At 42.3% G+C, this 274674-nt stretch overlaps 15 protein-coding genes and 2 pseudogenes across 23 annotated transcripts; 7 read left to right on the forward strand and 10 right to left on the reverse strand.

Annotated features, from left to right (window-relative positions):
- Window positions 1–5947: 5947 nt before the first annotated feature.
- On the forward strand, window positions 5948–28094 carry LOC128303854 (protein real-time). Its single transcript, XM_053040931.1, has 8 exons — window positions 5948–6677; window positions 21580–22055; window positions 22135–22612; window positions 22946–23204; window positions 23269–23390; window positions 24366–24624; window positions 24704–24804; window positions 25261–28094. Exons 1-8 carry the CDS (start codon window positions 6615–6617, stop codon window positions 25435–25437), a joined length of 1935 nt encoding a protein of 644 aa, XP_052896891.1. The 5' UTR covers window positions 5948–6614; the 3' UTR covers window positions 25438–28094.
- A 127-nt stretch (window positions 28095–28221) lies between these two features.
- LOC128304370 (uncharacterized) lies at window positions 28222–31105 on the reverse strand (annotated as a pseudogene).
- A 961-nt stretch (window positions 31106–32066) lies between these two features.
- On the reverse strand, window positions 32067–41163 carry LOC128300659 (CCR4-NOT transcription complex subunit 3). 3 transcript variants are annotated; one of them, XM_053036792.1, is made up of 12 exons: window positions 40276–41163; window positions 39239–39336; window positions 38960–39088; window positions 38420–38873; window positions 38122–38327; window positions 37720–38011; window positions 37086–37578; window positions 36904–36977; window positions 36140–36747; window positions 35953–36063; window positions 35458–35667; window positions 32067–34897 (listed from the first exon to the last, which is right to left on the reverse strand). In XM_053036792.1, exons 1-12 carry the CDS (start codon window positions 40298–40300, stop codon window positions 34799–34801), a joined length of 2799 nt encoding a protein of 932 aa, XP_052892752.1. In that variant the 5' UTR covers window positions 40301–41163; the 3' UTR covers window positions 32067–34798. The 3 variants fall into 3 exon arrangements, with proteins under 3 accessions (XP_052892752.1, XP_052892753.1, XP_052892751.1); XM_053036793.1 differs by having other exon boundaries at window positions 37732–38011; window positions 38960–39094; XM_053036791.1 differs by having other exon boundaries at window positions 38960–39094.
- Window positions 41164–42550: 1387 nt separating this feature from the next.
- Window positions 42551–44406, reverse strand: LOC128305758 (60S ribosomal protein L5). The gene is made up of 3 exons (XM_053043354.1): window positions 44267–44406; window positions 43185–43886; window positions 42551–42876 (listed from the first exon to the last, which is right to left on the reverse strand). Exons 1-3 carry the CDS (start codon window positions 44267–44269, stop codon window positions 42688–42690), a joined length of 894 nt encoding a protein of 297 aa, XP_052899314.1. The 5' UTR covers window positions 44270–44406; the 3' UTR covers window positions 42551–42687.
- A 746-nt stretch (window positions 44407–45152) lies between these two features.
- Window positions 45153–47520, forward strand: LOC128302053 (protein-associating with the carboxyl-terminal domain of ezrin). Its single transcript, XM_053038768.1, has 2 exons — window positions 45153–46395; window positions 46465–47520. Exons 1-2 carry the CDS (start codon window positions 45259–45261, stop codon window positions 47416–47418), a joined length of 2091 nt encoding a protein of 696 aa, XP_052894728.1. The 5' UTR covers window positions 45153–45258; the 3' UTR covers window positions 47419–47520.
- A 742-nt stretch (window positions 47521–48262) lies between these two features.
- Window positions 48263–50953, reverse strand: LOC128302333 (peroxidase). The gene has a single exon (XM_053039132.1). The coding sequence runs from the start codon at window positions 50750–50752 to the stop codon at window positions 48701–48703; it is 2052 nt and encodes a 683-aa protein (XP_052895092.1). The 5' UTR covers window positions 50753–50953; the 3' UTR covers window positions 48263–48700.
- Window positions 50954–54345: 3392 nt separating this feature from the next.
- LOC128300697 (serine/threonine-protein kinase GL21140) lies at window positions 54346–80562 on the reverse strand. Of its 2 annotated transcripts, XR_008287338.1 has the most exons (11): window positions 79764–80562; window positions 58714–59129; window positions 58420–58644; window positions 58219–58345; window positions 57633–58050; window positions 57456–57553; window positions 57111–57377; window positions 56890–57039; window positions 56537–56814; window positions 55743–56033; window positions 54346–54704 (listed from the first exon to the last, which is right to left on the reverse strand). XR_008287338.1 is itself a non-coding variant. In XM_053036853.1 (10 exons), exons 2-10 carry the CDS (start codon window positions 58962–58964, stop codon window positions 55964–55966), a joined length of 1884 nt encoding a protein of 627 aa, XP_052892813.1. In that variant the 5' UTR covers window positions 58965–59129; window positions 79764–80562; the 3' UTR covers window positions 54867–55963. The 2 variants fall into 2 exon arrangements, 1 of the variants encoding a protein (XP_052892813.1); XM_053036853.1 differs by lacking the exon at window positions 54346–54704 and having other exon boundaries at window positions 54867–56033.
- A 1016-nt stretch (window positions 80563–81578) lies between these two features.
- LOC128301425 (transcription elongation factor S-II) lies at window positions 81579–85627 on the forward strand. Of its 6 annotated transcripts, none has more exons than XM_053037893.1 (3): window positions 81579–81938; window positions 83365–83689; window positions 83735–85627. In XM_053037893.1, exons 1-3 carry the CDS (start codon window positions 81867–81869, stop codon window positions 84295–84297), a joined length of 960 nt encoding a protein of 319 aa, XP_052893853.1. In that variant the 5' UTR covers window positions 81579–81866; the 3' UTR covers window positions 84298–85627. The 6 variants fall into 6 exon arrangements, with proteins under 6 accessions (XP_052893853.1, XP_052893854.1, XP_052893855.1 ...); XM_053037894.1 differs by having other exon boundaries at window positions 83365–83650; XM_053037895.1 differs by having other exon boundaries at window positions 83365–83629.
- An 8784-nt stretch (window positions 85628–94411) lies between these two features.
- On the forward strand, window positions 94412–142488 carry LOC128304269 (sodium/hydrogen exchanger 3). Its single transcript, XM_053041430.1, has 20 exons — window positions 94412–94800; window positions 108102–108958; window positions 110848–111151; window positions 118326–118783; window positions 118855–118975; window positions 119093–119231; window positions 119595–119812; window positions 119877–119960; window positions 120022–120230; window positions 120301–120426; window positions 120505–120659; window positions 121352–121487; window positions 124423–124479; window positions 124550–124627; window positions 124705–124777; window positions 126368–126475; window positions 128908–128970; window positions 129042–129203; window positions 131323–131656; window positions 138771–142488. Exons 2-20 carry the CDS (start codon window positions 108527–108529, stop codon window positions 139120–139122), a joined length of 3609 nt encoding a protein of 1202 aa, XP_052897390.1. The 5' UTR covers window positions 94412–94800; window positions 108102–108526; the 3' UTR covers window positions 139123–142488.
- Window positions 142489–144451: 1963 nt separating this feature from the next.
- LOC128302672 (uncharacterized) lies at window positions 144452–146727 on the reverse strand (annotated as a pseudogene).
- A 4460-nt stretch (window positions 146728–151187) lies between these two features.
- Window positions 151188–152802, reverse strand: LOC128302673 (uncharacterized). The gene is made up of 2 exons (XM_053039537.1): window positions 152275–152802; window positions 151188–151196 (listed from the first exon to the last, which is right to left on the reverse strand). Exons 1-2 carry the CDS (start codon window positions 152800–152802, stop codon window positions 151188–151190), a joined length of 537 nt encoding a protein of 178 aa, XP_052895497.1.
- A 7830-nt stretch (window positions 152803–160632) lies between these two features.
- On the reverse strand, window positions 160633–168001 carry LOC128301698 (intersectin-1). Its single transcript, XM_053038292.1, has 13 exons — window positions 167077–168001; window positions 164946–165653; window positions 164463–164875; window positions 164288–164385; window positions 164036–164211; window positions 163558–163942; window positions 163314–163487; window positions 162996–163238; window positions 162528–162739; window positions 162270–162459; window positions 161774–162190; window positions 161576–161705; window positions 160633–161458 (listed from the first exon to the last, which is right to left on the reverse strand). Exons 1-13 carry the CDS (start codon window positions 167235–167237, stop codon window positions 161253–161255), a joined length of 3513 nt encoding a protein of 1170 aa, XP_052894252.1. The 5' UTR covers window positions 167238–168001; the 3' UTR covers window positions 160633–161252.
- A 675-nt stretch (window positions 168002–168676) lies between these two features.
- Window positions 168677–171525, reverse strand: LOC128302674 (sodium/hydrogen exchanger 3-like). The gene is made up of 9 exons (XM_053039538.1): window positions 171446–171525; window positions 171358–171361; window positions 170899–171196; window positions 170165–170622; window positions 169974–170094; window positions 169691–169829; window positions 169388–169605; window positions 169241–169324; window positions 168677–169182 (listed from the first exon to the last, which is right to left on the reverse strand). The coding sequence occupies exons 1-9, from the start codon at window positions 171523–171525 to the stop codon at window positions 168962–168964; spliced, it is 1623 nt and encodes a 540-aa protein (XP_052895498.1). The 3' UTR covers window positions 168677–168961.
- A 1990-nt stretch (window positions 171526–173515) lies between these two features.
- Window positions 173516–174324, forward strand: LOC128302675 (zinc finger protein 155-like). The gene is given in 2 exon segments (XM_053039539.1): window positions 173516–174049; window positions 174052–174324. Coding segments are annotated over 2 exon segments (807 nt in total).
- A 2178-nt stretch (window positions 174325–176502) lies between these two features.
- Window positions 176503–215083, forward strand: LOC128301653 (uncharacterized). Its single transcript, XM_053038238.1, has 7 exons — window positions 176503–176964; window positions 188465–188516; window positions 213963–214021; window positions 214098–214254; window positions 214327–214507; window positions 214577–214885; window positions 214952–215083. The coding sequence occupies exons 1-7, from the start codon at window positions 176841–176843 to the stop codon at window positions 214958–214960; spliced, it is 891 nt and encodes a 296-aa protein (XP_052894198.1). The 5' UTR covers window positions 176503–176840; the 3' UTR covers window positions 214961–215083.
- Window positions 215084–218046: 2963 nt separating this feature from the next.
- Window positions 218047–221044, forward strand: LOC128303142 (putative SERF-like protein). Its single transcript, XM_053040001.1, has 3 exons — window positions 218047–218292; window positions 219078–219180; window positions 219998–221044. The coding sequence occupies exons 1-3, from the start codon at window positions 218286–218288 to the stop codon at window positions 220065–220067; spliced, it is 180 nt and encodes a 59-aa protein (XP_052895961.1). The 5' UTR covers window positions 218047–218285; the 3' UTR covers window positions 220068–221044.
- A 499-nt stretch (window positions 221045–221543) lies between these two features.
- Window positions 221544–229051, reverse strand: LOC128303141 (uncharacterized). Its single transcript, XM_053040000.1, has 4 exons — window positions 225383–229051; window positions 225091–225317; window positions 224723–225019; window positions 221544–224660 (listed from the first exon to the last, which is right to left on the reverse strand). Exons 1-4 carry the CDS (start codon window positions 229049–229051, stop codon window positions 221801–221803), a joined length of 7053 nt encoding a protein of 2350 aa, XP_052895960.1. The 3' UTR covers window positions 221544–221800.
- Window positions 229052–274674: the final 45623 nt, after the last annotated feature.

The raw sequence follows: 274674 nt of genomic DNA on the forward strand, positions 1-274674 counted from the left end.
GCCATATTGTCCGCCATGTTGTCCGCCATCTTGGCCGCCATCTTGGCCGCCATCTTGACCGCCATCTTGTCCGCCATGTTGTCCGCCATCTTGGCCGCCATCTTGGCCGCCATCTTGTCCGCCATCTTGTCCGCCATCTTGGCCGCCATCTTGTCCGCCATCTTGTCCGCCATCTTGGCCGCCATCTTGGCCGCCATCTTGGCCGCCATCTTGGCCGCCATCTTGTCCGCCATCTTGGTCGCCATCTTGTCCGCCAGCTTGTCCACCATCTTGTCCGCCATCTTGTCCGCCATATTGTCCGCCATCTTGTCCGCCATCTTGTCCGCCATCTTGTCCGCCATCTTGGCCGCCATCTTGACCGCCATCTTGTCCGCCATCTTGTCCGCCATCTTGTCCGCCATCTTGTCCGCCATGTTGTCCGCCATCTTGGCCGCCATCTTGGCCGAAAACTTGGCCGCCATCTTGTCCGCCATCTTGTCCGCCATCTTGTCCGCCATCTTGTCCGCCATCTTGTCCGCCATCTTGTCCGCCATCTTGTCCACCATCTTGTCCACCATCTTGGTCGCCATCTTGTCCGCCAGCTTGTCCGCCATCTTGTCCGCCATCTTGTCCGCCATCTTGTCCGCCATATTGTCCGCCATCTTGTCCGCCATCTTGTCCGCCATCTTGTCCGCCATCTTGTCCGTCAGCTTGTCCGCCATCTTGTCCGCCATCTTGTCCGCCATCTTGTCCGCCATCTTGGCCGCCATCTTGTCCGCCATCTTGTCCGCCATCTTGTCCGCCATCTTGTCCGTCATCTTGTCCGCCATCTTGTCCGCCATCTTGTCCGCCATCTTGTCCGCCATCTTGGCCGCCATCTTGTCCGCCATCTTGTCCCCCATCTTGTCCGCCATATTGTCCGCCATCTTGTCCGCCATATTGTCCGCCACATCTTGGCCGCCATCTTGTCCGCCATCTTGTCCGCCATCTTGTCCGCCATCTTGTCCGCCATCTTGTCCGCCATATTGTCCGCCATCTTGTCCGCCATCTTGTCCGCCATCTTGTCCGCCATCTTGTCCGTTATCTTGTCCGCCATCTTGTCCGCCATCTTGTCCGCCATCTTGTCCGCCATCTTGGCCGCCATCTTGTCCGCCATCTTGTCCGCCATCTTGTCCGTCATCTTGGCCGCCATCTTGTCCGCCATCTTGTCCGCCATCTTGTCCACCATCTTGTCCACCATCTTGGTCGCCATCTTGTCCGCCAGCTTGTCCGCCATCTTGTCCGCCATCTTGTCCGCCATCTTGTCCGCCATATTGTCCGCCATCTTGTCCGCCATCTTGTCCGCCATCTTGTCCGCCATCTTGTCCGTCATCTTGTCCGCCATCTTGTCCGCCATCTTGTCCGCCATCTTGTCCGCCATCTTGGCCGCCATCTTGGCCGCCATCTTGGCCGCCATCTTGTCCGCCGTCTTGTCCGCCATCTTGTCCGCCATCTTGTCCGCCATCTTGTCCGCCATCTTGGCCGCCATCTTGTCCGCCGTCTTGTCCGCCATCTTGTCCGCCATCTTGTCCGCCATCTTGTCCGCCATATTGTCCGCCATCTTGTCCGCCATCTTGTCCGCCATCTTGTCCGTCATCTTGTCCGCCATATTGTCCGCCATCTTGTCCGCCATCTTGTCCGCCATCTTGTCCGTCATCTTGTCCGCCATCTTGGCCGCCATCTTGTCCGCCATCTTGTCCGCCATCTTGTCCGCCATCTTGTCCGCCATCTTGTCCGCCATATTGTCCGCCATCTTGGCCGCCATCTTGTCCGCCATCTTGTCCGCCATCTTGTCCGCCATCTTGTCCGCCATATTGTCCGCCATCTTGTCCGCCATCATGTCCGCCATCTTGGCCGCCGTCATGTCCGCCATCGTGGCCGCCATCTTGGCCGCCATCTTGTCCGCCATCTTGTCCGCCATCTTGGCCGCCATCTTGTCCGCCATCTTGTCCGCCATCTTGGCCGCCATCTTGGCCGCCATCTTGGCCGCCATCTTGTCCGCCATCTTGGCCGCCATCTTGTCCGCCATCTTGTGTCCGCCATCTTGTCCACCATCTTGTCCACCATCTTGGTCGCCATCTTGTCCGCCAGCTTGTCCACCATCTTGTGTCCGCCATCTTGGCCGCCATATTGTCCGCCATCTTGTCCGCCATCTTGTCCGCCATATTGTCCGCCATCTTGTCCGCCATCTTGTCCGCCATCTTGTCCGCCATATTGTCCGCCATCTTGTCCGCCATCTTGTCCGCCATCTTGTCCGCCATCTTGGCCGCCATCTTGGCCGCCATCTTGGCCGCTATCTTGTCCACCATCTTGGTCGCCATCTTGTCCGCCATCTTGGCCGCCATCTTGGCCGCCATCTTGTCCACCATCTTGTCCGCCATCTTGTCCGCCATATTGTCCGCCATCTTGTCCGCCATCTTGTCCGCCATCTTGTCCGTCATCTTGTCCGCCATATTGTCCGCCATCTTGTCCGCCATGTTGTCCGCCATCTTGTCCGCCATCTTGGCCGCCATCTTGACCGCCATCTTGTCCGCCATCTTGTCCGCCATCTTGTCCGCCATCTTGTCCGCCATATTGTCCGCCATGTTGTCCGCCATCTTGGCCGCCATCTTGGCCGCCATCTTGACCGCCATCTTGTCCACCATCTTGTCCACCATCTTGGTCGCCATCTTGTCCGCCATGTTGTCCGCCATATTGTCCACCATGTTGTCCGCCATCTTGGCCGCCATCTTGGCCGCCATCTTGACCGCCATCTTGTCCGCCATGTTGTCCGCCATCTTGGCCGCCATCTTGGCCGCCATCTTGTCCGCCATCTTGTCCGCCATCTTCGCCGCCATCTTGTCCGCCATCTTGTCCGCCATCTTGGCCGCCATCTTGGCCGCCATCTTGGCCGCCATCTTGTCCGCCATCTTGGCCGCCATCTTGTCCGCCATCTTGTGTCCGCCATCTTGTCCACCATCTTGTCCACCATCTTGGTCGCCATCTTGTCCGCCAGCTTGTCCACCATCTTGTGTCCGCCATCTTGGCCGCCATATTGTCCGCCATCTTGTCCGCCATCTTGTCCGCCATCTTGTCCGCCATCTTGTCCACCATCTTGGTCGCCATCTTGTCCGCCAGCTTGTCCACCATCTTGTGTCCGCCATCTTGGCCGCCATATTGACCGCCATCTTGTCCGCCATCTTGTCCGCCATCTTGGCCGTCATCTTGTCCGCCATCTTGGCCGCCATCTTGTCCGCCATCTTGTCCGCCATCTTGTTTGCCATCTTGTCCGCCATATTGTCCGCCATCTTGTCCGCCATCTTGTCCGCCATCTTGGCCGCCATCTTGACCGTCATCTTGTCCGCCATCTTGTCCGCCATCTTGTCCGCCATCTTGTCCCTCATATTGTCCGCCATGTTGTCCGCCATCTTGGCCGCCATCTTGGCCGCCATCTTGTCCGCCATCTTGGCCGCCATCTTGTCCGCCATCTTGTCCGCCATCTTGTCCGCCATGTTGTCCGCCATCTTGGCCGCCATCTTGGCCGCCATCTTGGCCGCCATCTTGTCCGCCATCTTGTCCGCCATCTTGGCCGCCATCTTGTCCGCCATCTTGTCCGCCATCTTGGCCGCCATCTTGGCCGCCATCTTGTCCGCCATCTTGTGTCCGCCATCTTATCCACCATCTTGTCCACCATCTTGGTCGCCATCTTGTCCGCCAGCTTGTCCGCCATCTTGTGTCCGCCATCTTGGCCGCCATCTTGGCCGCCATCTTGTCCGCCATCTTGTCCGCCATATTGTCCGCCATCTTGTCCGCCATCTTGTCCGCCATCTTGGCCGCCATCTTGTCCGCCATCTTGTCCGCCATCTTGTCCGCCATCTTGTCCGCCATCTTGTCCGCCATATTGTCCGCCATGTTGTCCGCCATCTTGGCCGCCATCTTGGCCGCCATCTTGTCCGCCATCTTGGCCGCCATCTTGTCCGCCATCTTGTCCGCCATCTTGTCCGCCATGTTGTCCGCCATCTTGGCCGCCATCTTGGCCGCCATCTTGGCCGCCATCTTGTCCGCCATCTTGTCCGCCATCTTGGCCGCCATCTTGTCCGCCATCTTGGCCGCCATCTTGGCCGCCATCTTGTCCGCCATCTTGTGTCCGCCATCTTATCCACCATCTTGTCCACCATCTTGGTCGCCATCTTGTCCGCCATCTTGTCCGCCATATTGTCCGCCATCTTGGCCGCCATCTTGGCCGCCATCTTGTCCGCCATCTTGTCCGCCATCTTGTCCGCCATCTTGTCCGCCATATTGTCCGCCATCTTGTCCGCCATCTTGTCCGCCATCTTGGCCGCCATCTTGACCGCCATCTTGTCCGCCATCTTGTCCGCCATCTTGTCCGCCATCTTGTCCGCCATATTGTCCGCCATGTTGTCCGCCATCTTGGCCGCCATCTTGGCCGCCATCTTGTCCGCCATCTTGGCCGCCATCTTGTCCGCCATCTTGTCCGCCATCTTGTTCGCCATTGTGGGGGGGAAGGGGGGAGGGGGATGGAAGATGTTACCTCTTGAACAACATGCTCTCCTGGTATCGGAAATTTGAAAACAGCTGGTTTGTATGAAAAGTTAGTGTATCAACATTGCATACCTTTCGGCGGAAAATTGGTTGCAAAGTTAGTGTATAAACATTGCATACCTTTCGGCTGAAAATTGGTGGCAAAGTTAGTGTATAAACATTGCATACCTTACGGCGCAGTACCAGGAGCTACCTCTTCCGTGGATGCTCTCCTGGTACTATACATTCGGAAACTGGTAGTTTTCGAAGAAATTTTTCACGACCAACGGGAAAGTTAGTGTTTTCTTAGTGTGAAAGGTAGTTTTCGAAGAAATTTTTAAACATTGCATACCTTTCGGCGTTTTTTGAGTAAAATTGCTGCAAAATTTTACTCGACCAACGGGAAAGTTAGTGGTTAAATATTGCATACCTTTCGGCGGTTTTCGACCAAAATTGCTGTATTAGGTGCTACCTCTTCCGTGGATGCTTTTCTGATATCGGAAATCGGAAAACAGCTGGTTTGTATGGAATTTCGCATTTCGATCGTATCTTTTTTGTGTTCTTTTTTTAATTTAGATCAACGATTTCGCAGTGATGATCTTAAACCGTATGGATTTAGAATTGGAAATTTTAGAACAAATTCAGTCTAACAACGATGCAAATGTTACCGAGATTACAACAATGCAATTTGAACAGTATTCTACACGGGGATATGATGAAGTGTTTGGAAAGTGGGTGGACATCAGCTGAACCTACAATCCAACAAAAAATGCTGTACATTCAACATCAGCTTAATTTTATTTTAAACTTATAAATCAACTTGCCAAACCCTGCTAAATTGTCAAATCCACACTGTCCACACGAAACATAATTGTTTCAACACCAGTTTATAACTTATTTTACAAAACCAACCCATTGCAATACCATTTGTTTTATAAATAAAAACGATAATTTATAAATGTTTAGTTTAGAAATCCCCATCAAAACGTGCGTCAATCTTTAACTCAACTGTCAATTTAAATTCGTGATCTAACCTTGCACTCTATACATCAGCCTCGCTTGGGAACTGTCAGTGCGATCTCACACACACCACCATCATCACATTTTCTGTGTTGCCACAGCTGTAGCGGAGCAGAAATGTGAAATAGCCGAGTTGTAACGCTCCGTGGTTCACCTCTCTCACTCATTTACACAAAACACAACAATCGAGGTGGTTCGCTTTCGGTTCGTGCTGTGTTCGCACTGTGGCTAATTTTTACAACCTAACCAGAGTTCTTTTCACCGTTGTACAAAAACCAGGAATGTCTTTCCGTCTCGTGGTGTCCCGGTTAAATACTCTGTGGTGTGTGTTTTAGCATTTTTCCATGTTTTCACCGTCGGCGCTCAGCTGCTCCTACTACAACAATCTGTCCGTACGGTGGGGTGTGCAGCAAAGTCTTTCGTGCTGTTGAGAAACGGTGTCTTTTTTCCCTGAAGACAACGACTATTTGCCTATTGGAGGTGCTAACGTGTCAACAACTGCAAGCCTAACCAGCAAAACCCCAGCCTCAGCAACATGTTTCCTTTCTCGTGAATGGTTTATAGCGAAGGCTCGTGACAATTTCACGACAACACCTAGAGCAACTCGACCGCAGCTCAGTTTACCACACCAGTTTTCCCTACTTCGCAAAGTGTGCGCTTTTCCTCGGTACGCATCGCGGGAGAAAAATATTTCACGCAACGACGGTTTCTGTGTAGCAGTGTTTGTTGACTTGCGTTGGGGGTTGTCTGTTTACCGACGTAGTAAGGTAAGGTGCAAAGAAAAAGGTGCATCAAAGCAATCACACTGCAAAAGCGTGCCAGCCCTGTAAGCTGTAACCAAGCAAACCGGTTCTGAAAGGGCGGAAGTGAAGCTAAATAGAATCACTTCTTGGCTTCGCTTCGGAAGCGAACGTGTATCCGTGTGTTAGTGTATGTGTTTGTGATAAAAGTACGGAAGTGGAAAATTGGTCCGGAAGCACCAAAACCTGTGTGTGTGTTGTGATTTGATTTGTTACAACTGTAAGCCGGAACCGAGCGGATTATCTCCAAAAAGCATGGTGCAAAAGTATGAATCTCCCGTCAGGATCTACAAATATCCTTTCGAGCTGGTTGTGGCGGTAAGAACAAAATGAATCTCTTGTGTCTGTACAACGTTCCTTTATTCCCGCTCACGTGTTTTCCATTGGGTAATAATAATACTTGTGATCTTATACGACGCTCAGAGCAACGATCAAATCGAATCGGTGACGGTGGTGATAATTATAACGGCAAACTGACCATCACAAGCGATCCGGTCCGAGGCACACATGTTTTGCGATGTGCTAAAGGACGTTTAACGATGGGAATCGCAAACTCGCTTTTCCCGACGCCCAAAGCAAGCTTCCGCAAGTACGGCAAGCTCTGTGGTGGTCTGTTTATTTTCGTTTTCCTCTGTCACGGGACTTGTCTTAAAAACAATGTCGTAGTATTCGATTTGAAAGTAAAAGCCAGATCTGATGATCTTCATAGTGCACGAGCTCTCCATGATTCGTATTTACCTAATTATAATCAGTAGAAATAAGTGATGGTTTCCATTGAACAAAAAAATAAACAATTTGATACACACCGCAGCGCTTCGCAGTAAAGAAAAGATGAATGAATGCCGGGAAAACTGAAGACCCAGTGCTAGCTCTCGGGGCCCAAATAACTCGCCTCGAAACCTTGGAAAGCAAAAACCATTTTGTTTCGTTTTATCATTTTCCACAAATCAGTCCCGCGTAAGACGATATGAGCCATTTGTTTACCTTCTTGCAATTGAGATTCTTCTTCTCCTGCTTGTTGTGTTGGTTGTTGGCTTCTCGATGTGAAGGATTTGTTGGAATGTTCGCAATGACCTTCATATCACGTTGCTGTGAACCTCAACCTCAACCCTGGCATCTGCCGCAATAGGTTGTGCTCTCGATTTCTGGCGAAACCTCGGTGTAACTGTTCTGCTTTTGTTGTAATGTTTTATGCAATCTAAAAATTCCGCAGACGCATGACCTACTTGTACAAATTTATTACTTGCATTAACATCCACGTGTCCACAATGGTTTAGACGACGTTTGACAACTGCGCATAGGAATAGACAGATAATTTAAACATTTTTCAAACAAATTATTTATTTTACCTTTTTCTTGTACGCGCATTACAATAGATGCATATAAATTATTAAAATGCTTGCAATACTTTTATCGATAGAATTAATAATTTTGTTTCGTCTGTTTTTGCAAAGATGTACAAGACTCACGGTCGTTTCATTAATCTTACTGAAATATGTAGTTTTTTTGGTTGAAATGTTCGTTCACCTCTACACCGAATATTTCCCATGGTTATTAATGACTTTTAAACGCCCAACACTAAATTCTTTTTCAAAAAATCTTTTTTCGTTCATTTCGTTAAAAAAGCACTTTTTGTTCTTCGTATTCTCCATCGAACGCAGCAGATGATTTTTTGATAATGTAATATCAAAGAAATACATCCGTAAAGGTGGAATTTGCCATGAATCCCTTTTTTAATAGATTGTCATGCTATAGAACCTCTGTGTTATGCTTCGATAGCATTTCCCAGTACTAGTTTCAACAAATGAATGAGTGCGAGATTTAACAATACCGATCTGGTCTCACCACTAGTTTATTAAGTCCCTTACACCTCCTTTCACTAAAAGAAGTATCTTTGGACGCATTTAATAGATACTAATAAGCATTATATAGCACATGGGTAACTCTGGAAAGAGGAAGTTTCTAATATAAAAGTTTACTAGTAATAAAATTACATGAATAAAATCTTCTTACGATTAACATAGTACAATTTTCGCTTGTGATTGAATAAGAGTATGAAATTTTAAAATAGTCGTTTGCAACAATGAATAAATTTGCAATAATAAATATTGGAGGGTCTTAAACTTGCGCATTCTTTCTCTTAACCATTTAATAATGTTACCCTTCATTTATTCGATATTTCTATATACCATTTGAAGAAGTAATAGCAAATAGTTAATTTAAAACCTGTGCTTTGAAATAATGCTTAAATTACTTAAATTTATATACTTTTCGCAAACACATTTCACATTCCAGACATCTTCGAAGGAACGAAAAATCAAAACCATTTGAAAGCGAGCGTTTATCGAACGAACGTCTGAAAGTTTCCTCTCGGAAGCACTAACATGACACCGTTTGATGTAATCCGATCGTTTTTACGAGAGAAAATAATAAATGTTACCGAAAAGCAGGCAAGGCGCCACTGGTTATTGATTAAAATGGTTCTATTGTTGGCTATAGGACCTGAAAGTAACGTGAGCTACTTACTTTATTTGTTGAAGCTCTCAAGGTTCTGTAGGTTGCACGCAAAATAGAAAACTATAGAAACGTAACTGGACTCTCGAATATGCGGTCGTTGATGAAACATTTACCAGATGAAATAGAAAAATGAAAAAAACCCTACTAGAACCTGAAGTGATTAGGTAAAATTTTTATACATAATATTCGCATTTCGACACAAAACCGAACTTTAAAAATGACATTATTAAAGAAAACCCCCTCCATTAGCCACTGTCCGGGAGTATACCTTGAAAAGTACTTAGTTATAATGCTAACAGTGAGAAAGAATAATGTCTCCGTCTGCTCGCTGTCATTGCACCCAGAATGAAGCTTTAGTGGTCTCGGGCGGGTACTTTATCAATCCGATGCTTTAACTAAAATTCCAATCCAAAAGTGCCGGTCCGGTGCAGTTTCATGCTGTACCATGGCAAAAGTTTCCCACCAGCCTCTCCTCCTTTACTTGCTTTTATGCAGTTTACGTGACAAATGTTTTATTTCAATCTGGGCAAAGATATTTGCCCACGACGAGTTCCAGGATTTGCTTTTATTGTAACTGTATAAAGTGAGGCAAAAGGAATGGTTCGTGGATCTGGATCTTTGCAGAAGTTTCTCAGTAATCACATCTGGATTAGGGAATTAAGGTTTTATTGCAACAGAGCTGGGGTAACGGGGCTACCCACTGTGAGTGCCGAAGGAAATGGATTTAAATTCAAATTTGTTGTGACATATTTATGTTGGGGTGTTTCTGGTTCATAAAGCACCGGGACGTCTCCCATTCGTACCACATCGTTCGCTGAACAATTCCTTTTTTTCCACTATTACTTTGAACCAGAATGATCCTCATCTTCTTCATTTTCCAGTGAACCCGAAGCATGAACCCAAAAACGGTGTATATTAAATTTTCCCACCCGTGTTGTGCATGATTTGCACGTTTTTCCTCTCGAATATTAAAGTGAAAATGCATCAACCAGTAGTGTGATCGAGCATGGGAGAGCTGTACGTTCGATTTCAAGGTTGCACCACCGCTCCAAACACACATCTACTGCAGAATCGCCACATTGCACACCACACATTGGTGGATGTGAAATTCACGGTTAGTAGACGGCACGACCAGCCAGCGAATGCGTGTGCGCGCGCACAACAAAACACACCTTGTGCACATTTTCCCAACATCGGGGAGGTTTTTTTTGTGGCCCGTAAGACCGACAGTCAGCCAGGACTGCTATAGCAGCGGAGTTGGGATACTCAAAAAAGTCGAACAATACTTTCATGGAGTGCTGTACATGTGCGGGTTGGCATCTCATGGCATGGATTTGTGGTGGTCTTAACTACCACGCTTCGCTCGCCCTCTCCCCACTACAGGGAGGGGCAGTAGGGAGGGAAAGTTTTGCAAAAATAATAAATTTTAAATCAAACATCACCTCACTAGTTGTGGTCTTGTGCTGGATGGTGGTTAAGGGGGTAGTACATTCAAGTGGCGGTGTGGAATGTGATGATTTTTTAAACAGTTTTTTTTTATCAGATAACTACAATTGAAGGTCAAAATTAAGTACTTAAGTATATTCTGTCGCTTTGCTGTTATGGAAATTATTTATTGGCTTACATTAGGCAACCCTTTCGGCCGCTCTACCAGATGCTGTGTTTCACCGGACATTGTATAAACCACACCAATAATTAATTTAAGAAAATATCAGGGTTTGTACTTACTACATGTGTCCAAATTCAAAAATGTAGTGTAATGTGTAATGTATCTAATTCAGACTATTAAAGCTGAATGAATGACTCTAAATTGGTATGGTGGAGTTTCAGCAATTTCTGAAGAAAGCACTGCCAACCCAAGTTCTGCTAGTCATTAATTGCTTAAAGAGAATCAACAGAAGTTAATTATCAATAATTACGGATTATAAATTAGAATCATTGACAAAAGTCAGAAAAATTAAGCTCAATTTGTCTTTGTAATTTAAACACTTTTAAAGTATCTATGAAGAAGATCTTTGAAGAAAAGATATACGGCCCAGGCCGTTCTTTCGTGAACAAAAAAATATTTAATATTCCATTCCAAAATCTTTACTCTTGAATCCTGAATTAATAGGAATATTTAATACGATACTACTCAGATGAATGACTCTTCTCATAGGCCTATAAATTTATTATTCAGATCTTCAGATAACGTTACCAACAAAGTAAACGATCCTTCAAGTTACGTTAAAAATAATTGTTTATCTGGCAAAGTGTACTACCCCCTTAAGTTAGCTGAAATAGCGTCGCGTACCATTTCCAGCATTAAATGGCTTAGCGCCACAAGAATCGAAAGGCCTAACCAAGCATGGTGCCCGGTGGTGCATTGTACGCTGCAGTATGTGTCCACCATACCAATAGGTCAGCTGTTGTATCCCCGTTCGCGATGGGAACGGATCGCTGCCAAGTGGTAATGAAATTGTAAAGGTCGAGAAACGGCGCCGAAATTGTGCCGCAATGTGTCCGACGTAACTCTTCACACCGTAAACTACCTGGCCGATTGCCAGACGGACGGGCAGTGAGTGGTGGTACTGTATATGGGGAAAGCGTTTACACTTGATGCTTTATTTTTCTAATCGGTTAAAAATATATCGTAAATGATGTTCGTTAAACTGGAGAGTGTAATTGTAACTGACAAGTAACGTTCTAAAATTAACTTAACGGCAACTAAAAAACTCACTATTTTGAATGGTGCAGTAGTTTTTGCTTGAAATATTATCGCGCAACTTAATGTTTTTCCATTATCGATTTACTCTTAAGATTGCTTAGTAAACGTCCAATTGCCCCTTTACATTCAGCACTGTCACTGCGGGGCCCGCAAAGGATGGAACCTTTGGCTAACGGACAAAGTTATAGTGCATGCTCAAGTTGGCATGGTATGTAAAAACGGTCATTAAAAAACGGAGATTGCGGCCACCCATTGAGCAGTGGGCCATCTGTGTTGCGGAAGCATTCGTAATGGGGGCTGAGCGTAAAACACACACACCATACAAAGAAACAACTCACCTGGAAGAGTGTATCGTTTCAGCGACATTAATGGCCTTTATGGTACGGTTTTTCGCAACACCGCAACAACCGTAGCTTCTTTCTGTTTCCTGGGCCTGGGCACGAGCAGTAGTTAGTAGTAGTACGAGCGTGTATGTGGGCAGACCAGAAGCATAGCGTAATTTTATTTGCTCCGCAATCTCAACGTTTACAGCGTGGATTGATTGTGGCAATCTCTGGGAAAGCGAGGAAAGCTTAAAGGGATTTCAATTTCACTGTTTATTTGCGAGCGATTGTGTTTGTTTTGCTCTTGATAGATTCGCTTTTATGTTTTTTTTTCTGTGATGTTTGATGCTTCATGGTACACACATACAAGATACGATAGGTGAACAGTTTACATGATTTGTGATCTGTATTGTTAGTAATCTAAAATTTGGACATTTCATCAACATTTCGACGAATTTAGTAAGCTGAAGAAACAAGCAAGGGAATTAGTTATTTAAAGTGCTTTTCAATAGTTGTATATCAATCAGGTTTTTAAACATTATACTAGTAAACGAATGTACCAAAGTATCTGTATTCTTTGTTCAAATTTAGCTCACCTTTTCAAAGCATTTTTCATCGACAGTTAGCGACAGTCACCAACGATTTAATTTTGGTTTGTCTAGCGCTAAATTTCAACCATCACATCTTCGAAACATTGTTCCATTCCAATACAAGGATGTATTTTGTAAACAAAAAATGCAACGCTCCTTAACGAATTATTTCCTTTTGAGCTCTTTTGATAACTAAGTGTTTGTTCGTTTTGCCAGGTTTAAGGAGGAAGTATACAATAAGATTAAGCTCTCGACCGATTTTAACGTTAATAAACAAACATGCTTGAGTATAATTCAATGATGCTACAATTTAATTGATTCCCTTGATAGCAAACAGCGTACCTGTAACTAGTTTTTAGTAAGAATTGAAGAGGTCAGAAAGGAATCAGAAATAATGGAGAATATTGGAAATTAAATTGAACATTTTCCTCGCCTTCTGCATATCAATTGAAATATAATACCTATAACTTATAACAACTTCTATCATTAAAAGTATGAATGTTTTAATCAGTGAACTAGCATTCATCAAAAATGTGGTAATATGAAAATATGTTATTCAGTATTTGATTGTTTTTTTCGATAAACTTATATTTTTTTACTAACGGAGGAACGGTTAGGCTGTTTATCTCAATTTTTCGCATTACTTTTAGAGTGCTAAAATTCTCGATATTTTAAATATATACAAAAAACTCAGGCAGTCGTATAATTTTGGAAAGCACTGTATTTTGTAGGTCAGATCAGATACAGCTACGAATATAAATGCTTTATTGTCGATTTTACCAGTATTTTAAATCGTCTACACTTGCCAGAAACACAACAAAACATTTAAAAATACCTTAAATACTTTAAAAATGTTTTGAATAAACTGAACTGTTAATCTATCTTAATACCGATATTTTGATTATTAATTGTAATGATTTTTTTTATTAGTCTCAAGTTATTGAAGCAATGCTTGCCAGATGACTTGTTTTTTTTTAATAAATAAATATCACTCTATTAATCTTTTATTAATTATTTTTCAATTAACCTATTTTGCAATCTAATAAATTTATTTTTCATTCATTTATTTCATTTATTTATTTTTCATTTATTTAACTTCTTTACCACGTACAAAATGCCAGCTGTTTTGTAAACTGGAATAACACAAATTATCAAGACATACGACATGACTGTTACCGCAGGAAGTTAGTGTCGACCGTTATGAAATAATTAGCAAGGATTAGCTTTACGTAACATAACCGGCCGCTGCATTATGGATGGGGGGAAGGTGTTAGTATCGTTAGTTTTACCCTATGCCCCACAAGTACATGCAACAAATTGCTTTAATGGGCTAACATATGCTCGCTATACGCAGGGAAATTGGACGTAAACAAATGTCGGACGGAAAAAAAGTGCGCTATAGATAGAATTTGTTGTGGCAGGTGCATCGTCCTGCTTTGTATGGTTTCGTTTGCCCGCCAAAATCGATGTCAAGCCGTGGTATAATATATTAATACGATACGAAAGGTTTGATTTTGTTTTTGGGAGAGAAACACACGATGAAAATATCATCCACATGCACAGAAAAATGGCTCGGATGCAACAGAAGCGACATTGCGAATATTCGAAATATTTTGTTTGCGATTCAAGGACCCACTAGGGCAACACACACAGCTAAAACGTTGCTGGCATAGGTAAACAACACACGATATGTGGCATAAAACCGAACACCCATATATACCATTGTTTGACCATATTTCCGGCCGGCAACATCACGAACGATGTTTGTTTAGCAAACTTTCCTCCCACGGAATGGGCGCCGAAGCCAGCCAACGGTTGCCAAATGGGTTGATCCTCAACCGTCCGTATGGTCCCAGTATTTGCCAAAGGGCAAAAATTGAATTTGTCGTGGCAAAGGACCGAACTGCTGCTACGGTGGGATGACAATTGAAGGCGGCATCCCCTTGGGTTGGTGGGGCCCCAACCGTATGGAAATTGGCTTGTTCTGTGCAGGCCCCGGCTTGATCTTGACAAATAATGATAGATAATTCTGAATATTTGCACAAACACACAGCGCCCGAATGAGGGGATTGGGTCGTTGGGCAGAGGTCAGATTGGCGCACAAGCACGTACACGCACCCAGTGCGTTTGGAACGGATTGTAAAAGACGACGCCATTCGCTTAATCTATTCGTCCTTGTGGCCTGTCCTCATTGGCCTGTCGATAGCTGCGATTATTAACGTTCGAACGTTGAATAATGAAAGACGTTAAACACGGTGGAGCACTCGATGCAGATGCTTAACCGTACCGTGGTGAACGTTTCAATTGGTTTTTAGTTTCAACATTTTACATCCGCTCCGCGATACGTGACTTAAGGGCCCGGGTCGGTACAATAGGAGGAATTGCAGATTACAACAGGTGCTGCGTTGTTTTTTTTCGTTGCTTCACCTCCCACTGAATGATTGATGGTTTTGGGAGTGAAGGAAATCGATGCCTTTGGCATGGTCCCCATGATACGGTTCGATTAAGTGGCGTTATGGGGGGGGGGGGCTTCCGTTCGATTGAATTCCAAACAAACCGATCCAGGTTCCGATCGATACCCGGCTTGCTTCCTGGTGTTGGGACTCAAAGTCCACAATCCATTAGTGGCCAACCGGGTATCCGGTGTTTGGAAAAATAATAGATAAATTTCGAAGGAGCGATGTGCCAGGTGGTCTGCCAATGTCCACTAACGCACGTGCAGCATTGGTAGAAGAAATTTCCTGCACGAGGAAGTGGCGTCTCGGTCAATTCTGCTGATTGGATAATCAACGTTCAGAGCCGATGATTAGTGGTGGAAGTCGTAGTATCGATTGTGCCGGTATGGACCCCACGGAAACAGGATGTGCCTCCAGGTACGCGTACTCAATTAAGCATTTGGAACGGTTGGAACCAACACCGGGGCCGGTTTGTTTGCATTTTTTGAACACGCAACAACCCCGGCCCCGTTTCGTCTCGGTGACAACATTGCTCTCCGTTCGGTACGGTGGCGCACCACGCACACGCCGTACTAATAAAGGTAAACGAATTACTTAGCAGTACCCTCATGGGGGTACCCCCCCGGTCCGATGTTCGGACTCGCGATGGTGGTTTTCGTTTGCTTAAAGGTTACAAGTCCCTCGGGAACTGCATTCTTTCTCGCACAGATCGATTTTTCTTTCAGCCATCCAGCTTACCGGCATAGCAACACGTTCGCTGTGTGTGCGCCAAGGGTCGTTGATACTGCGTGTCACGCATCAACCTGCCAATCTTGGAAAATGGAAAGGGGAAAAGTCAAAGTTTAACGTGTCGTCACGCTCAATCCCTTCTAATGCAATCTCCCGTCATTTTGCACGTTCGAATGCTGGGCGGGGGAGGGGAGAAGGTTTAAGGTTCAGTCAATGGCTCATGGAGGAGTTACTGAGAGGATACAATCAAATGACACCTGTGCCGTGAGATCGACATGCTCTGTACTTCATCGCAGTCGACACGTTTGTCTGTGATTATGTGCGGGGTAAAATTATACACCATACATCGGTCTTGGAAGCTATTTAAATGATAGATTACTTGACACGATAGATAGAGCTTTGTATGGTAGGTTATGTTACGCCTCCTCCAGTATATCATTAGGGAGTGGCTATGTGAAGATTCGAGAGTCTTGCTTCCATATGTTTGCATCGCACTAAGTTAACCTTAAAGTAATCGTGTTCTCATTTTGCGACAGTTTGATAGCATATCTTCTCGGTCAAGTACACCCGGTTCGGAGAAGGAAACCGTTCTGGATGAATAAAAACGATAGATTGTCTTCTATATTTACATCTCTCTGGCAGTACTCCCCATTTCTGCAGAATCTTATCCAGTCAAGTAGGCGAGATAAAAATTTCGCACTAAACATGTAGCATGCAACAAGTATTGTACGATAAATTATCTCTCTTTCTAACAATTTAGTATTCATTCATTCATAGTATTTTTAATGGTGTGTCGCTTGTATTGTTCTGGCAGCAACAATCCAAATCGTATCTAAAATATTAAAAGATTTTTCATTCGTTTTGTTGTCGAAATACATGCAGGCTCATCAAAACTATATATAAAACAGGGGATTTCATTCATATTTGGCACTTTGTTTAAATAGAATGGTAAATGAAGAAACTTGGAGATCAAAAATAGAAAGGATTCAGCAGAAACTCACGCGTTTTGCGATTTGACGAATGCAGTGGAGTGATCGCAATATCCTGCCGCCTTACTGATCACGACGTTTGTTGCTGGGTTAGAGACACTCTTCAACAGACTGAGAAATGTTCCAGCGTTGTTTATTGCTGACGTTCTGTGTGGAAATATTGACGCGCCTGCTATACTAGAACGAATTAATATAAATGTAGAAAGGCCCTTTGCTCCCGTCATAAAGCGTTTTTAAGGCTTCATTTCAAAAACACGCGTTATGGGTCGAACGCTCCTCTAATAGCAATGCCACGATAATTTAACGAACTGATGGAATACAGCAAGTTCTCGCAGTACGCTATACAGGCAGTCCCCGAGATACGCGGTTCCTCTTATACGCGGATTCGGTTTTTGAAAATTTGACAGATGAGTTAGTTTTTAGCACAAAATTTAAGCAAAAAGATGAAAATTGATCAAAAATACCTTTTTTTGTCACATTAAACATTTCTTTCTAACTTACTTTCACCTGATACGCTGAATAAATAAAGTTCAGAGAAGGAAGTCGATTCTGTGACTTTGAAGTATTGCAACAGTAACGAAATTGCAACAGGATTCAACTTACGCGGAAATTCGAGATACGCGGATTTTTCCCGGGTTATAGCGGTCCGCTATAACAGCGTATCTCGGTAACTGCCTGTATAATGAAAAAAACATAAATTATGGAAAGTTTATTAGTTATTTGGATAGAAGGAATGAAAAACAAAATAAATCCTCTTAGTTCAGCGTAATTTAATTGCGAAATTTTCTCTGATCCCTTAACCATGGTTATATTTCAGCTCTTCAATATGAAGTATAAATGATATGGCTAAGGAAATTCGATATACGCATACGCTACACACAATATTAGCGTAAAGCGGGGAGGTCAATAAGGTTAAGGTTAATAATAAGAGCACATATTTATGCAATGGATACGATACTCGGATTAATGACACTGTACGAGGCCTAGATGTAACTTAAAATATAAGATTAATATTATAAGGCTAGTTATATGGCGGACTATTATTGAAAATTCAAATACAATGTCTTCCGCGCCAAATCTATTTCTCCATTACTTTACACTTTATTGCTCCATTTGTCTGACATATAATGGATATCCTTAAGGTAGAATTTCGCAACCAGTGTTCTCAAGCACTTTCTATTTGTTGTCGAATTTCCAATAGCTCAGGGTGGTAGACATCGATAATGATACTAGTTCTAAAGCATCAAATGTATCGATAAATTTGATGCTGTCGGCAAGATAAAGCAAGGAAATTCAATCCGGAATCTTCTGTTTACTACTGCCATATACTACTTTTCATTTTAGTATTTAGATCCTTCGGCATAAAGATGACTTAACCTGTCATTTCTGACGACACTTGATACTAGTTGCCCCTGAGCCGTAAAATTACTTGTAGATTCGTTGTTTTATCTCAAAACAAATTTAAAAGAACAAAAATCAGTATGGTTATTAATTCTAGTCTAAATTTCCATGCTTTTTATTATCCTGATTATGCGACATTTGATCACAAACACTCGAGTTCACCTTAATTAAATTTAATGCACAATGGACCAGTTGGCAACATGATTTTTGCAACAATTTTCAAATTATGCAATCGTCCCACGCACGTTACACCGTGTAAACAATTCAAGTGCAAAATTTAAATTACATGATTAGCGGCGTCAATGCGATTGCAGCCGGTTCACTCAACAAGTGAACAAAGTGTCCATCAACCCAAAAATGACACCTCCTCCCCGTAGTTTACCTTCATTGCACTGCAAACACGGCGGCTAACACGCTCCATTCAATCCGCTAATGCAACATATTGATCAAACCAGCTAAAAAGCGGGGCGGCAAACCTTGCAAAACCGTCACGAACGATCGTGAAAGGCACGTGGTGACATGTATGTGTGTGTGTGTTTGATTGCACTCAAGACTCACCATGAAAGTGGACCATTTATCAGCGACACCGCGGTCTACTGTTTCGTTCCGTTGAGCATCGGCCAGTCGGAAGATAATGTGCGGGGCCTGGATGGCGCATGATTCCACCTCGTGCTTGCACCTATCGCCTTTCTGTCCGCTTCGCTGTGCCGTTCTCCGGTTGTCGGTGACAGTGAAAAGTATCATTTTTCCACACCTACTACTACACCCTACTATCCGGGGCCGGAATCTTCCCGGAACGGTGCGAAACTGATTCCGGGTGCCGCGGGGTGTGTTGTTGGGTCGTGGGTTGTGGTTTCATGCCACCATTTTCCCACTTGACGATAAAGCATGGTTTTTACGCCCCGTGGAGCATCATATGGAGGCAAACGAACGTTATTTATAAATTGATGATCAGTGTGGGCGGTTTGCTGCTCGTCCAGTGCTTGACATGGGCGGAAATGAGGTACGGCATTCCCGACTCGATGGCATTGGCCATTGGCACTCCATTGTTGCTATCGTAGATTGGGGAACGAATATGATTTGGAACCCCGTTGAATGCCAATGCGTGTTTTATGTGCTTTAAGCTGCACCAATTAATCACCGATCGAAATACTTTCACCCATTAATTGTCGCGTAATTGATTGGTCATTTAACGAAACCGTTGCCGGGAACGATGAAAACCCTTAGAAAAACCTGACAGAAAGGTCAATAGTTCAGTTCTGTAATCGAATTCCATTACTGGTTGTGTGTGTGCGTGTTTTTCCTGGTTCGGTATAAATTTTTCCCTTATCATGTGTCCCCAGGGTGAAGGTCACCATGGACTTGGTTTTACCGACGCTTCGTTCCTTCGCTGCAGTGCGCCCATTCGAGAAGGATTTGTAGCAAAGCGAACTCGTTCACTCGTCTGTTGCATGCTAAATCCCTCCAGAGTGCTCTTGTGGAATGTGGATCCTGGAACGAGGATCCCCCTTCAGGGGACATCATCCAACAGAGTTCTGATTGACATAGTCCGACAATGATGACGGTTATTGACAAAACTTTTAGCATAACTTCACTGCCTGCCAACTCTGCGCCCATTCCGGTGGTGGGTGAGCGTAATGAGGAAGGTTAAGGCTGCGGCAGCGAACGAAACAATGGCAGCCCATCATCCTTTACTTCGAGTGAAGCTCGAGCTCCTTTCTGCAGACCAAAAAGACAGCTTGCAGGCAGGCTGCACACCCCGCCCCACCCGTGCCACGTGTATTGGGCACGCTGTCCCGGGTTGGATTATGTCAACTGTAATCAACATGGCGTGGGATGGGTGTGATGGCGGTTCGGCAATGGCGGCATTTTCCTGATCGTACGTTCTATTGTGCCGCATTGAAACGAACGTTGCCATATATGAAGCATGAAGCTACCCGGTACACTTGAGCGACCACTCATGTCCCACTAACGAGATGTGTACGGTTAAACTTTTTCCCATTGTCATGCACAAACATTCAATTTTACCGATGTGCCTGTAGTCTGCCAAGGGAGCGGTACGCGTTTTTGCCATTTGCTGGGTAGCAAATTTATAGTATTTATTTTTAATTGGCTCAATATTGCCATTGGCTTTTGCTGCAAGGTACGCCATTCCTTACGCAAACATTCACTGATTCGCTTCAATTTAGTTTAAAAATATCCTTTTGTTCGATAACGGCGAGGATAAACAACTTCAACAGCTTGTGTTTATTGATTGTTAGACAAACTAACGAGTTGGGGGGTTGATAAAATCACACCTCAGCATGAAAGATAACGTTGCCTTAGTGCCTTGGGCCCACGTAGCAACTCAATCAGCTGAGAGCTATTTACGTGGCATTAGTTAAGCACTGCAAATAAATAAACATCTTAGATAGCTACCTTTCGTGGGAACTGATATCTTCAAATGTGACACTTGTTTAGTATTTGCTAGTATTGTTTATTTATATTTATTTTAGACACCTGTTTAGTATTTATATATTTTTATTATAGAACAATGCTTGTTTACAGTTCAAATTATTCTTTTATTCATTTGTTGATTTCTTTATTTAGTTCATTCAATGGATTTCTACAATCATAGAAATGGTCTTATATATATGCTTAATTCCAATTGGCTGGATTCGTTGAGGCATTTTTTGAGTGATAAAAGCCATAGCCGTAGCCATAAAAGTTCAAGGATATCTATACCTATAGCCTCTCAAAATAGTGGACACGATCGAAGGGGAACTGTTGGCACATAGTTATGAAGCCATTGAAATACGCTTGAGCGATCAATAACCACAATAAGTAGACCAGCCACAAACATTGAATGGTCCGTCCAATCTAAAACAGCTAGACTGTCAAAATCCGAGTGGAACTTTTTAGGATCACTAAGATCACTGGCAAATCTCGACTTTTTCAGAGGTGATATACAGATTTTTTAGATAACCTCTCTTTTTAGGTCATCCAAAATTTCACTTATCTTGAATCAAAGGACAGTACCGACAACAATATTTACGCTGAATACACGATAGACACCTGTCGCGTTGCTTGACAGGTTGAACATTATAAATTCCTTGTACTTTCAGTACTCACATACGACTCTGAGATATGGACTTTATCCAAAATTGACGACACCTTCTTAACCGCATTGGATAGGAAGATGCTCAGAAGGATTTTTGGCTCTGTATGGGTTGAAGGGCTATGGAGGAGTCGCTACAATGACGAGCTCTGTACGGTGAACTCTAGCGTACAACGAATTAGACTCTTCAGGCTCTGATCAGGCTCTGACCAGGTGGCTGATCATGTTATCAGTCCGTACATGTTTGTTTTAACCGTCCACATGGACAAAGAAGGCCCGATAATTCTGAGATGGAGTTGATTCGTCCGTCAGAAGAGCCTTTACAGGTTGACTTCATTCAATAAATGTCATTAATTCATCTGCCTTCGATGTAGCTTACTGATCATTAGTTTTTACTTTAAATCTCTCCAGGCCTATGAACGTCGCTTCCCTACCTGCCCGCAGATGCCGATTGTGCTGGACTGCGAGATAATCGAGGACAACCAGTACGACAATGGAGCGCGCCGGGACACGAAGCGTCGGTGCAAGATCGCTGTCGAGGCGCCCTATCTCATCAAGAAGATCATCGGCGTCGATGTGGTGTTCTTCATCCAGAAGAATTTCCTCGACATGAAGACGCGCACGCTAAACATTGAGGCAACGAACGAATCGTTCGCCACGCGGGTAGAAATCTTCGAAAAGTGTCGCTACTATGCGCACCCGGAAAATCCCGACTGGACGTGCTTCGATCAGACGGCCACGCTGGACATAAAGAACTTTTTCGGTATCGAACATTCGATGGAAAAAATGGGCATGAAGCAGTACACCCAAACGACGCTGAAGGGCAAGGAAATTATTGAGTTTTTCGTTAACGAGCTCAAGCAGGAAGGCATCTCGCATGTGGAAAGGTAAGTAGATGTACGGCTAAAAGCGATAAGGAAAATGTATTCAAAGTTGACTTCTTTTTATCCTACCTCCACAAACCAGATGGGCAGATGAGGAGATGGAAAATTCTACAACCGCAGCTACCAATGCGACGCCACCGGAAAAACCACCGCTGTGTCGCGATAACTCCATCCTGGACGCGGACTACATCGCCAAATATCTTGGCCAGCTGACGCCACTGCAGGAATCCAAGTTGGTACAGTTGCGCAAACGCTTCGAGCACGGGACGTCTGAACATCCGGAACCGGACTATCAGACGCTGTTACGGTTTTTGCGTGCGCGGGACTTCAGCATCGATAAGGCGACGGCTATGCTGCAGGAATCGTTGCAGTGGCGCAAGGAGCACCGCATTGACGACATTCTTGGCGAGTACAAAACACCGGCCGTGGTGGAAAAGTACTTCCCGGGCGGTTGGCACCACCACGATAAGGATGGACGACCATTGTACATACTCCGGCTCGGAACGATGGACGTCAAAGGATTGCTAAAGTCGGTCGGTGAAGATGAGCTGCTGAAATTGGTACGTTTCGAGGGCAATGGCATTGTTTTGGATCTTTTAGCAGCTATCTGCGTACCGCTCAAGGCGCAACGGCACCGCTGGCATTGGCAAAAGTGCTCAACATTGAGAAGCCTTTTGACCCGCCGCCAGTCAGTGGTGGCCGCTTATCGTTTTCCGTTTTGTGCATCAACCGCCTATTGGGGTTATGCTGTCGACCCTTTGCTATGGGGTCAATGAAGGGGAGCCCTTGAATCCGGTTGTTATCAGTTGAATTTGCCACTTGCGACTATGCGACTGAAGTAAACAATGTTTCTGTTTTCCTTTGTGTTTTGGCGCCACTTCACGCTTGTGCAGACGCTGCATATTTGCGAGGAAGGCTTGAAGTTGATGAAGGAAGCGACCAAGCTGTACGGCAAGCCGATCTGGAACTGGTGCCTGCTGGTCGATCTGGACGGGCTGTCGATGCGCCACTTGTGGCGCCCGGGAGTTAAGGCCCTGCTACGCATCATCGAAACAGTCGAGAAAAACTACCCGGAAACAATGGGCCGTGTGTTGATCGTGCGGGCACCGCGAGTTTTCCCCGTCCTGTGGACCATCGTCAGTACGTTCATCGGTAGGTGGGAAATCCAAGGGGGCATCCGACATCCAACTAAAAACTTCTTTCACTTCTTTCACAGATGAAAACACACGCTCGAAGTTTCTGTTCTTCGGTGGACCCGATTGTATGCACGCAGAGGATGGCATTGAGCAGTACATAGATACGGACAAAATTCCCAGCTTTTTAGGCGGATCGTGCAATGTAAGTGTGGCAACACACCTCCAACAATTCCTGCAACGTCCGCTATGTATGGTTCAGCTGTACGAATGCACATGTAGAGTGCGCTTCAATCCTAATCTTTCAGGCCAGAAATAATGCCAAAATTCCAATTAATCCTTGTTCCCAATACTCTCCGCACGACCTGTGGCGGTAGCGAACAGAGCGAAATGTATAAAATCTTACTAACCGCAACCATACCGTCGTTTGCCATTCTGTGCAGCCCAGCATACTGACGGTGGTGGAACCGGTACCGGCGAAATTGTACACCCGCTGCTTTCTGAGCGCGTGTCACTGCGTAAGATAATTGTGTAACTTCATATACTTCCCTTTTGCAAAACAAACAATACTTACACACCTTCGCTAGCGCGCGTTACGCCCCAAATCCAGAGCATTTACCATCGTCCGATCAGTTCAATCACTACTGCGTCCACCCGAAATTCGTGTGCATTGCCGTGTGTGTGTGTGTTTTGTATTTATTTTGTTTTCCATACTGCGTCGTCAATCGTCATGTGCGTTGTGTGCGATTGTGAATGGTCTGTTGCATTACCAAGCGTATCTCGTCCTTTAAGCTCGTTTCCGTTTTTTTGTTAACGCTACCCATGTTACGCATCTCCCAACGATGAACACTCGCTTCTATCGCTGCTCATGCAAAAACGTGATATAATTCCATAGTATGAATCATAATGAGTCCATCCATGATCCATAGTAAATTCATATTGCTATCTTATAAACATACTTTTGTCCACTTTCTTGATAAGTACAAGTATTAGCAGCAAACGCAAGCTTTTGGTCCTTCCACATAGCTCTTCAATTCGAACCAAATTTCATTCAAACATTCGATTATTTCGCTTGTGCTCGATTCGCCCATTTCGTTTTTTTTTGGATCCTTCATGTGCAAATTCATTTGTTTTACTAAAACATTGCTATTTTATACATATTTTCCTGCCACAAACACAGACATTAATCCACGAAGGTGGTTTGGTGCCGAAACATCTGTACAAGTCGGAATCGATCGAAGAAAACAACGGCGCAATTCATGCGCACGATCATCACGGTCTTTACAAAGCGGTAGATCTAAAGCCCGGCCAGCTGTTCGAGCTCCTCATTCGCAACACGGACCCGAAAAGCGTTCTCACGTGGGACTTTGAGGTGCTGAAAAATGATACCCTGTTTGCCGTTTATCACACCGAAAAGGAGCTGGAGCAAAGTGGGAATGGTACGATCGGTAACAAGTCAAACGAAATCGTAAACAATTGCCGTAACTTCGATGTTTTTGTTTTTTGTTTTATTTGCAGACGACTTTTCCTCCGTGTTTGATATGCCTGAATTTAAGGAAGGAGCTAATTATAAGAAAATTGAGCAAAGCGTTAAATGCCGACCAAAGGAAGGCGTTCAGGTAATTTCATTTCCTTTTTGCTTATTTGCTTATTTGGTGGACTTTATCCACCATGATTCGGATCATTGCTGGCTTATATCGTGACCGGCGAGATGGCAGGAACATCCAGGAATGGCAGGAATCACGGAAAGGAAGGTTACGGGAGAGAGTAAAACGATGGATTAGGGTTAGAAGATCATGATCGTCGGTATCACCCAACTAGAGACCCAAAACAAATGGACCTGGGTATAAGGCTAGACATAAGACATACACAGTCCAAGATAATCCAAGTCAAATAGTTAGAAAGATTTGACAACTAGGTTGAGAGAAAATGGGTGAACAAATTATTTAGTCGTTACCATAAAGGATAACACTAACATCTTCGAACTTAACACGCTACCTAGATAACTGAGGGTTTTTGTGATATATGCAAACACTTCACTCACACACTTACTTCGCTTCTTTTTTCCACAACAGGGATCGCACGAAATGGCATCCACCGGCACGTACGTCTTGCAATGGATGTGTCCACCGTCCTGTGACGGGCCTGCTCAACTGATGTATTTCCACGAAATTCTCAGCTCGGCGAACTACAAAGGTTCGATGACTAGTCTACAGTCGGGATTTTCCTCAAACAGCTTGCAATCTCGATGATGAACGTATGAGACTGAACGAGGGCTGAATATGACCTCGACGAACGCTGCCACAGTTGCCCAATCAATGGCGGGAGAGTGTTCCCACACCGTTAGCAATGCGTCGACATCGCATCAGCCTGCCGCCGCACCGTAGCACATTCGAATTAATTGCAACTCCAACACGAATCTCCTTACAGCTTCTCAACAACCGCCATGTAATCTCTTTTCAAGCAGTCGAAGCTACCGTGCATAAGCAATCACAGCAGTTAGTTGCCACTACTAACGTTTCGGAAGGTTGTATACATGGAAACTGAAAAGCAACATTAATACGAATCGAATATTAAGCATACAGAACATACAAAAGTTGTGTAAACTAAAAAAAAAGATAGAAGAATCTGGGAATTAGAATCATTCATACACCGCTTACCGTGCGGCACCATTATACTGCAACATATTCAATGCAAGCGAGTGAAGCATAATCAATTAATTAGGATAATAGGAAATACACAATCACTCAAACTGGTGGCAAAGAAAGTAGAAAATGAAACGGATCTCGGAGTATTGTATGTAAGTTTGTGTAAAGATATGTTTTGGGCGCAACAACAACAACAACAACAAAGAAATCAGAAATTACTAAACCAACTATTATATATGAAATGAATCTTAAAGATGCTACTTCCCTGCCGTCCTTTCTCAAGTAGGCTGAGCATGTGCGTGTGTGTCCCTATGTGAAGAGGACAATAAATAGTAGGAATTTTACTGAACAATACGTACGGAGCCGGTGACGGAACAATTATGCCTGTGTTGCAGTCGGGACACGGGCAGGAATTGGTCAATACAGTACGTAGTAAAAGTAAGGAAAAACACACACACCATTTACATGCAGGTATTTAGTGCAGAAGCAGGCGGGAAAAAGGTAGGTGAAATTGGGAAAATTGAATTTTTAAAATCGAAGATATACCCTTCTCCCCCCCGGTAGTAAGATATACTTGTATTGATATAAGGCTTAAACAAATGCAAAATGCTTCAATGTGTAGTGGAAACAAAGCTTTCATATATACATACAGATGCGCAGTATAACAGTTTATGTGCACGGCTCACGGTACCCCAAAGCTGCTATCAATGTGGTTTTGGTTTATCATATGCAGTTGAAGATGATTAAAAAAATGTTGAAAGTGTGAAAAAAAGCAAAACAAAATCTGACCTTTGCGTAAGGACGCGTCACGCAATGTATTCTTGGGCAAAGGATGGAAGGAAGCGGGTTAGGTAGAATGGATTTTATTCGAAAAAGAAAGCCACAAAACAACAAATATAAGAATCACAACACCGTCTCGTCATCACACACCATCATCATGATCCATCACACGCACCGTGTGTTCCATCCCCTTTTTAAATGGTATTCAAACATTCGTATCATTGCTGGTTAATGACGAAGTGGTAGGATAAGCAAATGGTGATATAAAATACGGGCGTATGTGTTGGTATATTGTAGTAAGGGCAAAGCAAAATAACGTTGGCGCAGCGGCAAAGAGGTTTTCATTTAACGTAGCGATAGCGGTAATGATCATTTTAATGTGTGTAATGTAACGTTTGCGTTTGAGGTAGTTTTTGACTATTTTTAGCTCCACACACATTGCATACACGTCAAATCGTATAGAGTTGTAAAGCTAGTTTCATCAGCAGTACCGGTACCAGCGAATGTGTTATGCTCGAAGAGTGACAAAACAGAAGGGTTATGAAGGATGTATAAGGTAATACGTTTATTACAAATTGTATTGATTAGACTGTAGCTTGACTCTGTTTTTGGAAACAAAATAGTGTAAACTGTAAAACACAGTTATGCAATTCATTCGCCCAAACATTCGATGGAGACGCCAGGTGAATCATGCGCATAGCAATTAGTACGATCACGTGTGGACGCTGCTTGTTGGTAGAGCGGGTAGAGTAAAATTAAATTTTGCCGCGATTACGTTAAAAAGGCAGATGAAATGTTTCCCGTACATAGTTTGTTAACATGTAGCGATTTTTTAACACAACAATGCAAGAGCTAGCATTCCACCAACTTCACACGATTGGCAAGTGGTGTGACCTGATATGCGACAAAAGAACCATTTAGAGTGCTTTTTTCCCTTGCAACAACCGGCGTTTGTGGTCGTGATCGTGTGTTTGTTAGATTTGCAGTGCCCTATTTGTTCTATAGTGGGTTTTTAAAACGTAACAATAAAAATCTTACAGCCACCTCACGTTTTCTTTTCGCAAACGGCAAACAAAGTGATAGCAAATTGTCATCCAGCAGCAAAGGCAAGCGGTAGGAACTGGTGAAGGTAAACGATGGTACACAAAATCATACATATTGGCCCCTCATTGGTGGTGGCAAATCAATTTATAGCTCAGTGCAAAGTAGCGTTAATTGAATGGACACGGTTTTGCAACACGGGTGTCCCGTCGTGTGTGTGCGTGTTGTGTGGTCGTGTCTAGGCACACGAAGGATACACAAAAAAGGCACGCACAAATACACAATTTATGGATGTATTTGCATTGTCGACACACGTTGCATAAGTACGGCAGTAAATAAAGATATGTCATTAAAATGCAACCTTTCTGCTTGCGTGTGTATTGTTTTGTTGAATGTTTGCACTTGATTGAAACGCATCGAAAAAATAAATTCCGCTGGATAAAAATGTTGTCTGCCTGAAGATTCAGAGTTATATTTTATTTTTCGGCTTTAGGAAAGAAAGAATAAATGTATACCAATTATTTTAAGCATAATAGTATATTTGTGCATTATCGATCGTTTTGGAAGCTTTTGATAACGCCTGCTTAAAGTAATCTTTTGTTAAAAGCTCTATCAAGATCTGCCGTTAAGTGTACAGTGAGTACAAAAAGGTTTCGTCTAGCGACAGTGCAATTAATAATCGGAATTATTAATAACAATTTCCGTAACAAATCTTACAATTTCATTTCATTTTGATCCTTATAATACACCAAAAGTCACATAGCAGAATACTTTTAAGCGAGCATGAATCTCCATCAATCTCAATTCAAGATTTTATTAAGGCTGTTTTGGAAATAAAAATGTTCTTTTGATTAACATTGAGCAAAAACTATGAATTGATGTAACCGATGCATTAAAAATCGACGCTAAAAAGTATTAGGAGTAATGGAATGCAATAATTCTGCATTGAGTTCTATGTGCAATATTCCTTGCGGTAAAATGTTTCGAAGTCCTATCGGGAGGCCATACGGTAGCTAGAAGAACCTTAACAAACGTCACACAAATTATAAATGTTAGCGTTTAGTTTCTTGGGACAAAAGTCAGCAGCGACACTAACAATGATGTTGAAATATGCACTAGGGTGTTGGCTGTCAACCGGTCATTCTACCATCAGAACTTCTCTAAAAACATCTACAATGAACGAAGCTGGGATTATAGAACTTATATACTTTCAGTACTCACATTCCTCAGAGACATGAACTTTGTCCAAAATTGACAAATCTCTCCTTGTTGCGTTCGGGAGGAAGATGCCCAGAAGGCAATCAATGTTGTCGGATCGAGTGAATGCATACGTTGTTCATTCTTATCATCTCTCACTATATATCTATTATAAGCTGCTCATACCATGATCGTTAATTTAACTGTCCTATCCTTATCACGTGTGTCATTAAACTTTTTTGTTATAAATTTTCAAACTAGACGAATACTTTTTGAACGCACTGTTTATCTTTTACATAATGGGGAATGATACTTTCAAAGTTGTAACGTATTTAGCTGTAAATTAAATTTTTCAAAGATTTCACCGCCGAGAGCTTTTTGATGGCATCGACCTTTTCCATTGTGATGCCAGCGCAGTGTGTTATGGTTAAATCCTAAAAATAAACAAAACAGGTCGTTACAACGGATGTAAATAATTTGATCCTTAGTTACCGATCTCGTACCGAAAGATAGAAACAGTTGTTCACGATCTCATTCAAGGAATCATTCGTAAGTGCACGCAAGTTAACCAAAACCAGCCTCCTTAGATGGGTGAGCTTTCGTGCTATCATCGCCAGCCCATCATCCTCGAAACCTCGCTTGTTCGACTCGAGATGCAGTCGCTCGATAAGTGGACAGCTGCACACGAGAAAGGATATCCCCTTGAACGTCACGTTGGGACAGTGCGTTAGATAAAGTTCCCGCAGGTTCGGCAGTTTCATGGTAAGTAGCGACGCATCAGACATGTCCCGGCAGCTGTACTTCAAACATTCCAGATTGTCCATCTCTTCCAAGCGCACAACACCGTCGTTTAGTATTTCGCGCTCCTTGAAGACAAAGTTTTCCAGATCTAGCACACGCACATTACGCATACACTCCATCAGCGTACGCACGACTACAATGTCACGCATCAGCGTATCGTCGTCTACATCCTCAAGGTACAAGCGGTGCAGGTTCGGGAAGGAACAGAATATGGCCGGTGAGACCAGTGGAAATGTTACCGCCAGCGACAGTTCCGTCACACCACCAATCTGCACCGTTTCATCCCAGGCACGGACATCGTACAGACACATCGTAAGTCGTCGCAGGTGACGCAGCTCACTGAGCGCCTTACAGTTGTTGATGCTTTCGGCAATGATTTCCAGTTCCTGCAGGTAGATCAATTTCTTCGGCAATGCATCAACCGCCCGTAGTGATAATTCTGACCCGATCGTAAGTGAACGTAGCTGTGGTTGTCGCTCGTATAACGCTATCAATCCGTCGGAAAAATCATCCTCATTGCCGGCACTTTTCAGATTGAGCCGGTACAGCTTGAGCTCGTCGTAGGAGTTCAACAGCGCAAGTAAAGGCTTCATTTCCTCCACACGAACGGTTAACTCGCGCAAAGTTCGATGGTGCTCGTTCAGCAGCGGTTTCAGATGATGCAGTTCCGTTTCGAACCGTTCGAGTGAAAGCGAAACGAGCCTTGCACCGTTCAGGAAGCTGACGCTCCGGAGGATGGTATACGATGGAAGATGCAGTCTGAGATGCTTGAGAGACTTCAGTGAGGTTAGTGCAACTTCCACGTTTGCAGGAACTGTACCATACAGGGATTCTGACTCGCTGATGATGGAAAGACGCTCGAGGTTGTACAACTTTGGGAACACTTCCAGTATGTCCGATGTTAGCTGGATGCATTGCAGAGTAAGAGACTTGAGGGCATGTCCTTGATGTTGGAAAAACTGCCCAAACTCCGACCGCTGAGGAAGCTCCTCGTTCGGAATGGTTATTTTCACGTTCGTCCAGGGAAAAGGTTTGGTGCACTGCTCCGTAAGCACCGTCTCCATGGCAATCAGCTGATGAGAAACGGGATGAACAGGACGAACGTGCAGCACGGCATGCTTGGGTAGAATGAAGGTCCGGATTACATCACACCAGGCGCTACAGACAAGCGAAACCGTCACCAGCTCATTCACCGGAAGGAAGGTGAAGATTTTCTCCAATAGCTGCAAATGATAAACAGTGGAACACGGAAACAATTCAATTGTGCAGTGAATTCTCGGCTTCGAAACATTGGTGTAGATTGATTTAACGTGTAATACTCACTTCGTTCGGAAGGTCGGCTAACTCCATCGTCGACTGTGTGTGACTTTCCGTTTCACTACCTGGCGCTGCTCAAGATCTGGCCACTTATTTGATCAATACTTTCACGGTGGATTATAAATAGCCGCATCATATGGCGTGCGGGTATCGTGCATCACACAATTGGCCGCAGTGACATCGACGTCCTCTATCGTTGTGGAGTGAAGCTCCGTCGTAATGGACTCTCCATTCAACAGGTGAGCCACTGCTTTGGGGCGTGCGCAGTACGTGCATTCTTCGCGTATATGGCGTATGAAACAAATAATAGATACATATTATTATTAATTTGCTTGACTGGGACACAACAGCCCACTATGGAGTTGGGATGGTTGGGATCTGATAACCTGTTACTTGATGTTTTATAACAAGACATTATAGAGGCGAATTTCACGGTCAAGTCCAGATATAATTCCAAATATTAAAGTTATAACAATATTTAAAGGAACACGCTATAAATTTAACTAATGGACACACCAAAACCAATTAATATATAGAGCTTTTATTTCGTTAATAATTACTCAATCAGTTTATCTATAATTATAAATCACATTTTAATGCAGTTGTTTTTTTCTTTTTGTTCATTCATTTATCGTCATTCATGTTCAAAAGGAGAGATTGTGTGCCGTGTGGTGTGTGTACCCATCCGTGATCGTAGGCAACCTTCCGACGGGGTAGCATAGGTGCAGGTGCAGACAATCAGAAGGATTCTGAGGTGCCTCTAGCTGCACCCTGCACATCACCATACACACACATACACTCACGATCCGCTCTCATTAATCGAGCCTTGAAGAACCGGGAACCACGGTAAAGTTTACGCGTTTCCGGAAAGAACGTTTTTTTTCCTAACCGCATAGCGATTTTAGCTTTAGCTCACGAACGCGGATATTTATCGCGACAGTTGCTAACGGAGGGGTGTTTATTTTTTTCTTTGTATTAGCAACTTCGTTTTTACTTCCTTTTGTATGTTTTTTTTCTATATTTTTCATTTTCTACAATTTGCTTGTTGTTTTGTTTTAGCCTTCCTTTTGCTTACTTTTGTTTGTGTCTGCGTTTGTGTTTCTTTATCCGTTTTTTACGTTGTTTTTCAATTCATATTCATTTATTTGTTTTTGTTTTCTTCTCCGATCTTTTTTTTTCTTGTTTTATTTCTTACTCCAAGCAGCAGATCGTCTTCCTTGGCAGTATTTAGCCTAAAAATAAATCTGCGACTGCACGACCACCAGCTTTACGCGGGGGGAGAAGATTTATGGAACTCATTTCCTCCACTTTTTTTTGTTTTCCTGTTGTCGGTTTTGCACTCGGAATCAGTTCTTTTTTTTTGTTTTAGTTATTTACTACTGAGCGATCATATTTTTTCTTCTTCTTCTCTCTCTTTTACTACGCAAAACGTTCGCAGCAGCACGCTCGAAAAGGGTTACGATATTTCCTTTTCGATTTGGAGTGATTATCTCTAGACTCTCGGGAACAGTGGCATCAATTCATTTCGACAGCAGTAACACCCGTCAACCCGTCTCGAGCAGCACAACTAGACCCCTACACGTCCAGCACTTACTAACGAACGAACCTACTGTCGGACGACTACTTTTTACACACAAATTCAACTAACAGATGTAGATACCCGTTCTAGTGAAACAACTTGTGGCGCGCGCTAGGGAGAGGGCAGCTGATCGCTTCTTTACACCCCCTTGGAGGTCCAGCGGATGCAAAGGGGCCACTTAACATTTGTTCGCCTTATCCGTATATCTACATCCCGCCTCGCATTCGACCAATCTGTCATTGAAAGAGACGTCAAAGGATCGTGCTCCGTCGGGTATGACGACCTGCATTAATGAATGGTGTGTAAAGGATTGCTTGCTTTTACTCGGAGGGCACAACGTGCTACAGGCAACTCAAACCCAACAGGCCACTGTGTGTATGATTTGCACGGTGGAATATTCCGTATGTTGCGATTGTTTTTTTTTCTGTCTTGATGCTTTGTTCAAGTACTCAGAAGGTTGTTCACCCCCGCCTCTGAAGCTTTTGTTTTTCTGCAATTACATGATTTACAATTCTTTTACAGACTCTTTGATTCGAATGGATTATTGGACATGTTGTTTTCCTGCATGTACAGAGTTGAGAGATTATCGATACCTTCCTACATGCACGCGTATCGGCACCTACTAATGCGCGCGTGATCAACACAATGTGCCTTTTTAAAAAAACGGGAGATGCTTTCTACACTCAAACCAGTCCAGTTTTGCAAGTTCAATAATAACCACCCAAACAAGGTAACAGTAACGTCGGAAAAAGAGGGGCAAAAGATTGTGTGAGAGAATTTCACACCAAATAGTGTTTCAATTAACATATACAGTGCCTGTTGCAATCTTCTAACGCTCATCACATATCCCTCACTAGAATTATTGTATGGACAGATGATTGAATGTGTGTGTGTGTTGTAACTGTTATGGTCATTTGCAAATCATGTTCGCTTTTTCGCCTCGAACCGGATACTGTGTTGTAAGATGTTGAAGCAATTTCTTTTTAAATCGTCTCGGGTTTTTTTTTTTGTTCGTTTGTGTAATCACCGTAAGCCTACTAACCCTCTAAGCATGTGGTGTTGAGGATGAAATGATATTTATTCCTGCACGCAGAATACAGAAAATGGGAAACTAACGCATGACCGAACCATTTGATCTACAAAATAGCCCACTCTCGCTTATTATTCTTTTACCTCATTGCGAACGGGATGCTTCATGTTTTGCATACTTTTTATGATTTTTTTTCTCTAACCTTTTTTCTTCTGATTTGTTTACGTTATTTTACATCTCTTCATCTTTTCCGTTTTCACGTTTTGAAGTTTTAAAATCTATTTTCTATCATCAATCAATCATGGGTGTTTATGTGTTTACGTTGTGTGTGTGGGAGTGGGTTCTTACGCTGTTAAATGTTTACTACACAATGTACGCGCTTCTCGTCTCTTTTGGAACACTCGTAGCCGACTTGCAAAATTCATCGTATCGTACAGTACTCGTTTGTTTTTCGCAACACTATCCCAGAGGTAATACAAATTTACGCTCAACAGGCAATTGACATTCCCGAGCAGTTCGACACGATGGCGATGAGAAACGGTATACAAAGCACAACATATCCCTCGCATCGATTCGCTTTATGTTCCAGATCGCTCTAAATTGTGTTTGAAGAAGTTGATTGAATCAGTCCGGGGACGAGAGCACCGCTGATATATGTACACAGGAGAGTTTCTTAAAAGTCCGACTTACGAAGAACAAACAAATCACAATTCAAATGAGACTTCAGTGAGCTCTGCCGGCTCTCGACGTTTCTCCCAACTAGCTTAAAGTTGGGACTGATGATTCTGGGATGTACGGGTGGCCATCGATGTGGGTGTACAATTTCAAGCCGTTTGCCAGTTGATTTGTACGTCTTTTTGTTCACCATTCGATCGCACCGCATGATTGATGCCGTGTATGTGGTTGAAGTAAAATGAAGCTACCGGAAAATTATACATTGACATTGTGTCATTGTGTGTGCATGAGTGTTTATGTACTCCGTTTTCCATCATTTTCCGTCCAGTGATCACTTCCGCATGAAACACATATCTGTTTCGTGTCTTTCCCGTACTTGTATTTTCGTTTTATGTTTCTCTCTTTTGTTGTTGTGAGTTTTGCCATCCTGGAGGGGAGTGATTTTTGTTTTCAGAACATTTTATAGTTTTTATTGATCAATTTTTTTGCGTTTCATTTTGTTTTCCACATATTTTTTAAAAAAGGAGTTCCGTAATCTGTAAAGATCAATTCAGGTCCCTGTCTTCTAAGTACTTGTATTCAAACGTAAACCCTTCCTTTTTACGCTGGCCCCATTTTTCATAGTCAAAATAGATGTAGGTTCCCTAGAAAGCAGAGAGAGAGATAGAGAGAAATAAATTGTTAGAAGTATACTCAATGAGATGAGATCATTGTGCGATTAGTAACAAGAGCAATTAAGCAATATTTTAGTATGATTTTTATTCTTGGCGAAACAACCAACTAGATCACGGTCATGCCTGTAATTTCTGGTTTAGCAGACTTTTTTTATAGGGGACGGCCCGGTAGTGTATTGGAAGCGACGCCGCTTTTCACACGACAGGACCGGTCCAAAATCCCATTCAGACCAATCTACCATACGCCGCACTGATTATCCCACTACGGCTAAATAAATTCCAAAAGTAAGCCAGAAATGGCAGGGCTAGACCTCAACCTGAGGTTGTTATGCCGATGAAAAAGACTTTTTTTATGACTATCACATTGCCGAATAGGTTAGTCCTTGCTACGGGGGAAACGGTCCGGTTGGGTTGGGTTTCATGTCGTGTGGGACTGGCGCCCCGCGATAATCGATCAATGATTAGTATAATCTATCCATGAATTCAATTACAAATTCAATCTAATTACAAAACTTCATCCCATTTCTTACCTGCTCGTACTCTTCGTTGATCACTTTCGGTTCTTCGTGGCGCTGGAACCACATCATATATTTCGTATGAAATCTCCAGCTCTGTTTCTTCAGCGCCTTAGCGGCTAGATATTGAGCCTTCGTTCCCTCCATGTAGTAAAACACGAAGAAGAGCGTTTCGGGTGATAGACGCTGGAAAAACTCTACCGTTTCAGAATGTGGAAGTTGTTGCTGAAATGCAATAAAAGTATGACATTAGCATCAAGTATAGCATTACTGCATAATTATACAATACAGCCTAAACCAGCACAAACACAGAAAACTAATACTAATAAAAGCGAATTATAAATTATAAGCACTCTGATCTCACTTTACAAGTCTCGCCTTTTACGAGCTATATTAAAGCAAATCAAAAGAACATTCAATTAACATGTTCATGATTTGCAAATTGAGGGCTCCATTGCCACTAACATAAACAACATAACATTGAAACTGCTTCTCGAAAAAAAAACGAACCTGTGGAAAGTGCGGTGGAGTTTGGACAGGTTGACGTTGCAAGTACGGCCTTAGCCTCTCTGAATCGCTTGGTGTTGGCAGATGATAGTAGGCGGCTTCCATGAGTTGGAACTGAAAAGACAACGGAACAAGCAATCGGGTCAGTACTTTAGTCCTCCGTAATCTCCTATCACACCGGTATCATTACTTGTATTTGATGCTCCTTCTGCAGTTTTGACGTGCCTAAAGGTGCCACGCCAAGTAGCGGTGGTATGCAGGCTTCGTGCGTACCGGCAGAAGACTTCATGCCGCCGGGGCCGCTGTTCACGTTGGCGGCGTTCGAAATACTAGAGTTTGTGTTAATGATCGTGTTCGGTCCATTCGTGATGGCAGTAGCTGACGATGTTGGTAGTAGGTTGCCCGCGTTCGCCCCAGTTGGTACACCGCTAGCATCGACCATAAACGACGGGCCGCCCGATTGTGTTTGTGGGGGTTGATTCGAAGGAACTGGCCCAGCCTGTCTCGAATCTGCTGGCTGTGGTTGTGGTTGCTGCTGTTGCGATTGCTGTTGTTGTTGCTGCTGCTGCTGCTGCTGCTGCTGCTGCTGACCAGCCACCGCGGCCACTGCCGCTGCTTGTGCTGCTACGGCCGCCGCTTGCACTGCTTGCTGTTGCTGCGCAGTGGATGCCACCGTCGCTGCCGCTGCCGTGCCCTGCGGATTAGGTTGTTGCTGTTGGCTCTGCTGCTGCATTAGCGCGTTTGGATTGGTGCTTGGACCAGTTTCGAGAACTCCTGTTCTATTTATCACTTCTTGCGCTACAAAGGGCGATAGAACGTGCACCACAAACGAGAGAGAAAGAACACGGAAATAGCATCAATGAATCATTACATGCGCCAAATGTTACACAACACACGGCTTCCCGGTGGGGGTGAAGTGTGTTCGGTGATACACAACACAACCATTGCGCTTACCGAGTGTTGTAGGACCGTTCAACAACTGCTGCTGTTGTTGTTGCTGCGGTGGTGACATCAAACTGGGTGACGCTCTATAAAAAAGACACGAAACAAAACCGCGGAACAAAGGGCAGAAGAACTCGTTAGAATTTGTCGTGACCAAACGGGCACACCAGGTCACGTCGAAACGATTCACTTACCTGCTACTGACTGCGGAATTGCTGGGAGAGACACAGTTATTAATAACGTTCGCCCCGCTACTACTGATGGTAGACGCGGACGATGTACTCATTACATGATTGTTGCTCTCCGTACTCGATGCCGACGACAAGGCATTGTGAAGTAGCATGGAATTCTGACCGGGAGGAATCTGCTGGGATTGTTGCTGTTGTGGCTGTGCCTGCTGCTGTGCTTGCTGCTGTGACGATGCGCTCGACTGTGTCGTGGCCGGCACACTGCTGCTGTTCGCTGCAGCGACAACGGCCGCAGCGCTCGGTAAACTGTTCTGCGTTTGTTGCTGCTGCTGCTGCTGACTAAGCTTAGGTTGAGATGTATTAATTATCTGACTGAGGCTGCTAAAAACATTCGATGCATTCGTTGCTTGCGTTTGCAGTGGCCCACTCGCTGACGATGGTGACGCGCCCGCTGCCCCCGTGCTGGTGGGCGTGCTGGGCTGGAGTATAGAACCATTTTCTAAAAGCAGGGAAATAATCGTTAATTGTTTTTACCAACGTTTCTCGTTGCTGCTTGCCGCTGACGAGCATAACAGCAACATTTTGCATATCCTTTCGCACAGCACATTTTCATGTGCTGCACTGTTTTCGATTTACTCACGTATATACTCACTAGGATGTTGTTTCGCAACGGCAGCAAAAGCGGGTCCAATGATGGGTATACTGTTGGGCGGCTGTGGTAGCACCAACATGTTCGGTAACGCCGCGGCAGCATTAGTATGATTTTTGCTAGGCGTGGAGCTGATCAGCCCGGTCTTGGACGTATTGTTGTTGCTGATAGTACTACTACTGTTACTGGTGCTATTACTGCTGCCGTTGTTGTTAACGGCATTACTGACAGCGGTGACGGACGGGTCCACCTTGCTAGCGCGGATTGCGGTCGGTTTCACCGGCTAGTGAACCGTAAACAAGGTCCAAAAAGACACAAAAACAAAACGCATATTTTAATCTCATCGCCGGGGCAAATTTAAAAAAAAAAACATCCACTCCACTATTCACTTACCGTAATCTTCGTGCCCTCGCTCTTCGAACGTTTCTCATTCAGATTGTTATTATCGGCAGACAGATCGCTACTGTGATTGTGTAACGTGCTGGCACTGTAGTTTAGCACCGGTGACTGCGCCGGACTAGTTCCAGATATTAGACTGCTTGGCGATCCTGCTGTCTCATTGCTGTTATTGCTATCCGTACCGGTCGACACCGGGATGCCTGTGGGAAAAAGGGGAAGCAAACGAACGAAACGGTCATATTTCAACGAACACGACTAAAACCACTAAATCTGCCACAAGGCGTAAACATACCAGAGATTTCCACGTCATCCAGTCCGATGATATCGTCGTAGATGTATTCGTTCTCCTCAAAGTCGGGCTCCTGCGAGGAATCGATGTAGTATTCGACGTCTTCCTTGATCTTCTTGATCTGCTCCACCTCGACACCGTCATTATCGAGCATTCGCAGCAGCGTCTCCAGCTTCGTGACATGGAACTTGTGCCTCTCCAGCTTACCCTTCAGCTCGTCCATCTTGTCCTGCTTATCCTTATCGAGTTTCTTTTTCTTCCCCGCTAAAAGTGACTCGATCTCACACTCGAACTGATCGATCTGTATCTGCAGCGAGGTAATGGATGTCGTTAGCCACGAGCTAATTTCTTCCTTTTCCCGCTGCGCCGGATCCATCTTCTGGGCCGCACCTAAGCCCTCCTTCGAGTATGCTTTCGTTTTCGTTTCCCGCTCGACCACCTTAAACCGCTCCATTTGCTATAGGTGGTAGGTGTTAGAAATACAAACATACAGAATTTTAATATTTTTTTATAAAATCGCCACCAGCGGTGTGTTACGCTTACGGTTTCTATGAGCCGGCGGTTTTCCAGCAAAGCGCTTTTATCCTTGATCTCGCCGGAAGCGATCCATGATTTGATTTGATCGCGTAATCGCTGTAACTTTTTAATTTCCTTCTTGAGATCCGCTTCATACTTTTCCTTCGAGAGAAAGGTAGAGAGAGAGAGAGAGAGAGAGAGAGAGAGAGAGAGAGAGAGAGAGAGAGAGAGAGAGAGAGAAACAGAGATCATTTGCCGTTCAGTATGTTGTCGTAATCCTGTTGGAACCTGCCGTTGTGGACATACTTTTTGATTGCTATTTGTAGCATTATGAACTTTCTGCCAAATATCTTCAAACGTTTCTACACCCTCGGTGACTTTCTTCAGACACCGATCGATTTCACCTAAAAAATAGAGACAAGAACAAGATTATTATAAATGCTGCCAAGTTTTGAACAAATGTGAAAAGTGAGGATCAAAAATATGGTGAAATTCACGCATAACAGCTTCTAGCTACATTTCTAAGTACGCTTTCTTTTTAATAAAATAAAAGAATGGCTTCTGTTTGCCGTACGTGGTGTCGGCACGGAAAGATATTCCATTCATGATAGGGAACATGTTTATGTAGCTGCTTTTGTTTATAGCAATACATGTGATTCATTTTCAACTGACAGTGTGTTACGAGCGTCGCCGGTGCCTTCCGTCATATGTCAATTCGTTAGCTACAGTGTTTCCCATGCTCACAGACACACTTCATTAGCATCAATTTCTCGCCGTCCGATATCACACACATATCCACGCAGAACACGTTACAATCACCGGAGCCACTTTCTCGGGCGGACTGTGTGTTGCAATTCATTTCATTCATTCAAACCCCCAATTAGATCCTCATTTGTCTCGAGAAGCAACCGGTGCTCTCATAAAATGGGCTTTTATTGAAGTTTTTTACACTAAAACAAGCCAGCTCCAATGCTCGTAACATCTTAGATTCCAATCACTATAAAACACCCTTTGCATTTTATCCATATTATCACCGTCTCAAGCTTGCCTTTTTTAGCTGCCTTCAGTAGCATCATTTCACTGAACATCATGCACAGTATCTGTGCAGATTATTTGCAAACAAATTTGCACAATCACCATATTCAAATCAGAAATGCATAGCCGTCTTCGATCGGTTGCAAACACATTTTGGAACATTCACAAGAACGGCATACAGGATAATTGTTGCCATTGCTCCTTCTTCTTCGGCACCTTGTTCTGTACGAAAACGCCACCAATTGTCACTTTCTATTGGCCACCAAATGCAATAAACCATCACCGAAATTCCGCTCAATTCTTCTCACCTTGCAACTTTCGCGTCGCAGCCATGGCTATGTACACATCTGCTCACAGATATCATACATAATCTACTCATGCAAAACGGGCCTTCGGAATGGTTCTGGCGCGCGCTCCAAAAGCTTCTTGACCTCTGCGTTCGCTTCGCTCCAGCTTTTGCTGCTGCTGCTTCTGCTGTACAACACTTTGGCAACTTTATTCCTTTCGCACCAGAATGTTCGAGCGCCGGATAATGTAGTCCCGCGTTCGGATGCAACCGTTCGGATTTTCCTGCTACCGTTTCCTTTGCTTCCACTGCAACACAAGGGGCCACACAAATGTTGGGGTCGGGGTGGAGGTAACCGATGTCGTATGCGTATGCGAGAGACCGAGAGCTGGTGGTGTATAAGTGATTGAGGGTTTTTTTTCCTGCGCCTTCCTAGATCCAGCTTCTAATGCCCAGCCATGGAGTGAAGCGTTGTTACGGTAAGAGCGGCGCCACCAACTCCACTGACTACCAGCACAGGAAGTTGAGCGTTCGGGATGGTACGAAATCACACGGATTCCGTCCACAGCGATCCGTTTTCTCAGACCGAAAACAGAGGAACCAGTAAGTTTTAGCTCTTACTACGGGCAGCGGCAAAGGCGACGTTGTGTGTATGTGCGCGGCGCACGTACGTACGTGTCTCCGTTAGTGAGTGTGTTTGTGTTGCCTCACTTTCAAGATGGCCGCGAACCGTGCTCATTCAGCGAATGCGATCTGTTTCAACTTTGCACACCGTACTGTTTTGCAATGCGCGACTAGAGAAACGATTTAACACACTCCCGACAATCCTTTCTTCATCCGCAATGCTGGCACCGTATTCCTGAATCGCGTTAAATGCCGCACAATTGATCATTTACGAATTATTCTTCTTGCAACTTGGAGCACTTCTTGCGGAACTTCCCCAGCAAGCATTTCGAGCAGATATTCCCCAGCGAACAATTTTGCGCAAACCTGTACGAACAACTGTCAAGTGCTGTTTTGCTTGGGGGTGCGACTCCCAACCAACTGAAAGGAAACAATCGTAACCGATTGGCACTAGCCATTTCGCAAATGCCGTAATGTTGTTAATTCTTATACCAAAATTACAGCATCTTCTTTAGTATTTTGTGAGCTTGGAAAACAAAACCAAAAACGCGGGACCTTATAAATTAAGTTTTCTTGTAATTGTCTCTAAAAGTACATAATTTTAAAATCACAATGAAATAAAATAAATGACTCTTCATATGTTGTGGAACATTTCATTTGTATTCGATTCATCCATAAATTTGCACGAAACTTGGTGGAAACAAAATGTGTAAAAAGATGTTGGAGTAAAAGTGTTTATGTCCACCGGTTTGCGCAACAGTGCGTGCAATGGTTTTTTCACTGGGAAGCATCATCCCGTAGCGTCCCATAGATGGCACTGTCATTGTCCGATGGTTAATTTTGTGAGGCGAACATTTCCAAAACTTCATGGCCCTCAACCGGCAACTTGAATCGGCCTGCGGTGCATTGGAAACACAGCTGCACTGACTTCTCAAATTGCTATGCTATGGAATACGGCAAGTTTTGTTAATCCCTGTTTAATTGTCAGCGGTATTCGTAAAAATAGAATAAATCGTTCACCAACTTCCTACGCATGTACCTATCCTACACTTCATTTCGTCACAAGTAACCGAAGGTATTAGACGAAAACCCCAAATTAAATTTAGCAGTCAAACATCTCCACTGTTGATGACTGCTAGAATAGCAAATAATTGCCAATTGTTTAGCTGCCTGAGATTGTATGACCAAAAATAACAATGATGGCTTGAGTACTAATCTAATTTTCGGACGGCTTAGTATCTCAAACAGGTTGCCCAATACATCGTGAACATTGAACTGATTTATCTGGCTTTTTAAAATACCAAATTTGAAAGATGTATATATTTTTGACCCCTTTCAAGATCAAACCAAGCTTACAATCTAGAAATTAGTGTTAATCAAAAATTCTTCTTCTTGTTCGAAGCGAGTGTTGATGAACAACAAAATTCAAACCGCGCCAATTATTTGATTCCAATTCGGCTGAATAGAAACATTACATTTATTACCATTTCATCCTAATCTAGGCGATCTGGTTTCTCCTTCACTTCACAACACTCAACGAGGGGTTGCAGATCATCTAGAGAAACGACAGGAAACTGCTATCGATGCGAATCAGAACTTCGCACTCGCACCACACAACACAATTCTTCCCTTAACGTTGTAAGACACCAAAACGCGACAAACAAAATCCACAGTTACTGTTTAAACATAATGTTTATCTTCAGCGAATAGAAGAAGCAAACAATAAACGAATGTTTTTCTGTTGCTCGCCTTCCGCTGCTCGGGAGAAGACAGAACCACGAAGAGAACGATCGACCACGGTTTAGCCGGTTTAGGCTTCGACGTCGGCCTGGATCTTGGCCAGGAAATCGGCCTTGTGCTTCGCGATTTTCTCCTTGCGGACCTCGAGCGGCAGTTTGGCCAGCGTCCACCGCTTCTTGGTGACCTTCTTCTCGGGTTTCTTCGTGAAGGCAGGATCCTTGCGGATGGCGGCGTGGGCATTCTTGTAGATGGTTTCAATCTGCGAAAGGAGAAAATCGTTACACAAAGCGCTCATTAGCTTCCAAGATAAATATTTTAACCGATTTGATGCTCAACTTCGTAAATATTAGAATGAAAATGTACGAAAAATACAAGGAAGTTTGCTAGGTGGAATGATCCCGCACACTCCGAACTATTTTAGTCGCAGTTTATGTGGTCCATTTTCGGACACTGGCGCGACACTTGCAATAAAGATCGACGACAGTAATTTGAATGGACGTGGTGGATTTGATGTCATTGCTTTCACACAACTGAATCAAAATTACTTCATGTCCAAAAACTACTTACATCATCAGCCTTGATGCCCAGGGCAATGTACTTGCTGAACTGGCGCTTGAATGCCTCCTCATCCTCCTCCTCCAAGGTGCGCATGTAGTTGGCAACATGCAGACCGAAGATATGGTCACGATGCATTTCCGCGTTGAAGCTCTTGTTCTCGGCGCTGTATCCCGGGAAACGCTTGACGGAGTGCGGAATGTTCAGTCCGCCATCGACGGCTCCCTTCATCGCGCCGAACACACGGGCACCGGTAGTGGTGCGGGCCAGACCCACATCCAGGTAGCACCGGAAGGCTGCCGGACCATCGTCGATGGCCTCCACCAGATACTCCTCACCGGTCACATCGGTACAACCGGCATACAGCGTGTCCAGGCGCAGCTTCTGCAGAATACGGCGAGCAGCCAGCAGACCGGTGCAGTACGCGGCGGCATAGTTGGTCAAACCAACCTTCACACCATAACGTGGCAGCTCGTGCGAGTAAGCCGCACACACAATGCGATCTCCCTCGATGCGGGCGTACGCAATCTGACAGGTGATGTCGCGATTGCTGAGACGAACAATCAGACGGAACTTCGGCGTATTGTATTTGTTTTTGTCCTGGAAAATCAGGCGCTTGCGGGCATAGTAGTCGGTCTTTCCCTCACGGCGGCGGCGGAACCTGACCTGATAACGCTTGAAGTACTGCTTGTTCTTTACTACTTTAACGAACCCCTGTGCGGACGAGAAAAGAAAAAGAAACATCTGTATAAGTACCGAGAATTTGTGAGGTTAGGGAGCGTCGGTGCAACCCTAAATATTTTGTTTACGGAGAGCCTGATTTTATTGGGCTGTGTATTTTCGTGGCTTCCCTTTCCGGTCAAGTCTCTGATCATACTAGATCAACCACTGGGTCACACAAATAGATCCCCAGCAGCCGTGATATTCTACCAGTCCAGACACACGTCTCCACCATGGGATGCTGAACGGGACCATTGCATTTGTGATTGCCAGAAACTGACTGCAACAGGGAGTTTTACAACCAACTACACTTCACCTCAATACATCGTGCGCTATTACACCAGAAAAACACTATTTTATGTCGGAAAGCTTACCATTTCGATTTAAATTGGGAAATTTTCGACACACGAAACGCTCAACACGTTTTCTACACGTCGGTGTCTACAAGAAAAAGGAACGAAAAAACAAGATGGCCTTTTGACAGCGACAGTCGCTCATGGTCCAAGTAACAATTTCACACTGTGAGTGCTTTGACGTTGACGTTGGACATTAAAGTGAGAGAAATATAGTGAGATAAACATAATCTTCGCACCTACAGCTTCAGTCGAAAAACCGTTTTAATACTTTTCCTACAAACGATGAAAACATGTAGAAAAACAATAGAACAAAATACACTAAACATTTCTCGAACTGATTTTGTTCCATAGAATGATTTTCAGCTATAAACCTTCTTGCAGGCTACGTTTAATATAAAATATCTCATCGCAAAGCTGCACCACATCCAATCCACAAAGTTCGCGAACCATTGCAGGCAGCATCGAAAGACATCGAGGTGCGAATGAGGACTGCGGGACGCATGTTTGTTAAACAATTTTGCAAATAAAGGAAATATTATGTTCGAACATGCATCACTATTTCATACGAAACCATTCTGCAATTTCACTAGTTTTATTTTTTTTCACTAGTTTTTTAAGTTTTATTTTTCACCCACCATCATGTTATTTATGCAAGAAAAATATGGGGGAAATGAAAAGATAAAATATTATGAAAAGATAGAAAAAGAGAAGTGAGAAGATATTTCCAACTCACTATTGTATGGAGACCGACCCCTCATTGCAAAAAAGAAAAAGATGTGACAATGTCAAAAACATCCGGCACACGGATGATCCGATTTCTCTCACTAATCGCTACACGAATAAACGACGTTGTTCCACGGCGATTGCAAAAACTGCACACACACATGTGCGTACCTTACGAAAACAAAAGTCCATTAAATTCCGCTGTCAAGGAGAGTGCCTGTGCAGTGCAACGCGAGCGAAATATGTGCTAATTAGAGTCCGCTGCAATTGCTTCCGGTGTTGCTGATATGGGAAATGAACAGTCGCAACTGAAAGGAGTCGAAATCAGCAAGAAAGCGATCCAGGTGACTGACTATTGGTCACTGTACAATGGCGAACTACCGAACGCGAACGGTGCACCGAACAGTATATCCATCTTCCAAGGTGAAACCCTAGTCAGTGGGCAGTTCTGGACGAACCAGAATCCACTGGAGCGCGCGATAAAGAATCTGAAAATTTATCGCCATCCCTATATTCTGAAGTACTTTGCATCATGGAGCAAGGGTTCGCTGAAGATGCTCGCAACGGAACGGTGCCGTCCATTGGCGACGTGCCTGAACATCACGAGCGACGTACAGATCTGTCTCGGGCTGAGAAACGTATTGTGTGCGTTGATTTTTCTCCTGGAACAAGCGGCTGTCCGGCATTTAAGCATAAGCATTTCATCCATCTACGTAACGGAGGACGGTGCGTGGCAACTGGCCGGGTTTGAGCATCTGTGGCGAACGAGCGATTTTAATCAAACGCTGCTGGAAAAATCTCAACCATACCGCTACACCAAAGCGATCGATTCCAGCGAGCTTGCGAGCAAGGGTCAAGGTTTGGAACAGTATGCCTTCGGTGTGATGTGTGAGGAAATACTGCACAACAAAACGGACACCAACATTCCCTCGGTGGAAGACTTCAAAGCGTACTGTGCGACGCACCTGAAGCACGGGAATCCCGCCATGCGACCGAACCTGTCGGCCGTACTGCTGCATCCGATCTTCAATCATGACTTCATATTGATACATTCCTTCCTGACCGAGCTGCCACTGAAGGGGAACCAGGCAAAGCAAGAGTTTTTCATCAGCCTTGCCGATCGGCTCCGTTCGTTCGACCCGGAAACGGTAGCGGAACAGATGTGCTCCTTGCTCTTATCCCGCATCGTGCTGCTTGACACGACGGCGCAGCTTTGTGTTACCCCGTACGTGCTGCGGCCAAAAAGTGACGATCTTTCACCGGGACTGTTTACGCCCAAAATATTTTCTGCATACATTTTGCCAAAGGTGAAGCAAGTGTTCTGTGTACCGGACGCTCAGATACGGCTCATCCTGTTGGAATACTTCCCGGCTTATGTAGAGTTCTTCACCAAGGAAGATCTGCAAGATCACATACTACCTCAGGTTTGTATGGGCGCGCTCTCCCAACCACGGATGGTTTCTTTTCAATCACTTTTTATGATCTCTTTGCAGCTTTTGCTCGGTATAAAGGACACAAACGATGTGTTGGTGGCGAAAACGTTACTTTGTCTCGCGGATCTTGTGCCCATTCTCGGCTCGGCCGTAGTTATAGGTGGAAATCGTAGCAAAATATTCGCGGACGGAAGACCGCAGGGCATACCGGATGCCACGAACCCGTGGAGTGGAGTACGATCAATAACACCGGTCATCGGATCGGGCGAGTTCCTATCCGGAAGTCCGGTGCCAGATGCAGGAGGAGACAATAGTACATCGTTCTCATCGGTGCTGATGGGTCCGGGAGTCAACTTTAACATCATGCCCGAACGGTTATCACCCGAAGGGGAAGACATCTATCAGACCAACTCCGACGTAGAGCTGGATGTGGATGAGTGGAGTGATTGGGAAAATGACGCCAACGAACTGCCAGGGGTGAATCATTTACGGCTCATCGATACCACTGCACCGGAAGCGTTGGCAACCGCTGTTGGGATAAATGGCACATTGGAAGATTCACCGGAGTCAAACGTCGTTACCACGCTGAGTAGGGAAAGCTCGACCGAAAGCAAAACCAAGCATTCCAAAGGAGCTCATCATCAGTCCGTGGAAAGCATAGAGCGGTTGGACATCAAAACGCAACCAGTGCGCAAATCCGATCCATCCGCAGGAGAAGAGTTTGATTTCTTCAAAGACATGGAACCAGTCATCCAGAAGGCAAATGTACTGCTGATCGATGAGGAAGCAGCACCGGTAAAACAAGATGATAACGTGGAACAAAGTACGAACAAGCTGGAGTTGTTGGCAAACAAACAAACCAAATCAGTCCCGGCGACTGACTATGCGCAAGAGCTTAGCGAAAAGGAAGAAGAAGTCCCGCTCGTCAATAGCAGCAGGTTAGAAATTAAGGTGGACGATATGGAAACCACCGAGCATGGTTGGGGTGACGATGATGGAAACGATGAATGGTAAAGGGCAGCGTAAAGTCAACCGTGTGTAAGCTCTTTTGTTTTCTTTGATTTAGCACTAAGCAATAAAGAGATTTTAAGAACGGTTACCCACCCTGAAAAAAAACATTGCAGTGATTTATTAATTACCCGTGCAATTCACGAACTGAGAAGTTGCTTTTAACTTTATAATTAAAGTCAGTCTCCACCAATCATTCTTTCTACACTTTAAGGAGTACAGATGTTCATATAATATGAAGGCTTTATGGTCCCGGTCCCGGACTAGAGGAAAATATTCAGAAAACAATCGCGAGTTCCATCAGTAAGGTGATCTCACTATCGTGCAATGAGTAGACTTCGTGGGACATAGTTGTCATAAGAAAAACACCCGATGACCCAACTCGCACAGTCCAGATGGTAGACAAGGAGGCACAAATGGAGATACGACATATTGGTAGACAACGACACTCAACCGTAAGCCCGTATTTAAGAGACTCCTCCAGCAAGCTAAAAACCGATAAGCGAATATAGCACCTGATAAGTAGGAAGGCAGCATAGCGTAACGAGCTTTCTTTCCAATCTGGAAAAAACGTCGCCCAATTCAGTGTACCGCACGTTGGAGGTCGTCCACAGGCGTTGATTGCCTAACCGACCAAACACTATGCAACGGCAACACAGTGTTGATAACGTTTTGTTCTCAAATCTCGTTGTGTTTGTGTACCGAGATCTTGCCCTTGCGAGACCTCATTCCGGCGCATCTGATGCTACACCGCCATCTGGTAGTAAGAATCGAAGTGCTCTTACGAGCAAGCGCATAACGCCATTAGAACTTGCCTGCGACCCAACGTGTTTATTTGTCCAACCAAGTTACAAGGTAAGTTTCTAATCATTTATTTGCCACTTAACATATGAGTCACAGAAACGGTTTGCTTACATGACTAAAAGGGTCGTCCTACACATGTAAAATGTTATCGCGAAGAGAGACAGCAGCGATGAAACGCTCGAGAGGATGTGGATGAGGAATGTGGGGGTACGTGGGAGAGAGCACTGAAAGCGTACATGAGCCATGATTAATTGTCCTCCCAAACTAGTCACTTCCTTCACGAACACGCCGCCCTGGTTTGACCTTTCTCCATCGTTAACGGGTGGCTAAAGGTTGCCCCACCGGACGGTTTTTATGCGTTTTTTTTTTCTCATTTTCCACACTGCCCTAGAACCGGACGTGCACACCGTGCATCGCTTGAAACCGGCTGTGGAATGGGCCTTTCGAAAGGAGCAGCAGTAAACGCGGGCGCACGCGATCGACTCTAAACGAGTCGTGCAAGATCAAGCGCTGGCAACTGATCGCAACGGATCTGTGGGTTATCGACCGATGGGACGCGGAAAATATCACGTTGAACCCGATCGACCTGGGCCGTATCACACATAAACCTTGCCGCACTGTACTCCGCCAACACCGTGTCCAGCTGCTGTGGCCGTATCAACGGTCGGTTGGTTTGTTCCTGATCCGCCTGCAATGAGTTATCGATCTGTTCACGGATCAAACAGGATAATGTCGGACCGACGGTAGCACCCGGCGCCGGCCATTCAGCGATAGCACCGACGATCAGGTCCACATCGTGGACGGTTGCGTACGATGCGCGTATAATGTGCAAATCGTTCGGTTTCAGCACGCGTTCGAGGTCGGACCACCCGGTGACCGGGGTGCCGTTGCACAGCGTGTAGTAGTCCGTGTAGCGGGCGAGCCCATGATCACGGCCGCGTTGAATGTCCAGCGCGAGCACATCCAGCCCAACGTTGCGCACACCGAACAGCAGATGTGCCATATCGTCCACGTACGCCGTATCGAGTGACATCGCGTTCTGGCCAAGCACGGAACCGACCAGATGAGCGAAATAGTCCCGTTTGCGCAGATCCTTCGGCCGATAGAAGAGATGCTCCAGATCGTACGAGCTGAGCGCGTTGGAGATTTCACCCGGCATCATCGTGGTGTAGAAGCGAATGGCAGCCGTTGCGAACTCGTTACTGACGCGAGCATCATGTGCGGAGGTTGACGGCGGGTCGCCAGTTGCCCGTCCGCCTGCCACCACCGTCAACCACTCCCGGACGATCTTTTGGTAGAGTTTGGTGTTTACTGTGCGTGCCACGCCGAATAGCTGCTCATCCGTCCAGCTCGGCTGCACCAGGGCCAAATGTTTGGCCAGACGATTGTGGGATCTGAGGAACAGTGTGTGGAGCAGCGTTATGTACGGGTTCACGTTAACGCGCGTGTCGCCCGAATCATAGCAGACGGTTTCGAGATTGGAATCGGCCGCACAAAATCGCCCGTTTGCCGTCTCCTGCAGATATTCGGCCGAGTCGTACAGCTGCGCCTGTAGTCGTCCACCTTTCCCGGTACGGAGCTGCTGCGTGTCGTTCGCCAGACTGCCGTACAGTTGCGACAGATCTAACCGTTTGGTGGCCTGGTTGAGCTGGTTTGCCGGCCCAAGATGACAACCGTGCCCACCGAGCGATAGTGCGCTGCGAACGTAGCTCAGACACGTTGCTCGGTACGTCCGATAGTACGGGTCGTCCTCGCGCACCTGCATCGGTTTGCAGGACGGATGGCGATAGCGGGGTAGCAGCTGTCCATGATCGCTCGTACAACACTCAATGTCCGTGCCGTCGTGCATCGTCTGGACGGTCGTTTTGGCGAGATCGTGCTCGATGAACTGAGTCCACTGGACGAGCGCAACCGAACGCGCACTGTCCAGCGGTTCCTCCCTATTCCAGGCGGTATGGAATCGGCTAGAAACCTCCCGGGCGTGCGGTAACTCTCCACCGGTCGTACTACGACGGAACGCGTACACCCCATCGTCGTATAGCGCTGGCAACAGCCGACGGTACTCATCGTTGTATTCCTTCGCCGCGATCAAACTCTGACATTGATCGCCGATCACGGTCGAGGCAGGAATCGGCGTACCGCTGAGATACAGGCCACACTCGTAGGAAGACACACCATTCGGGATGCAGAAACGGTTCACAAAGAATGAGGACGCTCGTAGTACCTTGCGGGCAAGCAGATCTTGCTGCTGGGTGCTTGGGGTCGGATACCCATCAAGGATCTGTGCGTACGTGGAGCCACCCTTGACGACCTTTCCACGCGTACCGGCCGCTAGTGAACCTTCCAGACGTTTGGATTTTTCAAATATTGTCTCACTGTAGTCGAGTGCGTCCTCCAGGTTCGGTTGGCTCGCGAAACGGGTCAACCGCTGAACCAGCGGTTGAGCTAGCTCGTAGCGATCTACTTGATCGATTGCGGGGCCTGCCGTGACACTGCCCAGCACGTACAGCGCCACAATGCACCAAGTTTTACACATTTTGAATCGAAAATCTTCACACGATTTAACGGTTTTGTTGTATTAAATTTAAAATGTCACTCTAAAACAAACACAACCACACGATCGCGGCTTCACAAATTCTGTCGAACTCACCCCGAACGCGAAAGGGCGCAAGCAAATGCGGGCGCGTCCACTCCGTCGGATCGCTAGCGAAGAATTAAATCTTCTCGCATGGGCATGGTTGTTTTGTTTACTCCAAACATTATCACATTTCCTTCAACTCGCGCCGTGCGCGATGATGGCGCAAACAAGTTCGGCCGCACAACAACTGTGCGGTCCTACTACTACTGCTCCTCCTCCGGTTTCTCCGGGTGCGCGTCTGACCATTCCGACCCGCATACGATACGTCGTTGCCTTATCGATGTGGCGGAGTGTTCATGTGTGTGTGTGTGCTGTGTGGCCTTTCCCTTCGCGCTCTCCCGCGCTTCCCTTTCCGCCATCCGCACAGCTACATGCGTTTGAGCGTGGCGGGATTGGTGGCGATCGTCAACAAGATCGTCGCGACCAACGTGTGTTCTAGTCGTTGCGTGATGGAACGCTCGCGGAATAGTCAACACGTTCGTCATTATTGATCGATGCGAAGGGCCATCATCATCACCGGTGACAACCGGTGAAACACACCGCACTCAGCTACAAACACCCCAACCGGAGGCGGACCGGGAAGAGGACCGCAAAAAGGAAAGTCTCCACTCGGGAAGGACGTGATGCGACTTTAAGAACGAATCGAAGCGTCCCGAAATAGCGAATATAAAATTCTTTATCACATACCTGAGGGTGGGTTCAGTCGGAACTTGTGAGCTTTTGGGACTAATCTGTTCTCATCACTTGCAGCTTCTAGGTGGAGAAGGATTCCGCGTTCCAGCGAGAGGATAATTGGACGCAATTAAACCGGTACATGACGGTTGATGTTACGGTTTCCAGCGATCAGTGAATGCCGTTTGCGAATTCTACTCGTCGTTTGATTGTGCGGTGCCCAATGGGAAAAAACAATCATGTTGGAAGCACATGGTTGAAACACACATTGGAAAACACGCAAACCGTACAATAGTGGCTGCATTGTGGAAGACTATTATCGCTCCAAAGAAAAAATGATTCATCAAAGGGAATTGCATGCTATTAAGCGACCTTACGATTGACTTCGTTGCACAAAAAAAGCTTAAGTTTAGTGATGGTTTATCCAATAGAGCCTCGAATATAAATAGTAATTTCTGTACATGGAGGATATGGCTTTACAGCTTTGCAATGGCTCAGTCCCTCAGCGATATCTTTTTTACAAATAAAAGTGATCAAATGATCGGGCTCTCTTCCGTACAAACAAATCTTCGATCATTCGTTCGATCATTGAAAATCCAGTTGGACAAAGCTCATTGCAAGCCGGTTGTGAATCTGCCTCAATCTGGAATCGGCCAGTTGTGGCGTCGGTACGTCAGTTGAAATCGGTATTAAAAACCGGTACCGGCATTGCGGTTCAGTTTTCATACGCGAATCGTTTAAAGAGCCGCCATATTGAGCATCGTTTTAATGCGTTTGCTTTATTTACGTTTTCTAATGCTGTGTTTACGTCGCTAACGGTTCTTTCCCACGTTTAGCGCGCACAGCGAAGTAATTTTAACGTTCACTTGTGTGTGGCTGGTATAGCGAAGTGCACCAGAAAGGAAGTTGGGAAATTTAGTGTAAAAACAAGGCATTGGAAAACAACAAAACGATAACGCAAGCGCTGATTCATTACGCAGATGAAATAAGAAATCGGAACTGATTTCGGCTTCGCTCTGTGTAATGTATGAACCATCCAATAGCAATACATTGAATCCATTTAAACAACCAGTGCGATGCAGTTCTTTCCATGCGATGCTCAATGATGTACCAGTCCGGCCTGTTGTCGAGATCTCTACACCTCATCGGTTCCGATAGCTCACGATAGAATAATTTATTCATAGTATGGTTTCACTTTCCGTCCTACGCGGACGATTTTAGAGTTTATCTCTGTAAACGCCGTATGCATTATGTATTGTTTGGATTAATCCACTCTCCTTTGTATTGTGCCTGTTTTGTACGGTACCTTTCGTAAGCCGGAAGCGTATAGAAGCCGGCCACAAATGCGCGCACTAGATGCTACATTCGTCGAGGATGGTTCGTCCAGCATGGCGTACCCGGGTCGGGGAGAGTGCTCGCCTAAATGCTAATGATTTCGATGACAGATATTTATCGTTATGTATCACTTGGAGAAGCTAACCAAAAGTTTTGTTCAAACCAGCACGCAAATATACATAGCTAAACATAATTTGTAAACTATCCGTGTACTTTATGTGTACGACTCCGCGCGATAGATATATGCCGTTTCCTATATGCTCCTCGTTCAATCCCATATTTACAACCCTAATCGATGGACGAGGCGGATAGCGAAGTGAAAAGAAGCGTAGCTAAACTAAACGCATCTCGCTAACTTGCATTGCTTTTGCTAACGGAATATATTGAATATACGTTTTCCGCCTGGATAAGTAACTATTAATGCGCTTGTCGTGTGCTTCGATTGCCTATTGCTTGCTGCTTTTTCTATTGGATGGATATTGCCGCCGTGAAGCTTAGTTCATCTGCTGTAGCTCAGTTTGCAATCTGGTTTTGCGAGGCTAGTGGGCTATTTATAATCCGGTGTGGAAGCGTGTCATTCAATGCTAATCGTTTAATGTTTCATTTTACGTTCACAGTAATTGTAAACACTCTGTTATATTTTATTGTCCTTCTGGCTTGTCGCTGAATTAAGCTTATGTATTATTATGTGTCTCATACATGCAGAGGGGGGTTTTCTTGGCCAATAATTTGTAAAAGCCGATCCGCAAGCAGGAAACGATAGGAAACGATGCTGTGGAATATCGAGAAGCAGTGCAAACCCCCAGTGTTCAACAAAAGCTTTCGCTGGACAGAATTATGAAGACGGTTATGTGTGCGCGTGTGCTTCAGCGCGTTTAGATGCGTAATACGCTTGCAAGACTAATTGACGTACCAACCACGTGCTGTACTCGTTGTATTAATGATGTTTGGAGTGTGATAAGAGTAGAATAGTTTAAGAATTTGATCGAAATAGTGTGTACCTTGATTTACAGCTTCAGAAATTCGTCGATATTATGTGGCCGAGAGAAACCTACAGGTGTAATCTCCTCATCTCTCCCCTGTTCTATTGTTACCAGTTCCTTTCTGGTTTTCGTTCGTAAACGATTCTAAAAAGCCAATAAGCTGTCTATAAACTGTATATCGTATTTATATATAAAACTGTACTCTATCTGCATTGACGGTTGACACGCCTGACACACCATCGGCAATCATCCCTCTCTTTAAGCCATTTTTTCCTGGTTGCCCGTAATGGATGATATCATTTTTTTTTCGAGGCACGTTACGTTAAACTGTTCCACTAGAAAAAAAAAAGCCACGTCTTGAGAAATGTGCTGTTCCGCACCGCGTGTATTTTGTTCCCTTTGCATGAATTTCAAATCGTCACGATGGAAATGTGTACAGCAAGAATTAGCCCAGCGAGCGCCTGAACCAAAGCGAAAGCATTATCCTGATCGTTTGCGATCGGTTTGTCATTAACATTTCAGCTCAGTCGGTAGTGGTGTGGTGCTTTTGTTTTTATCTAGGCCATTCGATATTTTACGCCGAAAAATTGATTCACTACAATTAGTCCTTTTGTGGATGCGCTTGTTTGCGGAGTTATGCACAAAAACACAGCTTGGTGAGACAGTGTTTTGTTTTCTTCGTGAAGGTGATATGATTATCAAACAATATTGTTGTTTTCTGTATTACAATTCTAACTCATCCAAGCTGCTCCTGTTTTTACTTTGCTGGTTATAAATTTCTTACACTTTAAAGGATTTGTGTGTTTGTGTGGTGAGGTTTATAATTTACAGACTATCGTTTAGTACTTAGTACGGAAATGCTGCAAATGTGAGAAAACATGGAATGATTAGTGAAACATTGGGATAAACTTTTACTATTAAACTAAATACAGCAGCAGTGAGCGTGTAGTAAACGGTAGTACAACAAAAAACAAAAAATAAAAGAACAATTTGAGATCGCATAACTTTAGCATACAGTGTATTTCATGTTCAGAGATGAAACAGAACCATCCATCAACAGTGGGTTTCGGGTGGTAATATTGTAAACTGGTTTGCAAACTAACCATACTAGGAATAGTTTTACATTCTATCGTCCACTTCACAGTAAATGGAACGTAATTCTAGAGGCAAAATTTGGATTGTGCGTTATATGTGTCGAAAATTTAGTACATACAATTGCAATTGTTTACGGAAAGCACAAGTGCTAGCGACACATTTTGATATTTACCTAGTACTTATAAACAAAGAGAAACAAACCATAAACGTGCTTATTATAAACGATACACAATATTGCTACTAAACTAAAATATCAAACATTCAGCAAAAGTAACAAAAACATTTCCACAATTTCTCGATAATGACTGAATAAGAGTAACATTTTTGCTTAGCAATCCTGTTTACGGGGTTTTCCCTTTTTTGTTTGCAATACAAGTAGTCTAATAATGGTAAATAAATAGATATTAAATCGCTGTATGCGTCGATGGTAAAAATAGTTTTCTTATTCTTACTACCTCTGTATTTCGTATACAAACTAAACTTATGACAAAGAAAAAAAACAGCGACAGACTTGCTTCTATTCGTCCATTTAGAACGTTTCGAACGGATGCATGGGACATGGGACAAACTAATGTTGGTTATTATTTGTTGTAATCTGTGATGGTGCAATTGTGTAAAACAAAAAAAAAATACATGTGAACATATCTTCGTAACTTCGTGTATTTTCAACACACGTTCTCTTCAAATTCTCTACAAATATACTACTAACGGATAAACTACAAAAGAAAAAAATTCAGAAGCGGTTTCGTCAAAATAAAAAGCGATATCATAAAAATACATTGTTACCGTGAAGTAACACAAACCTGTTCCGGTATTCCGATTTCACTTAGCAATTTACCACCGGTTGTGTCTTGTGAGATTTTGAATGAGGTCCGAGTTCCAAACGAGATTGAGTTTTCATGATGTGTGTGAGCTAACCACTGCCGATAAAACTCGTCAATGTAGTCGTTTTTCTGTAAAATCAAAAGCTTCACTCATGCTCGTTGCACATTCAAACGCAAGATGATTGTGTGGGGTACATCTTCTACTGTGTACTGATGGGAATGCCCACCAAAGACTCTAACGGATCGTCACACTTTGCTTCGATAACGATTCTGGGTTGGTTTCGATTTTCATATTATCGTATGTTACGGTTTGCCATTATGGTTGTCATTTTTTGTTCAGCCATATGAATGGAGACGTGATGCATTATGGAATGGAAAGAAAAGACAAAGAAAATGCACGATTAAATGATGCACCAGCAGCAGGACAACGTTTCTCTAAAAATACTAATCCAATAATTTCACAAATCTACAATATACAGAAAAGGAATCGATTGAAATCAAACCATTCGGTAAACAAAAAATGGAACAAAACAAAAAAAAACATACATAAAATCGCATGTTCACTTCATCACAGCATACTACCTCCCGTACTTCTACGCACGGGGGTGTATTGAACTATAGCCCTACAACAAATGATGCCGAATAAAACATTCGAAACACACGCGCCCGCACAAAATCCTACAAAACAAAACATTTCTATACACAATTGTCTACCACAAAAAACAATATCGAATGGATTGCCCTAATACGCATGATTGGAGAAAATTCGGTACCCATTAGGATCGCGCGTATCATCCACGATGTCGCTCGTCAACCATGGGTGGTCAAGAATGTCCTCGCTGGAAAACCGTAGTTCCGGATCTGATTGCAACATGTTGATGATTAGATCGCGCACACTATCGCCGATGTTGTTCCAGTACGGAGCGGGAAAGTCGAAGAACCCGTTGAGAATAGCATCGAAAAGTTGTTCCTGCTGATTGTCCGGCGAAACAAATGGTGGAAATCCGCACAGCAAAATGTACAGTATAATGCCGGCAGCCCAAACATCGATCTGTTGAACAATGAGTAGAAGAACAATGATCAAATTGTTGTTGAAGTCTCATTTCACGGGACCGATTGTAAATACCTTAACACCGTAGCCCGATTCCATTAGAATTTCTGGTGCAACGTACGTCGGTGTACCACAGATTGAAAGCAATGGCTCTGTTACTTCACAGGCGAGACCAAAGTCTCCGAGCTTTAACAGAACCACATTGCCATCGTTATCCAACTCCACCTGTAATGATATGGGGATAAAATGCAACACATCAGTTGATGATAACGAAGATAGAAGTTCACATTACTTACCAGCAAATTTTCCGGCTTAATGTCCCGATGAACGATGCTGAGGGAATGCATATATGCCATCGCTGAAGCTAAATGTTTCATCATTATCTTTGATTGATTCTCAGAAAAACGTGTCACACGCGTTATGGCATCGAACAAATCGCCACCACGGACCAGCTCTAGCACAAGATACATATTTTTGATCGTTTCAATATCATGCACTAGCTGTATAATGTAAGGATGATTTAATTTTTTCATGACACGAATTTCTGCTGCTAAATAATGATCCTAGTGCAGGAGAGCAGGAGAAGAAACAGTTGAACAGTTAAGCTAATGTACACCATGATAAAACGTTTCATTGCTTACCTTTCCTGAGCATTTTGATTTGTCAATAATTTTCAGTGCGTAATCTGTATTTTTTTGCTTTTCTTTCAATTTCAGTACTACGGCGAAATTTCCATCACCTAATTGTAGAGATAACAAGATGGCAAAACGATTAATAAACTTCTGGATCATTGTTTCCACTATAAACCCAACACTCACCAATGATTGATCCAAGCGTGTATTTGGCCTGTAATTCCAGTGGTAACGAATCTGGCAGGATACCACCGTTGAGCGCAGATTCATCCACACAAACGAACGTATCGTTGTGACTCTTCACAGGCATCTTGGGCTTTGGTCCCGTCCTAGTCGTACTGCTGCGAAGCGTTTTCCGATGCGCGGCGATGGCTTTGCTTTCTTCCGCTTCCAGCTCGAAATCATTGATTCCGACACGTTCATTGCCGTACGCAAAGAACACATCATCTTCATCGAAGAACTGCGCTAATCGTTGCACCGGTATACCGGATACGGTAAATACCTTCCGCACGCAGCCCGTATCTAGCTTAACGCATTGCGTGATCGCTGTCAGCACGTGTTCGTAGGTAGGACTGTTCCGTTTGTTTAGCAGTAATCGCATGATCTGCAGGCACGAGGTGCCACATCGTGTGGAGAAAAGAAACCGAGCAATCCAGTGGTTAGCAAAAAGGTCACTCTAATCGGCTTATACCACCACAGCCAACCTACGTGTCCGGACACATCCATCAACGGGGCTTCAAGCATCAAGACGGTTTTAAAGTGCTATATTTACCTTTCGAGGTTTCACACCATTCCTTATGAGTGTTACGATCCTAGGATGCACCACGGAATCGATCTCTTTCAGCGGCGTGGACCCATTTGTGCCACCGTTCTTCACTGGCGACAGTGGGCGTATTATTCTGCAAAAGTCGTCGATTTAATCATACACGTTTTGTACTGAAATACTAAAAACCTAACGATCGCTCAGACATACCTAGACAGTCTGTTGGGGTTCTTGGTGTTTGTGTTGGATACGTTATAATCTATTCGCTTGAAACCTTCATTATTGCAGGAACATACGTAACATTTGCCATCTTCCAGATCGTCCACCTTTTCGATCTTTTTGCCTTCGAGGGTGTATATTGCGCGTATCGCACCGGTTAGCGTTACGCTGTCCTCCAACAATCTCGTCAAATCTTCCGTTAAACTATCAAATGATCTGCAATGGAAAACAAACCGGAAATATACCTCAGTGAGGGAAAATCGTGATCGATCGTGAAGTCATTACCTATAACGTTCCACCGACACCGGTATCGTGCTCCCGGGATAGAATTTGTCACCATTACGAAAAAATCGTATCCTTTTCGCTTTCTTTGCCGGTGTCCGACTGCTCGAGATGCGCTTCTTGAGTGTGTTTGATTTGTTGTTTCCTCCGCCGCTGATATCGAGATCGATCAGTTCCTTTTCAAGCTCCGAATTAGAGCTGGTCCGACTGTTGCTTCGACTGAGCGTCGAAGTTGTATGGGTGCTAACTTCCATGCCCCCTTTCTGCTGCGTTTCCTTCGTCACCAGAGCGAGTGCTGATCTTCTGGGGAGTCTTATGTAAGGAATTCTTCCACACGTTAACCTCCCGATAGTACGCGTGTATGACCTCAGTGGAAAACGAATGTACACCAGCCGCCACTCGTCGTGTTTAACGGGCTTCTGTAAATCAGAACAAGCAAACAGAACACACAGTAAATATTGCGCACGTTTTGCAGGTGCAAATTATGAACAGCAAGATTTGCGAGGTACCCGCATTTTTGAAGATCCCGCAATGAAACTTCTCTCTCATTATCACACACCCGCATAACTATCATTATTATTTTCAATGCCAGGCATTGCGATTATCAATCACCCATGCTGCACTTCGTCTTCCTTCGCCAACATCACAATCAATATGATTGCTCGGTAATGTAAAAGTGTGTAAAATAGAAACTCAATCCAACAGGAACGGCGGCGGGAAAGGTCTACGTCCTACTTTGGTAAATACAACCTGTGAAGCTGTTCAGAATACCGTTTCGAATCGAAAATGGAACATCGTTAATCTTACTTTCGTTAAAAAAACAGGTTACAAATTAATGGCGAAAAATAATTATATTTGCAGGGAGCTTAATGATAATTCCCAGCAAATACATACATATTTAAACTGTACAATTTGCAAAACTTTAATGTTTGTATTAGAGGTTATTTACGTGGAAGTAAATTTCTAAGGCATGTAGTTTTTGTATACCTTTTTCTTATTCTTCTTCTTCTAGGCGTAAAGACCTACTAGATCATGATTGCTATTTCTGGCTTACTAGATTTATTAGATAGTCAGTCCATTGCTACAGGGGATTGGCCCGAATGGGATGTTGAACCGGTCTTGTCGTGCGAAGACCGGCACTGTCACCAATATTAAGAAAAATAAAAATATTATTAAGAAAACTCATCTACTAAATACTTGAAGTAAAAAAATATGTCCAAAAGTTGTCCAATATCGATCTTTAGATATTTGACATTCGAACAATAAACATCCAAATCGCTTTGAATAATAAACTCCAATTCGAATCCTACATTTTTATTGAAATATTTTACATAAACATCCCTTTTTACATAAGGAAAGGATACCAAGAAAACAAATATACCAAGAATTCCATAACCTTTAAAAAGTTGGTAGCACACGAACCTTGAACCTGTGCTCGAGCATTGCGTGCCCAAATGTAAACATAGGCATGATTCAGTAACATGTACCGCGAGACACAGTTTTCTGTGTGAAACTTTGTCTGTTCGTAAAAGATTGTGACTACTGATCTACTTAAATAACGAGGAAAATATTGTCTTTTTGCTTGACCCAACCCAGAGCATGTAGCATGTGGTGGAACTTTCCCCGTTCGTTTCTTATGAAACATTCATACTTTTCCTTTTTTTGTTATTTTTGCAAACAACCATTGCCCGATAAACGTAACGACCAAAGATGCAGCATTTAATTATAAAGTTAAACTTTTCATTAAAAATTCAACCGACTAACTGCATCGGGGTATTTGTGGATTCATAAAACTTTTAAACCCGCACAAGGTGTCTTATAATGGCTTGTAACCGTTACCAAGCGTTAAGGGGCTTGTGTCTGTTGGCAAAACGAGCATACCCGAAGTGCAGCAAATAACGGACTGGGCCGGATCAACATACCCGTAAAACGTATTACAACGGGAACACAGTATGAATCGTGGACGAGAGTAGTACGATAAACCGACGATTGTAAATTTCATTGCTACAATGACGCCTGGAAGTCGGCAAAGGTCAACGGCTAATCAGTGCATTGGCGACATTGATGCGTATGTCCACCACCCCTTATACTGTGGTTTCATTATGCTGTTTGTTTATCGGAGCAACTGACCATACGCTTTCCTCGACAGTTCACAAATGCTAATGAAATGTTCTTATAAAATTTATTAATAATCTCGTTTTTTTTTTGGTTTCTAACTACTGGCTTCGACTACATGAACTAAAACTATTTTGAGCGCTTGCAATAATACTTTGTTGCATTAAGTGTATCTAAAGAACACGGCTACTAGAATTCAGTAATAATTGGTGCGTCATTTCAACAGTTGGAAGGGTCACACACTAGTCATAATTGATTCTTGGTTTAGTTAGCGCACACGCTTTACATAACCACCAACCAACCTGTATATCCCGTGTAAGATACGGATTGCCACCCACGGCCCAATCGGCATTATAGTAAATCGGAGCGCAAAAAAAAACCTTCCAATGCATAGTCACGCGTCACATTACACCCGGAGCTTCCGATAGAAGGGTGGATAGAGTTGGGTATTTGATTTGATGGATTCGCTCGATGGCGTAATGGAATCGATCGCTTGTTGCCGTCCGTCGTATTGCGCGCACCCGGCATAACCATCGGGGGGACACTCCTCGCATGGGTGGTGCTGTATCGCCACGCTAATTTACGCTGACCACCTGCATCGCAGCAGCAGCAGCGGCAGCAATTGTGAAGCGAAAGTAGCAACAACACCAACAAAAACCCCGACGATCGTACGATTTCTTTCGAGTCCTTCACACTTCAGGCGCACAGTGGTTAAGAAACGATAACCGTACGGGTACGGGAGTAGATCCACTGCCAGATAAACATGGTTTCGCTGTTTGACCTCTAAACTATCTTAATGTACTGCGGGAAGTTATGTCTGCTTTTATTTCATACTTGATCGTGGAGAAAATTGATGCAAGCTTTGTTTATTGTTTTTACCAACCATGCATGGTGAACGGAGTTGGGGCATTTTAATTGATTTCCTAGTTGCTGTAATTGCGCTTTAAACTAACAGCAGAGTTTATTGTAAAGTATTAACCTTTAGAAAGAAATATTGTATTTCATTTCAAAGCTGTGTTTAGTTCAAATATATGATAAAACCTCGAATATATGATTAAGAATCTTGGACGGTACAGTGTAGGAGATGGGAACTCACTCATGAGATAATTCCAGATTTAAATTACTAGTTGAAGATCGTCACACATGACTTTGATTCAAGATTGAAATCATGAGTTGAAGGACGCTGCGAAGAGTTGAATCTTGAGTTGACTCTTGATTTAAATCATAAGTTAATAGTAGCGGTTAAGAGATACTTCAATGTTTTTTTGAATGATTTAATTCTCCATTCTCCAAAGCAGTTATACATATTCTTCTAGCAGATTTAAATTAACTCGCTTTCTCAAGAAAGATTTAAATCATTCAATCTGAATCATCATTGCAACTCACTAGTTCAGTTGCTGAACGATAGCAACGATCTCATCGGATCCATTTCCCCATGGGCAAAATTGATTATCCGGCTTAACAAAAAGAAAGCTTAAAAATCTCAGAAATTGCAAAACAATTTCTTTATTTTTCAGCTGCCAAAAAGATGGCTTACCTAGAGCGAATATAACTTCATTTATATTCAATTCAATATAAATCTAACATGCAAGTAACATAATCATAATCTTATGATATTCAATCAAAAGTTAAGGAACTAGGTCAGCAATCTGATTGGTGATGTTCCCGCATGCCTGAATGTTGAATGTTCCCAGCACAATGCAAACAATCTGTATGAAGATCATATAAACAACCTCGAGAGCTAATGCACATTCCATCACCCCATGCGCAACGCCAGTTCAAGATAAATTGCGATACGGCGGATGTACGGCATTTTTTCTTTCCTGGTCTGGCAAAACATTTGCTTCCATCCGTTCTGATAAGTTCCGCGATGAGTTTGACAAACCAGCTTTGACTGGCTCGCTGGCACGTAAACCGGCCGAGACATCTTTCCCTTCGATCGGCCCCACAGTGGAGCAGCGATAGCCAGGTGCACCATTTTCCAAACCCACCACCCCAAATGATTTACAAGCACTTCGATTAGAATTAATTGTAACACCAGCGTCACGGCGGCACCCCCGGTAGCAATTACAATCGCTCGTGTATCGGCAAAAGCTTGCATGAAGGGGGGATGATGGGAACGGGCGTTGGCTTTCCCTTTCGAAAACGAAATCAAGCGCAGTAGAGTGGAGCTGAAGCCAGCGCCAGCAGTTCCGCAGAGAAGTTAAACCCCAATGCCCGCGTAGAAAAGTGAACCACTGTTCCGGAGCCTTCCGATGTGGCGCTGGGAGAAAGCGTAGCCAAAAACCATCATTAATGCCATTAGTTTTAGACCACTTTCGTGTGGCCGTCTCGGGAAAGGGAGAAGCGGGCTGTCTCAGCACAACAAAAACCGACCTGAAATCGTCGTCATGCTATGGCCAGTCGTTTGCAGCCGAGATACACTTCACCGTTGCAGTGTGCTGGTAATGGCAACAACCAAAAAAAAACACTGCTCCTTAATAATCTCTTCAATAAACTGTTTAGCCAGTGGAAGGTATAAAGAACATGAAAATTAGGCTTGTGCGTGTAATATCGACTGCGAGAAGGGGAAATAGAAAACACTAGCGACCGCACGCTTACCAGTAGCACAAACGACAGGACCCCTCCCTGTATTCGTGTGCATTTCTTACACAACTTAATGATATGAGGTATTGCCAATCATAAACGTTGGTATCATCATCCATTACTGGCCATTATGAAGGGCGGGAACAAATAAAACGGCCACCAAAAATCGATAGATCATAAAGTCCGGCAATAGTCACGCCGCTCTCACCCCAGGGAACCATATGGAGGAAAGAAAAAAACCCTGTGACCGTGCTTGCCGGTATGCGGAGAGCAGACGGAAATGCTTATTTGGCAGATTCATTTGTAGGACGGAACGACAACGACAGCAAATATGAGGAACAGTTCTGTTGATAAAAAATTGGAATTTGCTATCATCACAAATGTTTCATAATCTAAAATGTAGGTTATCGCTTGGGTTACACGAACGCAACAGCATGATAGCAGATGTGTGATCCTAACGTGTGTTGTACTCGAATGACAGATTTGAGAGCATCCAGTCTCATTCGTGGGTAGGGAATCTTCAGTGCAGAGTCAATATTCTTGGATTTATGAACCTCCAAAAATTCACAAAAAAAAATCCTTTCAGAATCAAAATGTCTTCGGAAGAGTCTATTAGAAATTATTAATTATTCGACGAACCCATTCTAAGAAGAATCATCATGAATCTCTTCAACTTTAAGAACCTCCGAAGATTCAGCAATTTCGGGAATGAAGGAATCTCTTATGATTTATTCACTCCTCAAGAATCATTTTGTTGTGATTTATCAATTTAGCTTCTGTCAAATTGGGTTAACAATAACAAGATTTAATAAGATGTAACAAATCGGTATATTTTTTCAAATGTTTTTTTAAATGTAAATTTACAATTAAATAATATGAATTTTCAACCAATTGGGAGAATTGTCCAAATATTCTATAGAGCTTTGGAGACTAAAGGACTGCGGGACTATTTTTGAAACACTTATCTGTTAATGTTAAATCTTAAGAGATTCGCGTTTCTTCTTAATAGAAATTTGATCAGAAATCAGTCACTCGATTGAAAGATTCATTAAAATGCAAAAATATCAATCAAACTCATCTAACACTAATTTTCGCTAATATCCATTTAGAGTGCAACGGTAAAGCAACGGTTATTTTTTTCTCTTTTCGGGAAAGCTTTTTGATGATATTTGAGCACATTTGTAAACAGTCCAATTTTATTGAACCCTCGGTCCCGTTTGAGGAAGGTTCAGCAAAAAATTTGGACACAACAAAGCATAATGAAAAAAGCAATTAGTAAACACATAAACACAAACAAACTGGGACGGCAAGCATAAGGGTGCAATTTCGATCGCTAATAGCTTCCTCCTCTCCAGGCTCGGGCCTTATCGGGTTGATCAATATTCATTCATAACCTGTCACTGTCGAAGCGATACGGGAACGGATACAGGAACAACGGTCCGCAACCGTTGTTGGACGGTCTAGGCCACCCGAGCGCTATCCTTAACCTTGTCGCCGGTCAGTCGTCTTGATAAGATGTCACTGTCGTCGGCAGTCGTGCCTGGGCAAATAAGAGCAGCCGGCAAACAACTGACTCAACTCATCACAAAACGCTGCCTGTGTGTGTGCATTTTGTACGTTGTAATGATTATTTTTGTCGTCTCTTCTCACATTATTCACTAAGCAGGGGTTGATTACTAGCAAATGGCTCAAGTTTTTAGCTTCACAAATCCGAAAAAGATTAACATCTCCTTACCAAACCCCAAAAACATGGAACATGGTCTTATACACGGCAGTTATTTTGCCTTCCCTTCCCTAGGGTGTGGGCTAAATATCAAAATATTAATAAACGTTCCACCTGAGGGATTTACGGGATACGCACACCTCGCCCTGGGTGGAAATATGCGCTTCTTTACACCGAACCATCGGTACAGTGCTCGAAGACTCCATTTCCAGCTGTTTCACAGGAAATATTTCCCAACTTTACTGCTGCGTTTTAGAGGTGTAACACCCGTTTCCCGGACGTTTTTCTTTTGCCAAATTCTATTCTAACCAGTCATTGACCTGAAGTATTTTTCGTTCAATCGTATTTATTTTTCTAAATTCGAGACACGGACTAGAAGTCCTTTTTTGCATATTTTCAATTGATGCAGGAGTTAAAGCCCGACAACATCAGTTCACCGGCAGGTAAGAGGTGACAGGCAGATCCGGCTGGTTTGGCAAAGGCTCAATTTCATCTTCCTAAGCACCAGTCGAAATGAGGTTTTCATCCGTTCGGGTGGATCGATAACGAAAATTTCGCCATTTATTCGTTCAGGCCGCGTTCTTCCTGTGCTCCTCCTATCACGCATACCGCGGTTCCTCGTGCCACAGGACCGGAAGTGTCCGAAAAGCAACGAAAAGTCACACAAACACACACCCGTAACCGCACACAGCAAGAGTGAAAGAGCTACTTAGCCATCACCGGTATCGGTGGTACCGAACCGTTTCGAGCAATGTTGGGTTAATGCCCAGATTCTCGTTCTAGACGATTTAGCGACCGGCCGTGGCGCGTTCTTGTTTATGGTTCGTGCTTGACTGCTGCTTGGCATTTAGATGGACGAACCATAACGTCGCCGACCACGGGCGACCACGGCGAGACGGTGGGCCAGAGAACGGGAAAACAATCTGTTAAATGGCCGTGTTTATTTGTTTGTCCAAGGAGAGATAAATTAAATCTCACGGTAATGAAGAAATTATGGAGGTGCAGCATAGTAATCTCGCGCCCAGTCGCTGTGTCGGAAGCGTGACGTAGGACGCCGCAAAGTGAGGATCTGTCCAGTATGATTTCAGGAAATAGGTTTGTGGAATAGGTAGTAACCTATAATGTATGAAAAAATCTGCAACAACGTTTAAGGCAGTTTAACAATTTTTAAATAATTCCATTTTTCAACGAATTTATTAACGATCACCATATGATGGGTAGGATGATTCCTTCTCGAAGAATTTTAATTAAACATGACAACAACGTAGCTGTTTGCACGAACTCTGCCAAGCGTTGGTGCTGATTTAATGAACTCTCGGCCAAAAAAAAATGCCGTTACCCTCTAATAGTCCATTCTAACGGCCATCAATTTACATAATACAATCTTACACGAACAACCGAATGCCGCAAGAATGTATAGCCAAAACACACACACACTGCACAGGAATGGTTAATGGGCGTTTTACACGTAACATAATTTTAGAGACACATTTTTTTTCAACAAAACACGTGACACAAATAAATAGAAGAAACACTCTGGGAACAATGTGTGATGGCACGAAGGCAAACGGCAATTTCTTCTCACTGCCGCGATGGCACTGTAAAATGGGAAAGATATGTGATCTTCTTAAATTGATTATGACGTGTACGTTACGCCGACCGGGTTTGGCGTTCCTAACATTTCGTTTATATTTTACGCTTCTACAGTACGTGACATTACTATACGATCACTTTCCCATTTTTTTTAGATAAAAAATACAAGAAGTAATATTTTATAAAAGTTTTGATGTAATGCAAATACCAATTCATGTGTTTGTATTATTTTTTACAAATCGTATAAAATATTTGTACGATTAATGTGCAACAATTCATTCTTGTTGTTTGAAATTCGTTTTGATCATTTTCATCAAATTCCAAATTCAAAATTACGATGGTCTCAAATGATCATTCAAAATATCGGTGCAAGATCACCAGGACAATAACAAACTTAAAACTAATCTGGCCTAACGGTTAACCTATTCTTTAACTATTCTTAAAACATTTTTCTTTTGCAACAAATGTTCGTTAAAATTGTTTATTTACATTACTCAAATATGGTAATCATGATCCCATTTGGGACATGGTTTTTTCCTGGGTTCTAAAATGCTATGTTCAGAAATATGCTGTTTTCAGACATTTTTTGAATAGTACATTTTATTTCAGAATTCAAGCTTTTCTGCTTTTATCGGCTTAACAAAACGTAATTTACAAAAAACGAAACTTACAGTCAATAGTGTTTCGTATTCCTTCGTAAAAATCGAAGTGCTCAAACATGTTGTGGAATACCCTGGACTCTGTTTTCTAAGGACTCTAACCCGAACAAAATTAACGTGACTGATAAAATGATAAGTTATTGCGGTCTCTCCAAGATAAGCGCCGAGTCCATTTCTTGTAAACTTACGTTGAATATATTCCATGTTACAGAATATTTTATTGCAAACCTAATCTAAACATCACCTTGGTTTGTATGTAAAGAAGGCAACAGATAAGCCTCCAAAATAGTTGAAACTATGATCGACTTCAATAGGGTTAAAAAATATAGAAACGTCATCAAATGACCGATATACTCTTCAACACATTAGAATACATTATTGAAGAAGCTTTTAAACTGCTGTTTTACTAAAACAAAAAAGAGGGCTCGTATACTTTTGTTACGCACTGTACAGCAGTTATTGTAATTGGGGCGAAACATTATCCACACGCTACAAAGAAAGAAACTAATTTTCGACATATTAACGGCGTTTTCCCCCCTTGCAGCAGCAGCAGCAGAAGAAGCAGCAAATCTGTTCTGCACTTTTTACGTTTACCAAAGAAGATCGTTAAAAGTCGTACACTGACAGCCAACCACAGCGTGTGTGTCACGGACCAGGTGGTTCAGTTATTAGAGCATTAATGTTTGCTAATGTGTGAAAAGGTTGTTGACACTGATCACGATGCCAGAAGCTGATAAAAATGCGTACATCATATCTTCCGCCGTTCTTCACGACTAATATCATACACGCCGATGCAGCGTGAATTAATGGGGCTTCTTTTTTGTTGGGTGACCGCGCCGATTGAATGGGCGCAGAGAGTCTTATTAATTCCTCGGTTCTTCTTTTACAAAAAACCATATCTAACCACCGTAAATTAATTATTTCATTGCGGCCATTCTGGTCGTAGGCATCTACGCTAATAAAACGAACGAAGGGAGGGGCTTCTTTGCCAAACGGAACCGAGTTGACCGAGCAAAAATCAATTCGAATTAGAACGAATTGTACCGTGCCCTTCGGACCATGGAGCATCCGTCCAGTCCCAGCGGGTGTTTGGAAGTGAAAGAAACCACGGCCCTGTCTTTGAGTACATTCTAAAGACTAACATAGCCACCACAGCCTGGGTGTGGATGAAAAACATTTGAACGACGACCCTTTTATGAGTGAAACTCGGCCAAAGTTCACTGGCGGGGGGCCCACTACAGTGTTCTTCTTCTAGCCATTTTCTTGGTATACACGCATCGGTACACCACATTCCTCACGTCACATGCTGAGTGGAAGAACGGCGATGGAAGGCAAAGTATGTTCGAGGCCAGATTTCAAATCGCTCTCTAGACAGACACGGCACAAATCATTCAGCCAATGGCCACACATTGTTGATTGGAATAAATATATTAAATTAGTACTCTTTTTTGTTCAAAAAGGACTTTTATATAAAAAAAACATGATTTCTTGAAAAATATTGCAGTTATTTAATGCATAAAATGTACTAAACAAATTTTACCAAAAAGATCTTCAATATCTTAACCAGACTGTCTTAAAAAATCTTAAAACTTCAAAATCCTTTTTTACCATAAAATGTTTTGCTTTCAAAATAATAAACTCGATGGTTCAAATGTAAGTCTTGCAGATATTTCGAAGCAAAGCTGTTGCGACGGCACCACGGCATTACAATTGACTCTTCGCCTGACATTGACACCGTCCAGGGAGAAAGAGTGACATGAATATTTATTATTAGAACTCCCTCTTTCTTTCCACACTTCATATTTCATGACTCAGCCGGTTGGAATTTCGACGCGACTGCTGTACGTGTCCCTAGCATAGGCGAATCGGTATCTTCGGCACTTTTCCACCCGGGAAGTTGCAAGGATGCCTCACCGCCCGGGCGCCCAGCTGTGTGACGTCAGGTGCCAGTCTACCCGGTTTTGGGTGGCGTGCGCTATCGCATTACAATAAGAATCTCGTAAATGTTGCCACGTTTGCTTTGGTTGCCACATTTGTCTCTGGACCGATTCTTCCCCGATCGACAGTGCCGATGTCCGCCATAAAAACCATGGGATGAATTGGTTCATATTTCCCTGCACCCAAGTACCCACTAACAAGTGTGCCATTACAGTGTAATGCAACAGCATTCAATTTCCCTTTCGTTCCACCAGTCACCGGGGGCATCATCAGACGACACTTCCTGGGCAGCAATAATCGTACATCAAAAAAATCCCGTTCGACTCTTTCACTTGCGTTTTCCACACATTGCTTTTCTTGCGTGATTGAAGGTTAGACGACTTCACACCAAATAAAGACAATGAATCCTACATCCAGCGCCAAAGCCCGGAGAGATCGTACCGCGAGAATCATTCCTGCGCTGGGAAACCGGTTTGTTTTGCATAATCAATAGCCGCTTCCCTGTCAAGAGATGAATGGATATCACACCTCACCATTTCAAAGCAGGAAGTTGGCAAGAAATTACTTTTAGCCATCAACGAAGTGTTTGCTTTTGTCCTTCTCCATCTTCCAGCATATTAAGATTACTTGCCACCTATGATGATCGCTAACGATCGTTCACATGAGCATGTTTCCACCTCGGTGCGCGGTTTTTTGTTTTGCGACGATCAGTGCAATATGTTCAAGTGTTTGCACCACGCGGTTCTGACTCATCGTCCGTCGTACCGTCCTATGAGGAACGATAGCTTGTCCGTGTCCGGCCATATCTCCAGGCCGCACCTACCGGAAGAAACCCATCGTTAGAAACCATAAAGCGTACATTGTTAGGGTTACAGTTCCTCGGTGGCTAGGCTAGCATTTCGAGATCCAATCAAGGAAAAGGAAGCAAGATAAGAATTCACATTTGTTGCCATGCAGGACATTCTTTGATCGTGGAGAAGTTGGAAAAAAATGACTTGTATTAACCACTTCTTCTAGGCATTCTGTCTAATTTCAACTTAATAGCTCGGCTACTTCATCTTGAAATTACAACTCCAACTTCATCATAATACTGCCGTAAGATCCGAGGGCGCATATAAAACGACACCCGGTCCGGTACAGGTGTGTGCCGTTTAATTGCTCTGCCGGCGAAACGGAGCACTAAAGAATAAGAAATAATTCCACCGACTTGAAGTAGGAACAAAACTATTGACCTACATTACACGAATCACGTACTACACAACTCGAGAGCCGGATTCATTGATGCCATGTTGGGAGTTTTGCTGTTTTGAATGGAACATTACAAAAAACACACACACCAGAGGCATCAAAGTGTGCTTGCGTGTGTGTGGTCCACGGCAATGACTTCACACACGGCACATTGCAATCTGCCGTTCGTCATCCTTCATTATCCGGTGAGCGGACGGACAAGGCAATCTCAGCCTAGTTCTAGGTGACCGGTTCGGCGTGGTGTTGCCATCCTTTACAAAAGTAGCTTAAGAACGTTGGGACGATTACACCTGCATAAAGTAGGACAACTGAAAAGCGTACGACCGCTCCCATGTAACTTATCGTTCAGCCGTGCCTGGTCACATTGCCTGGAGCCGTGCTGGGACCGGCCCCTCAGTGCTCTTGATAGAGGCAACGGCGCCTAGGGAACGGGGGCGAATGGAAACCGTTTTTTTTTTGTTATCAACACAATCGCAAAGAGTGACAAAAATGTGAAAGGGAAATAGAAGCGCCACCACAGCGGCAAACGCCAGGTGCGGAAACGTGTGCGTAATAAAAATGAAATATTTTCACGTCAACATAAGGCTACACGCCGAAACAGTTGGTGACGGTTGGTGCGCGTACCGACATACCCAAACTGGACAAATCGCAAAGAGGACAATACAAAACCCGGGAGTACAAGTATGTGCGGTATGTACGAGCCGGGAAAAGAGATAAAATTGTGTGAGTAGCATAATTACCATATTTTAAAACACTGGTTTAAGGTCTGCATTATAGACCCTGCTGCGGTGAGCTCCTTTTTTTTACGATATGGTTTCACAGATTATATCGCTAACCGAATGGAGAAACCCTTACGGTGGCACATCATGGCACTTGATAAGACTCATCATGCAAACAATGTTCGTCAAGCAGCAACTGAACAAGCAAATCGTGCCAGCTCATAAAAGCGATACAAAGCAGACGCTGAAGAAGGAGCAGCTCGGAAGAAGCACAGGAGTAACATTCTTAGGCAAGGCGTCATGCCTTATAAGCAATATTCCCCAAGCATCTTGGGAAGGTTGACAGTGCATTGCTTCTGTTAGCTCCAAATATAAAAGGCTTTGTGAGGTTTATAAAAATATCTGATTATTTTAGTCAACAAACTACATTTATTTTTCCTTATTCTAGAGTCCTCACAACTCCTAGAATTTGAGTGCCTGTGGCTACTAAAAGCGCATTCCAGTTCTTCTGACTGATGCATAGAACTCTTTAGCTATTGTGCTTCCTCTGCTCATGTGGATGGTTTCGAATGACTTTATGGACCTGGTTGTCCGGTATCATTCTAATGTTGTAACGAGCCCACTAAAGTCTTTAGAATAATTAAATCATCATAGAAATTATAAAGCTTGTCATTTAAGTTGTTACTCGTCCATTGTCCTTCCACATATAAAGGACTAAAAACCCTTCTAATTTCGAATGCAACTAAGAGTCAGTTATGAATTGAGTCGGATTCGGATTCGGAATCCGGAGTCTATGGCCCAGAGATGTACACGAGTCTTGAGGCTGTCAATGTTTCATATAGTATCGATTGTCGGGCAATATTAGCTCTTGTAACTTATTCGTTAGATATTATTTATTTCGAAGTCTCAATACGGAGCCAGGAGTGCCGCTTAAAGGTCAACTTGATATGACACAAACCTTTTTTTTTTACAAGTGGATTGCTTTGGACGACAATTGAATCTCATTTTTCCATAGAATTTTGTACCCAATTCTACAACCTTGCTCTATTTTGTAAATTCTTTTGTATTGTCTTTTTTAGACATCTTTTCCACTAACAAAAACACAAGTTTGAAAGCGTAAGTTCCGGCTATTAATCAGCAAATAAGCACCGTTAACTGATGTCGCATGTTCAAACGCATCCATCTTCAAACTATTCTTGATTGTGAAATTGCATTTGTCTTTACAGTTATTTGTCTATGAATAATATCGTGAGTTCGTGTGTCCACTCCCACACACACAGGAATCGAAGACCAACAACACACCGAATAGACCTCCAACCATTCTGCCAAAGTCAGCTACAACGCGAAACCATAAATCATAAAGAACATTGACACCAGAACGAATGTTGGACAGCGGTCGCACAACCACAGCCAGCACGACCATCAATACAGACAATAGAAAACTGGCCTATAGCTACCAGTCTAACATTTCACAACCAACTCAAGATATTGACCAACGTCACGAACAGCGTCCAAACCAAGCTGAAAGTGCCTCACGGGGCGAAGGCGAAAGAAGGTACTTTGGCGTGTCGGTAATTGGGCTCGCTCAGCAATTGGGATCAACTGGTGAAGTCAAAAGATGAAGACCAAATAAAAAACAAAAAACAAACAAATCCTTTTGGCGCATAACGAAGATCGATCAGTGCACGGTAACTGTGCACGTGTCCAAGTAATTGGAGTGTACGTGTCCAAGGAGTGGAGGGGCATTTGTAATGCAGTGATTTTTAATTGCACGCCAACAACAAAGCTAAACCGAAATATGACACTCGAAAGAACCCGAATGGAAGGGACACCGAAACGACACAAACTGACTCGAAATAAACAACGCCCGGCAGTTAAAAAAAAACCCTTCGAGAAGAAAGAAAACATTGGACGCAAGTCATTAAGCATTCGATCGTTCGTATGATAACCAGAATAGGGCAGCAAAATAGACTACGGGGCTAGACACTAGACGGAGGGAGGACGACTTGCTCTCTGGGGTCCGTAAGACACATCGAGCGAGCCGGTGTATTTGCGTAAATCGTGTAAACATAAGTTTGCCAATGCTTTGCGACAGCACCGGTGACATCTTTCATCAATCATGGAGCACGATTGCCAGTCCAACTTTTGCCCCCTTCGTTGCCAACGTCGACAAGCAACGTTTTCACTATTCGTTAGTTCACAAGTTCCCGTGCGGATATGGAAAATATCGTTCGCTGTTGCGACGAAGTTCGTTGAACAAAAAAAAAACACAGAGCACCGATCGTCATACGGTTCACGACCAATTGGCCACGGCTCGCTGTTTGGAATAATGGAACGGTGAAAGTATTTCCATCCATAAAACATCCCTTCGGACGGTTTTTGCACGATTGCAAATGATCGAGCGAATTAATTTAGAAGCGTGCCTCCTATTTTTGTTCGTTTTGCCGATTCGGTAAGGTAGGTTTAGTGGTTAAAACGCGTAATTATTAACGATTTATCGGTGTTGGTAAGGAAAATGATTAGCGAAAAACACAAAAAAGCAAACCATTGCTCTTTGCTGCCTTGTGCGTTCTAAATAAAGGTATACAAGTTTGTGCCCATTTAGCTAGAAGTATTGGGTTATGGAAAGAAATCCAAAAGGACCATGGTGGGAAATAAAGCAATAAGAAAAAGTACCACCGCAATGCTCACATCGTTATTGAGATAAGCCAACCCGGCGGGGCGCGTACATTTGCTTCAACATGCGGACAAAACCGGCAAACAATCGCACGTCACACGATAGCGATCATGCTTTATCGTGCGGTGTTGTGTATTTGCGATCCCATTGCATCCGATGTTGGCAACAGATAAGACGTTTAGACGCGACCGCTGCAAGGTTGGCTGCTAAGGCCAAGGTTCCGATTTGCAGCGCCTTGTGCCATTTGTGAAGCCATGTCCAATGGGGTGTTCGTTCCAAAAAATTCCAGCCATCGATCAAATGAGACCAATTCCAATACCGACACGTTCCCTTTTCTTCAATTAAAATTTAACATCCATCTCTTGAGAGTTACATTTTGGAAGCGTTTTAATTCACTCACCATTAGCACACGCTCGGGACTGCATGTGCAATCGAATGTGAAGCGATAAAATGCGTCCATCAAAATTGACTCCGGCAGTCGATTCATTTTCGTGTTGTTTTTTTGCTTTCAAGTGGCAATTCTCTTTAATAGTACAAAAATGCCACTTGAAATTGGGCTGATTTTCGTTCGCACCATAACGATATATGAAAGTGTTGCAATGAAGGTGAAAGGAACGGATGCTTCAAGCGGAATCGTTTAATGACACCTTAAATTATCATCAATATCGTTTTTCTACATTTCACTTTTGCCGCCGCGGTACGGTACAGTACAGCAGTTGTTGCACTTGTGCACGATTTCTTTTCCTACTTCGGGGTTCACTGGGTTTTGGTTTTAATTTATGCCAGACGTCGTAAATTTTACAGTGAAACATAAATCAAAGCTCAACTTTTGGGGTGCAAATTAATTCATTTTAAATCCTTCTCTTACTCTTTAGATTTATGCTTTAATATTCCGATAATAAATGGTAGAAAGATGCACCGTAGTAACGTAAGTATGTTGTTTTTTTTCAGTAATGTGTTGGCTATATTACTTTTCGATCAAATGCTACTCACTTCTCAGAAGCTTCTCCTATTCTGCGAAAAAAAAAGGTTTAACCATAAGATAACACCCCTGATAAAGGTCATCTAATCTGGAACCGTCTAACCGCAAGGGACGGACTCCACTGTGGCACTCCCCATTAAGTCACTAAAGCTACCGTGGAAAGATGTATCGTAGTAAAACCTACTTCAACCTACCCAGTCGTACAACAAATCAATCTATAAACCCTTCCCAGTGGCCCAACCCCTTCCGGATGCCGGCTGATCATCCGACCGGCTTGTAAAACAAAAATCCCGGTAGATAAGCGGAACGGATTGTGAGCGGGGGAGGGACAGGACAGGGAATGTGGACGTGGTCGAGCTTTGTAAAATGGTGTGTCCCTTTTTCCAGCTTCTTTGTAGGTCACCAGAACACATGTTACTATTTTCTATCCGCACGTAAAGACCCGCGACTATAAATAGATGGTCTTCCTCGAGTCACGTCACGCCATGCGTTGGTACGTCCAAAAGAAAACATACTCCAATGTGTCGAGCTCTAATGGCAAACTATCAACGCCAGGGTAGCAGAGTATTCGATGGCATAGACAATAAAGTTCAATCATTAGGCACACATCGGTGAGCAACGACAGATGAGCCGGGTCCGAAGAAGTGCGCGAGCGAAGCTATTGAATTGCCGTTTTATACAATGCGAACCAGCAGAGCGAACGATAGTGTAAGCTGGAAGATCGTGGATCTTGGCAGAAATGTATAGCTCAAGCGATTTCAAATAAAGCATTTAAAATAAAAAAGCAATTGTAACAATGATTCTATATTCATGAACCAAAATGCAATAAAATAATTAAATACTAAACTATATTCAAGTTAAGGAAAAAATATCGGGGAAAAATCGGGAAATGTTTGGATATTCTAGTGCCATTTGCGAATTATTTTTGAGATTACAATGATACATCATTCTTTTGTGAATTCTGGAAGTATTTGTGAAATATATTCACGTTAGCAAAATTATGTTACTCTTCTTAAGCACATCTTGGTCTCGTTTAAAGGTAGAATACTTGTTCAAAGACTTGTTTCCATAATACTGAACATAACTGCACTGTCAAACGTGGATAGAAATTGCCACCAGCGCTATATGAATCATTTAAATTCCCGCACTCTATTATCAACCCCAAATATACAACTCCAAACATGTGTGCTACATTATATTTTTGGAGAGCGAGATCACGGAATTCTTTTTTTCCTGCTTAGTGCATTGAAGATACTTTGACCTAATATAACATTTTCAGAAGAAGCTCAAATTAATGCTACCAGGGAACCAATCCTTATTTAACATTTGACGTAGCCAGAATTGAGAATTGAAAACAACAAGCGTTCTACTCGGAGCATAAGGAAGGACTATTCCCTTCCTGGAAGTTCACAGAGAACTTTTGGAGTTGCTGATGTCGATATACATTTTACTGATGTACCTTAGACTGACATTCTAAAGGTCTCCAAGCATATGATGTGGGTTTTACACATGTTCCACGCCGTTCTCGTCTCCCTCTACCCTTACCTAATCGTCGCACTGCAGTAGGGCGTAGCGATCCTCTACTGCATTTCATGCTCTTTATCCCATCTTTTTTAATTTCATCTATCGTCATGGTCCTCTCATTCCCGCCTGATGGACATTCCAAATTTATTTCTACTTCTTTTTAAAAGCTGGCTTTCCTCGGCCTAAATTAGACTTAAGTATTAGGTTTATGTAAGTTACATAAGCTTATATTGGGAAACTACGGCAAACAATTTATAATAAATAAATGACACGAAAGAAAATATTAGCAAACATCTTTGCTTGGCCAAGGCTATTGTGGGAGGCAAGGTTGAATATTAGCGATTTCCTTCAGCGATTTTTCTTCCAGTTATTTGACGTAAGCGTTTGAGGGGTCATACGTTTATAACTCCAGTTGAAGCGGTTAAAGCCTAGAGTGTGTCATTTCGGGAGGGAGGATGCATAATTATTTGTTTAACATATGATTCATTTAATTATTTGGAATTTTTACAGCAGAGTTAGTTTAAACATCTAAGCAAAAAGGTGAAAAATTGATCGAAAATACCTTCCTTGGCCATACAAACAATTGTTTTTATTTCATTTTGATGTATTCTTTCAAAAAGTCGTCTAATTTGTTAAAAAAAATAAGTGTAGAGAAGGAAGTCGACTCTGTGGCTTACGCGGAAATTCGAGTTCCGGATTTTTCCGTAGTTTTGCTTGATTTGCGATAGTTTTTGCAACGTACATTCTCTTTTCAGTTATTATCGTTCATTCCATATTAAGTGCAAAATTTTGTGTAAATTCAAAATAAGGACACATTATAAGGGAATGATTTTAATCGGAAAGGTCAACACCGTAGAAATTCAAATTGCCACCATTTCTGAGGGATTTTCCAGGCTGTCAACAAAGGTCCCCTCCGCTGGCAAACGCACCTTCCAGTAATTTGTCGAATAGTATTAAACTCGTTATTAAACAAATGAAAATCAACTGTCAATCTTTCCTCTTGATTGTTATCTTTCCTCAAGAATTCCAGAGGTCTTTCTCGTCTAGGACTAAAACCAGATCATATAAAAATTTAAGAATGCTATAGTTATGTTACGCACTGTACAGAATTCCCAATGCAACTCATAAATCTCTACGTCACCGCTAGAATGTGGCTCATAAATATCATCTCAAGCCATACTTCTCGTAGTTAAAATGTTTCCATTGTGAGGAATGAAATCCAAAGACACACAAGCGCCAGCCACTCAGAGGCACAGCATGGTTTGAACCAATGCTGGCGTTGTGCGCTATGCCCAACAGTAAATGGACCTGTAATGAAATAATTAGTCTAGCAGCCTTTTAAAAGCAACAAGCATTGCCAAAGATATTCTTTCCGGCCAATCTCCGACCGGCGGCCAGTAAACAACCTTACTCCATCTTCATCATCTCGACCGGAAAGTGGAGGCACACATGATCTAGAGTAGGCCATTCGTAATCAGCCAAACAAAACTCCCGGTGAGCAAAATGGATGCTGCTGGATGAAAATGGCTCCAAACAACCAAACAGTTCCCCTTTTGCACGGGAACATGAAATAGATGCAGTATAACAATATCTGAAGAACGCAAGTGCCCCGCCGCGACGGCGAAGTCGACCAAGCGGAGGAAAAATGCTTCGGAAAAGGAGTTAGGGTGTGGACGCGGCATACAGTCGCGTGTACACCGGTTTAGGGGGGTAAGGTTCATTTTTAGAATCTCCTTGACATCGACACTTCGGCAACGTCGTCGACCGCCGTAGAAGCGTGGTGGTGGTGCGTTTTCTCCCAATGCCAAATAGGGTGGCACAGTACACCCTCCGGCTGCCGGCGATGCCGGAGTGTTGGTGATGAGTGGGGTGACTTTTTGTTACAGTTAAAGCGCGTGCTTTTGTCGTCTGCCCCGGTGCTAAGGGAGTGCTTCGAATTCCAGCGCTCGGCCCATTGTGCGGGAAGAGTACGGTGAGTGACTTTTGTCGCGGTGCTTTTCCTCAATGAAAATATTCCACACACATACACACGCGCGCGCCCGTTCGCATGCCGGATATCCGGTCGACTGGTAGTAGTGGTGGTTGTATGTGTGTGGAATGAAGCCGAATAGTGGATGCTCCAGTCTGCAAGAGCATAACGCACAGGTTGCTTACAGGAAAGTGCCAAATCGCGCTTGTGTGTGCGTATATGCGTGTCATAGCAACCAATGATGGGTTCGATGGATGCTTGCAAATTGGGTACAAAGTGGTCAGACACAACTTTCTTTTCGCCGTTTCCACTCAACACTCTCGCATGGGAAAATATATGGCCTTTCAGAAGATGACGAACCGCCCCACATTTGGGGAGAGCCTTTCTATTTCAGCATGTTTTGCCAATTTCGGCAATTGCGAGACTCCACATTCCCAGCAAAGGACTGCTACGATGCTGATTTTCGAATACTGGCACACCGGCACAACCCATTTCGCTCGAATATCAATGCTTCTTAAATGTCAGCCCGTCCGACCGAGCTATAAATTCATGTCCTTAATCCAATCGTTTCGAAACCTTTTTACTGCGATGCGGCCACGGATTGCCTTGAGACTAGTGAGCGGGAGAGAGCGAACGCCCTATTGCGAATGTTTGCTTACGGTGTCATTCTTACGAAAACAACAAAACCGCACCAACGCCAAAAAACCCCACGCCGCGCATAGCCTTCTGTGATGGGTGAGATTCCCAACGAAATGTATCTCTACGAAGGTTTGGATTTGAGGTTTTTGTGTTTGTAAGATGCATTAACAAAGCATATTTTCAATACGTGCCGTGCCAAAAATGGTTACGCGGAATATGCTGGATGCGCGCACATGCTCTTGACACTGATACTTCAGAGTCTTTAACGCGGCATTGGTCAACCCTCGTTCTTCCCTTAGAGATTTCGCTTTTGCCCCACGGGTGCTATTCATTCCTTCAATTCCGCCCACTGACTGTTGGTTTAATCTTTCCCTTTATGAGATTTCGCCAACATCCAACCATGGAGGCCTCTTTACGCTTCTTTACGCTTTTCCTTTTTTTACAATCAGCATCGTAAACATACGCTCGTACGCACACACAAATGCTAGCGCCTTCGGCATACATAAACGTACAAAATGGATTTTCCTGCTTAACTGTATTTTCTTTTTCCTTTTTGTATCCTCCTATCGCAAAGATCCTCTTTTTGGGCAATAACCAGGCTAGACTCTCTACAAATATATTTAGGAATTGTTGATAAAGAAAAGCTCCTTATTATCCTTTAACATTGCAGCCAATTCTTACCTGCGCTGAGGCTGGAACACCAGGCAGACATACAGAAGTGCTCGGGATTAATTAATAATGCAACACCGACGACGTCAACATCCAACGCCCCAACACCGCACGACGGGAGCTGCTGCTGCTGTTGGCCGTTCACAGTCGGGAGTTACCGACACGGAGTAAAACGGTAACGGTACATACGCGAAACACTTGATCGAACACCAAACACCGTTTTCTCTATACAATTGTGGCTTGGGAAGATTATATTTGAACGCACTTCTTTTCCAGCAGATACAGGTGAGCCAAACGGGAACACAGAACACTTTACCGATTCACACACGTACGCACACACACGCATTCATTTTAAGCGAACATTTTTCTTTCCTTTCCGGCAATACACACACAAAAAGCACACGATTTAGATTTGAACAAACAAATGCACAAATGCACTTTACATTGAACACACTTTGACGGGACACAAATAAAAAAAAATGCACAGCCTAGGAGAAACAAACGCCTCCCGGACTGGACAGCACAGCACACAACACGGAACGATGATGATGGGCCAGTGACAATTTGCCACAAAACGATCCGCGAATGGGAAGTTGTCGGTTGGGGTTGGCTCGTAGTGGTTTCGTGTCGTCGGTGGGATAAAGGATGAATGGCGCTCAGCTCAGTGCATCCGTTCGCGCAAACACCGACCAATGCGTGCAACAGACGGCAACAAAACACTACACTGTGAGAAAATGCATTATTTCCTCTGTTTTTTTTTCTTCTGAGCTAGCTTCCCAATCAGAGCGATTGCGATCCCACCGTTCAACCAGCTTTGGTGCTGCAGCAACAATGGGATTTTGTGCGATGGGTGGCGTAAAAGTGCACGATGGCAGGCTAAGGCAATTCGAACTTTGTTGACAAATGGCGAAAAGTGATTTTCTCGGTTTGACAGCTGAATGAAAGCTACACGATAAGTTTACTGACAACTGACGGACTCTGCTGAAAGGAGGACAAAAACACGCAGTACGGTTATAAATATAATGTACGATTAGTTTTCATTAATTTACAAATCATTCGACATAAAATATAAATAACATTATTTCGCAACTGTCTTATACGTGATTGACGGTTGGTCCGTATGATGACAACGTTGCAATTGTCAACAAGAATTACGTTAGAAGTGTACGTACAAACTTTAAACATTAATTAATTATACTATCGTAAGAAAGATGAAAAAGTGATTACTACGAAAGCAATTTCACGTTGTTTATACAGCTACAGCGAACAATTTTACAAGGGCGGACCGGTGTTGTATTAGCAGCATCGCCGATTTAGACACGATAGGACCGGACCAAAATCCCACCCGGATCAATCCTCAGTACGCAGAATTGATTATCTGGCTACGGGTAAATACAGCTAAAGAAATGACAGGCCTAGACCTCTAAAAGGTGTTTGTGCTGATAAAGAAAGAAAAAGAGAACAATTTCACTTGTTCACATGTACGTTGGGCCATTCGGATGGCGAAGGTATATTAATAAAAGGTTCAACCATTTATCGCGCTTGCTTTAACTTAAATCTGAACATCGGTTACTAACTATAATTACTGCTACTACTATTACTGCGTTCGTTGATTTAGCATCAAAGTTTAAAAAAGCTCTTGAAAGTATTTTTTGTCTTGCAATGAGGAGACCCCATCCCTTTAAAATGTTTCGAAATGCCACCAGCCTTCCTTGTGCTAGCTGTCAAAGCTCAATTCAATATGGCTTCCCACAAGCTTAACAGCAATGATCCAACCTTGCGTTATCCATCCTTCGTTGTTTTCTGTAGCTTTTTCACACAGCGACAACGTTTTACTCCGCCCGGGACACCGAAAACCGCGTTTTTCTCTCGCAAAGACAAATTCTAGTGTAATCTATCACACATCTTCGTGAAGCGTATTTGCGAACAGTGCAAAAATCAAGTGTTTCGATCCTGCAGCAGCATTGTCAAAGCCATCGTTTAGGCGTGGGTTCCGAGCTTGGGTTAGAGAACCAGGAGCAAACACAGAACGTGCGGCATCTTGTGCTTGGTAGATTCTGCGATTCTTCCGATTGGATAGCGAATTGCCTTAATACCGGTGGTGCTGGCGAAAAGATGAACGTCGAGGAAGAGGTGTTTCGCATTCAGAAAAAGCTGGGCAAAATGACTTCCCAGTCGGATGGATCGGTAAGAGTGGGTGTTTACCTTTTCGGAGGAAAGGGAGGGCAAAAGAAATGTCTTATTCTATTCCCGTAGGGCGCCCGGAGTTGCTGCTGTAATTCTTTTGCACTTCTGGTTCAGCAGTCATATGGTGCATTTTGAACACCAAAGCGTATTATCCTGTTGTGGAATGAGCATCATGATGGAAATAATAACCATGGTGCACCCCTCTTGGGTGTGCATCTCATTTCCCGCTCAGTTGGTTGATATGTAAAATGATTTCCATGGCTCACTGAGATGATGATGCAAAGGAATGAGAGGACGGCGAAGCGCAGTACCGATACAGCTAATGGAAGTGTTTTTTTGTGCTTACGACTCAGTTCTATCCAGTTTTATTCCCCCGGGGCGTTCTGCTTCGAAGGCTTTGGCAGTTGTGTCGTTTTTTTAATTCTAAAATAATACTGTTACTGGCAAATACACCCTTGTGTAAATGTTCGCAAAAAATATACATATCTCTGTGTGTTACATGCTGTTCCTGGAAAAGTATTATAGCTGCGTTAGGGGGTTGTTTCCTTGTTTAGTCCCTTATGTTGTTGTTTTTTTGTGGACCTTTGCGATAACGTGCGCCCAGTAGTTTCCACGTTTCGTTTTTGCGTAATCTTTGTCAAAACTTAGGGGCGAGATGTTTCTCCTAAAACCCACACACTGCCTTTTCGGTCGCCTGCACAACGATGTACGATGAGACGTGTGTTTTTGTTCTGCACTATACGAGTGCGCGCGCGAAAAATATGTCCCGTGGTGTTTAGCGAGGCAAACCTCGCGACTCTCGTCGATTGAAGCTGAGTTGTTTTTTTTGTCCCCCCCCTGTATAAAGTTCCAATCGATTCTGATCGTAGTGTGCGGCATTGTCGGCAAGTGTGTATGTGCTGCGGTGCTAAAATGCCTCGCATATAAAGGAGGCTGTGTGTAAATTTGGTCACCGTGGTTTGCAATTGAGAGGAGCATCATAGCATCGCTCTTGGTAGTGAAGCCCATCGCGCGGGCCAACTCTGTTTGTATTGCATTGGCTGGGCGAAGGGAATGGTCTCTTCGGAAACCGGCACGAAAACGCGCGCGCGCACGCACTTGCCATGAAAATTGAGAACAACGCTCACCGAATGCAGCTCTTGAAAAGAGCGAATATGAGAGTAACCGGTTTTGCATCCAAAACAAAACAACACCCAAACAACCCAAGATACACGCATACAGATGTGCAACGAGAAGCGCATCCAAGTGCAGTAGGGTGAATCGAAAAGAAAACATGCGGTTTTTCACGAATGGGGTCTGTGGATGCATGCATATGTGAGGCATTAGACAGGCGCATGTTGTGCAGTTTTTCCATTTGTCTAAGTCCATATTTGATGTAGATTTTCCACACCTTAATACTCACATTCTTCTGCATGTTCTATTTTAGGGCCAAGAGCAAGCGCTTGATTTGTTGCGCGAGCTGCAACGGTTAAATATTGATCTGGATATACTGACGAAAACGCGCATCGGCATGACGGTGAACGAGTTGCGTAAGTGCAGCAAGGACGATGAAGTGATCAGCTTGGCCAAATCGCTTATCAAGAGCTGGAAACGTTTTCTCGCCGGTACGCCACCTTCGAAAGACGGTGCGAAGGATTCGTCCAAGTCGTCCGGCAAATCATCGAGCAAATCGAGCAGCAAATCGTCCGACGGTGGCAGCACTGGTACAGGGGGCGGTGGAGCTAATGGTGAGAAAGCAAACAGTGGAAGCGGTGGAGCTGGCGGTGTTGGTGGCAACAAGAAGGACTACGATCGAGAGAAGGAAAGTAAATCGAAAGCACCTCCCTCCGGCGGTATGTCGTCGCAGTCCAGCAGCAATACGACCGATGCGGTGAGGTTGAAGTGTCGTGAAATGTTGGCGAACGCGCTGCGCGTCGATGGTGAACCGCCGGAGGGCTGTCAGTCACCGGAAGAGCTCGGTGAAGAGCTGGAGGAGGCCATTTTTGTCGAGTTCAAAAATACGGACATGCGCTACAAGAACCGTGTTAGATCGCGCGTCGCTAACCTAAAGGATCCGAAGAATCCGAGTCTACGGGCAAACTTCATAAGCGGCGCTATCACTGCCCAGCGGCTTGCCAAAATGACCTCGGAGGAGATGGCGAGCGATGAGATGAAGCATTTGCGCGATCGTTTCGTGAAGGAGGCGATCAACGATGCACAGTTGGCAACGGTGCAGGGCACCAAGACCGATCTGCTCAAGTGTGGCAAGTGCAAGAAGCGCAACTGCACGTACAACCAGCTGCAGACGAGAAGCGCTGACGAACCTATGACCACTTTCGTCATGTGCAACGAGTGTGGCCACCGTTGGAAGTTCTGCTAGAAAGCTTGATTCTGTTTTTGTGTTTTGGTTGAGATGTGTCGAGCGTCTCACGATCTACGGTTTCTTAACACTTCGGATAAGAACAATCGCGACTCGTGTGTTTGTGTGTTAAGACGAATCATCGCTGATTTGCATCAGCTGTTTTTTGCAATCACCGTGTGTGTTGCGAGTGTTGATGACTACTATTTTCCTCTAACTACCTGTATAGTTAGATGGTAAGCTCGGTTTTATGAAATTATGCTTACAGAGAAATATGGGAAAAGGCAATGAGACACATTGGCGTTAAAATGTGGTTTTACATACGTAGCAAAGCTTATGGCGCACGGGCGCATAAGTTCGCTATACGATTAATTTAAACGTACGTTCAATTACGCAAATAGAGTTAATTGTTAGTTTCCAGACCCGTATGGTATTAGGTTTATAATTTTTCTGCGAAATTAACAAAGAATAATACGCAGGTTTTGGAATCGTTTTTAACGTTGAAAACTTCAATGCACTTTAAAACATTTTATCAGTAGAATTTGTGCTCCCCTTTACGTATGTTTTGTTCAAGAGGCAGACAACATCGTGGAAGAAATCGGTGGTTCAATGTCGTCGTACTACATAGAAGGTAGAATTACTATGAATGTATTTGCGTTTCTCTTCGAGAAGAGATGTCCCCGTTTTAAGTAAAAATCCGGTCAAATATCAAACAAATAAGCACCTCTACATAAACCGATTTGAAACAGAAAACAATCTAAAACAAGTAAAAAGCCGTGAGAAAGGTTAGCGATCTCAAAAGCATCTGGTAAGGATGTATATGGCTAACGGTCTTTCTCGTTGTAAGCTGATAATTGAGGGATAGCAAAAGCAGAATGTGTTCCCGTTTTTACGGAACCTGTCATACAAAATCACAATTCTTAGGTTAGGAAAGGCAAATGAGTGTGTGTGTGTGTGTGTATGTGCATGATCGAGCCGCGCATTGCAAATTGCACTGTAGCACTTAGCAATTAGTAGGGAATACTAAAGAAAATCGTAAATGTAATTGTGTATATAAGTAAAATGTAATGTTGCGTCACGTTTTGCTAGATAAAACAGCGTGTGCATTGTGAGGTAGCTTGCGTATGCGTGTGTTGTGTATGAAAATGCTGAAACATCGGGTTTCACTTGCCGTGCACCCGGTGGCAGGCAACAATGATCCGAACGTAGACAATCGTATCACGAAAAAAGAAACATTGGGAAAGATTATTGTTAAGGCAGCGTAACAAAAAGTGAATTGGCTTTAATTTACATGTTAGATTCCGTTCCTTTTCTTTCATTAGTAATAAACATTGTGTAAAGATGCTCCCTATTTGCATACATTGTAAAGTGAATTAAAATTATCTAATCAAATTTACGATCGAATCGTTAGGTTGGCTGGGCGGATTGATAACAGCGAACTGTGTTGTGTTATTTTCACAGATTTTGAAATTTCTCCTTAACGCCGAAGCGCTACGGTGGTGACTAACGAAAGCTTCTTGCCTCTATATGGGTTATGCATCCGGGTTCAGTTCTACTCGGGTTTATTTAAAATAGCCGTTACAACTTTCTGTTGCTTGCAATTTATTCTGATCTTAGAGCGTAGAATCGATTTTGTTGTTTTTTACTAGAAAGGATGATATAATATGTGGTCATCGAACATTGAGCAATAAATTTGGTGGAAAAATAACGAAACAAATTTCTCTCACAACTCCTAAAGGAAGCGAGCTCGTGTTGAAGGATGCTGAATTGTTATCCAAATCTGTTACATATTCTTGTTAATATCTTTCGATACCAAAAAAGTTATGAAGACCATTTTCATGAACATGACGTCAGGCACGGGTCTACAATTATTATATAAAATTCCAGGAGCTCAGCGCTACTCGATCTGTTACCGTTACAGCCTTTCCTCAAGCAATGTAATATACCGATCTACATACGTTTTTAATTTGTTTATCGGACTCATCTCGTGTTATAAGATAACCTTTTATCACCTGCAATTTGGTCATTTGTGTGATAACGAATACTTCTGCTTCCTTCAGCACAACACAGAACCATCAAATTGGACGTAGTTTGGAGGTTGAAATTTCAATTCAACTCAATGTCGTTTCCTGAGGATATCCTCATGCCCGTTGACGGCCACACAGCGGGAGTGTGTGTCAATGACAACCGGATACCTAATTAAAATGATAATACTAGACAGAAAAAATGAATCGACCCTTACCTGGCACGGGTGTCCGGGCGTACCGTGACCAGCTTTTGAACGTAGTTACGGTAGCCTAGTGGTTTTTGTTTGATTAAGCTTTCGAGTTCTTGGCCACCGAAGGTAGTGGCGCTCGTCTATGCTGGCCACGTTCAGTCGTGCACTCATCGTTCCCCGGGACGGTTTCGTCCCGAACTGGTCGAGGTTGTTGCGATTGTCCAACCGAACTGTGGTGGCCTTGTGTGCTGTGTGATTTACCGCAAATTAGAAGAATTTTTGGTAAGTTTAAGCATATTCTACGTTGCGTGTTTTATGGGGTAGTGTTGCCGCAGTGCTTAATACGAATCCAATCACAGCTACAGAGTGAGGAGCAGAATTTTAAAGTTTGAAAGACTAAATTACAACGCGATGGGAATGTACACAGTGTGTAAAGTAAAAAAAAGTACATTAATTGTTCTTTATTGAAATTGGCACAACTCTTGGTTAAGTAGTAATTGTTAAGGTAATTGTGAAATAATTGTGCACCTTGCGTAAAACGACTGGCCATTGTTAAAGCCCTCCACATCGAGCTTAGGCTCTAATGCACTCGAGAGTCTTGAAACGAAAAACCAATCAAAGTGTGTCATAAACGTACCAAATCCGAACCCATTTTGATTGCTTCTAGACAACTGATCACACCGGACGTCACGAGATCCTCCCGGCAGTCACACGCCCTGTGTGCAGATGTGTAGTGCGCTCAACGGCCACTTGTAAATCGTCGACGTATGTGGATCAGTGTCAATTTTGTGTAATACCATTTACTATTTCAACCCGCTGCGTACCGTAATAGCACTTGTTGCGCCTGTGAGTGCATGGACTAGATAAATGTTGGTGCTTTAGTATGGTGACATGTACCTTTATGGCGAGGGTCTCTGATAAGGCGGAAAACTAATTTGCCAAGTGTGGTGCTGGTGCTGACTGTCATTCGCACAAGAGCTGCTCGGTTTGTTAGCTTTGGTGTCCACACTCCGTTGGGCAGTTGAGGTACAAGAGATGGTCGGCTGATAACGAGGGGCTGCTGCTACTCAATCTTTACAGAACTTAAAATTAAGGGGGTCAATCTTTGCACTGGCAAGATACACTGTGGCAAGATAATGGAAGAACTCAATCCTAACCCATCGGTAGGAGATGAGCCAGCTGACAGGTGCAATTATATATCATCCTGTCAGCCACGCGGCGCTGACTTATCTAAAGTAGTGCCTGAGCAAGAATGTAACAATTTTGCTAGTTTGTCCATTTTTATAGAACAGATCCGTGTGCAATTGATGGGTATGAACATCGTGTGACTAGTGCTACCTGGCTGGAAACGCAATTTGGAAGCAATAAACAACACATTGCCAGAAATAGAGCCATACACACAACATGGACACTGTTCCGTTTTGCAGACATCAATCATAATCGAAGTGGATTGGCTGTCGGTGCTCCGTGGTGTAAAATATAGCGATTGCGCAGCCATATAAGCGCAGTCGATTGGATACAGAGGCGACACATGTTATCCCACAGACCGCAATTAGTTTTCCCGTCCGCAATAGTAGACGTACGTCACAGGGGTTTTCAGCTGTAAGCAATCGGTTGTTGGCGAATTTCGAAAGGTATTTAATTAGTGTGCGGAATCTTGTAAATTACCCGTTATCGCGCGACAAAAAAAGAAACGAGCACTGTGGAGCTTTATTTGGCCCCCGGTGTATCGTCGACGAACGTCAGAACTTATGGCGGTCGGCCGGCAGATGCGCGATGAGCTTATCAGTAGTATCATGTACCCCCATGATGATTGATGAGTGTCGACAAAAGGACATTGCCAATTTGTCTTCTGGAAGACAACGAGCCAAACAAGCTGCCGGGGGCGCTTTTCGGTAGTTTCGGTAGTTGTAAAGCACTGATAAGCTTATTAAATATTTCTGTACCTAACGACGCTATTGTGTCGGGAGCATTTGATACACCTTGTTATGTAAATTAAAAAGCATACTGGATCACAGATCTAAGATGACCGGTGAAAAGCGGTTCGAAACAGCACTGTACATCCCAATCTTATCTATGGGCAGCACAGCGGGAAAGCGATTCTGCGCGTTTTCCATCAAACAACGAATCAGCTGTTTGGTTTGTTACATGTAAAACACTGCTTGCATTGGTATTGGTAGGTTGATTGGTATTGGTAGAAGTGCAATACGCGAAGGCACTCTAGAACAAGAAGTTCGTTTATTGGAAAACATTTGATTATCGAAAGCATTCTCTTTGGAATTAGGGACTTTCACGCGAAAGAAGGCGTTTAAACTGTCATTTTGTAATCCCTTTTTCCGGAAAACTCAATTCTTGATTAATACCAACCAATACCTCCACAAATGAGTCACATGTCACAGAGAGTGAGGAATGACTTTTCCTCAAGCAATCAAAGGGAGAGGAAAAAAAACAAACAAAACAAAACACAAGCTCACAAACACGCACAAAGCCGTGAGGTGACACAACCATTTGGGCAAAATGAACGGAAAACACGTATGCAAATGTACGAGACTAGAGAGTGCGAGAGAGCAAAACGAGAGAGCATCATTTCCCCGTTGCGACGGTGATGCTACCGAGAGAGAGAGAGAGAGAGAGAGAAAATAGGCAGCTGTCAAACGCATCAAACAGTGCACGGGATAAGGAAAAACACATCGATTTTCCTCCTTTCAGCATACTGCGTTCGAACGGGACGGATGCGGTTATAGCGCGTGATGCGAATGTTCTCGCGCGCGCGTTCTCATTTTCCATGGTGCGCTCACTTGATTTTTGGAGAAGGGGGTGGGGGCAAAACTGACAGCTGAAAACGGTGCAGAGAAAAACACTCGCGAAAAACCGAGAAAAGGAAAAGCGCCCAGCGCCAGACGTGAATCAAAAATCGTTCTCTTCGTGCCGGACGCAAAACGTCAAACCCTCGTCTGGGTTCATTCCAGTCGGTGAGCTAAGCAATGGCGGCCACGTCAACCGTCGTCCCCGGTCAGCTACTACTAGTACGGTGCAGCGAACGGAACAGCAGCAGCGCCCGCGGTGTCCCTGCGCGGGACGGTCGATTGTGTCGGTTGTGTCTGGTGCCAGCAACGTTTGCCGTGCACAGCTGGCCACCACCAACACGGGCGGTGTGAAAACTGTTCCACCCCCCAAAACAAGCCGACCTGCTGGAGTGGGTGTGCGAGTGGGGGCAGCGTTGTCCGCACGCGGTTCGATATCGGCCGTTCGGCATCCCATTTCCACTATCGACTGCAGTGTGTTTTGATCCGATTGCTGCCCGCCGGATATCATTCTCCAGCGTCTCCACACTGTTCGTGTGTGGTTTTGTGTCTATGTGTGTGTACATTTCGGTTTATTTTGCCGTAACAGTTACGTGAAAGTATCACCCTGTTGGAAGGGTTTTTTTTCGGCCAACAAAGAAGCGTGTGTGCTATTGCGAATAAACTATCGATTTATTGCGCCTGGCAAATCGGATCGGAAATAGATGTTTACAACGCAAATTGAACAACCCCGTTCGCCTTCGCCACATTAAGACAAACAGTTTTCCTCCCGGTGGGTGCGAGAGAGAGATAGAGAGAAAGAGAGAGAAGAGAGCGAGAGTGGGACAAAAATGGTCACAAAGACATTGTGGAGTTGTTTCGCTCGTTGAATGCGTAATAGCAATACTCCAAACGGTGCTGACCACCACGTATAGCATCCTCTGGAGTGGTTTTCCTCCAAATTGCTAGAATTTCATAACAACAAACCAAGGCACGACCACACGGATTCGGACATCATCTGTGCCTGTGCTCCTCTTTGCTAGCAGAAGAAATGGTTTACAGATGTGTGGGCAACGATAAGATCTTCACAACCAACTGCAATAGGTAAGTTTTCCATCTACAAAACGGATGCCCCGATCGTGGCAAAACATTCGTCGCATCTTCGCGTTTGCTGGTCGGAGGAAAATTTTTAGCCACGTTACATAAGTGTAGCACAGTGCACAAGGGCAAGGGCTCAAGCGCGGTATCGTGCAGTACCAGCAGGCACTCCATCGGGAAGATGCAATAGCAGTGTGTAGAACCGGGCCAGCCTGGAAAAGCGCACCGAGAGAAAGCGAATCGGTCGCCCCCAGCCCGAGAGCAACAGTGTTCCTGTGTGTTGTACCCGTGTGCTGTTTGTTTGTGTGTTTGTTGGAGGTGTGTGTTTTGTGTCTACAGAAGTGTGTGTGTGTGTGTTGTGTACGAAATTGTATATTTTTGTACGGTGTGATATCTTCAACGCTTCATTTAAGCATTCTGTTCTATTGTGTTTCTTGGTCTCCTGGCTCCCCTCTTTATTTTTGAAGAGAGACAAGAAATGTTTTCCCAAAAAGCAAAAGAAAAACACGCCACCGTTTGACGTTTGGAAAAGCCCGCAGAAAGGAAGGTGCGCGAGTTTGTATGCGTCGGCGGTGTTATCGTACCTTCCGTTTCGTTTACATCACACAGTAGGTCGTGAATCATGCTAACCGTACTCGCGGATGCACAAAATTGGATTGTGATTTGAAGGTTTTTTTTTTGGTTTTTTTGGTTGTTGTTGTGCAATTTCAGCTGTGAATTATTTGTTCTTCAATCTAAATGTACAAGTGTTGCGAGTGCTTTACAAATTTTTCCCATATTGTGCTTGCTGGCGCGTTAGTTTTTCCACGTGGACGTTGTGCTTCGGAGTGTTTATCGAGGGAATCAATCCTCGGTTGAATCTTTCACTATGCACCACGAACGTTCCATCAGGTAAACGGAATCCCGCACAAAACGCGTACAATAACACATCGGCCAAAAAAAAAACCCGCAACATGCGCCCTTCGGTCGCACCGTCAAGAGCCACCTGGCGGCTCCTTCACGTACACGGCAGCTCCGTATGTGCCCGCGCCCGCCCGGTGGGTTTCGGGAGGGTTTTTTGTTGTTGCTCGGTTTGCAGCGTTTGTTGTGAAGGTTATGTAATTTTTAACCTTCAAATTTCCATCCTCCAACGACCGAGCGTGCCCCGGTAAAGACAAGGTCCTTGTCCTTGGGGGCTCTGCCCAGTGGGGATGGATCATCGTGTCGCTTTGACAACATGCCAATTCGAATTTACGGCGAAAGAACAGCACATATGTGTTTGGTACTTGTGTATTCCGATCGTTTGTTAATTATATCAGGCTTGAGAGGTTTACAAATTTAGTTAAATTATTAGTTATTTAGTTAAATATTGGAAAATTTGTTTATGAAATATTAATACAACATAAAGTTTAAGCTAAAATGTGTAGGATAATTGTGTAGGAATTTGATTTATATATTTTTTATTTTTTCCGAAATAACGGCTTTGCCGTATTATCAATTCGGTTTACATAATCGATGTTTGATTACGCTAATAGTATGGATCTTCATACTTATGGCTTGTAGTACTCTAAAAAAAAAAGGAAATAAAACAGAGTCTTCTAGTGCGTTCCATTAAGCAGTTACAGTTCTAACATTAAACGCTTCCCGGCAGAGATCAATTATCCTTGGATGATCATTTGATACAAATGCATACATGTTGTGTATGTTCTTTACGGCACTCGAGCTTCTTAACGAGCACGGATATAATTGCAATGGATCGTACGGCAGTCGTTGTCCGTATCGATTTTCTTTGACCTACAGCCAGTCGATGCCACGTTCAACCCCATTGCCCATCGCACGGGCAGGATAGTCGCGTGTGTCTAATGTGTGGGGCAAGCTTCTGAGTGTCAATAAAAGGCACAGGCACATAGACACACACCAGGAATACTTGACCGCAGTAGCCAAGCGGTTGTCGCAACCATGTGGTCACCATATCGAGCACGGGTAGCGTCGGGTAAGATTGGGGGAAAATTTATCCGCTTCCACATTCCGGACGATTACCAGGCGCCAAAAAGCTGGTCCTGCATGTGTCATAACCTTGGCGTCCGACCGGAGCTATTTGTCTGTCCGTTTCATAGCCCTGCCACGGGTTTGTCCTTCGCGTCCTTCGAAGAACTGCTATTAGAACACAGGGTAGAAAAAATCAACCATAAACAGTTGAGTAGACAGATTATAGTAACATTTCTCTCTGCGTGTTTGCTTCATTACATTACGAGTTGTCTTACAAGAAGAGGACCCTTGGTCCTTACTTTCTTTCGTACGATGCAAGGATCACATTAATCGATACTCGCTTTTTGCTCGCTAAGCTTACTGTTTTAATCAACAACTTCGCGTTGTTGTTGTTGATTAGCATCCATATCTGTAGTACGCGTCGACAAAGCGAGATATGAATAAAAACAAAACGTATCATAAAACTAGCTACTGACATTTTTATGACATGTCTTTGCCCGCGTAATAATGTCTTGATATTCGTTACTGTATTGGGTTATGAAACAAATGTTATTGCACGAACATAACGTATCTCATATGAAGTTACATAAGGTCGGAGCGCAATCAAAATGTGAAATAGAAGAAAAATAACTAATATATGCAGAATTGTGTTTTACACTATTCTTGTTTCAATCCATTACTACCCAAGGTATGAAATTTTATATGCAACAATATTGTGATTTTATTTTTATATTCAAAATCCCTTTTTGGGAAATGATGTACTTGTCTAACTGAAGTGTCCAGCTTGGTTTTAAACGACACCAAGTGGTAATGTAAGACTCCCTTTAGTTATTATGGACCGCCATTTTCATCCCATTTTGATTAATATTTTGTACCTACCTATTTATGTAATGAGTTAATATGAAAAAAAATCATTATATAAAATGTGTTAATCAAAACACAATATTTTAATATAATATGGTGACAGATACGTACGGTTCTTTTTTTCTGGGGCGCAGGAAATTGCCAAATTTTAAGCAGTGGCGCTCGAGGAACTAATGAACCAGCATCTATTAGTAGCACAGGCAGTCCCCGATGTACGCTATTATAGCAAACAGCTATAACCCGGGAAAATCCGCGTATCTCAAATTTCCGCGTAAGTTAAAACTGGGAGTAAAACCGTTTATGCTTCAAAGTTGCATAGTTCATTTCCTTCTCTGATCATCACTATCAAAACATTAGAAAACCTGTTAGCCATTGATAGAGATGAAAACAACAATTTAATAAACATGTTCAAAAAGTTGTATGTACCGTATTACATTTAAACATGCAATACGACGTACACGTACATCAATCCGTATGTTACTTATTGATAAGTTGATTAGAAGAAACCTAACGAGCAATTTGAATTTGTACTTCCATGTTAACCGCTGCCACACGCTTTACCCAGGTTTGAATGTTTGTTACAAAAAAACAAAACAAAAAAATAAGAGAGGGAGAGAGAATATTTTTCCCTCTCTGAAGTTTGATCGTGACTTCACTAACACTAAGCCAATATCATGTGAGCCTTAGGCAGCGCTCTAGCAACATGTGAAACAATGTACTTCATCGGTGTTTGGGACTGTTTTCTAAGAATGGAATTATTTAGACGAGAAATATCAAATAAACATTATTTCGTTCAAAAACACCAGCAACAATATGTTTTTGAAATGTTCCGTATAAAATTATGATGAGCGAATTGTTTCGAATAGGAGTGAGAAGGTTTTGTTGTGTTTCATCTACCAGACCACCGCCTCAGCGCGTGTGAGAGCGATCCGTTCCCGCGCTGCCTACTAGTGTGAGACGCAAACGAACGTTGAATGAGAACGCCGCTTTGTCAAGATGAGTTGAATGAGGACCGGCGTGTTGAATAGCACCGCACAGTCGTGGCGCATAACGTAACATAATGCCCGGCTAACGTGGCTGTGTCGTTCAGGCTGTTTGCGCTGTTTCCGACGGTTCTCGTACGGTCGACCGAGTGTGATTGTACCGCCGCGTTTCACATCGCGCAGATCGTGCCCCGAGTGCCAGATGTTGAGTGTGAATCGATCAAAAGTTTGTGATTGAACCCGGGGCGCTATAGTGAGCCGCAGTGTTTTGCAAACGTGTAAGGTTTTATGCACCACGGATCGGTTTTTTTTTTGTGTGAAGTGAAACAAGCGTGTCCTCGTGTAGTGAGCGAATGGAAGTTGCGTTTCGCCGGAAAATGATCAGATTCCGCTTCGCGATCAGCTTAACAATGTGCCGGAAACGAGGGCAATAATATTGAGGAAGTGCTACCAAAGTGTGACGGAGAACAAGCAGTAAAAGTGAAGCTTCAAGCCGTCTGTATTTTTTGTTGTTCAGGTGTATGAGTTGAACCGTGTTTTTGTGTTTTTGGTGCTGTTCCAAACGGTTTCGGTTTAAACAAAACCATCTCTGGCGTAGTGCGGACTCAATGTAAGTTTCATCGCGGATGATCATCATGCCGTGTGTTGGTTGTTGAGCGAAACAGGACAAACAAGACAAGCAAAAAGCAAAAGACAAGCTGGATACATTCGATCGACTTCGTTGGGTAAAACCAAAATTCAAGCCCACCTGTTTTTTGCGCTCATCTGTGAGCAATAATTTCGTATCGAAAACAACTACGCGCACAAAAAAAAACCACACCATTATGTGACGATGAATCACAGAATCGTTATGGAAATTTCGTTAAATTTCTATTCCTGTGTCGTCTGTTTGCTTCTGTCCTTGCTTTTGTCTCCGTCCTGGTCGACGTAGCTTCCTTACCTGTCCCTGGTTGATTTGGTCCCTTTTTCTGCTGTTGCCCAGCCCGCATAATGGGAATCGTAGCCTGGTAGGGCGAAGGAATAGGAAGGGCATCATGCGAACGAGTCATGCGATACCATGCTTGACAATGCGTCTAGTTTCCGGTGCGTTGGAGAGTAGTTTGCTTGGTAAATTGAGTTTTACGCGGCTTTTTTATAATAAATTAGAAAATGTTTTAAAACTCACGCTGGAGTGATACTTTCAGCCGTAAAATCAATTGTTTTAAAGACAAAACATAAAATACAAATCTAATGCTCATACACACCGGTGCCCTGACTGCTGTGGCCCAAATTTGGTTCGGTTCCGCTGGAATGAATGGAATCGTTTATGGAGCCGAACGCACCCGGAATGACAGTGGAAGAAGAAAAGAAAAGGTGAACCATTAATAAACATGAGAGTGAAAAGGAAAAAGCACCACCGCAGAGCAAAAAAGAAAACGGAAAACGAAAAGCAGGCGGCTTTTTGAACCAAAGTGCCGGCTGTACATGCTTCACTTTATCTCACCTCGATGTGCTTTGCAATACGGTGCTGGAAACAACGATAAAAACGGTATCGGTATCGGTAGTTTATGTTTCGATCGCTTGGCTTCAGGAAAAAAAAAAAAACAAAACGAAATAGAAGCATACGTGTGAAAACAGCAAACGCCATGGAATGTCGGTAATTGAATCTGCCCTCCATCTGCTATTGTCTGCCTTGTCGTAATTGTCTTTGATCTGGTGCGATGTGTCATTTGTTTTTGTTTGAAGCCTAGATCCTGGCCTGTACAAGTGGTTTCTGAGTTATACGCGATGTTTGATATAAGTGGTTTTTGAAATTTTTTGACAGCTCAGTGAGTTTATTATGCACCAATTATTCCAATTAGATAAAACATTTTTAGTTTAACAAAGCCTCTCGAAAACAATGGGTCGGACTTAATACGAGAATGGTCAAACTATAACTTTCAAGTAGAAACATAACATAACATAATAGAAAAACGTTTAGAAGTTAGCATTCCATAATAGATATAATAGAATGAACCGCAATAAACTCAATAGCGTAAGCAAATATGATAATCTCAGCAGTTGATAGTAAAAAACAAGCAATTGATATTGAAAAGTAAAATTAGACATAGAATCGTGTGCACTATTAAGTGACTGTTATATACGATGGGTTCTAGAATTGTTTTATAAATTCTCGTGTCTTACAAAATTTTAAATAAACGTATTCTAATAAATTAACAACTTCATCTTTATACTCAAAGCAATAGTTTAGTCTCAAAAGGTTTAGTCTGCCATTTTTAGTTATCTTTGGCTTATTTTACCCGCAGTTGAAAGGTCAGTTCTGTGTATGGGAAAAATCAATAACAAAGCTAATTAGTATTCATATAATTTGTGTTCATAAGTTTAGAACGGGGTCAATCATACCTTAAGTTAGAACGCTTATGTTTTAAGATGGTATCTGCGAAACAATATCCAAGCAAATATCGAACTGACAGTTGATTGTAGTTTGTATCATGCTGAAAGATTTGTCTCGTTCCGCTCTATCAATGTATCATCTTGTATGGATCTGCTTTTATGTAATTCCAGAGTCTTGGAGTTATTTCTTGAAGTTGATCCATAGGCTATGTTTGTGAGAAAGAGGATAAACCTTCAACCAGCCAAGAGCATACATAAAATTAACAGTTTGATTGGTATAACTTATAAGTATGATCAATTTTCTTACCAACTAATCGAACAACACAATTTATATTTCGACTCTTGAACTCGTCGATGTCTAACATTCACTAAACTGTGCTCCGTCGTCAGCAGCAATCAGTCTGTAGTCAACTTTTGCATATTGAGAAATCCTCTGGTTCTCGATCGATTTTTTCCCCTTTTTCGCATCTTTTTATTAACCATTCAAACAAGAACAAATGTCAAGGTCCCCAAGAGAAAGCGTACCAAAACCTGGCGTACCAAATAGAAAGAAAAGACCATCTTCTATCATCATGCGTCACGATTGCAGTACGAATGAAAAGGAAGGGCAAACAGTACATTTTTCGGTGCTAAAGCAACACAAACACGTTTGCGTATCTGGCAAAATGGTGTCGTCCAAAGGCATGCGAGTGTGTGCGGTCTCGCCAATCGTGTGTTTATTCATCTCTTCCATCTTTGACCCACTAATCAAGTGGTGACGAAACGCTATACAATCGTTTTGTATTTCTGTTTGGTTTTAACATCTTTTGCAATAATTCCTCCCTCCCCTTGGCTTTTGCCTGTGTCCAATCAGAATTCGCCGACTCGGCATCGACGGCTGGAGAGCAAACTCGTTTTTTTTGGTGGAAGATGTTAAGCTGTTATCAAATAATTGCTTTTGAGTTGATATTTGTGCCGCACATTAATAGCGATTTGTCGTCTGATTTTTGATGGATGGCCTGGTGGATGGAATGAAGGTGTCAGTTTGTTGAGTTTGCAATCTTTGAGTTTCAATGTTTAATGGGCGTTTGCGATAGCGGAATTAACGATGCATCAAATCCAGACGGTTCCGAGTGATCCGATCAGCTTCCCATCTTCCGTTGTGACTTCATCCTAGTCGCGCCAGTCAGGCCGTCATTTGCAATTCAGCGCAAAAGTGCCCATCTCGAGTTGGGCGGTACCAGCCCAACACCTTCCTTCTGGCCGTTTGCGTCCGACGTACCGTCACACAACGCCGCGAAGAAATGTTCAATAATTAATGAGGCAAACGCTCAAAATGGGCACCCTGTATGAGATTGAGCTCTTGTCGTATTCGGGGAACGGGGCGACTGAACATTTCAGTGCACTTAATATGCACCGGAACGGGAGATAGAGGTCGTTGGACGAGCAAATCGCGCTCGAAGTAGGAAAGTGGCGATGAAAACTCACTAAGACGATAGTTGGTGTATCTTTTCGGTTTTATTTGGGAACAGTCGTCCAATTGTGTGGAACGAAATGGGGACAAAAATATGATTTGCCTTTGATTTTTGTTGAAGAAATGATTGCAATTGAGCGTTATCTGCCTTTTAGCTACAGACTACAATATTCTTCTAGATGAAGGGAAAATCTTTATGATAGCATTCCTAATGCGTAGCAACTCGCACCTCAAATACACACAGTTTTTAAGCTTCTTGCCATTGTACTTTGGCAATATTGTTGCTCCTTCAATGGCGCTAACCGTTAAAATCTCATTCTCCTTTTGGGTACTTCACACGCTTTTGCAATCGTCAGCAGTTTCAGTAATTAAAAGTCGGCCCGTGTTTACGTTTCGAGCGGTAGAAATCGGGTCTTTAACAGACCGTTTGCCGTCAGCGATTGCCATGCCGGTGTGAGGGAACGCTTCCACGGCGAAAAACAACATGCAATGACGCGACATTAAAAGCATGGTTGTGTTTGGCTTTACCGAACGTGTTCACTATTGTCGATCGATACGCTGCTGCCATGCAATAGCACTTTTTGATCGTTGGCCAAAAACTGCTAATGAAGAAAAATTCAAACCTCGAAGATATTTGCATACACACACAGCACACAGCCGATCGTTGGTGTGTGGGATTTAAAAATTAATTTAAACAAATCTCAGAACCAGAATCGGATTGTCCTCTAACAAAATTGCTCCACCTCCCTGCTCCAGTCTTTGGGCAGTGTTTGGATACCTTTTCAGCAAATGTATTGCAACTGTTTTGCCACTATCGGGTTCGAAGATTTGGAAGAAAATCGAATCCCAACCACTATAGTCTGGCCGGTGGCCGATGGCCTTCGCGTAGTTTATGGCACGGATCTGTTTCTTCTAAAAATAGTCCCAAACCTACCCTTTTGCGTCAACGCGCTAACCTCCACCACTGACTATTTTCCGACCTGCTTGAAGCTCGGGTTGGCGTTGGAAAAGTGGTGGAAATCCACCGTCAGGCATCGTAAACCGGACTTGTTTTCAAGTACGTTTTTCCGTCAAATTTATGTTTTTCGTTTCTAACCATTTCGACGCAGATTAATTATATCCCCTTTTGAACTGGGGGGGGGTTTGATTCCTAGTAGAGCATGGAGAAGTTTTCATTTGTTCTGTGTTAACGCCAGCCGAAGATGGATGCACTCGCTGTGTGCGTTGGACGTTCCGTGGTGAAAACATTGACTTCCCAGCAGCTGATCCCTTCGCGGCAGCTTAATTTTAATCGCCTGCCAGATGCAATCTTTCTCGCCTGGCCTGTACCTTGCCTTACAAAGCTGATTGATTATTGTTGTCGGTTAAAAGAGATTGTTTTTGTTCTTAAATGAACGGTGTTGGTAAGCTGAATTACTAAAGAAAATAACAGAAGATAATCTTCCCGATTAACGGAGCACATTATTATATCTTATATGTCTTATATGTCTTACATACTTCCGATAATTCTTAATGTGTATTTAGATTATTTGTAGAAACTTTGAACATTCACTTCAAATCCTTAACATCTGTATCTCTGTCTTAATTTTGTACCTTGGTGTCCTGGTAAAATGTGTCTGATAGCTCTTTTGAATATCTTTAAGATGTCGACTTCTAGCATTGCCAGGCAATATGGCTGGGACGTTCCCTTCCCTATAACAAACGAGCACCGGATCTGCACGTAATGACATCATGCATACCTGTTCACATTCATGGTGTTGGTTACATACTCAGCGGTGCAAAAAACAAATTCCCTGTAATGAGCAAACTTTCCGGATCGGTTTCTAACGCTTTCTGGAAAGCATCGACCGTAACGCCTCATTTTTACCGGTTTGATAAAAGTGAACGATTAGCAAATTTTCGTGCGTCTCGCCGAAACATGAGTAATGCCCCGGCGCCGACTGAAATGTGACACTCCTTTGAGGGAGTAATACCTGAACAAAAAAACAAACAAACACTAACCTGCCTTGGTTGGTGCAAGAGAAGAAAAATCCCGCCACCCTCAACGGCAACGGTGTGCGGAACTCTAAGAGAAAACGAAAACAACACTTACGGACCTCACTGCCTTTCGGTGATCTTGTGCATCAAAGTTTAGACTTTGGCTCTCACGGTTCAAAACGACCGGTTCCGGCAAGGTGTGGTGTGGAATGTTGATAAAAAGATGGCAAAATCCGTCTACCCTGTGTGTTTTTTTGTTGCTGCTACGTTTTTGGTGCGTCAAATACCTTATAGCTAACCTTCCCTCGAGCAGGCTGCGACGATGACCCTGGCAGGAACAGACGGTTTTCAGTGTCAGTCCCGTAAAGGTCGCTCGGACTACCGTGGCAGGAAGAAATAGGGGAGATTTATGCATTTTTTATCGTCCACTCTTTGAATGCGGCTCCACGTGACGGTGGTGACAACAAGCGGAGGTAGTGTTAAGTTTCAGTTTTTTCAGTTTCAGATGGGTGGACACGAAGGGAACCCTAATGGGGTCTTTGCACGAGGGGACTATACAGTCTAGAGCCGCAGCATGACCCGACACTGCAGGTGTATCTGAGGGGGCTAACAGCTGATTGGTTTGAAACGTGCAGAACAGAATTATTCCGCAAGCCGCAAGTAGGCCCGGGTGTCGACTGTCGCACCGGGTTCTCCGAGGACTCCGATGGCGTCTCATAATTTCCACTCGTCTAAACCTGCCGCACTCGGGATTTGTTCGTTTGCATTCTATCCTAAACTAATTTAAACCGCCGATGGCGTGTATTTGCATTGAAAAGTTCACCGAATGTAGGTCGTGTCGCAAAACTTGGTTCTTGGTGGTTAAGTTAATGGAAGCACTACATTTTTGCATCGCAGTTTTGCTCGCGGAACTTGCGCTCCGGAATGTGTGTGATAGAAAGTTGTGAAAATTCCCATCCTCTCGTCTAAGTTGAACCGTTCGGGACAAAGTTGTACGGTTTTGATTCCACACACGTGCTAACTCTATTAAATTGACTTTGCTGCGGGAGTGCTAAGGCGAAGCTTAATTAGGAGCTGTTTCTTGTAGAAGGGGTTCAAAAGGGTTTAAATCGGAAAAATGATTAAAATTTTATTGTCGATTTTCTTCACATTCGTAACTATGATTTGTGAAGCTAAAGCTAAACTTCGGAAGTGCTTATTTTATAAAACTTTCCAATTTACTGCATGCGAGAATGTAAACAGTTAATTAATAACGTTGTTGCCTCGGTTCTGTTACTTCCAGTGTGGTGGCCTCCCAACCGAAAAGCCGTTGCTGGTGGTGCTGCTTATGATTAAACATATTTACACCACACCAAGCCTTATCACGTGCCGTCACGCAATGTGGTTTTCGTGGTAGAAAATGGTTCGATCGAAGCACCCCGAGGGAAATGGGTTGGTGCTAGACCAGAATTGAACCTTGGTGGTATTGATTAACGACTGCAGGGCACTTTGGGGATACATGGCGATCCCATTTAGCTGTGACCGTGAACCGAATGGCATTGTAGGACGTGCGGGATAAGCGGTGATCTGCACGTTTTTCATGGAGATGTGTTTAAAGGGGAGTTGAGGAATAGCTAAGGAACTTCGAAATGGAAAGGAAAGTAATTTAATGTTTGTGCCATTGTGGTGGATTATCGAAAGTCCATTCAGGTTTCGAGAGAAGATAAGAAGCTAACAAGCTGCAAATGTAACAAATCTATCATCTTTGACGTACATGCGTGTAGTTTATGCAAAAGTACGCCAAAGAATCACTCGGCTTCCTTGGATATGGCCGCAGGATATGGCCGGTGCTTTGTAATCTGGTCCAATCTGGCCCGGTACGTCGGTTGCGGAGCGTAATCTGGAAATTGACCGACACCGACCAGCTGATACCGGCAGCAGCTGGATCAAATTATCGCCGTCTTTTTGTGCGAGTTCATTTCCTTCGAACAACCCAATTACGGCCGGAGCCATAAGACGGTAAATGAGCAGCAGACAGTGCAGACGTCGTGGCATGAGACACGTCTTGCGAATGGGTATTCGAGTGCCATGATTTAACTCAGTACCGGTGGGAACTTTTTCATGCTAGCCGGCCACCATAGGGTTTTGTTTTTTTGCGTAGTTTTGTTTTTTCGAGACAAGACCTCGTATAACATCACGTTTTTGGCATTGTCCCCGTTCACAGACGCTTACTTTTGGTGAATCTTTCTTTCTTCAATTTTCAGCAGAATGTATGTGTGCAGCATTAAGATTACAATTTACATTCTAGTTACATCAGTGTGTTTGTTTTGCATAATGGAAGCCACGGGCTTCCAATGCATGGAGATTTAGTGATGCTCACTTGAAAAGCGTTTGGGACGGGACAAACTAAAGTCGTGAAAAAAGTCAGTAGTGTTTTCTGTTTTGCTGTTGTTTTTCGAGCAGTTTGGTGGTACAGGGTGGTGTTTGAGAAATGTACAATATTATCAGTAGATGCAGCTGTTCTATCGATCGTGTTCTCGACCAGCAAGAATCCCGTAGATGGAAAGACATTTTGTGCAAGGAAAGCACAGAGCAATGTCCTGGGTTGGATAATGATCGGTTTTTATTATTATTGCTTCTTATATACAGTGGAACAGGGTGTTCCCCGTGTAGGAGCACGCTCATTGCACTCATTTCTGATCGATCCGCTTTAAGTGGATGTAGTTGCTGCCTATGTAACGGCCAACGTCAAAGCTATAAACACCCGGCAACGGAGTCATTCAAATGTAAACGAATTCAAGTCAATTTGGCGCCACTGTCTTGAGTGACGACGGCCAACGAAATGGAAGTTATTCCGATTAATTCTCATGCGCTGTGAAATGCGTCACTGTACCGAATGCCTGATTAACGGAATGGCCGTTTATGACTTACGGCTCAGTTGATTCATAGATTTGTTGTTTTTATTTTTATGTGACTCTTCACATACCAACAGACCGATGTCACCGAAGTTCGACATCAAAAACATCAGGCCTACATACGTTCCAGTGCTCTTGTTTGTTGTTTGAGACAAGTTTTTCTGTCCACACCACAATCTATTTGCCCGCCATCAGATGCATTATGTTGCTGATGCGAAAAAGCACTCCGAATCGTTATCAACTTCCGGACGTGGTCGCGCTGAATGGCAGTATTCTGTACACTGTAAAGGGTTGATGCTTATCATCAAACACGCCTCTCTCTGGAACGTACGAAGTAACTGTGGTTTTGTAACGTATTTCGCAAACATTCCATTTCTGTCGGCCGGTTACGTTTGCCGGCAAGGTCTAATACTTTGTCTGCTCTGCTCGATACAGTGGAGGGCATCTAGCAAATGTTTCTTTTTGCAATGTTAGCTCAGATTCGGGCAATCTCACCAGCTAACGATCGATTATGTTTGAGCGTTTGTCAAAATCGTAATCGTGCCTTCATATTCTCTCCGCTACTAAGAAACCGTTGCACAAAGGTCTGGGTGAAGTGGTTGCACTTGAGATTGTGAGCCCACAGCAGAGAAGCGAAAGAAAATATGCCGTGGCGCTGACCTTGATCTTGCGGTTGATGAAGAGATGCGGGAAGGAGAAACCGGAAAGTGGGAGAGTTTGAAAAAGTTATCAGCACGTGACCGGCATATTGTGAACGGGGAGGATGGGCATAGCCCCAAAACAGGTTCCCCCTTTTGCGCGTTCCCGTTCGAGTTCCATTTCGTTTGGAATTCGAACTCTCCGGACAGTGGAACGTGGAACTATTCGTATTGTAGCGTAGGTTTGTTTTGCTCGGTTCGATGCAGCGTGACCGTGACTGCAGCGAGTGTGCATAATGTGCAGCTCGGCATCTTCACACGCGGCCCAAGAAGTCGATGTCTAAATCATTTGCACAGTTGCGTCCGGGCATCATTTGTTTGTAGACACGTTCAGTGTCCCTAATCGGGATAAACGGAGTGCGATAAGGCGAAGATATTGTTGCAGTTTTACCCGAGTGAGGTTGAGTTGTGTGGTGGCGCCATGCGCGCGGTATTTAGCGATAGAAGTCATTATTGTAGTAAGTGATCTGATCTTGCGGTTTTAATCCGCTTTGTGTCATGGCAAAAATGGATTGTCTAAAACAACCAAAATATATTCAATGTTTTCTTGTAATCTTGATAGTTAAAACATTTTGATGAGGGTTGATTTGAAGTCTGATAATTGAAATTAAAATAAAAATGTAAACAAATCGACTTGATCCACCGAAAGTTCAAAGCTTTGCAGTATCGCTATAGAAAGTTTATGGACTGATTGCCTAAATTAATCAGCATTCCAGCTGATTAACATCAATTACGATTGTTTGCCATGAACTTAGTATCATCAACAAGAATTCTCCTATTGTTCGGTGGTGTTGTGTATTTTTGTTAAACCACGAACTACAATGTAATGTTCGCTTGTGAACGAGACTTGGTTTCGGTTTCGCTAGGTGGTTTTTCTCACAACACATACCTGCTAATGAGTTTCGAATACAGTCCGATCGGTGATTCAGGTGATTTGCTTATCCGCCGGGAAACGGATATGGAAGATGGGAAGAGTCGAAATGTCCACAACGTTGGCAACACACCTGTCCGTTCGGTCGTTCCACACCTTGTCGTGAATCAATCAGGTAGATTCTAATCGGTTTCCCTGTCGACAGACGGACGTCATCGGGGATGATGTATCGCAATAAGTAGAAATTTATAAATAACCGGAAAGTATCGAAGCAGAAAGTCGATATTCTGGAATTCATTGGGATGTGTTACGAACCTTATCTGTACTGGGGGTTATCGGATGTGTGGGTTGCTTTTGTGATTATATTTGATTAACCTGTGTCTATAAATTTTGAACTTTAACTGCCCTTATTATTTCATGAATGAAAAAAATGTTAAATTATCAGCAGCAACTTCTGCTTGTAATGAATCGAATTTAATTAACATTAAGCTGTATACTGCATCAAACGTTTCTGTGTTTAAACGCTATTATGAAAAAACAAATAAGAACCATTCGAAGGCTTCATCTTTACACTTCCGCACGTACCATCACGGTGCAGTTCGCTGCCGTCCGCTATGATATTAATACAATTGCAAATTGAATTGCATTTTTGCACCACCCCCTACCGGTACGGCGGCATCTCTGTGTACAACTCTCCGTTTGCGAGCCGAGCTGCGGTGGAAATAAATTGAAAAATTATCATTCCTGAACAAGCGGCTCCGGATGGGCGCTACAGTGTGCGCTGGATGTGTTCTTCAAATAAATAGTGCGACGGCTACAAAAAAGTAGACCCTTGTTCGTCAACGTTTCTTTACCGCAGAAAAACCCCAGAAGCCCCACAGTGAGCGCATGGCCACGGGTTCTCCCGGTGCAGTGACAGATGGGTTGTCTATTGTAATACAATGAAGTCGTTTATTGTCGTCCGTTTGTCTGGGATATTTTATTCGTCCTCTCGTCAGTCACTTCGCCGCTCGCTGGAAGTGGAACCGGTTGGCTGGAGCGAAGAAAAAAAAGACCCAGGGAACCCGTCCCTAGTGCAGCAAAGAGGCAACCCGCTTTCCTAGTGAATTACGTCGCACTGATTTATTGAACGAAACAATGGTGAAGCAAAAAAAAATAAGTTTTACAGCCCACTATCGGACGTCCATCTGTCGGTGGCAGCGCCGGTGCATCTGACGGCCAAGATTGGTTGCATCGGGCAGGTTGGTTGCACGGCCCGCACGTTGCCGACGGGAAGCGGGATGTCGTGTGGCACGTGTGTTTGCACTGGCTGAGTAGGCGGCTCGGCGAAGAGGCTCGTTCGTCGTCGTCGTCGTGTACACTAAAAGTAAACAGACAGCGCATTGCAACTTCCCCTGCGTCCGTATGCACTGTGCCGGGGTGCTTAAGGGTTGCGCCGGAACTACACTGTCCGTTTGGAGCAGAGTGCTTCACCTAACGAAACACCATCTGTTTAACTGAAACGGGCTGATAACTAAACACACTTCATTTCCAATTACGTCGTATGTACCGAGAAGATGTTGTGCTTGTGCAGGACAAAAAGGGGCAATGATTAGCGAAGGAAAGTACTTGTTTTGAAGAATACAAGTATTGCAAGGGAATCTAGCGTCTACTCGGCAAATTAGCTGCAAGATACTTATGCCGGTAATCAGCAGTTGATTAAATTACTCATTACTTACAAGTTAAGCTCTGACTGTTGTCACATTACGCTTACTGTTGAAGGTGTATGCATCGCGTGTTAGATTTTATGGCATTTCTGTGAATAATAAGTACCGTATTTTAGCGTGTATAACGACCCCTTAGATGAGTTATCTAAGATTTTTAGAAAAAAAGATTTTTTCTTTCTTTTAAACAATTGGTACAATTTTATTGTTACAATTAATTTTGAACATTACAGCTCATAATACTCTTTTATGTCTTCCTCACTATGGTGTTTTCATACACATTTTCATTGTCATCATCCTCAGTTTCATTAAGATTCCGCTACTGATTCCGCATTTTTTAAAGGATTTAATGACAATCGCTTCACTGACACGTCTCCATGCAGTAAGGACCCATTGACATACATCTGGAATAATTGATTTTTGGTTCTTCCTGAAGGAGTTGAATTCGAATCTGCCCCAAACCCTTAAACGGTAGACTGGTTAAACCTCCAGGAATGACTTCCAGAAACGTTTTGTTTTGAGGAACAATTTGTATAAATTCTGCTAGTAGATGACGTCTACATGCAGCCTGTTACTGCGGGAACAAAAGTTCGGATTGCTGGATCCGCCGCCGTAGGTTGACCACGCGAAGATTGGCCTACCCTGAAACTCTCGCGCAAGTCTCGTTCACCTTTCAGATCTGCTCGGATCGGACGTTAGGCTTCGTAACTGGGTTTCCCAGGGTGAATTTCTAACGGTGGACCTCTGCTTTCACTGGAAGGGCCGTAGAAGTGAAGGCGCTCGGTATTGTTCGGGTCGGACACTAGCCTGTTGTTCTGAATAATCAGAGTAAGTATCTAGTGTGGACCTCCGTTCAATTCGTTTGCCAGCGACTTGAAGATACCGTGGTTAGGTTTGAAGTACAAGTGAAGTTTATTGGCAATTTCTCCTGCTTATATACTAACAATGTGTCTTGAGATTTGAAGGCGAAAGCGAGATGAACGATAGAATCATTCTCCTTACGTTGGCAAATCTTATGTTGAAAGATCGAATCATTCTTCTTACGTTAGCATATCTTGCATTGTGAGGGTGTACTCGCCCGTTGGCGATCGTAATGTGTCAGTTTATTTGCGATAATTATTTCTTAACCGTATCGTTGATCGTATTTGTTTATCATATGAAACGGGGAGGTCTCTTATTGTTTATGCGCCTTTCGAACGGGTCTCCGGACGTTGTTTACTAATGAGCTCGCGGTTCTGTCAACTGTTATGATTTACGCCCTCGCCTTGGGTGCTAGCATGCTCATTCATGAGTTCTTTTCGCGTTCGTAACACATCCAGTACTAGCATTGCTGGTTTTTCATAAGAGCTCCAGGCCTTTGGTTCTGAGCATTTTGAAACCACAGATTCATCCCTGTCTTATCAATCCATCCTTTTTCTTCAAAAAAACGACCTTTAATCCTTTAGGCTAGTACGGAAAAGTTACTACCCGTGTATAATGACCCCCCTTAATTGGACTTTGGTCATTTTTCCCCCAAAAAAAGGGGTCGCTGTTACATACACGCTAAAGTACGGCATATGAATCGTTTACTCACGATCAGCGCTATCGTCTTGGAGTGAGCAAAAGGCAAAGATCTGAAGGATCTAATGCTGGAGCTTTGTTATATAACTCAAGGTTATTTATTATAAGTACCATATTATGTAATCACCTTGACTACGACTGCCGATTGTTGCGTCAAATTAAACAGTGCGATTTAATCCTCCACTCCATCCTTTAACGTATGGAGTATTCCACTTTATCCTTTAACGTGAAATTGATTTTATGAAGGGATTTTTAAAATCCTCACAACTTCACCTCCAAGCCTATGCAAACATGATACCGTACTCCTCATTGAATAAATCCTCCTAATCCAACGTTAATGTAGTCGTTCTAATGAACTCGTCTGTTTCTTTTTTATTTCCAGAAAATTTCCAACCCGCCCAACATCAAGAATAGAAGCAACCAGTTCTGGTACTTCTTACTGACTTCGAGCACTGTTCGACAACGACATCGTAAGGATCCGGCTTAAAGGCCAATGGAAGGAAATTGTTGAGAGCTCACATATGTTTACGCCGTTCAAGGATTATTCGTTCAACAGGGCTGGCAATTTCCGCGAAGCAATTGCTCCATTCGAAAGCGGTGTGGTGGTGTGAAAAAGTGAGCAGAGGATCGGCGGAAGGAGGAATTGTCCATGCGGCGCAGTGTTCCATCCCTCCCCATGTCCTTACTGTGCAGCGCGTGAGGTAAAGTTTTCACCGGAAGGATCTTGCAGTGCGCCCACTTCGGTCACGACTGTTGTGACCGTGTCATCTCGCTGGTGACAGCAGGAGCGTACGGGTGCCGGGTGCGATGGCTGTGACGCTGAAACAGGAGGTTAATTTATCTCGCCGCGCCTGCAGGCCCACAGACTGCACGCGCGAGCAGAGGACGCTGTTGACAACACCCCCAGTAGCGGGCATCTGTGACTGTCGGCATTACAGCAACGCTAGTGTTTGTGGTGAACAAGGTGCTAACAACTCGGTGGCGATGCCGGCAAAGGAACTCGCGGATTGCTGCACCGGCCAAAGTGGTAGCCTTCTGACGTGCCTACTGGCTACCCTCGTGATGTGTGCGGGTCAAGTGTTATTAAAGCTGCGCCACAGCACCGGTGGCTGGGAGCTGCACCAGCCACGGCTCGGCAGCTTGTGTATATATGTAGTGTTCTGCAGCGCTTTGCTATCTCACAATGCCTTCGTTCTAGCTAGGCCAAACCTAAGCGCACCGGCCAGCGGCGAGAAGGTGGTAAGTGTTCCACGAAGATGTGCTAATGTAGTTGCGTGAAATGTAACAAATAACTGGTTTGTGTCTTTCCGGATATAGTTCAGTAAAGGTGTTCAGATAATGATGATTAGGTTTATTAGCCAGCTCTAGAAATTCATGTCGTTTGCAGATAGAAAATTTGGCAATAATCATTTCTTCCTTTATTATCCTAAACTCTTAATATCTCTTGAAAATATTTTAATCAAAACTGAGTAATTCAAATAACAATTAGCTTTATTTGTTACTACTAAATGATAGGAAGATGGCGCCTTAAATCCTTGACCTGATTTTAAGTTGTTGTTGACCTGAAAGATGTTCTTGTGCAAGTACTTATCGTTGTCATTTCTGATAGTGTCAACTAGCTTGATCCTATCTTCAGCGACTGCAATGGGGCTGTTATCAGCAATGACGTACTCCCCGGAAAGCTTTGTCCCTAGTTTCTTGCTTGATGGCAAGATGTTCATGACATGCTGTTAAAGTTGGCAGCACTCATCCCCCAACACACGCCCCTGTATTCTTCGGAGATCCGAGCATCTGAACAGGTGACGTTTGTTACTAAAATCGTTGACGCTATTTACAACACGATTATGCAATTTTGAAACAGCCGTTGCTGTGTTCTACCCTGGTACAAACGCGACAGTGCCGTGAAATGCCCTATCATGCCGACAGAGAGCATCAAATTGAAGCACACTAATTGATTTGATGCTTCCGCACCGATAATAGCTCTGTCCTAACTGTGTCGGCCATCGTTTATCTTCCCGCAGGAAGGAAGGCACTCGGTTGTTAATCCAGTTCACGCCGTTCCTTACGCAAAGCTGACGCCAATCTGTTGTCGGTCATGATTTTATTGACTGTTTCGCAATGCAATCGTAGATAGTTCAGGGAAGTTAGCGATAGCAATGGTACGCTTCTTTCTCGTGAAGAAAGCGTGATTCGGTAGTCCGGGGAGCGGGAGCTGTAATAACCAATTTTGACTTGGTCCGCACAAAATGAATGGCCCAATATTTAGGGCAAATGATGGTTAGTACGATGTTGAATGTTTATCTGATAAGGCAATGCGGGTGACAAAACGGTTTACTGAACTGATGGCTTGCATGTGATCGATGAGGTTTGGCGAGTCACATGTATATGATGCATGCGTCTGTACGGTGTACTTTCAACGTAAAAAGACCGATATATTACACCCTTACAGATTCGAAGGGAGCAATGCTTGTTAGAAATGAATTCATACGAACTTCACCTGCATTCCCTGGTTTTCTCGCTCTGGCTTCACCTTCTGAGAGTTGAATAATCAGCTGTATTTGGGAGGCATGATCCAACAGAGGCTTGGAAGCAGACGGGAAGTGTTTGTTGAATGATGCATTACCATAACCCAAATTGATATGAGTCTCTTCCTGGAAAATAGTTAGGTGTCGAAAAAGATTAGAAAAGTTGATATATGATGTTGTAAAATAGGAAAATAAAGCGTAAATTGGTTTCAGTTGGTGTTGGAGATAAATTGCAGAGTGAACGTAATTTTTTATGAACCGGAAATCGCGAAGATCGCGTTCTCCCTTCTGAGATGCACCAACGAATAGGGTCATGCCTGTCATTCCGGAACAATAAGATTGAAGAATAGTACTAAACCTCGGGACTGACCGCACATTGTTAACAATGATAATGTGCAATGCTTACCATCTCCATAGCTCTAATGCTAAGGATCATTAGGTTCTTCGGTGTGTTGAGGATAAATATGTTTGTTGTTTATGTTGTTTCTGAAGCATTTATCCATTATTTAGGAAACATTAACATTTTCGTTTTTGGTGCTTATGACCGTAGCTTCCGTTGCTATCATACCCTTTTCCTTTCGCTTTTTACTTCCACCATTGCAGCCGGTCGGTCAATTATCGCCTCTGGATCTGGCGTTCGATGCCAGCAGCGGATCGCTAACGAGTGCGAGTCAATTAAAACGTTCTGCCGAGGCGGCGGCCATCATCGCATCGACCTCACCGTCGTCGGACGACGGCGCTGGCCACGGCAATGAGATGATGGTCGAACATGGCAAAGCCGGCGAGGGTGAACACGGTGACGAGCACAACTACGAACGGTATCCCGTTTCGCAGGTGGAGTTTTCCCGCGTCGAAACTCCGTTCGTGATCGGCGTCTGGATTTTGTCTGCTAGCATAGCGAAGATTGGTAAGTATCCATTTCGTCGGGGTCATGGGAAGGGTTCCGTTACTAAGTAAGCGTGTCGGAAGGTTCGAAAAGGAAAAAAAACCAACACCCCGGTGGCATTCTTAATTCGCACATTTAGCTCGAGCGAAATTGGATAAAACTCTTTAGCTGCTTATCGAGCATTTTAGCCCTCTCGACTCTCCCATTTAATTTCTGTGTCAAAGATGGAGGTCAGTTACATCGAGTCAGCAGTCATTACTTTGTTATGGCTACCAGGCAGGCTAAAACGCTACTGTAAGCAATGAGTGTTTAAGTTTCATAATAATTTCGCGATGGTAATGCAATATCTAAATAAACAATTGCACAGTTTTCTGATCCAGTGATTCGTTCCACCCAACAGCTGGGCCCAAAGAATGATGGATATCAGAAGCTATTTAAATACCGTTAATCCTTATGAGTGTAACCGTTTTCAGACGGTATGCCCTCTCTGGATATAAATAGAAGAAATGATGTTTTCATATGCTTATAATTCTCACCAAAAAATTCAAAAATTTGTTTAAAATTGAAATAATTTCGTAGTTATGCAATTCAAGACAAGTAATTAGTGACTGAAACTATAAGGACAGTTGACTCATTCCTGATTTTTTTAATATAAAGTAGAAGACACACCCACGGCGTGGCACAGTTATGGCCCAAATCTGAAAATCGGTCACTTAAAAACAAATCCAAATGTTTGATAAAAGCACTCAATTACATTAGACCCTTTTTTGCGCATCGAAGCGCATTGCTCGTGCCTGTAAGATTATTTCAAACGTGTTCATGGTACAGCTGCATCACAGAATTGACGGCAAAACATGTAACGGGTGCTCATTTCGCCAACGATCAACCTCATTCTCCGAGTAGTAAAAATAGCTCTCGTTGGACACATTTCTAGCGACATTTTCGTTCAACTCTCCAAACATATCGCCTGAAGCTCTGCCCTTCGAGGGTGCAGACACAGTGTAAGACGTGCATGTGTTTTTTTTTTAAAATTATATTTACGGCCATCTCCAAGTGATTTGCAAACCAGACGCACCAGACGATTGATCCGAAAGATTGTTCCGATTAACTAACTACACGAATAACCGTATATTCCACCCCGACATCGAGGAATGAGAGAAGAATTTCTGTTGATGTTTGTTTTACAGTTGTTTCGTGATTCCAAAATGAACGGTATCGAAAATAGAATCTATCTTGTAATTAATGTAAGTCTTCTCGTTTTGGACTATAAGAAGGATATTAAATGTCTTAAGTCTTCTTAGAAAATTGGCCAAATTACAAGAAATCCTCACATGCTCCTCCCATACTAAACAGTCATTAAAGTCCATGTTCAAACATATTTCCCTCAAAATTCTGGCATGGTGAGAGTTCCCTTTTGTTGATACTTTTTCATTCTGCGTACTATGGTGTGTGTTGTTTGATGTTGGTTTTGCCTATTCAGTACTAAAAATACACGCATCAGAGATGTGTTTCATGGTAAGCAAACTGACCGTATAAGAAACCATTTCCAGCGCTTTTCACAACTTGCAAAACACCATAGAACTGCTCAAACGTCTGAAAGTGTTGCATTGTTATTTGTCAGAAGTTTTCAAAGGACAAACAATCTTTCCACTCGACGAACTTCCACTTGGTTCCTCGTGGTTATGTACTTGAGACGCGTTTGCGCTGTGCTACTGCAATGCATCGGATAGAACGGTCGCTTACATTCTTCAATAAAGCAAGACTTGCTTAATGTGTGCCTATTCCAGCATCCATTTGTGAGTCGATACGGCACCCTGTGCTGTCCTAGATCTGGGCACGTAATACTTCTGTCATAAAACCAATTAAGGCCACTGACCGAATGAAGCAGTGCAGCAGCGTCGGGTGATGCTTGAATTGGCGTCGATGGTTTTCTCATCAGTTTTATCACTGTTTATTAATATGAAATCAATCGTTGTGAAGCCGTTGTATTTTTCTGCGTATGGATAAATTCAGAGCATGCTTGCAATTGGAAGAAAATACGATATATTTGACACGCAAGCGAAATGCATTTTTAAATTCCATCTGCACACGCAATCAGTGACATCCATTCATCAGTAGTAATTCACGGCGGCTCTTGTACAATTGCAATTGAATTGAATGGTGTGCACGCTTGGTTTTTCGGGAAACCTTTATTAGATGAAGCGTGTTTATTGGGTGTTATGAAAGTCTGCCCTTTGCTTGATGAAGTATTTAATTTTTGCGTCACTAAAAAGAACTTTAATGTGAGTAATTAATAAATATTAAAAATTTCAGGTTCTCGGGTATACGATTTATTCACCATTGATGATGGTTATATCATCGTATTACGTTTGTTTTTATTATGTTCCTCATGTATCTCTGATCTCTAATTACATCTCCAAACTTGAATGGCTTCTTGTTGAAAAGGATTTAAGTACGTTATCAGCTGCTAATCGAATTAAAGCAACCCATTAATGCTATTAATCCGTTGCGCTTTGTTCGTTTGTCGCGAAATGAATTTCGATTCATCATTCAATCTTGATTTATCTTGTTTACTTGCCGTGGCATCCATCTTCCAATTAGTGTCCTGTAAGCGAAATGTCACCGATTCGTAACGATTGACGTTAGCCGGCTAGCCCCGTTAATGAATAAGTTTTGCATAACATCAGCGAAGGCGAGAATCGGGCCGGGGTGTGTGGGACTGGACTGGCCATTCGGCGGGAGACAATTCGAATGCGGCTGTTAAGAAAACATAGATCATCTCACGATTTCTGTGCTTGTCATCATCATGCGATGCACGTTTGCAGCTGGGAAATTGTATAACAACCATGAAAAGGTACGGCGTCGTGTATTTTTTCCCGTGTTTTGTTTAGTTTTCGTTATTCTTCCACCTGCTGGCAGAGGTGTCGGTTCTAATTCGGGTTCGTGTTTTTTTTTCCTGGTCCGACACCCTATTCAAGCACAAATTGCTTATTATTTTTTCTTGCATTGAAACGTTTAAACCATGATAATAGTTGTTTGATGACCCATGATTACCCTCTCCGGGTTGTGGTGAAAAAAGTAATGATTTGCTGTGTAAACTATTCAGCAAATGATCTTCGATAAATTAACAAATGTGCTACTAAGGCTCAAGTTAGACGTTTAAATCTATTAGTTAATTTAAAATCAGTTATAATGGACAAACTTAAATGTTAAAATGTAGCCATTATAACAAACAAGTTATTCATCTTATAAATGTACACAGAACTATTCTCACAAGGGTTTCAATATGAATGTGTATGATAACTAAAATAACTAAATATTATAAATAAATTAATAAACGTTCGATTGTTTGGTTCGGGTAGTAAGCAATGATCCCAATTGATGTGCAATAAATTATGGGCCAATTCATTACGAACGTTCATAAACTCAATTGGTGTTGGAGGAATGAACCCACATGCGACTCGGTACGAATTGATGCTGATCGATGCAAAACAATCTCGCTTTAATCGAATTTCAATCAACACCATTCAGAGCAAATCTTTGCAACGATTTTCTTAAGTGGTTAGCGTCCCCGAGAAGATACCAATTCCATAACTCATCCAATGCTTCTAATAAATGCTTGATCGTGTCCCTGGAAATCACTCCTATTTCCCTCCAATTGGTACTGACCGAGTGTGAGTGTTTGGAAGCGAAATGCGCAACACGTTTAGCATCGTTTAATGCACTGCCTCGTTTCGGCGATAACCGCACCACACAGGGTGTGTCGCTTGGCTGTCCACTTGGTACGAATTGTTTCCGAGCGCTCACCCCGTTGATGATGATTGAAATTGAAATGGGAGAAACGGCGCACGGGGCTTCGCATTAGCTCGTATGGAAAGCCAGCCAGAGTGACCAGCTGGTGACGGGAAGATGAGGCCCGTGGGATGTGTTGGGCTTCAATTTCACGCCATCACGCATCTCAAGTGGCGAACGGTCGTGATCCGACAATCTGGGACCTTCATGCACTCGACCCATCGAATTGGAAGCAGTATCGGGAGAGGCTGATGGATGATGGGGCAACGCCATCAACAACTTGCCCGATGCATGCCAGTGGTTGATGAGTTAGTGGCAGAACATTTTAATTGCTTTCCGTCCAACATGTTTCCATGTACGAGCCGGTGTACTCCTGACAACGCAATTACGCTTCCATGCCGATGTACGTGTCGCTTTCAGTAATTTAAGGAGTTATGCTATGTGTAATGATTTTTTTAAATTGTAATAATCTTGGTCTTGTATCTTTCATACTGTGTTCATACTATAGTTATTAAACTTGTATCGAAATTAATGGGTTTCGGTTCTTAAATACTGTAACTCAAATATCCAATCGATCGTTTAATAAGAAAAAAGTAGAGACAAGACAATAAGCATCGGTTCATTCTACGTGCTAAATAGCGGTGAGGTCGGTGGCAAAAGAGCAGCTTAAAATTAATGAAGATATTATTCATTATCTATGGATACAAGCTTAGTGTCTGGATATACTCATCTCCATTTCAAATAAAAACACGATTCTAATAGGTCATTACGGTAGCTATTTTAACTGCGGCACTCACGATGAATATTAAAACCCGCCGACGTATTTCCACGGTCGATCGTATTGTTAACCTTCATTTAAAGGCAATGGATATGGGCGGAGAAAAAAATTTACATCTCGTTTGTTTACCTCTTTTCGTGCCACTCGTTAAAACAGCATTTCGTTACAGGACTATTACCTGCTAACTCAATTGCGCTTATCAGCAGTATTATTATTAGTACCGTGTTGTCTCCGTGTTGTTGCATAATGCACGGAAAGATGAGATGCCACTTTTCCGCCGTTAAAATAAATGTATCCATGTGAGCTTACGTGTTTTTCTTTTTTTTTGCACGTCGTTGTTTATCGCCGGTGAACATTTCCACGAAACACCCTGCGTGAACGTTGAATAAACGCCATAAAGCTCGGGATCAGCAGCGAAGCGTAGGAGGAACCGCACGGTCAGAATTGAACCCACCCATCGAACAATATCCACTTGAAAAAGGGCTTAAGCTATGAAGAGTGTTTTCACCCTGATTCAAAACTCCATCGTATTCATCCCCGTATGTGTATCGTGAGCTGTGATGGCTTTAAGGTTGCAGTGGTTGCATCGCAGTGCGCTCGAAAAGGGGATTCTTGGAGAGGATTGCACGGAGCACACGCTAAGATCAAAACGCTGTCGCCCTAAATGGATGCCTGTGGTGTGCAGTTTTCTGTTCGTTGTTTCTGCTCGAGCAGTCTAGTCAACGTAATGGGGAGAAATATTACCAACATGCAGCTGCTTCATATAAGGACGCGTGGCTTGATCCAAACAAAAGAAGGTTAAGGATTGTTCAGAGACAAAACCAAAAGGTTATGTGGATATCGATGACGTGATACTTTTCTTGATTGTATTTGTTTGATTGGTTTGGCTGTCGTGAAATAATATAACCTCAAATTTTACCGAAACGTGACATCATGCATGCCCGTTAAAATAGTACAATTCTCCTTTAATGGTTGATGCAGTCCTTAAACAAATTATCTAGAAAAGCCAATCAAAAAACTGTTTGTGAGGTTTTAGTAGTAGAATTGTCCTTAAAATGGCATTAAGTTAAAAAATTAAGAGCTTTCGTTTGAATGTTCGAGAAGACGACTAAACGGTATGGTAGGCGATGGACAATGTTTGCAAAGCAAGTGGGCTGATAATTGTTTGGCCTAAGACAGTAAAACTGTTTTTTGGCCAAATTATTTTTTTGTATTCAACATACGTCCCTTCAATGGCGATATACCGATTTTAGCGGTCTTTAAATTTTTCGATACCCTTTTTGTAGTAGTATTTGTCATTTGCCTCAAAAAAGGCCTCAATTTCGGCGAACACCTCTTTATCCGACAAAAATTTCTTCTCAGAGGACATCCTTTTGGGGTCTGAGAAATGGAGTTAGTCACTGGGAGCCAGAACTACGAAATATGGTGGGTGGCGAAGCAATTCGTAGCCTAATTCATGAATTTTTGCCATTGTTTTCATTGATTTGTGGTACGGTGCGTTTTCTTGATGACACAAAATTTTTTTTTCTTCAAATGTTGCCGTTTTTTGGCGATTTCGTCCTTCAAACGCTCAAATAACTTGATATAGTACTCGCTGTTAATGGTCTTTCCTTTCTCAAGATAGTCGATGAAGATTATTCCTTGCGAATCCCAAAAAATGACGCCATAACCTTGTCAATTGATTGTTGCGTTTTCCCCGCTTTGAGGCAGGTTCATCGCGTCCAGTCCACTCAGATGATTGTCTATTGGACTTTGGAGTGAAGTGGAGAAGCCAAGACTCATCCATGGTGACATATCGACACAAAAACTCGGATTTATTTCGCATAAAGAGCTCCAAACACTGCTCCGAATCATCAACTCCTTGTTGTTTTTGGTCAAATGTGAGCTAGCGCGGCAGCCATTTTGCATAGAGCTTTCTCATATCCAAATACTCGTGAACGATATGTCCAACACGCTCCTTAGACATCTTTAGAGTGTCAGCTATCTCGATCAATTTCACATTACGGTTGCTTTTAATCATTTTGTTAATTTTTTTAATGTTTTCGTCAGTAGCCACCTCTTTTGGGCTTCCATTGTGTTCACCGTCCCTAGTGCTCATTTCACCACTTTTAAATTTAGCTTACCAATATTTTATGGTTAATTTTGGTGGAGCAGTGTCCAAAGACTCTTCATCAAACCAAGTTTTGGCTTCAACTGTTTATTTCCCCTTCAAAAAGCAATATTTTATCATCACGCAAAATTCCTTCTTTTCCATGATTACTCAAAACACAAAGGTTGCGTCACACAAAATGCTCTAGCTGATTAGGTTATGGCCCGAGTGCTGTCAAATTTGGACAGAATTCGTTTGAAGGTTGGTACAAACGAAATATGATGTGGATATAAATCTTCCAGCGCGATACATATGTTAGGCCAAACAATTATCAGCCGACCTGTTATATTCAATTTGTCCAACGAAATTATCACGACTGTAAAAAATCTTACTCAAACCCGCAACTTGGTATGCGTAAATTGTTGTTAAAACTGAGTTTCTACCAAGCGCAGAGAGTAGTTTGAACAATAATAGAAATTGATGAAATTTGGAGCATGTTAAATATTTTGCTAAAATGGTTTTCTCATCTTTCCCAGGGTTCCACATGACGCCCAAGCTGAGTCGCATTTTCCCAGAATCCTGCCTGCTGATCGTGGTCGGCGTCATCATCGGTGCGCTGTTGCGGTATGCAACGAACCTGCACGTGTCGCCCCTGACACCGAACACGTTTTTTTTCTACATGCTGCCGCCGATCATCCTCGACGCCGGATACTTCATGCCAAACCGCATGTTCTTCGATAACATTGGCACCATCCTCCTGATGGCTGTGATTGGCACGATATTTAATATCGCCACCATTGGTAGCTCGCTGTGGGCATGCGGTCAGACCGGCATCTTCGGCGTCGACCTACCGTTCCTGCACATCTTCCTCTTCTCCTCGCTGATCGCAGCCGTAGATCCGGTAGCGGTGCTAGCTGTCTTTGAGGAGATACACGTCAACGAGGTGCTCTATATCGTAGTATTCGGTGAATCGCTGCTTAACGATGCTGTCACGGTAAGTACGCCCGTCGATAGCAGCACGAGCGATTGCACTTACTAACGCGACCTGTTGGTTTCCACTTCCAGGTCGTAATGTATCACATGTTCGAGGTGTACAACAAAATTGGTGTTGACGAAATCATAGCCGTTGACATCGTGTCGGGCATTGCGTCATTCTTTGTGGTTGCACTCGGCGGTACCATTATCGGTGAGTGTTCTAACCGATCTATTATGGTGTAAGGTATTCATTTTCAAGAGCCTTGGAACATTAGATACCCTGCACGTGTCCAGCAATTACCGGTGTATAATTGTTTTCGTTTTGCAGGTGTCATCTGGGGCTTCCTGACTGGTTTGGTGACACGATTTACCGATCACGTGCGTGTCATTGAGCCGATCTTCATCTTTGTGATGGCTTATCTGGCGTACTTGAATGCAGAAATTTTCCACATGAGCGGTATCCTTGCGTAAGTGCTAGTTGGATTTGTAATCAATTGTCGAATACCTTTTCTGTCTAGAGTTTGACGTAAAGAGTGGCTAGTGCACAGATGAGATATACGATTACATAAAATTGCAGGCATTAAAATACATGCTCATTAATATGGTACATATCCTTAATGATATGGTTATCTTTGATGGCAAACACACATCTCTTTCATGAGAACATCATTATTTACGTTACGGTGCAACGGAATCATATTCTGCAAGCTGCAATTTTCTACAGTTTCCTTGAACTTCATACGATGCCACGCTTTATGATAAACTTAATGTCCCTTGGAGCTGTCGTATGTTTTCTGTTATAAAATGATTGTATTCTTCTTGTCCTGCAGCATCACCTTCTGTGGAATAACGATGAAAAACTACGTCGAACAGAATGTGTCGCACAAATCACACACTACCATTAAGTATGCACTGAAAATGTTGTCCTCCTCGGCGGAAACGATCATCTTCATGTTCCTTGGCGTCGCCACTGTTAACAACAAGCATGTGTGGAACACTTGGTTCGTTTTGCTGACAATAATCTTCTGTTCGGTGTATAGAATTTTAGGTTCGTATCGATCGCTTCTGCACCAATGTGATAGCGTTTACTAATATTTCACTTCCGTTCACAGGTGTTTTGATACTGTCAGCGTTGGCGAATCGTTTTAGAATTCACAAGCTAACTAAAGTAGATCAATTTGTTATGTCTTATGGAGGTAAGGTGCAACATCGTGCGAGAAAGGATGAGTTTTTAACGATGTGGTCCAATGTTTGCAGGCCTTCGAGGAGCTGTTGCGTTCGCTTTAGTGTTACTGGTGGACGAGGATCACATTCCGCTGCAGCCAATGTTCTTGACGACGACGATTGCGGTCGTTTACTTTACCGTGTTCCTGCAGGGTATCACCATCAAACCGCTAGTCAAAATTCTGAACGTAAAGCGTTCGAACAAGCGCAAACCAACCATGAACGAACGTATCCACGAACGGGTAAGATAGTTGTGAAGTTAGCATATTGAAGCCGCTGTTACATGTGTCATTGTTTCGCTTTCGCTTACAGTTTATGGATCATATGATGGCCGGCATTGAGGATATCGTTGGCAAGACGGGCAACTACAATATACGCGATAAGTTTAAGAGATTCGACAATAGGTTCATTCGTCCATATTTGATCAAGAATTTACAGGTACGGAATACCAGCAGTACACAAAGGTGGCGAATAGTTCAAATGAAACTCATTACTCTTACCGCTCACACACCACAGGGTCCGGAGCCGAAGATTTTGGAAACCTACTCTAAGCTAACGATGCGCGACGCCATGGACTACATGCGGCGCAACCCATCCACCATCGGACAAATGTCTGGAACTGAATCAATGAGTGCATTATTTAGAAACTACACGTCCTACTTCGGCGGAAGGTGCGGCGCTACAATGCTCGGCACATGGTAACGGGAAGCTAATTGATCGATGCATGCCACCCTTGCACACAGTGTGTGTGTTTTGTCGTGTTTGATTTAATTATTACTTTTGATTTCTTCTTGCGTTTGCTGTTTCGTGGTTTGGTCTCACCTGGCTGGAGACATCGCGGCAGAGCCCAGCATCCGTTTGGTATCGTTACCTTTTGTTTTTCGTTTTTCGGAATTCCAGCCACCCGTGTACAGCGCTAACGAGTACCTTCGCTGATGTTTGCTAGCTCGTAGAAGTTGTATATTTGCTCCCTACTGCAGAATAATGGCTAACGCTTAGTCAACCCTTTAAATCAGGCTTACTTGCTAAATTTTGCAAAATACGCAATATTTGCACTTCAATTCTGATTAGAGCGTGTAAAAGATTTGTTCTAGCTAAAATTCTTAACTTACTGTGCTGCTGCGAATATAGTGTAACGTGTAACTCTGCCTTTGGTTAGGTTAGATAACACGATAACAGTTAGATAATAGCTAAAGTACATGCATCCATTTATTAGTTTCGTTTGGTTGGAGTAGAGTGTGCCTGTGTTGATTATTTCGCAATAACCGATTGGTTTATTGCACCAGTAAATGATGTAACAGTCATTACCATGTTTTTTTCTTTCTTTGTATTTCCAAATATTTCTTGACGCGCATCATTGTAGCCCTAGCTTTACGAACCTTGAAAATTCGACCCGCAACCTTGATATGCAGGAGCTGGACTACAATCCTTCGAAGAAAGACTTAACGGATGCCAAAATACATCATTTGCTGTCGGAAGAGCTTAAACCATACCGCCGGGTGAGTAATTGTAGTTGGAGTCTACAAGAGTGTCGGTTTACCGATCGATAGTTCCTTGCACCAAGTCATACCACGCACTTGGTCAATTGTTGACCGAATTCAGTTCCATTCTACCGCGCAAGATACGATCAAAATTTAGTGTGACTGTAACTTAACTCAATATTGCTATTAATTGGGACGAAGGAAGATTAGGCCAGGGAAGATACTTACCATACTTTTACATACACGTAGCTGCTTGTTTATATCATGCTAGTCTGTTTGAAACAAAAAAAAAACTACACTGACACAAAGGTAATGCTAGGACTGCAAACACAACCTGCAAACCTGCAAAACGTTCCAGCTAGAGGTTACCCGTTATTCCCTGTAGAATTGTCCACATGTTTCTCACGACAAGTACTGGTACGATTAGTATCCATCCTCACCGTTACACACACCGTCTGATTTTGTGATCTCCAAATCACGATTTGTGTAATACTCACCCCATTCCGTTCATCCTATATTTGCACCCACATATTTGTAGCTATTTGAAATTCCCAACCAATGAATCGGTGTGCTGAACATTTTTCACATAATGAAAACTATTTTTTTCTTTTCTTTTCTCCTCTCGTCGCCATGAACAACCAAAAATGATTCCAATACGCTTCACTATTTCGAACAATCTTGTGCTTCTGTTTATCGCAACAAAAAAAAAACCATGCCGAATGCGAACATACATAATTTTGCGCATCCTCAAATATTTACCATCTCTGGTCCATAATGCGTGTCATGTTTTGCGCATTTGCGCAAACAAAATCGAACAAATTATTTCAATTCAACATCGCTTCCACAATTTGGTGCTCCAACGGACGTTCGAAAACAATCATCAATCCCGAAACAATCATCAACCGAACTGAACCGAACCAAACAAAACAAAACCAAAAAACAAAAAAAAACATCCCTAAAAATCGAACACCTACCACCCACCCAACAAAACATGGATCGAACGAACACCGCGCAACATGTGTCGCATTTTATCCTTCAAATATATCCCTGAATTTTCGCCAATTGGTACACGGACTGTACGACACGCAAATACTATGAAAAAAAAACATGCGATCGAATCTCACGGTTCCAACATTGATCCATACCGTTCTTATGCTAATATTGCTATTTGCGTAAAAACAAATACCAAATCCAAAACACAAAAATCTCGAAACGAAGGCTTCACTGCATACGGTACGAAAACATTAAATGATCCATTGTTGTATGATTTTCTTAATAAGCTAACTTTGTGTTCACTATTATACGGTTGTTGCGCCACGAAAGCGCAACACCAACCTGTTCTATTTGTGATCACCTCGTCCTTGTGACAATTAATTTCCACCCTTTCCTTTTGTTCATCACTGTTGCCTTCTTGTGTTTTGTGTCGTTCATCACTGTTTTATTTTCGTGTTTCGTTAATCATAAATTAAAAAAAAAGATGAAAAAGTGCACCGAGCACCAGTTTTCTTTCTCCTTTGTACTCTATTGATTTTGATTTTTGAGCGTCACAACAAAACACTAATCTAGCCAATTTTCTCTTCACCTCTCTCTCTCTGTACGTGTATCCTTTTTCTTTTATTGTGTATCCTTCTGTATGTGACTGTCCGTGCTGCATATCTTTCTGTGTGCTCTTCTGTGTTTCTGTATGTGTGCGTGTTGTGTGTGTGTTGTGTTGATCACTGTTCCTAACACATATATCCTGATCTCTGGGGGGTTTTGGACACTAACGTATGTGGCACGTGTGTTGATGGCGCATATGGCGACCCGTGAAGCAAGTGAAGGTGCGATTTGTTTTTCAACCAAACTGTTTCTTACAATTTGTTTCATTTTCTCTCAATGTAGCATTCGAATCGAAGCATAAAATATCTTTTTTTCTGTTTGTTAACGTGCATTGTGGCGCGATTTTTTTCCGGTGTAAATATGTTCTGTTTTTACGTGTATGTTAACTAACACAGGATCGTACGCAAACTGTATATATGCTTGCCCTGTTTCTCGTTACAAGATCTGTGTTTACATCAACATTGAAGTAATTATGTTGAAAAAAAAATTGTATAAAGTCAACGAATGTTGTTCATTTTTTGTTTGTTTTATATTAGCAAGCATTTTGTTTCGTAGATTTCATTAAAAATAAATCATGCAAATACTTTTATTTTCGCCAGACAACGTAACAAAACCCTTTTTTTGCAAAGTTATAATTATGAAAACATAAAATGTAGAAATAGGATTTTACGTTCTTCTTTTACATTCCATTGTTCCATTTACAATATTTGTGTTATAAATATTGACATAATTTTTCGAATATAAGCTCACACGCTCATTTGTTCATTTCTTGCCATTTGTCATTAAAGAACATAATTATTGGTAGTATGTGTATGTGAATTGATATAAAATTTCAGTGTTTATTGTGTACTATACTATTGATGTTGTATTTGTTTTTAGTCTATAAGCGCCATAAACGTCTGTTTATGTTGTCTTTTGGTCCAAATGCTTTCAATGAATGTTTCTGTAATCCGCTTTTTGTGATTCCTTCAAAGAAATGTAAAGAGAAAATGAAGTGAGGATCTATTTCAACTATTTTACGAAGCACTATCTACCACTTAGCATAACCCAAGAAGGTTTTGGCATGTTTAGTATAAAATGCACCTTGCTAACATCTAACATGGAAAAAGTCCTCGTAAAAAAGGAAGAAAAGGACAGAAGATTAATCTACTGTACTGGTTTACAATAAGCAATAATTGTTTCTTCTTTTGGCTCGATAATTGTGTCGTGTTCATTCCTGTTACTTTGTGTTTTCTTTGGAAATCATGTTCGAATGTCAGTTTAATGAACGAATACGAGTCAGCAAATTTATTTCCTTTTGCACATTGTTCGTAATTGGGTTTACTAATTATTGTTTCGTGATTAATTTCCACAGCATCGAAGACTTAGCTATAGCCGCCATGCCGTTGATGATCGCGACCTTTCAACACAGGTAAAGAGAGAGAGTTTGTTTTGCAAGAAGAAAAGATTAATCAAAAAAACGTAATCATGTTAAATTTTAGGTCAACTATAAGATGCAGATGAATATTCGCCGCATGATAAGCGAAAAGAAACACCACAAGCGCAGCAAACGCGTCAAGGTACGCAGGTGAAGCACAATATTGTCTTAGACTATTTGATAAATATTCGTTTTTGTTCATTTCCCAACCGAAAACAGGATGGTAAGCAGCAGAATCACGTCTCGTTCCCGGAGTTCGTGCAGAACGGATCGGCAAAACAGTTTGCGAACGGTACGAATGATATCGTTATGACTAATGATACTATTACGATTACTACCGACTACCATCCACCACCACCACAACCACTAGAACCACCACTAACCGATCAAGACAATCGCAAAAAAAGTAAACGAAAATATTCTCAGAGTCTTAACAAGTACCGTAGATTAGAAATAGGTAAAAATGCAGTTAATTCCTATGTCGTAAGCGTATGTTTTGATCGTATTTCGTGTATTTTTGATTATTTTTCTAGCCGTGATTTTTTCCACTCGCTATTCTTATGGATCTGTCTAAGATATTTGTGTTGTATACTCTTTGTCTAGTGATGTGTCGAACTAAATCGTATTGAAATGATAAGTTTTAATTTGTTATGCACTCTCTCTCTCTCTATTCTACGCTACATTCTATGCTCTTGATGTTCTAAACAAAATCTTTTCAAAACCGATACTGGAGAATTTAATTTAACTTATATTACTTTTGAAATGTTTCACACTTCCTCTTCTTAATAATGTCCTATTAAATGAAAAATAACAGCCTGTGTCTCCTGATTTTCTAAATGTGCAATCACATTAATACATGCAATTAGCGTTATTATTAAGTAATCTTAACTACAGTCAACCCTATTATAACGAGTATTTTAATCGTAATATGAAAATCTCATTATGTTGTCAAACAAATTACATTAAAAGTGAAGCCATTAAGCCATTAAAAGTGAAAAGTCATTAAGTATCTCTTTCCACATCAAAAAAATGCTCATCCAAAGTGTCCATGTTCATCCATGTAATTCTGCCTCGCCCAGATTTTTCTTGGCATCAGTAACTATATAAATTCTTATATAGTATAAGTTCTTATATAAATTCAATTTTCTCAATTCTCAACAATTGAGCAATGGGAGGCTAGATAATGGGTGGCTCATCGGATGAATTGCTCGGAGCAGCTTTAAACCATACAAACAAACATTAAAACAAACATACATACGGCCAACTCGTTTTCCTCGTTTTTAAAGAATAGTTTTGTAGCATTTAGATTAGCTCGTTGTCTGAAAAACTTATTAAAAGCGGTACTCGTTATAAAAAAGGTTGACTGTGTTCTCAATTTCGTTAGTGGCATACACTTAGTTCCAGATTTTTCAGTTATGTTGCGTTATTTTATAAAAGCGTCACTAAATCGTGCAGTTTAAACGACGAAACTCTAACGCACCGGTCGTACGGGTGATGAGAAAGTATTTACTTTTTTTGTGATATCTTATCTATTCATCCATCAATTTACACTTTCTTCTATCGTTTCATCTCAGTTATAGTTATTAGTTTTGCTAACATTATACTATTCTATGAGCACCATTTTCCATTTCGATGTTATTTGATGTCATGTTCACACATACTTAATATGTTTAACAGTATCTGCATACCCTGTATCAGTGTATGTTTTTTTTTCCATTTTTATCCCACTATCATCTGACAAGTTTTTTTTTCATAATTCGTTAGTTGTGCTATCACGTAGAAAGTCATATGTTTTTGTTTAAACATTATGTTTTCATCTGTACGGTTAGATAGCAGCCATTCAGCAATTAATATGTCTCTCTCTCGTTGGGCCATACTACAGATTACATCAACGAAGTGCTGCACGAGGATAACGAGGACGAGGAAAGACAGGCGGGACCGTCGGAAGACTGGGACGGAGGTGGCCTTACCTTTACCGCCAAATCATCGCGTAAGTGTGACGCTCGGCGTTCCGGGCATATTCGAGCATGTGAGATTGCTCGTTGAGTGGTTTCCAACATTTTTATTGTGTCCAACGGTGCGGAGTTTACTATCGAAGACGAAATGTCCACTGCGGTACCGACAAACAAACACTGTTCGGTGGTCTATTTCGTTTTTCTTTCCTATGTGGTCCATAATAATGCAAAGTCGCGTGCAATTCTTTAGCATCTTTTTGTGTTATCTCTCCTGTTACACATCTCTACTGCTTGGTATCTTCTATCTTTCTACACTTTCTGATCTCTGCTCGTCTGTATTTCTGAATATCTTTCTAAAAGTTGTTACTATTTTCGGTTTAGTCTTCTGTTTGTTCTACCAGTTTGTGTATTTTGGTTGGAAAGTAAATATCTGCTTGTAAGTTTTACTGATAGCATTAGCTATCTTAGCGTTTTTGTATTTTTTTTGTTTTGAAGTGTCCTTATCTTTGTGTGGAAATTGGGCAATTCTCATTTCATCTGAGGAATGCAATATTTAGACATTGTGATTGGGAAAGAACCTTTGGATCGTTTGCACGTGGAGTTCCTTTAGCGATTGCTAAGAAAGTCACCGCATTTTTGCTTGAATCGTAACTTTTGTTTGAAAATTGTCTTATTTTTCATAAGTATTCCGAGCTCTTAAAGTGCTGCCAGCAAAATAAATATCCTGCCAGGTTCTTTATCCCAATGCCTTCTGCGGTCTTTCGCTGTCAATGGGTTTTAGGTGTCTCTGCTATTTCTATCTGTCTGTCTATCTCTTCTTCTAGCCGAATCGCCGGCTGTAAGTGTAAAACAATCCCTCGCCAGCGGAGGAGACCGTGGTGCAAGTAAGACAACCGCCACTACTACTGCTAACAACAACAGCTCGCTGATCGCACATATCACAAGCCTGCCCGGGTTCGATCCCACCAAGGCACGCATTGTGAAGCACTACACGAGCAAGTTTACTTCCTCCGCCTCCGATCCCTCCACCTCATGCCCGTCCGGCAATCCCACCCACAGCCAAGAGCCCCACAGTAAAGCCAATAGAAACACCCTCACACTCAACACCTACAACAACAACAGTAACTTCAGCATCAGTTCCGCATCCGACAGGGAACGGATCACGCCGACGGCGGCCGAATCGTTCCTGCCCTGGCGCAGGGACCGATCCTATCAGACCTTCGGTATGTGCCCCGGTGGACGTTGGCCCACCTACCCAACCTACCACCCCCACCCCCCAAAAAAACACTGTGTTCTTTTTTTCGCAAGCTCGCTGTCTCTCTCTTGCGCTCTCACTCTTGTTTGCAAGTTGCGCTGCAAGTTTATATCGCAAGCTTTACCCGTTTAATCTTGCGTTACGTTTGGTTCATGTTCTGTTGTCAGTTATTGAGCAATTATTTTTCAGTTTTGTTTTTTTTTTCTTGGTACGAGAGCAGACGAAGCAAATGGAACGATGCGCTCAGTCGGAATGATTGGCGAACGCATTTTAAAAATAGTTCCATTGCATTACGAAATCTCTTTTGTACGATTACGGTTAGCGCAATGCGTAGCCTTACGTTTTGGTTGTTTAGATTACGTTTTATATCCTGCATAGGCAACACAAAAAAACAAAGATTAGCTCCTTAGGAGAATGCAAGCCAATTACGTTAGCTGTTTATTGTTGTACATTTTGTTCGATAAAGGTTCGATCGTTCCGTTGGACGGTCCGGTAAGTTATCGGTTTTCTTTTCCCGTTTTACTGGTTCTAGTTCTTAGTCAACACGTACACGTTTCTTTGCATGATGGTTGCGATTGTTTAAAATTTCCTTATGTTTTATATTCCATGATTACCAAACGCTGTACAAAACGATGACAATTAGTTTGTCCGCGCGCGTACAAATCACGGTCGCTGATCGTGTCGCGTTTCTGTAATGCCAGCCCGGTCCAGCTCCTCGAACGCGTAACAAAAATGTATAATTTAGCGGCTGCGACCTTGCGGAAAATAGCTCCCAACGGTCCGACGGATGACACTGAACTCACTGTTGTATGTTGCAGATCCGGTTTCACACTTTCCTGTTTAATCACAATTTCACATCAAATTTCACTCCGCTCTTCGATTTCACCTTCGGTGCGGCTTTTATGCACGCTATTAGCACACGTACTAGATGTTGTGTTGATTTCTGTTTGTTTTTCTGTTCTGATTCGTTGATGTTGTTTACAGTTGTTGTCGTTCTGGATGAATTCACTTTGCTTTATAAGTTGATTAGTATTAAGCATGGAGAAAATCTACTAGTTTGCCTTATTTCAACCTCAATCAGTGAACTTATTGATTGAAGTGCATTGTTGTAAAGTTCCAGCTTGTACCGAAACAAACTAATCATACCGCTTTTGTGTACTGCGTTTCTTTTTTATTTGCAAAACAAACAAATGTATGTAAACCTTCCACCAGTGGACGAAAGAGGAGCAAACAAGGAAGACAAAAGGTTTTCCCGCGAGTCACGATTTTTGGAATGTGAGTATGAATTGTGCAGAAGTTCTTTAAACTGAATTCAACTAATTAACGCAATTTACGGGTACTTTTAGCGGAACAACGTGTCGCAACACCGACTGCTATCGAATCGGTCCTGCCCTGGAAGCGGGTGGATGAAAGTGACGATAATGGTGCTATCAAACAGAACGAATTCCCATCATGGGCTTCAAATAAGGAGTATCTAGCTTACAATTCACCAAGTGCAACATTTTTGGGTAAGTCTCGTGCACATCCAACATCCACCCGGTAATGGGCCCCTTCGCCAGGGGTCGAAGTTTTAAGAAGATTTGAGATCTGCGGTGCATCCACCACTCAGGATACTCTCCCACAATAAGTTCCCCGTCAAACCCTGGTGGCGTTGGTAGCCCTGTTGCGACACCTCAGCAAACCGATAGAAGAAAATGGTTTCGATCCCTATCTTTACAACTCAACTACATCAACACTGGCGCGTGCCCTTGCGCTACCAGTTCTTCCACCAGTTTTATTTTGTTCATCGCATTGACGCATCGTAACACCAACGCGATAGGGCGCTCAAATCATTGCGAAATTCGAATTCGGCGCTACTAGCAGTTGTAGTTTTCATGACACACCCCGAAAATGTGTATTTGTTTTTGCATGTACCACACCGAAGCTGAACCGGTGAATTGGTATTGATGGTAAATGATTGGTATTTTGTTTATTGTTTTGAGTTCGTTCAGTTGATACGTTTGTTTTCTTGTATTTCTATGCACCTCCAGTCCGCCAAACACAGCATTACACTATACCAGTTGAAGGTTTTGACACGCTGCTTGAAGTAAATTTGTGCTGTTAATGATAAAATTTTCTTATAAACTCAATACATAAACGAACTAGGCAAACATCACACACTGTCACGTATGAAGTATAGCGTATAGGATAAATGCAATCCAAATTTAAAATGAGAAGCAAAGACTTATTTTGTTTTAGATTTCAAAGCACCGCTTTCTTGTTTGTGCCATTTGGACATTTTCACCGAGCTCACCGAGTTTTTCTCACTTTAGTTCAGTTTTGTTTATGAAGAAATAATCGCTATTTTTCAATTTGAATTCTTTTCAACACAATTTGATGGGAAACAGAAAAGTGTTTCCGTTGCTACACCTTCAACGATAAAGCGATGAGTTCATCGTGTGCTCTCTTCACCTTCTACGAGTTCTTTTCTAGTCCGTGTTAGACTCTTGAATCGCTCTTCGCCTTCTATTGGGCCGTGTTACGATCATTCGTTTTTAAGTGTATTTAACTGTGTATATACGTGCATGGCGAATGAAATGAAATGTATCGATGTTACATGCTCGAAAGCGAACATTTAGGTATACATGGAAGTACATGTGCTGTCGCTACTGCTGCTTCTATACTCGTACTAACGCTGTTGTCTAGCTCATGATTCCAAACCACCTTCAAAACCTTCTTCTATCGTTTCTCGTTTCAACCATTCCGTATCCGAACGCACCATCACCAAACTTGCACCGGCGCGAGTGCAACTTTCGTTAATTAAAAAGTGTGGCTTTAGAGATCGGTTTTTAGTAATTCAACAAATGGTTTGAATTTTTCGGTTTCTTTCAAGTGTTTCTATGGGCGTTTCGAGCTCTGTGCGGCCTCTGTGGCATGAATTTGAATTCGTGACACCAGGAATTCGATTTTGCATTTATTTCACAGTTATCTTTTGAAATGTTTTGCTGCAATCAATTCTATTAAAATTGATTTAAATTTACCATCGAACGTAAGACATCCTGCGTGTCTAATTCTAATAATTTTCCGAGCTTTTGGTTAATTGTTTTCGTTTGCGAAAATGATGCAAACGTTTATTTGCTCTCCAAAAAAAGGAACCCCCACTACGTGCAGTAAACTTTACGTTTCCGTTGTTAAGTTATGTATACATTCTAGGTTCATATAATTTCTGCATCCGCGCATTAGCTTGCACCTAACCGCATTTTTATCATCTATCCGTGCCTTCCCCGTATGGTTTCTTTTTTCTCTTTACACGATCCAACCTCAACACGACAACTGCCACAAAAATAAAACCCCGAAATCGTAAACCACACAACACACACACCCACAACCATCTACGCTCGACTGTCTCGACGACGTCTCGATGGCACTCGACCGCAACTTGGTGCGTTTCCCGATTCCCGAATAACCGACACATCCTGCCGATTCCCGTTCCCGTCACAAATCCCGTTCTACTGCACCGCCTCGCGCGCCTCTGTGTGTTCGTGTGTGTGCGTGCGTGCGTGCGCGTTTTGTGTGCCACTGTTATCCTTTCGTTCCCTTCACCACCGGACACGCATGTGTGAACTTTACCCCACAAAAATACCACAGGTGGCTTAACGCAACCTAAACAGGCTAAGTCCGTAATAGGTCTGTTCCGGCGCGAGAGTTCCGGTTCCGGTGGGGTCGTCATCGGTGGGGTGACTGATTCCGAGACATCGACCCCGGTGGCGGCAACCACACCGGTCGGCCGGGTCGCCATCCCCAAGGACAAACGGTCGGCCTCCATCGCCGGCTACATCACGATCGATGGCGGAGATACGGCTGGCAACCCGATGCTGGATCCGCTCGGTATCTCCCGGGCCGGACCACACGCGACGGCATTCCCGGTCACCGCTAGCCATCGGCGCAACAATCGCCGTGGATCGATGCTGGAGCTAAGCGGGTAAGTTTTTACCGAAAACGAAAACACTCTTTCAATAGATCTTCCAACTCTGTTTATTATCTCTTACTTCCTACTCGCCATTTTGTGCGAACTGGATCAACGAAATGATTGAATCGGTGAAAGTATTTAAATTTTTTAAAAGAGACATATTTCTCAATTTTTGGTAAAAAGATTTGTCCGATCTCGTATGAAATATTAGGTTGGATTTCAAAATTTCTAAAAATAGACTTTTTATTTTTACATTTGGCATATATTAATTTATAATTTGGAATAATTTACATTATGTAAATTGTTCGACGTTTCAAACGGTAAGACGTTTCTCTGAAAACGGAGTGAAACCTTGCTGCTATTACAGGGGGACATTTCCAAATGTTAAACAGTTTTCCTTTTCAGTAATTCTGTAACCTTTTAAAACCCTATAAAATGTGCTTTGCATGAGTATAATTTGTATAAAAAAAAAACAACTTAATCTTGCTCTGTTCTGTGTGTGTGTGTGTGCTGTTGATTTATACCAATCCAATTCAAAGAATGGCTGTGATTTGTGCGTGTGTGTACGCGCGTGTGTATGTGTGTGCGTGTGTATTATGTTAAGCACAGTAGAATATTTTTAACTTATCTATGTTGAGCGTAGTATATGTAGTATTAATTATCTATTAATGTGTAACACAATAACCGTACAATCTCACTACTACATCACACATTGAAACAAAAAGCTAACACCAAAACTTCCGATAATGCGTCAAGAAGACTCGTCAACGTTAGGGAAACTACATACAAACACACACACACACACCTCTAACACAACATCACAAGCTAAAACTAACACATCAATCACATACTTGAGGGGGTAAAAATGGAATGGGAAAATCCGGTACTAACACTCACATAAATACTCGTCAGTAACCCACCCTCCAATACCAAACCATTCCCCATTTCGATCCTGCCAAAGACAAAGTCAATCATGTAGGCTCCTTTGATTAGAGAGAGCCGGAGATGTCGTTCCTATGCATTCCTCTTTAATGCACTTTACAAATAGTTTTTTTCTGTTTTTATCTCACAACCTCCTTTTTGCGAGTAACTTTTGTAACTGCAGTTTTAGTTATGAAACGTTATGATTTCAAGTTTCTAGCTACTCCACATTGATTTAATATTTTTGAACCGTACTTTACCGAGGTAAAACAAAAGGTACAAGCGTTGCTATGGGTAAGCGTGATTTCATTTCCGGTTCCGGAACATGCGAAATGATTGTTGCCAATGTCTGCGGTACTTCATCGAAAACAAAATGAAGCAAAGGACCGGTGAAAACCCCCAATCGATGAACTCCACTCTCGCAGTGAAATCTGTTTGTTCGTCTGTTTGTTCATCTTTCTTTTTTCTGTCTTTTTTCTACATTTCTTTCTTCTAGATAATGTGGCCTTAGCAAACAGTTTTCATCGGTAAATGTGTGCTCCTTCTCTCTAAAAGAAACTTATTTACGCACATGCGGAAAGCACTAAATTTTGAAAGCTTTTTTTTTGTTTTTTCTTCTTGTTCTTCTTACTCTTCTTCTGCCTTTTTCCCACCACGTTAGAGCCGTCGTGGTACGATTTCCGACACGCTGTATGCTATATTTTATTTGAAATAAAAAAAACACGTTGATAGTTAGGTTCAATTTTGACTATATTTTAAATTAAGAGTAATTACAGTTCGATTACTGTATATCTTTTAGTGTTATTTTGTAGAAATTTTAGCGATTTTTTTTGTGCTGTTTTTATGGTATTTTTTAAATACGATGCAGCAAGTAATGGAAGTTTCCGACTGGTTTGCTCTGTAGCTGTTGTAGCTATATGTTTTCATCCCTTAATTTGCTTTCATCTTTACACGAACTGTGTTGAGCCTGTTTTTGTTCTTCTAATACTGCTTGATGGAGAATTAAAAAGCGCAAAACTTCACGTACGCTGTACTGCTGCTTCTTCTCGAATGATTTTGTCTACTTAGCCAAATGCATTTTTGTACCTTTGATTCCCAAGCTTCATGTGTCCGTGTAATGCTTCCACTGCCGTCCTTTCGAACTGTTGCTCTGGGCTCGCTGTTATGATGTGTCGTCGCTTGAATGTGCTTTGCACAATCGTCTCAAATTTGGCCTCGTATCAACAGCAACGAATATTTCCCTGGTTCCGATTTTTTTTTTATTAACAAGCGCATTGATTTAATTTGAGATTTTATAACATAACTCGTTTAACTGTAACACTTTTTGGAAGCGCGCCATATTTGGATATAATGTCGAAGTAAATAGATGAATATATTATATCATGTTATAGGATGAAATGTGATGCCATAACAAATGTATCCATGCCAATAAGTTTTGGTGTTTTTTATATTGAAAAAGTGTTTTAAAACTATATCTGGTTATTTGTTTGCCAACGGTCCCGGTTGGCAACAAATCCAGTAACAGGATCGATTACAATTAGGAGGGACAAAAGAAAACACACACATACATAAAACAACTGACCACTTTCACAGTTACAACAACGAGATAAACGTACAAAATACATTTTACAACAGAACCTAAACAGTGGCACAAGCGGCGAACCCGATCCGTACACCCGATTCGGACACGGCAAATTCGAAATTCGTCCACATCACAAACGAAACAAACACCCCACCATACAGACATGCATGCGCGTCGGTTGGCGTTTTGCTGTTGTGTTTAAATGTTCGTTGTTGTTACCCTTCCGCAGGCTGCTAGTGCCCGGACGACGGCCAAGCCGGTACACCCTAGAGCCCTTCCCAGCTCCACCACTCGAGACGGACGACGAAAAACCGACGAAAACCCCAGTAGAGTAGCGTTTAAGGGGATGCAGTAGATAATGCGAGCGGAAGAGTATCAGTAGTACAGTGGTACACACGCGAAAGAGAGAGAATTATTTTCAAATCATCCCTTTTTGGATCGAACAATTAACTTCAACGATCACTCCGCTCCTTCCCGACGACTATTCCCGATTCCCTGTGTAAAAAAAACCCCTCCGTTCTAACAAAGCCTAATCCACACACGGTACTCTTCCGCTCTAGAACCGGAATGTGTAGCACCGCGGAGTGAAAGGTTCACAAATCTAACCCCCTTCCTAATTTAACGTTATCGCCTAACCGCCTGAGACCGCCTTCCAACGAGACGGGATGGATGGTCACCCCGACGCTGGACGCCCTTCGCAGCTCTTTCTCGACGATCGGTTATGGGTTGGGTTTGCATGCCTACTTCCCATTCCTGCGCATCGCCGGTGTGCGATCTTCGGTGCGATCTCTGATCCCTTTTTGGCGCGTTAGCGGTCGGGTCTGTTAATGGAACAAAGCCTGTAATGTTGTTGCCCGCTGCTTGCTCCGTTTGTTGCATGCCTGCACGTCGTAATTGATGGTTGGTAGTTGAGGAGGAGGGTGGTAGTAATAACAGTTGTGTTTGTTTATTTTTTTCCCAATTGTTTTTGTTTTATTTGCCAAAGTAGTGTAGTGTAGTGTTGTTGATAGGTTTGTAGCGAATGCAAGCGTTTTGTTTGTAATGCGGTAGAGGCAGCGTTCAGGTAGGTCAAAACCCTCCCAGTACAGCTTAATCGAGTAGTGTAGCGAAACCTTGTAGTGCGATAGAACAATGTAGCTGAGTTTTACCTTTAAATAGACCTAGCCCAAGTAATCCCCGTTTTTAGCCGCCATACAACAAGCAACGAAACAATCGACTTGCAGTCTAGTCTAGCCTCTGGTCTAAGTGCCGTCAATTTTACTTTAGATAAGCTCTAGCAATACCTACGGACGGGTAATTCTCGTGCTGTGTTTACTGCTTAATATGGCAGGTTTCATTTTTTTTTCCTACTACTAGTGCAATTTTAACTCCTACTACTTTAACACCCGCGTTATGCGCTCTATTGTCGTTACCGACCGTGCCATGGCACGGTACGAGTTTCCTTAGTGCTGCTAGTGATACACGCGAAACCTCCGGCCCGGCCGTGTACGTTCTTCTTACAAACGCAATTTCTATTTTTCTCCCTTTTTTCCGCCACAGGTACAATACGACCGATTTTGACTTTAACCTTGTGTCCCATCGTCGTTTGTCGATGAAATGCTGGTATTTACTACTAAATATTTTGCCATTCTTCTCGTTCCTTGTTTAACTCGTTCCGCTAGTTTATGCATCTTGTATAGCATCCACACCACCAAACAAACAAAAAAAAACCCCGTGTTACTAAACACAGAACGCAGAACTATCATTTTATCTATCTACTATCGCTATCTATTATTCACTATTACTATCAATGGTTACTAAAGTTGCTACGCTTTCTGGAACAACAAGGAACCATCGATTCACTAGATTATTCCATTCTAATTTACCTTCAAACTATCCCCTATTGGATGTATCCGTACACTGAACATGGCACCTGTTGTTTACTAAATTTTTAAATTTTAAAACAAATGAATCGGCAAACGACATACGCAATGTACTTAATTCCCAACATATCACCTCCAATGGATGGGATGCCCTTGATGTAGTGGCGTGTTGATCCAACACAAACACACACGGTCACAATTATTTTTCTAATATCACTAAAGCTTGCAAGCCTTACATTAGCCCATTTCCCGTTTTCCACTCTGTCCCCTTTGATCAGAACACCCGCTCTGGATTAGTGAACCTTCTATCTCACAAAACAAAAGTTCCATTAAACCAAGTATTTCCTAGTGTACTATATATGTGTATAGTGAGTAGTATTACCATTTCTACCGAACAAAACAAACAATTGCATGCATTATTGATGAAAAGTATTCAGCTAGCTTGCAAAAGCAGTTTGCGAAAGTATTATTTATAGCGCCGTGTAGCTGCTATCTCCATTTGGTAGTATTATTTGCTGGTGGATTTGATTTGCTTGTATAAGTAGATAGGATTAGATGTTTCGCTCACGACACGAACAAACGGATACGTAGGTAGTGCAGTGCGGTAGTATGCGTAGTTGTGTACAATGGCAGGGAAATTGGTTGGTGGCTTTCTACTACTAAGTGCCTTAATGTGAGGATCATCAACAGGTTTGACATAACGGGCTGGTAGTTGTATACAGGCGGCATTATAGTATGGAAACTTTATGCACACACTCTCCGGGATTACCGTCTCGCGCTCTCGGGATACCCCTGTCCTATCTTACCTACTTCCTGGTGGGGGAGGGGAGTGTTACAATTCTCCAACGAAAGCTCGGGACGGTTCTCCTGGAGGAGTTTAACGGCGCTTGGTACAAGTGCGATGTTTTAGTTTAATCATATGGGACAGCAAAACAAAAAAACCATAGCAAAAGATTAGAGCCGGTAGATTGCTATGCTATTTGAGTAATCTTCTAACCTTAACAGTAACACGATCGGTAAAATATATCAACATGTGTAGAAATGAATGAATTGTTTTGAACGTTTTGTATACATTTACAACACGCGGCGGGATGTACAATGGATGAAAGAAAAACGCACGCGAATACTTTATGTGTAGTAAGGGTGAAATATTCGTTCTGTAACGTTCCGCCACCTTCACCTACAATTCACTTGCACAAATGCTACTCTGCTTCACATCAAAACACGCACATTGCTTTTTGTTCAGCATACGCAGGGTGAGGTATTTATTATTGGCAGCCACACATTATCGTTGTACCTCCAGTTTATTGGGTTTCAGTCGGTGTTTGGTGTATTATTCATTTTGCAAAATTAAAAACATAGAAAACCATCCACTTTAAACCGAACACTTAGTGTAACAATTATTCAATTTAACAATAACAATAAGAACTCAACAAAAAAAAACAATAAGAATAATACAATAAACAATAAGAACATTAACAAAGGTGAATGTACGACTGCTTTCCTATTGAAAAGACTAGGCGCCTCCATTGACATATAACAAACTACTAGGCGCCTCCATTGATATGTAACAAACTACTAGGCGTCTCCATTAATATTAAACCAATCATTAGGTGTCTCCATTCATTATGAGCACATCACAGGAAAATTGTAATGCATAAGGCATGAAATTAATACTAACTTTAGTTTCATAATTCACCATTGCTAACCTTTATTTGTTCATGACATTATGGTTTCATTAAAAAAATATCTAATTTCTTTTATTTACTTATCTTTTATCATATTCTTATTGTCTCTCTTGGAATCGATTTTGTAGATTCAATGATGCTGTATAGTTGTAGTAATTATTACAATACCGATTGCTTTTTGAGTATCCTTTGCTCTAGCCTTCGCTATCCTTTCATTAGATTTTAGTTTGAAAAAGAGAACGCCTGCCGTTGAACCAGTAGCCAATAGTGTGCCATATTTAGTACAAAACGTGCTTTTCCTGTTACAATACTCCCATCGGTGGTAGCTCGTTGCATTGTTGCGTTGCTGTTATGTTGCGTTGAATATAATTTTCCACCCACCCCAGCCGAGTTCGCTCTTATCACCTGACGCTGTTTCGCTTGGTGGCATTGGGTTCATCGAGACCCATCGGGGGGAAAAAACCAATCGGCGCATATCCACCAAATTCCACGGCTACATAGGGCCAACGATCCTTCACCAAAAAAAAAGAAACAAACAAACAAGCAATCGAAATCCTTCGCCTGCGATACGCTGTAGCTACACATTCAAGTCTAGTGTTTTCGGTTTTAGTTGATCGTACCGCAAACCCGCTCCGGTGAACTGTGGCATGGTTCACAGGGGCGATACAGTACGAAGCCACAATCTTGCCAACACACTTGCATCATTTTTAGCTCCACTTGTGTTCACTCGTTCGCATACGTAGACACACCATCGAACTGTAAATTCAACACTGTCATATACGTATTTCTCGTTTCTCTTTCTCTCTCTCTCTCTCTCTCTCTCTCTCTCTCTCTCTCTCTCTCTCTTTCTCTCTGCCCAACCCCCGTTTTCTTTTCCCGTTGTTGTTGTTGTCCTTTTTGCCTTGTGTCCTTTTATTCCTTTTGGGTTGTTGTTTTGGAATCTTTGAATTTCATTGCGAAATCTGAAAAAAAAAACATTTTAAACACTTCCTCGCCTTTGTTATCGAAAATCCTCCTCCTTACACAACAACACAAACAAACACATTGATCCGTACTCCCTTACCGAACACCAGCGAGGCAATCCCAGAAGAAAACTACACCAAATCTCTGCCCGAACGCGACAAGTACGGAACCCGCCGAGGACCAGCTCTAATCAAAGCGTCATCCACCAACACACCGAAGTCGGCCGGTCGGCGTACGGGTGGTCCAGTGAACCCGCAAACTACGGCCCTGCTGTCGGCCAGTTCGACCGATTCGGACGAGGATGACGATGAGGAGGACGGCCACCGGCATCAGCAGGACAGCCGTCACCGGTCCGATGATGCGACGCGTCGATTAAACGGCGATGGAAACAACGATGACGAGGACGACGAGGACGATGAAGACGAGGACGAGGACTGTGCGGACGAGCAGCATCCCATTTGAGAAATATTCATCTAGGGTAGTCGTCTTACGCACTACCGTGGTAGATTTTAATGCCCCCTGTGTCCCTCTCGGGAAGGATTGGGGCTTCACTGGTTGGCCGACCAAGCAAAATGCGGCTCAGGAAAAAAAAACAAAGCACAATTCGTGATCGAAGCAGATTGCACAATTCTCACATCAGCGCTTCTTCCAACTCGTTCCCCCCGCATTCCGCGTAATCCGATGCCTTAGCGGAGGATGTAGAACGTACGAAACGTACACAGTGTAACAGTTAGATTCTACCGGTTGCGTTACTTCGGCGTAACGCGCGTTACGCACACTGTGTCCCGCAGTGCGTTAGCCAAGATTCGTAAGATGAAAAAGTGTCAGCATAGTGGAAATCGTGCGAGAAACTAGTAAATCCGTCGGTGGTAGCATAGCAAACAACCACAACATTTACCGAGCAAATGCTAGTAACTGGTGGCAAAAAATAATTACTATTACTACTACTACTACTACTACTACTACTTACAACTACTAGTTACTACTACTATCGATCATTGTGTTACGTTGCTGAAAGTATTCGAAATCATTCCGGTTGCGTTATAGATAAAGTTAGGAGGGAAACTGTGTTACTAGCACGAAAACAGCTCGTACTGTCGCAACGTAATGCAAGCCGCACTTAGTGGACAGCTAAGACAGGGACGATCACTAAGACGCATATGAGTGCAAGGACGTTATAGTTTATTTTTATGGAATATTAGAGTTTTTAAAGTCGGCAAAAACAAACAAACAATCGATTGTTACGTATACACATGTAAGTGGAACAGTAGAAGCGTATGAATGTTTTAGTTTAAAATGATTAAATAATATCGCGCGGGTAGATTGATCGAGATTTACAACAATACAACATAATTTGGTGCTATTCTAAATGCAAGGGCAGGGCGATACTAATTTTTCGATCGATATGAATCTTCCTTCCACACAAGCGTTTTCTCGGTGAGAATACATGCTGCTTTCACGCTTCCGCAGAAACGAAAGGTAGCCAACAGTGAGAATCGGAAGGATTTGTTTGTCCGATCGAACAACAATGTACTTAAAACTAGCGAATTATATTCGATCCTTGCTATTGTGCGTGCAGCTATTGGCTGTTGCATTCTCTCCGATTACGACTGTCGCGCTTGTTTGCGTGGCTGCGCGCAACTTTGTGAGACTTCGCGTGAAGCGCTAGCACAAAACCCACCCCCAAACCATCGAAAAACTGTAGGAGCTGATAGGCAGGATTTTATCAGGCTCTATAAATGCTAGACAATTTCAAACGTTAGGAATAATTTTTAACTAAACACACACAGTGAAGCTATTGTGCTTGCAAGCGCGGAAGGTTAGAGATTCCTCTAGAACCCACAGTGTCGTGACGTATGAACATATTAGTTACCAGGTATCCGTCTAGGTCGAACGTCTTAACAGGCTTCAGTTACGTTCAGACGCGTTAGCGGAGCACCTAGAAACAAGTCTAACAGAAGTTAAAGTCACATCCAGCCTTTAAGTTGTATAACAAATAATGTTTCTCTTTCAACGGATGTTTCGTTTGTGCTTTGAGATTCTTTTACCAAACAAACAAACACTTTATTGACTCTCGAGCATGTCATTTACCAGTCAGTGGAATAAGTTCAATCGTAAAACTTACTAATTAGCTGCTAGTAGACTTTCCTTTGCCAGCCGAACAAATAGGTGTAGCAAAGATATGGGGGGGTTAAAGCACACAATCCCACATTACAATCCCGCGCATCCGTTACTTATCCACCCTGATGGGGATGTCTTAGTGGGGATTTTTGGCGCTACTACGCTACTTAGTGTCCATGTAGTTACGTTTAGGTTTCGTTTAGCGGCTAGAACAATGACACAAAACAGAGGTATTATTACACAACAGTATCGAAGCATAAGTTAGGATTATCTTTTTAAGGGCATGCGACAAGGGAGGGAGGTATTCCTTCCTGCTGGTGTACGGTAGGATGCGAACCGGTAAGATAACGCGCAGCAATTGCAGTTATTGCATTATTTTTCCATCATGTTACGCGTGTACTATACTGCAAACAGCTCGTAAACCTTTGCTCGTGTTTTGAGTTACTTACAGCGTCCTACGTTTTGTTTACTCAGTTGAGATCCGTGGTACTTAAGCATCCATTTTGCACATTTTGTTTGCACTCGCTTTGCTTTAGAATAAATGCTTCGATATTATTTGTTTTTTTTTTTTGGTCGCAGAAAAGAAAATATGAACGAATTCCAATTATGTTGTTTATTAATTTTATTCTGAAAAAAACGTTGAGTGGAAGCATTTTGTTTGGTACAGGCTTTAAAGCAAAATGCGTCAGGCATCTTGCATTAAAACGTGAAATAAGACCCATGGCCAAAATTTACCGCGTTAGGGCTCATCGCATATCGCGCACCCCTTCCAGTGTGTGGGTTCTGTGGATTGCAAAAAAAATTAGGCAGCAACTACCTGTCCGGGTGAAATGCGATAAATAAAATAAAAGAAAAAAACAAACATTGTTGATAATTGAACTTATAGTGTACTCTGTAGGTCAACATTTTACGGCAAAGCACGCTGCACGCGTGATGCAAATATTAACAATTACACAAACCGAAACCCCGTTCTTGGGGAATAGAGCGCTTTTTCTGTCCAGAAGCGGCACAATGTATGTGGACGAGTAGGGATAACAAAAAAAAACCCCGCAACACTATCTATATCCCACACGCAGGAACCCCATAGCCCGCAAAAGGCTGCCGAACACTATTCTTTTCCCCTTTTCCAAAGCTGGTAGAGCGATACGCGAGCTGCAGAAATGCACCGTTTCAATGCACGTGCACAGATGCAACTAGAACAAGAACAAGGGGATTGGACAGTGAAGCCAGAACACTTGCGATTGCTATACGCTGTGAGATGAAACAGAACTGAAACATAATAAAACCGAAAAAATGGAACAGAACAGTAAGCGAACGCGCTTACAGCAGAAGCAAATTGCGAAGCACAGCCGAAGCCGAACCTATGCACAAATGGCCGAATGATGAATGAATGAGTGACGCGTTTAGCTCCGCGTTAAACCGTTAAACAATCAATAGGAAACGAATGAAGGAGAGACAAAAGGAAACTAAACCATGGTACAGACAACACCAGGGATGATGTGTATACTATTGTTGTCACAATTTCTTATGCTCGTGAAAGGCAAAGGCGGGAGGAAGCGAACAGAAACAAACAAACAATACCGTACGGGTTTGAGTTGATGACTCGTAGATAAGAAAGGAGGAAGGAAGGAAGAAAAAAAAAATAAACGATGGAACCTAATGGATCAAGCATAGATAAAAGTAAGCAAACAAACGGTTACATAGAAAGGATAGCGAATGAGAAGCAGAGGCAACATGTGAGTATAAAGTGAAGTATGTGAATACGATGAACAACAGAGAGTGTATAATAAACGTGAAGGAGAATATTATGAAACACGCGTACGTTTGATGGTTACTGGTTTAAGCTGAATTTCAAGGTTAGTATAATACATGCACACAATGTTCTATATAATACAATATAATATATTATAATACACGTTATACACATGTTCTTTCACAGCGTGCGGACGTGGTGCAGTGCCATAGTCAATTTATTCTACGAATGTGAATTGGATCTGTTCATGTCGCGAAGAACATTCTAGGATATTCAGACGAGTGTGAAATGGCGTCTTAATTGCAGCAACGGAGGGTCCCACGATATCCCACATACTCTTGACAGTTGCTCTATTTTTGTTTTGCTAGAACCACTCAATGATTTAAACTTGCTCAGGAATTCCTCTAAAACGTCCTCGGTTCTAACCATCTCAGTAATCTAGAGTCCCTAGAATATAATGGCTCTCAGGAGGAGGTTCTCAATTGAAGATGTTCTTGCGCCTCCGAAGATTGGGTTCAGCTTGATGATATGAACATGAATATGGCTTGATTAATATGGCTTGATTAATTAATATTAATATTAATATTAAATTGTGATTAAAGATCACACCACATGAACTACATATCTCCATGCTTAGCATTCAGAGTCGTACGACTCATCATCCATCAAGCCCCTGACCTGACACTTTCGTCGGAAAAAAGCTATCTCCAACAGCTTTAGTCGCTGCTTGGGATTGCGTATTGGTAAGATGTGGAATGGGGCTATTAACACTTTCACACACAAAAATGTTCAATGTTGTCTAAATATGTATTCATCATTTGCCTGATTGCTCTGCCCTCCTAGCGCGAACTTTGTCTTGATGGCAGTATCTTTAGTTTTGGCAACATTTTCTGGTCACCCATGTTGGAACTACGCGTCGGAGATATGATAGTATAAATACCATGTAGGATCTATCCCGGGGGAGATACGCTCAAGTCCCTCACCATGTAACACATTTTCGTTCCGGTGTCCGCCAAGCGGGCTAATGGTCTAACGTAGTTACTTGATTGTTTGGTAGTGGCTGTTACAAATTAGCTGATAACTTTATCAAATGTTGACTGTGCACCGTAGGAAAGGTACAAGAGACGAAGATCGATGGGTCGAGCAGGAGATTTCTATGAAAAATTCCGTAAATTGAAACCAAATTGGAATGCATACCTTCCTTATATAGCAGTACATTGTCAACGCTTATCAGTGGAGGATCAATCCGCTTGGAGGCCCAGGGCGGAATTATAGTTGTGGCCTCTAATACGATGAAGGAAGGGAGGGGGGGAGGGCATTGAGGCCCTTGAAATGAGACAAAGCGAAAAGCGCAGTAAGAAGGGGTCTACTCCGCCTACCGTCTGATCCACCGCTGGGCCGATAGGATTTTATTCATTTTCTATGACAATGCTAGCTATTTCGTATATACTGACTACTATATACTGACAGATTGTGTCGGTTAAAACATCATTACACCATATAACACCATTAAAAATAACCACAAGTTTCGAATTGTTTTTAAATAACTAATAAAGCACAAATAAACGAACTGAGGGGGAAATCCAGCGGACGGTAGGTAACGAGAACAGAATGTGTCCAACCGTCGCCGTGGGAAACGTACAAACCGGGTAGAAGATGAATGTATTTAAAAACGGGATTTAAACCGAGCAAAAGGGGAACTGTTCAGTTGGTTGCACTCCTACAACCTACCGGCTATTGGTTGTGTAACGATGTTAGAATAAATACTTTTCGGAATTCACTAGCGTTTAGTACGGTTCTACACATTTCACGTTGATGCTAATACATTCATACAACACACACAATAAATATATCCATCTCCTGGAACTCTACTGTACAAGGCTTAGGCTATGATGCATCTGTTATGCAACGTTATTTTCATCGATTCGCCCTTCTTTCATCCAATTCATCCGGGAAATAAGCTGCAACTGTTTCCTGTCCAAACCATCGATCATCCAAATCATCCCCGCTTCTACTGTGCGATCCGCTGCTCGGTAGATCATCCTGCAGCGTTGCTCCAGTTTCGTTGAGAACGCGATGTTTCAGCTGGTCAATCTCCAGCAGCAATTCCTTGGTGTCGTTATCCAACGATTCGTTCTCCGACTTTAGCTGTCGATCCTGATCCATGTCCCATTCGAGTGAACCCTCCAGTGTGGATGATATGTGGGAAGGATCCGACGATTCACCGTGCGTCATTCTGTCCACGCGCGTGAGACTTGCCGCGCGGATGTTCGAAGGATGGAAATGGGCGAAAACTCTTCACGGGGTGAATGCAATCGAGCGAGCCAGTAACGTCTTCGCTTCCGGTGGACGTCGGTTTTGGACGTCAGATGCAATTGACTGCTCTGTGCCTGGTGCACCGGTTGCTGGTGATCCAGTTTGCGCAGTGCGTTGATGCGATCTTTGCTTCGTTTTAGTGTGGACCACTCTTCAATTTTAAACACAGATTCCTGAACCGGAGCGGGGAAGCTGTGAAACTGTGAAGGTCCCGTTTAATCGTCTTCTTGAGATAACCTGAAATTATAGCGAGTGTTAAGCAAACATTGGTGAAATACAATTAATTGAAGATGTGTTACAATAAGCTTAATAAGCATCTGTATTATAAAACAAACGTAAGTAGAACATTTTCTACAGGCTAATTGATTAAATGTGAGTTTTGGGGTATGATTTTCCACAGCCCTTCCGAGATTCTCGTGCCGTCCGAACCGCTTCTTCGATGGCGGTACCGCTGATGAACCGTCCCATCCAATCGGCCCTCGAAAGTCCTTCACGTACCAGCAAACCGTTCGTTGAATGCACGCCACCGCATCGATATCGTAACCTTAAACCGTCCGATATAATGACCGGAGCAGTGTCCACAACAGATTGTCGTCTTCTTCATTTCGTTGATTGGCTGCAAAGAAGCGCGAAGGATTTTTTTTTACGAAGACTGAAACCTGTTAGGAAAGCAAATCCTGCACTATTTGACAGTTCTACAAAGGACTACTGTAACTATTTTGCATGTATATATAAACCTTTGGCAACATTGAAATATAACATTACTATCCAAGCAACCATCTATCCAAGCAGCTTACATGATGGTGTTGAGTGAAGTACCTGAAGGATTCCTGACGATTCCACGGATTCCCGCTGGATTTGTTTACAAGGGCGTACTTCATCTGAAGGACGCGTATATAAATGATTTCGATTGCGCTGCCGGAGATGGTTCACCGGTGGAAGAGAAACTTTTCGTTCACGACGCCGACAATGAAGTGGTGGGAACGATAACGTTGATGCGGCAAGTCGTGCATGATGTTGCGATTGAAGATCCCTCGACTACTTCCGACTGTTTATTTTCGCAATATTTCAAATGTTGTGAACGGCCTGCTTGAATTGGCTGTCAATCAAGTGCTGCTGTCCAAAGTGTGGCAACGAAACACAAAAGGAGGAGCCTTTGACAAAATCTATTCTGCCAACCCGCTTTAAAGATCCGTCCGAATTGGGACCGGCACCCAATGGAAAAACGCCATCTTTCTACGGTTTGGACACAATGGAAGTTCCCAATCGTGTCGATGGAAGTTCCCAATCGTGTTGTTCCCAATCGTGTCGATTGTGCCACATTTGCGAAATTCGTTGTATCGATTGCGCATACAGAATGAGCCTGAAGGATGAGTCCACATCGACCAGCTCTTTCAACTCTTTCAGCTGTGTTCTAATGTGATATTTGATTACTGGTGGAATACCCACTAACAGAAGTGTTTTGTGTAGAGAACTTTAATTGCGTGTTACTTCTTCTAGCGATGGTACAAGACTAACTTACAAACTAGCTTAACGCTAATTAACCGGGTGCGCACACCTTCCTTTTATTTGACATTTCGTCAGGCTGCATCAATATTTTAGTTCTGACATTGCCTATCATAACATGTTCCTCGTCAGATTATATCTGCAATCGCTCCAACGACGGCCGCAAAGGCCAGACCTGTAACCCGTCGTCCATGGCGTACCGGTCGTCCATCCCACGGTCCCAAACCCGCCTCCGTTATACTGGGTTCGACTAAAGAGAAAAGTACGAAAGAGATGCAACAGACGAATGACAACGACGGAAATGACAACGACGAATCTACTAACCAGCCGACTGCCGATGGCAAAGATCGTGTCAGTGACAGTGTACCCATTTCGCGGAAAAAAACGGTCGGCTTCCGTACGGATGATCCTGCACAAGGTGATCACAAGCAGAAACCAACGCTTCACCAACGGAAAGATGTACATTCCAAAGCTCCCGGAGTACGTGGTGGAGTATCGAACCATGGGAAAGGTGACGCCACCTCCAGGGCAGCTACTGGACCGGGCTCGAAAAATGCGAACACTAAAGTTCGCATATCGGTCACGAACGCTAAAGGGTCTGAAGCTGCAGCGAAGGGAAGCAAACCTACTGGAAAGGGCAGCAAAAAGTAAATCACACCACAACAGTTATCGTTTTGAAGCCTCGATGCCGTCAGATGGCGATACTGTTCGGTTTGTTGCGTATTTCCCCAACATGTCCGGCTAATCGCAGCCGTTCTTATACACCTCTATATTTCGTTATCTTGTATCGTACCTTTGGAACTAAAAATAGAAATTCGCGTATTCTCGGATAAAAAAATAATATTTTACATCTAATTAGTGAAATGGCAAATATCACACATGTACTTTGTTACACCAGTCAAGTAAATCTGGAATGTATGAATAAAAAATGAAATTAAAGATACTAAAAACAAACATGAACATGTTTTTTTCATTAAATAATGTAATAGTTATTTTTCTGCATGATTCTATTTTTAAGAAGCGTTTGTGCTACATTTTACAGCTACAGTTAAACAAACACATTCAGTTACAGTTAGATTCGGCACATTCAGTTGCCAGCAGTTTCAGCAGTAGTAAATGTGGAGGGGAAAGATAATTTCACGGATAGTGCATAATTTCGTAGTGGAAATTAACGTGAACCTCGTGACAATTCAACAGGGTACGGTGACACACATGTTGCCATTAAGTCACCGCTTTGCACTCGTCAACAATTAAATGATGCAATAATGAGTTGGAGTGCACCCTTTAGTAATATGTTTTCATTTTCTTAAGAGAAGGTGAATTAGTATTGAAGTTGTCGAATAGTTGAAATTAATAAAAGTGTGTTTTAAAGTACATCTGTTTCAACGAGAACATAAATCTTCACTGTACTATACCTATGATACTTAGCTAATTTGAACTGAAAATATTTGGTAATTATGCAAGTCAAGCGAAAACAGCTAAGGCTTTAATGAAGTTGTTATATTTCGGAACAAGAGAGAAAAGACGTGCGTACTCGTGCAGTTCCAATCCCCGACTGACTTTTATTCTCTACTGTCACTCTGACAGATATGACAGCTTTCCCCCCCTTACAATAGACTATTAACTATATTTAAATTAACAATATATAATATGTATATGTAAGCCTGTTTGGTATTTAAGATGCGCGTTATACGCTATCGGAATCTGGCGGGTAAAGTTCTTGTTCTCGTAGATCTTCGCAAAGTATTTTCACTTAATTCGGGAATTTCTGTGTTTAAGTTCTCGCTAACCACTGCTGAAGGTACTACAATTCCGTTTTCTTGTTCTTCTATTTCCATTTCTGGACAAGCAAATCCTATCGATGCTTCAATCTTTTCAGGTCCTGATCTTAATTGATTTTCCAGTTAGCCAAAACCCGATATCCGACCCTTCTAAGACCGATATAGGACGGTCGTATAGCGGTCTTAAAGCATTACTTACAGCAGCAATTATAAGACTCCGTGAAATATATAAAACGGGCCATAATTATAGCATATGAACCATAAAATTGAAATATTTCATTTTTGTCGTGAAATTTCCAACGCAGTTTCATTTCTTACAAAAGTTTAAATGAAATAATTCAACCGTTAAATTCCTTCGTTGAAATATATTCGTTCTTTATTATTTATTCGTCAAATTTGTGATGACAATTCACAAACTTAACGAAATTCGTGTTCTCTCTTTGGAGCATTCGTTGTGCGACCAATCATCCATACAATTGTCCTACTTGCAAATGGTTATCGTTAGATTCTCGTCAATTCGAAGAATTTTGCAGCAAGCCTTTTCAATCGAGTTTTACACATCCAGTTGCTTTCTATTGTACTGTGCCGTAAACTGAAATAAAAATAATCACAGAGAAACGAATCATCTCCGATCGTTGTACACCACAAGTTTTCCTAGTTTTACAGTATTTTCATGTCGGAAAGTGCAAAGTAATCTTACCTGTTGCCAGATCGATGTTCGCAAAGGTTCGTTCTCCCTTCTTGTACTGAAAGCTTTTCTCCACTCTAGTACGACGCCTGTACAGCATACCGCTTCTCCTTATTTTTGCAGCGTAATCCATTCCTATCACTGAAAATCGAAGGAATCATAATCAGATTATACTCGCTTAACAATATTTACGGCTACTTACGTTTCAAATAGCTAAAAGATAGCTAATATTAGCTTCAAAAACACTATTGATTGCCTGAAACACAGAAACACACGGTTTATATCAAAGGAAGTGTTGACAATTGTTCTGACATGACAGATAGGAAAAAACGAAATATATCGCTATCTTCGATAAGCTGTATGACATTTATCGAAACAGATTTGAAACTACAACTGAAATCGATGAAATGTTTCGATAGTTCGGTGAAATATGATGAGGCTATGATATAAAATAGCACGATTTCGAACCAATCTGCTTTTACGACCACAAAGTCGTAGTGTAGAACAAATGAAAATTCTACGACCCTAATGAGACTCTGTGGTCGTAGTCTGGTTGGCTGGGTTATATGTCTTTTCCATATTCGTCCATCATCTAATTGAATTTCATAATGTAATTTTCCAAATTTTTTTGTAATTGTCCCAAATTCCCACTTTCCTTTGTTTGGAACAAAATTCCTTGCTGCCACCCTATCTAACAACTTAAATGATCGTTTTGGCGATATTTCTTCCTGCTTTAGATGCTCTATATCCTTAGGAGGTACCATTGCATCTATACGAGATCTTATCTGTCTTCCAAACATTAACATGGATGGGCTCTCTCCAGTTGCTGGGTGTACTGTTTTCCTATATATCAACAATATATTTTGTAACTTCTTTGATATTTCCGAACTTCTACAGTCCAATGCTTTAATTTTTTCTTTGATTGTTTGAACATATCTTTCTGCCTGACCATTTGTTGCTGGATGATATGGTGCTCCCATTTTATGAGTAATTCCATTAGCTTTTAAAAATAGTTGAAAATTTTCAGATGTAAATTGGGTTCCTCTATCTGTTACTAATGTAGATGGTAATCCGAACGTAGAGAAAATTTCTCTCATCTTTTCTATTGTGGTGTCTGTATTCATGTCTTTTGTTATTTTTACCTCCGGCCACTTACTGAATGCATCAACTAATATCAAAAAATAACATCCTTGAAATGGCCCTGCATAATCTGCGTGTACTCTATGAAATGGTATTGTTGGTCGTTCCCAGATATGTGTTTGAATTTGTGGTGGATCTTTTCTAACTTTAGCACAACTTATGCATTGTTTTACTATTTCTTCTATGTCTTCATCTATCTTATTCCACCAACAATATGCTCTGGCCAAAGATTTCATTCTACAAATGCCAAAATGTCCTGTATGCAATTCTTCTAACACTTTAGTTCTTAACGAAGGTGGTACGTATACTCTTGCACCTCTCATTAAACATCCACTCTGTAAAGTAAATTCTTCTTGGTTAATTCCAAATCGATCTTCTTTGTTTACAGTATTACCCTTTATCAATCCTTCAATGAGATGTTTAACAGATTTGTCTTTTTGGGTATTTTCCCTTAATTCGTTCACAGAAATTGGTAACGTTTCTATTTGATTTATTTCTATTTTATCGATTTCCTCGTTTGTTTGTTCGGTAATAATGATTGGAAGTGGAAGTCTCGATAATGCGTCCGCATTTGCGTGATCTTGAGATGGTCTATGTCGTATTTCGAAATCAAATGATTGTAAATAAACTGCATAATGTTGCATCCTTAACGCGGATAATGTTGGTAATCCTTTGTTTGGTGATAATATTTGTGAGACGGGTTTGTTATCAGTTTCTAATATGAATTTTCTACCAAACAGGTATCTGTAATACTTTTTTACTCCAAATATTATAGCATACGCTTCTTTATCCACCTGTGTATATTTTTGCTGTGTGGTTGATAATGTCTGTGAGGCATACTGAATTGGGCGCTCAATATTATCTGGACATATATGACTGAGAACAGCTCCAACTCCGTATGGGGAAGCATCTACAGCTAGCACTAATGGCAAGGTACTATCATAGTGTACTAATACTTTCTCCGATTGTATTTCTGTTTTAACCCATTGAAAAGCCTTTTCACATTCCGCGTTCCACTGAAATTGTGTATTATTTTTCAACAAATTATTGATCGGATAGATTTGGGTACTCAGATTTGGTAGAAATCTGCCATAATAATTTACCAGCCCCATGAATGCTCGTACTTGATCCTGATCTTGTGGTCTTGGCATCTGCTGTATAGCTTCTACTTTGGTCTTCATTTTATGTATTCCTTTCTTGTCGATCTCATATCCGCAATATTCTATACTATCTGCAAAAAAATGACATTTACTTGCATTAATTCGCATATTATTTTTATCAAATCTTTTTAACACTTCGTATAATCTTTGCATGTGTGTTTCTTCATTTGGTCCTGTTATTTTAACGTCATCTAGAAAAACAGACACCCCTGGAATATCCTGTAAAATTGAACTTATTTGTCTCTGAAAAATAGCTGGTGCTGATGCCACTCCGTACATTAACCTGGTAGGTTTGAAAAGTCCCATGTGCGTATTTAGTGTAAGAATTTCCTGACTTTCGGGATGAACTTCCATTTGTAGATAAGCTTGAGCTAGATCTAGCTTTGTAAATTTCTCTCCACCCGCCATGTTTGCAAAGAGTTCTTCAATTGTGGGTAGTGGGTGTTCGTCTACCAATAAACTTTTATTCACTGTTAATTTATAGTCTCCGCACAATCTTATTTTGTTTCCCGCTTTTTTTACTGGAACTATTGGAGTGGCCCATTCGCTTTGGTTTACCTTTTCCCATATACCTTGCTGTACAAGATTATTCACTTCCTTTTCTACCAGTTCTTTCAATGCGAAGGGTAATGTTCTGGCTTTAAGAAAAACGGGCCTAGCATTCTCTTTTAAAACAAGTGAAGCTTTCATGTTAGCTATTTTTCCTACCGTTGCTTCAAATATAGTTGGAAATTGTTCCATTACTTTTTCTTTGACTATTTCGGACGACGAAATTAAATTCACTGATTCTTCCGGATTTTTCAGAATTTCATTCCAATTCCACATTAGAGTCTGTATCCACTCCCGTCCTAATAAAGGGCGTCTTTTTGCATTCACCACAAATATTCTAAGTCTATGTTTTTCTTGTATCCTTTGCACTTCAACCAAAATAGTTCCATGTAATTGTATTTCACTTCCACAATAACTATGAAGTTTTATCTTTGACGGATAAATAGGACAATCTTTAAACCATTTCTGTTTATCTTCTAAGTTGATAATTGTAACTGGTGAACCTGTGTCTACTTCAAACTTTATCTCATTTTTGTTCACTAGTAGCTTTAAAAATATCTTTGGCGCACACACATATTCCTCGTTTTTAATGTTTTTTACCACGATTGTGTTTACCTCATCTTCACTGCTGTCGTGAATTTCTCTGACGACGTTCGCCATTTTGTTTGATGTACTGCGACACACACGCTGGAGATGTCCCACCTTATTGCATTTGAGACATGTAGTGGTGACATGTCTACAGTTGTTAGCAACATGCCCATCACTACCACATCTATAACACTTTACCGGTGTCCATTTGGGGTTCTTTTGTTTTCCTTCCGGCGTTTTCGATTTTTCGACGAATTTTACCTCTACAGCTTCACTTCGCACTATGCCAATTCCTTTTTGTGTCGCTTCCATAGCCAATGCCATTGTTCTAGCCTTTACCCAAGTCAACTCCTTTTCTTCCATCAATCTGGTTTGCATTGCTTTGTTTTGCAGGCCAAACACAAATTGGTTTCGCAAGGCTTTGTTGAGATATTCTCCAAAATCACAATATTTAGCATCCTTTTGCAAAACTTTTGCATAGTCCGCTACACTTTCGCCTTCCTGCTGTTTTCGTTTCCAGAATTTAAATAATTCAACCATTTCTAATGGCTTCGGGTCATAGTGCGTGGTCAATTTTTCCACTATCTCCGCATAATTCAAATCCTCCGGTTCTTTCGGTACGATTAGATCACATAGCGTATTGTAGCACTCCGCTCCCATGTAGTGTAGAATTACCGGCTTCTTTTTTTCTGGCACCATGTCCATTATTTGCATTGATGTTTCCAGGCGTTTCACCCATCGTTTCCATGTCAAAACCTCTTTATTAAATGGTTCTATGGGAACGTTTTGCGTAGGGTTGTTCATTTTGCAGGCCGCGGACTTGCACACACTGTTTCCTTTTATTTTATACTTTTCCTCTTCCATGAATCGGTTCGAACTCGTCGCCAACTGTTATATTTCGGAACAAGAGAGAAAAGACGTGCGTACTCGTGCAGTTCCAATCCCCGACTGACTTTTATTCTCTACTGTCACTCTGACAGATATGACAGAAGTTATAACAAATTATCTTACCAGGTGTTTTACATAAATTCCAATTTTAATGGTAATTGATTTACATTCTTAATATTTCTTTTTAAGTTTTGTTTTAATTTCTGTGGTAACCTAACCTTAAAGTAACCTTTTTTATATTTGTATTTATATTGCAAGTTGTTTTCTCTTCTTTTAGCTTCTTTTTATACTTTATGAGCTATGGTTTTGTTATTTGTGTAATGCTTTTTCTACGTCTTAAAACACTAATCGAACCGTATTATTAGTCTGAACAACAATTTCGTCAAAAACTAGTGGCAAACATTTTCCGATGAAAAGCTGAACAATTTACACTTTCGCTCATCAATTTTCTTCGAAAGGAAGAGGAAAACTTTGCTTATGGAAAGTGGAAAGTGGAAAGTTACTACTACACAAATTTTTTTCGGGTGCCCCCGACATGGCGAGGCCCTAGGTGACCGCCTACACCGCCCTCCGTTTTATCCGCCGCTGGGGGTAATATTATTACGTGCCTATTACATCCCAATGCAGGGTTTACCATGGTACGTTTCCAGGTAGACATGTATCCAAACTTATTGATCAAGGAAACAACATTTTATTCTTTAACGATGAGCAGGCAGTTTACAAGATTGGATTGTTTCAGTGCTCTTTCTACCACAGTGGTCTTGTCTGATGGTTCCAACATCACAATCAGTAACATCTTCATTCATACCGACTACATTGAAGATTCGTTTTACAACAATATTGCATTGCCGACGCTATCGTACCTGCCATCCTACCTACCTGCCAACTTGTATTATGAAATAATCAAACATGATAAAAAAGCATACTTGCATGGTAAACAACAGAGCGGTGACAAGGCATCTGAAGGTAACAAGCACCCATCGTCCAACAGCACTAATTTCCAAAAATGGTTATAATTAAAATTTTAATGCATGCAGATTTCATTGATTTGGCTGTCACGGTGCAAGGACTATCAATTATATTAAACAATAAAATGAAACCAAACGGGGAAACAACGCCCGTGACTTTTTCAAGGGCTACAGTTCGAACAGCTACAAGTTGTACAAGTTGTCCCAACAAAAATAAGCGAGTGCAAAATAGTTTACAAATATGTTTCTGCAAAGGTCAAATCAATCGTTTGTTGTGTTCAAGATATCATTGAGGTACGTGAATATCAATATTTAGAATCTCTTCCAATAGGTTTATATTTTGATGTGGTAGTTCGCATAAATTTTTATTACTGTCATTTTACAGGACACATTTTCACATTTTCAATTACTCATTCCTACAGGAGTTTTACTGGACAGTACAGGAGAAGCATGATGGACTTGAAGCGAGTTCGCGATACCACAGTTCTGGGCGGAGGAAAGCTAAAACCACACCGATCCTGCAGGAACCAGTAAATGAGGATTCAATGTGGGATGGGGATTTAATATTGAATGCTATAATGATATTGCTTCCTGAGCAATATGTCTTGGCAAGCAATAAATACCATTATTATCTTTATTCAACAAATCAATCAATTCAATCATCAAATCAAATTACAATGAAATGCATTTGCGTTTTGTTCTACAACTCGAAGACAGAAACAAATGGCATTGGTAGTTGATATATGATTCTTGACCAGCAATACGTAGGTTACGTTGAAAACTACGTTGCGCATGGTGTAGAAGGTCCATATGGCGCACTGTTTGGCCATAAATGCAGGCGCAGCTCAGAAAAGCTCAACGTATTGCAACGCCTCGTCTGAATGAGGCCAAGTTCATTAATGGAGCCGCCCAGTAGGTTGTACAAACGACACTTAACAGCATCTATGAACATATTTGTTGAAGCAATTCGACCCTTCGAATAGATTATCCTTTGTTGAAGATATGTTTGGGAAAAGATATGACTATGGTGTAAAGTGCAGTTTGGTTATGTTCAAAATTAAAATGTATTAATTTTATGAATTTTTATTTTATGCTCTCAAAGGGTGAGTAAGAATTTTGAATAAAAAAAAGTCAATGTACAAAGAAAAACATCGTTATAAATAAAACGTATTTTATATAAGTGTTATTTAAAAAAATATTATCAGGACCGAAATGAAGTTTATTTAAATTGATATTTTTCGCGAAATTGTTTGGGTAAACTAGTAAAATTTACTAGATACTACATGCAATGTTAGCACGTAGTCGGATAGTCCATCTTCAACTAATGCGGAACAACCAGCATTTTGCATTTGGCAATGTTGTGTAGAACCGCTGCCGCTACCACACTATAACACCGTTTAAGGGCCGCTCCATGGAGCATAATTGTACCGGGGTACCAGAACGATATAAGTTCTATATAGTTCTAGCTTCGTTTCGCCGTGACAAGTGTTTTGAGTGCAGAAGTTTCTCCCATATTGTAGAAAGACCAGTTGACAGACAGTACGTACCTTGGCGCATATTTCAATATTCATGCTGTTGTTGGGGCTGATCTTTTACCCAAGATAGGTGAAGTTTTGGATGACTTCGGAAAGTGCGATCACCTATCGGTACGTTATCCTTGCACAAGTCGGGAAATTTTGGCAGAGCCACGTGCTGTGTCAACATGAATTTGGATTTTTCCTCGTTGAACTCCCCTATCAGACGTTTTCGATCGTCTGCTCATAAAACACTACTACAGAAAACATAATTACAAAAAATCGAAATAACGAACAATAGAACCAGCGAACTGTCAAACAGAATTTCCGAGTGGATTCATTAATCCACTCCGTAACTATAAAATTGCATAAAACCCGTAGTCGATACTCTGCATTCATCGGATCGGATAATTCGACCTTGAAAGTTTTGAAATTTCTTGTAAAAAATAAAGTGAAAACACATACTTGTTGTTTGTTTGTTCTTCTTTCAGTAAAAAGCAATCCGCATGATAGGAATGGCTTAGTTCGTTCCCATTTCGATATTTATTCGCATCTGCTTTTGTTTGTTATGGTTGCTATACATGTAAATTAAGTGAAATGCTATGGTCAGCACTGAACTCTTTCACCAATAGTTTTGGTTATGTGCGGTTTTGCTATTTAATAAATATTACACTTTTCGCTTTACTTTCAGCTCGTACGTGTATACGCTGCTGGTATGACACATCGTTTAATGTTTGTTTCCCCATGCTGTTTAATGCTGCTTATTTGTCTCAAGTGTTGTTTTAAATGCATCCACCATCGTCCACCAGTCGTACGACAAAAAGGATAAATAATTATATCGTGTCCGTTTTCTCTTTTTCTTACATCTTCCCTTTTAAGTTACACACAACATTACACACCAGTCACACATCGATTGGAACATGGGAAAGTTAAAAATGATTTAGATAATGAGCATGACTGATATACATGCGGTACCGCGCGTTGCGTGCGTGTCTGCTTGCTTTCTTTATTATTGTATATTGTTTTAGTTGAGTTTGTGACATTAGGTGGAATATGCGCTTCTTTTCGGTGCTTTCTAACCACTGCCCTTTCTACATTACATAGTTTAATATGTTTTTGTGGAGTTTAATTGTCGTTTGCAGTGGTACCAGTTCACGTTTGCGTTAGTTTGCGTTTTCAGTAGTCTTGCGATTCGAGTATGGTTTTGCTGTCTTTCTTTATGATTATCTATATCACGTTCTATAGCAGTTCTATTGTATTGTTCGTTAAATAAGTTTACACAACACCAACAACTTCTACATTGGTAACACATCCATTTTCTGTTTAAGCAATAGTTTAAAGCAAAAATAAAAGGCGAGAGAGAGATATGTTTTGACGATCACATATTTAAATGTTGTCATTTGATAAATTAAAATCATTTGTGAAAATGGAAGGAAAGTCCACAACATAACTTTACCTAAAACCTTACTCTGCAATTCCAAAAAATTATGAAATTGCCAAAAAAACAACGCGCCTGTGGCAATTGCAAATATTTCTTTCCAGTTCCTAGCAGTAAAGTTGTGTTTCCCTTGTTTTAAGAAGGTTGGAAAGATATTCCACGGAAAGTTTCACTAATAGTTCATTGTCTTTTATTCTCAACTTTATTTGATCTTACGTGTTTCCTTTGTTTTGTTTTTTGTGTTCGGTTATTTCATCGTTTTTGTTTGTTTGTTTGTTTGTTTTTACATTTACAACACACATTTGCTTTTTGGGGAGTACGTTAAGATGCATTTGCTTGGTTTGGCTTTTGCTATTATAATAGCCATGGTATTGCGGAAGGAGTTCACAATGTACACAAATGTGGAAAATCCTGGTAGAGCGGCGCCGATGCACTCAGGAGCAGCAGTGAGCAGCTGCTTAGCCGTCGACGTACAGTTGGTGGTTTTTGTTCTTGCCGATAATTAATAACAATTATACATGATTTTCGCACATGGCTTCAAATATATATTGTGAACATGTTTGTGTTTGTGGTTTCGTTATTTGAACGTTCTTTTATCATTTGCTGTATCGTACACCGGCCCGAACGACCGTTGTGTGCGACCGGGACACAGGGAAACGGAAAGCTACAACCTAAACACTATCAACCTGAACATTGTTAGCCCGAACCGCTTAGATATGGAGTTAGAGAGAAAACGTTCAACGCGTCACCCACCGTCCTACCCGCTACTAAATTCATTTAACGCTCGCAATAGCATAATAAATAACACATTTTCTGAAGAAATAACCTTTCCGTTCCGGCGTACGGTTCATCATAGCAGTGGCCATCCTTGGCTTGGAAATACATAGCGTGTAAGAGAGGTGGAGAGGTTTTTCGTTTTGCCTTCGTCGAATAATAGGATTAGGGGGCTATATGTATACACACATATATATGTGTATGTGTGTGTGTGTGTGTGTGTGTGTGTGTGAGCATGTATGTATGTATATATTTATATATGCTTCTGTATTATTAGTAATCATTCTATAGCATATGCGTAACGAGTTTGGTTTTGTGATGGGGTTGTTCTTACTAGCGTTAACGAGCAGTTTTGCGAATTTTAATTGATATCCGGCTTTGGGCGATACGGTAAAACCGTTCGCAATAAATAACGAGGGCTATACGATTTAAATATATGTATATATATAAGTATGCTTACAATATAACCGGTTCCATTTTGCGGCACCCTCGCCTGACACGCACCAGGCCACATTGAGATAAGTGTTTTCGAACAAACAAAACAAACCGATATAAACTGACCGTGCCGGCCGTGTCGGCACAAAATATTAGTGCCTGCCGCCCCCCTGTTACTTTAAATCACACTCCATCTCTTCCATTTGAATAATCATACATGATTACATACAATCACACACATCGTACCGCCGAGAAAAACGATTGGTTTTATACTCAAAATGTACACATGTCATCTTAAGAGCTATAGCGCCGCATCATCGTAATCATAAGAATAAGTAACTGTAACACAATGCGCCCTGCATTGGCGGACGTAACTGTAAAGCGAAATGTCATAAATCACCGAGAACCGAATGCCGGCTGCCCATTCAATCAGCCACTCCACACAGTTTTGCCAAGCTGAAAACTCTTTCCCGTTGCGAATGCGTTGTGCACCTTGCGCCGTACGTGTGCGACATTAATGTTATGCACACGTTTACGTAGTTTAATGTTTGCAATTTGCTCGAACGGAGTGTAGCTGCTGTGTGCTAAGAAAGAACAACGAAATGAAGCTTTCGAAAAGGGACAGAATGTTTGCGGGTAGCGTATTTTGTCCTGTTTGCAACCATTAACACTATTTTCTGATTTATCGTTTCGATAATCACTAGCAACCATTGAAATGTAACCAGCCAAAGAGTGCGAGATAGATAGAGAGAAAGATGTACTACCACTGTTTTACTTCTGGGCCTTGGCCTATTTCTATCGGTTATGTAACACATGCTCAGCTGTTCAGTAAATAAACTAATTCGCAGGAATGTTTTCGCCTTTCCAACACTAACAAAGGCAACATAAACACTGACCCATCATATCATATCTAACTTAACAACTTGTCCTACACAGCTGATTGTGACGATTTTCATTGCTTTTAGGAAATGGGGGATATAATATTTACGAAAGGTTAATATCTACAACGTTCATGCCGCCGATCTGGCCACCCGGTGTATGATTAGCCGTTCTTCTGCGGCATTACAGAATACTACGCTATCACCCACCCATCATCCCCCGCGTTTGGAACTGGTTTACTTTTGTAAATAAAATATTTGCTAGAAGTATGAGTAAAACTACACCCCAAAGCGAGTAGAGACACCTGGGAGTGGGAAACTGAAAGTCCGTAAATCAGCCTCTTGCTAAATACTTCCTGCTCTTCCTTCGCAAACGCACTGGTAAAACAAAAACTGATAATACTTGCTTTTTTTGCGGCTGATCGCTCGGGTGGCAACCCTGCAACAGTTTACAGCAGCCTATGCGCGTCACCCTCCTAGCGAGAGCGAGGTAATTGTGTGTAAGATGATTGTATGTAAATAGAATACTACTACTATGCGTGTTTTATTTGTAATTGTGGGTCCCTGTGGGCAGCCACCGGACGAGCGTCACCGTAGGAAAGTGATTCCGTGCGTCGTTTTGCCGGCCCTTTTTGTTTTCTAATGACCCCCACACGCTTGCCCAATATTTCCATCGAAATTAAATCAATCGTCCTGATTGCTACATTAACATTATACACCTATAACAGTGGGTTTTTTGTTTGTTTTGTTTTGTTAAATCTTTGCTAAAGTGGTGCTACTGCGGCGCTGCCCATCTGCTCTCCTTGTGAAATGCTCGCATTATTAGCTGATTATTGTTGCATTGATTAATATCGTTATTGTTACTCATAGTATTTTCGTTACAGTTACTGTTAGTATAATTAGCTTTATCATTATTGATTTTATTGTTGTGGTATCGCTTATTGTTGTTGTGTAGATCGTCCTCAGCACCGTCCGCTGCCTGACTGTAGCTGTTACCGTTGCGGCCATAATCCGCACGACAAGGGTTGTCGCTTCGGACGGTGGTGCTAGGGTCGGTGCACCGTGCGAAACCACCGACTAAGCCATCTCGATGTATCGCGTCGTTATGGGCTCTGGTGAACGTTGCAGAAAGCCCTGCTACCCGTTATACATTGCCTTCAAAGCGCAGCGTGGTGGAAAAGGTTAAAGAGATTTCTTTTGTAAAAAAGCACGCCCAACGATAGGCAGGTAACATACTCGCTCCCACCTTCCAAGTGAGGAAATTGTGTCGCTAAAATATAACTAACAAAAGAGCCAAAACAATATTTACTACACTGCTAGAAATTAAAAGTGAAACTTATAATACCCCAAAATAAAGGATAAAAGCATACCCCCAATGTCCAATACCACACAAAACACACCGAAAAAGAAACGAATACTTTTCTTTCTGCTCACAGAGAGATAACAATCATGAAAACAAAAGAGTTAAACAAAGATTATCGATAAGATATACACATATATATATAAATAACGAACCATTTGCTATTACATATGATTACTAAAGAAATTACCTCAAACGGTATTTACCGTCCGAATTTCGATTGGCATTTTCCTAACTAAAGATATCATTTGGTATGATATTTGAGTAGGTCATACACGCGTACATACAGCATACAGATATTACAAAGAACAGATCTCATCAAACAGATAGTGAATTGAAAAGAATATAAATTATACATTTTTTTTTCTTGACAGGGTACGTAACAAGTAAGCCATATACATTTTAGCTTATATACGTAAATCGATCTCTTATGCACAGTTTCCGGATTACATACAATCGAACTAACTATCCTCCGCTCAGGGACAAATGTAGATTACACTCGATTCGAGCGTTTCGTAGCACTAACGCGTACACATAATGCGATGGGAATGATTGTTGGCAAAATACACGATAAAAAACGGAAAAAACATACAGACAAAAGAAAAATTTACACACATAATGCCACCGTAACTGAACATTTACAAACAAAAAAACACAAAAATAAAGCCATGTCCAAACAAACTACGCGATGTACAAACTACATTGAGCGTGTGGTTTGTATGTGGCGGTGTTGTGTTAACTAGCAGCGGGAGATTTGCCGTTCTTACCGGACGACACGAACGGGCCGACGTAATTGCTCGGGAACAAACCGGTGGTGCCGTTCAGTTCGCCGCGCCACCACTCCGGCTCATCTCGGCCGAGCACGCTAATGATATCGTCCTTCTCGAAGGACAGCTCGTCGTCGTTCAGTGCTTTGTACGGATACAGTGCGATGACTTTATCTACCGATTTATTAAAAAACATATCGTAAGTCAACATACTCAACTAATTTGCGTAGTGCCAAAACGGGAGATGATACCCATCCTCCCATTAACCATTACTTCAAACCCGCTACCTACCGAGAATAGTTTCTGTCAGCTCAACCTTACTCGCCGACACTGGCGTATTGCGGCCACTGTTTCGTCCACCCTGCAGTATTTTCACATACGTCGCTGGGAACCAGCCGATCTGCCGGCGACGACCCTTTGCCTGTAAAACATAACCAGCGTTTAGATGTGATACGGTGCACAACACTTTTCGCGCCACCTGTAACCTACCTGTAGCTCACCCTCCCACCAACCGGAATCGGTCTTTTTTCTTATCATTATTAGCTGTCCGCGCTGAAGTGACAGCTGTTCCGAGCTGGTCGCTTCGTACGGTGCAATCACCTGTGCCACTTCGCCCTTCCGCCGAAGGCTCGGTGTGGCCGATGTCATGGACATGGAGGAGTACCGAATGTTTTCTTCGTTTGCTGCCGCACCGGACGGCGGTTGAGTATTAATCTGCGACACTTCCGAATCTAGCTCAGCCTGATTTCGTGCATCCTCTGCATCCTGAGTATTACTACCGGCAGCGGTCGTTGATTGCTTGCGTTTTGTTTCCTGTTCGTACGATTGCGCTTGTGACTGGTGCTGTTCCTGTTCCTGGTGTGCTGGTTGCTCATTATATGTGGCTTGGTTGCCATTCATCACCTCCTGCACGAATGATAAAACAAAACCACCAAAACCTCAAATCATTGACAACAATTTCAAAGAAAATCACATTTTTACTTACGCCTTCCTGTTTTTGCACGTAGTTCGATGGGAAAATACCGGTCCGATTGCCAATTGTGCCAGTCCACCAGTCTCCTTCCTTCTTTGAAACGGCGATCGTTTCACCTGCATCGAACACAAGATCACCTGCTTCTGCCGATTGGTAGGCATAACACGCAACATAATATTCAACATCACCGTTACAAGTAGCCCTGATGAACGTGTAAAAACAATAGTGTAACTGTAATTTTAATCTCTTACGCAATTTCTCTCTTCTTACTCTGTATTATCGTTCGCTGGTGGTTGGTAATCTTCAACTGGTGCGGCCGTGTATTCAGCTACCGGTTCACTATAGGCTATCGTTTCTGGAACCGCTTCAACTACGTTCAGGTTGCTGTCTACCTTTTCTACAAATGATTCCGGGAACCAACCAGTGTGACCATTGATTTCACCTGCCAACCATCCAGGTTCTGCATTCTGTTCCAGCGGTACCTATGGATATTTAAAAAGAACATCAGATGCCAATCATGCACCACGATAGACTAACAGACTCTAGCAGTTGTGAATAATGAATAATGAGAAGAATCAATCAGGATTCATTAATCATTAATAAAATGATAAATCATTTCAGAATCAAAAATCATCAGAATAGAGATTCAGAATCATTCATGAAGTTCAAATATACATTCAGATTCATGAATATGAATCACATAAGTGTCCAGCAGCACTTCTTCTTCCGTTCATTTACCATCACAATATCACCAGGTTGGAATGATATCTCGTCGTTATTCCGCGCATTAAACTCGTAGATTGCCCTATACTTCATGTATCCCGGTGGCGTTTGGACATCATCGCCAGACCTTGTGGCCGCTGGTACGGGTTCATTGCTGACCGCCGCATGCGTTGCGGTATCCGAAGTGGCCCAAGAGTTGGACGTATCCCAGGCGCTGGTGTACGACTCGTTTTTGCGATTATTTTTCATCTCCAATATCTATTTCGAAATCAAATAAATAGAAAGCCGTTAATAGTGGCAAAAAGGTTTTCATATTAAAATCCTTAGCTTTACCTGAATTCTTTGCATGTCATATTCGCCGTAAAGTTTCTCGCATGCATCGATCAAATCGGTCAATTGTGATTTCAGCTCGATTAGCTGATCACTGTTCAGATTAATATCTGTCGATTTGTTCTCGATCTGTTGCTTGGTGTTTTCTAGCTTGTCCTTCAGCTGCTGTATAACGATCTATAAGGAAAGTTAATATATATTTTTAATAAACTTACTCTGAAATAACTTAACATAAGTCAACTTATACCTGTTTGTTGGTGAATTGTAGCTGGCTTTCTGTTTCACCCGATTTACTCTTCGCATCTAGCTTCGCCTTCTCCTGGCTCAACTGTACCAGCCGCTGGTTCTGTTCTTTTACCTTCGCCTTTAGCTGCGTCATTTCCGCCATCTGTGTGTCACGGGTGGTACGCATGCCGTCGATTGTGGTTTTAACATTAGTGACACCGACGCGCGTGTCGCAGATCTTTTGCGACAGCTCCTTGATGCGTTCGTTGAACGTGCTCAGCTCGACGCTCAACGATTGATTTTGCGCTTTTAGTTTGAGCACGTTTTCCTGTTCACGCTGCCTGTGCTGTTGCATTTCGGCTATCTTTTGGGTTTCCCATTCGAGCTGACGTTGCTTCTCCAGCTCCCTGTAAGGTATTGAGGAGATGGACGTGATCAATCGAAAAAATAAGCAAGCATAGCAGTAAAAAAATAGTTAGCTAATTTCAACAATTACGTACTTTCGAGCAAGTTCCTTCTTTTCGAGTTCACGCTTGCGTTGTTCCTCTCGTTCCTGTTCGAGTTCGCGTTGGCGCTGCAGTTCTTTTTCCAGCTCTTGCTGCTTCTTCATTTCAGCCTCGAGCTTAGCTTTACGGATTTTTTCCTGTTCTTCACGCTCTTTGCGTTCACGTTCCTCCTAAATATTATTAGTGAAAAGGAATTGGAGTTAAGAAGCTTACTAAATAACGCAATCCACCATTAACATGATTCACCTGTTCCTTCTTTTGTATATCCATCAATGCTTTTCGTCGCCGCTCGAGTTCCGCTTGGCCTTTGTCGAAGTTTTCCTTACGTTTATCTTCGAACGAAGCTGTATGACGAAATGAACAATGCAAAAATTAACGTAAAACCATATTTAAAATCCCCATCCGGACAAAGTTTCCTTACTTTGTGGTAAGCCAGACAGAGGATCAAGCTCAACGGGGGCATGTACCGGTGCTCCCTGCGACGAAACGGAACCATGGCGAGAACCTACCACAGAACCGTGACGTGACGAAGCCTTCCGGAAAGAAGGTGGCACAAGATCGGGTGGCAGTGTGGTAGGAACCTTCTCGCCAGCAGCGGCCATGTCACACAAATACATCGCCAGTACAAACTCTTCGCAACCGAGCCGTCCATCGGTGTCCATATCAGCGAGAGCCCAAATTTGGGCCAACATCGCCTGTGGAAGTTTGGTTTGCACCATAATGTTGCGTGCTTGCGGCCCGGTCAGGAATCCGCTTCGGTTACGATCAGTCGTATTGAACAGTTGGGTGTATTTCAGCTTAGCTGGACCCTTTATTGCCCACTCGATTTGGCCTCTATAGGGGGATGACATCAATCATGACATTACATCACTTACATTAAGCAAAAAACACAACATTAACTCACGGAGATTCAATAGACGGAGCCCGTTCCGAGATTGACATCGAGCGCGCTGGAGTTCCGCCACCAGAATGCGGTGGTGTCGGCGGTGCTGGAACGACCTGTGATGATACACCACCCACCAGTGGCACTGCACCCACACTTCCCAGTGGATCAATCAACGGCTTTACGGCTGCTGTTGGTGGAATAGTTGGGGCGGTCCCTACCAGACCACCGATCAACGGTTGTTGCATTACAGCTGGAGCAGGCGCCATACCCGGAAGCGTCGGAACGCCTGGAATCAGCGGTTGACCCATCGCAATGAGCGGAGCCTGGGCGGTGGCACCGATCAGGGGTTGTGGTGGAAGGGCCGGCTTAGGTGGCGCCATCATCGGGACCTGGGAGGCAACCATTTGATTGTTCATCAGCGGAGGCACTACAGCGTGCGGAACGATCCCGGCAGCAAGTGGAGCCATCATCTGAGGCTGTGCTTGTGGAACTACTTGTGGTACGGCCGCAATCGTACCGGACAATGATTTCAGCGGATCGAGCGGGCTCAAACCGGAAGTGGGGGTGAGTATGGGTGTTCCACCGACGGCAGTAAGCGAAGCGATAAGTGTTGGCGGAAGTGCCTTGGGAACTTCAAATCCACGCAACTTTAGATTGATCAGCTTGCAGGCGATGCTGAATTCACCGAGCGTCATTCGACCGTCGGCATCCGTATCGGCAAGAGCCCTTAAAATACAATGAAAGGAGTAATTATTAATAAAATGAAACCAAATTTACTAGCACCAACCAGGGACATATAACAAATATAACCTAAAACAAAATAACTTTTGTTCAATAATTACAATATTTTTGAGTAATTAGTTTGAGGAATGTTTGAACATTACATGTCAATCTATTAGGCATATTTTTTGCCAAAACAATCAATAACATCCTTTTTAATTGCTGTCATTAAAAAAGGAACCCACGATGCGCAAAGGGACGACGTGAACCACTCGATGACTCATAGGTAAACAACTTTTGCTTATGCCCTTGAGAGCGTGGCTAATACACGGTCCATTTAGTACGGGGAGCGTCCCCCCGAAACCAAATAACTAACCGTGGGTTGTACCCAATCTACTTCATCTGTTGTTCGGTCAACCTCTCATTAATTAGGCAGAGCTGGAAGAGAAGTACATTATCGAGTGCTTTAGTTGGGGGTTTTTCGGGAGAATCGTTTTTACCTCCCTCATATTTCGGGGCCCCGTACGGTTTCGATATAATTGAGCTTTAATTTGGAGCTATCCGAAGCGCTCTCTAAATGCTTCGGCAAACTTTTCGATTACAAATAATGCACTTGGGGAAACCTTGGAGGTGGACATTTTCTGAGAGATTCAGGGTCGGGATATGTACTAGATTAAGCCAAGGTAACAAGTGTTTGATTTTGACTGCCCTTTCTTGACAATTTTGGCTATACTAAGCTTCTTGATGGCTTACTGTAATGCAATTAAGACAGTCCAACCGATCGTGGGTTGAAGCGTTCTAAGGCCAAGAAATTTCCAGTACAGCAGTACATAAGCAGCCCAGTGTGCATGTTGTGTGTTCCATTAACACTCACTTGATAATGTCAGCTTGCCTGTGGAACGAAACATAAAAATCAATGCGAATGACGTTGACGAAGGGGGGAACCGTCCTTTGCACGGTATCATCAAACACACAGTTTCAGCTTTTCAGCGTTGAAGAAAACGATGGCTAGGATTTGCGCGAGTCTAACAAAAATACCAGAAGCAGTCGTCCTGAGTCACGTGAGCCGCTCGGAAGGCGAAACGGAAAAAGGATCTGTAATTATTGCCCACAATCAAGCACACATTGCATTCAACCAAAGGAGGGCGGCTCATTCTAGTCCAAAAACAAAATAGGTACGTTGTTGTAGTCGAAGAAGAAGGCCAGAACGGTACGGTGTTCAGTTGCACTTTTCAGTTATGTAAGCGAAAAAGGAACCGGAAACTCGGTAACCAGCGGAAGTGGCGACAGTGAGTAGAATGAAAACGGAAAAATAAACACCACAATAGATTTTTGATGGGCATACTGGAGCGTACGATGGAAGGTATTGCATTTCACATTTCGACTAAAATAACTCAAATGGCAAAATCATTAAAACACACAATCTTACCATATCTGGCCGAGTATTTGCGGGGGCAGTTGGCTCTGAAGGAAGAATCCTTTAGCCTGCCCACCCGTCACGACACCATCGACCGGTTGAAGCGACTTGAACTGGTCCTCGTACTTGAGCCTCTCGCGGGAGGTTATCACAAACGGGTCGGATGCGTTCATGGTGCTGGTGGTGGTGGTGGTGGTGGCGGCGGCGGTAAGTGATAACAGCAAGCGAGATATTCGCTCTACGTTCTACGTAGGTTCTAAAGTGGGCCGTTTATCAATGGGAAGGGCCACCAAACAATATCCATGCACTGTTTTCTGTTCGCGAACGCTAAGGCCCGACCCGAGACACTCCCGTGCAGAAATATTCTTTCGCACTGCCAACACTCGCGTAGTAGGCGCAGTAACTTTTTTCTTGCTTTTGCACGGCCTTCTTTTCACTTTGTATTTTTCAAATATTTTCACCGTCACCCGAACTCGGTATTACTGCTCATTCAGACTGGCAGCAGCAGGAGCAGCAGCAGCAAGGCCGATGGGGCTGCTGCAATTGGAAGGAAATGATATCACACCTTACACCACTGGGGCATATAGCTCCCCCCAGCAGGATGGTCTGCTTCGGGAGTTCTATTTCTTGAAGGGTATAGAAGCTCACACAGCAGCCTACACACAGGACCACCATGCGCAGGACACGATTCAATGGAAAGTTGTATATCGATTTCTTTGGCTGTGGGGTTGCTCACGGGAGTGCGTTCTTCACAAGCATCGAAATTTTTCTACAATTTTAAACTTTCTCGCTACACCCACACACACTACACAGTTTTCACACCCCTTACGCCAATCGTTGTTATGCGCTTCCTTGTGGGAAGGCAAAAACCGCACTTTTCACGGTTTCAATCTCAATTAGCAGGAGAAATTTTGCATTTAGAATCACAAACTTGCCCACTTCTTCTTTTTCTTGTTTTGCAAGTGCTGAAAGAGAACCTTACAACAGTCGCACTTCGTGGAGGGTTAAATTTGTTTATCTGTCATTGTCATGCTCACCCAATGAGCGAAAGTGACATACAGAAAATGGTTCCCGGCAAACAACCGTGACAGATTGTGAATTGCCAAATTTAAAAAGAAAATCCTCCAACAGATCTTCAAGATTCAGGGTATTCAATATGCATGGAATCGTGGATAACCGAGATATTGAAAATTGTAATAAAAAGATCATGCAAACAATACCAATTTTCCGACAAAAATACAGTACAAAGACAATTGGTTGATAATGCATTCCTATTTCGATTCAATCAATTTCTTTCCATTTTTATTCGCTTTTATAAACTGTATACATCCTTGTATACTTACTTACAGGCGCTATAACGGTTTCGCGGTCTTGGCCTGCAGCAGGAGTCCATTAAACTGCCCACGGCCAAGCGTCGTCGTCAGCCTGTATACATCCAAAATTCAGACAATTCAGACCAATTCAGACACATTTATTCTAAGATTAAGTATTTCATTCACGTGGAGTTATACCCCAAAAGCCACGTGGCAGTGTTAGCCATAGATAATAAATTTGAAACAAGCACGTCCGTGACGCTCTGCTAGTTACGTAACTGACGCCTAGATGACACTTTGATGTCCCTTGATTCAACGCTATAGTTAAGATAAAATACCCGTGTTACTTATACTTCAGGCACATTCAGTCCTAACAAAACAGTTTGGATGTCAATATGATTGTCGATCATATTAACTGTTAGTGAAACTATGCATGATTGAATAGATTCTATAAAATATTTGGTCGAAAATGCATTGTAAGAAATACAACTTTTAAAGATCTTATTGAAACTTATGACGAGTTCTTTGTGCAGAAGCGAGCAAAATATGATCTACTGCTACGAGAATCCTTATTTCCTAGACAACTAAACCATGTCAATTTCTTGGCTATTTTCGTTCGTGGTTGGTTTGGGCTGGTATGAACGTCCACCGTCCAGAATTTTAACTAGTGGCTTGATAGTGATGCCTTGCAGCAACACCGTAAAGTAAATGACCGCAATCGTCGTCGTCAAGAACATTGGCTGCAGTGGAATTCGATCCTCGTCCACCAGTAACACCAAAGCGAACGCAATAGCGCCTCGAAGACCTGAAATCATACGACATTATTAATAAAGCATCATTTACCACATGATTTTACAGTTTACCTCCATAAGACATAACAAATTGATCTACTTTCGTAAGCTTCTGAATTCTGAAACAATTCGCTATCGTTGATAGTACGAAAACACCTATGAATGGTAGAGAAATATTAATAATCACTATCATATGGTTCAGAATCGATCGATACGCACCTAAAATCCTATACACCGAACAGAAGATTATTGTCAGCAAAACGAACCAAGTGTTCCACACATGCTCGTTGTTAACGGTGACCACGCCAAGGAACATGAAAATAATCGTTTCCGCCGAGGAGGACAATGTTTTCAATGTGAACTCAATTGTAGTTCGTGATTTTTCCGACACATTCTGCTCGATGTAATTTTTCATCGTTAGTCCACAGAAAGTGATACTGAAAAAATAGAAAACAAACACAGGAAAAACCATTCTTTTGCTATATTATCTATGAAAAATATGATAATGTCGCCTCAACTTACGCAAGGATACCGCTCATGTTGAAAATTTCTGCATTCAAGTATGCCAGATAAGCCATCACGAAGATGAAAATTGGCTCGATAACACGCACGTGTTCGGTAAATCGGGTCACCAATCCAGTCACGAAGCCCCAGATGACACCTGCAAAACGAAAACAATCATACACCGGTAATTGCTAGACACGAGCAAGGATTATTGACGTACAAGAGGACATTAGATGATCTATTGTATCAGGCTCTTGAAAAAGAAGAGCTTACATCATAATAAATGATTTAGAGGACTTACCTATAATGGAACCGCCGAGTGCAATCACAAAGAATGATCCAATTCCCGACACGATGTCCATGGGTACGATATTGTCAACACCAATTTCGTTGTACAACTCGAACATATGATACAGAATGACCTGCGGTTTGGAAAACAAAATACGGGTTGGGGGCGCGATCTTTCAAGTCTCTATCGGTGGTGCTACGTACAGTGACAGCATAGTTAAGTAACATTTCCCCCAATGCTACAATGTGCAGCACCTCATTGACTTCTATACCCCCAAAGACAGTAAGCACCGCCACAGGATCGACGGCTGCGATCAGTGAAGAAAATAGGAAGATGTGCAGGAGCGGTAGGTCGACGCCGAAAATACCCGTTTGTCCACAGGCCCACAACGAGCTACCGATGGTGGCTATATTAAATATCGTACCAGTCACCGCCAACAGAAGGATGGTGGTAATGTTCTCGAAGAATTTGCGGTTTGGTATAAGGTGTCCTGCGTTAAGGATGATCGGTGGCAATATGTAGAAGAAAAATGTGTTCGGTGTCAGGGGTGGCACATGTAGATTCGACAACCCCCATAATAGTCCACCGACTAGGACACCGACCACGAGCAGCAGGCAGGATTCAGGAAAAGTACCACTAAACTTGGGCGAGACATGGAACACTGAAAATAAAAACGTACTTTATACCGCTATTGGAATTTTACCAACACATTCAATACTCGTTTAATGCTGACGAAATAAGCGATTTTTCGTTGAATGCCTAAACGCATCGGTCAGGAATTCTAACATGTTTCAAGAGTCTAACAGGAATTATGCAATCAATGGTAGATGAAATAAAAAACGCGCGAATAATTGTCAGTTTTATCTGAATTTGAAATTTCCGACACGATTGCTTGGTGACTGAACTGAAGTATTACTCCAACGCAAAGTATGCTTACCAATCTTCGCTATGGTAGCAGACAAAATCCAGACGCCGATCACGAACGGAGTTTCGACGCGGGCAAAGTTCACCTGCGATAGGAGATACTGTCCGTTATTGTGTTCGTAACCGTGCTCACTCTCACCGGCTTTGCCATGTTCGACCATCATCTCATTGCTGTGGCCAGCGCCGTCGTCCGACGACGTAGAAATAGAGGCTATTTTTCCTGTTTCTTCGGCACTACTTTTTAATTCATTCGGTAGTGATTTTCTACTAGTATCGAAAAACAGATCACCGAGCGACGATTTACCGATCGGCTGGAAGATGGAAGAGAAAAACGACAAGAAAAGGTAAAAAACATGTCAAGGATTTGGTTTGAAGGCTCTTCAAATTCATTGTGTGATTCATGAATGATTTTTATAGTATTTCCATAAATACTCATATATTTGTGATGCAAAAAGACATTTTATTAGCTTACCTGTCTGCCGATGGTGGATAGGTCAGGCTTAGCAAGAACGAAGGCATTGTAAGATAGCAAAGCGCTGCAGAAAACTGCATATACACACAAATTGCTCAGTCGTGGTTGATACAGCCTACAGCCACCGGAGATGCACCGCAGCTTCAATAATTCTTGAGCCGCACACATTACTAGAGTAGCTAGTAGGCACTTCAGAAGACACTATACCGCGTACACAATTCTTTCAATTAATTTTCTTTCTCACACCGCTTACAATAGGATTTGAATTGCTTCACGAAAGAACTGACTGTAACTATAATGATCCAACACTCCTTACATTCTAACTAAATGAAACAATTGTTGCTGACACTAGGGGAGTTTTTATATTTACTAAAAAGAGAAACACAATGAAATCTTGAGGACGCCTATAATAACGTTGAATTAAGTGGGTTTATTCAATCAAGAATGTAACAACATTTGTGCAGTTGTTCAACATAAATTTGAACAATTTAAAAAACTGAGAAAGATATTACACTCCAACTCAAGTTGCGACGTTTTGGAGTGTTTTTAAATCCAGAACTCTCTTCGCTGAATTACAGTCAGCTGAAATTCGGAACTAATTCGGAGATGACTGCTTTCCTGTTCATTGCAAATTAGAAGTTGATCAGAAACTGACTCCAGAATTTCACGGAGTTGTATCTAACCAACTCAATTTATCCATCACTACATGAACCTGTATAAACGATTCTACATGTAAAACAGTCCGCGAGCCAAAATGAGTTTGACAACACTGGTTTAGCTAAAACGGTTTGGACTAGCAAAAAAAACGAAACACAATCCAACTCATACAACCAAAAATAGACAGTTCGAGCTATGCTTCTACTGCTTATTTCTCTGCCAATAATGTCGTCACCCTTTTTTCTATACCAATGGCTCAATTTCCAGCACAATGTGAAACGGAATCTGAACGTTTTTCCCGCAATCGCTTTGTATTTGATCACTTTACGACGGCACGCATATTTCTCTTCGCGTATGATGCGGATCTACGACGACATCGTAGTCCACTACACATTTACCAAAACAAAACCTCATATGGATCCACCCGCTAGTTGAATCTCGATTGATGATCGATTTACACTTCTGGAACCACGGGCACAAGCAGTGCGAAATACAATAGTGTGCAATATCATTCAACTGTACAAGATCGCCGAAATTTTCACAAAACCTAATCAACACAACCACTTTAGCCAGGCATTAGTTAAACATAATTATGTTATCTTGGCGCCACTTCTGATGCGTTGCCGGTTCATGCTCGTTCATCTCATCTTGACAGAGAGCGTTCTCATTCAAGGTTAGTCCGGCTCACGCAGTAATGCAAAATGAGAATCGATTTCACATGCTGAGGCAGTGCTCTAGTAAATAAACATGCGGGTGTTAATAGTGGGTGGTAGGCTAGCGATTATAGACTCAATTAGGGAGAAAAAATTACCTTTTTTCTTTTCAAGAAAACAATTAACAACTAAAAAAATCAATATCTTGTTTTACACCAAAATTTCAAACTTTTACAAAGTGAGATGATTGCTGCATGCTTAGCTAGACCAGTGCCTAAAGATTACATTCTTTTGGTGTAGTATTAGTGAAGCCATGATGTAACATGAGTGAGAGAGAGAGAGAGAGAGAGAGAGAGAGAGAGAGAGAGAGAGAGAGAGAGAGAGAGAGGAGATAAATATTTTCTCGTATACGTTTTGCGGCAAGCGCAGCCCAGCGAACATTTCGCTATGTGCAATTTCGTTTATACTTCACAGGCACATAGTCGACTTTCTACTCTACGAATCTATCTCCGAATCCGCGTATAAGAAAAATAGCGTATCTACGGCACTGCCTGTACACCATTTGTCTCTTGGAAGTGTTACCTTTCCTTTAAAAACCTTGAACGTGATGTTTTATGTCAGTCAAAAATTCTGTCAGTTTTAGACGTGGCTCTCATTGATGATTTAAAAACAGCTAGTATCTACTGCAAAAACGCGCAATAAAGTGTGTGATGAATTGTACTTGTTGGTGATCCGTAAGCATAGAATAAATTATTTTCCCTGAAGCTTATAAAATCCGAAGATAGAACTATAATACAAAGCGTTTATAACGTTTTTGCAGGGGAGTGACATCAAGTGTATGGTACACGATGGTGAAAGAAACTAACATGTTGAATTTGCATTCATGCTGTCCGGTGCCAGTTTCTAGCCGAAGAAGCAACAAAAATCATCGTTACAAGTGCCAATTGTGTACACAGACGTTCAGGAGACGCGATGGTTACGATCGACATCAGTTTTTGCGCACCGGGGTGTACACGTATCCTTGCCAGGAGCCAAACTGTAGCAAAGCATTCACTAACCGATCGCACTTGGTACGACATGTGCGGGTGAATCATATCGAATTAAGCAGTACATCCCGTCCGAATGTGTGGAACTGTACGCATCCAGATTGCCCGATGAAGTTTTCCAGAAAGGATACAATGAATCGTCATTACCAATCGAAACACATACACGGGAAACCGCACGTGTGCGACGTGTGCAGTGAGAGCTTTTGGCGTAAACTGCAACTGAAGCAGCACATGATGCGCCATACTGATCAATATCCCCATCGGTGTGAACAGTGCGGACAAGGTTTTGTGAATCTGAAGTCGATGCGAAGCCACCGGTGCAAGCGCAATGCCTATAGGTGTGTTCCAATTGTTCGAAGGAATTTGTCCGCTGGTTAGAATTGATCACTCATCAGCAGCTCGAACATCCAGTACAGTTTCGATGTGAGGAGTGTGGTAAATGGTTTCGCACGAAGCGTAACCTGAAGTTACATGCCCAGGCTCATCTGGCGAAAGATGTGAAGGAGGTGTACGAGTGTCCTTACGACGACTGCATGCGATTCTACACATACAAGAACAATCTGAATGCACACGTGCGCTTGAAGCATCCAAGAACTAGCAAGGAGAAGTAACTTTTCCCGATAAGGGGTCTCTTGGACAACGTCTTGCGGCCAAGCTAGTAATGCCTCCAAATGTTTTGGTTAGTTGTTATTGTGGTTGGTTGAATTGTGACTGCGTATAGTAATTTGTACTTTGAATTATCCTAACCCTATTTTAATTTTTATCGATGTATATTCGTATACTACGAAATACTTTTCTTATTTGCTGGTTTTGTTAAACTTCCATTAGTCACAATGAGCTTATTGCAATCATTTCCTTCTCATTTTAAATTACATGTCTAATCGACGTTCCTTCCTGTTGCAGATTCTGTTAGATTAACTTGAAATTGAAGTGAAGTTGGAAGATGCTAACTCGTACAACTTGGTACAACTCCGTCAAACCCTGCCATTGGGAGTCACGCCAGTATAGTAAAAGCTCCCCGTCCGCTCTCATCTAAACGCCTTAACCGATGCTCACGCGGTACGCACACGAACAGAATGTTGGAGCAATTTCTGCTCTCCCCATTCATTTGTACGTTCTCGCCAGCGTGCCAACGTGAACGTTGCCGTTTTTTGTTTGTCGCTCCTACTTGAATGGAATTGGACGAAACGCGTCTCACAATACACTGACGGCTATATGATGGGCTGTTGGCGCTTCTCCGCCAAAGCCACCATTCATTTCAAGCGGTTTCGTGTTCCGGTGCAGACGTACCATTGGCGTGTAGCTCCGCTCCGTGGCCGTGTGCGTGTTTTCTGGTGTGTATGTACCGAACCACCGTGTCGTTGTCGTAAAGGAAGTGCAAGTGCGCGTTCTGCGGCAAAATACCTAGTGCGTGGTTCGCCCGCTTCTTTGTGGAAACCGTGGAATGTGTGGGGATATGAAGGAGTTTTGCTGGCTTTTGGATTGTTTTTTTTTTCGCCCTACCGTTTTGAGCAGAAGACAGATTTTTATTCTACGCTTTGGTGTACGGGGAAGCAGGGAACGCTCGTGTGCGTGTGTGCTATGGGTTTTCGGTTTTTGCGTCAACATAGACACGTTTTCCGTGTTTAAAAACAGGGGGCCTGCTTTTGCCGTCCTGAAAATCAACTGTTTAGCGAGATATTCTTGTCCTTGGGTTTGAGAGTTCTTTCTATTGCAACTTGCTACGTATAGAGCTATTTCAAAGAGTACTCCATTGATTACGTTTCAACAGTACATATTAAACTGATTGTCTGTTGTCGTCAAAGTATTGGAAAAAATGGGTTAAAATTCCTATTTAAATGGACCATCTCATTGCCCGGTACGCTGCAGTATACACTTCTAGTAAATTAGTTTCCATTTGTTTTACGCTTAATAGAGAAAAAAATAAGCCCATCGAAAAGCTTAATCGAATTTCGTATTTTCCACCAACAAAAGGTACAGTACCGGTACCGAGCAAAGGATCCGATTCATCAGCGAATTAAGCGAATGTAAAAAAAACAACACCTTCAATCTGGCCAAGAAAATCCATGTCTTACCGCTCCGAACCGAACGAAAGCGAGGACTAAATTTACACAAAAAAAGGACTCCCGGCTTTTTCCCTTTCTGAAAGCAACAGAACAGGCCGTAAGTTGGAGGTTCCCCAGCAACGGAGTTTACCTTCCGTTGCCGTTGCGTGAGAGCGCATCTTTTCTTTTGCTTCACTTTTCTTTTAATTTTCACCTCCCCTCCCCTTCACGTCCCGACACGGGGTCCGGGTCCGGGGTAAACGTGTTACGGGGGGAAGCAGCCGGAAACGCGATCCGAATGCCGGTAAAGTGTACCTCACTTTCGCAGGACTCGAGTTTTCTGCCATCCAACAGTGAGAGCAAGATTTACAATACAGAATCAAATTCTGGCACCGAGGCACCCGAAGGAAAGTGGAACAGGTCGGGGGGAGGGGGCAAAGAACGGAAACCGGAAAAAGGATTTGGATTTTAATTGCTTTAAGAAGGTGGCATGGGAAGTCGCAAAGGACAAAGGCGACGAATGGGAATGGCACGGACAAGAGAGCGAGAAAAAAAACGGGAATCTGCTTACTCAGCGATTGTGTTTTGATGTTTTTTTTTGTTCTGTTCTCTCTCTCTCTCTCTCCCCTCGTCCTTATATCTACTCCTTTTACTACTCCATTCCAATAGAAAAGTGGCATCGATCGGAACCACGTTGTGAGTGTGCGTGTGTGCGTGTGTGTGTGTCTGTGTTTGTGTCAAAGGTTCCATTGGAGCGAAGGGGTGGAAAAAGTGAAAGTGCACCCGTTTACCAGTTCCGGGAAGAATCCTTCCAGGAAATTGTGCGCTGGTGCTACGAATTTTCCGCGCTCAGTTTCACCGTCCGTCCGTACTCTCTTCGTGCCTTTTTCGTTTTGATCCGAGGTTCCGGGTCACACCCGTGCCCATTGGCCCGTTTAGGGTGGGGGGAGCGCAAGACTGCTGGACTTCGGTTAGTCCCATTCCGTCGTGTTGTGCAGGCTGCGGAAGCCGCCTGCCCCCATTTCCGGGATTGATAGTCCCATCATTTTCCACGTGGCCATCGTAAACGCAAAGCCGTGTATATGTGTGACCAGGGCAAGCGAAAGAAAAAGGAAAAATTCCAGTACAACAAATCGATCATGGCCGCCACAAGTGTGGTGGTCCTCGATCGGGGCAACAATACGACCTGCACCGTTAATTTACACGGTAAGTGTGCTTTTTTTTTTGTTTAGTTTGTTTGTTTGGGAAGAAATGGGACTATTTTTCTACTCTTTACTACATACCAAATCGGAAGCGGGAAGTGTCGATCAGACGATCTCTGTGGGCGATCGTGAATAAAATTGTTAAGAGCTCACCAGAATGTCTGTGTTGGCAGGAGAAAAACATCCGGATGTTACTTCCAGGGTCTATGCTAGCAGTATACGAAAGAGCTATGGAAGACAAGCGAACTGTAACTTTCAAAGCGAGAAAATCCCCTTTTTTTTCCTTTAGACAGAGAATTCTTTAATGGTGTAATGGTGCCCATGTTTGCTGCACAGTAGAATAATAAAAATACAATATGTTTCACTGTTCGATCAATCGCTATTTTGGAAAGTGAAACCCACCACCACCCCACAGGCGAACGGCTTTTATGTTGGTTTATTATTATTATTCATACAGTGTGCATGGTGCATGGGGCAGCCAGATGGTGCATTCGAAGCAAGCGTTCCGTTGGTTAGAAGCATTTCAGTGCACATAAAATTATTATATTGATCTTTACACTAACTGGGCCGAATTTTCCTCCGCTTTGTAGAATGTTTAACCAACTTCACTACAATGGTGTTAGTATGCATTTGGATTGAGCCATGTTACAGACCGTTTATGTTACGCACAATCCGCGACTCCCCTGTGTGACGGTGGGTTTTATAATCATCGTAAAGTGGTGATGGTAATTTCCGCCTAGTAAAAACCGTCCAATCAATTACGTCGGCTTTTCGAACCACTTGAAACCGGGTCGGGGGGGTATACGCTTGAAACGCACCCCACGGATGACCGCTGTGGGGTGTGTGCGATCGCAAGTGCACATATGTGTGAAGGTGGCGTATTCGCGCGCTGCGAAGGTGCGTCTGGTTTTCAGCAGCCGCTTGCGAAGCTCCGGTACGCGTGAGCATAAACCGCGAAACCGATGCGACGACACACACGCTTCGAGGGCCACAATTTGGCTGGTTAACAAAACTTTGTTGTTTAGCCACTAACGTATACGATGGTGGCATTTGTTGTGTGTGCCATTCACTCACGATCGCGCTTGCCCTCTAACTCTCTCTCTCTTTTTCCTGGGGGTTGATCCTGTGAGGGAAGGGAAGGTGCAGGTTGAGTGAGGTCAACCTTGGGGTGGAATTGATTTAGCTCGTTCGATGGTTCGAAAAGTTTGAACTAGACCCGAACTGCACTGCACTGCGTGTGGAAAAATGGTGGACGGCGTAAACAAATCTGCAAAAACCATGCTCCGGCAACACGGCTGATGTAGCAGTAGTAGTCCGGTTGTTCCAAAACAGCTGGTGGGGATAGGCACATTAGTCAGTCGACAATAGGCCCCCCGGGTGACCCTGAGCCAACGGCTGACTCCCTCCGCGGAACGCAGCAGGCGCGAAGGTATTTCAGGTGGCGGAATTAACAAGGTGTTGAACGAACGGTGCAGCTTAAATCGTCCGATCGCGTCACATGGTTTTGTGATGAACTTGCAGCCCCTTGCGGGATAAGAATGAAATATCCCACAGCGATTACATCTGAATGGGTTTGAACTTTGGTTCAAACATGAACGAATGAAATTGTTTTTAATTTAATTCATTTGTCCAATAAAAAAAAACACTTTGGTTTCATTTTTGTTTAATGTTTTCTACTGATTTGCGCAGCAATACACACGCACAATAACAATTTCGGTTACCGAGCACATAAACGATACACGGCCATGGTTCGCGGTGCCAGAAAAAAACAATCTTGTAGTTTATCAAACGCTTTGTTATGTTATTTGTTTTTAGGTCGCTTTTTGTTCATTTTAACGATGCCAATATGTTTATCGCCCAAATCTGCCCAATGGACAGAAAAAATCGAATAAAGATGCATCAAATGCACTTTTTTTTTTAAATCGGCGCGATCGTGCAGGTGAGAGGTTAGGTGTTGATTTTGCACTTTTTAAGTTATTCATAGATTTCATTGATAATTAGTTGTTTTTTTTGCCGCTTCTTCACCTTTCTGCCTAGCAAATGTAGTACACGCTGCTGACAGTGGTTGTTTCTTTTTTCTGTACAAGTAATCATTTTCTTGCTTTTGTTTACCATCATTTATTTTGCGTTTTGTTTTTCCATGCGGGCCAATGCCGCTTTTTGTCACCTTGATACATTTTGTTTGCTTTATTGTACAGCTTTCGTTTTCGTATCGCGGAATAATAAATCAATAAAGAGTTTAGTTCAGCACAATTCGGACATTTGATTCAAAACGCGTGTGCCATCACATTGTGCATAGAAATTCCCCGGGTACGATTAAAGGGGCAGAAACAAAACAAACAGCCGAGTTTCAATTCATAAGTTTAAAATAAAGCTAAGCAAAAAAAGCAAAACCGCAACATTGCCTTGAATCTAGAAGGAGTTCAATATTAAACACCCGATACCTTCATTGCTTGTTTGTTCCTTTCGTTCGTTTTGTTTTGGTTTATCGTTTAATGAACTCAATATTGACGGTCCGGATTTATGCGAGAATTTGTCGGAAATCACACTAATCAATCACTAAAATATGCATCGGTGCAGCAAAATGCGCGTCGGTTGCGTTGGTTGCTCGGTAAAATCTGTTAGCGGGACACACGGCGGTTACTCTTATCTGCTCGCGAACATGTGTAAGAATATTCACTGGCGGCGTATCGTTATCATTCGGATGTCCGTGAGCCGCGGGTCGGTATTTGTTTTGGTACGAAGCGAAAAGAAGAGGGGTTTCAACATACACAAAGGGGACCAGCTGATAGCGCAAATATTGCAACATGAGTTTTGAAACGTGAATGCAGGTTACTCTTTGATCTTTTTCCTATACTTGTGGAGCTGGGTTTTATTTGCAAACAGTAAGAGCAATTTCTCGAATCGATCAAGATCTGTTCTGGCAGTAGTTTTTTGTTATCAATATTATTTGGACATTAAAACAATTTACGATAAATCATCATTATTAGTCAGAACAGTGTGTGACTTCTTGAAGACTTCCAGTAGACCATATCTATTCCACATTGTTGCTGATAACATTTTCAGTTCAAAAACATTCGCAATATCTAAACCTGTCACATAAGTATCAATAGAAATAATTGCATTTAAATGGACAACAGCAGGATGGGACAATTGCATTTTATTAAACAACCAACCAATCAACGGTCGTCCCAATCACAAACGCGATTGTGCGTATACTTATCAGGTTTTTGTTTATGTGAAACTGTCAGCTGGCGATTAGAAGTTCATGAACCCCTACCTCGTGAAGCACCATCTAGAACCGGCTAGCCGCAAGTGAACCATAATTTGGTAGCACAAAAACAAAATCAAACACAAACATTCGGAACTGTCGCGATGTTTCGTCGTGTCGTTCGGTATGATTAATGGAAATGGCAATTTTTTTGGCCGCCTGCAAACATTCTGTCGCTACTGCGACTTTCATGATCTTGACCGTAGCTACCCAGATGGTTCGCAGTGACCCCCGGGGATCGCTGTTCGACCTTCACACATGTAGGGAATGGAAACAGTGGCAGGCAGCGTTCATGGGATGCGCTTTATAACGTCAGGTTGTGAAATGTGTCGCCGATTTTGGTTTGTTTTCGATTGCCCTTTTTTTTGGTGGGTTAATAAGTTAAAGGTCGATAATCAAACACAAAACGTGTTGCGTTATCGTCAATGACGACGGAGACGAGCCATTATGCCGGGGACGAGCCATTATGTCCTTATCAAGGAAGGTTTGTTTTTTTTTTTGTTGACAATTGCCACATATGGAGCAATTTTAAATGTTATGTTTCATGTATTGTGAAATTCTCAATTTGTTACGACGTCCTTGATTCAATTGGTTGGAAGTTGTATTTTGTTTTATGATAAGATATGTTTTGTCTGATTGTGGTGTGTTGTATTGTATGCTAAAGTATAAGAATAATAGTGTTAATTTCTTGGATTGTGAAATGCTTTTCACAAATTTATTTATGTTAATGTTTATGTTTATTTAGGTAAACTGGTAACACCAGAACTTATGCTTCTAATTTATTTTATTACAATTACTTATTATTGTTTTACATAAATTTATTCTATCTCGTGCTCTTGCAGCTTCCATTATCCGTTGTCATATGAAGATTTTTGTTTAAGTACTTTCATCCTTATTTGTTTTACAATTCCATCTATCAATTTCCATAGATGGACGGGGGTGTAATAAGTTTCCGATTCTCGAGATTCTCGACCAACAAACGCTAGCCATAGTCCATAGTCAAATATTGGCAACCAGATACTTTTACAGGCCGAAACAGAGAGAAATTTGATTTGTTTGACAGCCAAACTGAGGGATCCGCCTGGAATCCTTTTTCGCTTCTTGGAAATGTTTTCAAAAGCAATATGCTCTAGAACGGTGAGCTCCCGCCCGCGCCATTGGCCTGTGGGATCAATCATCCATTTAATTGATTTGAATCTTGTTTATGCAGGGCGGTGAAGCGAGAAAAAAGGATTCCGAACCCCATCACCCCCCGAAAGCATCTCGTCCCAATTTTATGTATACTTGCAGCGAGCAAAGCAATGTAAGGTCTTTTCTGGTAGCTAATGAATTAACGTACTTTTTTGTAATTTTGTAATCGATTGGTTTGGAAATATATTCTGATGTTGCTGTGGGTTGGGTTAGACTGTTTATACTAACCTGCATCTCGAAGACTGCAGGAATTATGTGTTGAATAATGTTTTATTGTGGAAAAAATACGATTACTTCGCAGCAAGCAGTTTACACTGGGATGTATTTTTTGTTTGTTGGTTTGTCACCGTGCCTCTAAAACGACATTGGTTGTCGGCAAAGAGCTGGTGGTATTAGCCTCAGCTGGAATGACTTGAAAGGCGTAGGAAGGTTAGAATGCCCGAAGTGAGGGCAATGTGTAATTACACTATATACATAAACTATACGCGAGCACTCTGACCGTCATGCGGTCGTGTTAGGCAAATGCTTTTTTTTTATTACAGCCGGATTACCGAGCGCGTTTATTACCCGGGGCCAATGGGTTGGTGGCACAATGGCGGTGGCCGCTGTAACCGTTGTTGCAAGCAGCAACCATTGTTCGGCAGGTTGTGTGTGCGTGTTGTTGCATTTTTTTATACTTCTTTCGCCTGCCGTCCTACCTAACGCCGGCCCACGACAAACCATTGGACCATCGGACCATCGACAGCGACATTCGCGCAAGAAGCGAGCGCTTCGTCCTACTCCACCGGCTGCTGCTATGGTTGTCGATTGCTGGAAAAGCGGTCGTTTTTAAGTCGCATGATACTAACCATTGAAAACTGAGTGAGTGTAACAAAGGTAGCAAAAAAAAAAACTGGTACGCGCCTAGTTTATGTTGGACGAGAAAGCATATCAACGTCCTACAGCAATTGATCATTATTTTTATACGGAGTATAGTAACTAGAACTTAAAATATTATTAAATTTGAATTTCACTTGCGTCTTCTGTTAAAATTTGATTTCTACATCACGATTTTTACGATGTTCTAATTATGTACGGGCGTGGTAAATTTGAATAATATCTTCAAATCGATCCACGGCCCAACATGGATTGGGGTAAAGCAAATTTTTATTCCAGCTCCCAAGTAGAAGAGCAAAAATAAAAAAAAAATCATTCCCGAACCCGTTACATCAGTCACCCGGGGGCACTTTTTTAGGCGTACTGTCCCATTTCTTGCGGCAGACCCGAAACTTTCGAATCATCTTTAGGATGGGAAGGATCCTTTCTAATTTCCCTCCGCATTTTCGCTCGTTCTTCATTTGACTAATTTTTTTTTCTATACTGGTGAGTGTGTGTGTGCATGGCATCGGGTTTGCATTTTTTTTCTTGCAATGTTTGCCACTTTAAGCGCCCGATTTCGAGTGTGTAGCCTCCCCTGAAAGTCAGCTGCCTAGAGGCGCCCATGGCGCAGGATAAATTAGTCCAAGCAAGCCCCAAACTGGAGCCGTGTTTGGCCATTTTTTCTTTGCTGTGTTTTTGCCACTTCTTCATTCATCACCGTTCTGTCCGAAAATCGGCCACCAAAGAGCGGTACGAACGATAAACAAAAAAATGAAGGCTCCAATTTCCACGTTCAGCTGGAAGGTGGGCAGTGGCCGAGGGCCCCGAAAGTGGAAAGAAAATTCGCGGAAGACGACAAGATCGACCGTTACTGAGATCCGTGCAGCTTTTGCCGGCGGCGGTGCTTTGTGGTCGCGCAAACAATTTCGCCAAAAACTTTCGCGGCGTGCAGGCGATTTTTGCGATCGGCTTGGAATAGAAAATAGCGGGCGATGGAGCCGAAACAACACAACAAACAAACTGAAAGATGAAACGAGAAAGATAGAGAGAGAGAGAGAAAAAAAAAGATGAAAAAGGAAGAGTGGAAATAAGAGAAAAACATGCAAAAGATAAAGAGATAGAAATAAAAAGAAAAATTTGCAATAGAACCGCGTCGCCACCCTGATGCCCCCGCGATACTTTTTTTGGGAAGGTGTGTGTGTATGTGTGGATGCTGCGGCACACAGTCGGGTACAGCCAACGGAAGTGGAAGAATTGGCACAGTTTTGCGCCTGGCGTTTTTTTTTTCCTCTCTCGCTGGTTAGTGATCTGTTCTTTTTTTATGGTTTCCCTTCTGGTGGATAGAAAGCTAGACGCATCCAATCAAACCAAGCACCCAAAACTAAGCTTGAAGCAGTGCGAGGGGCCAAAACAAAAAAAAACTCACCGATCAGGTTTTTTGGCAAACTCCTAATCTCAGCGGTGCCGTCGTGCTTGTCGTGACGGTTTTGTTTTAGTGTTCGCCACGCATCATGCGCTGGTTGGTTTCGCGCAAAACCAAAAAAAAAAATTGGCAACCGATTTTTGGCCAACGAAAGTTTACGGTTTACGGTGTCCAACCGTTAGGCGCAGAAAGAAAGTTTGGTTCGGTGGTTTGGAAATGTTTGGCAATGAAATAAATCGTAGATAAGTTCCATTGATATGCAAACATTAGTTGGAAAAGCGAACCGTTTGGCTGTTTGCAACAAGTATTATGCAATGTCAATCACCCTTGGGTGCATATTAATTTGAATCATGATCTAGAAACTTTGAAGGAGAAATAACAAATCGTATATACATTTTTTAAAGTGTGTAATTTAATTCAATGGCTGTCTTCAATTGTGCTTTTATTTTTGTTAATCATTATTGTACTTTGAGGTTCAATTCTCAATTAGCTAAATTTTCAATCTAAATCTTAAATGTAGTCGGTAGTTTTTTTCGTGAAATGAATAATAATTAATTAAATAATTTCGATTAGTTTTATTGTATTTAACCTATTACTGCAGCATATCAATTAAAACAATTGTGTTGATATCATCTCATTCCTTATTTCGCATAGATAATAATCCTTTGAACAACTTGTTTTTTAACAAAGTGTATATATTCATTTTGAAATACAATTGATTCAATATTCAAGTTATCTACGTTATAAAGGTTATGAAATTATATCAAACGAAGTCGACACCAATTGTTTGTAGGTACACGATATAGCAACTCATTTATTATTACTCTTAATTTCCACTTTTTCCGAAATAGAATTAAGATCTCCAGATGTACTCCATATTTTAAATTTAATATTGTGTAGTGTTGCAAGTGCTTACCCATAACGATGTCCCGGTATTCCAAGTTCAGAGATAGATAGAGATAGATGAAATAATATACTCCCTACGGTTTTTATGAGTTATATAAAGAGGATTAAATTTTCTAGACAATCTCGAGAAAGATGAGAGGTTACCATTTTTCTGAACAAAGTCATTTAATATTGAATATAGAACTAGATTCGACACACTCTGAACCTTATGAAAATAAGGCCCTGTACCACAGGGCAGCGTCTTAGGACCGCTCTTGTATTATTGTTACACAACGGACGTCCCCGCACTAAATGACAATACTCAGTTATCTTTTTATGCCGATGAAATATCTGGACAGAAATATCTGGCATGTCTACATGGTGGACTGCAAGGAGCATTAACAAAATTTGTAAAATACCTTCACGACTGGAAAATTGTGGTTAACTGTGCCAAAACGCAAGGTATTGTATTACCTTGTAGAACAAATTTGTTGCTTTCCACTATCAGGCGCGGAGTAAAGTGTATTAAACTAGAAGGCCATGCGATCACATGGGACTCCCATGTTCGCTAACTTGGCGTAGTAATAGATCGCAAATTATCTCCTCCTAGGGAAAAGTCCTAGGGACACTGATGAGTATTTATTCTCTAATCAAAAGGAATGGAGGACTAACCACGGAGAACAAGATCATTCTATACAAACAAGTAATATTGCCTGCAATACTACATGGTTCAAATGCATGAGGATCATGCTCCCCCGCCAATATGCTTATTCTACAACGAATACAAAACAAGATCCTTAAAATGATCCTAAACTTACCTCTTAGATACAGCACCTACGACCTCCACAAATTAACACAAATAAAGAGAGGATGCGTACTGATTTGGATCGCTTTAAAAATACCAGCTCACGATCCAACTCCGAGCTCTTTTCTTGTAAATATTTTTATTATTTTCTTCGGTAATAGGGTAGGTTAGTTAGGTTAATGATATATTATTAAGTAGATGTAAGCTAGCTCTAGTACTAATGTTCCAGGTTTAGTTTCATGACACAGGTCCAATATGAAAGTTGATCCTTTTCACTTTCCACTTTATAATTGTTCTTTTCCAATTTCCGAATCGTTAGTCTATTCTAACCTATCTTTTCCAATCTCCACAGTATTAATTTCTATCCATAGAGTAAATATTTCGTATTAGCAAACCTATTCAGTACAAAGCACCTGCGGCAGTACACTCATTTTCTTTGTAAATATGGTTTATTATGAATAAATTCAACAATAATTGTTCTCTAAAAAAAACTTTAATATAGAAACCAGTTTTTGAAACGGTTTACTAAACTCTTTTAATTGTACTGACGAATGACTTATGAAAAATAACAATTTTCATAAAACCGTTAATAAGTTTGCTGTGCTGATCGGTTGAATATCTACAAACGTGTCATCTGGTGAACTTCTGAAGCTTGGCAGAACCCCTACCGTAACGTACCTGAAGATACGCTCACGAAAGATGTATATTTACCTACGACGGCTTAGTTTGTGCAAACACTTCCCTGCATTGAGCCACCCGGCTATGGACATTATTAATCTTTTCTCATATAAAATTCTACCACACAAATAAAAACTCTTGAGACTACCTTCCACAAACCTTCCGCAAGCAAACGATCGTCAACGATCGGGAAAGGTTTTATGTTTTATGATATCTCCGTCATCAAAAGACTGTTTCGAAAATGCGCGAAAAAGCTAGCGTAAAGGCCATTTCTGCCGTGCCGTGCTGAATGGATTGGGCTCGATTGGACCAATACCACCAGCACACGGCTAAAGGCTAGTTAATATCCGTTCGGGTGCTGCTGAACGATTTGTCCGCGGTAGCAAACACTTGACCCTTCGCTGGTTGTGATGGCCGGAGACCACGCTGTAAAGGGAAAGGAATATGGCGGGAGGGCTTGTACTCCGTTGCGAACCGGGAGACCTCGGGCAGTTGTGTGGTCGTAGCGCAAACAGAGACCACAGTAAGTGTTTGCTAGATGCGTCGCAGCAATCGCGAGAAACGCTGGACAGTAGCTGTGGTCATGAACCGAGAAAAGTGAATGTGTGTTGCCTCGGTGTCTACCTCGGGGCCGAAGGTGTTAGGTAGTTAGGAAAACAACAGGTTCTAGTACATCGCATATCGAACGTGTGTTTTGGCAAACAAATATCACAATATTTACAATTGGTAAATTTGTACGCATCTTACACAGCTTGCCGATGATATATTATGGGCTACCATTTTCGGCTTCAAAATTCGTGGCCAAAAACTGCACATCCCCACAACCGGTGCATCCATGCATAACTCCCAAACATGCCGAGCTTGACGAGCGGCATACAAAATTATCATCGCATTTCGTTTCGATTGGTGGTTCGTTTTTGTGATCCCTTGATTCTGTTCGCCCCAGCACCATCATTACCTCCATCACTTACTTTGGCAAGCACTTTACCGGATACTCGTCTAACGCGAAACGTGTGGCTTGGGGCACGTTTGACGAATGAGTAAAAATTTGTTGAAGGTCGTTCGAGGTCTCTTGGTCTCGGTACTTACTTATTCCCTCCCCTTGCTCTTCATTTTGGATGAATAGGTTTCGTACCGTAGGAAGGCAAAAAGAGAAAAATAAATACGTTGGGGTCATCGTGGAGAAGTGTGTTACGCTGTCTTGAGGGTGAGTTAAGATCGAGAGCCATGCGGAAAAAAAAACGTCACAATAAACGGAACGAACTGATGTGTTTGGTGCGGCTTGGCATTTGGGTGGCTCTTTCGTCCAGGGATTTTTATATTTTAGAATATGTTTTAATGGATATTTCTGTTTTATGGTTGAGGTTGGGTACTGTGGAAAAACAAAACAATTTAAAACGCACATTCTAAAATTTGTCCTGTAAATTTAGCACATCCACAACCATTCCAACAAATGAACAATATCATAGGCTTTTCAACAATGGTTAAGATTGAAGAATGATATTGGAAAAGATATAGTTATTTTGATATAAATAAAATTTTATTCTTATGATTATTAATGTTCCATAAACAAAACTGATATCGTGGGATCGAAGTCAGCCTTGAATAAGTGTTTTAATTCTTTTGAGCTACCCAGAGTAATTCTTAAAGTGTTTTATATGTAGTGATATTTCCTTTACTTTAGGTTCGAATTAAAAGTTAGTTAATACTTGCATTATTTATAATTTAAATTTTCTTTTAAAACGATTTTTCATTTTACCTTGTTTTTCTCTGCCTTTTTCCAAAGTTTTATTTTGTTTCTTGCAATAATTGAGTCATGCAACAGCATAAAACCAATGGGAATGAAACGATTAGAATTCCGAAAAAAATAATTCCTGTAAACAATGTGTTAACACAACAAAGTATACAAAAGTAATGTGTTAATTATTGTGCTTTTTTCTGCTTTGGATGTAACATGATGCATGTATTTCGATTCACTGCCATTGCGTTGCAGCGTTGCAGTGGTATGTGCGGAATGCATCATCGTAACGTTTCGCCTACATGATGGTATTAATGAAATAATTACGAACATACCAGCCTTCCTTCCGATGCACGTCGCTTTTGTTTTGGTACCCGAATTCGCCATCGTAAAGCGGAACGTGCTGTTTTATCCCACTCGCAGGAAATTGTCCTCCATGTGGTTGTTCTTCCGTACGAAAACTTCCGTGTGAGGGCTTCAGCAAAGGCGTTTTGATCGTCGTTTCTGGTCGTGATGACAGCCATCAATTGGAATGTTGCAAGCATTCGTACTTATGCTTCACAATACAGCATTGTGGATGAAATAATCTTTCCTCAATTTTGTGTGGAATAAAATCTTAATTATTGCTAAAACCTTTTTTTCTCTTCATTTGCAGGTGCAACCGTAGTGTCCTGGCGAGTAAATAATCAAGAACAGCTGTTTGTGAGGTGAGTTGAAACGTATTACTATTATATTTTTATACGTATTATAATTTTCTAACATTTTGGGAACATTTGAATCTTTCCAAAATTCTTCATAAAAACCTTAATTCAGTCACAATTTAAATTCGCTATTTAAATAAACTATGGAAAAATATGCTATATAAATATGAGATATGCAACATAAAGGATGTTCGCTTTAAGCATGTCAACGATAACATAAAATGGCCTCCCGTCAGTTAATTTTGCAGCGTTTCCGTACAGCGCGTTTCACCATTGATGATTTTTAATTTACCGCTTTATACATCTATGACACCTGCCCTAGGGCACAGCATAAAACGGTGCAGCGTATAAAAATAATAGCAAAATCGAAACGAAGCAAACAAAAAAAGTGGCCACTATCACATAAAAATGCTAAAAAAATAGTAATATTCCCACCCCTGTTCTAGTGCTGCTGCCAGCAATAGTAAGAGCAATGTTGACGAGAACAAAGTAGAAAACGTGATTAAATTTATTATGCGTGAGTGTGTGTGTGTGTGTGTGTGTGTGCATGCGATTTTTTATGCCATGTCCTACCACCGCTCTGGCCATCCAGCCACGGTCCTTTCCAATGCCTCTTCACCGCTGGGTTGGGTGGCTTTTTTTTTTTGTTCCTACCCTATCCATTCATCCGGTGAGTCTTTCTAGTTTCATTATCCGGGTTGTGCTTTGGGCCTTTGGTATTGGAGGAGGGAGAGAAAAAACTCGCCCATCTCGCTATCGCGCATAGTGGTCTGCAATTTGTGTGCCTCTATCGGTTTACACAATCACCACCAACCACCACCGGTGTCTGCTGTACACCCCTGCCGCTACGTTATTCACGCACGGGACACGCACTAAAACACTGTCCTAGTCGTTGTGTGGTACTACCGGGTAGGAAATGGCAGCTGGATTTGTTGGATGGATGATTTTTTTTCTCCATTTCCCTCTAACCATTCTGAACCATTTTTCCTATTGCTGCCGTGCTCATGGTAAGCTTCAAAAAGGGGAATGGCCGGGCAGGAGCTTTTGCACCAATATCACCAGACTGCTTCGATGCCCAGGGTAAATCGGTGTGTTGTGGTCATCATTTGGCTGTTACCATTGGTTTGCGAATGCGATTTTTTTGTTGTTATGCTAAACTCGCTTCACACTGGCGGTTCCGGGCCGGGCATGGCCCATGGGTTTGGTTAGGTTATGAATTGTGATCCTGGATCGGATTGATGAATGTGTGTGTAGGGTAGAGAAAAAGCACGGCGTGTCCCCAGACCCTGTTGGTTGAGGTTTTTCATTTCGTGCATATTTGAGCAAGTGCAAACTTTGGATCCAACATCCGTTATCCTTTTTTTTTCCTGTTATGTCGCTCTCTATCTATTAGCTGGTTTATGTTCGTTTTTTTTGTTGTTGTCCTAGCTGTATCATTTGCTGCTCGCCTATGTCCTTTACACTCGTTATCAATCTTTGTGTGAGCTTCAATCCTTCCGCTCGCAACTGGCTGTGGGCCCATCCAGGATTGTGACGAAAATGGAATAAAGAGAGAGAGGAAAAAAGTCGAGAAACCCCAGCATTTCAAAAACCGATATATGTGCCAATGTGAACCAGAAAAAAGCGCATTGACGAATTCAAATCACGAATTTAAGAGTGCCCCACCGGTGGGGTGCACCACGTAAACGTGGCAGATTGAGAATGGTTAACTGACTGGAGCGCAAACCCGTACTGGAAAAGATGCATAAATGTCACCATCCGTTCATCAACAAGGTGTTGGACGCTATGACTTCATGAAGCTACAAGCTCAATTATTTTACAGTATTCACCAATTGCAATAATTTTCTTGTTTTCAATTACCAGTATAGCAAAGCTTAAAAGTGTTTGATTCCATTTTCCGTTACTCTTCCTCAATAACTGAACTTTATTGTCACAAGACCATCAATTTATTGTTTGTTTGGACTGTACTTGAGTATTTTTCTTTTATATGATGTCAATACTCTATTACAAGGGTAAGTTAAGACTTCTCAATCACCCCAAACAATATATAAGCAAATCTCCATATCCTTGTTTAATGTTTTGAGCGATTAAATAAGTGATGTCGCATCTATCGCATTTACGACTGATACAAAATACAATAAACCGAAGAGATTCTAACAGAGCACATAGAACAATCTCCTCGAAGCCCAGAAAAAATCCCTGAATAACCTGTGGAGTTACTGATGCCAAGGAAAAAGATGCCCGTAGTAAGATAAAATAAATCCTCACTTCGTCGAAGACTTCTGTAGGTGTTGAAAGCTTGGGATGCCGTTTGTCCATATTCTTCTCATATGTTATCAAACATCATCCTCGCGACTGCAGTGACTGCACGAATGAAAGGCGTGTGTGAGACAAATGCTTTTCTCATTTTCGAACAATATTGAAAGATCGTTTGACTCTTTGACCAGCATGGAAACTAATTAATAACAACGATCATTTATAAAGAGAGCCATTATTTCCATTATCTTCTTGCTTTGAGGGATTGTTGAAAAATAATTATACGCATTTTGTATAAGCATAATTTAGGCTCGAAATGCATTTTGTTTACTTATCCTATAAATCGAATGAAGCTTCCGCATTCCCCACTTCAGTTTTGCGTAAAACGAGTGAAACACATGAGTGAATTTAGTTGATTGTAAGAGGATTGAGTCGTACCAAAGAATATTATTTAATCCTTGAATTTAATGACATTATTTAATATAAATACTCCAATCAGGATACTGCGATACTATAAGCGGTTAAGTATTAGCTTTAAGCAGTAGATAGCTTTAATGTAGTAACCTTTTTTGCCCTTAATTTGATATATGTTCTAATTGTACTGTAGTAGAGTTTTGGAGAGTGGATACCACATTTTGGAATAGATTTCAGTGGCTTGGGATTAAGAGTCTTGCAATTGCTCTGTCTCTTTTTTTTTCTTTCTCTTTCTCTCTCTTTTCTTGGCGTAATGACCTACTAGATCATATGCCTACCATTTCTGACTCACTAGACTAAGTTTACCACGTAGCCGAATAGTCAGTCCTTGCTACGGGGGATAGGTCCGAATAGGATTTAGGTTCGGTCTGTTCGTGTGAAGACCGGCACCGCTACCATCATACCACCTGGCCGCACGTAAGGTTCTGGATAAAGTTTCAGTTAAATCCGCGTTATCAAAACGTTTCCTAGTACGCAATATATTTTGAAACGAATCTATACACCATCAACCTCTATGAACGCAGCTAAACGACAGATAGACAGAGAAAAACCTGCGAAACGAGGCAAAATACAGAACGGATGAACTTTTAATTCGCGTGCGGTTAAAATGTTTTATGCGATGCTGATAGGGCTCGGTTTTTTTTATCAGCAAGTGCAATAGACATGTATTTTGATGTTTTATTTTTCCTTTTTTTTTAATTAAAACCATCAACATAACATTTTTTGTTGTTCGGCAATTCCCTGCAATGTTCACCATTTTGCCACTCCACATTGTGCATCCGCGGTGGAACGATTTGTTATGTATTGTGGTAAACTCGCCTTTTTTTTGCAGTCGCTTTTATTGTGCTGAATTTGTGCTAACCACACTGGCAGACAGAGGGGTACGGTGTTTGGGGGTGATGTATACTAGTAAATGAGGTCCGTTGGGGTGCGAAAACAGGCTCGACCGAGCCACCGTACATGGGTGCATGTATGCGTGCGTAAATAGATTTGGTTTACTGCGGTTGACATCCTCACTAACTAACGCCTACATAATCAGCTCATGTTTTGCTAAACCTCAACTGGTTTCGTATTTTTTCCCCCAGTTGCTTTCGCTTAAATAAGCAGATTTGTTTTTATTTTGCAAAAAAGTATTCTGATTTTATTGCACGCATTGAGGGTACATAGCGTTCGCGGCTGAAAAATATGCAAAATTCAATATTGCATTCAACTTTGGTGTTGGTGATTCGTGTGATCAGAGTTCAGTGAATTGATCCGTAATAGAACCCTATAGATAACTATTCAAAAATGCTGGTTTTTGATAAATTGAACAAATCGGGAAGCATTGTATAATATTTAAAACATTTCAGATTTAAAAAGGAAGGCTAATGCATTAACAATTCCAGTCATAAACGTAACTATCATTAACGGGACATGAAACAGTTTTACCAGCCATTTTCAGCAAGCTTTTTTTCTGTAACTTGATTCAACCGATTCCACTGATATCCTTTGCAGTGGACAGTTTCTTTTATTTTCTCGCGTTCACTGCGATAAAATGTGCAACTAGCGTGCTTCTGCTGCACCAAATCGAGCCATTTTGTGGGCCCTTCCTCCTCATTGCCACATCGTTTTTGTGAAGAGCGATACCTCCAGCCGCACACCTCATATTTCCGACCCCTCTCCGTTCCAGCCTCTAGAATGCTTTTTTTTTGTGCAGTTCCCTACTTTACCCCGTTTTTTTCGTTGCGAAAGCGAACTGCGCGAAATTATACAAACCCTAGCCACACACTAGCCGCGGCACGGTAGCAATCCTAGAGGATGTTCTCGGGAAACAATGAAGGGGGGGCTGATGAGAAATCGTCGTCGTAGTTGCAAAAAAGCACCAAAAGATGACCAAGGGATAAGGATATAGTGTACGATCGCGGTAGGATTGAATGGGAGTTTTAACGCAGGGGGGTAGGAGAAAAAGAACACCCAGAAGTTGCACGTCAAAAAAAAAGGAAGTTTAAAAAAGGAATGGAAAGTTTGGAACAAAAGAATAAACGAGAATTCGCGCGCGCACATCCAACTTTCGGGCATCCAGCATTTGCGGATCCAGCGTACCGGTTCATTCTTCTCCGGTTCCAACCTTGTGCATCCGTATTACGCCCTGGAACCCCGTCGCCCCGTACAGCCAGGATCCCTCCCTCAGGACTTTGGAGCTGTCCATTTTTTCTTCTCACATTCTCGTACGCAGTGTTTCTACGGTGTGCTATTTCCTTCTTCGGGCGGTTATGTTTGGTTTGTTGGATGTTTTTTTTCATTATTGAAATGAATCTTTTTTGTTTCATGCGCCCAAGGGCGACATTATTTTTTGTAGAAAATTTTTTAATTTTAAAATAATTATTATATTTATTATCTACTTTAGTATCAAACTAACTCTATCCTTCGTGACTTTTAAGTACTGAAAATGGTCTCTCTGAAATTGTTCTGTTTGACTACTGCATCTAGAAAGAAATTGTTTCAATGAAACATTTCAGTGAAATGTTTCAACTTTACCGTAAACTGCTTGGTATATAAAGCCGTTTTGTCGATTATTTGGTCCGTCCCGACACCAACGCGTAATGGCCGGCGAAAGCACCGAATTTCCAAATGCAGGACCATCGCGCGGAATCGGTGCACCCCAAAACAATAAAAAAACGCACACAAAAGAAGTATGTGAAAAAAGTCGCGGCCGAGCTGTTGGAAATGAAAGTGATGGAGGGTATAAAAATAAAGGAAACTTTCATAGCTCCCTCAATTCATTCGCGGTGCCGCGCTGCAATTCTACTGCGAACTGCGTTGAGCGTATCAAAGGAACTAAAAATGGGACAGAAAAAAGTATTAAAAAAATGCGAAAACATCAGCCTTTGCTGCCGTTGATGTGAAGAGCGGGTTTTTTTTTGTCCTATTTTAAGTGTGTGTGTGTTTTAAAATTCTTTTCCTATGCGTTTTTTACCTTCGTAGTCCGGCAGTAGATAGAGCCACAGTAAAGCTCCTGGCGAATGGTGAAACAGGAGCACCGAGTTTTGCGAAGTTAAGGCTCTTTCGGTAGCTACGGGGAGCAGCATCCAGCAGAAAGAGAAGGATTGGCAGAAGAAATAAAAAAAAAAGCACGAGGTGTCACAGAGAGTCATAAAGGAGCCGAGTGGGTTCGGCGGCATAGGAACTGCTCTTCCTGTCCATACACAAACGGCTCCCACGAGAATGTGTGTGTGTCTGTGTGTGGTCGTTTTTTTAATCTTTGCAACATTGGTCCATGCTCCAACAACAGGCTTTGAACAGCGGCTTTGGGTCGGATCAACCAAGGACGATGAGCGCACGGAGCAAAACACAGGAAAACTCGAAAGAGACTCGAACTCCGACATAGCGAGCAAGCCCTGCCCTGGACGGTTGCGTCTATCTCCATCTGCAACGCGGGAGTTCCGGGTGCAAGTTTGGGTGCCATTTAAGTTTCCATTTTTTCCGCCCCGTGTGCGTACATGCTCGCACATCCCACCGTTCCGTTGGCGTGGTAGGAAAACTTACCCACCGCTTGTGCCAACTCGATCAGCAGGAAGTGTCCGCATTTTGTGCGGCTCCAGAGTGTACGAGCTGTACAGCTTCACCAAGAGCCGGAGGGGGTTGCCATTTTTGGCAGGTTTTGGTTTTTATTTTGCTGCTGCTGTACGAACTGCGAAGAAGTGCATAGGAAAACTTTAAATGAAATGAGTTTTCATACACATAGCTGAAGTGTGTATTGTGTGCACGGGAGAGGGAAAGAAAAGGCGTCATAAAGATGAGGTGAGCGGCTTATGGCGTGTTCTGATGGTGCATTAATGAGAACAAGGCGTCGTAATTAGTCGTGAACAGGGAAAATTGGGCTGAAAAGTAGACGCAAGTGGAATAGAAAGTTTAACTATGATTGTGAAAAAATAGCATTAATTCTATTCGCTTCAGATTGCACTACGGCAAGGATCTATTATTTATTCTTAAGCATTGAAATTTTTGAACCGGTTCCGCCTAAGCTGCCTTGAAATTCTTGTCGATTTACTTCTGGGTTTTTCCCATCCAAATTTTCACCTTATCGAGCACTTTTGCCTCGGGGAATTCTTTACGCAACCCGCGTCGCGTTGAGCTGCAAAATAAATAACTTCCACACTGCTGCAACTTCTCGACAGGTGGCATAACCACCGGGTGTGTACGTCGCTCTTTTTAACAACGAAGGGTTCCCATGTCGCTGCCAATACACACTGCTTTGCGAAAAAGATGTTGCTGCTCATTTCTGTACGTGTGTGTGTGCGCGCAACCCACAGTTCGCGGCCACACCGAGCACGGTTCCAGCCCCGTAAGCAGCGCGGAGGGAAATAATATCCTAAGTTAGCGAAAAAAGTTAAAATTGATTTTGCTTTGCTTTCGTTGCTGTGGCCCCCCCCCCCCCCCCCCCCGTCTACCCAACGGGCAGCATCCCGTTTGTGGCTGGTAGCGGTGAGTGAACCAAGGCAAAAAAGGTCGGCACTTTGTCGCGACCGAAGGCTGATTCGACGTGAAGCCTCCACTTGCTGACGACGTGGAGCATTGAACGCGGGATCTCCAGCCGCAAGGCAGGATTGAAAAGATGCGTAAGATGTGATAAAGTACACGTTTTCGTTGGTGAAAATCATGCCCGTTTGGTTGGGCAACATAAAGAATGGCTTGTCCACTCAGTCGATGGTATGAAAAGAGAGTAGTGTACTCATAGTTACTGATGCAAAGGTTAATTATATTTTATAATAACCTTTTTAATAAACTTAATTAAACGGTAATTATATTTTAGAAATCATCATATTTCGAAGACGCATAGTGTGCCATGAGAATGGAGACACCTGGTGGTTCACTTAAACCAACTAGAATCTATAGCAAGTTTGACTGAAATATTAACAGTAATATGTTTAAAAGTTTATTTAAAAAATATTTTTCTAAAAAACAAAAATTTTACAAACACAGCTTCACCTTGTGCAATACCATACACCTGTGTGTGTGTGTGTGTTTTTTTTTTAGAAGAGTTCATACGTAGACGACCCTTCAGTCACGTCAAGTTTCGGCAAGTAGGGAGGAACATTAGTAGAAAATATTGTCCGTGCCTGAGAGGCTCCCTAACGAGACGGTACACTCAATGGGAGGGTATGCTTGCCCCAGCACCTACTGATGACGATGCAGAAGCGAACGAACGAAACTTTTGACAGATGTTGATGGCGCTGACAGGACGATGACGATGCACAGTAGCACAAAGGGCTGTTTTAAACGAATACCTTTTTACGAGGTTAAAAATTCGTTAACCACCTTTTTGAGCCATGAAACGGAATAAGGGATATCTTCAAATTAAAATTGAATTTTTACAATATTTTACGTAAATGTTATTTTTTAATGCATGTAACTAGAAATATTAGTGAACTCTTCGTCGAAACGTGAGGTTGCTTACGTTCTCCTGATGCTTGCACTGCTTAAGCTTTCCGTGGGGAATTAAATAACGTAAGCATCCGGGAACGTGATAATGCAACTGAGATTGTTTCGACGTGCTGCTCAGGTTTGAGTTGGGGTTTTCCGTACCTTCCCTCTAAGCAGCATCGAAAAGCAGCTGGAAACACGAAAAAACGCACTTTTTGTTTCCTTTTTTTTTAATCCACCGTATACTACTACTTCGAACGGTGAACTGGAACCAAAGACCCATCGCATAGTGAGCAACTACTAAAACGTGGAGATAGATACTATTCCGTACCGAAGTATTGGTGAGAGTGAACCAACAGTGACTCTCCTTTAAGCGACGATAGAGGTCAAGGTAGGAAGGCCATGAGCAAGAAAGACGATACCGTCCGACGGCACGGAATACTGCCTTTCCCATTGGGGGTAAAGACATTGCGAGAAACGCCATGAAAATATAGGACAAAAACGCGACTAAGCAACACGAAACAACGTTCGTAAACTAACAGCGCGCTTCCCAAGCTAAGGATAAGTTGTACGAAAAGTTAGCAACAACAACATCGGCAGCAGCAGCAGCAGCAGCACCAGCAAAAAACATCAAACTCCCGTTTCAACAAATGGGCAAACGAAGAGGCAAACGAAAGGAAATAAGGCACAAAAAAAGGATACTCCATTCTTATGGGAATGTGAGCACGAAATGGTAGAAAAACTCGCGCGCCACTAAGGAGAGAATACGACATCCAGACACGGAAGGAATTCAAATATGGCCATGCCATGCGAGAAGAGTTCGCTCGGTGTGTGCGTTTTCTACTGGTGGCCCATCAAGACGGGGTGGTTGCTCGTGAGCATCCGCCATCCGGGTCTACCGCACGCTCGGTTCCATTGCACTTTGCCGGGTGGGCAAAAAAAAAACGAAAAAACGGACCCGCAGTCGTCTCCGACGGTGTGTCGCGTGTAAATAAAAACTAGAGCACCGCGTGGATAGCAGATTTGGTCCGGTTTTTGGGGCGTCTAACGTTGAAAGACGCAGTGGTCGGTTTTGGGAACGAACGGCTCGTACGAACGATTACCAGCCAGGATTGAAGGCGGTAGACGTACGGAGTGAGTGTAATTTCTCTTCTTTCTTCATCTGCTCGAGACGATGCCGGTTCTTGTAGGGAGTGTATTTTTTTCTGTTTTGTTCGGAAACCCCCTAACTCGTGCACACATACACCCATTTGTAGCGACTATCGATGTCTGTCCTGCCGCACACGGAATGGTAAAGTTTAGCTGTCTGCTTGGCATTCCTGTTAGGTTTTTTTTTCTCTCCTTCTCTTTGCACTGTCGCCTTTCCCATTCCATTCTGCACGGCTCTTCTGAAAGGCTGAATAAATCCACACAACCGACAGAATAAAAACTTTTCCACCATTCTAGCGCAGCCGGGGACACGGGGGGTGTACCAAGCTCATCAGGAGTGCTCCGGTGGTGTTCTCTCCCCACCAGCACAGCTCTTTATCCCACGAAATGCCCAAACGCTGCAACGCTAGCCCGGTTTGCTCATCTTTCCATCCGCGCGAAGGGTTGCATTAATCGTCCAACGGGTTTCGTCCGAAAATGTCCACCCGTTGGCTGGAAAAGAATGTTGTGTGGCTGTGGAGGATGCTTTTTTTCCACCTAAAACCCCGCCGTGTTCGATCGGCAACGGTTCTTCGGCCCGTGGAAGGCGTCCACCAAAAAATGGGTTCCTGTGATGATCGTAAATTATCTTCTAGCGTTTTGTCTGGTAGTTTTTAAGTGCGGAATTCTTTAGCCACTGAAGCGGCGAGATTAGAACGATGGATGGCTGTAAAAGAATAAAGGGAAAGCGGGATAGACGGGACGGAATACTTTGCAAAGATTACCCGGACGGAAGGTTTTTAACGTTGGCGAAGGAAAGTTATGTAAGATTTTTTTTTCAACCGTTTGAAAACTCGTTTTATATTGTGTGTTGTGTATGGTATTAGCAAGACGACAACTCTCCGTTTTAGCTTATTAGGTAAGAATAATTTTTGGTTGTTGAACCTTTTGAAGCTAACAGACTACAATTTAGTTTAAACCGATATCAACTTAATAATAACAATTCACTATAGTTCGGTAATTTGCAAATGTTACAGTTTTCAATCTTATATCGATCAATCTATCAATGTGATAGATCATACCATTAATTAAAAAGCTTAAACTTTTAGCCTGAATCTGCCAAATAATCCAGGAGCCGGGCTGTATCATTCTGCATAGATTCGTAAAGAAAATAGTATTTTGACACACAGAATGTCATAAGAGGATTGAAAAATTGAACCACAAAAAATTGGGACCACAAATTGAAAAAAAAATGGATTTAATGTTTAAAAATTCAACTTTACATTAAATTCATTTAAAACAAATTATAAGTCTGATTATTAAAAATATTTAAAAATTTGGTTCAATAATCCTTTTTTTGGAGTTTTCATATAAAAATGTTGGTTCACATTTTTGGCATAAGACAAACATGGCTTTATCTGGTTCATACAAGCAAGCAAAATGCTTTGTTTTGACATTTGTCATTTGACAGTTGAGCTTTTTTCCTACACTTAACTTGGCTTGTCATTTGCTATGGGATAGCTGTAAGCGCATAAGCCTGCAAACGTCAAAACGCATACAAAAAAACTGGCTGGAACTGGAAAAAACTGGATTCCGGCCATTAACGGATAAGAAAAAGTTACTATCCTGAATTTTCCATTTTACCCCAATATTCTTCGATTCAGTGACGTTGGTATCGCTTGATACCCTGGCGATGATTAATGCTGCAATTGCGAAAGAAGCGAAGGGCATGCAAAAAAGAAAACTCCGTATACGCCTTCAAAGCAAAAGAAATTATCCCTTTGAAGTGGAGTGAATAGATCGACTGCTGAAAAAGGAAGAGAAAAAAGTTGTGTGCTAATTAAATATTAAACATTAAAAATTTTCACCCCGAGTGGATCGGTATATCCTGGTATACCTTTTTTAATTTACGCTCATGTTTTACTTGTGCTTTTTTAATATTTTTTGTTTGCTGGCGTTGTTGTTACTTTCGCACGAGTGTGCGTTAAGTTCAGCGGAAGACTTGGTGACTGCTTGAAAGGATGTGACGATGTGCGTCGGTGCGTTGCCGGTGCTCAGCTGGCGGTGAAGGTTTGTCCTATTTGAATAATTACTGCGCACACGGCACGAGCCTGAGTGGCGGGAAAAAAGGTACGCGGGGCTAATAGCTTGTTGCATTTGTGGAGGGAAAGAAAAAAGCGAATCACCAACGATATCGGGCAGGGCGGAAAAAATGGCCAGCCAGTAAAGGTCCCATGCCAAGAAAGTCGTTGGAGTAATATTTTATGCAATGCAAGGACTTTAAAATGTCACGCTCTGGGTTGCGTTCAGGTGTTGGATAATGATAAGAAGTTGCAGTCAAATCATATTTGTTTGTTCATTATACACGATGCGTTGAATTAGCGAAACTTTTGTGAGTTAATATTCCATCTTTATTCTTCTTCATACACACAAACAAAGTCTGATGCGTTTGTTGCTTCTAAAGTCCAACGATGTCTTTTTTGTTCGATGTGTCGTGTTTCGTACTTTAAATGGGACAGCTTTGCGCGGGAACTTCACCGCGCTCGACTTCAACTGTCTATCAATCAATCAATTCGGATTTTTCGGAGAGATTTATTTTCCGTTTCCACTATCTATGGGCTTCACCGACAAAAGCTCTTACATATTGTCTCATGCTTCCGCCCGCTGGGGATGTCTATCGGCTCGGAGATCCTGCGGGTGAATGGTGCGTGATTCATTTTCGGGTGGAATTGGTTTTTTTCCTGATGAGTTTTTTGAGCTTGCACACCATATAAAGACTCCAATGTTGGATAGCGTACAACAGCGGGAATATTGGTGAGAAATGTAAAATGTGAAAAAAAAAATCTCCAAACTGCAAAGCAACCAAAAGCAATTGCTAACAAGCACCAAAGTTTTAACTTTCAAACGATGGTTCGGATGAAGAATTGTTTGCTGCCCTTGCTGTAGCCCTTCCACCTGATTGCCTCTTAAGGTTGGTTGGTTGCCGTCGATCGAACACCTAAGGGCGAGTGTAATTGAGATAAAAAAAAGCATCGAGCAACAACAAAGAGATCTTCGGGACGCTCGTTTTTATCGTTTGAAATTGCAGCATTGCGCAACGTTGACAACGGTCGCTGGCGTGCTAAGAAACTCTGCTGAGCTGTACAGTAAATTAATCTTGGTTCCCATGCTACTCCGTTGTCCGTTTTGCAGTGTCCTTCTTGGTGCCATTTTTTCGAAAGACAAACATTTTTCCATCGCTTTTTGGATGTCGACGTTTGACGTTCTAATTGGTCAAGTGAAGGTGATCGGTGGTGATTTTCTTGCCATTCGCATAGGCCACGTGGAATGCGAAAAGGAAAGGAAACACATCCGCTGGCCTATTCGGAGTTTTGAGCAGACATGAATGAATCTACTCGTGACAGGGACGATTAAATTAACCTTCAAGCTGCTTGATAAAGAATTATAAAAATGAGCATCTAATAATACATGCTTTATAGCGTAAAGTCTTCGATTGGTGGGATTTTATGGTGAGAAATGAATGTCATTTTTGTTTTCTACATGGAGACGCCTGATACCTCTTGTAACTACAATATTTTTTCTATTGTTATTGTGTTCCCAGGAATCATTTTTGGTGGTACATCAAATGCATTGGAAACTTTTATAGATCCCATTCGAGGTGGTTTGCGTCAAACTGACTTCAAACGATGCCATTTCATCGTTCACATTCATGACTATTCATTTCACCCCCAAGGTCACTATAATTTCGTGGGCAACAGATTGTTTGTCCGCCCGAACAGTCCAAAATGTACGCCCGCTTCTTATTGCACCAAAAATCATCTTACAATCCATCCTGGCAGCAGACGAACAGAACGGTTAGGTGACGGCAAAACATGCGCCGGGAAATACGATTCCCGTGAAGTTCAAGTTTGTATTTAAGCGCGTCGCACGCGAGCATTCGTGAAATTGTTTGTCGGACGACGAGTGCGGCCACGTTTCATTTCGTCCGCCCGTGCGACATAAATTGTTACCGCTAAGTGAGGCTTATCGCTTACCTGGTTCGCGAGAAACTGGCAACACGTTCCGGGAAATCGTCTGTTGCATTGGTGGTACCTTTGCACGGTTACAGCATTTCCCGGGAACCGTCTTCTCGCTTCCAGTGGCAAAAGCAATTGGAAACATTTATGCAGACGAATCATAATTTTCGCCTCGAGTAAAGCAGCTTTCGCTGGAGTGATGGAGCAAAATATCCAAGGTTTAGGTTGTATTTGTTGCTTGCATGTATTTTACCGAAAGTGCTTACATGGTTGTTTAGATGTTTGATAAAGGCAAGCGGCAGTACAAATAGATTGAGCAGAAGATAGCTCATAGATGTAACATGACATGATAATAGTAAAATTACAGCACATGACAGTACAATTGTGACACAAGATAGCAGAAAGTCAGTAATGTTTGACAAATGATAGTCTAGCTCGCTAGCAACACATGGACACCACAATAGTGGCACATGCTGGCAAAAAGCCAGTAAAATGGAATGTTTGACAGGAAATGGCCCAAAAGTCTCAAATAAAGCGAATGCGACCATAAAACGATCGCAGCACATGATAGCACAATAGTGGCACATGATATTAGAAAATCAGTAATTTGATTTCTGACATTTTATGTAAAGTAGAGCGAATTTAATTAAGTAAAAACTACAAAAATTCCTTTTATTAAATGAATACATCATCTGATGGACAAAATGTATCGTCGAGCGCGAGTTTGCTCTTGACTAATACCGGTTTACTGGCTCCGTGGCATCATGTGGCATCATCACAATTATGCTATAATGTGCTACAATTTTATTACGCCTAATGCACACATTCTTTTTGGTTTTTTCGGATATTTATTATAAAAGTTCTGATAAGACAATACGACGAATGAGACGCGATATTATAACAATAAATAAAAATAAGAAATATATATAATTATTGAAAACATCTGACTTGTAATTGCTTTGTTTTAAATCATCGCAACATTGCTGCTTTCCGAACTGATAAATCCATATCGCTCCTTAATGAACGTACCATAGTAAAGAGCTCTCACAGAATCATAATTTTTCATTCCGAGAATAAAAACAATAATATGAATCTTTATTCATGTGTGGGCTTGTTTTGTAGTTTTTAATGTATGCTAGCCTCACAAATTTAAATTTGAATAATGGAATTAATTTTGAAATAATCTACCGAAGCATCTCATCCCTTCGATCCGCGTATGACCCACTTCTTCTTGTAGAATACCCACGCTTAGAATTTCTGGAGTTGAGTGTTATTTAAGGATACAATATATGTTTTTAGAAAGGGAAAAATATTGTGAGGAAACAATTTTTGAAAACTGTACCCTTTTATGAGGTTCTGGTGTATCGATTACCGGTAACACCATCGTAGGCGTCCTTGCCCTTGGCAATAAACATACATGAACAGGTACAGAAAAACAATATCAGAAGAAAAGATTTCGAAAAATAAAACCCTCCATCTTAAATACTTTCCGGCCAGCCCCAATAACACCGTGCGGGGTTTCCCGTTTGGAAGCATCGTTTTAGGAATCGTGTTTGTTTATTGTGCCAACGCTTCATCGTCCTACGGGGTGCGATCGTTCGTCCTTTTGTCGAGCAGCAAGTTTTGCATGCACGAAACAGAACAATCGCTCACTGGAATTCGTCGTCTGTCTGGCATGGCGGCGAAGTGTAATGCCAAAACATAAAAGATCCGAACACAATCGCCGCCCCAATCGGCGAGTAGTGGGGTTGCGACCAGAGGGAGGCAGACTCCTTTCAAGGTCAGTAAATGCAAACGAACAGTGTATTACGCTGTGTTGGACTGGAGGGGATGTTTGTATGCTGTGTTTACCCGAGCGACCCAGTTTCGATTGTCATTTTATTCACGTTGGTCGTACGTTCAAAAGCGGAAAGATGAGTTTGGCAGTGCTTGCGAACGGTGGCGCATTTTTGGAACTGCTCAGGTGTATGATGTGAACTCGCGTTAAATTAAACTTGCCAACAATGGAGGGAGAAAAGAGAGAGGGAGAGTGATCGTTGTGTGAATAAGCGATCTCCCGAGCATCACTAGATCATTTTAAAAAGTATCTCAAATTCTACAGAATAATCATCTTGTCTAAAACACCGTTAGGGACAAAAACTTTTTTGCTGTAAATTCATTTTTCACCGTTTCGCATTCTCGGTAACCTCTCTTGTGCGAAAAAAAGGGAATTCAGCACACAATGAATCCATTTCGGTTCTCTGCTTCACCTTCTGCTCCACCAACCGGAGCCGCCGTCATCCTTCAAACGAACAGAAGCGTTACCAGTTTGTCTGCGGGCGTCGAAAAAATGGTCACAATTTTTTGTGCGTTTGCTCCCGGTGCGGTGGCCAACAGGAGCCGAATAAAAATCCCCGGCCGTTTTCCTCCAGCTTTCTTGCTTGGCCTTGGGTAGGGCAGCGGCATTTGCCTTTCATCGACGTATCCTTGCCTCGCATACAGGCACACGCGGGACACTCGCTGGATGCGGATGGAACGGCAAATGATAACCTGGGACAGTCCCCAGTTGGCAGGATTCCACCGTTTTTCTTCACGCCGTTCGTACGTTTGTGTGGCTGTATTTGTGCTTTGGAGCTGTTTGTGTGCGTGTGTGTGTGCGGGAATCGGAACAGTTCTTTGTTTTCCACGAGCCTCCCATACGCGAGGCCCTCGCCCTCGGCTCAACATTCTGCCAGGACGTTTTTTTCCCCAATTGGCTGTTTGGTTGCCGTTTTTATGCATTTGAAATGAACGTTTAAACTCGAACGTACCAGCTGAGGTTCGGCATTCGAGCGGTTGTTGAACCATCTACACCAGCACACAGTTTAATACATAGAGAATGGAGATGGAAATGTATATCATGATAGGGCAAAACAAAAAAACAAGAACTAATCTCTGGCATTCGGTTATACAGTCGAATGAAGTATAACGATGGTTAACGAAGAACGGGAAGGATAGAGGGAACCATGCACGGCGTGAGAAAGACATGCTCGGAAGCCGTCCCTTTCGGGGCATGTGTTTTTGTTTACAGTGCGTCACGTTTAGTATTCCAATGAATATCTCTCGTTTTCATCTTTCTTTCACTGCATTTGTTACACACATATGTGAATATTTTGAACTCATATGTGAATAATTATTATCTAACTGCTTAAATTTAAAATAATTGTTGTATTTACTATATCTATTAGCAATAGCTTTTTATAGCAAATATCATTTATGTTATTTATTATTTGAATTTTATAGAACCACATTAAAACCATTTAAAGTTTTGAAATTGTTGATTTACAGTACACATTTACAACTTACTAACATGAAGACAATTTAAGCCTGTGTTGTTCGTTCACTGAGTTTCTGATTTTTTCTTCTTATCGCTGTTACTTTACCAAACGCAACGGCTATGCGGAAAGTACGAAAAGAAAAACCACACACCATCCTGGCTGGCATGGGCCATATCAGAACGATTCGTATTCTTCTCACTCGCACACACTTTCGATAACTATTTATTCACTCCGCATTACCCATTTGTGGAGCGTCCTGGTACGATGCTCGCACCACTACGCGCTCAACATTTTCCCCAGTTTTTCTCCTCTAAAGTTCGGAAAAGCTGTGAAAACACACGAAACCACCCGGTATGACCACCCGCGCCAACCTGGTGCTTGGAGCGTGGAGAACCGTATTGGTTGGTATTAGTACCGACGACGAACGATGCTGTACGGAGCCGGCGTTAAAGTTTGTTTGGTTTTTCATGCTGCCCCTTTTTGCATTCATTTTCTCCACAATTGCCCCGTTCACCTATCGTTGCCCTGGCGTGCGTGTCCCGGCTGATCGGATCGATGTTGTGTTTTTATGTGTGCTCACCATCAGCTTGGTTGCTGGCATTCGTTGTTAGCTCCGAGCAGATTCTGTGCCGTTTTTGGGTGGCATGTGATGTGTTGTTGGAAAGATTGCTAGAATATAAACATTGGAAAATATTCTTAAGAATTGTAGAAAATGTAAGAAGGGGTTTACTTAGTTATTTAAGTCTAAACAATTAGTGACATGAAGTAAATATTCAACAAAGAAATAAAACACTACAAATGAGGTTGAAGCGAAGATGGTGGAAGAGAATAAAAAAAGCTATGGATTTTGGTTGTCAATTAATAATAATTGCACATTAGAATTATATTTCATCACTTTTTCTACTATTGGTAGCCTCAAGCCGCTTTTAGTGAAAATGTTTATGAACATATGCAAAAGGAAATATTTGTTATTACGTAAATCATAATCAATCCCAGTGCTTTGGGATGTTCCGAGGATCCAAACACGATCGTAGATATTTTCCCCAATTCGTGTAACAAATTCCCAAAACTTATCAACAGCTTTGAAGCCAACCGAGATATATAGCTGAGCTGGTGCATTTGCTCTTTCTATCCGTGCGCCCTTCCGGGAGAGGGCGTCCGAATGTTGTAGCCTTGCCATCCGAAAAAGGGGACCGAAAGGTGGCCATGGGGCACCCAGGCGTGGACAAATGGTGGAGTTCTGGCGTCATCACGGTCCGACTGTTGCGTGCATAAAAACGAACGCTTTTCCCCTTTCGCTTCCGATTCTCTCGCTTCCGATTGCGCTCTCCCGACGCGTATCGGCCATTCTCTCTGTTTTGGTTTTTATGCACGTGTTCGCCAACCGTCTCGCGTCGTAAATAAATGCTGTCATGTTGGCTTCTTTTTTGCTGCCCCCCGGTTGGGCAGGCATACACTGCCACTCCTGCCTTCCAACGGTGCCACGGGACAAAGTGGGACAGAGTGGCGCTCCTGATTCGTTCAATCTCTCCATCCCGCTTCCGCTACCCGCCCGCTCACGGTTCCGGTGGGAGAGGGGGGAGGTGTTTTCCGGTTCGAGATGCGCCATTAGCGTTTTTCACCACGTGCTTTTTCTGCACACTTTCTATACAAAACCAACACAGCCAGGCGCTCAACTTTCCAACACAAGTGCGCACGTGAACAAGGGCAGCAGCAAAAAGCAGAAGAAGAAGAGCGGGAACAAATGGCCACCACCACCACCACCAGTGAGGTCGTTCTCGTAGACGTACATAAACATTTCTTGTGCTCCCGCGCAATGAAGGAAAAAAAAACACGGGAGGAATTCAGGACGACAACCCGGAAGGACCAGCGAGCGCAGGGCAAAAGGGCAATAGGGTTGGAATGGAAATTGACCGTGAGCCAAGGGGTGATGGGAGGGTGTTAGAGGGCGAGGAGAAGCATACAGAGCGCTACCATTGCCATAGACGCCGACAACGAAGAACCACATGTTTTAGCGTTGGTTAATTTATGGCGTACGAGTGACTTGACGTTTCGATGGGTCATCCGAGAGAGGTACTATGAGCATAGAGAGCAACAACAGAAAAAAAACAGATATGTTGCAGAGGCGAATTTAAAGAAAACCGACCGTCAGCGATGATCGAGACACCGATTTATCCATTCACCAAACGTAGAAGGGCTTGGCATAGAGAAAGTATCGGCCGATAAACATCTAAGTCTAAAGTCACTATTTGGAGGCTAACTGTGAAGAAGTTATTCACTGCAAACGAAGTGAACATTAAAAATCTCTATTTAACTATGATCTTCCTTTGGAAACTCGTGTATTTTCTAATGTTCAATTGTAACAGGAACTCATTATATCTTTAATGATTCAAATAAATTCATTTTTGGATCTTAATAATGATAATTAATCATTAATTCCTATGCATTCTTTAAGCTGGGTTTTTCAGAAAAATATGTCTGCTGTAATTCATTAAATGTTGGAGCGGGGCAACGTTTCGTAATGCGACATTTTGAGAATTCAAGGCTCAACGTCAGTTAAATTCACGCTTCGCACAAGAGCATTGACAGCGGAAACTCTTGCAAGGATTTTATTTGTATTGACCGGCCGGCCAGGTTTCTTGGTCCTAATTATTCTCCTCATAGCGCCTACTCGAAGGTAAAACTGCTCAATTTCTGTTTGAAATTTTGTTTTGCAACTGTGTACTAATATATGCCTTTTTGCCTCAAGTACATTGCTACATTTTATTATTTCCATTAGTTACTTCGAACGAAAACTTAATCTCTTTTTGATGCAATACATTGCGCCGACTCGTTCACGTTACTTTTATAATCGGATTAGAAACAGGTTTCTTGGTGGCACCGAGTTTCCCTGGAATCCATTGCTCATTCGGATCCCCACGGTGGTCACGAATCTTTTTAAATGTTCTAGGTATATTTAATTTGCGTTTCAAGTGCCGGGTGCCCATTGACTTCACTTGATTGACTGTGTGGGACTTTATTTGCCCAATGTGATGAGCCGTTAAACGATGGTCATTAGAGGATGGCGACCTATGGGCGAGGGATACATACATTCATAAGAAAAATAAACAGATACCCATCCGTCTTCAAAAGGCAGCGATACTGTCAAGAAAACACTCGAGAAAGGATCACAACAGCAACAGCAAAAAATGGTGAAGAATTATTTCCTCGACTTCAAAAGTGCCACTAATGGCAGTTGATACTGTACAACCGGAATCGAAATGAGTAATTGACTTCCTTTCCTCTGCCCCACCCCTGCGTACGCTAAGGGCCTGTGTTGGCAAGTAAGGATAGGGCGAAAAAAAGTTCTTCTACACAGATGTACTGTAACGCTTGAATTTTAAAACCCATTGCCGTTTATTTTGCGCCCAGCAAGGGTTGGGCCAGTTGGGTGGTTTTTGAATTGCAAGAAACGGTTGCTTTGTTTTACGGCGAGGTAAACTTGTGTGAGGAAAAGATGTTTTTATCGATCTTAATGAGTTATCCATTTAAACCCCGTTTTTTGTACGGTTGTTTGTCCACGGTAAGCTATTTCTTCTCGAACTAGGTATTAAGACGAACATCGATAAGTTTTCTTTCGATAGTCAAATGTTGAAAGTAACTTTTTTGTGCAAATTATGTGAATAGATTTCATTCGTTTAATATCCGTTTTTACAAGGATTTCTATTGAACAAAACAAACAAGAGTAGCCACGTCGTAGTGATATAGTTGTATATTTAACACCAATTAAAATAGTACACGATAGAACCAATGGAGCCGTTCGCCGTTATACGAGAAATAAAAAGTTACTAAAATTTATAATATTCTTATATTTATTTGTTCATACAAACAGATTTAACATTCTTGTTTATCTCCAAAAACTTGTTAATAGTTTTCTCCTTTTATTCTGTGATTTTAATTACCCATTTCTAAACAGTCAAGACCTCCGCATGGGGACACACATTTCCGTCAACGTTTTGAACCCACACCGGCCGTGTCGTTGAGTCACGTTTCGCTCACGATACCATTCATTTTGGGGCTTATAATTGCCGGGGATGTAAAATAAATGCTTCGCTGGTCCATCACTTGGAGTGATGAAAATTTAAATTGTTTCAAACGATCGTCGCTGCGCGGAAACAGGTACTCTCACAAACAGCAACAGTTAAAAGGGAGTGCGTCTTTCCGTTATTGTGACCGAACGCATTTAATGCTAATGTTTTTGTTTTCTTTTCGGTTAGATAATGAGTACCGGTTTCATTTTTTTTTCATTTGGAACATTTTTTTTAGCCTGCGATCGTACACGAAGGGAACTTTTTGCAATTTTTTATTGGTTACCTAATTATTTAAAAGTATATAAACGGCATGGGTATACGAAGTTGCTCTCAAACAGCCGGAACCACCCGTTTCTTCAAGAGGCCCAACCATTATTTACTGACTGACCGGCACTCTAGCCAAATCTTACGCTGGCAATGTGTTTGAATTTCTCTTGCATTTCCATTAGCTGCGTCGTAAGTCATCGTAAGATGCAAAGTGTATGTATTTTTTTGTAATAAATTCTACAGTTCAAACGAAGTAAATTGTGAGTGTTGTTAATGTGTGTTTCATTCGAATAGCATCATATGATAGGATATGATAACCGTTGTTTGTCAGGTTTTTATTTAAAGTAAATGTAATTTGTCACTTAACGGCAAAGATAAGGTCTGTTTTTTGGGTAAAATTTAAGATACAATGTTGATAGAGTTCGTACGCAACATCATTATTTGCCGATGGAAACGGTGTTGATGCATCATCTTCTGTAAAAATCTTCGCAAGGTGTACAACTAGCAACCACGAACGAAGACATTGCAGTCGTTTTAATAGAAATTGAGACGTGTTACATTTCATATAACCCAACCCAATTCTGTTTCAAATTAAGAATTTATGGAGTGTTTTTTCCTTGTGACAATTGTAATTAAATAATTGTCAAATTAATTGTCAATATAATAATTAAAAGGTCAAATTGATAATCAATATTTTATTTAAAAAAAAAATCATTTATATTTTATTTTCTAGGGCCTATCTATGAAATTTATCTGTTGATTATGTTAACTTTAAATAAACAACCAATATAAGTACGTTACATTTCTACTAACTATCAATATTGTAATCAATTTGGTTCTTTACGTACTGTTACACTCACGTGAGGCTACAATTTAATTTACGCCATTGCATTCTAACGGTAAGCATTGGAAATTCATAAACGTCCGAACAGTTTTGAGCGGTTGCTTGTCGTTAATTTTGCACCACGAGGTGTGTACTGTTTTTTTTGTGTACCCAAAGAAAATCTATCCACAAAAAATATATTCCGGTACACCAAGAGGGGAGAAAAAAAAATCAAATTACCATCCACACCAAGGGTGCCCTCTAAAATGACGATCTTCGCTTGATGAGCCCCTGGCTGGGGGTGCCGACAAAATTAATGAACTAAAAAAATACACATACATTAAGATCACGATCAAGCGGTACTAACAAAGTGTGTGTGGGGGGGGGGGGGGGAGGGGGAAGGGAGGAAGAATCATGAAAACCCCCCATAGCATCCCCATTCCTCATGCACGCTAACGGGCAAGCACGAAATGAATGGCTGCGGACGCCACGGGTTCTGAGATGACTCTTTAGACGGGAGGAAGGCAAGAAAAAGCTCCAACTTCAACTGAACGAACAACAGCAAAAACCGGAACAAAGAGCGCGAGAGAGAAGGGCTTGGGGCCGATCCTACAGGCGTCAAACAACGATGGTGCGCGTTAAACGGTAACTCGATAATTGATTGCTGAAAAAAGTAATTAACTATCCTGGACCGTTCATTACCATACGAACAATTACACTTTTGCGGGCAACCCCAATAGAGGAATAGCGAAAGGCCGCGAAGTGTGTGTGTGAGGAACAATTGGGAGGTAAAAAAGACGGTGGCCAAAAGAAAAAAGGTCTGTCATCGTTCTGACCATCTGTGGCGCTCCCGGTATACAAAGTTGGCCAAATGGTCAGTGGCGCTTCAAGATCGCGTCGGTTCGCGTGATTCGGGATGGATGCCTGTCGAGTTAAACCCGACCTGAGCTGATCAGCATCAGGCGCTATTGCGTTCGGATGCTTTGCTGTTGTGTGCTTCTCGACTGTTCGTTGAAGTGAAATGGTACTCATCGTGTAGTTGTTGTACATGATCATGCGCGCACCGTATGCTAATTTCATCACTTCGATCATGTGGATGCGCGCTTGAACCTATCGCACAGAGCGCTGCTATATTTCAACGTACTCTAGAAGCTTTAAGACAAGAGTCTTTTGAATTTCAGTGATAGTTCGTTAAGTTTGAAGCTAATTATCACCGGATGAAGGAAACGATGTCACTTGCGATCATACGCTCAAATGACAGCAACAAAAAATATGTGAGCGGATGATGATGATGTTGTCAATGCATCTCGACAGTTGGTTGGGAAATTGAAGCCACCGGCACCGGCAGCAGCTGACGGGGGAGCCTGTAATTGTGCATCAACATGACCCCAAACAGTGTATCGAACGTACCCATCGTTATCACTTCCGGTGATTTCACCGAAAGCAGATGCCGATCTAGTCGATCAATGCGATCGTATGCGAAAAAAGGTACCAGGTGATCCATTCGGTCCCATGAATGAAAGCTCAAGATGCGGTGCGTACGTTACAACAAGCTGGCCGCTTACACATTTCCGGTTGTGCAAGGTCTTCGGAGGCTCCACAGATGAATGAGTGAGTGTTTTGACAGCTGAACGCCAACACCGCCGGCGGTATCGTTTAATTGATAAGCGTGGCAATTTCATTCATCGTGCCACCAAGGAAACAGTTGTCGATCGGCAAAGAAAAGGTGGTACGCTGGCCCCTTTAAAATGTCATTGCAAAATGAATGAATGAAGAAGGTGTACGCGGGCCAGTTTTTGACATTCATTCAATAAAACCAGATGAAACGCGTTACAGATGATCGGCTCCGTGATGCGCATGATGAAGTATGTTATTATATTATTACAACGCTTTTATAATGGGTAAATTATAGTCCATTTGACATACTGTCTTCGCATCTTTTTTATTCGGTTTGTTTACTTTCTTTCTTTGAACATTTCTGGTGCATAATGACTTACTGGTTCGATTATGTAATGTTGTAACGCATGTCACTTCAAATGTACACAGTTTAGCAGTTGTATAAATAATCACGAATAAACCTATTTATAGTGACGATAGAAAATTTAAAAAAGCTCAAGAATAGTACTAATTAGTGACAATAATATTAATAAATGTATAGTATTTAGCTACATAGTCAAATATTAACACACATCATACAACATAAGGAATATTACCTTGCACATTAATTTATTTGAATATTGCTCTTGTTGAATTTGTGGGACATTAAAAAAAACATATTGGGTGTATAGGCAAGTTTCCAGTCATTTTTCTACAAAGTTTTGAATATTATTTCTTTTTCATATTTTTGATCATAGGTTTGTCTATAAGAAACTATATTTTTCCCAACTGTCTGAAAAATGATAAATTATATGCAATTATATGCAGTCTTTAAAATCCAAGAATGAATTCATTCAATTTGCGATTCACTCGACAAAAAATGAAGCGCATTGCGCATCGAAACATGTGCTAATCGAGTAATTTCATGTATGAACTATAAAATAGATGAGGTTGAATTTATCATTATCTATTCTGTCATTGTTTTATCGTTATTAACAGAAGTAGTAACATTGAGTCGAACAATGTCATGATAGAAAATTACTGACACATGGATAGTCTTATGTTCTGACCGTTTATTGGAATCAATATTTAATATTTGACATCTTTCTTATCACACCACGGCTAGGCCATGGCTTTCCGTGAGGGAAAATTTTGATTTGTTGTCGAATAAGCTTGTTCACTGGGCTTGGCGTATGTTTAGGCTAATCCTTACTACTGCTAAATAAATTTCTTGAAATAAACAAGAGATCTAACACGGATAAGTGCTTCAGAAGATACGATTGTGTTAAATTACGTATCTGTTTGCTGAAAACTTTAAATAAAGTTTTAAAAAATCCTCTGTGAAAATGCTCAAAATTTAATGATGTATAATTATCAACAGATATCCAACCAATAAATATACCACATATTTGTCTGATGTGATGTACGAGTGGCGTCTACTTTTACAATACGATGATAACTTTCTGGTAGACCCAATAATGGTCAGCAAACCGAACTATTTTTAAACAATGTCTAAAAATGTATACAAATATAAGAATTACAACGAATTACTTTCCTAAAAGTATTTTTTGTGATTATGTGAGCTTCTTATGTAAAAAACTAGGCACAATGGTTTACATTACAATCATTTTTTGATACCTACTTGATACCTTAATGTTTTAGAAATTAATTTAACTTTTGAGCTTCATTCTAATTGATTGCTGTGCATTATTAAGTTAACAAAACTGAAGCTTAGGTTAGCTTGATTTGTATCACATGGTATACCCGTCCGTTAATGGTAAGAAAATGGACTGTAAAATATTGCTAAATATTACCCAATTGATCGTTTCCTAAGCATGAGCTAATGAGTAAGCGGTAAATATAACTCTCCAAGAACACTTACTGCATACCTTCGTTTGACCGGAAGCGCAAAAGCTATGCTAAACTGTTCGAGTTATAGCTTTTATGATCGCAACGTACTTTGAGAACCGTATCGATTGAATTGAACATTAGCCAAGGCGATGCACACCATAAATCATGCCAAAACCATAGATGCTCATTAACAATTATTTAACAGTTAATTTTTTGTGCTGTGGAATGGAATGTTAATTTAAAACATATCTCTTTTATTCTTACATTTACAGCAAACTTGCAGTTTTTGATGGGAAGAAGGCAATCCGTGGTGGTATACCGTTCATTTTCCGTAAGTATTTATCAGCTGTTAGGTTGTGCGGACATGTCTGTTATCGAAGTTAATGTCGACAAATCCTTTCCATCAGCCCAATTTGGCCCCTGGAACTTTGGTCCACAGCATGGTTTTGGGCGGGTGGTACGATGGACGCTGGAGCGTGCCCCGGAACGGTTACCGAGCGGAGACGTGGAAGCAGTCTTCAGCCTAATGGACAACGAAATTACCCGCTCGATGTGGAACTATCCGTAAGGAAGGGTCGTTAGAATCGTCCACGAATGTTCGCTACATGTACCACGTTTGCATCTCTTTCTCTGCAGCTTCCGTATCACGTACCGGTTGATTCTACGCGAGAAAGAACTCCACTTTCACATTGGCGTGTACAACCCGAGCAAAGACATGACCTTCTCGTTCAATCTGCTGCTGCACACTTACCTAAAGGTGCCGGACGTGCGCCGGTGTCAGATCACGGGACTGCACGGCTGTACATTCATCGATAAGGTAAGGTGTGCCGAAATGTTGCTGCAATGGGAACATCGGTAAAGTGTGTACCACCAATCCATATTACAGACACGGGACGGAGCCATCTATCAGGAGGGTCGTGACGCGGTGACAATCAACGAATGGACGGATCGAATCTACCAGCACACGCCCCAGGAGCACATAATCACGAATGTGGTGTCCGGGCGCAAGATGCGTCTGCAGAAGTATAACTTTCCCGACACGGTCGTGTGGAACCCGTGGATGGAGAAGGCCCGTGAGTGTCAAGACTTTGGTGATGATGAGTACCCGAACATGATCTGCGTTGAGGCGGGCCACGTTTCGACGCCGGTCATTCTGCTGCCCGGCACCGCGTTTGAGGCGTCACAAATACTTCAGGTTCGTGCCTTGCCGCTGTCTAGCTTCCACCAGCTCACTAACGTGCTTTCCGCTTTTGTTTTGTAGGTTATGTGAGTAGAAACCCCGGGAGGTACTGTGACCCGCAGTAAAGGTTCCTCCCGAGCAAAATCCAAAAAGAATCAGCAACAACAACAGCAGCAACAGCAACAACAGCAGCAGCAGCAGCAACAGCAGCAACAACAACCGTCGCAACAACCACAATCTCAACAACAAAATAATCAACAGCAGCAACAGCAACAGCAGCAACAACAGCAGCAGCAACAGCAGCAGCAGCAACAACAGCAGCAGCAGCTTCAACAACAGCAGCAACAGCTGGCAACGAATGCTGCCGCGCTGTGGCAGGTGCCAGCCGCTGCAGCAGCGGCTGCTGCCTGCTGGAACAACTATGCCAACTTCCAGACGGCTGGAGTGTTGGCGTTCAAGATGCCACCGTCCTGTGGCGGACTTTGCGGTCCGCAAACCAATTGCGAGCTGTGTTCGTTAAATTCGAACTAGATTCCGTACCATTATGTGCTGCCAATGCGCTAGGTTGTGCTTCTTTTTGTGCGCAAATTCAATCCAATTTGCGTAAGGTCAACGGTCTGCTGGTTCGCTCCAGATATTGGTTCTTGTTTGAGAAATTGGATAACTCTGGATTGGATGCTGAGAGTTCCATATGGATGATATATTTAATGACAATATTCATCTTCTCAGAGGAAGATCAATACAGAGGGCTGTAATCAACCACCTGTTGTGACCTAGGATTTTGCTCAAGAAAGTGTCAATGAAGGGTTTTCATTTTTTTCTTATTTGTATTTCACTAGTTAACTTTACTTTAAATACCATAAATAATCGTATTTGTTTATAAGATGTACTTTCGGCTAGGTGAGACGAAAAAAAGACAAACATTGCAAACCAATTCCCCCATCATCTTCGTTCTGACATTTTACCGAAAGAACTGGCGGGTGGAATTGTGGAAGCATGTTTCTTTTTTTTTTACAACTTTTAACCAATAAACTATGAAGTGGGTAATCAAAACATAGCGATTAATGCGAATGATCATAGATAGTGGTATGGCAGCTTTTTTTTCTCTTGTTCGTGGCAACAGGGAAGGAAACATTTAAATTTGCAAACTACTAGTGTTAATAGGAATTGATAATTGAAGCGGCGCCCCATGGCGTGTGTTTTATTGCGATGGCCCTTGAAGTAACACAGGGCATACTCGGTGTACAGAGTAGTTAAGCGAGGGCTGAATAGGAGCGGGGGAGTTAGAATTGAACTTAAATGACAAAAAATACAAGATAATACGAACCCATGAAGATAAACCTAAGCTTCGTTAGTAACAGATTCAGCGAGGGAAAAGCTCCGAGACAACCGTCACGTAATAGTAATGCAATGGGTGGTCTACGAATAGTGGAATATTAGTAGTTAGGTTTTACAATTTCTTTTTCGTGGCACCTCGGCGTGTCGTGTAAAACTATTTGAGACGATTCAACTGCAATTTGTTTCTACTGGTAACTGTGTTCAACATTCGCCGCTAATGTTTTTTGTCTTCTACTAGAACGCCTTTATTGAAAATGTGTTACCATTCGGTGTCCTGATGTGAGGGCAAGAATTTCCGGCACGTTGTTTTTATTGATCATTTGTAACTGTTTGTATCGTGGGGATATTTAAACGAGTGGGATAATATTCGCTAAGCGAAAAATGTGTGTGTGTGATTTTTTTGTTTGTTTTTTTTTTGGTTCCGCCTATCAGTCGTCAATTTTGTACGTGAAAAATAAAATACGCACAACACAAAGTGAAAAAAGAGGAATTTACGGTGTGATAAACTGTTACTATAGTGTGAAAATTGTCCAAATCAGAATTATGTTCTAGCTCATCCTTTTAGTTTTTAAATTATGTTTTGGCACAGATGTAAAAGCACACAACGAATAGGTTTGCGAAAAATTAATTTTAGATTTCAGAATTCCAGACAGATCAGAAAACAAATAACAGCGGAAATAATCGAAAAAAAAATCAAAGTTATGTATACGAATGGTCCCCCGGACCATCTATTTGTACATAATGTTGTGTTTAAAAAGAACGCGCTTAACAGATCATTGAAGTTGACGACGAAAAAATCAGTTTGTTGGCGTTTGTTTCCTCACTGAAGAGAATCTTTTCTATGCTAGAATTAAAGATCGTCTATCAATCTGATTGCTGTCGATCGGTTCAAACGCAGCACGATCAAACCACAGAACACAGTGCTATATGATTATGTTTTTTTCTTCTCGGTATCATGCACATGTTAAAGATGAATGTTTAGTTGATAATCTTTCTTTTTCCTGAAAATTAATGTCACCACAATGCGGTAATGTTAACTTATGTTTAAATAAATTTACCATGGGAAGATATGAAGATTGCGATTCGAATTTATTTCATCTAGAGTTGAATGTTTGTATAAAATAGTTTTCAAAGTGAATATTTCAGCGTTCGTGAGGAAGATGTTCAGAAGGATTCTTGGTCTCGTATGTGTGAAAGGACAATGGAGGTGCCGCTACGATGACGAACTGTATGAGGCAGGCTCCGGTGGACTGACCTACTGAGAAATCAAACTGCCCAGATCTCAATGATGGTTTTTATTGAGATTGAAGCGACCACCAGCAAGGCAAGGATATTGGTTACGATCTCATTCGACCATGATCGATTTAGCAGACCAAGGACCAACGCGGTTGTAGCGCTGGATAAGCAGAAGAATAAAGTGTTACCAATTGACCTAGGAATGAATGAAATTGTGAAAGAATCATCGTACAATACTGCAATGGGCCATGCCTCCATTAGCTGCGTTGATTTGTTGCAGTCTATCGATTTGTAAAATGTGTTTGACAATCCTGATACACGTGACGGTTTTATCTCTCCTGTTCTCGTACTTTTAATAATAAGAATTACTTGGTTTGGTTCACTCAAAGTTATTCGACGGCTGAAGAACTTTGCTGAAGAACGAAGTCGAAAAGAACTTTAGTACATAACCTTTGTATTTAATCGTTAGTTCTACTTTTGTTGCAACGTTTTCCCGTTTGTGTATTGCTCCCAACTGTCAAACCGGAATGACAGCTTATGTCCGGATCAGAAAATGAATCATGGGCTTACCTTCTCTACCCTTTCATTTTGGGATACACTCGGTGTGTAGCGAAAGACCATTATTTGCCACTGCGATAGATCAAGTAAAAAGGCTCTATTTCTGGAAACTTCCTACACCAAATTCACAGTTCCGGTGCATTTAAGATCGATCGTGACCATAGTGCTTCCTGTTTGCGGGTTCGTTACTGCATCGCATATTCGCATTACCCTGGTGAACCGCTTCTATCTGCCTGCAGTGAGAGTTGTTTTTGGCGTATTCTACTCGATTCTAAAATAGAAAATGACCCGTAAGTATGCTGCGAATAGCTAAGCTTGCAATATTTCGTACCGGTGCATACGAAAACAAGTGTTATCACTGCGTGGACGGCTGCATCATTTGCGGTTTTGGGGCAGGATTCTTAGGGACGGAAGCCCAGGACAGGAGAGGTTAGAAAACGTATATGTGCGACGTAATGTCTGCCATTGGGGCCATTGGAGATGATGCATTTTGCAGCTTTCATTAGAATGTTTTCAAACTACATATAACCAGCGTGAAGGATTGATAATAATTCGAATTACATTCAATTAGAAATACCCTGCTAATAGCGCGTATTATTTTTCTTTCATAGCGTAGATTCGCTATGAACCTTCCCACCCTATGACAGACAAATGCCATTGTTCGGTGCTTCTGGTACATTCGAAAGCTCCATTTGGAGATGGGCATTTCACCATCGCCTGTCTCTTTGGGCAAAAGGTGAAGATGTTAAATAATACACTGCACCTGGAGAAAACTGGCTCCACTCCCAGTTTGAAACGCTGAAGACTTGTTTGGGTTTGGTATGTAAATGAGACGCGCTGAATAAAAGGCAGACGGTTCGGTTTGTAGCAGCATGCTGCTTTCGAAGTGTTGGTTAATGCTATGCAAGTAGGCTGGGAGAAGGGGAGGCTTTGTTTATGTTTTTACCGACAGCGTTCAGCACAACAGCGACAAAATCATTCCAGCCAAGGCGCATCTTACTTGTATCATGTATATTTGGTTTTGATGTTATTTTTACGATAGTAGTGCGGTATTATAATTATATTCTTCTTGCAGGTGGAAACCAGCGTGAATTGGCGCGTGCGAAGAACCAGAAAAAGAATGCCGGTCAACCGAAGCAACGAGACGACGGGCTTACTCACGAGCAGAGGAAGCAGCGGTAGGTGAAACATCCGTTTTCTTTACCAAAATCAGCCTGGGTGTTTCGTTCCTTATCGAATGTTGTTCCACAGCGCATTGATATCTGTTCGTGTCTTTTCGTGTTTTTTTTTAAGTGCATGTAGTCCAATGTTCGTATATTTCCTTTCAGTTGATTAGAATTGCTTTTTGATGAGATAGTGTGTTTACGCTATGAAGGTGCTAGATAGCAATATAGATATTTCTAAAAGAACAGACATAGCAATAACACAAGATTCATAAAGTCTGCATGGGCCAAAAATGATTCGGTTCAAATATAGGACTAACATATGCTTTGACACGATAGCCTGCAGGTCGTTGTCTACTTTTCACTTTGGAATTTTTAAATCTGAGACGCAACACTGTTTATTGTATTAATTATCCGAGATGGGTTGAAGCGATTTTACGAATATTTGTTTGTTTCTGCTATCAATTCGCTTAGTGTTAACTTTTGTGGGCTATTTTATTGTTTTCCTTCGTTCCTGCTTTGTGTTCTTGGGAGTTTTTTGGATTCCATTGTCATGTATCCTCCCCAATGGCAACTATATTTGTTTAACCTTGTTAGCAATAGACAGATCAGAGATATTTGCGTATATAAAATTTTTCAAAACATTTGTATCGAGCGGCATGAAGAGCTTGTTCACTCGACTGTGCGTAATGGGTGGGTTTTCTGCTTTACTATTATGTGTAATGTGTTAAAGTCACTATACATAGTCACGAGGCGGATTTCAGACATCTCTTGTTAGTAAATTGTATTATCTATCAAAGTATATGAAATTAATAGGCTTCTTTTTTTCTAGTGATGCTGACATTATGCGACAAAAGCAGCAGAAAAAGGAGGAAGCACCACAGCATCCGATCAAGAGTTAATGTCCGTACCGACACGTGTGAAGCAGCGCCGAAAGGCACCCCCAATTCGTATATAATCACGAAAAGAAGGCCAAACCCATCGTACTAACCGATACACTCTGACTGTTCGTGCACTTCATCCGCATACGCTTTACTTTTGGTGAACATGTTTTTTGAAATAATTTGTCCTTTGCTAGTAGAAGTAACTTTCTTCATGCTGTTGCTGTCATTTCGTTGAAGATACGATCGTTTTACTTTTAAATAGTCGAAAAAAAAGCCGCCAGTTTGTAGCAAAACTATTAGGTGGTACAAAGTTGCACGACCGCAATGGATATTTTATCCGTGATTTGATTGAACGATTCTTCACAAATTACCAGTTTGGTGCACAAGCCGCATTATTATGGTTTCGGTTTACACTAACTAGTATTAGACGTGTGGGTTAGGTTGAATCTACAGATGAGAGCAAAAATGCTATGCATTGAACAGTACACAGTCCACGACGTCCCGATATAAAGCAATAGCAGCAAACTCAGCGAGCTCAAACAAGCCAAACGAAACAGTAAGCAACATGTAAAACGGCAGGAAAAGCTGCAAACACACATACACGCGTTTCAAGTATTGTTAAAGTTAAACGGTATAGTAGCAAGTGGAAGCGTTACTGTCTTGTGGGGTAATGGTTACGCGTAGCCGATGTGCGCACACAGTTGAGGTTAAAAACAAAAGGGTGCAATTCTCATGTTGTTTTCGATCTAACCTGACAACGATGAGACACATAAGAATATTGATTGAGCGATTGGGACTGTATTTTGAACGCTATCTCGTTATACATTTCGTGTCGTGAATATTTAGTATGGTACGTCCATGATTTTGTGCTTTCGTCCAATCCGTTAAAAAAAGGTTCTTCTACTTACTTAACGCCAACACAGCTGGAAAACTTTCTCTTCCTTGTGCCGTTTTGTATCTTATAGATGCCATTTTATTCATATGCTCAACAAGTATAGAACGCCAACCAGCCAGATGAAAAAATGAAGTGTGAATTTGCGAATCACCACATTTTCTTTTTTGCTAACTTTGATGATCACAATTTCTCGGCACTGAAGTAATGATGGAAATGACCTGTAATATTTATGTGGATAAGTTCATTTTTATTTGCTTGTATTGAGATACTTTTTTATTTTTACTATTAATTAGAACAAAATCTACACCACAAACAAAGCGAGATATAGGAAAGATAGAAAAAGTTACGATGGTGGGTAATAGGGCCAGTAGGCGTTTGAATAAAATATTACCCCATCCTACACACACACAAACCCGAAAGTAGTTGTTGTATAGAAGACCGTAAAAGCAAATAGAAGTAAACGCAAATAAACCACCACGATGAAAGATTGAAACTGTTTTTTTGTTAAGGAACACATCCCAAAAGCAAAACAAAATATGTGTGTATCTTTCAAAACACTTTTGTTTATTGGACATGCAAATTTTACAACTATAAGCACTTCAGTGTGGTAAAAATTAAGTATTGTATAAGTTGAGCAAACTATACGCAGTCGGATTGTTGCTACTGCTACACGACTGTTACGCGTAATGTTTTTTTTTTCTTTAAAATCAGTCCATAACATTGCAAAACTTACTGCGTGCGAGTGAGTGTAAAGAATCTATTACGCCTACAAATGCACTTTAAATCAGTTGCTATCACATACAATTGTTGGGTGCTCTCTATATTAACGATCATTCTCCTAGGTTTCGACCTCCGTTTACATGGCACTTTCCTGTCGCTGGATCAAACTTTCTTCTTTTCCCTTGCGTTCGTACGCTTCTCCCATATCCTGTAATGCCTCCGCAAGCAGCGATTTGAGCAGCTCGTCTGTAATGCGATCTTTCACTTCGATCTCTTCCCGATCGAAGTTGGTCCAGCGCGCATCGTCATCGTGTGTTTCCTGCTTAAGGATCTCATCCACCTGATCAGGTTTACGCTTGCTGGCGCAACCATTTCCGTACAGAAAAGGAATCGTTGCTGTGCAGTGACCATGCTGCAGAAGATGATGATGGTGCAGTTGCGTGTGAGGCAGGTGTGGATTCTGTTGCTGATGTTGCTGTTGCAGTTGATGATGAAGCAACAGCTGATGTTGTTGATGTTGGTGCTGCTGTTGCTGTAGGGCTAGTTGTGCGTCGTTCAACACTCGCCGTATTTTCACACGAAGGTAGTCCTTCATGCAGCGCAACGCATCGGGAGGATTGTGGAACACGAGTGGCCGCTTGTCATGCGGTATCGTACGGAAGGAAACGGTCGGGTCCGCCGGACGAAGATCGTGATACAATTCTTTGCACATGTCCAGGATTAACTTCTCATATACGTTGGTAACGTGATCTGAGTGCAGAGTTTCCGGTGCGATGCGATCGCGATGCAATTCCTCAACACGGTCATCGATCAACTCATCAATTCGTGTTTCGGAAGGGAATAGCAACGCTAGTGGACTTCCGTTAGCGGGCGGGATGTACGGTGGTGGAGGTTTGTTAGGAATTTCACGAAAAAACCCGACCTGTTGCTCCAGTTCCTTAATCTCCTGCTCGATCTGTAGCTGCTGACGTCGAAGCACTTCTGCCTCGTTGATAATGTCTGGCATTCGAACACCGATATTGGGAGCAGAGGATGATGACGTCGACATTCCACCCTCTAATTGGTGATTTTGAAGATGATGGTTATACAACTGTTGCGATGGCGCCGGGTAGTCACGATTGTACGCTGAGTTGGAACCCGCCACGATCGCAATCGTATCACTACTACCAATCACCTTGGACCTCAGCTTTACTTCTATTTTTGCAGAGTTTTGGTTTACCGTTGCTTCGTTTGACTGTTTACCATCTTCGTCCTTCATAAGATCAGCCGAGGGCGAGGCAATTCCGCCTCCATCTTCATCGTATTCGAAAGTTAGAGTTTCTTCCGAGCTATTCTGATCTTCCATGAGATCAGATTTGGTGCTCAATGAAGCTGCTGTTACTGGTGACTTCATTAACGGTGTTCTTTCGAGTGTCTCACTCAGCTCCTCCAACTCGTCGTGGAGCGTGGCGAGACGTTTTGCTAGCTCGGAAGTGGTAGCATGTGCAGAACCAGAAACACTGGTGGATTTCGTGTGAAATATGTTTTCTTCGAAGGAACTTTCTGATATCTCCAAGTTATTCAATGGGCTATTCGAGGGTGATACGCTTTTCACATCATTTTTTCTATCCTCGTCTGGCAAATGGTATGGTTTAGAAAAATCTTTCTTGTCCATAGGTTCTATTGTCACCGTGGGTGTAACGGTTGTGGGAGTAGAGACATTCGAAACGGAACTGCTATCGCTTGCTTCCTCCAACGATTGTGCGATTGAAATGCTTGTATCGCTGCTGATCGTACCCAAATCATTTTCATCCTGGGTGGGTAATTCTTCCATTACGTTATCTTCCGTCGCTAGTGGAACGGATAGTTCCACTGTAGCGCTGCTTTCAGCACTGCTGCTTGTTGCCGAATCATCACCATCAATTTTGAGCGATGTATTATTGAGCAACATTGGTGGGAGGGACATATCTTCGATCAATTGTTGGCTTTCTTCACCAGCCTCAACGTCAGCTGAATGATCTTCGAATGTTGTAGAATAGCTCTCGCTTTTGATCGGTTCTTCTTCCACCGTGACGTCCAGCTCGGTTCCTACAGTCGATTGATGGTGCGTAGTTGTCTCCTCTAATGTGTGAAATTCAACCGATTCGATGCTTCTTCTGCTACTCGGTGACCATCCGTTTACAGTGGAAGAAAACAAACATTTTTCGTCCACCTCCTCCATCGGAGGCAATTCACTTGACATTGCATCGGGTTGCTCTTGAACGACATCTTCCATTTGTTCCGTGGTGGTGGTCGTTTCATTCATTATTATCGTTGCCGTGTCGTTCGGTGTATCTTTTTCTATTGCTTCTTTCTCTTCCATATCATCTACAGTGCGCACCGTTTCTTCTCCAACAGCCGTACTTTGTAATGATGCAGTATCTTCCACACTTTCCGTTGTATTCGCATCCGTTTCGTTTCCTTTGCGAGGAATTATTTTAATCGACTGCTCTAGCAGAGCTTCTTTCAGATGATCATCGTTTCGTTGGAACCGTTGCAGCACACATCTTTTCGCATCCTCGAACAGTGCTTCCATATGGAGTCGTGTTATTGGATAGTTTCGTCCCGGTTCGTATCGCTGCTCTTCAATACCAGTCAATCGGTACCAAAATTTGTTTAGCTTACTTCCTCCGGTTAGTACGATTTCTTCTTCGGATTGTGGTTCTTTAACACCCGTGCCAGAGGAACGTCCTCCTTGGTCTTGCGTGATTAATGTATCATCATCCCTGCGAGCGACAGTAGTTGGAATGCTGTGTAAAGTTTTTAAACTCTTCTCAATTCTTTCTACTCGTTCCTCTATGGTCATCTCTTGTCGCGAAGTATTAGCAGGCTCCAACTTGCGAGTATTGTAGGCTAGCAGTCGATCCTCCACCGCAATCAATTCTTCCTCTTCGCGTTCCAGCTTTCGATGCCACTCAAGCAAACGCTGTACATGTTCCTTGCGTTTGCGTAGTTCTTCTTCTCTCCGCAGTAATATACTAAAAAAAATACTGTTCAAATATCCCTTTTTTAACTTAAAATTTGATAGTGCGATACTTACTTCTCCAAACGATCGTTCGGTTCCAATTCCCGGCCACGAATAGCTATTTGTATAGAATTGCTAGTAGTTGTTGTAGTTTTCCCCGCCAATTGACGATTTGGGGTTTCCGGTGTACGGGCGTTATGGTGACGAGCGATACGTAGGTTACTGGACGATTTGCGCAATGTAAGCGAACCGGAGTGATTGGCTACCGGTGATGAACAGAACGAGTTAAGTTTGCTATCGACTAATTTCGATGCCAATTTTGGATTATTAGCCGTCATTGTACGCGATGATTCTGTGGACGACTTTAAGGCTCTAAAAGAACGAAAACAACAGACACTTTATCTCTCGTCCATTAAAATGCAAATAAATTATCTTCCACCTACCGGTTCAACTCCATTCGATCCTTCTCCAGTCGTAACAATATTGCACGTTGCTTCTTTTTAACGGTTGTTATTTGATCCGTCATGCCTTTTTCACGATAGCGTTGCTTCTGTAGTTCCAGCCAAGCTAGTTGCCCTTTGGCCCGATTAAGTAGGGCCTTCTGTTTCGAATGGACACGCGATACAAGGTGATCCTCTCTGCTGCGTTCCGTTTGAATTAGTTGGTCAAACTGAAGAGAAAGAAATGAGAGTTATTAATTAAGTATCTGAACTGAACTGAAGTGCTTTTACTTACCATTCCAATAGAAGAATAGCTGAGATTTGTCTCCGAAACGGTAGTAGAAAGGATAGATACTTCTAAATCAGTTCTATTGAACATGGCAGTGAGAAGATCGCTGTTAATAGTGGCATCAGCATTCTCCATGTAAACTAGCGATTCTCTATTCGCTTGCGACTGCGAGTTATTCTTCATAATACTTTCCTCCGAGGAGCTCGTCATCAGTGGCACAGAGTTCACTTTCAAGTCGTTTGCCTTTTCCGAATGTTTAAAACTAAACGACCTTTCCTCGCCCTGACTAGGCTGTTGTATTTCCTCGCTTATGCTGCTTCCTTGTGAAAATTCCTTGTGCATAATTTCTTCTTCTTTTTGAGGTTCCTGTTTTTGTCCAATGAGTTCATGCTGCTGCTGTTTATCGATCGGTAATTGTTTCCTGCGTAAGCTCTCCTCGAACGATGGTAAATATTCTTCCGGTATCGGTGGATGATTGTTTGTCGTATTGTTATGACTATCCGAAAGACTAAACGATCGAGAATCAAAATCACTGGAATGGGCAGTTGTAGTGTTACTGGTTGCCTTCCGTTCATCGTCGGTGGCATTCGTTTCTGGTCGATTTTGTACGCTTGGGGGTGACATAGCGCGATCGTTATTGAACGATGATGAGGTTAAAGATTGTGTGGAGCTTTTGGTATTACTATCGCCAGTTTCGCTCCTCGCACTGCTGTTTGCAGAGGATGATGATGATGAAGTACCCGAGGATGAGGTTGTAGTCGATAATGCCGAAAATGTGGCTGCTGTATCGTGCGGTGTTTGTTCCGGTGGCGGTGGTGCTTCTGTTTGACTCTGGTGCTCAAAGTCGTCGCTATAGTTTGAGGCTGTAGTTGTGGTAGGTTCAGACACTTTCCCATTTTGCTGGTCTGTATCGACCTTTCCTGCAACTGTGGCCATTGAAATGCGTGGTATCGCTAGCGAAGTTTGCGTCATCTCGTCGCGTATCCGCAATACGTCTTGAGGGATTGGTGGGATTGCTGTTGCCGTTGGAACATTCTTCAATGCCGAATAGAGCTGTTGGTTGACTTCGATCACGTGTGTCAGACTTCGATTGAAAGACTCCAATAAACGCTGATATTCGAACTCTTTCTGTGACCGATCCATGTGAGACACGTTAAGCGATTGTTGAGCATGCGGACGGGTTGGACTTGAGGACCTAGCCTTCACATCTTTTTTGATTTCCTGAGACTTTTCATCAGCGCTGTGATTTGGTGATCTGATAGTACTGCCTGCAGGGGAAGCGATTTTCAAATGAGAAATCCTTTCCACCGATAAGGGACTAATCGCACCGCTAGTTTTAGAAGCACCATAAGATCCGATCGGTATCTCTATTTTGGTACTGCTGAGCAGAGGAGGCAGTGGGAGAGCTATGTCCGATCTGATGGAGCTAATCTCGGATGTAGTATTCGGCGAAGAACATGGTGATATCTTCGTAACAATAGATGATCCTTCGCCACGGGCTGTACTTAATTGCCGTTTGTTTAGAGCATTTTCTTCAGCTTGTCGACCGGCGGCTGATTTCTTCCTGATGAAAGGCACACTTTCAATTTCGTTCATATATGAATTATACCTTGAGCTGGATATTTGTTGCATTTTGTTTTGTTCTTGATTATTGGTGGGTTTGTTTTTCTCTTCTCGGACATTCTGTACGGCTTCAAGCTTTTTTCGCACTGCCAAAATAAACGGATATGGATCAGGTTGGCGAAGGGATTGTTTCAGCCAAGGAGGAATGCTCTTGACCGGCAAAGATTGAGGTATTGGCGGTGCCGAGTTTTCTTCAGAATTAGAAGAGATCACAATACTTTCATGTTGTTGCTTAACAGGCAGTGCAGTGGCATTTGTCGGCACAAGCATTACGTCTGGCACTTGGAGCTTCAACTCTTTCTCCGCTTCCTTGGTCGGTTCTGCGGTGTCCTGATCGGCATTAATCACTATGAGCTGTGCGTTTACCTTTGCTTTGTTTGGTGGCTTTAAAACAGCTTGTAATTCCTTCAATGGACTTTGAGCAACATCGTCCAAGGTCAAATTGTCCGGTTTGCGCAGGATACCAATTTTAATGCTCGGTTTGCTTACCGTACTTGCGATGGACGGATTTGCCGATTTGCTAGAAGTTGAATCTTTACCCATTCGTGCATCACTAGTTCGACTACCGGCTGAAGGTGACTTAGGAAAGTTTGGTAATGATTCTTTCACTTGCAATGAAGTTTCCTTAGGTTTTGGTGCATTCGCATGCTTTGTATCCGACGGATCTTTTTCTTTCTTCACCAATCGCAAGGTTGGCGTGGAGGCAAATTTGCGTAATCCCATTGTTGGTCGGATTGTTGATGTACGATCACTGCATTGCGCTTTAATCTTATTCGTTGGAGTTGCTTTGTTCACATTGGAAGCTTCTTTCGGCGCACAAGATACTGAACGTTTGCGAGCTTTTTGTAAATTTTTCGTCACCAATTTCTGTGAACTTTGCCGAAGAGTTTTCAGCCGCTGTTTGATAAGATCCTTTTCAACGGAACTACCGCCTGTCCCTGATGGAGCTTCCTTTTTCTCCAAACGTCGTTTCGCCTGCTGTTCCTTCATAAATTCTCGCGCTTTAGTGGGATCGTAAGACTTCTCTTTCTTCTTCGGATCCTCCACTACGGCCGTTTTTGTAGCACTGGGAACGTGTTTAGCGGATGGTTTAGGACGCATCGTGTAACTGGGTGGTGGCTTTGCTAATTCGACAATAACATGAGATTCTTGATTCTCGATTTGAGGTGGATGCACAATAATACTAGTACCGATTGTCTCACCTAGAGACGGTTTGTTAATACTTTCTGTTGTAATCTTTTCGTTGGATGGCTCTACAGTCTCTCGTGTTTCCGTTACCGACGAATGTCGATCAGCTGTCGCTTGCGTCGTCGCAGTATGAATTTGTTCTTCTGGCACAGCACGCTGCGTTTCATAATTGATAGCTTTCATTTCCTCTTTTGCCACATTTTGAATACCAGTCTTGCCGGTACTTTTGGACTGAATTACGCTAAGAGACGTACTGTCTGCATTTGTAGACTCCTTATCAGAGATACGGATGACTTCAATTGCTGACAAGGAGGGAGGAACAGAAGATAAAGGAGGTGGTGATGTAGAAGGTGGAGTTTTGTTTTCCTTAAAGCTTTCACGGAGGAAGTCTTGAAAGTCATTCGTTGCCCGCTCACGCTCACTTCGCCGTACTTCGAACTCCTTTCTAATATCCTTATTCTGAGGAGAAAGTATCGGCATGATGCGATATGAGGCCTGATTGTCCGAGACCGGGATGGTTTTCATGTTTCGTTTGTCCGTTAGTACGCTGCTCGATTCGCCACTCCCGGTAAGACCCGGGCCAGCAAGCGTTTGTATCGATTTGATTATTATACCGGGTGTTTTCGGCTGGCGTTTTGGACTGCCGGGTGGCGTCTTCAGTACCAGCTTCGTTACTTGCATGGTGCTGTTGTCGTCACCGATAGTCGTTAACGGCACAGGTCGCTTCGATTGCCGGCGTGGTGACAACGAAACAATCTGTATTGCACTGCGCCGAACGGTTGGCAGGATAACATCATCGAGAGATACCCGTTTTCGTTCTGGTTCCGATTCGATAGAGTACGTTGCGGAATCAAAATCATCCATGGTGATTTTTTTGCTCTGCGGCTGGTCTGCTTTGCTCTGAACGATCGAGTGCACGCGTGTATGGGCTGAGCGGTACTTTGGAACGGTTTGATTCAATGTGTCAAGCAAAAAGTTTGCAATATCGACGCTCAAACTGCTTGTACATATTACTTTAATGTACAGACTTTAAGCCATTTTCCGGTTTTACGGGTAAAGGTCGTTGGCCGACATGGCGTCGTGGCGATACCATGAATGTTCGCTTTATGTACGATAGCACGATTACATTCCGATGAACACATCTATTGTTTTCGGTACTCTTTTCACATTCCCGACTTATCACTTATCGTGATGGAAACTGTTTCTTTTAAAAATTGAACAACTACACGATTTCTAGCGTAGTCACACCGCAAGTACCGAAATTTTCGCGTCTCTTTTTGTTGTTATTGTTTGTTTGTACGCTTCGAATCCAAGGCAACGGTTGAAAGTAAGCACACTGGTCGAGCACTGTGAAAATTGATCGTTTATGAAACTCAACTGACATTTGATGTAATACATTTTTTTTAACAAATTCTCAATACAAATTGCCAGATAATTTGCCCCTAAATGATGGTAATGTTGTAAATTATTTCTCGTGATTAATTATACGCATTTGTAAAAAGTTTAACGGTGCATCACAAAAACATCGCAGTTGTAACGTTAATGTAATATGTGTTTGATAGTCTTTGATGCTTGATAATCCATGATAATAGTTATATGAAATGTTTTACACGTGGTATTTTGTAGATTTACTCATGTTTGGTTATTTCTGTGCTACAAAAATATAGATCTTACCGACCAATTCGTTCCGCGTGACATCCCACTATGCAAGCTGATCATTCCCAAGCACCAGATTTTGACCAAACGCACTCAAATCGAACGAGCCCTCGATCAGCGTTACGGTTCGGAGTGAGTGCAAGCAAGAGAGAAATAACGGTTAGAGCGAGCTCTTCTGAGTTCTGTATGACTTTTGATTAAAAAGTGGCGTTTGGGTACTGTGGTTATGTTTTTGTGATTAAATTTAGCAAACTAATATAGTTCAGTACTTAAAAATCTAATAATTAAAGTGTCCATTGAAGTGTCTAAGTTTTGGAATCGGCAAATGAATTCAACCGTATACGAGAAAACATTCATAACAAAGTTGGGTACTTGTCTTTCTCTCGCAATGGATTGAACTTCAATAAATACTATAGACCATTACTTTTCATCAGGTTTCAGCGAGTTTCGACACATTTTTACCATCACGTTCGTCATGTTTAGCCAAGTCAGTGGAAGCTTGGTCGCGTGCTCAGACATCGTTCATGTGTTCGTGAGGCCGGCCACGGCTGGAACTACTAATTACAACAGCTTCCGTCGCGACATGCATCACACCGTACAGGGTCATGCGTGCAGTACACTCGGGGGGACACTTTCTTGTGGAACCCTGTCAACGAACATCGGTACCATGTCAGCAGTTAACCATCAGCGATTAACCGTCCTGCCTCCCGGACGCATGCTGCACTGGGGCAGGTACCTTCAGTCAGCAAAATGTCATTGCGGCTTAAGCGGCTTGCAATGATCGGACGTGAATGATTGGTGGTCGAGCGAAAAGCATGGCAAGTACGGCTGAAAGGATCAACCACATCAGTCACGTAGTATCTTCATTATGTCCGCACAAAGACGAATTCTTCATCCGATTCGGGCCTGGGACAGGTTCGCACCATGGAACCAAGCAGCCAATTGAATCTGACCAACCTGGCGGTAACGGGAGCACCGAATTGTAAGTATACTCTTTGATGCCCTAGTTTGTAGTGCCGGTTTAGGGGTAGTTCGGAAGGAATAGGTCACAGCTGTATCATCGCGGCTTGACCCAGTTATGCGCGACTCGACCACGCGGCAATTGTCCATTCTGTCGCCTACTGTCACCTAATCACAGAACTGCGAATCGCGACGACTGCCGAGGACTGCGCAAAAGCTGATCGGTGAGGTTTCGCGCGCAAAGATCTGCGTGACGATCGGATGACTTTTCTCGTGTACAGAAAATAAAAACTATCGCCGGTCAGGGTCGTCATATTCTGACATTATGCGAATAGGTACCAAACCGGTGCAGGGTAATGCTAGGCATTGTTCCGTAGGGACACAAATCGCATACCAATGTAGTGGATTTGTTTACGCTCTCATTTCATCAGCAGAAGTCTCCCCTTACGGTTTAACGGGTAGTGTTTGTGTTTCGTTTCGTGTGCATTTATGGCAAGACGAAAGCGTATTGACCACTTTTCGTGTCCAGCTACGCGCAACCCATCAAACATCCACGTGTCCAAACAGGTGGTGTCATTCTAATGAACGCTGAAATCGAACCTGTTCGCCGGATCATGCACGAGCTTTTGAGGCGGTTTGCAGTGCATGTTCGCATGGTAAAGCGGGCCAACAACCGGCAGACCTTCGGGGGAGTTCGGCAAGACAAGCTGTACCGGCGAGGTGCTTGTTCTGGGTTGACAGCGACTGATCACGCACCTCAATCAGCGCCCGCATGAAAGTTATAGAACGGAAGCAACAAAACATAAAACAAAAATCTGGTGCTAATTGAAAGCACTCGGTGTCACCGATTCGTGCCTATCTTCGTGGGCTTATTTAGATCGAACAAGCAGCCCGGTAAGAAAATCGTGGCAAGTAAAACGCAAAATTGCATTTTAATTAAATGATTTTCATCGATCCTAATGACGGTGACATTGCTTGTGGCCGCATGTGTTGGATCGGTCCGTTAGGTTGAGGATCGCTCGGAGCGTGAGCTTGAGTGGCATGAACTGGTCGAGAAAAATTATAAACATATGGAATTCCCCCCGCTCAACGCCAGATAAGTCGATAATTAATAAGATGAGATTTAAATGTACGGTCGGGCTAGCAATTGCTGAAGCTCGGAGAAGTTTTTTTCCCACTGCTCTTGTATTGCTATATTATGGCCTTGATGTAAATGATGATCATTAAGTAATGAATTTTGTTTCGAATGTTTCCATGAAATTACGCTTATTTATCAAGCAGTGATAATTGTTTGATGCTTTCTTGAAATAGTGGCCTTTACCAACATTATAGCTACACTATTAAACACTCTAGATGCTATAATTGGAAATGGATTAGGCTATGTATTTTTTGGTGAAAATGTTCTGCACTTGTAAAATGTGCCAATGTCCGATGGTGAAGTCTTGTTAGATGATGACAACATTATGGACAGAGATCTTCATAGATGAGCATAATACAAGTGCACTGTACACTATACATTCGCACTAAGGATGCCAAGCTCGTGCCCTACCAGGAAAGTTTGTCATATTAGGACAAAACTAACATAATGTGCAGTTTTATTGATAGAAAAATATAGTTTGTAGTTTCAGGTTTTAGAATGTTGGCTTAATTTCACCCTGACAAATAATATACAAGCTGTTTGATGAGGTTCGTTACTGTATTTTCAGTGTCTTCCTCTTTGACACGCTTACCCGCGAGTATGTCGTGTTGATAAGATCAGGTCACAATTCGCATTAGCTCCACTTGATTCAGCCTCGATTATGAGCATATACCCGGTTATGGGATGGTTCTGATATCGTTACCTCAAGCGTCGTATTGCATTCTTTACTGGCCTTCAGAACCAGTTCGTGGTTAATCTTCCTTCTTCACACGCCCTGCTCGCAAACACCGTCAAAGTTATTCCGTAGCACTTACCGCTAGAAAATATCGAGAGTGTTTGAGTCCTGCGCGAGCATTGTCCAGAACTCGTGGCTATACGTATCAGCGTGCGACATATGTTGCATTTCGTTTCTTGTTGAAAGTATTCTGCATCGTAGTATTCAGTGGAACTCATTCGTTAGAAGCATTTCGGACTCGCAACTTTTTTGTTGGAAGTTACGATCATACAAAGGTAGCAGAACTCGAACACAGATAACTAATGGGCTTAATCACGGTCGAAACCTCCGGTAATCCAATTCACATTGATATGTAATCCAATTCTTCAGACTTAGCGTTTCAGTCGGGAGTGCTCTTGTCAGTCGTTTCAACTGCATCTTCGGTGTATTGGTCCTAGTAGACCACTCAAAAAGAAATCGTTCAAGCCTTGTGAACATTAATCTCAATTTTAATTTAATTCTCTCTAAACCATGTACTTCTAATACTTAATGTAAGGGTGAGGGCTTGATACTAGCGGCCCGGTCTCACGAACAGACCGAATCATTCCACCGTAGCAAGGACTGCCTATCCGGCTCCGTGAAGAGTGGGACAGAATGTAGTTGGATATTCAGTAATAGCGTACGAGAGGCTTACTGCATGTTAGATGTTGATTGCTACAAGATATGGTATAGCATTAAATATGTTCATGATTTAGAACAGATTTAACTAAAACACTCATACACAGTGTATCAGGTATCTCGTAATTGGCCTAAAAATGTTTTAGTTATCCTTTTTATTATATCCTTGATCCTTGGTGGATATGTTTTTTGATATCAAACATCACAAGTGAGAATAATTTAAGACAATTCTCCGGCTGGTGCCTGTACCGAAATTCCTTTCGTATGCCGGTAGCGCTCAATGTCTTCGCATCAACTTCAACCCAAACCTTCGAATAATATTTTCCCAGCCTCGATCAAGGCAATGGAGAGCATAAATTACGCTGTTCTGATTTTGTTTTGGTCTCGTTTCACTTTCATTTGCCGTCAGTCACACCCTCCGCAACACCACCCTGCCTCGCCGCAATGAAAGTGGCTGGATGTGGCGTAGTAGAGCACTGGGGTAGTGCTCACTGCATTGTATCTGTTTGTCTTAAGGTTTCAGCGTACCCGGATAGCCTCGGGGCGACAGTCTCAACGCACCGGACCGATCGACCAAAAATCTTCAAAAAATCTACGACTTTTTTTTTAATGGAGTGTGTACCGCACACGCGATGTTGCGCTTTTTAGTACCAGCGATCAGCAGCCTTTTTTAGGGTGCCGGAAAAGTGAACCCACCTGGTAGCGTGGTTGTCGGGTGGTCAATAATTTAGGGTATGAAAAATTCGAAATAAGTCAGGTTTTGGGTGTTGAAAAGAATCGCAACTAGTAGTCCACACGGGCAGAACACAAGGTTGCGTGGAATTGTTTGGGCCGTATTCCACCCTTTTGTGCTGGTGTATCGATATTGTGCTGCAATTATTAAAACGATTGGCAACGGCTAGGAAGAGAATGGAAAATAAAGCACGCGAAAACAAAGGAATGTTTTAATTTTAGTAGGATCGTGCAATTCTATTTGGAACAAATTAAATAGCCCGTGTTGAAAAGGGTTGTATGTCCATATAGAATCAACATGTTAAATAAGTTAAATGAAAAATGAATAACCAAAAGAAACTGAAAACCAAGAGGTAATAATTTAAATGGGTTTTGTGTGGGAGTGTTACCTGTCAACGGAATGAACCTCCTATTCGTCCTTCTTTTAGTTTAAGAAATATGTTAATAGTTACTAACATCGCTGCAAAATTGAGCAAATGCTTTAAACATTCCTTTCACCGGGACTCGATCATTGATCATTTAAATTGTATGAAACAGAAACAAAAATACACCCAAGCATTTGTCCGATGCTGCCCTTTCGTGCTTTAAAGAGGGCAGCCTTACCGGTAGCTTTAAATATAAACAGCCAGACACTAAATGGCAGCCGCCTCCTAGCCGCAAAGTTAGCCTTTTGGCGGGAGTTAAGAAGATGCCACCAAGTACGGCAACGGTGCCCGGCGACTTTTCCGCTGACATATTCTCCACCCTCAAGGTGAAATGGGAGGTCGGTGTGGTTGGTCACATAACTAACACCCGGATGAGCTTGGTAGCGTCCACCAAGGAAGGTGTCCTTTATCGTCGTGGAACTACGGCTGGGTGGCATTAACTGCAAATACATTAGCTACAATCGGACATTGTACCATAAATAAAACGCAATAACCTACACCTTTTCGACCGGGTAGTAATGGATCTAATTAAACGGAAGCGTGTGATCTTTTGGGGGCAACGCAGGAAAGCACGTTTTCTAGCCTTTTAACCTGTCTAATGGACGGGATTGAATGCGAAATGCATATTGCACTGTCAAATTAAATGGTAATCAAATGCCGCATAATAAAACAAACAGTGCCCTACAGAATACTGTGTGTAATGATTGAACTTAGAGTTTCGGGAGTAAAAGTGGAAGTTTACAGATTATAAGACAAAAGAGCGCAGAAAAATTAATATGATTAATGACACATTGTCACTTGAATATGTGATACTATTATGATGAATACTGATAACATTATGTGATAGCTCGATTTCAATCATTTACAAGACCTGAAACAATCAGCAAGTCAGGTGTTCAAAATTAATGGTACTGATCGTGAGAAAAATAAGAATCCACTAGAACTCTTCCAGGAGAAATCATACCATGGTTGGTAAATCTTACACTATAAAAACTAACATTTTCCGTAATGTTTCTGGTCGATCAGACTTTTTGATCAGACTTGTTCTGAGGGGGCAAATCAATGTCCATCTATCCAAATTTTACGTTCTATACAATTTTCACCACTTGATTAATATTCCTTAACCTTTACCACACCGGGCTACAGAATTCTATCATGCGTACCCCCTTTTTTCGCACCATCGGTCCCATCGGTTTCGCATCAATTAAAGGTCGCACCTTTATCGCATCTGCAACTGCGCGAAACACGGCACAGCACGGATGATTTATGTGGCCTTTGGTGCGATTCAAGGTTTAACCGCGAAAAGCACAACGGAAACAACGGAGTAAAATGGTGACCATTAGAGTGAGTTTAGAGTGTCATCGAATGGTGCGTTGTCCGGTTTGCTCCACAAATGACCGATCCCTACAGCGTCCGCGTGCTTTGGTGGAAGCTCGTTTACGGAAAAAGGGGCAGCGAAAATAGACAAACAAAAAAAATGGTTTCGCAAAACGGAACTGTGTTTGATTGATTTGAGCACGTTTCTCGATCGGAGCAAGGACGGTCTCTGTCTCCCACCTTTGCTTTTAAATCTGTCGTTTGAGTGATGGACGTGATGGGAAATGAGGCAAGCAAAGCAAACAAAAACCGAGGCGGATCTTATTCTTTTGGGGTAGAATGAAGCGTTTTTTTTATTAACGTGTGAAGTTTGGGCGACATTTTCGAAGAAGTTACCGTTTCCCACGATGCTGGGAGTTATTTGTTTATTTTTTTTTGCGCTGCTGTATGTTTGTTATTGAAGATTGATGAAGTTACTGTAATCTCATAAACAGCTCAGTACGAAAGCACGACCACCAAAAGGAAATTTAAATTAAATACCAAACTTCAAAACAGTGATCGAATTGATAAAATGTTATACGATAATATTTGCGAAGTGAAGTTGAACAATGCGATAATATTTCTGTAAATTAGTTAAAACCATAGTTCGGTTACATGCTCGTGTCAACTTGGTTGTTTTTCAAAACAGCGTTGGTATCAAAAAATGTGCACCCAAACCCCGGTTATTGGGAATAAATTTCTTTTTTGCTTGCATTAATAACGAACCAATGTCACAGTAGCACCAATTTTGTAACACAAAATGCATACAAAATGCAAAACATTTCGCCAAACGGCCGTTTGCCAATTTAAAATGGTACCGTTCCCGCGAAAGGTCACTGTGCCGTAGCGCGTGGCCGAAAAGATGCGTCGCCCAGGTTGGGCAGGAAAAAGCGACTGAAGGAGTTTTTCGAATTTTTGACCATTTGCCTGCTGAAAATAACTGTGCCAGTGGCTAACTTTTTCCTCCTCACACTAATATGGTCCAAAGTCTCCGAAATGCAAGAAACGAAAACATAAGTTTTTTAGTTCTCATCTGCAAGATTGCACATCGAACGTGTTATGCAATTCCGCAAGATTTGTTGGCTGATTGGCAGGAAAAACGCGACTTAGCGAATGTGTCAAGCCTTGTGTCACGTTGACGTTTGTGTCAGGTGTAATGGGATGCAAACTTTCGTCCCGAAAACATCTAAGCAGCCGAAATTGAAGGGGGTCGCACGAAAACGCATCGGATTGCAGATGTGCGGTGTTTGATGTATGCACGTGTTGCCAAATGCATTATGCAACAATGGCCGTGGATTCGGTCCTTCGTTTTGATGGAGTATATTTCTTTTTTACTGCAACAGCTGGCAATAGTGAATAAGGCTTTCGTTGTACTTGGGTTATATTCATTTAATATCACCCATTTTCTTAGCCCCATTTCACTGTTTCAAGTGGAACCGCGGTAGTTTGGTGCAGTATGGGACGTTTGATTGGATAATTGCCTGTCAAGCGTTTGCTTTTCTTTTCCTATTCCCGCGTCACATAATAATCTCTATAACAAAAACAAAGCAATGAAACGTTGCCAAAAAAATTTAAAACAAAAAAAAGCAATAATCGTTGCTTGCCTAAAAGCGTATCGAACAAAAGAAAAAGCTTTAAACGGGCGCGTTTAAATGTGCTGCACAATTTCACTGCTCGCGCCCAGAGCGTGTCTGTCCACACGGAATGTGATCTCGAATGGGTTGTTTTGTTTTGGTGGATTAGTTGCAACTCTATTTTTGACATGTTGCGTTTAGCCTCCGGTCCGTGATATGGCTGTCCCCCCCTCCCTTCGGCTGTCGACAGGTGGCAACAGGAAGAAACGAACGTTCAAAGTGGCGTGAGAAAATGCCCGATAAGAGATTCAATTTAGATGGACTGCTCGATTTGATCCTGGTCCCCACGGGTTGCCGTGATGTGTGAGTTTGGGCGGGAATGTTAAGTTTTGATTTCATCCCTCATAGTTTAAAAGGAGGCAGTGTGTGTGTTTTTTTTCTGTCTTCTCCAAGATACAACAGGAACACTGCTCTCGATTGAACCCTGGTGGCTGGTCGTTGGGAGGCAGGTGATTTTTGTTTTAACTTTCGTAAAATCTATATCCGCCCCGGGAATGGCACACCACCGGGATGGTTGGGCTGTAACGGTCCGGAACAGTGGAAGTGTCATAAATATTCGATCCGGTAGAAAGAAAACATTGGAACGGAACGGTATCGAGGATCGACTATTGAAGGCGCATGTGGAGCGCACAGGATTACCATTCGAAATTAGTTTATTTTCACTCGTCGATAGGCTTTATCGTATAAATTAGAGCGGACAAAGATTTATGCCGTGTTATTTCACGCGCGAAATCCGAAGCCCCTGTCGCTTTCCTGGGCTGGTTTTACTGGTGGCTATTGTTTCAACCGTCCTGCCCCGTTTGCCCGTAAGGTTATTTTGTCAACAGTTGTTGAATAGTTATTAAACTACAAAAATAGTATTTTTTTATTTTTAATTCGTTTACTGGATTTTTTTAAATTTAAATTAATATACATAACGTAGCATTTGTGAATTCATGAATCCATGAGTCATTTATTTGTATCCTGTCGTTGTAATATCATCTATTGTAAAATTTAGTAAGTTTGAAGGATTTAGTATAAATTCTAGAAGGTTTTTGAAGTGGTTATGCAATCTTTAGCGTATATTTTCATATATTGGACTGGTTTCTTTGAAACTTAGTTTTCATGCGTCGTTGAACTTACTTGGTTCTTTCTTATAAATGAAGGATGTTCGCATTATTGTTGTTTATGTATTTTCATTAATAAGATGAAATTGATCAAAGTATCAAATAAACATATAACAACTTATTGCAAAAATATTACATACTAGTTAGGTAAATAATTGCATATTCGTTTTTTGAATTGGTGATCTTGATGCGATGATCCAAGCGAGTTACGCATATTTCCTCTTTTGATGAGATGCTTTTTGGTTTCTGTGTTTACCCGAATTGAATTTTATAACTTTACCTTTGGTAGTTGAACGCTTGAATTGCGATTGTACCAAGGAATAATAATAATTTATTTATTTAATTTAATTAAATCACATTCCATGGACATCTTTGGTCTTCAGAATGGTCTTACGCTTTGTCTTAATATAGAATTGGTGATCTTGGTCGTGTTTTGAGATAGTTTTTGAGTTATAGCATCGAAGTTCCTAGAAGAGGTGGTCGGGGACTCAGAGGGTATATATTAATTCGTTGCTCTTTTACAGTGCACTTTTTAAAAATACTTCTACCTTTCTGGTTATTGTTAAATATTGAAATATTAATGATCTACTTTTTTGGCCATCATCGATTAGAAATATGCAAATCTAACATATATTAATGTTTTATATTTGTTTTGAAAATCATTGAGTGAGCTTCATTTGATATTTTATTTAAAAATTATAACTTTATTTACATTATTTTTAGCATATTTCCCCCTATTTGCTTTATTTCCCATGTTTAAATTCAAAACAGGACACCTGAAAGGTTATGCTCTGCGTTCCCTTCTATCCGGAAGTTATGCGATGTTGCATAACAATCAGTAAATTCAACATTTCGAGGATAAATGCACTTAAAGGTTAAGAAGAACACTGCCATAAAAGCATGGACGCTGTTGCCTTGAAAGCACTTTATTTATTTGTTTTTATTCCAGCTAAATTTACGTATCCTAGAGCGCATTCTTAAGGGACGCTTGTTTTGTTGTTCCACCTCCATTCTATTCGTTCTTGGTGGTAGGTTTTCCCGGTTGATTGTACAGGGTCTACTCGCCTGTGTTACGGTATCAAAATCTTTACATTTCCGAAGGTTACACGATCCTTGACAATCGTACGAACCGGTCGGATAGACGAATGTTCTTGGCCCTGGCCATGGGCCGTTTTGACTGAACATGGCAAAAACCAGAAGCTTTCGTTGGCGATGCATTTTTTTTCTGTTTTCCATCGTTTTCCTGCTTCGACACGGCTCAAAGTCTTTATAAAAATAACAAACAACAACCTGCTTCGGCACGACGCATTCTATCCGGTCGAATCCGTGCATGGGTTCGAGACGTTCTAGAGGAAGAATTTGTTCTACGCTGGACAGCACAAGGATTGTGTGGGTATTGAAAGCTTTTTTGAAAGTTGAAGGCTATGCTCAAGGTAACGCAAAGCAGCTTTGTGTGCTTAAGGCATCGATTGATCCTCTCAAAATGAAATTAAATTTAATTTAGGAGACAGCTTAAAGCTTTACATGTTATCACAGAGTTTATCAATGGATCAATGGATGTTATTCGCAAACGTAATGCATTCAAATAGTCTCATTCAATTGTAGTGCATTCAAATGGTAGTTTTAGTCTCGATGACTAGCAGGACAGAACAAGTTCTCGTTCAAGTTTCGCTCAGTTTGTTTCATTCTATACGCAGTCTGCATGACATTTAAGTAAATGAACTTGTTATGTATTGTAGTTGCTGTATACAACTGATTAGTAGCGGCATTTTTTCACAATTTTATTTGCGCGTAAACTGAATACATGGTTCAATGGAATGCAATTACTGTAAAATCAGGATCCTTTATGGTTATTGCAAAATATTCTAATGATGTTATGCTCTGCGGTCATTAACAATGAGTTGGCCCTTATGCTTATGCATTATGCTATTAAAATATACTCAGCACACCAGAAATTAAGTTACAATCAATAGATTCAGCCACCCTTTCATTATACGCTTTATTATAGCTTCCACCGCTGTGGGGTAAGCAAACTGAAACTAAAATAGAAAAAAAAACACCATCGAATCATTAGAAAGTAAGCTACAGCCCCTAACGCCTGTTGGGAGTTCATAGTTGCAGCAGATGCAACCAGCAGCAGTGGAAGAAGAAACAATCGATCGTGCTGCTGCAACAAACGCACCCAGAAGCGCCAGCGTGGCCATTTCGCCCCGTTCGACTTAATTAACCGCATTTTGAGAAACTATTCAAACGAAACAGCGACGCGATGCGTAACTATTGACGGGAGTTGCGTTGGAGGCATGAATTTATTTACCCAGATTCTGTGTGCTTTCCTCTCGCGCTTCCCAGCGTAAAAGGGCAGAATAGGAAAGGAGGACGATTGGGGTAGTGACAGAAGAATGCATCATGGTGAGGTTGCTCCGAGCATGACGCCGGGGACTAGGAATTGCATAATAATCTGGTGCACCGACGAATGCGCGACAACCGGTGTGACCGAATCGCGGGCAGTAACGCACGAATTGGTATCGGTTCTCCAGTAAGTTTCGTTTGGCCATCATTCAAACCCCCGTTGGCGTTCCAGTGCTATACACGAATCGTTGTCCGAAGAATTCGGCAACGTTGTACGCGGGAGAAAGATGTAGGCCGCGATTCGCGATCGTCTCAGCAGCATTGCATCTGATCGCGAGAAGAAAACGGCCGTACATAGCGAAATATGCTCACGGTTGATTATACAATTTCACTCTCTTTCGCTATCCCGCGCAATGCTGGTACGAGAGTAGCGCCCGCAAACGGCCCCAAAGGAGGGAGGGAAAGGGCAACGGTGTGTGGAGGCTCGGTCGGTCGCATACGTCGAGTGCAATGATGCATTTCGCGCAACCCATCGTATGCCCTTGCTATTTCATCGTGTAGTGCTTTATTTTGCCTTTTCTTTGCATGCTGCAGGAACGCACCGGTCGTGTACCATTTCACTCGCATTTCGCAAAGCACTTGCCTCACCTTGTGTATGAAGCGATACCGTTTGTTTTTGTTGTTGGTTTAGGGCATTCCATCTCCCGTCACGAGTAGGTAGTTGGGGAGTTCTGGAAAAGCGACTTTCAATGCTTTTTTATGAATGTTATGCAAATTTGATAGAATTATAATATATTTTTATAATAATATTAATGAGTTATTATTATGGCATGAGTCATAATGGCCAAGTCGTAGCTTCATAATAGCGTATTGATATTTTCGCTAAATTGTTTTGAAAACTATAAGGACTTGACTTTGATCAATTTGACATCAAGATTTACAAAACCTTTCTGTGTTAAAAATTAACATATTGTTCTTAAGAAGAAATTATTAAACAAGTTGAAAACCTAAAATTGTTGAAGATGAAACATAAAAACCAAGAAGATTATGATTTTTTTTTAATGAATGAACCTTTTAAAGAAAATATTAAAAATAATTGTTTGAAAGTGATAGTTAATTAGTATTACTTGTAAATAAATTGAAAATAAATTAGTAGTCAAGTTAAGTTAATTGTTACTTAAGATAAGTTAGTGTTACTATAAAATTAAATAGTAGTAAAATTTATAGTACAACTTATTTCCAATAATCGATAGTGAATGTTACAGAATTGGTTAAAGTGATCTTCCGAGAAATATACAACTTTTGAATTATTTCTCTTAAAGTCGTCATTAAGGACCTTTCGAAATGGATTTTCACTATCGCATCGAGGCCTCACGCGTGACACATTATACGCATGATGGCAACCTCGGAACGAGCGTGCGTGTCCTGCTGCAGCTTCCAGGAGGTCTGCCGTTAATGCATTTCCTACAGTGCGGCTCAAACTGATCGCTTTGCACCCGATTCTAATGTCAGCTTCAATTGGGGTCACACAGTGCAATCGTGTGACGCAATGAGATACGGGCTGACCATTTAAATCCTGGTGACACGGAACGATAGTGCACGCCAGCATGTAAGCGATAGTGTGTTATAGGGTCAGGAACGGATTTAATGAGATTCGTAAGGTAATGCCTTGCAGAATGGTACGGCTTATTGCAGGATGTGGCTGTTCGGTGCCAATCCAATGATTTTAGGTTGTTTTTGATGGAACTTATTTGGAATTGTAGTGATATAATTGTGTCGCTTCTTCTATCTTGCTGGTATATGATGCTCCTTTTCTTCATGCCGTTGCGGCCCTTAGGCTCCAATAAGAGCCCCATTGACAAGGAAATAGTCTAGGAATCAATAGAAATGTGTGACTGATGTTAGTTTGCGTTAAGCCCAGCGCCAGTCCTAGGGTGGTTGGAAAAACGCTCCACAAACGATGGTAAAACACTCTGCGCAATATTAACGCATGCCGGTTGAAACCGAAAGCAGCACGTTTCGGGTATGGTGGCCGGCGCTCGCAATAGCCTGATACGAAATATTTGCATAACAACATGCCTACAACATCAACATCGTCTAGCAAACAACACGCACCGAAGCCCGGGTAGCTCGTGCAACACAGCATCTCCGCAACTGTTCGGGCTGGCCAGAGCTGGGGGCAGCAGCGAAGCGGGAAGCGTTGCTGCAGCGTTGCATTTCTGGAGTGCGCGCAGTATCGAGGGTATCGGTTTCTCAGAACACATGCTACACCGAACGAGCCCTCGATCGATCTGAGGCCCGATTAGGTTGGCTCGTTGATACATTTATCAACAGCCTACTTGCACACCGTGTTGTTTTCCTTGTTTTGCGTTGCGTCTCGCCGCAATCGGAGCCCGTTTTCCCTCGCGTGACCTCGGTGGAGGTTATGAGAAAAATCGGCCCCATGTCTCAGGTGTGATATTTCATGTCATGTGTATCAATTTTCGGTCCGTGGGTGCATGGGATTGATTTAGTAATGGTGGGCATGGCCAAGTGCTTAGCGTTACGTGTGTCTTTTATGTTTGCTTTTAATTTCTATTCCCTCGGTTCGGTTAATTAAACCGCGTGAGATTTCCATGGGAAAACCGAGTCCATAAGTTACGACCGTGTTATGCTGCAATGCTGGAGGAAAAAATAACACGCTGGCAGTATCGTAAATTGAAACGTTGTGTTGTGTATTTTTTTTTTGCAAACAAGTAACGATTTGTCAGTTGCTTCCGGTAGTGTGCCGTGCATTGGAATTATGATTTTGCCTTTACTCCATTGACTTATCCTGGATGAACTGCTCATATTGGTCGCATTCTTAAACTTTCTCGACCATGTCATATAAAGGATGAAGCATTTTTATGCATGGCTATATATAACTATAATTGTGTGACTCATCGTGCGAGCAATGCGTGACCGTGTCTTGTGATCTAACGCTCGAAATGCTGGGCTGATCCTAACCCAGCAATTGCGTGCCATGCTTGTGCGAAACGTATTTGCGTGCGAACCAATCGAACACATGCAAGATGGCTCAAGGTTTTTAGAAGGAAGTGTCTAGCCCAATCTCGATACCAAGCAGATGGAAATAAAGGTACCGGCAAAAAGGGATTATTAGATTCCAAGAGGCAAAAAAACAACACAGCCAGACAAATGAGAGCAGTAATTGTAGCAAATTGCATGCTGTCATCAATTAAGGACAATTTCAATGTGATTCGTGCCTATTTTCTATCAATGGCAAACTCAGAGTTTTAACGCCCCTAAGCCATTCGGAGGGCGAACAGCGGCTCTACAGTCAAAATAGTGCACAATCTTGCTAAAGTAAACGAAACAGTGGAAACACGCAAATGCGGTCTATCCGCGGGATTAAACTGTCGTCGAAGCAAACGATCCCGTCGATCCCCGGCCGACAGCCGTAAACGGGTGGGGTGGACCGTTGAAATATAATTTATCGCTTATCAAATGGTTAGTGCCGGCAGTTGGTATACGTTGGTAACAGTTGTAGAAATGGAGCTGATGACAGCGAAAAGTGATTGCGCTCGATCGCCGTTTTACAATGTTGCAGCGCGTACTGAAGCTAAACGTTAAGTGTACGCACCGATTTTGATAGAGCGTTGGTGGACGTGCGGTTTTTTTATTCGAACATATTTTAAGTTTCTGTAAGACAAGTTGAGGTAGCTCTATATAGCTTGGCATTTCTTGAAGAAGTAAAGTTAATTTATTTTTTACAAAAAAGGTACGAACATTTGTTTCATTTAAATAAAAAGTTCCTCTTATACGCGGATTCGGAAATGCGCGGTTTTTGGAAATTTGACAGATGAGTTAGTTTATAGCACAAAATCTAAGCAAAAAGATGAAAATTGGTCCAAAATACCTATTTTGGTCACTTAAATCATGTCTTTGTAACTTATTTTAATGCATTCTTTCTTAAAATCGACTGATTCGTCGAATAAATTAAGTCCAGAAAAGGAAGTCGACTCTGCGACTTTGAAGTATAAACGAAATTTCACCAGCATTTGACTTGCGCGGAAATTCGAGTTACGCGGATTTTTCCCGGGTTATACCGATCCGCTATAATAGCGTATCTCGGAGACTGCCTGTATTCCAACCGGTAACCAAATAACCCGAGATATGGATAAGAAATGTTTCCCAACTAATATGAAATATGCTATCAATGCATGGCCGTTTCTGAATGTAATGTTACTAGCACAAATACATACTAGCAAAACATACGGTGGATAATATATAATCTTCAGTTCAGAATAAACATAACATTGTTAACAAATAAATAGCGTGTACGACATGTCCAGCTCGAACGCATTGTAAATATGTTCCGGCACATGACCAGAAACGGATCAGCTGATCCATCGCTGATCGTCCATCGCTTAGAGGGCACGGGATGGTTAATATAGATTAATAGACGAGAGTTGTAACGGAGACTCCCAAGAGTCCCGTCACGAAAAATCGTAAAAAGCTCTGCACTTTTTTCTCCAGGGACAAGAGTTCTAGCTGCAAACACCTGTTCTGATAATAAAATCGAGTTGTCTCAGTTGTTTAAAGAATTCGGGAGGTATCTTCCATGTGCTTCATTTGAGGTTATTCTATTTTATGTTGCTCGGTGAAATGCCAATACTAAACTATCTGCCAACCACACAGGTGCATTCACGACGATAGGTTTTCTGGTAGTCTGAATATCTTTTAAGCAATCCATATTAGATGAAAGGTTTTACAATCAATTTCGTCAATGAGCAGCGAACGAGAGTCTAAGGATCCCAAATGATCATATGGTTCGTTATGAAAAACATGTTAGTATAGGTACTTGTTCTGACTGTAAGTAATTTAAAACTTCAGAAACTATTTCTAAATAATTTGTTTTGCTAGTGAAAGACACTGCATCGAATTACGAATGATAAAACACATCCAGTTCATTGAAGTTGCTGTAGAAAGTAAACTGAGTCTAGTGTGTTGAACGCATCTAAGATATGCAATAAAATGATCTCCAGTATTAAGGTAATAGCCGTTTTAAAGCTCGTGAAATGTGGGGAAGAGAGAGAGCAAAAGTTACTTTATTTATTTGGTTATTAACAAATTTGCACCATAATTATACAACGAAAACTTCTGTCACCCTCAAGAGTTATTTGTCGTTATCAAATTTAATCATTTTTCAAAGCAATTAACTAATGTCGATTGCTTTACTAAACAATGTTAGAAAACGACATTTTCTCTACCTGTATGTTGCAAAACCGACTGCATAGCACCGCTTATTAAACACATTGCTCTGCCACTCTGAATGAAACGTTAGCCAAACGTACCGCCAGCTTCCACGCCCTTCCAGTGCCGTGCCAATAATTGTACCACCGCAACTGCGAATAATTCATTCGAATTATCAATCATTAGCTCACTGTTTCAGCGATAGTTTCGGAAAGGGAAAAAGTGTCTGCCACGAGATAATCAGTCGATGGTTTCTGACATACCCCGCACGTTAGAACGCCGCCATAGCAAAACGCCGTGGTGGAAAACACGTCAGCGATCGCATGTGCGCGCAAAATTAAGCAGCAGCAGCAAACATGGGAAATTGGGAAGGTGGGTGCATTGTAAAATTCGGTTATTTGGGCTGATTGTTTGTGTGTGCGTGTTTTTTTTTTCTTTCTGTAAAGTTGCATTTATTCCGTTGCGGTCGTGATGTAATTTGGGGAAAATGGAGTAAACACCGCTACGAAGTAGGACGCGTCCAGGGAGACCATGTTTTAGCAAAACAACCGTTTCGGGTCCCCTGTACCGGTACGTTTAAAGCTAATCACACACGTAGGGAGATCCATCGCCAAGTACGAATTGATCGGAGCTAAATCTCACTGCCGCCGTGCCGCTTATGCTCGGCGGTTGTTAAAGATTGCGAAAAAAGTAGGCCAATTTCGTCCATCGCTGCTGTTGGGGCAGGCTTGTTTCGTGTGTTTTCACCCTCGTTTCTTTTGCGTATCTCATGCAATGCCGAACATGCACCGTCTTCTAATTAGTTCGTTCTATTGCGAGTGGGTTAGGCCCCGGGTGGATAAGGAGCATCCCCGTTCCTGGGTGCGGACTTTTAACTAAACTCGTTGAGCAAATGAGCGAACCTCACCGAACGAACGAATCGCAGCGAACTGAGGGTGAAAGTTATGCCGGCACAATAGTTATCAGCTGCTCGTGTGACGATATGATTGCACGCTGATTGTGTCATACGCTTGCTTGAAGCCCACTCGTGCCGGTTAAGCACACCACCAGTTATTAGAAGCAGCCTAATGAGCGTCAACTCGGCACTATATCCATCGGTGTGATTGGTGACATATGAACTTTTTTTTTTTAATTTTACGCCACGATAAACAGATCGTCAGAGCGAGATTGCTTCTAATGAAGCTTCGAATAATAAGAGCAACGCAAATGGTTGGAAATCAAAATCAATATTGCAAATGCTTGGTTAATCATTTCGTCCTGACGTTCAAACCGAACCTGGACGAATGAGATCTTGGAGCGGGTGAGATCTTGGTTTAACACGTGACTTAGACTTAGAGGTCCAAGGGTTGGTCTCCCCTCAAATACACCACCGCCGACTAGCCGCTAAGATAGTTATTAAAATGCCGCTCGTTTGTGTGCGAAATTATACGCTTTTAGCACATGAATTCCTTTCGATGCCGGCCTTGGGCGTGGGTATGCGCATGGCAATCCGTCCATGTTGACCGTTCGTTTCGCCTTTGATAAGCGGCAGCATAATGTGAACGAACTGCATTGGCAAACCCCCGGTGTGCCTGGCTGGCGCCATTAGGCGGCTTGTTTTGCTCAGCCTGTTCAGCGGTATCGATACTGCCCGAGATAACGATTGATGGAGACGAGTATGCGTTAGCGTGTGTGAGTGTGCGCAATTTTCTTTCGAAACCAGCAGCAGCAGCAACAGCACCTCTATTTGCCACCGAGCTAGGGAGAGAATGTGCTGCTAAATTTTGCAAATTGTCCGTATGGGAAATGGGGCTGCACGATCTGTATTAACATATTTTTGATTATCGTTCCATGCTGTTTACACTGTGTTCGTGTTCCAGCGGGTAAGATGGCTTTCAACAATGGCTTGCTGAAGAAGCTAGCCTAATTAGATTAGACTTTTACCCACGGGCATGCGTCGGCCCGGGGCCAATTGTTTGCAGAAATTGACAAGTGAAGATGATGTACAACATACAAACAAAAACCCACATCGATCGGGCGCCGTGGGCGTTGGGAAAATGTGCGATAGACGAGATATTTTGTATGATCGCTTGTTAGGAACGATCGCGCGACGCTTTATTATGCAATCATTGTGATTGACCTGTGGTGATAAAAACGTGTAATAAGCGTTTGGGATGTTTCGAATAATTTCACACACTATCTGATGGGGAAAGTTGCCAGGGGGGTGGAGGTATGTTGGCAATTATCCAAGTCTTAAATTATGTTATTATATGAAGGGAATTCACAGCTGAAGAATGAAATTCTTGGCTATTTGTTTGTTACATTTATATTGTTTTAAACTATTCCTGGTAGTTCATAGTTTCTCCAAGTTTCAATTTAAATGTTAAAGCTCAACAAAATAGTTGTCCAAAAGTTACTTTATATAAACAAGATTGGAAATTAAAGATCGGTAAAAATATTAAGGTTGGAAAATTAACATAATGCTTTTTACATTTACCAGGAACATCATGATCCTTGTGTATATAATTCGTCTTCAAGATTGATTGCACAAAATATTGAAGCAACATTTTTAACCAATAACGCTGAGAACCGTCTTCAAATTTCCCATGTACATATGATTTAGTTTCATCAGTATAAGTGCACCAATTATTGTAAATTATTACCCAACCGCACCTTTCCCGCGATTCGGCGTGTACCGCACAATCAAGCTGTCCCTGCTGTTTAACGAAATGACAGCTGAGGGATTGCGCATGCTTGAGCAATCAAGAGCGCTATTGGGGACTTGCTTCTACCGGCACGAGATTGAAAAAAAAAAACGCTTTTAAAAATTCCAAAATTTCACAGATACTGTCGAATTATGCTCGACAGAAGTGAAAGGATGCATCGGCCCGGGTCGGAACCGTTGCAGTATTCTCGTCCGCAGCCCCGAGCCTCGTGGGCGAATCCGTTCCATATCGAGATGGAAAGCATGGGTGTCCTCGACGAAAAGGAAAGGAAACTGGAGCAATAAAAATCCTTCGAATCGAATAAGAATAAGTGTGCAGCGTCGTTCCAGGGTCAGCTGGTTAAAGTATTTCCCCCCCGAAAGGAGCGTGCAAAGTGCCACAGAAATTCGACCCACGAACGAAAGTTGTCGTCCAGAAGTTACCGTCAGTGATTGCCGAAGAACCACCAAAAACAGAATTGGTAAGAATTCTACTTTCAATCAGGTTTAGAAGAAATGCAGTTCGCTGCAGTTTGCAGGATCTCTCTTTTAAAAAGGATTGTTTTTTAACTACATCTTAATTGAAAATAGGGCATTTATATGCTACTGCGTTCCACCGCCACCGCTAATGGGTCCAGTTTGGTGAAGGAATTTCGGTATAATTTTTGAAAAACTTACCATCATTTCTTTCAATTAGCAACGTAACGTGGATAAAACTGAGCAGTTTTACGGTTTAAAATTAATGGCGACAGTTAAAACTGAACATGTCGGTTTTGGGGTCCCACACTGCAACGGACTCGTTTATAATGCTGTGCAGAGTAGGGAACAATTTTTTGACTTCAAAATCATTTTAACACCCAATTAGAGCTGAAAGCTGATCCATGCTCCTGTTTTTTTTTTTGGGTGGCATGGTGATGTTTGGCTCTGCTTACAATTGTGTAATAACGTATGTGCGAGAATCGTTCGTTCGTTCGAATTTGTTTGACTGTTTTTTTCTGGTTTGGAATTGTTTCCTCTTCTGCTTCGACGTCAATATTATCTGTCCGTGCAATTATGCAATTGCACCTATTCCATTTGCCTTTGGATCACTTTTCGCTCGTGTGTGTGTGTGTGTATGAGCACACCCAGCGGATGCCTGGTTGGATACAGAGGGTGTGTATGGGTTTTGTTTTTGGAAGCGAAAAATAGGGCTCCCAGCCACCGAGCTCACGTTAATGTGGGCTTTTGCACATTCATCGGGGAAGTGGGAAATTGGAAAGTAGTTTCGATATATGGGTTACGGAGTCAGCAGCAGTAGGCCCCACGTTCTTGTCACCTGGCACTAGGGGTCCACTGCCAACCTGCTGCCGTATATGGTTTTACAATCGGGTGCCTATACCGCCCAGGCCGCGGCTTCACCGTAGCGACGGGACGCGGCATTCATTCTTGCCTTTTCCCTCCCCCCCCCCCCACACCGAATTCCATCCGCCAAACGCTCCACGTTTCGAATCGATCGATCGGCAACGCAAAAGGGGTTCGAGTTCTGGTGTCCATACGTTTTGACCAGTCATCTTTGACATTAAAATATGGTGGCAAGTTTTCGAGATTTTGGCACGAGAAAAAGTTGTTCGAATTGTTCGCAAGTTGTGTTTGCCGAATGTTTATCGCCCGGGTGAAGGTGCTTATCGGGAGAATGTGCCCTCCTTCCGATTGCATAAGAGCGTCAGGCGCCCGATGGCTAATGTAGCTGTACCCAATTGCGCCGGGTTTGCCACACAATGGAACAGGTGCGAGAAAAATATTAAATTTCCCGTAGAAAACATAGTAAAAAGGAAAAAGAGTGAAATATAAAGAAACAAATGGGAGCTTAGCGTTTTATAGCAATCTCATTAATCAGTTAGCAATGATTGTTGATGGGACGGAGATACTCAGTTGGATGTATCTTTCTCTGGCTGTTTGAAAACCTTCTTCCTAAGCCCATCTAACCGCTTAATATGCACGCTTACAAAGGTGTGTGGATTGTTCCGCCTTTGAACTACCTTTTTCCGATGTCCGGAAGCCAAAATGAGTGACATTACATCCCAAAACGCTTCCGGGTAATATAAGCTCGCTCCATTCTCACCATGCGGAGCAGGGAATGGCAACGTAATGAATTATTACAAAAAGAGGAAAGTATGTTAATGTGAACGATAGGGCTCATAATAAACACAGCACAAAGATGGTAACAACTTTGAGGTGTCAGTTTATTGGAGGAAATATCTCCCCAACAAAAACTCCCCATCGGTAGTGAACAATTTGAAGCGTAACTCAGCATTTTTTTTTGTTGCTCTAAATCGTCCACGCATTTTGGTGTCTTAGGTACGATTTATTACATGGTACGGGCGTTGATCATTTAGTTAGGATTGGGAGTTGCTTGATTTGTTATGAGAAAACGCGTAACTGGATGAATTTATTGGGCAATAACGTCACGATTAAATGTGCTTTTCTGTTGGCAGACTGGTGAAGAGAAACGGAAGCGGATTGTATGACTGCAGTGTTTTAAGGTAGAGCTTTTGAGATTGCTTTTCATTTGGGGAAATGTCATAGAAATACAGGCAGTCCCCGAGATACGCGGTTCCTCTTATACGTGGATTCGGAGAAACGCAGTTTTTGGAAATTTGACAGATGAGCTAGTTTATAGCACAACTACTAAGCAATAATTTAAAAATTGGTTGAAAATATGTCACTTATTTTAATATAATATTTCTAAAAATCGCCTAATTCGGTGAAAAAATTAAGTCCAGAGAAGCAAGTCGACTCTGTGACTTTGAGGTATAAACGAAATTTCACCAGGATTCGATTTGCGCGGAAATTCGAGTTACGCGGATTATTCTCGGGTTATAGCGGTCCGCTATAATAGCGTATCTCGGGGACTGCCTGTATTCATATTTTATCACTAATTTCGGTACATCAATCAATATTTGAATGTAGATTTTATTTTTTTAGAAAATGATGAGAGAATTATATATTCAGGGAATAATATAAAAGAATATGTTTTGAATAAATTTTTATTCAACTAGCTTTGCCGGAAGGAAATCATTGAGAAAGTGTAATTAACAGTAGTGTTATACGCAGTTGTCTGAATATTTAAATATCCATACTTTTCTTTTTGTTTTTCCGTTAAGAGTAAGATTCAAAACCCTGAAGTATTTTGTCGTTTATGATGGAGTACGTGAAATAATATGCTGCAGATTTCAGCAACATCAAACATATCAACGCTTGCGACCCCAGATTAACTCATTCCGTGTGACATAATACCTTCGCATCCGTGTGTAGTGACGGTTTGATTCGAAATTCGATTTTTTAACGTCAGTGCCGCAAGCGACGTTATGACTTTGCTGTGGGCTTGTTTGTTTGATTCTTCGCGAAACGCATTTGCCAAAATTTTTTTGCCAGAGGTCTATGACCGCGTACCGTTCCGTACCGTGGGTGAAGCGGGGGAAAGCAAAAGGAGACTGTGGATTTGGGAGTGAAGTTTACCTAGGTGAGAAACGAGATTGATCACCGCACGCACCGTGACAGAGGGCCGGACCGGAACGCGATGGGGCGGATAAAAATTGTCCGAAACGTCGTTAAACTTTCCCACTAAATTTCAGATAAATTGCCAAAAACGGCCAATCCGTACGCTGCTGTAGCTGCAGTGTGAAAGACGTCAACAATCGTTTGCGTGGTGTCGCACCTCTTCTCGGTCCCGGCCAGCGATGATTGATTGGCACCATCGGCGCACGTTTCATGCCTCGAAGGTGCGCAAGTGTTGACAATCGGACATTTTGCACGGGCGCAAAAGATAGACGGAAAGCGCACCTGGACGTCGAGATTAAAATTTGCGAAGCCAATGCGGACAATGCGGGGATTGGGTCCGCATATCCGGTGCTGTCAGGGTAAGCAGGGCGAGGAAGTTATCTTCGTACCGCACGTCGACAGGCCGATTATTGAGAGTGTCTGGGGGATGGCCGAGCCATTGCGGGGATTTGCGAATCTCGAGTGAGTACGATAACGATCTTGGAGGATCATTTTCACCTGCAGCCTTTGACGGCGCTTTCGCCTCGTTGATATCCGGCAGGAAAGGATGAGATTTGAACTTTGTCAAATATGGTTCCCGGACGCCTCTATCTGATGCCTTCCGGGGTGTAGATTACAAATATTTACTCTCTCCAACGTTTTTTATACGTTTTACCCAAAAGGCAGGGAGCAAGCGCAAGTGATGATTGCTTAATATCGTGCCGATATCTGTTACGTTTCTGCGGCCTAAAATTATAGTGATTTATTGCAAGCTGCTGTTTAAAAATCGGTATGGTTTGCAAGTGTTTCTCTGTTGAAGGAGAGATTTAATTAAATCTTTAACCATCTTATTATCTTTTTTCTCAAGTCACGTTTTCTGCAGCGGAAAATCTCGCATGCATTTCCAACGAACGCTTGCAGGGGGGATGAAGAGAAAAGCACGTACCTTGGATGTAAGAAAAGTGAACAAGAAAGGTTTGATGTTCTTCATCGTTTTTTTTTGCTTCTTCTCGCCGTCACTTCAGAACTGTATCACCCAGTTGAGTAGGTCACGTACATCGCACCAGTGTGCAAGCTGACCGCTAATTAAAACTTTAAATACAGCGAAAGGTTATGGCGGTACCGCTGTATGTTGGGCGTTCGTAATGAAGTTGCTTGCCGAAAGTAACCTTGATATTTATCGCGCGGGCAGTGCCAATATGGGAGCTGTAAAGACACAACCGTGCAAAACCTCGGAGAACATGCCACATCCAGTCGTGGAGATATGTTCATTAAGTCCTTCTCTTCAGAATTCCTGGCATTGCATAAACATTGTACCCTGTACACTGTATTACGGGTCCTCCACATATCCTCACGATGGCGGGTAATATTAAATGTTCTCGTCCCGGGTGAGAACGGTGCCATACGAGGGACTTTAATTTATGGCTAGCGAGTTCGTTTTTAGTTGACCCTTAACAGGTGGTTGAGACTTGACGCTCGACAAGTTAGTATCATTGCTTGGTTGAACTCGAACTTGAAAGGTGTTTTAGCTTTGTTTTAATTAAATTTTTCTGTAATATTTATTTGATATTGTTATGAAAATGGATAAGATTTTTTATGTAAATGTTAAGGCATTTAGGCAAACGCCTTTGTCACAGCTCGTAATAATTTTCATCATATGTTACAAACTGTACATTTTTTTCTTAGCCTCAAAATTTGATAAAATTATAAAGAAAACTGCATTAAAGATTGTTAAAGTTACACATGCACAGTAAATTACGCGCACGCGCGTTTGCGTTCGTCTTGGGTTGTGCAATCCGATGCTTCACAGCCAGCACTTTCCAGCCACTTTCTGGCCCCCCCGAAAATACCCCAAATCCCAATGTTTGAAAGGAAAAACCTTCACACGATCAGCCCGGGCGCAACCCATTTATTTATTTAATTTCGTCTTTTTTTCTCTCCTGCTCGTAACCACCTTTGGCACCAACGTTTCTGGTGCATGGACAACGAGCAAAACGACGGGGCAATCTGGTTTACAACTCTCGGCCGAAAGAGGGGGCCGTGCCGACGCCTAGTGCACGAGATTTATATCGTCGATAAGAAAGTAGATTGATTTGTTTATAAAAGTTATGTCAACGACAAATTATGTTTTGCTGCTTTCTTTTTTCTTTCTTCTATCCCAAAGCTGGGCCGTTTCAGCACTAGGTCTAGTTTAGCTGGGTCGGATTTCCTTTTTTTTTTCAACAAGAAATTCACTCCAATTCGCGTGATGGGTCAGTCGTATTGGTTTAGTCCCGGGGGGGATGGGCGGCGCTCAAGAGCCCAGAGCTGTGAGATGTGGTGTGCATTTCTATTTCGATGGAAATTGTGCGTGCATTTTTGCTGTTATTGTGCTCTGCTTAGTTCACTACACTAATGGGAAATGGCAGAGGGGGGGCTTTTTACCCGAAACTGGAATACCGTCCGAGAGCATACAGCATCGGTGGAAGAAATGCTGTCCGTGTCTGGGATAAAGGTAAAGCTTTTTGCTACGAAGCGCAAAGATACCCTCGCGCCCTGCTTTCAAACAGTCAGCCACAGTACACTTGATTGCCTGCATGCAAACGGCTCGAACTGGTATCAATATTTACCTTCCACCGAGGGCGTTCACAAACGCGCAAATGGAAGATACTGGGAGCGAAACGAAAGATTTCATGCGGCACACAGACGGGGAACCGCAGCCAACTTCAAGTGACGATTTCTTTTTATCTTCGATTACGCTCGGTCTAGATTGGGGTTTCGAGAATCGGTGGCACCGTTGTGAAGTGGGAACATTTGCTCCAGTTTAACAGGGTCCCCACTTTTGCGATGAGATAATCTCATTAGCGCAGCGCTGGGGACGAGCGCACTTAGAAGTCGTTGCAGAGTGTTTGAAAATTTGATTAAATAGCGAAACTATTTCAGCACTTACGTAAGCGGGCGGGTAAGCACGCTGCTTGAAAGTGTGTGAATAAATTCCTGTTGACCTGGTTTGCCAATGAGAGGATGTGCGTTTGCAGAAGAAGCGTTTGAGTGATGCGTATGCTTCGTATCAAGCGAACATGTTTTTAAAGCTTGCATTAATGTGCTTAGTTCAGTTAGCATCGCTAAACACACAAATACACCGATAGACGGCACGGCAAGTTGTTACAGGTTGGAAATAAAATATGGCACTTGCGTCGTGTTTTAATTGCGCAATAAAAGGCAAATCAGGAGTCATGAGCCTTCTGAGTAAACGATAACTTACATGCGCTGCTGCTCCACCAAATCTAGCTCAGCGGCGTTCGCGTCATCGTCCCCACGGAGGCAAACGGTGGTCTTGGCCCGCCGGGCAGGAAGTTATAACTCACCGAATCAGGAGAAATCAAATCGACAGCCCTGTTGGCTCAGATGTACCACCTTGGTGATACATTTCAGCAGCTCCATTCAGTCCCGGGTCGGGTTGATTGCATTACCCGCGGGTTTTCGCACAAAAAGTGGCCCCGACGTCAATGCTTACATCCTCCGTAATCGAGCTCCGCAGTAGAACCACTTTGTAGTGCGACCTGCTACCGAACGAACGGTACGGAGGGCATTTCGGTACACGGCGGTACATGCAGTGGCAAGCTTGCAGTGTTTTGCCCGTTTGCTGTGCCTTAGGGCAATACAACAAAAAAAATAGAAGTTCGATATCAAAGCTGAACCTTAGCCGCTTATAAAAGGGGGAGGGCCACATCGGATGGGAGTGGATGTTGCAACACCCGAAGCCGAAGCCAGAAGGTGGCATCTGGCAAAAATGCGTACGTATGTCGACAACACACAGTTGCCCCCGGGTTATGGCGATTAGTTTTTGTGTTGCTTATTTGTTTTTAATTACTTTCAACTTTTATCGTACCGATTATGCTTTTCACAATAATCTTTTATTCCAGCAGGTGTATCAAGCGATCAAAATACATAATTTCTAGTGAATTTCGTTCGATTTGGGGAAAGAGCTGCACATGTAGGCTCTAAAACAGGAATCTCCAAACTACCTATGCGATTCTCGTGAGCTTCACACTTGAACACCCGTTTGCACTATTTCTAATGCTAAAATTTGAAGCAATTTTCTTATTAAAAAAGTTATAATATTATTTAATTATTATATAACATTAGTAACATCACAAATTTCACAAATTCACAAAAATCACATATTGATGGGAAAACAATGTTTCGGGCGCAATAGCTGTGCTAATCAGCTGTAAGATATTGTGTAAGTGGCCCCAGCTGCGGTAGTTTGAACCAATGCAGTCCACGGTGTAAAAAAATTTGAGACCCTTGCTTTATATGGTAACATATACAAAACAAAACTACAACAATCGAATTTAAAAATGTTTGCTATTATAAAAAAGCATACAAAGTCCAAATACAAATCCAAAGTACAAATGTTTATAGTTCAAACATTAAATTTAATTCTTTACTTTAGTCTTTCCATGTCCTGTGCAATAATTCGGAATGATTTTTCCGGTAAATATAAGAAATAGAAGAAATAACAGTAAGCTCATTAATTGAAGCAAGAACCTTATTAAAAAGCGTTTCAATAGTATCATTTTGACCACAGCGCTTCATTTGGAGCACATAAAAATCATATATGTGAATTTATCCACGTAACTCGAGCTCTCAACTCAGCTCTACCCAAATTGAGAAAGTATTATATCTGTAGGCATTAAGTGTAAGGAAAAATGTACCAAATAATAAAACTAAAGTTGACTGAATTAGGCGTATTTAGCAAATGGGATAATAAGGTAATGGTAAAATGTTTAGTAATAAGTTATTACTAATAACGTGACGATTGGGAATGGAAATTATAAACTCTCTAATCCGGCTTTGCATTGCTTCTCTATCATACCGGTGAGCATGTAAATAATAGCTCCTCTATTAGTCACAAAACAGAATAGTGTTTTTCATTTGAATGTTATACTACTTAAAAGCTTTAATTATCGCTTTAAACTTTGACTCTTGAAAGGATTTTATTCCTGTTTATTCCGTTTTCATAATCTGTAGAATTTTATTTACAGTGTTTATATTTTATTCAGCGATTGAATTACCGATCGTTCGACGATTGTTGTGTTCTCCTTCAGTTCCTCAAAGCTTTACAGTATTCTACATACTAATGGGCGAAGTAAGCAAAGCTTATACTATGTTAGAAGTAAAAACCTTATTTTTCCCTGCCTTATAGCACTTCCTTACAGCTGCCCCACTGACTGGCTCTGTATCGAATCCGGATATATTTTACTCTATAATTTGTATTCATTGTTTCCTAGCTGTCTACTACTGTAATGGTTAAACATGACGGCTCATCTACATTATTTACCGAACAGTGTGCTCATCAAAAAGCGATTTCAAGCGGTTTGGATCTTTCTAACCAGACGAAAACCGGGTTTCACGGCATGGTTTACTAGTGTCAGTGCGTAAAAGAGCGAACCGAACCGAATAGGTTGTGTTGCGCGTTAAAGCGATCGTTCGATAACTGTTGGTTCTTTTCATTCAAAAACCGGCGGTCGCGTTTAGTATTCAAATTTATGCTAAACGGTGTGAGATTTATCAAAATCTGTCCACATAGCTATTGTTCTCGCTCACCAGATGTTGGTTCTGAAGTAAATTCGGCTTAAGTAAGCGTGGTTCATTCCTCCTCCATCTATGGCTTACGCAGCAAGCATAGATTGTTCGAAATGGCAACCGATTAGTGTGAAGAATGCGGTTGTGAATGGATCCATCGCTTGAAGTATAAAAAAAGATGTTACTAGAATGATTTTACTGTAAGAAGTGTGTTTGTGTTTTATGAAATTCTTTTATTTTAATTCTCTGTTTTTATTGATGCGTTTGTATCTGTCATGATACACCAGGTGATTATCATATCGCTTAAGAACATGTTTGTCCTGGTTTCATGTTTTTTTCGCATCAACTTTCCCAAAACATTTGCATTTCTGTTGTGGATAAATCAATAAGGCATATTTGAGGCATTATACGATGGAAACAGAGTACTGCTAATCGTAGTGTCACATTAATTTTCGATCGCATTTAAGTCCTTGAGATTGATTTAAGACAAAACAAACGAAGAATTCTGTACGAAATGGAGTTAATTTCATCTCGTGGGAATATAAATAAAAAAAGCTAACCTCTGAACAGAAACCGAAGTACATTGCGCTTTGTTCGTGTAAGTAGGACGATCATATCGTTTGCAGAAGGGAAAAAGGATAACATTACTAGTGCCGTGTAATTATTATCGCCTGATCTTATCGATCAACTTGCGCCAAAGAAATGATTCTCCTTTATGTTTCAGAGAGAATGAAAAACAAGAAACACAAAAAGGTCAATGCATTCAACCGTAAATGCATGTGTTTGTTTTGTTCGACTTTTTATTGAGTCGCCATCGGTGCTGGGAGCTGTATTGTTTTGTGAACGGTCGGGTGAAAGTAATCGTGGTGTTACAAAAGAAAATAGCAAAAAAAGAACCAAACTATGTTTTACAAGCAAAAAGGGTTGGAAAAACCACTGCCCCACGTTAAGGCGCAAGTGCAGGCGAACAAAAAAGAATAGCAAACATTTACAAGCAACATTTACAACCAGCAACAAGTACATCACATCCTGGGAGGGCTATGCGGTGTTGCAGTGATGGACGAATCATACGCGGCTCCCCTGCGATGGGTCGTTGATTTTGGCGGCAAAAGTTGGAAAAACCGCGCACAACCCTTGCGCAACGGCGGCAATATGCGGCGATAATTATAGGGCACGGGAGCGTATTCGTTGTACGAAAGGAATGCGAGCAGGAAAGGATATTGAAAGCGAGAGTTCGGATGGACGGTGTAAGTTCCTTACGGGATGCGCTTGTTCCATCCAATTTGCCGACAGCAAGCAAGGAAAGAAAAAAAAGATCCTTCCTTTTTCCGGGGAACAAAAGCAAGCTTTCTTCGGATTCGATGTTACGCGCGTTAAGCAGTGGTACATATGATATGGTATTATGGCGCAGCAAAAAAAAAAAAATGCCCGAATCTTCCTCTTTTGCAAGCAATCAATGCAAAACGAGGCGATGAACCGTTTTATTTTCATGCACATGTACAAGCCTTTATTTGGAGGCCCGTCTTTCCAGGGTGCGCTTTGCGATTCGCTGAGCTGAAGGAAACCGTTTGCATCGATTTTGTTCGAGCATAATTATTGCGATTATTGCTTCGGAAGCTTTGAGGGCTCCGGGGTTTTTGGACGGTACGCGGCCATGCGTTTGATCAGCGATGCGTACAGGGAAGCGTCGTGCTCACCGTTGCGTCGTGTTTAATGTTTACTGCAACATGCATACATAACGCATTCCCGAATTTTATCACCGGTACCTTCTTGAGGAAGCGAGTTCGATTGCGGTTGATTCGATGCCGAGGACACCCATCAGGAGGGTACTTTAGTTCCGGATAGTGAGTGAACGCAATTTTAAACGATTTCGACAAGTGATTATGCTTCACTTAACAGCTCGTTTTGCGGCTTACAGCAATCAGCAGAATAATGTAGGCAGGAAGGGAGAAAAATCAGACAGTGCACTGTGTGGTAATGGCAATGTAAAATAATCGTTCCGTTATCGTACACATGTCTTACTAACAACTGCCTAGTGAAAAAAATCTTGATTACATTGATTATTTTCATATAGAAGTTTAATTAATTTGATAATCTAGGATGAAATACAACAAGTAAATGAATACAATTTAGTGTGTACTTATTGAATAGTAGCATTTTTCAAAAATTAGGGTTTCAAAGGCTCAGAATCATTGAAAAGGAATAAAAAGATACAACAGAAAAGAAATGCATTTACACATTGAAATTGAGTAAAAGTATGTAACCCGAATAAAGTAACGCAGGAGATACAAATAGAAAAGTGAGAGTGGGAAAATAATTTAATAATTCAATAAAGGGTGTCCCAGAAAGTATAAGCACGATTTAAAAGTTAGATAAAAAAACCTGTTCCCGAAACTTAATGTTTATTTGATAAATAGAATTTGTGGAGTGTTTTGTAATATTTCTAAAAAAAAATATTTAAAAAAAATTTAATCGTATACCAATAATAGCACTTTTGATCTGACGCCTCCCATCAGGCTCAGCACACACTTGTCCCGAACGATTTTCGACACTTTCTTCCAGTCTTTTTGAAAACTGTCAATGTTCTCAGCAGCTTTAAAATGCTTTCTCAATTTTGCCATGGTTTGCGCCCAAAATAACTCAATCGGTTTGGCTTCAGGGCAGTTCGGGGGATTCATTTCCTTCGGCACGTACCGTACCTGATGTTCTTTATACTATGCGATCGTGTCTTTGGCATAGTGGACAGAGGCCAAATCTGGCCAAAACAACACTGGACCAGTATGTTTTCGTATCATGAGCAGCAAACGTCGATTCAAACACTCCCGGATGTCGGGATCGGTCCTCATCGTCTCCGTTGTCACTAAACGGTTCGGACATCATACCGCATTCGCAAATGGTTTGCCGCAACATCGCCTTTTTTTCTAATTTTTCGGGAAATATCGATTTGTCGGCTTCTTCGATGTCCTGGCTTTCAGGCACGGTGTAATATTGATTCCCCGGAAGAGTTATGTAGTCAAAATTTACGCACGACTCATCGTCCATCACGATGCATGAGGATTGGCGACACAGCAGCTTGTCGCCCGATATTTAACGCATGCGGCCTGTTTTGTACTCCGTTTCGGTTTCTTTGGCTTCTTATACGTTTTTAAATTCAATCTTGCCTTAGCACGTTGGATGTTACTGTTTGATATGCCCAGGTTTTGAGCCACATCGCGAATGGAACTTTCATTTCTTTGCTCGAACGCTTTTGCTATGTCCCGGTCCAACTGTTGATCGACAGGACCAGGGTTTCGGCCACTTTTCGGCGTATTCTCGAAGCTGGACTCCTCCCGAAACTTTTGGATGGCGGTTTGTACGGATCCGACACTCATACCTTCCGATTTCGCTAATTGACTTAGCGAAATGTTAGGTGTCGAGCACCATTTGTGCAGAATGCTTTTGCGCTTTTCGACGGAAATGCCTCGCATTTCAACAGACGCTATTGAAAAAAATAGTTTTAATGCACTAGCTTGTAGCTCTGAATGTGAAGAATCAAGCATATCAAGAATCAGCTGTTTTACGCCCTCCGTTTACTAGATACGTCATCTAGAAATCGTGCTTACACTTTCGGGGACACTCTTTAGTGAGTCTACTAGTGGTAGATTCCGTGTGTCTTAAGTAGATATTCCTTTTAAAATTATATAGAAAAGGTACAGTTGTCGATAGAGTTGAGACAAATAATTAAAGCATTGAATTGCTTTATCATGTTTGAGTTATTCTTGGTAAAATGGAAACGGCTTGATATGATATAAATACACAAACTTATTAAGGTAATATTATTTTACAATACATTAAACCACAAATCTATTAATGGTAAAAAATGTCCTAATTTGAGCTCTTTAAGTTGTTTTGTGATACCCAAAAGTCACACATTCGAACTAAAGAAAAAATAAACGATGTTGCGGTTCAGCTGACTAAATTATCTCAACCACCAGTAAGGCGGGAAAATGGTACAGCACATGGCTAAGCGTGCTGTCATGATCGTTTTTATGATGCATAAATTCAAAAAACAGACTTTGCTTCATGCGTACCACGTGCAGCATGAAGCACAGGACAGTATCCGAAAATGATCGTCGGATACATACTTCTTCTCACGCTGCTTATGCGTCAACATTGCGGGTTCGCTCATATGAAGAAGCCACATAACCGCGATCATTGAGTGTTTATGAGCACTCTTAAATTGGGCCTGAAGTCTGTGAATAAATTATAAACACCCTTTTACAACCGCTCTTTTCGTAACAGAACGCGGTAAACTTTCATTATCAGCGTTATATTTGTAAAGAAAATGTTCCCATGTTACTTCAAAGGGTAAACATGTCGGTTTTTAGAAAAGTGATCGCTATTGATCCTTTGCAAGTGTAGCGATTTTCATTTGCTTAGAAGTGTTTATTCACCAGCTGGAAGTGATCGGTAACACGCCACATATCACGCGTTTGAAAAAAACGGTTGAGTATAATTTAAAATATTACGTAACATTATTTTCTGCATAATGTACGTTAGCCTAATTTGATTCCTAAAGCAAACTTTGCAGCAGAAAACAGAAGAATTCCCAGAACCTGCGGATCAATCCATCATATGAGAAACACTTTCACTTTCTAGGAAAACCGAGCAAGTTCGTTGATCGATCGTAATTTTGAAATAACTCAAACTTACTTTGTACTTGACTGAGATCTTATCACCGTTTTGCGCATTCAGGGTGTTGCACAAGCATCTCTGCCTAGTCACCCACCCATACCGTTCCTTCTTATCCACCGGCAAAGCCTTCACGCCAACGATCGAGCAAAAATGCACACACAAAAGGTAAAGCTTCAGTTAAGAAAAAAAAACCGAAACAAGACACAATAATCTAACTCACATTTATTACAGGGATGGAATGCATCGGTGACGTGCGTGCCGAGATCGTTTCCTTCGATTAGTCGTTTCTTGTTACGATTGGCGATCGTACTCACCTGCCACCTACGCCCGAATCCTTTTGCGCGATTTTATGCGCGGTACATTTACTACGCGTGATCCATCATTGCGCCAATTTTTGCGCGTGTAAATGCCGCATACGCATCATGAACTTGCGTGATCGGGGATGGGGTTGGGCAGGTAATCGGTTGCCCGGGCACGGTGCGTGAAATCCTGCAAGTAGCAGAAGGCGAGGAAGCAAAAAAAATGAAATGGTAAGCAAATTGGAAACCTTTTCATGTGAAGCCGCGCAGCAAATAAGTACTGACGCTAGTGAACGGTTTGTGGTGGTGAAAATTTTATTAATTAAAATTAGATAACCAACCATACACAGCGTTGCCAATCAATTATGGATGGTTTTGTTTTAGTGTGGACGAGTGTCGGGTGCTATGGAATGAAATGGTGATTTAAAAACCAATCGATCATAACACTCGGAACGAGTGATTTTGCATCAGATACTTTGTTGCAAAGACTTTAATACAGTTAATCAATTACAATGTTGTGTTGAATTAAATATTTTTAAGAACAATATCGCGCGAGAATCAGAAGAAAATGTGTTATCAAAGACACAAAGCTAAATATTGCAACAAATCATTTTGTTGCACAAAAGATCAGATTGATCATCCCGTTTAACAAATTGATTCGTCTGTATCTGTCCGCAAGCAATTTCTAAACGTGTTTGACGCGTTCCGCTTCATGGTGCATAGGCTGTACGAATTAAATAGTCTCTTGTATCCAATCTGTTGAAACTAGATCATAAACAAGTTTAATCAAAGTCAACCCAACGATTTCCATCCGTCTTACCGCGTTTGCTTCTCGTGTGCGGGATTTGGAGCGAGAACTTTCTCCTTCCGTGTAGGTTTATGATTGTTTGAAGCGGCTCGTACCTGCTTTACCCTCCAGGTAATTGAACGTCACTAGTGAAAACACTGTACTGCTGCAGTAGGTAAACTCACCGACAATGTATTTTATTTTATGTATTTTCATTATTTTACTGCTCGCCACTGTCCCAAATAGGGCCACGGTGGATCATTTTTCGGTGTGGTGTTTTCTTCTTCCGCAGGCATTTATTTAGTGCACAGCTTTATTTGCTTTATTAAAATGTCTGCTTTTTGCATTACCGCTCAATCTTACACTTCAGTGGCACACAGTGGACCAGCGCTACGTTCCATGCGTTGCTACATGCCCCGTTGCTTTCGATACATTTGGCCACACGTTCGTCGCTTATACTTTCGCGCAAGTCGTTTCGTATCTTTACGATGCGCTCGAGAAGTGGGAAGTTACCAGTGGTGATTTTGACGTTTTCCTCACACTGCAGATGATGGATACCGATAGTCTTGTGCTGTAGGATTGGTAGGAGATGTTGTTTTTCTCCCATAATGTGTCTGGCTTTGTGTTTAACCGTGATCAGCTGGCTCGTTAACGTTTGCCATATGTTACATTCACATGTCGCACAACATATGTGGGTATATAAAATCTTTTGTGTTGGTTTGTTTTTTTTTCTTAAGGAAATATTACTACCAAAATGCGTTAGAATTCGGATTAGTATTCCCTCTAAACATCAAATAGTGCTCAAAGATAAGAGACAGTGTCTCTAAGGTCCCAAACTCCACAACGACTCATATATAATTAACATTATTCGTTTACCTTAATAACAACTTCCCAACTACTATCATTTACTGCAACAAAAAAAAAGACCTCCATCCGTGTGACAGTTGTCATAAGGCAGAGCTTTCCCATTAGTTTCCTCCGCGTTTTGGCCGTTGTGCGTTTTGTTGCCATTATTACGTAAATAAATAAGAAAGAAAAAAATGGGATTGTTTGCACGTACTGTTGATCCAGTGCCTGACTGCCAATAAAACTGCTGCATGGGGTTTTCTTTTCACTCCCTTGGCTGGTTGTGATTGCTGCTCGGTTTTCTTTCCGCTCTAGTCGCGGACTTTTCCCGCCCGTGGTTGCACGTGTACGTCAACGCACGACCCCTATTCGTCATGGTCGTTATCGGGGGAGGTCGCTTTTCATTATAATGCTCTGTGTGCGCATTTTGCCTGTCTTGTGGCGGATACATTTTCCTTTCAAATTCTCACGGATTACGTGTACCGTGATTTATTCTTGGCGTATCTTCACCATATTTGTGTGATGAGGTGTGACGGGAGAAAGAGCTTCCGGTCACGTTTTTTTTTCAACGTGTTTGTATGTTTGTCACTCCGAAAGTAACGAAGAAAAGAGAATGTGTTGTGCAATTTTCCGCGTACAATTACGAGTGATGGAAAGCATCATGGCTGGGATGCGTTGGGTATGGATTTGTCATACGATTGTGTTGTGTTTTGTTTAGAATCTAAATAATGAATATGTGGTGCTATATCAGTAAAAATATTTCTTATTTAATTTAGCAAATCTGGAAATATCTTTACAAACAACTGGAAGCTCTCACCAATTTTATAGAGAAAAATCAATAATATTTCACCAAATATGCATCAAACAATATATCTACGACGACGACCACCGGTGCATTTATATGTATATATTTACTAGCATCGATCATATGCATGCGTTGTCCAGTCCTTATCTCTTTGGGATCGACCTATCCATTATTGTTACACACTATTCGCCATCAGCTTCAGATACTTTCACTGACCGCTGGCACGCTAGACGCACGCACGTGTGACGGTGATTGTGATTGCCGATTGTTGTCTCGTGTTTAACGTCAGAACTCCGGTTATGTCAGGAGTCCCATAAAACTTCGTCTGATGTTACGCCAAACTTGCAAGTAACTCACACCAAGGAATTAAGCTTTTACACTTTAATAACCAGTTTTTTCTTCCAACTTGTACTCGACTAATCAAATATATTTGCAGACAATGTTTTCTTGAATCTTCTACCAGAAAGCGTGGGCTGGTTATGTTACAAATGGTAGAAATCATGTACAATTACGGTTCACGTTGAGCATTTTGATGTGATCATTCTGACCCTGTTGTGAGCAGAAATCTCATTTTGTGGCAACATTAATCAATCCTTCGCCGATGGCGCTCGGATGCGTGGCGTTATCTCAATCTTATCGCGCACGCCATGCGTTGCCTTTTATCATCATTGTCTCTATCTCGGTGTTTGCGCCTCCGTTCGCCCCCTATTAAACTGATCTGCCCTTTCTGCGTAGGACAGTACCGGTGCGCACATCCTGGTGTTCCCGGTGGTCAAATGTGATACGCACAAAAACGGACACGCACACATACAGGCGGATCTTGTTGAATTAAAGCGGCACAAAAAAGGCCCACACGCGAAATGAGAAAGGGGCAGATTCATACATAATCAATCATTCGCGCGAAAGTCGGCGTCTGGTGACACGCAGGCTGCTGCAGGCCGCCACGCCAGCAGCCCAAGCAATGGTGGACGGGTGGTCCCGTGATTCGAAACATGGGGAGCAAAACAAAGCCTTTAAAGAAAGCATTTTTATTGCAAGCAAGCGAAGGGATGAGAGGAAGTGACGCGAAATGGTTAAACAAGAGGCAGCCTGCATACACATACGCACACACACACACACACACAGACTGGAAACTCAAAATAGCTCCATTATCACACTCATTACATTTTTTTGCTGTTTGCTTGGCTCGTGAGGTCAACAAAATCGTCGACACCGGGAAGTCGTAGAACGTAGCGTTATGCAATGCGGGTGTTTTTGGGTCCTTTCTACCTGTGCACGCACACCCAACCTGCTGGCAGGACGAAATGAAACCTGTTCGTCCGGCGGATTGAAGCGAAAATAAAAAAAAACTGCAGCTCGAAAACAAATCATTAGCTAGATATCATGGCGCGAGTGGCATTTCTTACGACCCGCTTTTGATGTCCGGAAAAATGAGCCTTTGATCGTTTTGTTGGTACAAAGAGTACAACAAAAGAGAGCTTTTTGCGATCGATGCTGGTAGTATAACGATCGTCTGTTTGTTTGTATAAAGACTCGAAAGGCAGGAACGGGTAATGGACTTGCAGTTTGACTGTTGTGTTACATCGAGGTTTGTTGTGTCGCACAATTACTTTCGAGTAGTTGTTAATTGGGTAGTAATGAAGAAAGTTACTTAAACTTTGAACAATATTTACTTCCAGTTAGCTTCTTGTTGTTATTTTCTGAAGTTTAAATCTAAATATAAAATAATAATAAAATATAAATAATAAAATATTTAAATTATTTAAATTCAATATTTAATTTAATATTGCCATATTTTATATTTGATTAAAACTGCTATTAGTATTATAATAATATATTACCGCCAAAATCTGGCAAATATGTAAAAACTTCAAGCTCCAGATTTCAACTAAACCCAAGCAAAGCCCATAATTTAATGTTTAAAGTGGTATTGTTGCGTCCAGCAACGATGCCCTTTTCGTCGATTAAGAAAGCTAGAAGTTTCTTTAATATCTAGCTTTATTTTAAAACATTAAAAAATTCAATTCTGCTTTCTGGCGATAAAAAGAGGCCTGGTGCCTCTTTGCACGCACTTTTATCCTTTTTCTTTCCTCCCGATAGCGGTCATTACTCCTTCCTAGATTCATCCGAACCTCCGAAGGATCGAGCGGTTCGGATGAACGGCCCTAAGCCTGACCGACGTATCGTTTCGCCCTCTCTCTCGACAGTCTTTTTCGCCCCGCTGTCTGCTGTCAAACGAGGACCGCTGTTAATAAACAACAGGTATAATTGTAAGTACCATATAGTCCACGCCTGCCAAATGATAAGACAAAAGGGAAACAATCTGTTTACAACCCCTACTCGAGTTGCATACGATACGCGCACATTTTCCCAAGATTGCATGTTCGCGCATACGAGCGTGCGTGAGTGCGTGCGTGTGAAGAAAGTATGAAAAGCAGGTGAAGTGCTTTTTGCACCCTCTCGGTGGGATTTCGAATGAACATGTTTGCGAACGAAATTTTCCGCACACGGCAAGGAAACTGTGCTCGCGGAATGGAATGCTTTGCCCAACACCCAACACCGAATCGGGTGCTGAACGGGTTTGCACAGTGTTTGGCCGGTGCGCATTTGAGTGATGGTACGGTTTTGCAGTTTCGGTAGGCTGATTATTGGATGTCGTGTTTTTAATCGGTAGATCAACCGCAACGCAAGACGTGTGGATGAAGCAGCTTGCAACTGCTGCCCCAGCGACTGAGAGGGTGTACTAAGTGGTTCGCGCACAGTTGAAGGATTTGTTTCAGCTGGATCTAAGGAGGTGGCATTTGATGCCGAGGCTCGGACGCATGAAAAGTAGCTTAATGGTCATTAAGAAGATATTAAGGTAAAAGTGCCGATCGGTTTGTGCGGCTGAGGATCGATCGAACGTGCCGGGAGGATGTATTACGTGCGTGGATTGGAAAGCCCACGGTCCAAGTTTAGTAACCCGCACACACACGCACACTTACTAACGATCGCCTACCGTAAGTCGTAAAGATCGGATGGAACAATATGCATCCCGCGCATCGTTCAAGCATGCCGAACTGCATCACCCCAAAAAACCGAGCGCCTGCGAGATCTGCGAAAGCGCCTCTAATTGCTGCAACGTGCATGTCTTCTTTGCGGCTGATATTAATCACATGAGCGGGATTTTGATTGAGTAAAAGCGGAAAACAAAAGCAATACGGTCAATTGGTTTTGTTTACGAGTTTCGAAGAGTCGTGTGAAAAATGTTGCTCGAGGAACGAGTTGGATGTAATATCGATATTTCATTGCCCTATATTTAATGTTCTCGTCAAAATTTACCAACTTTTTGTTGCTTTACTGTAGCTTTGCGGGATATTATATATGTATTATACTCGTATTTTGATTATCTTTTGAAAACAAATTTCTTTTTAATGTGAACAATTGTAAAATACCATATGGTCTATTATGTTTTACAAGGAATTATTCATATTTCTCCCAAAGTTAGGGCAATTGATTAATGAATCTTTTAATGAATTTTTTGAGACGAGCCATTCATATAAGAAAGTAATTTTCCGAATCTCAAAATATTTTTCATCCATCTTCAAAAATCTTTGAAAGAAGTTGTTGCATCTCGGTGAGAGGATCTTGCTTCGGAAGCAAAGAACATGAAAAATGTATGGAATTATGCTCTTTCTTTTTTTTCTTTGAGAATCATTGCGAATTCATGACTCTTTGAGGACTATTAAGTCTAAGAGTATTCATAAATCTCTAAAGATTAATGTATTTTTGATGGTTCGTGCAATTTTAAAGATATGTGAACTCGGGAAAATGTTTGTTTCTTCAGCAAAGAGATTCATTCAATCAATTAAAAGGTTCAAAGGCTCATTAATTTAAGTCCGTTTCGCCCAACACTCAATATTCAAAATCAATATTCTGAAGTACCAGACGATTGCTAGTGTTTCAATTTTAGAGGAAAATCATATCACTCATGCATATGTCCGCCATAAGGTTTTAGCGATCCATTTGGCAACACCATACACTGCGATGAAACAACATTATCCGCTCGCGCTCACTTCACGCAAGAGCTTTTTCGGTTAAAACAGAGCTTTACTCTCGTGGCGAGAGGCTGCGAAGCGCGATCAGTCGATCGTGGTGGATGCTGAGATGGCACGAGATCGTGACACGAGAGCACACGAAACGAAAGTGAGAGCGAATCGGCCCGCAGTTGGGGGCTGAATCGCCCGCATACGGTGAGATATGCGAGCAAAATCCCACAAACGCGAGAGCGCCCAGCGTGTTGGCACTTGGGGAGCATAATTTGCACTGCAACACCGTGCTCCCGACGGCGGTGTCTGCTGGCGTTGGGTGGGGTGGGAAACAGCCGACGCACCGAATGGCCGCAAACAGGCGCGCAAGCGTTCGCGCAGAAATTGCTGAACTACGGTTCGAATCGGTCGCACTGTTGTTCCGTGTCCTGGTTTGCGCGTAGTGTCCGTCGCGTAAACATTTTGTCGCGTTTCGATTGTACAATTTCAGAGCCAAACGATCCATTTGCCTGTAGCGTGTGAAATAAAATTCCCGTAGTGATTCGAGAAGGTATTACGAGAAGATGAGGCTGGTATTTGGCTGGCGATTGTTGAAATAAACCGTACCGTAGTTGTTCTGGGAAATCCCCTAGTGTGTTCCGTATATAAAAACACGTCGAAGCTATTAACACAAACCTCAACTTTAAACATGGATTACGTGATTTAGCCTGTGATTTAACAAGAAAACCAAAAGCATTTATAAAAAGCTCTGTGTACAAGTGTGTCGTAGCAAGCGTACATTGGTTATTTAAGAATATTTCATCTGTTTTCTGCAATTGTTGCGGTATTATGGTGGTAAAATTTCCTCCAGTGTTTGCTCGAATGACACGAGTGTGCTGTAGTGTTTTGAAAGGAAAACTCGAAAGTGACATTGTGTACTGAAGCATGGATAAAAGCTCAATGGCAACGAGGAATGGCAATCGAATCATTACAACAGATGCATTCAACAACAAATGGAACAAATTAAATAACAGTCTTACAGCATGATGGCAGTGCTGGGGCCATTTTCATTCCATACCAGTTCATCCATTCGCCACTCCGGCAATAGTAAATTAAAAATCGTTATCAAATTCCACGTCCGCGTGCAATCCCCCAGTCTGGACGGTATTTGCGTTTGTCTTCTCGATGACGCTTTCCTACACTCGCGACTCGCATCAAAAGCTATTTCTCTACGCTCAGGCTGCCAACGGTGATTTATCTTACCTTTTTGCCACCCGTTTCGGCTTGTTCCAACCAGGCGACACATTGCTTTTCCTTAAAAGCTGTTTCGCAAGCCGTTCCGGGGCAGGATTTCCGATTATTTCAACCGGCCGCGCATAGCTCCTTCTGTATTCCAGGGCGCATTCGTATGCGTGTTTTGTGCACCTGTGTGTGCGCGTGCGTGTTGATATTTGTGTGCTTTTTTTTTCGCCAACTTCCAGTTTTGATGCCGTACCGTCCCATGCCGGCGATCGATCGATCGTCGATAATGATGATAATGTTTTTGGGGGTTTGTTTATTTTTCACTCCACCGAGATCCATCCGATGTCCAGTTGTCCATCCAGTTGTCAACCGTGGTGCGCTGCAGATGGGGCGAGCACCGGGAACGGGGGAGGGGGGAGTTCGTGTGATGGAAGTGCAGGGTCACCGGCCGTGCGTGATCACGCGGGACAGGCAGACGACAAACGCAACAAGGAAAATAGAAAGTGCCGCCGGTAGTGGTTAGAGCCGTGGTTTTCTTCTCGCGTGGACGCTTTGAAACGAAAACACACAGCCGTCAGGCGGAGAGTCTTCCCCCCCGGTCACACCTCGCAACGGTACGCGGTTGTTATTATGACACGTTATTACGGGACTTCTACGGGCAACCGTTCAAGTGTGTGTTTTGAACCACTTTTCGTTCCCAGGCTATTTCGCAGACCCTGGTTCGGGAAGCTTGATGTGTTATTTGAACGGTACCGGCAGCACACGCCGCGCAGGGTTTGAGTTTGGTGACGTATTAAGGAGACGATGGAGATATCTCCATTTCCGGTAGCAACTCCCACGCACGTCTCCAAAATCAGTAGTGGATTTCGATACAACATGATGAGTTCGCTCTCTTTTAGAAGAAGCTGCTTTGTTATCGAAGTCTTCAATTTGTTTCTAAACTGCTGTAATAATACTTACGCTTAAAAGAGACTGAAAGACTATAAAATTAAAAGATGCCTCCTTACATACGAGGTAGAGTTCCTGGCCAGTGTCTAAAGTTTAGTGTGTTACTAGGTGCTCAGTGATCCTGAAAGTGTCTCAATAGTTATTCTTGCTGAGAACTGTAGCAGCGTATGTTAATTTAAACATTATCTGCAACCATTCTTCACAGATCTGGGGCAATTGTACAAAAACAACTTAAATGCTGCCAAACGCGCCAATGCCCTGGGATCAATCCCTGGTCAAAGTGGAGTCTCCTATTGCTCAGGTCTGCGGTTTGCGCTGGCGCGAAGCCGCTGAGCCAAAACGGCTTCAGCGATTTATTGACGCACTGATATTTATGGTCAAAGCTGTCAATGTCACCGTCACCAAACCGATACAGCCAACGCGCGGAGTGTGTGCGCGTGAGTGAGCTACAGTGACGCTGGTACGCACTCCAGCGCCGACGGGGCACGAGCGATACGAGTGAGAATGTCAGCGCGCACGGTTTGTGATATGTCGAGATTACGCGCAAGCTCCCTTTAAAGCCAGCTGACATTTTTAAAACGAAAGAGTAGAAAAAATCAGACACACACACCATTACGTTTCAAAACCACCCTGTGCGGCAAACGCTGTGATCGTTGCGTATGCGTTTGGACCCAAGCACAATGCAGGTGGCTGCTGCTGGCTGAGATAAGAGTTTGCAGCAGGTTTACGACATTGCCATTTGTGCGAAAGGCTGCTGTTATCCTAAGGGATGATTGCATTTGTTGCAATCCAGACCTGTTTAGGACGTTATAAAGTTATGTTGATTATGTTCATATTCGAACTTCCTGCTAGACTGCTCCATATTTGCCCATTTAATACAACGGTGCACTTTAACATCATGTTCCGTTGTATACTCTTGTAACTTTTTTCATTTTAAAGGCACAGCTTCACCTGTGGCGATACCGATTGGACACCTTTTGGAGTCAGACCGCGGTGACTCCGTACCTCAAGGGCAGTGAGTTAACGGAAGCGTTACGTCGTAAATCATACGCTCGCGTATTGACAGTGACCTTTCAGGGCGTGAGCTTTTTTTGTGGAAGATAACGAAAGAGAAATATAAGGTAAAGGTGGAGTAAAAGAAGAGCAGCATGAAGGGGACAGATTCAGAAGTGAAGATGTGAAGAATGTAAATTTAAATATTGGCGCAGTGGCAATACTTTAGCGTAAGCGAGCTTTCGAAGAAGTCAACCTTTAACGAAGAAAAGCCAAAAGAGTTGTACAGAAAGGTGGTCAAATGTAGCGTGTTGTTGATGAAGATATCAGGTTGTAATTTGTTTCATTACATTTCCATTCGAACAGGAATCAGACATTCGATCTACTATTTATTATGAGCGGATGATTTTCGTATGCATTCTGTAGGAACGGTTATAAATGATTTTGACATAAAAGCATCTTTGTGCTTTAATTATTCCGAACCAGAAATCCATCCAATTCACCCTAGGCACCGTTTACAATCGCACCGGAAGAAGCTGTCCGTTTTGTGTGTATCTGTTGCAAAAGGTGGAGAATCAACCTCGACAACATCGTTCATCTCATCGTTCATCATCAATCATCACCTCGGTTGTAAATATTTATCGAACTGCATCTACATCTACATTCTGTGATCGATTCATGCAAAGTGTCAACAAGAAACTTCGGAAATGTGTTTTAGGACCTAACCCCCGCCGCTAACGGCAAGGACGTTTACCGTCCACAATGTTTCTTTCGGTGCGAATGCAATCGGGTGCATATATTGGCTGTGAAATGGTGGATTTTGGTGAAGAATTTTAAACAAATTGAAATATTTGTTGGGTAAGATTGTCTCTTACAAGTTTGGTTATCTCTAACAAGATTAAATGAACAATAAAGCAAGATAAAAGTATGAATGGACCAGTTAAATGGATGCAATAGAACATGTTGAGCGAAATAGTATTACTTCGAAGTTTACACCTGCTACGGGCACGCTTGAATACAGGTGTGTTGTACACGGGCTTCCAAACATACCAGCAAATGCATTAGTTCAGGGCTGCAACCGTTAGTGAATGCAGCGAGTCGCATTCCGTGTGTGCAGTGTGAATGTACAGCAATAAATGTTTGCTCCAATTTCACCGCCACTGGCAAAGTAATGTTTTCCCTTCCCAAAGGTTGGCCTGCGATGGTTTCACGGACATCCTCGTCTGGTATGCTTTCCCTTCCCCCGTGCCGTCCCCGATCGATTCGGATGATTGGCCGCCGAGCAGCGCTAAATTGCTGCTCCTTCAAACATAGACCCTGAAACAAGCAACGAACCACGTGTTGGCAGTGCTGGGAGTAAGAAAAAACACAACAAAAGTAGAAAAACGTATTGACAGGGTGTCAATTTCGCGCTGGTTTTTTTTATTGGATTGTTTGATTGACTCGCGTTGAACCGGGCGGATGAGCGAGGATGATGACGTCGGTCGAGATTTATAAGGGGCACGACCACCAGGGCTGTTAAGGCTGGGTGGAAGAATTTTTACCACCATCGCGGCCATTAACCAGATCACTCCGTGGCACTCTCATCGCCGATCGTCAAGGATCGCTTCTACCATATTGGCGTATAAAAGCGAACAGTGGTGGTGGAGATGAAACCAAAAGCACTCCACAGCACAATAAAACCCAAAATCGTGTGGTCCGACGGAAAAGTCTAATTTCACCCCCGAATTCCAAAGTGCAAAATGTGAGGTGAGAATATATTAATCGGCCGAGGGTAACGGTAGCATTCTGCTTATTTTTTGTTCCACCACTAATGATGATGATGATGATTTACGCACATCCGGTGACATTGGACATTGGCGGGAAAATGATGAACCACACCCGAATAACGGTGCGGCTGGTAATTAAATTGTTTGTGATGCGCAGTGGAGTGGCAATGGAGCTGAGAGAGAAATTTTAAAATTTGTCGACAAGGATCCATTTCATGGTCTACAGTCGAAGAGGGGTGCTTCAAGCACGGTGTCGCTGATTAGGTTTTTTTGCTCTAATTGAAAAAGAAAACAATGTAATGTAATTGTAATAATTGCCCATTCTCGTTGTCTGATCAATTGGTTTCAGTGGTGAAGATTGGA

Source organism: Anopheles moucheti, chromosome 3 (genome assembly GCF_943734755.1).
Source record: "Anopheles moucheti chromosome 3, idAnoMoucSN_F20_07, whole genome shotgun sequence".
Classification (NCBI taxonomy): Eukaryota; Metazoa; Arthropoda; class Insecta; order Diptera; family Culicidae; genus Anopheles; species Anopheles moucheti.

Coding starts and splice junctions, on each gene's coding strand:
- LOC128304269 (XM_053041430.1), top strand. CDS start 108,527: ATGGCTGTGACGCTGAAACAGGAGGTTAATTTATCTCGCCGCGCCTGC. Junction 118,976..119,092: donor ACTCGGCGGTACCATTATCG/GTGAGTGTTCTA, acceptor TTCGTTTTGCAG/GTGTCATCTGGGGCTTCCTG. Junction 128,971..129,041: donor CGAGTCACGATTTTTGGAAT/GTGAGTATGAAT, acceptor GGGTACTTTTAG/CGGAACAACGTGTCGCAACA.
- LOC128302333 (XM_053039132.1), bottom strand. CDS start 50,752: ATGTGTAAAACTTGGTGCATTGTGGCGCTGTACGTGCTGGGCAGTGTC.
- LOC128303141 (XM_053040000.1), bottom strand. CDS start 229,051: ATGGATGATTTTGATTCCGCAACGTACTCTATCGAATCGGAACCAGAA. Junction 225,020..225,090: donor GATCGAATGGAGTTGAACCG/GTAGGTGGAAGA, acceptor TCGTTCTTTTAG/AGCCTTAAAGTCGTCCACAG. Junction 224,661..224,722: donor CCGAACGATCGTTTGGAGAA/GTAAGTATCGCA, acceptor TATTTTTTTTAG/TATATTACTGCGGAGAGAAG.
- LOC128303142 (XM_053040001.1), top strand. Junction 219,181..219,997: donor CACGAGCAGAGGAAGCAGCG/GTAGGTGAAACA, acceptor CTTTTTTTCTAG/TGATGCTGACATTATGCGAC.
- LOC128300659 (XM_053036791.1), bottom strand. CDS start 40,300: ATGGCTGCGACGCGAAAGTTGCAAG. Junction 38,012..38,121: donor GCGAGGGCACGAAGATTACG/GTAAGTGAATAG, acceptor ACGGTTCACTAG/CCGGTGAAACCGACCGCAAT. Junction 37,579..37,719: donor ACATCCTAGTGAGTATATAC/GTGAGTAAATCG, acceptor CCCTGCTTTTAG/AAAATGGTTCTATACTCCAG.
- LOC128300697 (XM_053036853.1), bottom strand. CDS start 58,964: ATGGAAGTTAGCACCCATACAACTTCGACGCTCAGTCGAAGCAACAGT. Junction 58,645..58,713: donor GTGTCGGTGGAACGTTATAG/GTAATGACTTCA, acceptor TTTCCATTGCAG/ATCATTTGATAGTTTAACGG. Junction 58,051..58,218: donor ATGGTGTGAAACCTCGAAAG/GTAAATATAGCA, acceptor TCGTGCCTGCAG/ATCATGCGATTACTGCTAAA.
- LOC128305758 (XM_053043354.1), bottom strand. Junction 42,877..43,184: donor TGGGCATCAAGGCTGATGAT/GTAAGTAGTTTT, acceptor CTCCTTTCGCAG/ATTGAAACCATCTACAAGAA.
- LOC128302673 (XM_053039537.1), bottom strand. CDS start 152,802: ATGGTTGAATTATTTAAATTCTGGAAACGAAAACAGCAGGAAGGCGAA.
- LOC128301653 (XM_053038238.1), top strand. CDS start 176,841: ATGTGTGACCAGGGCAAGCGAAAGAAAAAGGAAAAATTCCAGTACAAC. Junction 214,022..214,097: donor TGGTATACCGTTCATTTTCC/GTAAGTATTTAT, acceptor CCTTTCCATCAG/CCCAATTTGGCCCCTGGAAC. Junction 214,508..214,576: donor GCTGTACATTCATCGATAAG/GTAAGGTGTGCC, acceptor TCCATATTACAG/ACACGGGACGGAGCCATCTA.
- LOC128301698 (XM_053038292.1), bottom strand. CDS start 167,237: ATGAACGCATCCGACCCGTTTGTGATAACCTCCCGCGAGAGGCTCAAG. Junction 164,212..164,287: donor ATATACAAAAGAAGGAACAG/GTGAATCATGTT, acceptor AATAATATTTAG/GAGGAACGTGAACGCAAAGA. Junction 163,488..163,557: donor TACAATTCACCAACAAACAG/GTATAAGTTGAC, acceptor CTTTCCTTATAG/ATCGTTATACAGCAGCTGAA.
- LOC128302674 (XM_053039538.1), bottom strand. CDS start 171,525: ATGTGTGCGGCTCAAGAATTATTGAAGCTGCGGTGCATCTCCGGTGGC. Junction 170,623..170,898: donor TGCTACCATAGCGAAGATTG/GTAAGCATACTT, acceptor TTTTATTTTCAG/TGTTCCATGTCTCGCCCAAG. Junction 169,183..169,240: donor ATTTGTTATGTCTTATGGAG/GTAAACTGTAAA, acceptor GTATGATTTCAG/GTCTTCGAGGCGCTATTGCG.
- LOC128302053 (XM_053038768.1), top strand. CDS start 45,259: ATGGGAAATGAACAGTCGCAACTGAAAGGAGTCGAAATCAGCAAGAAA. Junction 46,396..46,464: donor AAGATCACATACTACCTCAG/GTTTGTATGGGC, acceptor ATCTCTTTGCAG/CTTTTGCTCGGTATAAAGGA.
- LOC128303854 (XM_053040931.1), top strand. CDS start 6,615: ATGGTGCAAAAGTATGAATCTCCCGTCAGGATCTACAAATATCCTTTC. Junction 24,625..24,703: donor GCTGGAGCAAAGTGGGAATG/GTACGATCGGTA, acceptor TTTTATTTGCAG/ACGACTTTTCCTCCGTGTTT. Junction 24,805..25,260: donor GACCAAAGGAAGGCGTTCAG/GTAATTTCATTT, acceptor TTTCCACAACAG/GGATCGCACGAAATGGCATC.
- LOC128301425 (XM_053037891.1), top strand. CDS start 81,867: ATGAACGTCGAGGAAGAGGTGTTTCGCATTCAGAAAAAGCTGGGCAAA. Junction 81,939..83,364: donor CTTCCCAGTCGGATGGATCG/GTAAGAGTGGGT, acceptor GTTCTATTTTAG/GGCCAAGAGCAAGCGCTTGA.